Here is a 288,358-nt window from a genome sequence, read left to right on the forward strand (position 1 = left end):
TCCTCCTTGAAGGGAAATCTTTGCAGCGAAAAGTCCCAAACTCCTCCCAGTTGCAATGAGTTGGATCTCCCAAACTTTCTCCAGTAGCCTGGATGAAGAGTTTATAGAATGCTTTCGAGATAGTTTCTTAGAGCAACGCATTCTGGAACCATCCAGAGAGCAGGTTATATGAGACTTGGTATTGTGTAATGTGACAGGATTAATTAATGACCTCAGAGTAAAGGCACCTCGAGGTAGCAGCGAACACAATCTGATTGAATTTAACATCCAGTTTGAAAGAGAGAAGAGTGGGTCTAAGACTAGTATTTTAAACTTAAATAAGGGCAACTATGTAGGTATGAAAGCTGAGCTAGCTGAAGTGAACTGGGTTACAAGGCTAGGAGATAGATCAATAGAGAAGCAGTGGCAGACATTTAAGGGGATGCTTCAGAATACTCAGGATAAGTATATTCCTACTATAAAGAAAAATTTTAAGAGGAGGACCCACCATCCAGGGTTAACTAAAGAAGTTAAGGAAAGCGTCAAATTGAAGGAAAAAGCATATAATTGCGCAAATATGAGTGGCAGGTCAGATGATTGGTCAGAATATAAAGAACGGCAGAGAATGACTAAAAGGTTAATCAGGAGAAAGATATTAGAGTATGAGAGGAAGCTATGCAGAAATGAAAAAAATGGATAGCAAGAGTTTCTACAGGTAAAAGAGTAAGTAAAGTGAGTGTTGGTCCTCTGAAGAGTAAGAATGGGGAGTTAATAGTAGATAATAAGGAAATGGCGGATGAAATGAACAAATATTATACTTCTGTCTTCACTTTAGAGGATACAAAAAACATTCCAATAATAGCTGTAAATCAGGAGGTGGAAGGAAGAGAGGAACTTGGTGAAATTACAATCACCAGGGAAGCAGTACTGACCAAACTGATGGAGCTGTGGGCTGACAAGTCCCTGGGTCCTGATGGACTTCATCCTCGGGTCTTAAAAGAGGTGGCTAATGAGGTAGTAGATGTGTTGGTGTTAATTGTTCAAACTTCACTAGATTCTGGAAAGGTTCCATCAGACTGGAAAGTAGCAAATATAACTCCTCTATTCAAGAAGAGGGGGGGAGGCAGAAAACAGGTAACTATAGGCCAGTTAGCTTGACATCTGTCGTGGGGAAGGTGTTAGAATCGATCATTAAGGAGGCTTTGGCTGGGCACATAGAAATACTCAAGGTAATCGAAAACAGTCAGCATGGTTTTGTGAAAGGGAAATCATGTTTAACCAATTTATATTGTCTTTAAGCAGAATTGATGTGAGGTCACATGATTTCTCTGACTCCATCTTACACTACATAAAAATCACAGTTTTTAAAACATAATCATGCTACAAAGTATAGTGTTCATAACAGTGCTGTTGTTACCATCCTCCTTAGTCTGCAGCATGACAGGGAGATTGAGCAGAAGCAAAACAAACTAGGACAAGCTGCTTGCAGAGGGAAAAAGAGGGAGAAAAAATCTCAGCAGGAAATCTTAGCCTCCCAGGATCTTTAGGGAACATTTCTCTTACCTCAACTCAAGCCAGGAACAGTGTGTGCTACATCCCCAATTTATGAAAGAGGTGCTTTATAAAATCTGCTACCTCTTGCATGCAGATCTGCAGCCTCAGAGAAGGATGAGATGGCACTGCCAGTGGCTGTGAAGGTGACCGTGGTGATAAATTCTTTGCGTTGTGATCCTTCCAGCCTAGAACAGGTGACATCTCAAACATCCCCCAGTTTATTATCCACTGCTGTATAAGGGAGGTGATGATGCTCTTTATGCCAGGCGAGAGGAATACATTACCTTATCTCTGACCAGAGAGAAGCGGTCTGAGCATGCACATTACTTCACCAGGATAGCGGGCTTCCCCACAGTGCAGGGTGCCATCAATTGCACACACGTGGTTTTGTGGGAACTGCATCTAAATGCAGGGATGTCCCGCAACCGCAAAGGTTACTCTTTTTAATTATGCAGTTGGTGTGGGACCATGCTCAGCATATAAGGCAAGTGAATGCCCAGTATCCTAGCAACAGTCATGATCCTTTTATTCTGTGCCAGTCTGCTGTTACATCAGAATTTGAGCTACCACGTCAAATCAGTGGGTGGTTACTGGGCAATAAAGGCTATCCTCTGACCATTTGGCTTATGACTCCCATGTGCAAACCACCACATGTGGGCAGCATACATATTATGAAAGCTATGCTGCCACATGAAATTGAAACTTTCTTGCTGCAGAATTTGTATTATATAGAATCTGCAACAAAGGAACTGGCCATTCTACTCAACTAATCTATGTTGGTGTTTATACTGCACATAAACCTTCTTCCATCTTTGCCCACTCAGCCTCCATATCCCTCTATTCCCTTCTCCCTTTCCTTAAATGCAACAATGCTCTTTGCTTCAACCATTCCATGTGGCAGCGGGTTCCACTACTCTCTCTGTATTGGCTGGATTTAGAAACATAGAAACATAGAAAATAGGAGCAGGAATAGGCCATTCGGTCCTTCGAGCCTGCTCCGCCATTCATTATTATCATGGCTGATCATCCACCTCAGTAGCCTGATCTCGCTTTCGCCCCATACCCTTTGATCCCTTTAGACCCAAGAGCCATATCTAACTCCTTCTTGAAATCATACAATGTTTTGGCCTGAACTGCTTTCTGTGGTAGCAAATTCCACAGGCTCACCACTCTCTGGGTGAAGAAATTTCTCCTCATCTCAGTCCTGAAAGGTTTACCCCGTATCCTTAGACTATGACCCCTGGTTCTGGACTCCCCCACCATTGGGAACATCCTTCCTGCATCTACCCTGTCAAGTCCTGTTAGAATTTTATAGGTTTCTATGAGATCCCCTCTCACTCTTCTGAACTCCAGCGAATACAATCCTAATTGACTCAATCTCTCCTCATACGTCAGTCCCACCATCCCAGGAATCAGTCTGGTATACCTTCGCTGCACTCTATAGCAAGAACATCCTTCCTCAGATAAGGAGACCAAAGCTGCACACAATATTCCAGGTGTGGCCTCACCAAGGCCCTGTATAATTGCAGCAAGACATCCCTGCTCCTGTACTCGAATCCTCTCGCTTTGTAGGCCAACATACCATTTGCCTTTTTTACCACCTGTTGCACCTGCATGCTTACCTTCAGCGACTGGTGTACGAGAAAACCCAGGTCTTGCTGCATATTCCCCTCTCAGTTTATAGCCGTACAGATAATAATCTGAATTCCTGGCTTCCAACGTGGATAACCTCACATTTATCTACATTATACTGCATCTGCCATGCATTTGCCCACTCACTCAACTTGTCCAAATCACCCTGAAGCCTGTCTGCATCCTCCTCACAACTCACCTTCCCACTCAGTCATCTGCAAATTTGGAGATATTACATTTCGTTCCTTCGTCTAAATCATTAATGTATATTGTGAATAGCTGGGGTCCTAACCCCGATCCCTGCGGTACCCCAGTAGTCACTGCCTGCCATTCAGAAAAAGACCCATTCAGAAAAAGACCCAACTCTTTGTTTCCTGTCCGCCAGCCAATTTTCTATCCATCGCAATACACTATCCCCAATCCCATGCACTTTAATTTTAAACGCTAATCTCTTATGTGGGACTTTGTCGAAAGCCTTCTGAAAGTCCAAATAAACCACATCCACTGGCTCCCCCTCATCAACTCTACTAGTTACATCCTCGAAGAATTCTAGTAGATTTGTAAAGCATGATTTCCCTTTCATAAATCCATGCTGACTCTGCCCGATTCTACCACTGTTCTCTAAGTGCTCTGCTGTAAAATCTTTGATAATGGTTTCTAGAATTTTCCCCACTACCGACATCAGGCTGACCGGTCTATAATTCCCTGCTTTCTCTCTACCTCCCTTTTTAAATAGTGGGGTTACATTAGCTACCGTCCAATCTGTAGGAACTGTTCCAGAGTCTATAGAATCTTGGAAGATGACCATCAATGCATCCACAATTTCTAGGGCCACTTCCTTAAGTACTCTGGGATGCATACCATCAGGCCCTGGGGATTTATCGGCTTTCAGTCCCATCAATTTCCCCAACACCATTTCTCTACAAATACTGATTTTTTTCAGTTCCTCTCTCTCACTAAGCCCTGTGTTCCCCAACATTTCTGGATTTGCTGATGAAATTGAGCTACAGAATATTAGGGATCCTTAGTGTAAGTGGTTGTTAATGCTGCGAGAGGGGGAAAAAAATCATAGTTTTGTTCTTTAGAGCAAAAGCAAATTTGTACTTTTAGGGATTACACAACCATCATTTTGAGAGCTATTTCAGCTCCAGGGTACTGAAGAGGCAAAGTGCAGCTTTCTTCTACTGAGTTCTGTCTTGAAATTCTGCTCTCACTTGTTAAACAGGGTGTGACTGAAAATGACACTTCCTGAAAATGACACTTCTAAATATACTGAGGCCTTAACTTCCTTCACGATTTCAGCCTAACAATAATAGGCATAAACTGGAATATGATGAAGGATAAAAGCAAATGATCCTTTTCCTGAAACAGCCACAGGAAACGGGATTATTCCAAACTGGATTAGAAATCTGTGGTCACCCAATGACACTGAGGTGCTTTATGATGAGCATATGCAGAACCTTTTTTTATTAAAGTGCAACAAAATATTGCTGAATATTTATGTCAGTGAACTATTAATATAGTAAATATAGTAAAGCATTTTGTGGAAACATCAGGCATTGTTTAAGTGATAACTGTGCCAACAATGAGAGTTGCATTTATCACTTGAAATGATAAATAAATCACTGTAAAAGGGACACCTTCTCTGTAGTTACTGCATAACATTCCTATCAGGAAAAACAGTAAAATAGATTTAAATTAAGTTGCATATATTTTGTGGGAATTTCATACTAATAAATAGCTATGGCCAGAAGACCTTTCCAAGGTAAAGACAAGAGTTTAATTCAGTTCTTGAATTTAGATTATTTTATTGAAAAGTGTTATTACAAGCAGTTATTAATTGACCCTTTGGTGCCGGTGTTTCTTTCACCAAATTATCTCCAAAGGGGATGTCACAGTATGACAATATTGATGCCACAATAATCATGGAAAATTTGTTTTAAATCAGTATATGTGAAACTAGAGTAATTTTGAGTTTACCTTCTGAAACGTACAATGGGACTTCACCTTACATTTACTGATAAGTACTAGTTACCGAAATGTAAAAGTCTTGTACAATGCTATGCTTATACGTGATGATTTAGAATGTTGTAAAGCCTGACAGAACATTGCATCTGTAACATAGGATCTACTGTGATGCCAAGTTATTTATCTGTCAATATTGAGTCACAAAAAAAGTACATATCATTGCATAGATTATATACAGGATGGCAGCTATTTGTTTGGGAGGTTATGATGATACAGGAAACCTGCTGCAGTTTTCAGCTCCCTGAATTTGAACCATTTTCATAATTTCTGCCAGTGTTTTGCTTTATTCAACGAAAAATAAAAGAAAGACTTGCATTTAGACAATGTTTTTCACAAACACCAGACGTTTCAAAGTGCTTTACAGCCAACGAAGTACTTTTGAAGTGTAGTGAATGCAAAAGTCAATTTGTGCACAGCAAACTCCCACAAACAGCAAGGTGGTAATGACTAACATAGAAACATAGAAAATAGGAGCAGGAGTAGGCCATTCGGTCCTTCGAGCCTGCTCCGCCATTCATTATGTTCATGGCTGATCATCCAACTCAGTAGCCTGATCCTGCTTTCGCCCCATACCCTTTGATCCCTTTAGACCCAAGAGCTCTAACTAACTCCTTCTTGAAATCATACAATGTTTTGGCCTCAACTGCTTTCCGTGGTAGCAAATTCCACAGGCTCACCACTCTTTGGGTGAAGAAATTTCTCCTCATCTCAGTCCTGAAAGGTTTACCCTGTATCCTGAGACTCTGACCCCTGGTTCTGGACTCCCCCACCATCGGGAACATCCTTCCTGCATCTACCCTGTCAAGTCCTGTTAGAATTTTATAGGTTTCAATGAGATCCCCCCTAACTCTTCTGAACTCCAGCGAATATAATCCTAACCAACTCAATCTCTCCTCATATGTCAGCCCCGCCATCCCAGGAATCAGTCTGGTAAACCTTTGCTGCACTCCCTCTATAGCAAGAACATCCTTCCTCAGATAAGGAGACCACAACTGCACACAATATTCCAGGTGTGGCCTCACCAAGGCCCTGGATAATTGCAGCAAGACATCCCTGCTCCTGTACTCGAATCCTCTCACTATGAAGGCCAACATACCATTTGCCTTTTTTACCACCTGTTGCACCTGCATGCTTACCTTCAGCGACTGGTGTACGAGAAAACCCAGGTCTCGCTGCATATTCCCCTCTCTCAGTTTATAGCCGCTCAGATAATTATCTACCTTCCTGTTTTTGCTACCAAAGTGGATAACCTCACATATATCCACATTATTACTGCATCTGCCATGTATTTGCCCACTCACTCAACTTGTCCAAATCACCCTGAAGCCTCTCTGCATCCTCCTCACAACTCACCCTCCCAACCAGTTTTGTGTCATCTGCAAATTTGGAGATATTACATTTAGTTCCCTCATCTAAATCATTAATGTATATTGTGAATAGCTGGGGTCCCAGCCCCGATCCCTGCGGTATCCCACTAGTCACTGCCTGCCATTTGGAAAAAGACCCATTTATCCCTACTCTTTGTTTCCTGTCCGCCAGCCAATTTTCGATCCATCGCAATACACTACCCCCAATCCCATGCACTTTAATTTTGCATGCTAATCTCTTATGTGGGACTTTGTCAAAAGCCTTCTGAAAGTCCAAATAAACCACATCCACTGGCTTCGCCTCGTCAACTCTGCTAGTTACATCCTCGAAGAATTCTAGTAGATTTGTCAAGCATGATTTCCCTTTCGTAAATCCATGCTGACTCTGTCCGATTCTACCACTGTTCTCCAACTGCTCTGCTATAAAATCTTTGATAATGGACTCTAGAATTTTCCCTACTACCGATGTCAGGCTGACTGGTCTATTAGTCCCTGTTTTCTCTCTACCTCCCTTTTTAAATAGTGGGGTTACATTAGCTACCCTCCAATCTGCAGGAACTGTTCCAGAGTCTATAGAATCTTGGAAGATGACAACCAATGCATCCACTATTTCTAGGGCCACTTCCTTAAGTACTCTGGGATGCGTACCATCAGGCCCTGGGCATTTACCGGTCTTCAATTCCATCAATTTCCCCAACACCATTTCTCTACTAATACTGATTTCTTTCAGTTCCTCTCTCTCACTAAGCCCTGTGTTCCCCAACATTTCTGGTATGATATTTGTGTCCTCCTTTGTGAAGACAGAACCAAAGTATGCATTTAGTTGGTCAGCCATTTCTTTATTCCCCATAATAAATTCCCTTGTTTCTGACTGTAAGGGACCTACATTTGTCTTCACCAATCTTTATCTCTTCACATACCTATAGAAACTTTTACAGTCAGTTTTTATGTTCCCCGCAAGCTTGCTCTCGTACTCTATTTTCCCCTTCTTAATCAATCCCTTGGCCCTCCTTTGCTGAATTCTAAACAGCTCCCAATCCTCAGGTCTGTTGTTTTTCTTGCACATTTATACGCCTCTTCCTTGGATCAAATGCTATCTCTAATTTCCCTTGTAAGCCATGGTTTGACTACCTTTCCCATTTTACTTTTGCGCCAGACAGGGATAAACAATTGTTGCAGTTCATCCATGCGCTTTTTAAATGTTTGCCATTGCCTATCCACCATCATCCCTTTAAGTAACGTTTCCCAATCCGTCATGGCCAACTCGCACCTCATACCTTCGTAGTTTCCTTTACTAAGATTCAGGACTCTTGTCTCAGAATCAACTACGTTACTCTCCATCTTGATGAAGAATTCTATCATATTATGGTCGCTCGTCCCCAAGGGGTCTCGCACCACTTGATTGTCAATTATTCCTCTCTCATTACACAATACCCAGTCTAGGATGGCCTGTTCTCTAATTGGTTCCTCAACGTATTGGTCCAGAAAACCATCCCGTGTACACTCCAAGAATTCTTCCTCTATGGTATTGTGACTAATTTGATTTGCCCAATCTATATGCAGATGAAAGTCACCATAATTACAGATGTTCCTTTATTGCATGCATCTCTAATTTCCCGTTTAATGCCATTACCAACATCACCACTACAGTTTGGAGTTCTATATATAACCCCCACTAATGTTTTTTGTCCCGGAGTGTTTCTCAGCTCTACCCAGATTCCACCTCGTCAGAGCTAATATCTTTCCTCACTATTGCGTTAATTTCCTCTTTAACCAGCGATGCAACTCCACCACCTTTTGCTTTTTGTCTGTCCTTCCTAAACACTGAATATCCCTGGATGTTCATTTCCCATCCCTGGTCACCTTGCAGCCATGTCTCTGTAATCCCAACTATATCATACCTGTTTACATCTATTTGCGCGATTAATTCATCCACTTTATTGCGAATGCTCCGCGCATTAAGGCACAAAGCCTTAAGGCTTGTCTTTTTAAAATTACTTGTCCTGTTCCCAATACTGTGTCCCTGTTTGATTCTGGCCCTTGATTTCTCTGCCTATCACTTTTCTTATTCCCCTTAGTGTCTTTTGTTCTTGTCTTTGATCCCCCCCTCCTCTGACTCCTTGCAAAGGTTCCCATCCCCCTGCCATTTTAGTTTAAACCCTCCCCAACCACTCTAGCAAATACTCCCCCTAGGACATCAGTCCCGTCCAGCCCAAGTGTAACCCGTCCAGTTTGTACTGGTCCCACCTCCCCCAGAACCGGTCCCAATACCCCAGGAATCTAAAACCCTCCCCCTCACACCATTTCTTCAGCCACGTATTCATCTGATATATCCTGCTTTTTCTACTCTGACTAGCACGTGGCACTGGTAGTAATCCTGAGATCACTACCTTTGAGGTCCTACTTTTCAACTTACTTCCTAGCTCCCTATGTTCTGCTTTTAGGACCTCATCCTTTTTTTTTTACCTTTGTCGTTTGTACCAATGTGAACCACGACCACTGGCTGTTCACCCTCCCCCTTCAGAATGTCCTGTAACCGCTCTGAGACATCCTTGACCCTCGCACCAGACTAGATAATTTTTTTTGAGATATGGATTGAGGGATAAATATTGGCTAGGATACCAGAGATAACACCCCTGCTCTTCTTTGAAATAGCGTCATGGGAACTTTTATGTTCCCCTGAGAGGACAGATGGGACCTCAGTTTAACATGCCATCCAAAAGATAACACCTCCAACAGTGCAGCATTCCCTCAGTACTGCACTGTTAGCCTTGATTTTGTGCTCAAGTGATTTGAACCCATGACCTTATAACTCAGAGGAGAGAGTGCTACCAACTGAGTCACAGCTGACACTCACCTTAAATATAAATTATGGCCCAAAGTTCTGTGATGCTCAGCAGTAAATTCCTGGTGTAAGTTCACCTGTAGAGCAACAGAAAGAGCAGAAAACTGGCTGGGACCCAGAGATGATGGCGACCGCCTACAATGCCAGTATTCAATGGAGCCTGTTTACAGCAGGCCCTACATCCGTCCCATACAAGGCAAGGCCCATGATGTGGGGAGGGCTGGGCTAACCAGTGGGAATTCCCACACTGGGAATTTCCATGGTAATGGCTTATTACCCAGTTCCCCATATGCCAGTAAAACAGAGTGGTAGATGTGGTCCAAACTGCTGGTCTAGGTCTGGATCCTGGCTGGACATCCTCATAAGAAATTCCAGCTCCATTTGATACATCAACCGCTTTGTGCTATACCCTTAAAATTTGTATACTGATGGTACAGTCTTCTATGCAAGTGACACCAGCCTTACCATTCCTGTTTTGCCCTTCTGGAGGGTGCCCAGGAATGTGCCCAGAGTAACACGGGCACCTGTCAGCATATGCTGATGAGGTGACCTCCCAAAACCCTCAATATTTCAAAGATTAGGAGCCGAGGTCACCAGTGGCTGCTCTGTCACACTTAGCCTTGTGAAGCGGCTCCATGTATTTTTGGAGCCTACTTTTTTTAACTAAAGATGATGGCCTGGATTTTAACCCAGAAGCATGTTTCATGCAAGGGTGCTGTTTTGAGTTCAGGAAACTGGAAAGAAAGGGTTTTCTCGATTGTCCTGCAGTTTTTAACTTTTTTTCTGCCAGTTTGCCATCCACAGGCAGCCTGATTGACAGATTGAAGGCCTGTCAGGCGGGGAAGCCTACAGCACAAGCTGCATCCGAGGAGAGCAGGGAGGTCTAATGGGCAGGAGAAGGATGTTGATCACGGGAGTGGGAGGGGAGTCCATTGATAGTCAGGGGATCTAATCACAGGAGTGGGTGGGTGTTATCTCTTGCCCCACCCCACTTTATTTGCTTAAAACCTATTACATTTCTACCCTTTGTCAGTTCTGATGAAGGGTCACTGACCTGAAGCGTTAACTCTGCTTCTCTCTCCACAGATGCTGCCAGATCATCGAGGATGTTTTACCGACTAGCTTGTTGAATCTGGAGGAAGCAACTCTGTTGTCCTGGCCCTCAAGCAATGTTGCAAAGGCATTTAACTCATGGATTCATCCCTTTCCTGAGGCATGGGAAACCCAAATGATGAGTTAAAAATAGAATGTTAAAATGAAGGCAAGCAGCCTCATGCCATTTAAATAACCAACCCACCTCATGGTCGTCTGTCCCTTGTCCTGCCTCCATTAAAACTGGAGTTGAGCGGGTTAGAGGCAGGTTTGGTTCATGTTTCAGACTTTTTGCATTTTAACTTTTGACCTTACCGCAAGTCACCCATTTTTGGGAGTTAAGATTGAACCTGACATTGCAGTGATGGTAAGCTGAAATTGGTCAGGTATGTGAGCATTCAGTGGCGGTGGGGGAAGAGGAACTCAGGAACACTGGACCATGACTATTAAACATGGTAGTAACAAAAAATAACTGGCCTCCAAATAGCAGCTCAACCCTGCTTGGATATAGTATTGGATTCTTCAAGAAGTTTGCTAACAATACTAGGAATATATGCTTGTATATAAGATATTGATCTCTGTTACCAATATATACAATAAGTAATGGGTTCTACTGAAAAACAATTTATCCAGTTTTCTTTTCACTCTTCTGATACAACCATTGGCAACAATCCTTTTGGATATTTAGAACTGATATAATTTGAAACCTGGCACAAAGTGAGATACCGTAGGCAGAAATGTGGCCAGTATGAAACTGTAAGAAACCAGAAAAGAAAGCAAAATACTGCAGATGCTGGAAATCTAAAACAAATATTGGATTTTTCTCCTTTGCGAACGAATGCACATTGGTAGCAACAGTATTGTTGGATGATAAAGTTCGCTTGGCCTGAAAATTCATGATCCCACCAGAGGCCTATAACTAATCTTCTTGAATAGTTTTGTAAGTTTAGAATTAGTAGTGTAATGTGAAGGAACACAATTACTGTAAAGCAGTGGGTGGACTATATAAAGTTTCATTATTACTAAAGCTTTAATGAACTTCATTATTGTAGTGTGGGAATGACTAGCCCCATGCTGGTATAGACTAGTAACACTGCATTTTACTATCACAGTCAGCATAGAATAGATCTTTTAATAGGATACAGGACTGCATTCATTGAAAATAATAGCATTTAACAGATTTCCTAAAACTGCCTTTCTGCTGTCTTGTTAACAAATTCTGACAGAATGTCACAGAGAAAATCGTGAGCTAGTTACAGTATTTCCATAAAAGACACTGCTCCCTCGCTATGAGACTTTGGCTCTCTGGCACACCAATGAATAGCTTGGATACACTCTGTAACCCTTGAGATTTCCCATCATGATGGAATTTCACAAGGGGTTGATATTTTTGTGAAGTTTCTGTTCCTTCTTCTTCATCATCTCAATAAAATCTTCTGCCTCTATTTTCTGTTTCTCTTGGAGTTGCAGCTCCCTATCCTTTTCTTCCTCTTCCATTTTTGCTTGTAGCTCTTTTCTCCACTGTCATATGAATAAAGTAAACATGTTAAAGTAGTATGCATTATTTAAATATGATGACATACAAAAACAAACAAATGTTTATGTTTTGCCCAAAAACATTGCATCAATTCCAAGCCTGGCTTTTTGAGAGAGACTATAGGGTGAATTTTACCAACCCCTCGATGCCATGGGTCGTGGCGGGAGGCCTGTAAAAGCTAACAGGAGAAGCCTGCCACGACCCATGACACCGAGAAGTCCCTTTCAGATATTAGCGGCGGCGGCAGTGGGGTCTCAGTACAGCCCCCCCCCCCCCCACCGCTTGGCGGTGGGACCTTCATTAAAATACTTAAATGAGTATTAATAAAATTCAAATTAACTTACCTACTGACGGCGACCGTCCCATGCCGATTTTATGGCCAGCAGGCCGCAACTCACGCACCTTCGAAACTCCATCTTCTAATTATTTATTAAAAGCAAATGAAATCTAATATCCCTTGAAAAGTGTAAAATTTTGCAAAGGGCTTGAAGCTCTTTAAAAATGCCGCCGGTGTCTGTGCGGTGGCGCTGGATGCCGTTCCTGGGGACACGGCGGCTGCCCCTCTATGTCATTGGGGGTTGCCACTCCGCCCCCTCCATTCAAAGCAGCCCCTGCTGCTTTCACAGCGCGCTGATAAAATTCAGCCCTATGTCTTCAAGTAGAAACTTTAATGAAGGCATTAAAAGACATAAAAGACAATTCAATTGATAAAAGTAATCACGTTAATGTGAATATGTAAGTTTCTGAATTTGCTTAAATCCTTACTGAGAGAACAACATTAGAAAACATTTTGAGTGATTAGTAGGAATCTGGAGCTAAAATACCCTTTATATATGTGGACATGGGAATTTTTAAATGGGGAAAAAAGCTAACATAAGAAGGATGATACAAAATAAACAAGAAGTCAAACTGTTCAGACAAAAAGTAAGAACAGATATTTCATATACATATATACACAAACACACACCCACATACACACATACTCTGGTACCAGTTCTTCCTATATTAATAAAGATCAGACAGCAAGTGGATGGATCCAACAACTACCTGGCACCAAGGGAGAAGGGAGTTTCTTGACCTGATGCACAGGCTTGAAGGAGCAGCTGGTCTTTTCCGGTTGAGTTTTTTGTAAATGTTCAAACACTAGTTCACCTTCAAGTTAATCATTTCAAAATCAAGAGTTCATGAATTCTACATTGTGCTTAATCTTCCTCCATGTATGATTCCCAGTCAAAGTGCATTTGTGGGGCTCGAATGGGACTCCCACCTTCCGTTAAATGACCCTTCCAAAATTCCTTATGGTATGAAAGAGTTGTGCTAAATGTGCAAGCAGTTCTTATATGGAATCATTAACTATAGCAAAGATAATGGACTGAATTTTACCAGCCCCTCGACGCTGTAGATCACGGTGCGGGGGCCGGTAAAATACTACGAGGAGAGGCCTGCCTCGACCCGTGACATCGAGAGTGGGCCCGCCGCATTTTACCGGCGGCAGTGGGACCTCGGTGCAGCCTCCCCTGCCGCACAGCAGCAGCACCACAATTATCAAATGGTAATGATTACTTATCTATGCTGATTATGCACCGACATTGCTGTATTTTTTGTTGAACGTGTGGCCGTCACGTGCCATCCCATTCACGATCTGAAAAGTCGGTGGGTCCTCACTCTGCATTACGGAAGAGAGGAGGGAGGGGGTATACACAGGGGTCTAACTCTGCATTCTTAAAGGGAGGAGGGAGGGGGGATACACAGGGGTCTAACTCTGCATTCTTAAAGGGAGGATGGAGGGGGGATACACAGGGGTCTAACTGCATTCTTAAAGGGAGGAGGGAGGGGGGATACACAGGGGTCTAACTCTGCATTCTTAAAGGGAGGATGGAGGGGGGATACACAGGGGTCTAACTCTGCATTCTTAAAGGGAGGAGGGAGGGGGGATACACAGGGGTCTAAATCTGCATTCTTAAAGGGAGGAGGGAGGGGGGATACACAGGGGTCTAACTCTGCATTCCTAAAGGGAGGATGGAGGGGGGATACACAGGGGTCTAACTCTGCATTATTAAAGGGAGGAGGGAGGGGGGATACACAGGGGTCTACCTGTGCATTCTGGAAGGGAGGAGGGAGGGGGGCTATGCAGGGGTCTCATTCTGCATTCTGAAAGGAAGGGGGTCTGGGATTACTGGAGGGAAAACAGTGCTGGCACGAAGGGAGGTATCGCGTACCATCCCTCCGTTAACAGTGTATGCTCTGTGTTTGTGAGGGAGCAATGGCACACTAGGCACCCTGTGTGTGGGGAGGGTGCCAGTAAGAGCAAGAGCATTAAGGTTCTACGGATGGTGGGGGCAATCGATTCAGCTGGTAGGATGTTGATGTGGTCATGCTGGGCCACTGAGTGTTGGCCAAGATGGGCAATGCCATGGCACGCCACATAGTTGATCCAGGAAAGCAGCTGATGTACCTGTCAACACCAATCCCTGCCCTGTTCGGAACCTTTGAATACATGCAGGGTTCAACTTTATTTATCACATGGAAATAGGTATGGTTCATCCTACATTGTGTGATCCTCTGCACGTGAGGATCCATATGTGCCAGAGGCAATACCAACAGGCGGGTGCGATCCACGTAGAGGCCCATGGTCGTGAGCAGTAGCCCTCAAGGGGAGCCCACCATTACGGCTGCCGTGCATCTACAGGCCCCACATGACATCGCATGTCAGAGCACCAGTGTCAGAGGAGATTGCGCATATAGAGAGGGTGGTGATGTCGCTATGCCCTGCTCAATGATGACCTGCAGCCATGGGCTCTGGTGGACATCCCATGCCTTTGTTCCTCATAGTGGCAGCGGTTCTCATGCCCGATGCCTCTGCAGCCTTTTAGGGGCCCACCAGAGACCTTTGTGGGGTCACACAGTCAGCAGTGCACTGCTGCATCAGGGAAGTCACCAATGCCCTGCACCGGAGGGCCAGTGAGGATGGCCGCTTCAGGACAGACTCTCACAGCTAGGCTCAGAGGGCCATTGGTTCTGGCACCACTGCCGGAGAACCATAGGTTATAATGTTCATAGACTACACTCATGTGGCCAACAGGCCTACTGCCAGGCTACCACCTGCAGACATCATCATTAAAGGAGCCCTCTCAATCTAGGTGAACACTGCAGCTGCTTGCAGCGAATGTGTGACCGCGTTCTCAGGCAGCTGCCATGACACCTGGGTCTTGTGCCAGTCCCGCCTGCCACTGCTGTTCACTGAATTGGCTCAGATGGAGGAATGGCTTCTTGGAGATGTTATCCTTTGCAGACATGGCTCCTGACACCAGTGAGCGCCTCCAGTGCCTGGATGGATGGGGTGAGGCCTGTGCTACAGCTGAAAAGGCCAGCTCCTTTCTTTGCTGTTCTGCACAACTACGCACCAATAGGGTCAGGCCTGGCATGATGAGGAGAGATGTCAACAGGATTCCTCCTCGGACTGTGAAGACGCTGAGGACCTACAACAAGAAAGACACATGGGAGGGCAGATAGCACCCAGGCTCTGCAGGCAGGGCTAGCAGTGAGCTAGGGATGTATGGAAATGGCTTATCAGACAAAGGCTGTCTGCTCCGTAGGAACCGACATGAGCTCTGCAAGCCACACATCAACCTCGCTCACCTGCTGTGCACCAGTCCACATCTGCAGCATCCCTGTGTAAACCATTAGAGGTAGTAGCTGGCTGAGCCAATGTCAATGTTACTGAGTCCGTGGAGACGCTCATGAGTAATGGTGGCATGACAATGCTGTTATTGCATACATTGGCTCTCCTGAAGGGCCAACGGTGCAAAGGGATGTGACATTGGCGCTACATGCTGGCACACATCATTCCCACAGAGAAAAGGACACACATGTTGGAGAGGAACATTTAGTGAAAGACATATTTACATTGCTGTGACACCCGTGCATTCCCATTTGTGTCAGTGTGTTCTCTGTAAACCTCTGTAATACCTTTTATGGTCTATTTAAGTCTCACATCCTGGAATGTGCAAAATTAAGATTATTCACCCAGGTGCGGCACGCCTACAAGAAGGAATGTTACACTTGAGTGGGAGAAGAAGATCGCAACTTCACAGGACACTGGGAGACAGCAGGGTAAGTATGTGGCAGCAAAGCAGAAAGTGCTGGGTAACTCAGCAGGTCAGGCAGCATTTGTGGAGACAGAAGCAGAGTTAACTTTCAGGTCTATGAACTTAGACAAGTTAACTCTGCTTCTCTCTCCACAGATGCTGCCTGACCTGCTGGATATCTGCAGCACTCTCTGCTTTGCTGCAAGATTGACAGCAGCCCCACTCTTCAGCAGTCAGATAAGTATTCTTTGACTGCTGTCAGGAAGCAGGTGCTGGAGCGCTTAAAATAGAGCCCCAGCACCTGCTGCACAGATGTCAAAGACTCTCACTGCGCCGAATGTCCCGCCTCACCCCATATAATATGGGGAGGGTGGCTCAGTGTCGTGATTCTAATGAGCCTCCGCGATTAATATTGCGGGGGCTCGGCAGTGGCTGGTAAATGCAGGCGCCCTGCCGAATTCAAAGGGTGCCGCCCTCCAACAAAATTCAGCCCAAAGAGTGTAAATGACCAGTTAGAAATCATGACACCTTTCAGTAGAGCACAGAAATGAGCGTAATGTTGTCCAGGGGAGGAAGAATGAAAACAACCTTGTCCTCAGAAAGGGATACATCTGTACTGCAGCTAAGAAAGAAAGGGGAGAAAATAGGGAGAAAGATAGAGAAAAATCAAACCACGAGGTTTTATTTCCTAAATAAGCAAAGTGGTTTTAAAGCCATTTTAGTACATGGAGATCTTTCAGACTGAACAACTCCGAGGGAAACGTATTTTTCAGAACCCACATCTACTGTAAAGGGGAATTCAGGAAAAACTTGATTGAGAGGTCAAATGAGTCTTTATAACCAAAGGTAACCCCACTACTCTGACTGGTCAATACTTTTCCTGCTGACCAATATTGAAGGAACTTTACTGATGTAGACTGACAGGCAGAGGGAGAATCAAAGGCAACTGACAGGTAGAGGCAATAAACACTACTAGAGCAGAGATAGTCATACCAGCCAGTGCTGAGTTTACATTCCAGGTAGTACTGACTAGTGTAGCTACGCCACTGTAGGGCTGACGAAATTCCCCCTGACCAATCCCACTTCTGACAACATCTGATCTGAATCACTTGACTCTCTGGCTCCATTCCTTTGGCAAAGTCATTCCTGTACAATCAATAACCAGTGCTGCAACTTGTTTAATGGGTCATGGCTGAAAACTCAAGACAAATGCCAAAGATCAGTATATTGTGTTCAAAGAAAGGCACCTTGTGTGCTAATGGAGGCAATCTGTCACTATGAAGATACAACTGCATTTGAAACAATATTTGAAGTCAGGGGATGCCAGGAGATTTACACATCTTCTCTCAATTTTATTTTTCCCCCACAGGAAGACAGTCACAGACTGTTAACAGCATAGCAAAATAAAAAAGTAGGTGGTTATCAACATGACAATGAAAGAAAGGTCAGCTCAGTCATCAAAATTAAAAATTAACTGAAGACTCCACTTTGAAGAGTTCATTCATGTAGTACTATAAAAGGAAAGGTAATGTGAATGATAATCCAAAGTTACAGACTTTAAAACATCTTAAAGGGATATTGAACCTTGTACTTATCCCTATAGCTATATTGGTTCATATCTGCAATTCCGGGAGGATGCAAGGATTAAGAAAAATTAAGCAGCTGGTTATCTGTAAATAAAATAAATTAAGCAGTTGGTTATCTCTAAGTAAAAGTATTAAGAAAAGTTTCTTGCAAACACTTCAGAGTAGGAATGACTAAAGATCATAGTCCACTCATCTTAAAATTGGCCAACATGTTTCTTTTAAGTAACATCAAATGCAACATAAATATTTATTTTACTGAGATGTTACATGTCCTTTTGTAATTATGGACACAACAACAACTACAGTGTCCTTCAACAAAGCGACTGAACACTGGGATGAGAATCAGCTGATCGAAGAGAATCACCATGTATTTCTATAGGCATCATGTATGATGAATATAGTTGAACTTTTTGAGGTCACTAGCATGGTAAGTAGGGAAATGTCTATATGGACATCCAGAAGGCATGTAACAAGGTTCAATGCAAAAAAGAATTCAGTAAAATTTGGAGTGCGCAGAATTGGAGAAAATCTTATGACATGGATCAATTGGACAGAAGACAGAAAGTAGGGATAAAGGTTAATTCTTTGATTGGAAAGATGCAACAAGTGGTGTTCCTCAGGGATCTGTACTGGGGCCTCAGTTTTTCCACTGCATAGATTAATGATTTGGATGAAGGAATAAAGAATAGCATTTCCAAGTTTGTGGATTATACTAAGTTAGGAGGCACAGTAAATTGTGTGGATGGGAGCAGGAAGTTACAAAGTTACAAACTAATTCAGTAGGCAAAACTATGGCAAATGGAGTTTAATGTGGGGAAGTGTGAGGTCATCCAGTTTGGATCTGAGAAAGACAAATCAGAATATTTTCTTAATGGTGAGATACTAGGAGATGTGGAGGAGCAAAGGGATTTAGGTGGTCATGTACACAAAGCATTAAATGCTAATGTACAGGTGCAAAAGGTAACCACAATTGCTCCTGGAATATTGGCCTTTATCACAAGGGGGTTGTAATCCAAAAATGAGAAAGTGATGCTTCTGTTGTCAGAGTATTGTCAGACTCCACCTGGAGTACTGCATTCAGTTTTGAGGACTGAGCCTCAGGAAAGATATATTGGTCTCAGAAGGGCTACAGTGCAGATTCACCAGAATGATACCTAGGCTCAAAGTTCTGAGCACAAGTTGCATAAAATTGTCTTGTTTCCTCTGGTGGGAGAATCCAGAAGAAGAGGGCATAACCTTAAAAATAGAGCTAGACTATTTGGAAGTGAAATCAGGAGCACTTTTTCACACAAAGAGTTTTGGAAAACAACAACGACAACTTGCATTAAATGTAGTAAAATGACTAAAGGCACTTTCAGGAACATCATAAAACTTGGTTAAAGAGGGATGTTTCAAAAAACGTCTTAAAGGAGGAGAGATAAAGAGGTGGAGAGGTTGAGAGAGGAAATTCCAGAGTTTTGTGCCTCGGCAGCTGAAGGCACAGCTGCCAATGGTGGAGTGATTAAAATCAGGGATGTGCAGGAGACCAGAACTGGAGGAGCACAAATATCTCAGAGGGTTATAGGGCTGGGGTAGGTTATAGAGATAGGGAGTTGGATGTGGAAGTTGGAAGATGAGAGGCTGGCCAGGAGTGCATTGGAATAGTCAAGTCTATAGGTAGCAAAGGCATGGATGAGGGTATCAGCAGCACATATCTGAGTCAAGGATGTAGCTGAAGATGTTATGGAGGTGGAAGTAGGCAGTCTAAGTGACGGCGCGGATATGTAGTCAGAAACTCATCTTGTCTTCATTTACAATACAATATCAAGGTTGAGAACAGTCTGCTTGAGCCTCAGACAGTTGCCAGGGAAAGGGTTGGAGTCAGTGGCTAGGGAACAGAGTTTGTGGTGGGGACCGAAGACAATGGCTTCAGTCTTTCCAACATTGAGTTGGAGGAAATTTCTGCTCATCCAGTACTGGATGTCAAACATAAAAACAGAAAATCCTGGAAGTACACAGTAGGTCTGGCAGCATTTGTGGAGAGAGAAGGAGAGTTAACGTTTCGGGTTGATGCCCATTCATGTTGTCAGACCTGTTGAGTATTTCCAGCATTTTCTGCTTTTATTTCAGATTTCCATCATCCACAGTATTTTGCTTTTGTACTGGATGTCAGGCAAGCAGTCTGACAATTTGGAGACAGTGAAGGGGCAAGAGAAGTTGAGATAGGTGGTGGTGAGGTAGAGCTGGGCGTCAGCGTACATGTGGAATCTGGCGTCATGTTTTCAGATGATGTTGTCAAGGAGCAGCAGGTAGATGAGAAATAAGAGGTAGCCAAGGATAGATTCTTGAGGGACATAAGAGGTAATGGTGTGGAAGTGGGAAAAGAAGCCATCACAGGACAGGTGATTCTCTGGTTACAACTGAATAGATAAGAAAGGAACCAGGCGGGTTCAGTCCCACCCAGCTAGACAATGGAGGAGAGGCAATGGAGGAGGATGGTGTAGTCAACTGTGTCAAATGCTCCAGACAGGTTAAGAAGGATGAAGACAGATAGTTTACTATGAGGAAAGATAAAACCTGGAATATGCTCCGCCAAAAGGTTATGGATGTTAGGTCAATTGAAATCTCAATATTGAAAGATTTTTGATAGGCAAGAGTGTCCAAGTAAACAGATCAAAGGTGGGTAGCTTTGCATTCTAAATGCAATTTGTGTGGTCAGTTGAATTTTTTTCAATTGTTGCTTGGTGGCAGGGTACATTATTTCTCTGGTAAGCATGGAGCATTTTACATTTCATGCCCTATATAAATGAAATTTGTTATTGTTGTAATCATTTAGATACAAGTCATACGGCTGAATTTTATGAGGCCTCCAGTGTCGGGGGTCGTGGTGGGGGGGCCTGGAAAATTCTTCCGGGAGAGGCCCGCCACGACCCCTGACGCCAAGAAAGCCTCGCCGCATTTTTCCGGCAGCAGCGAGGCCTCAGCACGGGCCCCCCCGCCACCGAGCGGTGGGGGCTTCATCTAAATATTAAAATGAAGTAAAATAAATTAAAATTAACTTATCTTGTCCTGGCAGCCATCCCACACCAATATTCTGGCTACCAGCCACAACTCGCGCGCCTTCGGACACGGGTGGGGAGGGGGGGGGAGAAGTGAAATTTTCAGGGTTGGGGGGAGCGGGGAAAACCGCTCCGATTGGGTGTGGGGATGGTAGGAAGGGGTTGAGGGCCAAAGGTGCTGAAGTTGGGGGGTGGGGTGGGGGGGGGGGGTGTTGGGTGGTGAAAGTTTGTAATTTTACAAATTGGTTTTTCAGGGGATGGGTTATTTTATTAATTGATAATTCAGTGGGGGGGGGGGGGCTGTTGGAAAGGGAATTAAAAGTGTTTCTGACATTTTATTTGTTTTCTGGGCACCGGCACCTTTAAAAATCTGATTGAACCTCAAGGGCAAGAAGCCCTTTAAAAATGGCGCTGTGCCTATGTGGTGGCACTGGACGCCATTGCCAGGGATGGAGCAGCCACCCCCTCTATGTCATTGGGGGCGGCCGCTCCATCCCCTACATTTAAAGGAGCCCCCGCATGAAATATCGCGGGGGCTCCGTGATGGCGCACTGCACCTGAAGACCGCTGAAGCACGCTGCGCCAATAAAAGTCAGTCCATAGTTGTCTTACAAAGAATAACATCGTGGCAATCAGCACAACTCACCTCATGCAATCTGTCCAACAAAAACTCAGTTGAAATAATCAGCTTCTTATAGGGAATACAAATATAACTTATAATTAACCTCAAGTACGAGCCTTATTAGTAAAAAAAAAATTACCTGATCTTCCACTATTCTTCGCAGATCAAAGTTTGTACGAGTATTGAAATCAGGTAGTGATTCGCGATCTGCTTGTGCTATCATTATTTCTTGTCTGAAATAAAACATGATATTCATAGTTACATTAACAATTTACTCTCAGAAGAACTGAAGAAAACAGGAAGAATTAGAGAGTGCAAAATAACCATTATAAGAAGAGAGAAAATTTTGTTTTGGCTGTGAAAAATGCTAGAGGAGATGTTATTCAAATAAATCTACATAGAGAAGTTACAAGATAGAAGAAGTTTGATCTTATATTCATTATCTAATATGTGTCGGTGCATGTTACTGCGCTTTTTATCATCACTTTAGAATTGATTTCAATGCAGGAATAGTTATCACCAGGTTAAGGTCACTCTGATTCATTCTTTGTATTATTAAAAAGCTTTGTTTAAAATAAAAATAGTCCAGATACACACCAGCTGGAGTAGCATGCATGGTGGTCCAGAAAACACAGTCAGATTGAAGTGGGTTTTAATAACAAAGGTTTAGATGTGCTTACCTCAGTGTGAGTTTATGCATTTTAATGGTCTCAACCCATGCACAATGGCTAAATTCAAAATCAGCATGCCACTATAAGAATTACAAAGAATCTTATACTAATCAAGTAAGTAGATATATATTAATTATCCTATTTATATTATTCAAAAATATCTTCTTTACATAATGTTTTCAAGTGTGAAGACCACAAATAATTCCCTGCTCCATTTAGATCACATAGCTACTTTAGTGAGTCCTCCAAAATAGTATGGTATAACAATTTGCCAAGGGCTAGTCAACATTATCATTGTGACTCACTCACTGATAGTGTAAATTTATTTCAAAATCAGATGGTCAGAAAGGAGTTGAAGAGGTGTACTGTTAGCAGTAAGACTGTATATCAGAACTTAAAATGCCAAAACATCTGTCAGAAGAACATTATCTTCATAAATAAAAGCAAAATACTGCGGATGCTGGAAATCTGAAATAAAAACAAGAAATGCTGGAAATACTCAGCAGGTCTGGCGGCATCTGTGGAGAGAGAAGCACAGTTAACGTTTCAAGTCAGTGAACCTTTTTCAGAACGGGCAAATATTAGAAATGTAAAAGGTTATAAGTAAGTAAAGCAGGGGTGGGGAAAGAAATAACAAAGGAGAAGGTGCAAATAGGACAAGGTCATAGAATAGCTGACCAGAAGGTTGTGGAGCAAAGGCAAACAATATATTAATAGTGTGTTGAAAGACAAAGCATTAGTACAGATAGAGTGTTAATGAACTGAAAATTGAACAGCCGCAAGTACAAACATGAAAAAAAACAGTGGGTAAGCAAACTGAACAAACTAAGATGAAATAAAATAAAATAAACGCAAAAAATTATATAATAAAAAAGAAAAAGAAAAAAAAATGGGAAAAGAAAAAAATAACTAAAAATAAAAGTAAAATGGGGGGCCCAGCATGCTCTGAAATTATTGAACTCAATGTTCAGTCCGGCAGGCTGTAGTGTGCCTAATCGGTAAATGAGATGCTGTTCCTCGAGCTTGCGTTGATTTTCACTGGAACACTGCAGCAATCCCAACATTGGGGAGACCAAACGCAGACTGGGTGACTGCTTTGCAGAACACCTCCGCTCAGTCCGCAAGCAGGACACGGAGCTTCCGGTTGCTTGCCATTTCAACACTCCCCCCTACTCTCATGCTCACATCTCTGTCCTGGGATTGCTGCAGTGCACCTTCTCCTTTGTTATCTCTTGCCCCACCCCTGCTTTACTTGCTTATAACCTTTTACATTTCTAATATTTGCTAGTTCTGAAGAAGGGTCACTGCCCTGAAATGTTAAATCTGCTTCTCTCTCCACAGATGCTGCCAGATCTGCTGAGTATTTCCAGCATTTCTTGTTTTTATTATCTTCATAAAACCTTATTAAAGTACACATGATGACTAATGGGGGTTCTATATGCCCCTTACTTAACTTTAAATCATTATAAACATGGACAAACATTATAGAGAAAAGTGAAAGGCAGATCACAAAAAGTCCTGTGAGACATTAAAAGATTTTTAATCGCTCCATGTAAAACAAATTTGATATAGTAATAAAACAATTAATGCATGATAGAATAATCACTTTTCCACAATGAAAGTTAATTTAAAAAAACAAAGGAAATTTATGAGAAAACAAATGTCAAATTTTGAACACCCGTGAAACCCCAAGTGTCTCTAGGTGGTTTACTTTATACGTTTATGGAAGTTTCTACGAGGTGTGACTCCCGTGTTAGCAGCTGGGCTGGAGGCAGGCTGTTGATCAGGCTTCCCTTGGTCTGTGATGACTTCAAAGGCTGTCCTCTGGCTGCCTGGGGCCTGGAGGGCCTTGCTGCCTAAGAGTTTCATGCTCAGGTACAGGACTTTCCTCAGGTGTTGCGACTACTGGAGCTGGGCTCACTGGAGGAAGGGCTGAGGAGGTGCTGTCCACACTCCCCTGAGGGGAGCTCCCAGTTGTGGAAGTCAGCCTCTCTTCCTGCCTTTCAAGGCTCACTTGACCTTCCCTGCTGACCAGAGAAGGATGAGGAGCTAGAGAAGATTCCAGGGGCCCTCATCCTTCTCTCGCCTTGCCACTGCTGCGTTGAGCATGCATTTGTGGAATCTGGCTCTCCATTATATGGAGGAAGCCATGCATTCATGTGCCTGAGACATGGCAGCACTCTTGGCCTGGATGGACTCCTCCATCATCTGCTCATGGTTGCTCATTACCTCTGGTATCTTTGCCAGATGTTGCCTTACCTCTCTCTGCAACTCCAGCATGCCGTGTGCTGTCAACACCAGAGTCTCGTCACCAGCCTGGGGCTCAGCATGGGCCTGGCCACCCACAGTCCTCTGACTGTCAGAGGCCTCGGCTGTCTCAGCCTCAACCAGCTGCTTAGGCGCGTGTGCGATGCTCTCACCAGCTCGTGACCCTGATTCTACAGCTGAGCGGAAACCCATTGAGGTGAAAGTATCTGTGCTGGTGGAAGGTGGAGAGTCATTGGACGGGGCATCCTTTGACTGTGGATCCTCCTCAGAGGTGGAATTATGTCTTCCTTTTGCTGGAGTCTCCTGCGGTTGCCGACCTGCATGAGAGACCACAAACATGTGTGGGTTAGGCTGTGCAGATCTCGTCGCAACAATTATGTGTAATGTGGGTCTCCAGAAGTGAACTGTATATCGATGGAAGACAATCCTCACTTTCTTGCACAGAGACTCCAGTTTCTCCATCAGCTGTTGAGCGGTCGCCCTGGGTCCCTGCTAATTCAAATGCCTCCTCCTCAGCTGTTGAGAGAGGCCGAAGATCTGGGATGTCTCCTTGCTGTTATAGGTCCTCTTATCCTGCAAGTGGAAAGAGGGAGCTAGTCATATTTCACAGAGAAATCAACATTACAAATCTACTATGGAAGCCCCTTGTCCCCTACTCGGGTATTACGTATAGCTCATGCTACCGTCCGCTCTCAGGGGAGTTAATGGGGGTGATCTGTAAAAGAAGGTGGTCTGTGGCTGAGATGCAGCCATGTATCTGTCAGGATGAAGTGATGCCTAACCCCCTGTGGCAATGCCATTGTTGTGCCCCCTCTCCATGTCCCGCTTCCTCCTGTGTAGCCATATGCAATCCATAAAAAGGAGTGAGTTCTGGAGCAGTCACTTTGGCAGAACGAAGGAGGTCGTTGACCCTGTTGTGGCACTGTCCCCTCAGCGATCTCCATCCAGACTTGCTTGGCCAGGTAGGAGTACCTCTTCTTACCAATGCTGGGGAAGAGGACCTCTCGCCTTTCCATTGCAGCCTAGATAAGCATCCCAAGGCAGGCATTGCTAAACCATGGGGCCATACTGTGTCTTGCCTCTGCCATCCTGTGGTGTCTTTCTCCAGGGGGGGTGGGGGGGTGGTGGGGGTCCTGGAGTCACAACTGCAATGGCTTCACTAGAGAGCACAGCAAAAAAGCAGCAATGCAAGCACGGCTAGCAGAGCTTTAAATATGGTTGGTGCAAGCACCTGCTCCGGAGTCATCCAATGCCATATTTAGCATCTCGCATCCCGTTCCCACTGCATGATTAGCCTTGTCCCTCACCTTCATTGCTACAATTGGCTGCCTGTCACGTGATTGTAGTGGGCTGGCTGCCCATGTGACCAGAGGGAATGGCGTTCATTTCCAGTTCTGCCATCGGACCTGCAAAGGGCTCACCAAATTCAGCCCATTGGAGGCCCTTTGTGACGCCATCGAGCACAGATGGAGGTCATTCTGTCCATCCTGTACTTTTTGGCTCACTTACTTCTTCCTAACTTATCCATAATTACATATTCAAAGGCTTATTATCAAGGATCCTCTATTTCCTGGATGCTGAAAAGGTCAATGTATACCATATAGCACTGTTCATTGCGAGTTCTAGAAAGTCTATTTGGAATAAATTATATAATTTCAACTCTTTCCATAGATGCTTAATTCATGGTGATTTTTTTTTACTTAAAAAACCTAACTTAGGTTGAACTTAGAGCTTGGATTAGTACTTGGAACTATGATGTTGTTGCTATTACAGAGACTTGGTTGAGGGAAGGACAGGATTGGCAGCTAAATGTTCCAGGATTTAGAAGCTTCAGGCGGGATAGAGGGGGATGTAAAAGGGGTGGGGGAGTTGCATTACTGGTTAAGGAGAATATCACAGCTGTACTGCAGGAGGACACCTCGGAGGGGTCATGCAGCGAGGCAATATGGGTGGAGCTCAGGAATAGGAAGGTGCAGTCATGATGTTGGGGGTTTTCTGGAGGCCTCCCAACAGCCAGTGGGAGGTAGAGGAGCAGATATGTAGACAGATTTTGGAAAGATGTAAAGGTAGCAGGGTTGTAGTGGTGGGTGATTTTAACTTCCCCTATATTGACTGGGACTCACTTAGTGCTAGGGGCTTGGATGGGGCAGAATTTTTAAGGAGCATCCAGGAGGGCTTCTTGAAACAATATGTAGATAGCCCAGCGAGGAAAGGTGCCGTACTGGACCTGGTAGTGGGGAATGAACCCAGCCAAGTGGTCGAAGTCTCAGTAGGGGAGCATTTCGGGAACAGTGACCATAATTCCATAAGTTTTAAGGTACTTGTGGATCAGGATAAGAGTAGTCCTCGGATGAAGGTGCTAAATTGGGGGATGGCTAATTATAACAATATTAGGAAGGAACTGAAGAATTTAGATTGGGGGTGGCTGTTTGAGGGTAAATCAACATCTGACATGTGGGAGTCTTTCAAACGTCAGTTGATTAGAATCCAGGACCAGCATGTTCCTGTGAGTAAGAAGGATAAGTTTGGCAAGTTTCGGGAATCTTGGATAACGTGGGATATTGTGAGCCTAGTCAAAAAAAAAGGAAGCATTCGTAAGGGCCGGATAGCTAGGAACAGACGAATCCCTTGAAGAATATAAAGACAGTAGGAAGGAACTTAAGCAAGGAGTCAGGAAGGCTAAAAGGGGTCATGAAAAGTCATTGGCAAACAGGATTAAGGAAAATTCCAAGGCTTTTTATATGTATATAAAGAGCAAGAGGGTAACTAGGGAAAGGGTTGGCCCACTCAAGGACAGAGAAGGGAATCTATGTGTGGAGCCAGAGGAAATGGGTGAGGTACTAAATGAGTACTTTGCATCAGTATTCACCAAAGAGAAGGACTTGGTGGATGATGAGCCTAGGGAAAGGAGTATAGATAGTCTCAGTCATCTCATTATCAAAAATGAGGATGTGTTGGGTGTCTTGCAAAGCATTAAGGTAGATAAGTCCCCAGGGCCTGATGGGATCTACCCCAGAATACTGAGGGAGGCAAGGGAAGAAATTGCTGGGGCCTTGACAAAAATCTTAGCATCCTCAATGGCTACAGGTGAGGTCCCAGAGGACTGGAGAATAGCCAATGTTGTTCCTTTGTTTAAGAAGGGTAGCAAGGATAATCCAGGAAATTATAGGCCGGTGAGCCTTACGTCAGTGATAGGGAAATTATTAGAGAGGATTCTTCAGGACAGGATTTACTCCCATTTGGAAACAAATGACAGCATGGTTTTGTGAAGGGGAGGTCGTGTCTCACTAATTTGATTGAGTTTTTTGAGGAAGTGACAAAGATGATTGATGAAGGAAGGGCAGTGGAAGTTATCTATATGGACTTCAGTGAAGCCTTTGACAAGGTCCCTCATGGCAGACTGATACAAAAGGTGAAGTCACACGGGATCAGAGGTGAGCTGGCAAGATGGATACAGAACTGGCTCAGTCATAGAAGACAGAGGGTAGCAGTGGAAGGATGCTTTTCTGAATGGAGGGATGTGACTAGTGGTGTTCCACAGGGATCAGTGCTGGGAACTTTGCTGTTTGTAGTATATATAAATGATTTGGAGGAAAATGTAGCTGGTCTGATTTGTAAGTTTGCGGACGACACAAAGGTTGGTGGAGTTGCAGATAGTGATGAGGATTGTCAGAGGATACAGCAGGATATAGATCGGTTGGAGACTTGGGCGGAGAAATGGCAGATGGAGTTTAATCCGGACAAATGTGAGGTAATGCATTTTGGGAGGTCTAACGCAGGTGGGAAGTATACAGTAAGTGACAGAACCCTTAGGAGTATTGACAGGCAGAGAGATCTGGGCGTACAGGTCCACAGGTCACTGAAAGTGGCAACGCAGGTGGATAAGGTAGTCAAGAAGGCATACGGCATGCTTGCCTTCATTGGGCGGGGCATAGAGTATAAAAATTGGCAAGTCATGCTGCAGCTGTACAGAACCTTAGTTAGGCCACACTTAGAATATTGCATGTAATTCTGGTCGCCACACTACCAGAAGGACGTGGAGGCTTTGGAGAGGGTACAGAAGAGGTTTACCAGGATGTTGCCTGGTCTGGAGGGCATTAGCTATGAGGAGAGGTTAGAAAAACTCGGATTGTTTTCACTGGAACGACGGAGGTGGAGGGGCGACATGATAGAGGTTTACAAAGTTATGAGCAGCATGGACAGAGTGGATAGTCAGAAGCTTTTTCCCAGGGTGGAAGAGTCAGTTACTCGGGGACATAGATTTAAGGTGCGAGGGGCAAAGTTTAGAGGGGATGTGCGAGGCAAGTTTTTTACACAGAGGGTGGTGAGTGCCTGGAACTTGCTGCCAGGGGAGGTGGTGGAAGCAGATGCGATAGCGTCGTTTAAGAGACATCTTGACAAATATATGAATAGGAAGGGAATAGAGGGATATGGGCCCCGGAAGTGCAGAAGGTGTTAGTTTCGGCAGACATCAAGATCGGCGCAGGCTTGGAGGGCTGAATGGCCTGTTTCCGTGCTGTACTGTTCTTTGTGCCTGGCGGACAATTTAATCTGCTGAGTATTTCCAGCATTTCTTGTTTTTGTTTCGGATTTTCAGAATCTGCAGTATTTTGCTTTTATTTTAGTGGACAATTTAATCTACCAGGTGTCAGATTTTGACAGCAAAGGCCCTCCAGGGACCTTTTGTGTCAAAATCATTGGGGGGTGTACAAGAAAAGGAGCCAGCAATCAAACCAGCACTCAAAATTTATTAAATGGACAACAAGCACCAGTCACCACGGTTAACCCCACATCCGAATTACTAACGAGTAAGGTTACGACCCAACAGCCACAAGTGACTGGTCTCCCTTGCCCGGCCTTGACTACAGGACCAGAAAATGGACTTGCAATAATAAAAAGTAATAAAATTGTATATGATAATATAAAGCTTGAGTTGGTACCGGTAATATTGAATATCTCAGATATCCAGCTACCTGACTGGTGCCCTGAGAAGACCCGAGAGTTGTACAAGGTATTACTGTAACAATTGTTGAGACAGGAATTTGGTAATGAGAAAATAATAAAGGGAAAGAGACATAAATGCAGCTTAGTGAATGACGCAGCCACAGTCCTTAATACGGGGACTTCAATTGTCAATACTATAGATTTGGAAAATGTGGACCAGAAGGTTAGAACTCTCAGTCAGCTCTTAAAGGATATTTTGAAAAAGGAACAAAAGGCACAGAAGTGGTGTAGCTAAAGTAGGACAGGATCTGACAAAAACAGTGACAGGACTGGTGAGAGTACGGGAAGGTTATGCTCATACTATTAATTATATCATAGAAAAGGTAAAGGAGGTCCACGACATTTCAAATAATGAAAGTGTTTGTAGTACATATGGTCCGTGGATGTTAGAACAAATGAAGGAAAATTGGAGGCAAATTGATGCAGGACAGGTACCTGTTTGGATAAATTACACCCAGTTGGAGGACTTAGCTAGTCACACAAATGATAAAATTACCAGGTGCCAACTCAGAAAACTTAAGGTATGGAAAGGTCGGGAATGTGTAAATACAGGATCTATGAGTATTGGAGTAGTGTTGGAATACCTGTAATTCTGAGAGATAAGTTAGGGATGCAATTACATGAAGTAGAAAATATAGGGGTGACAAAGGGAAAAGATTACATAAAATACCATGATATTTTACCCTAAGTTATGGAAATTGGAAAAGAGGTAGTTGGAACAACATTGTCTGAGTGTAGTCTGGAAAACCAGGTGGTCATATGTCCTCATCCTATATATAAAACGGTAGAATCAAAATGTGGGTTTAATGCCACTGTAAATTGCACCATGCAGACTAGGAAAGCATTGTCAGGGCTAACCCATGTGGCCTATATGGGAAAGGGGAGAAATTGCTTAACCACCACAACGAAGGAGTACCAGTATGGACATAACCGGACTTGTCCGGTGAACAACAGTACGTTTTGTTTCAACCCACAAATACCAACCAGGGTGGGGAAGATGGAGTTGGTAGACATACAAAAACGAAAGACAGAAAGTATTAAGGGGTTTGACAAATTACCTCCGGGAATATAGATATACTATTGCGCAATTGCCCACACGCTTGGGTAAAGAGAGACAGCAGCTAGAAGCCATTGGTGTAGTGCACTACAATCTGGAACAACAGTTGAAGAAGCTACAAGATGAGATTGATGAGATAAACGATTCAACCTGGTGGGAGGACTTATGGAACTGGGGGTCAAACGTGCAGATGCACCCCTGGTTTAGAATTATCTCCCATGTCCTGATAGTGGTTTTGGGTATCATGGTGTTATATGTGACAGACGTAATTTGGAAACATAAGAAATTAATTAGGCAATGTGAGAGGATGTATGAATACAGGATGGACAGCTACCTTAAAGACAATCAGTGTTCAAACTTGCTCTATAAAAGATAGACAATTAGTTATGCCACACAAGGGTGATTGTATAACCTATTCGTATATACTTAAAATGAATTAATGAATGATCAACATGCTCTAAGAATGAAATTGCGGCTGTATTATATTCGCACAAGTGATTATGTAATGGTGAAGATACAAATCCCTAAATGTATGGGATAGAACTATGTGCTGCTATTACTGTAGCCAAGTTACTGTGACGTGAATATGTGCCTAGGTTTGGAATCCCTGAAATCATATCTAGCGACAATGGCCCTTGACTTCTTGCTGGCGGCACAAGATGGGGTCTGTGCAGCTCATCCTGTACGTTGTCATCCAACTGTTCCGATGTTGCATCTGCTCCGTTTGCCGGTCACAGAATCTCCAGGGTCCTGGTGGCAGTCCAGCAACCCATCTCCTCCCTCTCCTCAAGAACCATGACCCTACTAAGGATGAAGCCCAGTGGCTAGCAAACTTGAAGAACTTGAGTGAGGACTGGAAGTTGTCCTTTCAGGACAAAAGGGGGAAAGTGTGGAACCTGAGGTGAGCCACCCTCGGACAAGGGGTGTGGGTTTGCCTGGTCAGTATATTTCTCACACTAACTGTTCCTTAGGAATGTGTCATGTCTGGGTGATGAGATAAGAAGAGTGTTGTTGAAGCATAATGTCTCTCTCTGTTATTGCGCTGTACCAGCTGCAAGGCCAATGGTGAGATAGATATGTAAACAAAGGATTGAAAATTACTGTATCTTATTCGTTTAGAGCAAAAACTGAATTGTAATATTATTGGTGCTTTAGAATGCAAATTAAGGATCGAACTATTGTTGTAAGATTATTGGTTGCAGAATAGTATAATTGCCATTGTTTTACTGAAATTCTTCAGAACATCGCACTGAGTCTCAATGTGTTTGTTCTCCTTGTGCACAAGTTAATAAAAGTCGGTTGCGAGTACTCCCCGTGCCAAGTCTGATTATTTTACTACAGTTTCTTCGACAGTGGTAGCAGGTACGATAGCGACGTTTAAGAGGCATCTTGACAAATACATGAATAGGATGGGAATAGAGGGATACGGTCCCCAGAAGTGCAGAAGGTTTTAGTTTCGGCAGGCATCAAGAACGGCACAGGCTTGGAGGGCCGAATGGCCTGTTCCTGTGCTGTACTGTTCTTTGTTCTTTAGTGTGATAAACTCTTAATAATTTCTCACATTGCAGATTGTCAATCCAGATGACACTTTATGGTCCAGATAAAGATATATTGTGATCATGTTGTGTACTTTTGAAACTACAATAAAATACGAAGGCAGACATTTGAACTCCTAGACTAGAATGTTACCTAGTGAGCAGCTTACCTGTCTGGAATTGTTAGCTGATGGCCCAGCTAATTTTAATGCTTGGGCTTCAGTAACATGTCACTAACCAAATTCCCCTTAGTGCACAAGAAGTGACAATTGTGGCATTTCTACAGAATGAAGTATGTTTAGATAAATAAGAGTCAGCAAGGTCAGTCCTGATGAAAGGTCACTGGCCTGAAACGTTAACTCTGCTTCTCTCTCCACAGATGCTGCCAGACCTGCTGAGTTTTTCCAGCACTTTCTGTTTTTATTTCAGATTTCCAGCATCCGCAGTATTTTGCTTTTATTATGGGTAATTCATGCTTCAAGCTGCAGGCGGGGGCTGTGATGGTTAGCTTCTGTGCTTTTCTTCAAGTCTTCCATTGATAAAATGGGGGGCGGGGGGGTTGGGGGCGGGTGGTGGCGAGGTGCAGTCTATATGTTTTTTCGGCTTTCTGTATGACCTGTTGTTATGAAGACAGATTTGGTTTAAGGGGAACAAGATGTGTCTTGCAGCTGTTGCAGGCTCTAAAGTCTCAACTGAAGAAGTACCAATTTGTGACAGCATGTTGGGATATATAGAGCTGGATTTTACAGCCACCCTGAAGTATAGGGTCGTGGAAGGGGGTGGCGTAAAATGCCTTCTGGAGAGGCCCGTCAAGGGCCTCGATACCAGGAAGGCCCGGCCCAATATTGCTGGTGGCAGCAAATCCTCGTGGCGACTCCCCCTGCTACTCTGCGACAGGAGCCAAATCTAAATATGTTAATTTATTAAAATAAATCAATGAAGTACTTACCCCCTACTGCCGTCCGTTCCGCAGCGATATTGCTGCCAGTGGCCGGCACTCCCACGCCTTCAGATACCCGTTCGGAGATCCGATGCGGGACACTGGTGGGGAGGGGGGAGCAGGTAAGTATTTCAGTGTGGGAGGTGGGGGGGAGTGGGGCCAAACTAATATGATTGGTGTAAGGGATGGTGAGAAGGGGTGAAGTAAAAAATTTATGAACTTTGGGGGCGGGGAGGAAGGCCAGATACACAAGGTAAGTATTTTGTGGGGGGAGAGGGCAAGGAATGAATTCTTTGGTTATTGGGGGGATGGGAGAGGGGCCAGAAACATTTATTTAATTTTAAAAATAAATTTTAATTCAATATCTCTTTAAAAATTTAAATTGTAATGTAGGGCTTGAAGCCCTTTAAAAATGCTGTCGGTGCCTGCGCAGTGACGCCTGACGCCATTGCTGGGGATGGACCGCCTGCCCCCTCCACATCATCGGGGGGGCGGGAGCGGACCGCCCCAGCCATTTAATGAGCAGCCGCGCTGAATATTGCGGTGGCTCAACGACGTGCAGTCTGCACAGGCAGACCGCCATTTTTGAAATCCAGCCCATAGTGCAAAAGTAGAGGAAGTGTTGGATTGGAGCTAGCAAAACTCATCAAAATGCAGAACCTGTTGAGTAGTGGCTGACCTTTGTGAGCAAATTGCCATTTCAGTGACTCCCTTATTATCGCAGCTTTGGATCCACTTGCAGTGAATGTCTCTGGAAAGTTGAAGTACCACCACAGGAAAGAGAAGACCAACAGACTTAGGGATATTTTCCATGGAACTCAGCCTCTCTACAGAATGGCAGTATTGGCAAAATTATCAGGAGTTTCAGGGCGTGGATGGAAACACCCTGCCAGAGGTATTCCAGTGAGCCATGTTCTAACTGATGATTCACTGCAATTTGGCTCACTAATAATGCCTGGGATTTTGAAGACTTAGCCCAGTTTATTGCCTGGAGATTTGGAAGTTGCCTCACTTGCATCCAGGGTCTTATCTTTTCCACAGGAATTTGGAGATGCAATTATAAAGATCCTGGAACCATGAGCTGGAATATGGACAGGAAGGATCTAGAACAGATTCAGGATCATATTCTTGGGATAACAGGGCTATTTAGAGCACATCTTATCAAAAAGTACTGCAGGGATTATGGCCAATGGACACAGTAATGCACAAAGTATGCCTTCAGCCCAAAATCCCTGGAAGCCATATAAACCATGGCCAAGAGTCAACAGTCTCCAGATCCTGCCATATTCGTGCTTGGCTGTAGCCTGCGGACAGGGATCACAAACTTGTACAGCTCTCATTACTGACAATGAGAAGATACATGTCCCATCTATGACACAACCTAAACTTCACTTTTACCTCTCCTCAAATGTTCAGGCAAAATACATTTGACACATTTAAAAAATGTTAAAAATTCTTTCATGGGATGCAGGCATCGCTGGCAAGGCCAGCATTTGTTGCCCATCTCTAATTGCCCTTGAACTGGGTGGCTTGCTAGGCCATTTCAGAGGACAGTTAAGAGTCAACCACATTGCTGTGGGTCTGGAATCATATGTAGGCCAGACCAGGCAAGGACAGCAGATTCCCTTCCCTGAAGGACATTAGTGAAGAACCAGATGGATTTTTACAACAATCGACAATGGTTTCATGGTCGCCGTTAGACTAGCTTTTAATTCCATATTTTAATTAATTGAATTCAAATCTCACCATCTGCCATGAGCATATATGAGTCCTCAGAGCATTAGCCTAGGCCTCTGGATCACTAGTTCAGTGACATTACCACTACACTACCGCCACCCCTATCGTTGGAACAAAATACATGGGCATTTGTAAGAACAAAAGATGGCTTATAATTCAACTATAGACCCTCTGTCAGAAGCTTAGTGCCAAGAGCTAAACATTAACTCACCTTTTCAATTTACAAATGCTTATGACCCCTTATGTATTTCCAGTATTTCTGTTTTATATTCTCCAACTTTTGAAGTTTTCTTTCTATTTATCAACACATTAGCAATGCCTATCTGGAAATAAAAATGTGTGGGTTTCCTTCACTTGTTCCCAGCCCCCAAGTCTAAAAAGACTGACAAAGGACTATAAGGTCCACCCAGAGACCATTGTCCACTGACACCCATCTCCCTCCTTTTTCACCTAGAATCACTTGCCAAGGAGTGATCTGTCTGTGGTGCTACCAATCTATACACAAATATATTCGAGTTCTGTGTGACCTTTTAACGTACTGTGATATAACTAGATATTATTGTTTGTTTATATGTGGATCATCTTTAATACAATACAATTCAGCTGGAAGAGTAAACATTGGGAAGTTATAATTAAAAAACAAATTTAAAAATGTTTTCAAAAAGTTGTTCATTTTTCTTTTAGTGAAGTGTTGAACATCCATCTATTTTAATTTGTTTACTTCTATATGGATTACCATCGCAGGGCTTGGACCTGACCCACTCCAGATAAACTGTTCACATGACTATCAATTTTCCTGAGCAAAGAATCTCTTCAACAAAGCATTTCAGTCCTTTGTTCAAGCTACACACTTGGTACTCTAGCTGTCTTTTCTTCCCAGACCTTGTTATCTTCGGCAGCATTTAATCTTGTTCCTCCCCTTTGCCCCTGTCATGTTTCAAAATCTATTGACCATTTTTCACTGAAAGAATGGAAAAATAGTTACTTTGAACGTAGTTTTTAAAAAAAATCATGATGTATACAGAAAAGTTTAAAAAACTGGTGGGGAACCAGTATTGTCTGCTGATACTTCCAGATTCTAACAGTCACTATACACCACCACTGCTGATGTAAATTGATAGATTTTTCTAAAACTAATTTTATAGTTGATTTACCATAGCTGGAAAATAAGAACAGATGTAGTTCAAAAATCATGAGAATGATGTTAAATTTATTCTTACCTGAGCGAAAGACGTGCCATTCTTTTTTCGACGTTAAATTGTTTCTGAAGTGGAGGCCTGGGGTGAATGGGTCGTTGCGGCAGCATCCGAGGCAAAGGGATATAAGGAACTACAGGAGGCAGGCACAGCTGAGACAGAACGCCTGCTATTCGCCAACCCAGAAAGTGAATTGCTACTGAGCTCCTGAGTGATGGTAATGTTTTAGAGCTTGCATCAATGAAAGGATTTACTGGGCCATTTAACTCTGCCTAGGAAAATAAAAAAGGATGTCAATACAAATGAAGTGAAGCAATATTTTTCATCATCTAGGTGTGAGTAGTACTGTTTGCAATGAAGATACATTGGCAATCATGATTTCTTTTCCCAGGGTTGCCACAGCTTTGCCATCAAGGTTGTAATGGATGAGGTGAACCTCCTTGGAAATCCAATACTAGGGTGTCCACAGTTTTTGTTTTATTGGGTCATTTATTTGCTTACCATGGAGGCTCACTGACTACATATAACATTGTTTAAGGAACATACACAAAAGCCACTCTTGAAACCCCCTACCTCCAGCAATTTGAGTTAGCTGCTCCATTTCAGGAGCATATGCAGCAGGATAGGGCACAGGCCAGTGTTTGAAGAACTTTGATAGAACAGATATCTGTGCGTACATTGCATTTCTAACTAAATGGGTTTTCAAATCACTGAATATATTTTCAAAAGCTTTAATCTTGACCTGTCCAGTATTTAGTGCAGCAAATCATTGGTAACAAATCTTGGCACAAAATTCCAGTGGAAGCGTAGACAGATCACCAATGAGTGACTAGAAAACAGAGCAGATGCTGTGCTCTATGATTCTAAGCTAGTTCTACCCTACTTTTAGATGACAGCTCAGTGATACCACTCTGAATCAGAAGGTTGTGGCTTCAAGCACCACTTTCAAATGAGATGTTAAATTGAGGGCTTGCTTGTTCCCTCAGGTGGACATAAGAGTTTCCATGGCATTTTTTGAACGGCAGGGGAGTTTCCAATGTCCTGAATAACATTTATCCCTCAACCTACATCACTAAAACAGACTATCTGGTCATTTAACTCATAGTCTTGCAAATGAATGGCAATTTGTGTGCAAATGATAGCAGTAAGTATACTTGAAGAGTATTTCAATGGCTGTGAAGAGCTTGAGGTTGTGAAAGGTGCTATACAAATGCAAGTGTTTTCTTCAATAACCCTGAGATTCGAGACTTCTATAATCTATCAATCAGGCTAATGTGCATGGGGTTCTCCAGAATACCTCCTGAATACCACCCTACTACTTACACACACGCTTCCATGTGCTGCTGGAAAATGAGTAACTGGGGGGCACAGATCCACATATCAGCACTACATCAATTGTATCAGCAAACCCTATTCGACTATCAAGTTGGAAAATTAATAAACACAAATAGGTCTTGTGAGCAGACATGCCAGGAAGACAAATATTTGGTTGACTAATGTTAACTAAAACAAAAGTAAAACACTGCAGTTGCTGGAAATGTGAAATATTAAACAGAAAATGCTGGAAACACTGAAGTGGTCAGACAGTGTCTGTGGGTTTCTCCTGTTCTGCCTTTTGCTTGCAGCTGGAAGTCTGAGATTGTGGCCTGCTGTTCCTCCCCCTCATCCCCCCTAGCCAAAATAGCATTCCAAACACCAAATCTATAATGCCAACCATAGGTCTTACTGAAGACCCTGGTCAAAATTCCACTTGCAGGTTGATAGGTAAATTGGCCATTATAAATTGCCCCTAGTATAGGTAGGTGGTAGGAGAATATAGGGACAGGTGGGGATGTGGTAGGAATATGGGAACATCATTTTCAACAGCCAAAACAACAAAAGCAGCAGACCAAATTTTAAAATGAACATAACAGCGATTTACCTGAAAGCAGCTTATGATCCCTTTAAATAACCCAGGAACTAGCATCTGTCTGACTCTTCCCACCCATGATTTGTGGGTTTATTACAGAACTCGAAAATAGCATGCTAAAGTTGTTTAAAATGGCATTTGGGTCTAGATGCAGGTGCAGCACTCTATTCCTTTCCTTCCACACCCTCCACCCTCTTCCTCCTTTCCCTTCCCCTTTCTCTCTTCCCACTTTTGTCATTCTCCCCTCTCCACCAACCACCTCCCACCCTTCTGGGTCTAATTCAATTTTTCTCGCCCTCTAACCCTGCTTGACCTAAACACTGCATTTGATCTTGACTCTTCATATACGGTACCACAGCAGATCGATCAAAACATTAAAAACATTAAGGTTACATATATTTTTTGGGAAATAAATTTTTATTTAAAAATGAATTAAAAATAAGTCATGGAATAATATGATAATGGCAGACAGAAGATTCATCCCAAATGTTCTCGGATGCTAGTTTTGAACTATATGAAGATGGAGCTCCTATAAAAGTAATTTCACATAATGCCTTATCATGGAACTTGATGGTAAAAAAAATGTTTCTGGATCCTAAGCTCATAACTGTTGGAAAGAAATGGAATAGCCTGAATTCCACTTCCCCACTATTAGGAATGTGTAACTTCAATATTTTAGAAAATACATTGCTCGCTAAGGAATGTAGCATTGTTACATTGCAACAGGAAGTTTGTCATTTAGGAGAGATTTTGGACAGAAGGTGTATAAGAGGCTGGGGTGGAAAGCAGGAGGCAAAGGAACATTCATGGGTTTTTACATACAATTGTGCAGACTAAGGAAAGCAGAGAGAGGGCTCTGTCTAGAGGGAATGCCTTGAAACAATAATGGGTTGGAGGGTGAAAAGAACTTACAAGATTTATATCTTTTCATATATTTTCCACTGTGCACCTGGAGAAACAAACATTATGGGTGTGTGTTGGGGGGGGTGGGGGGCGGGGTGGTGTGGTTGCAGGGAAATGTTCTACAATCGTAGCAAAAATTGGGCTGATAGAGAATCGTCAGCCCATGTTACATCGTACCCGATTTCTTTTCTATTCAAATCACTGAAGATGTAAAATGGGCTGACGAATCGTTATGAGCTGGTTTCATGCTACTGGCATAGACCCAATTCATATCCATGCTATTCAATCAATCACATCTTGAGCAGTGGGAAACATTGCAGTAATTGTGCTGTTTTCCTAAATAAACAAAGATTGTTTGTTAATACTGTTTTATAACTATTTATTATTTCCAGATCATTTACAATAAAAGCACTACATTAAAACATGCAATTAGTTTCACAAATGAGAATGGAATCCCTGCTGGGAACTACTATAATCTTTATCTTTGCTTTGTGGATCTTTGATAAATGACTGACTATATGGTGTAATGTAAATTCGCGGAATAATAAGTATTTGTGAATATTAAACAGATGGTAAAGGTTTAGTATTTTGAAAAATAATTTCACAACTTTAATGCTTTCTTTGGTTCCAATTAGCTTTTGATAGTACACAGAACAAGTAAGAGAAAAATGTTTCTGTCACAGTTCAGGACCTTTTGACCATTATTAACAAAGAACAAAGAACAGTACAGCATAGGAACAGGCCATTTGGCCCTCCAAGCCTGCGCCGATCTTGATGCCTGTCTAAACTAAAACCTTCTGCACTTCTGGGGACCGTATCCCTCTATTCCCATCCTATTCATGTATTTGTCAAGATGCCTCTTAAACATCGCTATCGTACCTGCTTCCACCACCTCCCCCAGCAGCATGTTCCAGGCACTCACCACCCTCTGTGTAAAGAACTTGCCTTGCACATCCCCTCTAAACTTTGCCCCTTGCACCTTAAACCTATGTCCCCGAGTAACTGATTCTTCCACCCTGGGAAAAAGCTTCTGACTATCCACTCTGTCCATGCCACTCATAACTTTGTAAACCTCTATCATGTCGCCCCTATACCTCCGTCGTTCCAGTGAAAACAATCTGAGTTTATCCAACGTCTTCTCATAGCTAATGCCCTCCAGACCAGGCAACATCCTGGTAAACCTCTTCTGTACCCTCTCCAAAGCCTCCACGTCCTTCTGGTAGTGTGGCGACCAGAATTACATGCAATATTCTAAGTGTGGCCTAACTAAGGTTCTGTACAGCTGCAGCATGACTTGCCAATTTTTATACAAAGTGATTCCTGACAACGCTGGCCAGCGCCGACGTCATCAGGCTGCGCCGCGGTGCGCACATGCGCAGACGGTCTCCTGCTCTCTGCGCATGCGCTGCGTTCCGGCTTGCCAGGACCCGTTTGCGCATGCGCTGGTGATGTCATCGCGTTACGTCGTCTTCCTCGGGCAACGCGCCAGGTTGGCCTCTGCGCATGCGCTTCATGCAACGCCACCGGATATTCACGCATGCGTCAATCTTCCGATATTCACACATGCCTCAAAGCTTCGGCGCGAGTTTTTGAAAGTGGAAGGAGGAGAGGTTTCGTCGGGCATTTTCTCGCATTTTATCTCAATTATTTAGTCGTTTTGGAGATTTGCTTCATTTTTATTAGACAGAGGAGATTGTTCCAAGGTAAGTTGCTCTGAAAACATTTCCATTGTCTGGGGCACTTCATGTGCTCCAGTCACTGTTGTAAGTTGCTGTGTGCAGGCAGTACATGTGCTGCAGTCCAGCAAACAACCTTCCATCTAAACGGTCACTTTCGTTTTTGTAACGTTTCAATGGAGTGCATTCTGTATTTCTTATCTCATCGCATGTATCCCGTGTGGTCCCTTAATAGCCTTCCTGAACTTCCTAACCATATGCCTGCCTGTTCAAAGCTCCACTTCCCCAACCTGCGGTACCCTCTCCTTGCTGTTCAGTTACGCAGCCACCTGTTCCTGCACCCATCCGAGCAGTGCACATGGACACACAGCCACCTGTTCCTGCACCCATCCGAGCAGTGCACATGGACACACAGCCACCTGTTCCTGCACCCATCCGAGCAGTGCACATGGACACACAGCCACCTGTTCCTGCACCCATCCAAGCAGTGCACATGGACACACAGCCACCTGTTCCTGCACCCATCCGAGCAGTGCACATGGACACACAGCCACCTGTTCCTGCACCCATCAGAGCAGTGCACATGGACACACAGCCACCTCATGCCGTGTCCAGTGGTAGCACAAATGTGAATGTTCTTGCTGCGTACACAACTGGTGAGGTGGGAGTGCAGCCACACCATTCTCCATCCTCAGTGTTGCTTTAAGGCAAAGGTAGGTAAGAGTGAAAGAAATGGAAGGTGATGTTGATAGTAGTAGGCAGGATTAAATGGGAGCGTATGGGAAGGCGCAGGAGTAGCATAACCACTAGCAGGGAACAGCTGGGCTAAATGGCCTGCTTTATGTTCATAGTCCAAAAGAAATGTGTTTCTTTTTCCAGCACCCTCACATCATTCATGTTTTCCCTGAGAGCAGCATTGAACCATCACGAGATAGGGGCAGTTACATCTTCCTGACTCCTACAGCTGAGGTGGGTACTAAGTGATTCATTGGCGGTGTTATCAGTACATGCCTATCCTGCAGAGCATAAAGCATGCGCAACAGTAATTTCATTGGAGGGAGGGAAGCTCTGACACTCCTGTTCTTTCCTTATTTCTTTTCATGTAAAACGCCCTTGAGAAAACAATCCTTGAGACTTAAGGACGGCATTCAAGCAAAGGAGGCAGTGCAGGAGAGGACGCAAGGATGTGCTGATTCCTGCATCTGAGGTGGGTAACAAGTGCTTCATTGGCGACGTTATCAATTGGTGCCTTCACTGCAGAACTTAAAAAGGTGTGTGCAACAGTAATTTCAGTGGATGGAGGGAGGCAAGCTCTGACACTGATTTGCTTTATTTCTTTTCATGTAAAATATGCTGTCGAGAAAACAATCCTTGAGACTTAAGGTCAGCATTCAAGCAACGAAGGCAACTGGATCATGCTGCGGAGCTTGTCACGATGTGGAAAGGAACATTGTATTTATGGTTGAAGTGGGAGTGCACAATGGGATGCGCTTGGGGAACATTCACCAAGAATAGACTGAGCTCAGACTCTTGTGACTTTGCCTTCTTCACATAAACAATACAGTAGTGGAATAGAGAGCCAAGCGTTCATACACCACAAGGCTCTCCAGGAACAATCTCTTCAGCTGTGCATAGCAGAGACTCGGCCTGTCTGTCTCACGGGAATGCTGGACACAACACTCATGTATCCATGCACAGCAGTTCCTCGGATGCTTAATGAACTTAATAAAACTTCTCAATAATTAAAACCAGAATTGTTGAGGTTTTGTTTTGGATGCTATTTCCCCGACTTTGCAACTGTACTTCAGATATTCAACTGTGGTGGAGGGGTGGAGGTAGGGGGGTAGAGGGAGGGGTGGAGGTACGGGGGTAGAGGGAGGGGTGGGTGAAGAGGGGGATAGAGGGGTGGGTGAAGAGGGGGAGGGAGGGGTGGGTGAAGAGGGGGAGGTGAAGAGGGAGAGGGCGGAGGGGTGGGGAGAGCAGGGAGGGGTGGAGAGAGGGAGCATGCAAAAGGCAGGGACCAGACAGTGGCAATGCCTGAAGTATTGTTGAGAAGTAGGGGAGAAAGCAACTGGGTAGGGGAGAAAGCAACTGGATTGGGCATCCGCAGCTGGAGGGAAATGCTGAATGGAGAGGGCCGAAAGGCCGTAGAGAGCTGCGGGGAGCGAGCGGCCGAAGACCTTGGTGTCGCCGGGTTCAGGGAATGGCCGGTAAGTCACCCTCCCTCCCTCCCTCAACTCTCCCCCTCCCTCCCTCTCTCTCCCCCTCCCTCCCTCTCTCTCCCCCTCCCTCCCTCAGCTCTCCCCCCCCTCCCTCCCTCCCACAGCTCTCCCCACCCTCCCTCCCTCAGCTCACCCCCCCCCCCCCGCCCCCGCCACCGCTGCTCTCCCCGCACTGGTCTCCCCGCCCCCCGCGCTGCTCTCCTCGGCCCGCTCCACTCTCTCACTCCGGCCATTGTATGCTGCCACGTGTTTGTTAGGTTGCCTCTGTGTGATTCTTTGACCAACGCCATCTTTAGTCCTGGCAGCTGTTACAGTCGCAAGCTGTGACGTTTTAGTGGCACATGCTGTATTTGCGCATGTGCCAAAACAGCGCCACCTACCGATAGCGTTGTCAACAAATGCAGTCATTTTTATACTCTATGCCCCGACCGATGAAGGCAAGCATGCCGTATGCCTTCTTGACTACCTTATCCACCTGCGTTGCCACTTTCAGTGACCTGTGGACCTGTACGCCCAGGTCTGTCTGCCTGTCAATACTCCGAAGGGTTCTGCCATTTACTGTATACCTCCCACCTGTATTAGATCTTCCAAAATGCATTACCTCACATTTGTCCGGATTAAACTCCATCTGCCATTTCTCCGCCCAAGTCTCCAACCGATCTATATCCTGCTGTATCCTCTAACAATCCTCATCACTATCCGCAACTCCACCAAACTTTGTGTCATCCGCAAACGTACTAAATGGACCAGCTACATTTTCCTCCAAATCATTTATACATAATACAAACAGCAAAGGTCCCAGCACTGATCCCTGCGGAACTTCTGACCAAATGACATCATCCTTAAAAGATGCATCAATAGTGAAAGGTAACATTGAAGACAGACAAGGTACAGAAGCAGAGGTGATTGACACAGATATTGAAGCACATGAACCCATAATTTCTAATACAGATCCAGACCACTAGTCACAGCGCTCCATTCAGAAAAGCACCTTTCAACTGCTACCCTCTGTCTTCTATGACCAAGCCAGTTCTGTATCCATCTTGCCAGCTCACCTCTGATCCCATGTGACTTCACCTTTTGTACCAGTCTGCCATGAGGGACCTTGTCAAAGGCTTTACTGAAGTCCATATAGACAACATCCACTGCCCTTCCTTCATCAATCACCTTCGTCACTTCCTCAAAAAACTCGATCAAGTTAGTGAGACACGACCTCCCCTTCACAAAACCATGCTGTCTCTCGCTAATAAGTTCATTTGTTTCCAAATGGGAGTAAATCCTGTCCCGAAGAATCCTCTCTAATAATTTCACCACCACTGACATAAGGCTCACTGGCCTATAATTTCCTGGATTATCCTTGCTACCCTTCTTAAACAAAGGAACAACATTGGCTATTCTCCAGTCCTCTGGGACCTCACCTGTAGCCATTGAGGAAGCAAAGATTTTTGTCAAGGCCCCAGCAATTTCTTCCCTTGCCTCCCTCAGTATTCTGGGGTAGATCCCATCAGGCCCTGGGGACTTATCTACCTTAATGCTTTGCAAGACGCACAACACCTCCTCCTTTTTGATAATGACATGACCCAGACTATCCACACTCCCTTCCCTGGTCTCATCATCCACCAAGTCCTTCTCTTTGTTGAATACTGATGCAAAGTACTCATTTAGTACCTCGCCCATTTCCTCTGGCTCCACACATAGGTTCCCTTCTCTGTCCTTGAGTGGGCCAACCCTTTCCCTGGTTACCCTCTTGCTCTTTATATACATATAAAAAGCCTTGGAATTTTCCTTAATCCTGTTTGCCAATGACTTTTCATGACCCCTCTTAGCCCTCCTGACTCCTTGCTTAAGTTCCTTCCTACTTTCTTTATATTCCTCAAGGGCTTCGTCTGTTCCCAGCCTTCTAGCCCTTACGAATGCTTCTTTTTTCTTTTTGACTAGGCTCACAATATCCCTTGTTATCCAAGGTTCCCGAAACTTGCCAAACTTATCCTTCTTACTCACAGGAACATGCTGGTCCTGGATTCTAATCAACTGACGTTTGAAAGACTCCCACATGTCAGATGTTGATTTACCCTCAAACAGCCACCCCCAATCTAAATTCTCCAGTTCCTGCCTAATATTGTTATAATTAGCCATCCTCCAATTTAGCACCTTCACCCGAGGACTACTCTTATCCTTATCCACAAGTACCTTAAAACTTATGGAATTATGGTCACTGTTCCCGAAATGCTCCCCTACTGAGACTTTGACGACTTGGCTGGGTTAATTCCCCAATACCAGGTCCAGTACGGCCCCTTCCCTAGTTGGACTATCTAAATATTGTTTCAAGAAGCTCTCCAGGATGCTCCTTAAAAATTCTGCCCCATCCAAGCCCCTAGCACTAAGTGAGTCCCAGTCAATATAGGGGAAGTTAAAATCATCCACCACTACAACCCTGTTACCTTTACATCTTTCCAAAATCTGTCTACATATCTGCTCTTCTACCTCCCGCTGGCTGTTGGGAGGCCTGTAGTAAACCCCCAACATCGTGACTGCACCCTTCCTATTCCTGAGCTCCACCCATATTGCCTCGCTGCATGACCCCTCCGAGGTGTCCTCCCGCAGTACAGCTGTGATATTCTCCTTAACCAGTAATGCAACTCTCCCACCCCTTTTACATCCCCCTCTATCCCGCCTGAAGCTTCTAAATTCCAGAACATTTAGCTGCCAATCCTGTCCTTCCCTCAACCAAGTCTCTGTAATAGCAACAACATCATAGTTCCAAGTACTAATCCAAGCTCTAAGTTCATCTGCCTTACCTGTTGTACTTCTTGCATTGAAACAAATGCATTTCAGACCACCAGTCCCGCTGTGCTCAGCAACATCTCCCTGCCTGCTCTTCCTCTTAGTCTTACTGGCCTTATTTACTAGTTCACCCTCGGTTATTTCACCTGCTGTCCTACTGCCCTTGTTCCCACCCCCCTGCCACACTAGTTTAAACCCTCCCGAGTGACACTAGCAAACCTCGCAGCCGGGATTTTGTGCCCCTCCAGTTTAGATGCAACCCATCCTTCTTGTACGGGTCCCACCTGTCCCTGAAGAGATCCCAATGATCCAGATATCTGAAACCCTTCATCCTACACCAGCTGTTCAGCCACATGTTTAGCTACACTATCTTCCTATTTCTAGCCTCACTGGCACGTGGCACAGGAAGTAATCCTGAGATTACAACCCTAGAGGTCCTGTCTTTTAACTTTCTACCTAACTCCCTAAACTCCCCTTGCAGGACCTTGTCACTCTTCCTGCCTATGTCGTTGGTACCGATATGTACCACAACCTCTGGCTGTTCACCCTCCTCCTTCAGAATGCCCCCTGTTCATTCAGAGACATCTTTGACCCTGGCACCAGGGAGGCAACATACCATCCCGGAGTCTCTTTCACATCCACAGAAGCGCCTATCTGTGCCCCTGACTATAGCGTCCCCTATAGCTATTGCTTTTCTGCGCTTTCTCCCTCCCTGCTGAACAACAGTGCCAGCCGTGGTGCCACTGCTCTGGCTACTGCTGTTGTTTTCCCCTGATAGGCCATCCCCGCCAACAGTATCCAAAATGGTATACTTGTTAGAGAGGGGGATAGCCACAGGGGATTCCTGCACTGACTGCCTGCCCCTTCTAGCAGTCACCCATCCATCTGCCTGCGCCTTGTGTGTAACCATTATTCTATAGTAAGGATTTGAAAAGAGGTTATTTAAATAATGTGTCAAAAGTAAATAATAAAGAAGGAGTCTGAAATGGTGGGCAGCTAAGTTTTTGTGAGCTCTTATAGTATAAGTTATAAGCAATTCAGTAATTGATAAACTCCTCACACTCATTTCACTGGAAGACTTTTCATCTTTTTCCAACTGTGAACAGTAAGAAATAATGCAGAATGTCAACAGTCAAGAAGCTGCTGAGGCAGATAGGCTCCAGAAAAGCAGTCAGAATGTGGAGGCAATAGTCTGTTTCAGTCAAGAAAAATAACCTGAAGTGGTGCAGTATAATGTGTTGATTATTTTATATGGAGATAAGTTGTATCCATTGAATAAAGTGAATCTGGTTATAACTATGGCTTTGTACATTCACCTCATTGTGGAATAAGCAGCTTAAGGATATAGACCAAGTCTCACCTCATTGAGAGTTAATTTGAATGCAAATTGAAATAGACAGCAGGGGCAATCACAGCTAAGTAGGATCATAAATGAGCATTTCCAGCTGGGACTGAACAGACCAGAAAGCCTGACTATTGTTTTCCTTTCTCTAGCAAGGACACTGAGGCTATTTCTCAGACGTCATTAGTGCTTAATCTGAGTCCAGCTGAGACCAGGGATTCCAGGTTCAAGTCCCACAGAGTTTGACCACAAAAATCAAGGCTGACACTCCAGTGCAGTGCTGAAGAAGCACTGCATTGTCGGAGGTGCTGTCTTTTGGATGAGATGTTAAACCATTTGCTTGCTCAGATGGATGTAAAAGATCCCATGGCATTAATTTGAAGAGAAGGGGAGTTATACCTGGTGTCCTGGCCAATATTTATCCCTCAATCAACATCACAAAAACAGATTATCTGGTCATTATCACATTGCTGTTTGTGGGAGCTTGCTGTGTGTATACTGGCTGCAGCATTTCCTGCATTACAACAGTGACGACACTTCATTGGCTATAAAGTGCTTTGAGACATCTGGTGGTCATGAAAGTTAGGATTGCCGGGCCCGATCGTCCCGGTGGCGGCAAGGCTCCATGGCAGCCCCTCCGCTGCTCAGTGATGGGATCTGACTTTAAATATTTAAATGAGGTGTTTGCATGCATTAAAACCTAACCTGTAGCGATCTTACCTTCAGTTCCAGATCTTCAGTGCGACACTTCAGGGCAGCACTCATGCGCCTTCTCTTTATCGTCCAGGGATAGCTGGCGCCACTGAGGTGGGGAAGAGGGTCAGCTCTGCATTTTTAGTGTTGGGGGGGGGGAGGGGTGGACTCTGCACATTGTGCAGGTGAGGTGAGAAGGGTCAGGTCTGCAATTTCAGTGTCGTTGGGGGAAACTCTGCATTCTTTAAAAAGGGTGCCAACGCCTGCAGAGACAGCTGGCGTATTGACAGTGTTGCCGAGGCTGCCTCCACTATGTGATTGAGGGGGGTGGGGGTGGGGGTGGGGCTGGCTGCCCTGCATATTTAGATGAGCTGCCGGGCTCAAGAACGTGACTTCTATCTGGGCATTTTTCTTTCTATTTCATGAGAATCTTACAGAATTTATTTTGATGCAGAATTCCTGCTATCTCTGGATTTCCTCCACAAATAATTTTTTTTATCTTATCAGAAATTATTTGCTAGTTATTTCTCAGGAACATTATAGTATGTAGTTGAAATCTTCCTTCCAATTTCTACCACCAATAAGTCTACCTCCTACAGGAACACTTTCTCTTTTAGATCATCTGTTTCACATTTCAGTCTAAATTGCCTCCTTTGTGACTGTCAGTTTCTCTAGAATGGCAATGCTCCATTTGAAACGTCATCTGTTGTAAGAGCAAAATCACTGGGCTGAATTTTGTTTTCCTGCCGCCAGAAGCAGCGGCAGGCAAAACAAACTGGCGGCCCACACACACAGGCTGCGGGCCGCCACAATCTTGCACACAGCGGCTCATTTAAATATGGAGGGTGGGCCACCCCACCCCTCCCGATCACACGGCAGGGATGGCCTCAGTGATGCTGTGAACGGCGTCAGCTGCTTCCGCACAGGGGTGGCACCATTTCTAAAGGGCTGCCAGATCTAGAGACTGCAGACTTGAACCCAGTACCCCGCTCCCCCCCCACTACACTGCAAATAATTGTACGCCCCATTCCCCCCCCAAAAAGTCACATAGATTGCAGAGTTGCCATCTCCTATCCCACCCAACTGCACAAAGTGCAGAAGTCATCCCTCCCCCCCCACACTACAAATGCAGAGTTGACCCCGTTTCCCCCCCCACCCCCACTACACTAAAATTCCTAAGTTGCCCCTTTCCCCACCTTGGTGGCGCCAGCTTTCCCTGGACAGGAAAGTGAAGGTGCGTGAGTGCTGCCCGTCACACGGAAGATCCCGAACTGCAGGTAAGAGCACAGGGAATTGTATTTAAATGTATGCATGACCTTTATTTAAATATTTGAAGTTGGGTCCCATCGCCCAGCGGCGGGGGAAGGAGTTGGGGGGGGCACCGCCACAGAGCCTCACTGCGGCCGGGAAGATCGGGCCCGGCAATCCCACCGTCGGGCTCCCTGGAGGAGCCTGACGTCAGGAGCTGAATGAAATTCAGCCCACTGTGTGCTTAAATAATTTCTTCACATAAGCAAAATTTGGCAAATTTACTGACCACTACTAATTTGACTGAGAGGCAGTCATTGTCTGCTATGATCGTTCTCTATGGTGCTAATAATGTGGTCTGAGTGCAGTGGCAAAGGGCCTACTGCTCTTTGGGTACTGCAAGGGTCCACACTGCAATAAACTAACCTTGTATTGTAAAACAAGGTCAGCTCACAAATAAATTTACAATACTCCAGCCTCATAGCATTCTGAGAACGTACAGGGATGAGGAGGTGTGTTTTTTCTCCCACCACCAGCAGCCCTTATAGGGCTGATGACTGCCCTTAAAAAGAAAATGGCAGATGTAAAAAATGTCAGCAGCAAGGTGCAGAGGCAGACTACACCATTCCAAGTACTTTGGAAATGCTTTTTCAGGAGGTACCACAGAACAGTGTGGTTCTTTTTAGAGCACAGGATCTCCCTTCAGTCAAAAGTAGTACCAAAGCAGCTTGGAGGTGAAAATGAGATTCAATGTTGTCTCACCGGTGACCGAATCTGGGATCTATGTAAGGTTTCCAAGTTATTCACACTTTGAACAATTTAAGTGTTGTCTTACTGTGTATATTTATGTAGTTCAATGTAAGCTTGGTGCTGCAATACGGAAAGACCATGCTCAGTATTCTGTTAATCTAATTTCTAAATGTAAAGTGTGTCCATGTTTTACTAGAGTACTCTACAATGCATGTTCACACACTCACAAAGTGGTCACTGCTCTAGATAATTTGGTCAAACACATCTCTTATATTCCTGTTTCAAGTGGGAGCGTTTCCCTCAGGCTCAATACAAACTTAATATAAACATTGTATGTATGTTCGTAAATATCATAGAATCATAGCAATTTACAGCACAGAAGGAAGCCATTTGGCCCATCATGTCTGTGCCAGTCAAAAAGAGCTAACCAGTCTAATCCCATTTTCCACCTCTTGATATTGTTGTTTCCTACATTATAACAGTGATTACACTTCAGAAAGTACTTAATTGGTTTTGAAGTGCTTTGGGACATCCTGAGGTAGTGAAAGGCACTGTATAAATGCATGTTCTTTCTTTCTTTCTTTGATTTGTAGCCTTGTAGGTTACAGTACTTCAGGTGCATATCCAAGTACTTTAAAATGTGATGTGGGTGTCTGCCCCTACCACACTTTCAGGTAGAGAGTTTCAGATCCCCACCACCCTCTACATGAAAAAGTTTCTCTTCAACTCCCTTCTAATCCTTCTAACAATTACTTTAAATCTATACCCCTGGTTATTGACCTCTCTGCTGAGGGAAATTGGTCCTTCCTATCTATGTGGGAGCCTCATAATTTTATACACCTCAATTAACTCTCTCCTCAGCCTCCTCTGCTCGAAAGAAAACAACCCGAGCCTATCCAATCTTCCCTCATAGCTAAAATTCTTCACTCCTGGCAACATCTATTCCTGCAGCACAGTGGCGCAGTGGTTAGCACCGCAGCCTCACAGCTCCAGGGACCAGGGTTCAATTCTGGGTACTGCCTGTGTGGAGTTTGCAAGTTCTCGCTGTGATTGTGTAGGTTTTCGCCGGGTGCTCTGGTTTCCTCCCACCACCAAAGATGTGCAGGTGATAGGCCATTGTAAATTGCCCCTAGTGTAGGTAGGTGGTAGGGAATATGGGATTACTGTAGGGTTAGTATAAATGGGTGGTTCTTGTTTGGCACAGACTCGAAGGGCCTGTTTCAGTGCTGTATCTCTAAATAAATAAATAAACATCCTTATAAATCTCCTCTCTAATGCAGTTTACAGTTTTTATTACTACTGCAACTGTGTTTATCTTGGCACAATAAACTGTTTGAATGAGGTAACTAATATCAATATCAAATTACCCAAATAACTAGAGCTGGGAACAACACTTTGTTATTGACTTGATATTATGAAAACTGCAAGGAGGAGAAAGACGATTCAATCACTCTCATTAAATTCTAATCAATTCGCAAATTAGAAAGTTAGCAAATCATTTTACATTCAAAATTGTTACCATTCTATATATATAATGTTAACTTTGATAGCTTTTGAAATATATATAAAGTGCTGCTATTCATCCAAATCTCGTAATATTGTACCACCTCAACTATCAAAAACTACAACTTAAATAGATTTGTAAAACAATTCAAGCACACTGCCATTCGTCATTGTCCTGATTTTTCCTATTTTTATTATTATAGTCCTCCCTAACTTAATGTTAATTACAACAATTTTTCACATCTCTCCCTCCAGTTGTGTGTCAAAGAAACAAAACTAAGATAAATGCCAAATTCCTAAGTTTCATTCAAAATGACTTGTGGTCATGGAACCTAAATCAAAAGATATAAATTCTGATGTTATTTTCATCTCTTTTTTGTATTCTTCTTTCCTACTCCATGTGTGATATTTCCATAGCGAAAGCTTCTGTTTGCTTAATTATCCTAGGTTTAATTATTTAAGTTGCTGATCTATTTTTACATTGGTAATTATTTTTGTGCATGGAATATTTAGGAGAAATGCCCAAAGACACACATCTCAAGGATGTCTCCAGTAATAACAAACCGGGCTGGTATTTGCTAAGTTGTCGCACAATAACAATCAGCCAAAGCCATGTAATAACTTAATCAACCAAATTTGTAATTGTGCAGAATATTATTGTGAATGTAACATGTTGCACAATTTGAATTTCTAAAGCTGTTATTCAAAGTTGCTTTTCATTCTAAAATATTATAATCAAGCTATTGGAATTAACCAATTATGATAAAACACCACATAAGAACGTCAAACAGCAAAATGCAAAATAGTAGGATAACATTTCATCTTCACTGTCTGGGTGGTGATCTAGTAGTGCGAATTGCCCGCCTGTTGGAGAATCCACCTGATCTGCATTCCATAATTCCATCACATGCAGTCCCAATAGCCAAGTGCTCTGAGATTTAGTCTACATGGATAATGCACAGAATTCTCCTGAGAAAACCACATGGCCACTATTAACTGCATTAGTGGACCCCACGGTGCACATTGTTACATCCAACAACAACCCCCTCCCCCTCATTCCAAGAGATCAGCATTCACAGTATTACCAACCCAGACACCATGACTGAGCAGAATTCTGTCCATCAACTCCACTGAATAACATTTCCTTCATTGGAGGAGGAGGGAGAGGGGAGTGGGGATACAGGATAAGAGGGGATAACCCCATCTCCTATCCTTTTTGACTAGCTATTCAATCCCTGTATTCATCCGTCCCTTCCTGGCCACTTCTCGTCCATCTTCCTCCTTCCATTCTATCTGCCCTTTTCCTCTCCTCCTAACCCCTCCTTCCCCAACCTTTCTCCTTTATCTTCTTATCCTCATTCTCCTCCACCTCCTACTCCACTCCACCTCCAACTCTACCTCCACACTGAAAGAGAGCAAAATGAGGGATGTGGGGAGTTGGGGGGATATTTTATGTGGGCAACAGGGGTCTCAGCATCGGCTGAAGTGCTGGTAAGAGCCCCGCGTTGCCTCCTCTGGGGAAGGCCCACTGCATTACATACCAATTAGGCACTTAAGTGGACAGGGGCAGGCCTTCCCCAGGATTAAGGACCCCAGTGACAGAAGTCCCACCTGCTGAGAGCTGCCGGCCAATCAGAGGCTGGTAGCTCTTTTACTGAGCAGCGCCAATGTGGAGGAGGTGGCTGCTGCTGATAACGGACCCACCAGAGGTGAGGGACCAAGGCCACAGGTGTGTCAGGTAGGAGGGGTTTTGCAGGGTGGTGGTCATGGGGGATGAAAGTGTAGGGGGGGTCGGCAGCAAGGGCAGGGGGTGGCTTTCAGTGGGTCCCCCTTCCTGATACCAGGTCCCTCGACCAGGCACCGTGCTTTTTAATGGGGGACACCCCCCACCCCTGGAACTGGCAAGCAACCCGCATGGGTTTGCTTGGTGTGCTCCTCGTGTGGTGACAGGCCCGCCCTCCTGCCGCTGGGCTAATACTGGTGGAGGTGGGATGAGTACCTTAATTAGGCATTAATTGCCCACTTAAGGGTCTCAATTGGTGGCATGGTGGGACCAGCTTTCCCACCATAGACTGAATTGGGGTGGAGGCGGGATGATGGCAAGGCCCCGCCCTGCCCCCCCACCACCATCCCGCCTGATTAAATACTCTCCCTGCCTCCAAATTCACCACAGGGGAGAGCATAAAATTCCCCCCAGAGAGTAAAGAGTGGGTAGAGACAGGGTTTAGATAGAGATAGAAAAGGATTGATAGAGAAGGGGGGTTAAGGGGGTTGACCAAGAAAGGGGCTGGTTTGAAAGAGGAACAGAGAAAGACACAAAGAGAAAAACAGTTTCTTTCGTCCTTTTGATCTAAAAAAAAGTTGAATTTTAAGAGCAAACAGAATCACAGAATTGTTACAGTGCAGAAGCAGGCCATTCAGCTCAACTTGTCTGCACCAGCTTTCTGAAAGAGCAATTCCCTCAGTCCCTGCCTTCTCCCCATAATCCTGCATATTCTTCCTTTTCATAAAACAGTCTAATTCCCTTTTGAATGCTTCAATTCAACCTGCCTCCACCACACTCTCAGGCAATGCATTCCAGATCTTAACCACTCTCTGTGTTAAAAAGTTTTCCCTCATGTCACTTTTGCTTCTCTAATCAAATACTTTAAATCTGTGCCCTCTTGTGCTCGATCCTTTCATGAGTGGGAACAGTTACTCTCTATCTCCTCTGTCCAGACCCCTCATGATTTTGAATACCTCCATCAAATCACTTCTCAGCCTTCTCTTCAAGGAAAACAGTCCTAACTTTTCCAATCTGTCTTCATAACTGAAGTTCCTTAACCCTGCAACCATTCTTGTGCATCTTTTCTGCACTCTCTCCAATGCCCTCACGTCTTTCCTAAAGCGTGGCGCACAGAACTTATATGTAATACTCCAGCTGAGGCTGAACTAGTGTCTTATACTAGTTCAACATAACTTCCTTGCTGTTGTACTCTATGCCCCTATTAATAAAGCCCAGGATCTGTATGCTTTATAACTGCTCTCTAAATCTGTCTTACCACCCACAATGACTTATGCACATATACACCCAGGTCCCTCTGCTCCTGTACCCTCTTTAGAATTGTACCCTTTATTCTATATTGTCTCTCCATGTTCTTCCTACCAAAATGAATTACTTCACATTTCTCTGCATTGAAATTCGCCTGCCACCTGTTGCCCATTCCACCAACTTGTCTATGTCCTTTTAAAGTTCTACACTATCCCTCTCACAGTTCATAATGCTTCCAAGTTTCATATCATCTGCAAACTTTGAAGTTCTGCTCTGTACACCAAGTTCTAGCTCATTAATATATATCAGGAAAAGCAAAGGTCCTAACACTGATCCCTGAGGAACTTTACTACAAACCTTCTTCCAGCCTGAAAAACATCCATTAACCACTACTCTCTTATAAAAGCAAAATACTGCGGATGCTGGAAATCTGAAATAAAAACAAGAAATGCTGGAATCACTCAGCAGGTCTGGCAGCATCTGTGGAAAGAGAAGCAGAGTTAACGTTTCGGGTCAGTGACCCTTCTTCGGAACCTTCCGAAGAAGGGTCACTGACCCGAAACGTTAACTCTGCTTCTCTTTCCACAGATGCTGTCAGACCTGCTGAGTGATTCCAGCATTTCTTGTTTTTAAACCACTACTCTCTGTTTCCTGTCACTCGTCACTTGATTTGTTTGCCTTACCTTTTCCCTTTGAGGGAACATACCTTAACTGTGCCCGAACTATCTCTTCTTTGAAGGTAGCCCATTGTTCAGCTACTGGTTTTCCTGCCAACTTTTGACTCCAATTTATTCTTACCCCATTAACGTTGGCTTTCCCCTAGTTAATTATTCTTACTCTGGATTGTCCTTTGTCCTTTTCCATAATCAGCCTAAACCTTATGATACAATGATCACTGTCCCCTAAATGCTCTCCTACTGATACTTGATCCACTCGGCCCACCTCATGCCCAAGAACCAGGTCTAGCAGTGCTTCCTTTCTCATTGGATTAGCAACATACTGCTGTAGAAAATGTTCCTGAACACACTCCAGGAACTCTTGCCCCTCACTGCCCTTTACACTACTACTATCCCAGTCTATGTTTGGATAATAAAAGTCCCCCATTATAACTATCCTATCATTTTTGCACCTCTCTGTAATTTCCTTGCAATTTCCTCCTCGTCCTTCCCACTAGCTGGCAGCCTATACGCAACACTGAGCAATGTAACTGCACCTTTTTTGTTCCTTAGCTCTAGCCAAATTGATTCTGTCCTCGACCCCTCTGGGACATCCTTTTTCTCCAGCACTGCAATGCTTTCCTTAATCAATACCGCCACCCCTCCCCATTTTTTTCCCTTTCCTATCTTTCCTGAACACCTTGTATCCAGGAATATTTAACACTCAGTCCTGTCCTTCTTTGAGCCAGATCTCTGTTACAGCCATAACATCATATTTCCACATGGCAATTTGCACCCGTACCTCACCAATCTTATTAACCATATTCCGTGCATTCATATACTGCACATTAACCCTGATTTAGACTGATTTCTCCCTTACTCTGACCCTGCCTAATAACTTACTATTCCCTACTCTAGTGCTATCTATTTCTCCCAGCATTCTGTGCACCTTGGTATTCCTCTCTGACATTTGCTCCTGGTTCCCACAAGTTACCAGTTTTGCCTCCCTCCAATCTGAGCTCCCTCTCAGGTTCCCAGCCCCTGCAATCTAGTTTAAACACCACCCCACCACCCCCCCCCCAACAGCACGAGCAAATCTCCCTGCGAGGATATTAGTCCCAGTGCTGCTAAGATGCAACCCATCCATCTTGTAGAGGTCTCACCTGCCCCAGAAATGTGATGCCCTCCCTTCTACACCAGTTCTCCAGCCACGTGTTCAGTCGCTCAATTCTCCTATTCCTATGCTCACTTGCACGTGGGACTAGGAGTAATCCTGAGATTACTGCTTTTGAGGTCCTGCTTTTTAATCTCCTTCCTAGCTCCCTAAAATCTGCTTTCAGGTCCTCATCCTCCTTCCTACCTATGTCATTGGTGCCAACGTGGACACGACCTCTGGCTGTTCACCCTCCCCCAGAAGAATGTCCTGTATCCGTTCTGTGACATCCTTGACCCTGGCAACAGGGAGGCAATGCATCGTCCTGGGAGTCACATCTACGTCCGCAGAAATGCCTGTCTGTTCCCCTAACTAACATATCCCCTATCACTAATGCTCTTCCACTCTTCTTCCTCCCCTCCTGTGCAGCTGAGCCACCTGTGGTGCCACAAACGTGGCTCTGACTGCACTCCTCTGAGGAACCATCACTCTCACCAGTAATCAAAATGGAAAACTAATTAGCAAGCGAGATTGTCTCAGGGGACTCCTGCAATACCTGTCTGGTTCTCTTAGACTGCCTATCTGCCTGCATGCGCCTAACCTGTGGTGTGACCACCTCCCTAAATGTGCTATCCACGTAGTTCTCTGCCTCGTGGATGCACCACAGTGACTCTAGCCACCGCTCGAATTCTGAAACCTGGAGTTCAAGCTTGTGCAGCCGATGACATCTCCTGCAGATATGTTTGTCTAGAACACATGGTGCATCCATGACTTCCCACATGCCACAGGTTGTACATTCCACTCGGCCAAGCTGCCCTGCCATACCTTAACTTTACAGACTATTATAAGTAGAATAGCTTACCAGTTACTCACCAACCAGCTCCTTCCACTGCACCGAATCAAGAACTAAATAGTGGAGGGTGAAAAAAGCAGTAGAAAGGAGCACCTCCTGCCCTGTTCACCGAACAAGCCACTCACCAAATTCATATCTTCACACTCTGCTTGCAATCTGCACTCCGTTTTCTGACTGCACCCAGACCTCTGTATTTATACTTTTTGAAGCTAAAACTGCAGCAACCAGGTTGGACTAGTCAGCTACTTAACTAAGCAGCTACTCTGCAGTACAGCCTGTTAATACCTGTCAAAGTCTGCAAGAAACTTACTTTACTTTCTTAATCCTACTTTACTTTCTTCACTCTACTTTATCTAGAAGGTAAATCTCAGTTAAATGCTAACTGCAGACCAGATTTTTAGGAAGATATTGTCATTTAAAATTCCCACTCACCAAACTCATATCTCCACACTCTGCTTACAAACAAATCCTTTTGAGGGAAACAGACAGAGAAGGAGGGTAGGAGGGGTTGGAAGGAGAGGGGGGTTAGAAAGTGGAATTTGAGATAAAAGGAATTGAAAGAAAATTACAAGGGGAGCTGAGAGGAGGTGGAGTGAGGGGTACAGATAGTAAAGAGAGAAGAGGTTGGGAGATGGGAATTGAGACAGACAGAAAAGAGTGTAGAGTGAGACAGTAGATAGTAGAGTTTCACAGAGACTTGGTGTTTCAGAGAGAGCAATGTTAATTGAGGATGGCTGAAAGAGAAAGGATCCTGATAAAGTCAGCAACGTGAAATATTAACCTTGCCTTACTCTCTCCACAAAAGCTGTCTGACGTGCTGAGTTTTTGTAGAACTTGTAGCATTTGCTTTTTGAGGGGGAAGAGGGGTTGAGAGAAAAAGTGGATGAAGGTGTTGGGGGAACTGTCTGCCAAGTTTGCCGATGATACAAAGGTTTGTTCGTGTGATAGGATCTTGGACAACAGTCAGATCTAGATGCGATCTGCAGATATTATTTAATATAGATAAATGTAGTCAAATGCACACTAAGTATATGTGCATCAAGCAGAATTCTGAACTAAAGTCTGTTTAGTGGGAAAACAATCTAGGTCAGAGAGATACAGCACCAAAACAGGCCCTTCGAGTCTGCACCGACCATTTATACTAATCCTACATTAATCCCATTCTTCCCTCTCACATCCCCACCTTCCCTCAATTCTCCTACCACCTACCTACACGAGGGGCAATTTTTACAATGGCCAATTTACCTATCAACTTGCAAGACTTTGGCATGTGGGAGGAAACCAGAGCACCCGGAAGAAACCCACGCGGTCACAGGGAGAACTTGCAAACTCCACACAGGCAGTACCCAGTACTGAACCCAGGTCACTGAAACTGTGAGGCTGCAGTGATAACCACTGTGCTACAATACATGAATCTCTAAATCTTCAAAACTAGTGCTATGAGGCAAAGGCAAATAGAGTATTAAGATGCATTGCTAGGACAATCCAAAGATAAACAGAAAGCACTATATGCTCCTTGCACTTAATTAGACTGTAACTAGAATCCTGTATCCCGTATTGGTATCCTCACATGATGAATGAAATAGAGGCCCCACAAAAGGTTCAGGGAGTGCCACTAGATGGATAGTTAGCTCAAACTGGAACTCCCTTCCTAACAGCACCGTTGGTGTACCTACACTCCAAGGACTGCAGCGGTCCAAGAAGGCAGCTCACCACCACCTTCTCAAGGGCAATTAGGGGTGGGCAATAAATGCTGGCATAACCAGCGATGTCCACATCCCCCAAACAAATATAAAAAGGCCTTTAGTTACCACAATAGATTTAGAAAGCTATATCGCCATTCTAGAAAAAGTATAGACGTTTGGGAAACTTGGTTGTGGTCTTTAAAATAATGAATGGGATTGTGTCTGTGTGGATAGACTATTTGAGTTAGATAGGTTAGAGAAAACCAGGATATGTATATGTGTAAGTTGTGTAAGCATAGGAGCAGGTTAGATGTCAGATGGGATTTTTTTTGCGGTAAGGGTCATTGACCTCTGGAACAAGTGGCTGGCTCATGCAGTGAATGTAGATTTACTGCAGATCTTCAGAAGGGAACTGGATGAGTTCCTAGCCGTGGCTATCAAAAGCTTACAAAATATAGGTGGGATATTGGGTGATGTGTCTCATTTCGATCACCTTTGGGGTCAGAGAGGAATTTTCCAAATTATTTTCCCCTGATTTAGCCAAGGGATTTTTCTCCTTGACTCACCCAGAAGATTTTGTGGCTCCCAGTGGCTGGGTGGTGGTGGGGTGGTGGGGGGAGGGTGCATGGGGGGGGTGGTTTCACTGGGATCATTTGCAACATGACAGTATGGGAGAGGCTCAATGAACCAGTTGGTCTTTTTCTGAATAGGAAATTACAAAGGGGCACAGACAGATTAGGTGAGTAAATTATGTCAGATGGAGTCAATGTGAGGAAGTGTGAGGTCATCCACTTGGAATCCAAAAAAGACAAATCGGAATATTACCTGAATGATGAGAGACAGAGACTGGGAGCTATGTCCAGGGATTTAAGTGTCCAGGTATACAAATCAAAAACAAGCTAGTGTACAGGTACAAAAGGTAATCAAAATTACTAATGAAATTTTGACCTTTATTTCCAGGGGCTGGAATACAAAGGGGAGGAAGTGATGATTCAGGTGTACAAAGCCTTGGTGAGACCTAATCTGGAGCACTGTGTTCAATTTTGTTAACCGCATCTCAGGAAAGATATATTGGGCTAGGAAGGGATACAGTGCAGATTCACAGAATGTTGCCTAGGCTTAAAGGATTAAGATATGAAGACAGTTTGCATAAACTTGATTTGTATTCCCTTGAACTTAGCTGGTTGAGGGGTGATCGACTCAAGGTCTTGAAAATGATAAAGGCTTTCGATAGGGTAGATACAGAAGAACTATTTCCTCTGCTGAAGGAATCCAGAAAATTGGGGCATAGTCTTAAAACAAAAGCAAAACATTGCGGATGTTGGAAATCTGAAATAAAAACAGAAAATGCTGGAAATATCAGGTCAGGCAGCATCTGTGGAGAGAAGAACAGAGTTAATGTTTCAGGTCAATGACCTTTTGTCAGCACTGGCCAGATTTTATCATAATCTTAAAATTAGAGCTAGGCTGTTAAGTGAAATCAGGAAACATACGGAGCAATGGAAATCAGGAACTCTTTCCCTCAAAAGGCTATGGATGCTGGGTCAATTGAAATTTTCAAGACTTAGATCAATAGACTTTTGTTAGTTAAGGGTATCAAGGGATATGGAGCAAAGTTGGGTAATGGAGTTGAGGTACAGATTGGCCATGATCTAACTGAACAGCAGAACAGGGCTTGAGGGGCTAAATGGCCTACTCTTGTCCCTATTCTCCGATAAGCCAACATGGCTGAATGAGCCAACCACGCAGCACCCATTTAAAAAAAATAAATGCTGAGCATCAGCACTGAGACCACATTATGGGTTTATAATCTCATTATAACAAAGTTTTCACGCCTTAATGACCTAGCACATGCATGTTGCACAAGCCCTCAGTGACCCAACTGCTTCCATGCCACATTATCCTGTGCCAGGTGGAATGGGTACACAACAGCCCTCAGTGGATGGATAATACATTTCAGTTGTACCTGAGGTGCATCAGGGGGCACCAGGCAATGTATTATCAGTCTTGGTATGTTAGAATGAGCATATTAGCTTCCAGCTGAATCTATGACAAGTAAACTTTGACTTAACTACCACATATACATAAATTACCTCAGCTACTTTAATAGCTGTCAGCACTCGAGTGTCCTGCTCCAAGCTTTGGTGTTTCTGTAGAGCATTCCACGCAGCATTCCTTAACCCCTCTCGGTTTTTGTCACCATAAAGAATGTGACAGACCTTTCCCAAACTGTATGCTGCTCCGTAGTGAACCCACCAGTCACTTTCCTGATCTGCAAATTAAATAATTGTGGGAACATTGTAATAAAACTGAACTGGGTACTTGAAAGGCTGTTTTTAGTTGTGAAATAGATTAATCATTCATCTCATTTAATGTTTGTGAGACGGAGTTACACAGAAAATGCCGACATAACAGTAGTGATTACACTTTAAAAATAATTGGCTGTGAAATGCTTTGAGACACTCTGAAACCACAGAAAAGAAACAGAAAAGCTATCTTTGCCAATATAAATGTGAGCATCTATTATTAGAGCTGTATCAGTAATATATTTGTTTGTTTCTGGGATGTGGGCATCGTTGGCTAGGCAAGCATTTATTTCCCATCCCTAATTGCCCTTGAGAAGGTGGTGGTGAGCTGCCTTCTTGAACCGCTGCAGTCCTTGGGGTGGAGGTACACCAACAGTGCTGTCAGGAAGGGAATTCCAGGATTTTGACCCAGCAACAGTGAAGGAACGGTGATATAGTTCCAAGTCACGATGGTGTGTGGCTTGGATGGGAACTTGCTGATGGTGGTGTTCCCTTGCAACTGCTGCCCTTGTCCTTCTAGGTGGTTGAGGTCACGGGTTTGGAAGGTGCTGTCGAAGGAACCTTGTTGATTTGTTGCAGTGTTCTTGTAGATGGTACACACTGCTGCCACTATGTGTCAGTAGTGGAGGGAGTAAATATTGAGGGTGGTGGATGGGGTGCCAATCAAGCGGGCTGCTTTGTCCTGGATGGTGTCGAGCTTTTTGAGTGTTGTTGGAGCTGCACTCATCCAGGCAAGTGGAGAATATTCCATTACACTCCTGACTTGTGCCTTGTAGATGGTGGATAGGCACTGGGGAGACAGGAGGTGAGTTACCCGCCGCAGAATTCCCAGCCTCTGACCTGCTCTTGTAGCCACTGCTATGGCTGGTCCAATTCAGTTTCTGGTCCATGGTAATGTCCAGGATGTTGATAGTGGGGGATTCAGAGATGGTAATACCATTGAACGTCAAGGGGAGATGGTTCGATTTTCCTCTACATTGGGGAGACCAAACACAGATTGGGTGACCGCTTTGCGGAACACCGCCGCTCAGTCCATAAGCTCAGTCCAATTGCTGCATGCATGCTCACATCTCTGTCCTGGGATTGCTGCAGTGTTCCAGCAAACGTCAACGCAAGCTCGAGGAATAGCATCTCATTTACCGATTGGGCATGCTACAGCCTGCTGGACTGAACATTGAATTCAATAATTCAGAGCATGACGCCCACCCTGCCTTTTATGTTTAGTTATTTTTTCCTTTTTTTTAAAATTGGGTTATTTTATTTTAGTTTTTGTAGTTTGGTTAGTTTGTTTCTACTGTGCCTACCCACTGTTTCTGTTTTTTAAATTTTTTTTAACGTTTGTACTTGGAGTGCTTTGTGCTTTACAGTCAATTCACACCCTCTCTGTACTAAGGCTTTGTCTTTCAGCACACCATTAACATACCGTTTGCCTTTGTTCCATGACCTTCTGGTCAGTTATTCGCTGTGACCTTGTCCTATCAACACCTCTTTTGTTATCTCTTGCCCCACCCACCCAATTTACTTGCTTAAAACCTTTTACAGTTCTAATATTTGTCAGTTCTGAAGAAGGGTCGCTGACCTGAAACAGTAACTCTGCTTCTCTCTCGACAGCTGCTTTGCTGAACTCCAGTGGGTACATATTTTAACTCATCAGTGCAAATCTAGGGCAGCTAGACACGTGGAATTTCAGAGTCAAGTTCTTCATGGTACACAGCCCAAGCAAAGGCTAACACAAGAGAAATATGGCCTCCAATCTTGGCTTGCTGAGTATGGTTGCCTGGCACATTGACAATATTCTTTATTGACAAGGGCCTATTTACCTCAGCAGAGAGGTCAGTGATGAGGGGGTACAGATTTAAAGTGATTGGTCGAAAGATCAGAGAGGAGATGAGGAAAAAGTTTTCACCCAGAGAGTGGTGGGGTTCTGGAACTCACTGCCTGAAAGGGTAGTAGAGGCAGAAACTCTCAAATCATTTAAAATGTGTCTGGATATGCACTTCAAGTGCCATAACCTGCAGTGCTGCAGACCAAATGCTTGAAGGTGGGATTAGGCTGGGTGGCTCATTTTTCAGCTGGCGCAGACACCATGGGCCAAGTCACCTCTTTCTGTACCATAAACTTTCTGTGATTCTATGATGTAATATATCAGGCAAGTTAAATCAAATTGTTCTTAATGTTGATACTTTTCAACGATTTGCAAAGTTCAGTTCATACTATCTTGACTGATTAACAGATATATTCTAAAAACATATATTACCTTCAAAGTAACACAATCGACAAAGTATTTTGTACACAATTGGGGATGGGCAATAATGGCTGGGCTTGCCAGTGACACCTACATCCCATGAATGAATAAAAAAGAAACTGAACTTAGACTAATTACAATCAACCTCATAAGAAGAATAACAATGGTCCAACGGTGGCCTCTGTAAGTAAGACTTGGAAGCTGTACCCTTTCTGTAACCTACCATGTGTAAAGCAAGGGTCCCATCCCCCGGCCCCCACACCAGCACTATTTAAAGGGATCATCAATGATTTAGACGGGTTAGTTGCTGGTTTATTTCTTCTGGCTGTTGCTACAATTCTGCACATTTTTGATGGTTTCCCTTATTGTTTCAAGTTCAAGTTTCAAAAGTCTACAGGGCATGGTGTGTCAGGTGCTGAAGTGCTGACCTCAAGGCTTCTACATAAACCAGTTGTTCTCAGGCATGGGAGCATTAATATGCCCTCCTTCTTGGAATCAAGCATGACTGAGAGAATGAAAGAGGCCACACAGAACACAACAAGCTGCTAAAGAGGAAGGAGGAATAGGGGGAGAAAGATGAAAACAAGGAAGAGGAGGAGGCACAAGCTGAGGAAAAGGAAGGGAGACTACAAAATGGACAGCCCCTTTCGACCTGAACTGTACGTGAAGAACTAATTTAAGTGTGGTTCCAGTAACCTCAAACACAATTTCCCATTCACCAATACACCCACACTCCTTACCCTCTCGCTGTCACTGATCATCACATTGTCCTCTTGGCCACAATGCAAAAACAAAAGCCAACACAAAATACACATTCGAAGCCAAATTTATAAATTAAATCATGCCATATTGCAAAGATTTCAACTAATCACCCTTGTGTATTCCCTCAGTGCCTCTCTTCTGTGAGCCTTTGCCTGTCCTAATGCGACCCAGTGCCTGCAGTATGGCTGGTGGGAGGCTGTTAACTTTCAGTGGAGAGGACAGCAGGTGGCTTTGGAGGACAACCTCGAATAGCTCAGGGCCTAGAAGGCCTGGCTTCAGATTGCCTCATCTCAGTATGGGTGGCAGTAGTCTGGGTTGGCCAGCTGACAGGCAAAAGTAAGGGCACTGGCTGAGTGGCAGGGGTGGGATCACAAATGCTGTCGTCCTGAGACCTTCATGCTCCATGGAGCTACTGTCACTTCCCCTGGACAGCGCCTCAATAATTCCATTAATGGAATGGAGAACAGTTTTGTACAGCTGGGACACCCTGGAAATCCCTTTGAACACTGGTATCCACAGCCATGATAGCGGCAGTCTGAGCTTGCAGGTCAGCACTCTGATCTTCCACTGCAGCACCCAGACTTTTGGTGGAAGCTGCATCATGATTTGTTCCATAAGTGTTTTTATGGAATTGGCCCCCAGTTCCATGCTGGAAAGGAGGGGCTCCAAGCTCTATGAAAAGCCCTGCCAAATTGGTGCTGGGCTTCTCCATGTTCCTTGACACTGAGAGCAGGCTTTCTGATGGGCTTCCTGATGCACCAAGTGAGTTTTTCTGCAGCCTGGCCCATTGAAGTCCTTATCTGAGTTTTCTGCAGAGAATTTGTGTGTGACCTCCTCCTCTGGCGAGCTGATACCAGTGCTATCCTAGTCCCCTGATCTGGCTGCAATGTACTTGTGCCTGGTGTCTCAACACATACACATCGCACCTCTTTGCTATCCTCTAAGATTCATGCAGTTTCAGTATCTGAGCTGGTGGCTGTGAGTGAAATTAAGTGATTGTATGTTTTCATCATCACTCTCTTCTTGCACTTCCTCTACTGCCTGGGCATGTTGCAGTTCTTGGGTATCTGAAAGGAAAAAGTGACAAGGGTGCTGTAGTGAGGGGAGAGGGGAAAGAGGAAATGCATGCTTATGTCATCTGAACTTATATGTTAGAAGAGGTTGTGGGATGACAGGGGGGGAATAGGATGTGAGGAGGAGGATTAGGTATGCGGATACTGTTATCTTCAATTGATTTAGCCCTCTTGCTAGCCATGGCTTCAGCAATGGCCCGTCCCATAACGGCCAACACCATCTCCTCCATGGGGGTTGGAACATGCAGATGCATCTCTCCCCCACTGGTTACTTCCTGCTGCCTCCGGTTGTGTGTCACCTTCTCCTGCAAGAGAGACAGGTGTGTGCCAGTGAGTGTCATGCAATCTGTTTGAGTGATGTGGCTATCATGGTTGACATACCTGGGCAAAGTTTCCACATTGCCGGGTAGATGCCAGTGTTGTAGCTGTACTGGAACAGCTTGGCTAGGGGTGCGGCAAGTTCTGGAGCACAGGTCTTCAGTACTATTGCCAGAATATTGTCAGAGCCCATAGCCTTTGCGGTATCCAGTGCCTTCAGTTGTTTCTTGATATCAAGCGGAGTGAATTGAATTGGCTGAAGTCTGGCATCTGTGATGCTAGGGACTTCAGGAGGCTGCAGAGATGGATCATCAACTCGGCACTTCTGGCTGCAGATTATTGCAAATGCTTCAGCCTTATCTTTTGCACTGATGTGCTGGGCTCCCCCATCATTGAGGATGGAGATATTTGTGGAGCCTCCTCCTCCAGTTAGTTATTTAATTGTCCACCACCATTCACGGCTGGATGTGGCAGGACTGCAGAGCTTAGATCTGATCCGTTGGTTATGGGATCGCATGCTGCTTACGCAGTTTGGCAAGCAAGTAGTCCTGTGTTTGAGCTTCACCAGGCTGACATCTCATTTTGAGGTATGCCTGGTGCTGCTTCTGGCATTCCCTACTGCACTCCTCACTGACCAGGGTTGGTCTCCTGGCTTGATGGTAATGGTAGAGTGGGGAATATACTGGGCCATGAGGTTACAAATTGTGGTTGAGTACCATTCTGCTGCTGCTGATGGCCCACAGCGCCGCATGCATGCCCAGTTTTGCATTGCTAGATCTGTTCGAATCTATCCCATTTAGCACGCTGGTAGTGCCACTTAACATGATGGAGGGTATCCCCAATGTGAAGGTGGGACTTCGTCTCCACAAGGACTGTGCGGTGGTCACTCCCACCAATACTGTCATGGAGATGCATCTGCGGCAGGCAGATTGGTGAGGACGAAGTCAAGTATGTTTTTTCCTCTTGTTGGTTCCCTTACCACTTGCAGCATACCCAGTCTAGCAGATATGTCCTTTAGGACTTGGCCAGTTCAGTCAGTAGTGGTGCTACCAAGCCACTCTTGGTGATGGATATTGAAGTCCCCCACTCAAAGTACATTCTGCACCTTCGCCACCCTCAGTGCTTTGTCCAAGTGGTGATCAACATCGAGGAGTACTGATTCATTAGCTGAGGGGCAGTAGGTGGTAATCAGCAGGAGGTTTCCTTGTCCATGTTTGACCTGATGCCATGAGACTTCATGGGGTCCGGAGTCGATGTTGAGGATGCCCAGGGCAACTCCCTCCTGACTGTATACCAATGTGCCGCCACCTCTGCTGGGTCCGTCGTGCTGGTGGGACAGGACATACCCGGGGATGGTGATGGCAGTGTCTGGGACATTTCTGTAAGGTATGATTCCGTGTGTATGACTATGTCAGGTTGTTGCTTGACTAGTATGTGGACAGCTCTCCCAACTTTGGCACAAGTCCCCAGATGTTAGTAAGGAGGACTTTGCATTGTCGACACGGCTGGGTTTGCCGTTGTTGTTTCCGGTGCCTAGATCGATACCGGGTGGTCCGTCCGATTTCGTTCTGTTTTATTGACTTCGTAGTGGTTAGATACAACTGAGTGGCTTGCTAGGCCATTTCAGAGGGCATTTAAGGGTCAACCACATTGCTGTGGGTCTGGAGTCGCCAGACCAGGTAAGGACAGCAGATTTCCTTCCCTAAAGGACATTAGTGAACTAGATGGGTTTTTACAACAATCGACAATGGTTTCATGGCCATCATTAAACTAGCTGTTTTAATTCCACATTTTATTAATTGAATTCAAATTCCACTTTCTGCTGTGGTGGGATTCAAACCCATGTCTCCAGAGCAATACTCTGGGTCTCTGGGTTACTAGTCCAGTGACAATTAAACATGTTGCTGCATTGCATCCAGGTCCTCAGGGCTAAACTCCTGGCATTCGCCTCCACAGCCATCTGTTCCCACTGCCTTTTCTTTGTGGTTTGGTGGGTCTCCAGTTCCTCTGCGGATACAGGGCATCTCTCCTCTTTTACACATCCTCCACCAAGATCTCCAGCAGAGCAATAGAAAAGCTTGGTGCACGCGCTCTCTCATGCTCAGTCATTGTTGTTTATTGCACAGCACTATTCCAAATGATTTCAGCCCCTCCAGCAATCACAATATACCTTCCGTTTAAGCAGTGCAGGCTAGCTTTAAGTAATGCTAGCAAGTAATGATATTATGTCTTCCGCTGATGAGTGCTCCTAATGGGCAGTGTGGTTAGTGCTCGCTCCATGCAGAAATCACGCCAATGAGCAGGAGTTGGCATGTGCCTACAATACACTGAACGGGCATGAGGTAATTGTACACCGCGATTCCCACACCCTTTTTCAGGGGCTTTCTGATTTAGCTCTCCCTGGAATTAATACATTTATTTGATGAGCTTTCAGAAATTTGGCCCTCATTTTTTTTTTTTTACAGGGAAGCAGGAAGGGTGTGGGTTGGCTGAAAATGGCTGGAGACCTCAGCAAGGGTGGAGACCTGGAGTCCTGCTGTTAAGTACATCATTATAATGTTTTGATGCATTTCTCGCCTGGCAGCCAACCAAATTAACAGCCTAATCGGTGGCTGGTGTCCTGGAGGGAAAACCAAGAGGACACAGTGAGGGACCCTTAGGGATAGCCCCTAGCAATCAGGAGGGTGACGGTTGGCCACTGCAGATGGGGGAGGGTATGTTAGATCAAACATTGTGGCATGGGTGGAAGATCGGCCATTGCAGCAGATAGGAGAGACAGAGGATATCGGGTATGAGGGTGGTTGACGTGGGAAGGCTGACAACTGGGAGGTGCAAGAGGCCACGATTGGTAGGGAGAGGCTGAAGGCTTCCTTGTGCGACTAAGGGAGCACTCCTGTTCCTCCTGACTGACAAGGAGTTTTGGAAAATGCACTTACCTTGTGGAGCTGGCAGCTCCAACCTCCCTTTCACTGCTGGTTTCCCAACCCCTGGGAAATAATCTTAATCCTCCAATCTCAGGGTGCCCAGGCATAAGTCCCAGGAAAATGGGTGTCATACTGCATAACTGAGCAGAATGGCTTAAATTCTCTGGAGCTTAGAAGAAAGGTGATCTCATTGAAACATCTAAAATTCTTAGAGGGCTTGGTAGGGTAGATACTGAGAAGCTGTTCTCCTGACTGGAGAGTCTAGTACTAGGGGTCTCAGGATAAGCAGTCAACCATTTAGGGTTGAGATGAGGAGAAATTTCTTCACTCAGAGTGTTTATGAATCTTGGGAATCCACACCAGAGGTATGTGGAGGTTCAGTTGTTGGGTATTTTCAAGACCGAGATGAACAGAATTTTAGACACTAAGAGAATCGAGGGATATGGGGATAGAGCAGGAAGATCTTATGGAATGGCAGAGCAGCCTCAAGGGGCCATATGGTTTACTCCTGCTCTTACTTCCTATGTTATGTGGAGAGGAAAGTGTTGCAGGAGGGTTGGGAATGCCAATTCCAACTCATTCCATATTTTAAGTGCAAGCCCTGGGTTGCTTGTCTGGGGAAGTCCTGAAAAGCTGAGGTAATATAAAGGAGATGGAGACTTGAAATAATGAACTGTGTCCCCTTTTCTTTTCCATTATGGCTAGGAAACTGTCATTTCCGTGTATGAAGAGAAATATCAGTGCCTGTATGTATCTTTGCAGATGTACTGAATTTTACATCTGACCTTTTCTAAAGTCCATGATACACAGCAAGATGATAAAGCATAGGGTACAGTAATGTAGTGATTACTGGACTAACAATCCAGCAGTCCAGAGTTCTATCCCACCACGCAAAGTGTAAAATTGAATTCAATAAATCTGGTATTTTGTAGTTTAGTACCAGAAAAATGATCCAAAAAGCTTCCAGATTGCTGTAAAAACCCAGTAGGTATTGACTCCTGTCCCATACTACTCGGTTGACAATCACTGTAAGGTTGAATAAAAGCAAAAAAATATATTCACTGCAGTGTTCTAGTGAACATCAACATAAGCTCGAGGAACAGCACCTCATCTTTCGACTAGGCACTCTACAGCCTTGCGGACTCAACGTTGAGTTCAACAATTTCAGAGCATGTCTGGCCTTTATAAATTTAAAAAAAAAATTAATTTCATTTTTTAATTATTCTTTTTTTTTTAACCATGTGCCTACTTTTCAGATTGTGCGTTTGGACAGAGCTGCTCATTATTCTGCCATTAACACACTATCTGGACTAATGCTTTGTTTTTCACCACAACCATTAACATGTCTTTGCCTTTGTCCCATGACATCTTTGTTATTTAATCTCTCCTGCCTTCTGCCCAATCACACACCTTACCTTTGTGGCGCAGTGGTTAGCACCGCAGCCTCACAGCTCCAGCGACCCGGGTTCAATTCTGGGTACTGCCTGTGTGGAGTTTGCAAGTTCTCCCTGTGTCTGCGTGGGTTTCCTCCGGGTGCTCCGGTTTCCTCCCACATGCCAAAGACTTGCAGGTTGATAGGTTAATTGGCCATTATAAATTGCCCTTAGTATAGGTAGGTGGTAGGGAAATATAGGGACAGGTGGGGATGTGGTAGGAATATGGGATTAGTGTAGGATAAGTATAAATGGGTGGTTGATGGTCGGCACAGACTCGGTGGGCCGAAGGGCCTGCTCAGTGCTGTATCTCTAAACTAAACTAAACTAAACTTTTGTTCTCTTCCCCACACACTCCCCCACCCCCCTCACTTGCTTAAAACCTAATTCTTTTCTCACCTTTGCCAGTTCTGATGAAAGGTCACAGACCTGAAACGTTAACTCTGCTTCTCTCTCCACAGATGCTGTCTGACCTGAATATTTCTAGCACTTTCAGTTTTTATTTCAGATTTTCAGCATCTGCAATATTTTGCTTTTATTTAAGTTTATAGCCAGAACTCGTTAGGCTGGATATTGCATTAAAAATACTGGCGAGGCTATCAGCATTCATCGTTATAATGGAGTAAATCAGACAAAAATCTCTGGAGTTCAAACATTTTGGACAGAGAATTTTATAATCAGAACAAATTGAAACAAAAAAATGAGAAAAATATGGCAACAAGTTAGATTGTGCAGACAGGAATTGCATGCAGATGTAAAGTTTTAATAAGTAGACAGATATAGAAATTTCATGTAAATACCAGTTGTTGCATGATCAATTACTCTGGTGCTTTACCACCAAATTTGGATCTTTATAATCTAATTTGCACTTTATCCTGGCACTTACCACTTCCTGGTGTTGTTGCTGGTTGGATCTGTAGAAGTTGAAGCAATCCTGGTGTATTTGTCCTATTGGGCGACTTTAATGGATTTTCACACCCAATTAGGGCAGCCTTTTGGATTTCTGAGGTGCTGCCATAGAGACAAATGTCTCCTAGTATACAGCAATAGAGATGGCTTAGTTGCAAGGGACAAACTTGCAGATCTTCTGTGCTCACATTTTCCTATAATTAAAATGAATCTCCTAGTTACATGCCGGTTTCACATTTTTAACTTAGCAATACTAACAAGAATTGTTGGTGTTCTATTGCTTTATCATAATGCTGCCAAAGAACACCAGCTCTTCCTTGTATATTTTGTGTAGTCCAAAGCTAGATGTAGAACAGAGAACTGGATAAGGAGCGCCTATTCTGCATCAGAATCTCTTCTTTCCAAAACTAAAGCAACTTGGCTGGGAAAGTGCATTCCAATCTGCAAAATTCTCTGCTGCTCCCAAGGCCCTTGACTATTTTGAATAACCTATGGGAAAGCAGTTCTTAGTCAACAACTTGCATTTATATAGTGCCTTTAATATTGTTAAAAACGTCCCAAAGAGCTTCACAGGAGCGTTATCAACAAAATTCGACACTGAACCACAAAGAAATATTAGGACAGATGATTAAAATCAGGGATGTGCAAGAAGCCAGAATGGCTGGAGGAGTGCAGAATTTACAGAGGGTTGTAGATCTGGAGGAAGTTACACAGATAGGGAGCGGCAAGGCCATAGAGGGATATGAATTTTAAAATCACGGTGTTGCCAGACCGGAAGCCAATGTAGGTTAGTGAGCACAGGTGTGATGGATGAATGGGACTTGGCATAAGTTAGGATACGGGGAAGAGAGTTTTTAAAATTTTTTCATGGGATGTGGGTGCCACTGGCTAGGCCAGCATTTATTGACCATCCCTAATTTCCCTTGAGAAAGAGGTGGTGAGCCGCCTTCTTGAACTGCTACCGTCCATGTGGTGTTGGTACGCCCACAGTGCTGTTCAGAAGGGCGTTCCAGGATTTTGACCCAGCACCAGTGAAGGAACAGTGATATAGTTCCAAGTCAAGATGGTGTGAGGCTTGGAGGGGAACTTGCAGTTGGTGCTGATCCTATGCATCTGCTGCCCTTGTCCTTCTAGGTGGTAGAGGTCGTGGGTTTGTAAGGTGCTGTTGAAGGTGTCTTGGTGAGTTGCTGTAGTGTATCTTGTAGATGGTACACACTGCTGCCACTGTGCATCGGTGGTGGAAGGAGTGAATGTTGAAGATGGTGGATGTGGTTTTAGATGAGTTCAAAGTTTAGAAGAGTGAAAGAAGAGAAGCCGGCCAGGAGAAAATTAGGATAGTCAAACCTGGATGAGGGTTTCAGCAGCAGATGAGCTGAGGCAAGGGTGGAGTCGAGCGAACGGCGGAGGTGGAAGTAAGTGATCTTGGTGATGGAGCAGCTATGTGGTTGGAAGCTCATCTCAGGGTCAAATATGAGCTAGGGAGAGTTGAAGTTGGTGCTAGGCAATGGAGTTTTTGGTGGTGACCGAAGACAATGGCTTTAGTCTTCTCAATATTTAGTTGGAGGAAATTTCAGCTCATTCCATACTGGATGTCAGCCAAACAGAGTGACAAATCAGAGACAGTGAAGGGGTCAAGCGGGATCATGCTGAGGTACAGCTGAGTGTTGTCAGTGTACACATGGAACATGATGTGTTTCCAGATGATGTTGCCAAGGGGCAGCATGTAAATGAGAAATAGGAGGAGCCAAGGATAGATCCTTGGGTAACTCCAGAGATAACAATGTAGGAGAAGGAAGAGAAGCAATTTAAGGTGATTCTCTGGTCACAACTGGATAGGTAAGGATTAAACCAGGATGAATGCACTCCCACCCAGCTGGTCAACAGAGGAGAGGCATTGGAGGAGGATGATGTAGTCAACTGTATTAAAGGCAGCAGACAGCTCAAAAACAATTAAAAGGGATAGTTTACCAGTCACCCTGGATGCCATTTGTGACATTGCAAAGGGTTATTTCAGTACTGTGGCAAGATGGAAAGATGATTGGAAGGATTCAAACATGGAGCTGCAGGAAAGATGGCATAGATTTGGGAAGAGACAACATATTCAAGGACTTTGGAGAAAAAAGGAGGTTGGAAATGGCAGTAGTTTGCAAAGCATCAACGATGTTTTTTTAGAAGAGGGGTGAAAAAAGGGATGGGGTCAGCATCTGAGGAGAGGGAACCGTTACCAATAGCAGCTAACATGGGGCCAGGAAGGGAAGTTAGGTGGTCAGCAAATCAGTGGGAATAGGGTTGAGGTAGAAGGAGATGGGTCTCTTGGACAAGATGAGCTCGGAGACGGCATGAGCAGAGACAGGAGAGAAACTAGAGGAAGATGGGAGTTCAGGACTAGGGCACGGAGGAACCTCAAGGGAAATTTGGCCTTTTAGACTACATGAAGGGAAGGAAGCAATAGAAGCAGCTGAACAGATTGTCTCAATCTTAGTGGCAAAGAAATCCATGAGTGCCTCACATTGTTGGAGGTGAGGGTGGAGGAAGTAGGGGAAAGGGGTTTATGAAGTTTGGGATAACATTAATTAGCATTTGGAATAGTGTGAGCTAATAAATGAAAGTTAATACAGTTTTGTTTAAGGCAAATCATATTTAACTAACTTGATGGAGTTCTTTGATGAAGTAACGGAGGGTTGATGAGGGTAGTCCAGTTGATGGACTTTCAAAAGGCATTTGACGAAGTACTACATAATAGATTTGTTTACAAAATAAAAATTCATGGGACTAAGATGAGAGAAAAATATGCAGCGGGGTCCCCCATGGGTCAGTATTAGGACCATTGCTTTTCTTATATAAATTTTGGGCAAAGAGGGGGAGGAATTTCTGAAATGTGTACAAGAGAACTTTATCGATCAGGGTGTTATTATCCAATGAGGAAGGAAGCAGTGTTGTATCTAATTCTGGGGAATAAAGTGGTAGCATGGATATGAAATTGGCTAAGGGCCAGAAAACAGACAGTACTGGTGCATGGTTGGTTCTCAATCTGAAGGGAAGTATACAGTGGTGTTCTCTAGGGGTCGGCATGAGGACCACTGCACTTTTTGATATATATTAATATCTTGGACTTGGGTATACAGGGCATAATTTCAAAGTTTGCACATGACACGAAACTCAGAAAGGTAGCAAACAATGAGGCAGACAGTAACACCTTAGGGAGACAATGACTGGTAAATCGGGCAGAACATGGCAGATATAATTTAATGCTAATTAAATGTGAAGTGATATATTTTGATGGAAGAATGAGGACAGACAATATGAACTAAACGGCATAATTTTAAAGAGGGTGCAGCAACAGAAAGACCGGGGGTATATGTACATAAATCTTTGAAGGTGGAAGGAGAATTGAGAAGGCTGTTAATAAGGCATATGGCATCCTTGGCTTTATTAATAGAAGAAAAGAGTACAAAAACAAGAAAGTTATGCTGAACTTTTATAAAACACTCATTAAGCATCAGCTGGAATATTACGTTCAGTTCTGGGCACCACACTTTAGGAAAGATGTCAAAGCCTTAGAGAGGGTGCAAAAGAAATTTACGAGAATGGGACAAGGGATGAACAAATACTGTTATGTGGAAAGCTTGGTAAAGCTGGGGTTGTTCTCCTTACAGCAGGGAAGGTTCAGAGGAGATTTGACAGATGTGTTCAAAATCATGAATAGTTTTGACAGAATAAACAAAGGGAAATTGTTTTCAGTGGCAGAGGTCAGTAACCAGAGGACACAGATTTAAGGTGATTGGCAAAAGAAACAGAGGTGACATGAGGAAACCTTTGTCATGCAGTTTGTTGTTAGTAACCTGTGGAAGCAGATTCAATAATAACATTCAGAAGAGACTTGAACAAATACTTGTAGGGGAAAAAAATTACAGGGCTATAGAAAAAAAGAGCAAGGAAGTGGGAACAATTCAATAGCTCTACCAAAGAACCAGCACAGGCATGATGGGCCAAATGGCTTCCTTTTGTGCTTTTTTATTCTATGATTCTACAGGACTGTTAGTAGTGGAGAAGCTGGGTTTATCGTTACATTACAGGATGATCCCAGAATATTGAGAAGTGTCGGCAGAGGAGAGTCGAACCCAGTATAATTTATGAAGTCCAGCCAGATGTGGTGAGGATTGGCTAAACCATTTATTTATTTAGAGATACAGCACTGAAACAGACCCTTCGGCCCATCGAGTCTGTGCCGACCATCAACCACCCATTTATACTAATCCTACACTAATTCCATATTCCTACCACATCCCCACCTGTCCCTATATTTCCCTACCACCTACCTATACTAGGGGCAATTTATAATGGCCAATTTGCCCATCAACCTGCAAGTCTTTGGCATGTGGGAGGAAACCGGAGCACCCGGAGGAAACCCACGCAGACACAGGGAGAACTTGCAAACTCCACACAGGCAGTACCCAGAATTGAACCAGGGTCACTGGAGCTGTGAGGCTGCGGTGCTAACCACGGTGCCACCCAGTATTTGTCCACCATAATTGTTAAAGTCTAGCTCCCTTGAACTTAATGGAGTGGAAATGAGGGCCGTACCAGACTGAACTTCCTCTAACCTGTGTTGAAATAGCATCAGCTTGCCCCTCGCTTATTGTGCATGCTGGCCCAATTCCCCTCACTTCCCTGAGATTTTTATTGCCAGCCTCGGCCCTCCATCACCTCCGCCCTTTACAAAGGGAGCCACATTCATTTTATAAAAATAAATTTTTAAAATTTATGTCTAAATCTTCAAGGGTCTATTTCTCCATCCCAGCCTGGATTGTCATGTGTCCCCACATCCACCAGTGAGCTGAGTACTACAACTAATTTGGCCACACGTACCTACACAAACCTATGTTGGATCCCTTTGAAGACCGAGGGCATGAGAACTTCTGATGTAGGGAATCCCCTCATGGCAATGGCATTAATAAGGAGGAAGTGGAGGCTCCCTCCGCCACACATCTATCCAGAAAGATTTCCATTAGTTTACCTAGATTCCAGCTGTTCTGCCGTACTCTGGCTGAAATTACATCGGGCATACACCAGAATGGCTGCCCGGTTTTCAAGCTTTTTAAATTTAACATACAGGGAAGGAGATTTTTTATAATACTTTGATCTCATGTTAAATTAAAAGAAAACTAGTTCCTAGAAGAGTGATCGGTAATATTTTGCATCACACAGCATGTAGCTTCACCTTTACCTGTTTAAAATAGTGAGGACTACAACATGATACAAGAGTCATGCCCAACTCTGTCAAAGCCTTCAAACAAGTCATGTTGATTTTGGCAGCTTCACTTAGGAGCAGCAAACCAAGCGCAGAATCAATCCTGAAGATAAAAAAAATCCAAAATATTGTCACCTATTATTTGTGTGGTTTGTCATTTACTTATTTTGTTCTTACAGCTGTAAATCTTTTCTTTCAATCAATAATATGCACTATTTTACATATTATTAATCTGTATAATGATTGTACTAATGCTCCCTACTTCGTATTCACAATTCCAGTGATACAAAGTATGTACTTTCAAATGGCCTATCCTGGAGGCATAAATTTAAGATAATAATAAATTTAACCTGTTCCAGTGCAGCTACAACACTGGCACCTACCCGGCAATGTGGAAAATTGCCCAGGTATGCCCTGTACACAAAAAGCAGGACAAAGCTGATCTGGCCAATTAACACCCTATCAGTCTACTCCTGATCATCAGCAAAGTGATTGAAGGGGTCGTTGGCAATGCTATCAAGTGGCACTTGCTCAGCAATATCCTGCTCATTGATGCTCAGTTTGGGTTCTGCCAGGGCCACTCAGCTCCTGACCTCATTACAGCCTTGGTCCAAACATGGAATAAAGAGCTGAACTCCAGAGGTGAGATAAGGTGAGAGTGACTGTCCTAGACAGCAAGGCAGCATTTGACCGAGTATAACATCAAGGAGCCCTAGCAAAACTGGAGTCAATGGGAGTCGGGGGAAAACTTTCCACTGGTTAGAGTCATACCTAGCACAAAGGAAGATGGTTGTAGTTGTTGGAGGTCAATCAGTCCCAGGACATCACTGCAAGAGTTCCTCAGGGTAGTGTCCTAGGCCCAACCATCTCCAGCTGCTTCATCAATGACCTTCCCTCCATCCTAAGGTTGGAAGCGGGGATTGTCGCTGATGATTGCACAATGTTCAGCATCATTCACAACTCTTCAGATACTGAAGCAACCCATGTACATATGCCACAAGACCTGGACAACATCCAAGCTTGGGCTGATAAGTGGCAAGTGGCATTCGCTCCACACAAGCGCCAGGCAATGACCATCTCCAACAAGAGAGAATCTAACCATCTCCCCTTGACGCTTAATGGCATTACCATAGCTGAATTCCCCACTATCAACATTCCGGTGGTCACCATTGACCAGAAACTGAACTGGACCAGCCACATAAATGCTGTGTCTACAAGAGCAGGTCAATTGGGAATTCTACGGCAACTAACTCACCTCCTGTCTCCCCAGTGCCTGTCCACCATTTACAAGTCATAAGTCAGGAGTGTGATGGAATACTCTCCACTTGCCTGAATGGGTGCAGCTCCAACAACACTCAAGAAGCTTGACACCATCCCGGGTAAAGCAGCCCGATTCAATGGCACCCCATCCACCATCTTCAACATTCACTCCCTCCACCACCAACAAACAATGGCAGCAGTATGTACCATCTACAGGATGCACTGCAACAACTCGCAAAGGCTCCTTCCAAACCCGCAACCGCTACCATCTAGAAGGACAAGGGCAGCAGATGCATGGGAACACCACCACCTGCAAGTTCCCCTCCAAGCCACACACCACCCTGACTTGGAATTATATCGCCATTCCTTCAGTGTTGCTGGGTCAAAATCCTGGAACATCCTTCCTAACAGCACTGTCGGACTACCTACACCCCAAGGACAGCAGTGGTTCAAGAAGGCAGCTCACCACCACCTTCTCAAGGGCAATTCGGGATGGCCAATAAATGCTGGCATAGCCAGCGACACCCATATCCCATGAATGAATAAAAAAAATATACATTGAAGCCCATGGTATAAAGGGCAGTGACAGGATGGATACAAAATTAGCTAAGGGACAGAAAGCAGAAAACAATAAGGCACTTTTTTTTTTAGACTGGAGGGAAGTATACAGTGGTGCTCCCCAGGCATTCATATTGGGATTATTCTTTTTGATATACATTAATGAACTGGACTTGGGTATAGAGGGCATAATCTCAAAGTTTGCACATGAAACTCAGAAATGCAGTAAGCAGTGAGGAGGATAGTAGCAAACTTCATAAGACATAGACAGACTGGTGAAATAGGCAGGAATATTGTGGATGCAATTTAACACAGAGAAATGTGCAGTGCTACATTTTGGAAGGAGAATGAGGCGGCAAAATGGACTAAATGGCATAATTTTAAAGACGGTGCAAGAACAGAGAGCCCTAGGGATTTACCTACAAAAATTTGAAGGTGGCAGAACAAGTTGATAAGGTGGTTAAAAAGGCAAATGGAATCTTGTCTTTATAAATAGGGACATATGCTCAAAGTTTAGTTGTGTAGCACCTGTACCTTTGGCGCTATATGTACCATTTTGATTCCAAAATGGTGTCCACAGTGCACAAACGTTCTTCTGGTGTAAAGTGTTTGGTGGTTTTCTACTGCTATTTAAAGTTGCTGAGATCTACAGGGAGTGGTTTGGCACAAGCCAATTTTTATAAAAGTTGGTGAGAGAACACTTTCATGTTGAAGTGCCCTCTCAGTTACTTACCATTTACTACAGCCAGCTGCTCCTCTCAAGCTGCAAGGCCTCTGATTAGCCCTCCAACTTTGAAAGCCCACCTGCTGCCCTTAATTGGACAGGGAGCCTGTCTTCTTGCTAATTAAGGGGATGTTGCCCCAGTAAAAATCCCTGGTCAGTGATTGTTGCTCCCCCCCCACCACCCCCCACCCCCCCCCGCACCCCCCACCCCCCCCGCCGCGAGGATCCGTTTGGGGCCTCCAAGAAAATTCAGCCTTTGTGTCCTCCTCACAAATTCTTTCCCACCTACCTTTGTATTGTCAGCCAATTTGGCTACAACACACTTGGTCCCATTTTCCAAGTCATTAATATAGACTGCAAATAGTTGAGGCCCCAGCACTGATCCCTGTGGCACTCCACTAGGTTACAGTTTATCAACCTGAAAATGATCCATTTATCCAGACTCTCTGTTTCCCATTAGTTAGCCAATCCTCTATCTATGCTAAAATATTACAACCAACTCCATGATCTCTTATCTTGTCCTGTAACCTTTTTATGTGGCATCTTATCAAATGCCTTTTGAAAATCCAACTACATCTACTGGTTCCCCTTTAGCTACTCTTCCTGTTACATCCTCAAAGAATTCGTAATAAATTTGTCAAATATGATTTCCCTTTCATAAAAGCATGTTGACTCTGCTTAATTGTATAATGATTTTCTAAATGTTCTGCTACGACTTTCTTAATAATGTATGCCAGCATTTTCCAAACAACAGATGTTAGGCTAAGTGCCCTAAAATTTCCCACTTTCTGTCTACCTCCTTTCTTGAATGGGGCATTATATTTGTGGTTTTCCAATCCACTGGGTCTTTTCCAGAATCTAGGGAATTTTGGAAGATTACAACCAATGCATCCAGTATCTCCGCAGCTACTTCTTTTAAGACACTAAGAGCAGAATTTTCCCTGTGGGCTTCTGAACCCTGCTGTCAGGCTCAAATGGGGGTCAGAGGCCCACACTGTGTGGAAAACAGTCACTCAACATGATTTCCTCAGAGCAGTCAATTAATGGCCAGAGGTTGGGCTTGTTGTCCAATTAAGGATGTCAGGCAGGCTGTCAAAGCTGGTGGGCCAATCAGAGGCCTTTTAGCTCAAAAGCAGCAGGTTACTAAGGCAGGTAAGGAAGGGAGAGGGTGCTTCAAAATGGAGGGGCCTACTTTCCAACTTTTTAAAATTTAAAATATAAAAATGGCTTTGCGGCCAGGTCACCAGTATTGGGGGGTGGGGTGGCTGGGAAGAGAAACCCTTCACAGGGCATTCTGTGGCTGTTGCTGCACCCAGGAAAGGAAGGAGGGTCTCTAAGCTTGCCTGGAGTGTTGGCTCCATGGTCTGTCGCAAGGAGGCCACCTCCATTTTGAAGTGCCCTCTCCCTTAACTACCCGCCTTGGCAACCTGCTGCTGCTTTCGAGCTAGAAGGCCTCTGATTGGTTCATTACATTGCAGGCAGCATGCTGAATTGGTTCAAAAGCAGAGCACACAGAATCATAGAATCATACGGAACACAGGGAGGCCATTCAGCCAATCATACCCACCTCAGCACTTTGAAAGAACTGTCGAATTGGTCCCACTCCTCTGATCTTTCCCAAAAGCCCTGAAAATGTTTCCTTTTTACATATATTGTTATATCAATGTGTTTTGCTGAATGATAATTTTCTTGAATCCACTGACTGGAGATCTGAGTTTATATATTTTTAAAAGACAAGCTACCAGCAAAGTCATCATTTCAGCTTAAGATGATCACCTAGTTTGCTACATTGTATCCTACATTGCAAAAGACTGTGAGGAGAGAGGTGAAATGCCTGCTCAGTCCCCAGCAAGAACCAAGGCCCAGGAAGTTTAAAGGAACTACCTGTTCTCTCAGCAAGCAGAGAAATACTGCTAACTGCTATGTTTGAATGACTGAGTGACTGTCATGTGACAAGCCCCTCCCCATCTGTTGTTTTAAGATGGTGTTTTTCCCTGCAGCAGAGGAGAAGCAATTGGACTCTGATATGAGCATACCCTAAGTGAGGGTTCCTCTCTCTCTCTGTCTCCATTCCAGCTTGAAAGCTTTCAACTCCTGCCTGTTAACTTTGCATAATCCGGCTACAATCAGAAACCCCACTGGAGGAAATCATCCACATCCCTATCTCCAAGAGACTCACCGAACCAATCATCTACCACTTCAAACTGAATGCCTCAGGACAAATGAACTCAGCTAGGCACCAGCTGAATCACTGAACCACTGAACCAGAGGGGTACCAATATCCTGGGGGTGGGGGGGGGGGGGGGGGGAGAGATTTGCTAGTGCTCTTCGGGGGGGTTTAAACTAATTCAGCAGGGGGATGGGAACCTAAATTGTAGTTCCAGTGTACAGGATGTTGAGAGTAGTGAGGTCAGGGATAAGGTTACAAGGACGCGAGGGCACTGGCAAGCAAGAACTTGGTTTAAAGTGTGTCTACTTCAACGCCAGGAGCATCCGGAATAAGGTGGGTGAGCTTGCAGCATGGGTTGGTACCTGGGATCTCGATGTTGTGGCCATTTCGGAGACATGGGTAGAGCAGGGATAGGAATGGATGTTGCAGGTTCCGGGATTTAGATGTTTCAGTAAGAACAGAGAAGATGGTAAAAGAGGGGGGGGTGTGGCATTGTTAATCAATGAGAGTATTACGGCGGCAGAAAGGACGTTTGAGGACTCGTCTACTGAGGTAGTATGGGCCGAGGTTAGAAACAGGAGAGGAGAGGTCACCCTGTTGGGAGTTTTCTATAGACCTCTGAATAGTTCCAGGGATGTAGAGGAAAGGATAGCGAAGATGATTCTCGACAGGGGCGAGAGTAACAGGGTAGTTGTTATGGGGGACTTTAACTTTCCAAATATTGACTGGAAATACTATAGTTCGAGTACTTTAGATGGGTCAGTTTTTGTCCAGTGTGTGCAGGAGGGTTTTCTGACACAGTATGTAGACAGGCCAACCAGGGGCGATGCCACATTGGATTTGGTACTGGGTAATGAACCCGGCCAGGTGTTCGATTTAGATGTAGGTGAGCACTTTGGTGATAGTGATCACAATTCGGTTAGGTTTACCTTAGCGATGGGCAGGGACAGGTATATACCGTAGGGCAAGAATTATAGCTGGGGGAAAGGAAATTATGATGCGATTAGGCAAGATTTAGGATGCGTAGGATGGGGAAGGAAACTGCAGGGGATGGGCACAATCGAAATGTGGAGATTATTCAAGGAGCAGCTACTGCGTGTCCTTGATAAGTATGTACCTGTCAGGCAGGGAGGAAGTTGTCGAGCGAGGGAGCCGTGGTTTACTAAAGAAGTTGAAGCGCTTGTCAAGAGGAAGAAGAAGGCTTATGTTAGGATGAGACGTGAAGGCTCAGTTAGGGTGCTTGAGAGTTACAAGCTAGCCAGGAATGATCTAAAGGGAGAGCTAAGCAGAGCGAGGAGAGGACACGAGAAGTCATTGGCGGATGGGATCAAGGAAAACCCTAAGGCTTTCTATAGGTATATCAGGAATAAAAGAATGACTAGAGATAGATTAGGGCCAATCAAGGATAGTAGTGGGAAGTTGTGTGTGGAATCAGAGGAGATAGGGGAAGCGTTAAATGAATATTTTTCGTCAGTATTTACAGTAGAGAAAGAAAATTTGTCGAGGAGAATACTGAGATACAGACTACTAGGCTAGATGGGATTGAGGTTCACAAGGAGGAGGTGTTAGCAATTTTGGAAAGTGTGAAAATAGATAAGTCCCCTGGGCCAGATGGGATTTATCCTAGGATTCTCTGGGAAGCCAGGGAGGAGATTGCAGAGCCTTTGTCCTTGATCTTTATGTCGTCATTGTCGACAGGAATAGTGCCGGAAGACTGGAGGATAGCAAATGTTGTCCCCTTGTTCAAGAAGGGGAGTAGAGACAGCCCTGGTAATTATAGACCTGTGAGCCTTACTTCGGTTGTGGGTCAAATGTTGGAAAAGATTATAAGAGATAGGATTTATAATCATCTTGAAAAGAATAAGTTCATTAGAGATAGTCAGCACGGTTTTGTGAAGGGTAGGTCGTGCCTCACAAACCTTATTGAGTTTTTTGACAAGGTGACCAAACAGGTGGATGAGGGTAAAGCCGTGGATGTGGTGTATATGGATTTCAGTAAGGCGTTTGATAAGGTTCCCCACGGTAGGCTATTGCAGGAAATACGGAAGTATGGGATTGAAGGTGATTTAGTGCTTTGGATCAGAAATTGGCTAGCTGAAAGAAGACAGAGGGTGGTGGTTGATGGCAAATGTTCATCCTGGAGTTTAGTTACTAGTGGTGTACCGCAAGGATCTGTTTTGGGGCCACTGCTGTTTGTCATTTTTATAAATGACCTGGATGAGGGTGTAGAAGGGTGGGTTAGTAAATTTGCGGATGACACGAAGGTCGGTGGAGTTGTGGATAGTGCCGAAGGATGTTGTAGGTTACAGAGGGACATAGACAGGCTGCAGAGCTGGGCTGAGAGATGGCAAATGGAGTTTAATGCGGAAAAGTGTGAGGTGATTCACTTTGGAAGGAGTAACAGGAATGCAGAGTACTGGGCTAATGGGAAGATTCTTGGTAGTGTAGATGAGCAGAGAGATCTTGGTGTCCAGGTACATAAATCCCTGAAAGTTGCCACCCAGGTTAATAGGGCTGTTAAGAAGGCATATGGTGTGTTAGCTTTTATTAGTAGGGGGATCGAGTTTCGGAGCCATGAGGTCATGCTGCAGCTGTACAAAGCTCTGGTGCGGCCGCACCTGGAGTATTGCGTGCAGTTCTGGTCACCGCATGATAGGAAGGATGTGGAAGCTTTGGAAAGGGTGCAGAGGAGATTTACTAGGATGTTGCCTGGTATGGAGGGAAGGTCTTATGAGGAAAGGCTGAGGGACTTGAGGTTGTTTTCGTTGGAGAGAAGGAGGAGGAGAGGTGACTTAATAGAGACATATAAGATAATCAGAGAGTTAGAAAAGGTGGATAGTGAGAGTCTTTTTTCTCGGATGGTGATGGCAAACACGGGGGGACATAGCTTTAAGTTGAGGGGTGATAGATATAGGACAGATGTCAGAGGTAGTTTCTTTACACAGAGAGTAGTAGGGGCGTGGAACGCCCTGCCTGCAACAGTAGTAGACTCGCCAACTTTAAGGGCATTTAAGTGGTCATTGGATAGACATATGGATGAAAATGGAATAGTGTAGGTCAGATGGTTTCACAGGTCGGCGCAACATTGAGGGCCGAAGGGCCTGTACTGCGCTGTAATGTTCTATGTTCTCTGTTCTATGTTCAAACTCCACAGACTGTATACCTTTTTTATGGACTCTAACTCAACTGAACTGCCTTTCCCCATTCTGAAACCTATTTGTGTGTGTTGTCATGGAAGTGATAGTTTTTTGTTAAGATATTTTTTAAAGGAATTTATAGTTAAACTGAATAAATGTTGGACAATTTTTTTTTTTTTAAAAAAGAGAGCCATCAAGAGGTCACTGAAGGAACTGGATTGGCAAGAATGTTACTGGTTGTCACATGACTCAAGTCAAAAATTGAACAGAAATGCTGGTAACAGAGGCAAAGAGGTGACAGGTGTCCCTTGCTTGGACAAGTCCAGCAGCAGGCAGAGTGCACCTGGAATGGGTAGAAAAAAACTCTCAAACTTTTTGGTTGCATATCAGTGTGTGTGGTTTTATCTTCTGGAGTGAGATAAAGTAAAGTTAAGTCTGCTGCTGAAGTGTCAAAGAAGGACAGAAGACCACAACCCAGCTCACTTTCCAGAAACCCCCTAAAAGACCCTGTGAAGTCCACTGTGTTGATACATCTCGTTTCTTGCCTCTGAAGAAAGCCTGCTAAAATTAATTCTCAACAGCGCCTGAAAAGAACTGCTCTGAAGGATCTCAGTGACCTGTCTATGTGTACTCAGAAGTTAGACTGTATGCCAGTTTTAGAATAACATATCTCATCTTTGTTCCATGACCTTCTGGTCAGTTACTCTCTGTGACCCTCTGGTACACCTTGCCCTTTGTTATCTCTTGCCCCACCCCCAATTTATTTGCTTAAAACCTATTACAATTCTAACATTTGCCAGTTCTGATGAAGGGTCACTGACCTGAAACGTTAACTCTGCTTCACTCTCCACAGATGCTGCTAGACCTGCTGAGTATTTCTTGTTTTTATCTCAGCTGCTGTTGTCTTCAAAAATGAGTAAGTAATTTGCCCGGGTGTTTTTTTTGACTGTACCAGAGCTCTGAATTCATAACAACCCCTTTTATCGTTTCAGTTAACCGGTGTATATGTGTGTGTGTGTGTGAGTGTGAAGGGACTAAGGTAAAAAGAGAACTTTAAAATTTAAAATCTGTGTGTTCGTGCTTTACTTCAATACTAGTTAGGACTTGTTTTATAATAAACTGATAATTTTGTTGTTCATTAAAGAAACCTGGTTAGTGTGTTATATTCTGGGAAAAATAGAGTATATGATTGACTGTATCAGGAAGTGGGAAAATTTAATACTATGTTGTGACCTGTGGAGAAGTGGGACTAGAATAAATAGCGCACACCTCCCGCCTCATTGGTAACAGTGTGTAAACCTCGTGTGTGTGTGTGTGTGTGTGTGAGAGTGAAAGTTGGCGCGTTGTTCATTATTTTCTTAGAACAAAGAACAGGACAGCACAAGAACAGGCCATTCTGCCCTCCAAGCCTGCGCCGATCTTGATGCCTGCCTAAACTAAAACCTTCTGCACTTCCGAGGACCATATCCCTCTATTCCCATCCTATTCATATATTTGTCAAGATGCCTCTTAAACGTCGCTATCGTACCTGCTTCCACCACCTCCCCCGCTAGCAAGTTCCAGGCACTCACCACCCTCTGTGTAAAGAATTTGCCTCGCACATCCCCTCTAAACTTTGCCCCTTTCACCTTAAACCTATGTCCCCTAGTAACTGACTCTTCCACCCTGGGAAAAAGCTTCTGACTATCCACTCTGTCCATGCCGCTCATAACTTTGTAAACTTCTGTCATGTCGCCCCTCCACCTCCGTCCTTAGTTCAGTTTAAGTACATTAAAGTTAGCCTCTTTCTTTGTTAACTCAAGAAAACCTGTCAATTAGTTCTTGTTATGATCATAGCGAATAAGTAATCAAACATTTACCGAATTGACCAGTACATCCACTTTAAGAAAGAATTAAACCTGTTGTGGTCAAACAAGGAGAGGGAAAAGAGGGGAGCCCTTAGACCTCACTTGACCGTAACAGAAATTTGGGAGCTCAAGTCTGAGATCAAACCCCAAGACAAATAAGAAATTGGAAGCGGGAAACCAAATTGATGCCGAGCAATAGTTTAAAAACTTCAACACAGGTTTTCTTGTGGTTTTCAGTGCTAGAGTACTAAATGTCACACATTTGAGGCCAGTACCTTCCTAGAACAGAGTGACGTAACTTGGGCCAGTTTAAAAGCCCTATCTGTTGAAGAATTGAGGAAGGTAGTTGAACATTTAGAAATTACTATCCATCCGAAAGCTAAGAAGCCTGAAATTCTAAAACTTGTGGCTAACCATTTTAAAATTGATACCGAAGAACCGGAGACAAGCACAGAATCAGAAACAGAGTACCAATAAACAAGATACAGCTAGAACAGAGGAGACTAGAATTAGAATTCTAAGAAAAAAAAAAGCTTTCCAAGAGAGAAAAAGGAGAGAAAATTCCAGGAAAGGGAGAAAGAAAGAGAATTCCAGGAACAAAAGGAAGAGAGGGAATTCAAGTTAAGGCAGCTCGAACTGAATAGAGGAAGACCCAATGTACCCAGTGAAGGTACCATTAGTGAGCTCTTAAAGTTCTCCCAGTTGATACCAAAGTTCAATGAGGGAGATGTGGAAGCATTTTTCATCTCTTTTGAAAAGCTTGAAAAACAGTTGAGGTGGCCAGTAGACAGTTGGACACTGTTATTGCAAAGTAAACCAACAGGAAAATCCCATGAGGTTTATTCACTGTTGCCCGATGAAAGTTCATTAGATTGAGATGACTAAAAATGCTATCCTGCATAGGAGCTCGTACCAGACGCACACCAACAGAAGTTCTGAACACTCCGAAAGTAGCCAGAACAAACTTACATTGAGTTCGAAAGGGTTAGGCATTTTCGCTGGCCACAACTTCACAATGATGTGGTGGAGTCCTCTAACACTTGCCACATGCGCCAGGTTGTGGGGAAACCTCAACCTGCGACAAAATCTGCACCCTTAATTCCCATACCGGCTTTTGGGGAACCGTTCAGCAGACTGCTGGACTGGGGTCCATGCTGAAAACAAAAGGGGGCTACCAGTATCTTCTTACCATTATGGATGTGACTACTCGATTTCCAGAGGTTATCCCTCTAAGAACTATTTCTGCCAAGGTAGTGGTAGAGGGGCGACCGAATTCTTCATCCGATATGGGCTGCTGTGAGATCCAGTCAGATCAGGGCACAGATTTTATGTCCTTTTATGTCCAGTATTTTTCAAAAGGTCATGGGTAATCTGGGCATAACCCAAGTTAAGTCCTCAACCTACAACCCACAATCACAAGGGGCTTTGGAGCGGTACCATCCGACCCTAAAGATAATGATCAGGGCATACTGCTATGAGTACCCCCATGACTGGGATTTCTTCTGTTTGCTACCAGAGACTCACCTAATGAGTTTACTGGCATTAACCCCTTTGAATTAATTTATGGACACGAGATGAGAGGTCCTCTAAAACTAATCAAGGAGAGGTTTTTGGAACCCAGGGACAAATCCTCCCTGTTAGACTACATCCCCATGTACCAAGAACAGCTCACGAGAGCCTGTGCGGTGGCTCAGGAAAACCTAAAACTTCCCAGACAGCTATGAAAAGGCAGGCGGATAAACATGCCAAGGCCAGAACATTTCAGCTCGGAGACCATGTGTTAGTGCTATTACCAATACAGGAAGAACCACTGAAAGCCCGGTTCAGTGGCCCGTACAGAACAGTAAAGAGAATTAGCCAGTTGACACCCCAGATCATAGGAAAAAGCAAAGGCTGTGCCAAATCAATATGTTAAAATGGTATCACAGCCGGGGAGGGGATAAATAAGCACAAGTCTGTCAGGCAGTCAGGAAAGAGGAGGGCGAAAGGCACAGTGAGGATGTGCTAGAGGAAGGTCTGGAGGATTCCCAAATTGAACTCCCTACCGTCTGGTTAGCAAACACTGAAATGTTAAGGAAATTAGACACCGTACTCTGCTATTTAAACACAGAACAGGGAGGAGACCTAACAAGGCTGCTCACAGTGTTTAAAGGGATCTGCAGATAACAAATGAAGTGCACAACTCTAACCCGACACGATGTGGATGTAGAGAGACCCCTCCCATAAAAAAAAATCCCTATTACCTAGGTCCCGGAAACTAACTCCGGTTCGGGAAGAAATTTAGACTGAAGACCTAGAAATTAAAGATTTAAATTCTGAAGGGAGACACAGAAAAGCTCATAAGCCAAAGGAAAATCCTAAACCCAAAAAGATTTTTTGTGGCAGGTTTGGAGGGAGGCGATGGTGATGGTGACTGCAAGTCAAGTATCCTCACTGAGGATGAATTGCGGGCCAGGCTGGATGGGCTGGAACAACAGAAAATGATGCGGATCGAAATTGATAGGTGGTCTCAAGCTGCAAGGAAAAAAATCCAGCACTGGGTTAAAGTACAAAATGACCATGACAAAGCAGGCTTGAAACTTTGCCTGACAAAGTGTCTTATGATGTCATGGTGCCATTTGGCCCACTTGCATTTAGCTAATCCACACAAATGAAGTCACCATTTTACTAGGTGACAATCGGTTTGTGAAGTGCTCTGCAAAGCAAAAAAACATGTACAAAAGGAACTGCATGATTTTCACAAAGTTATGAACAACTTTGAATCCAGGGTTGAGTTCACTGATTTAGAGAAACTGGAAAAGGAACATATTGTAGAAATTCTTTTTTTTTCTTTCTTTTGGGCCTCCTTATCTCGAGAGACAATGGATATGCGCCTGGAGGTGGTCAGTGGTTTGTGAAGCAGCGCCTGGAGTGGCTATAAAGGCCAATTCTGGAGTGACAGGCTCTTCCACAGGTGCTGCAGAGAAATTTGTTTGTCGGGGCTGTTGCACAGTTGGCTCTCCCCTTGCGCCTCTGTCTTTCTTCCTGCCAACTACTAAGTCTCTTCGACTCGCCACAATTTAGCCCTGTCTTTATGGCTGCCCGCCAGCTCTGGCGAATGCTGGCAACTGACTCCCACGACTTGTGATCAATGTCACACGATTTCATGTCGCGTTTGCAGACGTCTTTATAGCGGAGACATGGACGGCCGGTGGGTCTGATACCAGTGGCGAGCTCGCTGTACAATGTGTCTTTGGGGATCCTGCCATCTTCCATGCGGCTCACATGGCCAAGCCATCTCAAGCGCCGCTGACTCAGTAGTGTGTATAAGCTGGGGGTGTTGGCCGCTTCAAGGACTTCTGTGTTGGAGATATAGTCCTGCCACCTGATGCCAAGTATTCTCCGAAGGCAGCGAAGATGGAATGAATTGAGACGTCGCTCTTGGCTGGCATACGTTGTCCAGGCCTCGCTGCCGTAGAGCAAGGTACTGAGGACACAGGCCTGATACACTCGGACTTTTGTGTTCCGTGTCAGTGCGCCATTTTCCCACACTCTCTTGGCCAGTCTGGACATAGCAGTGGAAGCCTTACCCATGCGCTTGTTGATTTCTGCATCTAGAGACAGGTTACTGGTGATAGTTGAGCCTAGGTAGGTGAACTCTTGAACCACTTCCAGAGCGTGGTCGCCAATATTGATGGATGGAGCATTTCTGACGTCCTGCCCCATGATGTTCGTTTTCTTGAGGCTGATGGTTAGGCCAAATTCATTGCAGGCAGACGCAAACCTGTCGATGAGACTCTGCAGGCACTCTTCAGTGTGAGATGTTAAAGCAGCATCGTCAGCAAACAGGAGTTCTCTGATGAGGACTTTCCGTACTTTGGACTTCGCTCTTAGACGGGCAAGGTTGAACAACCTGCCCCCTGATCTTGTGTGGAGGAAAATTCCCAGAGGATTTGAACGCATGTGAAAGCAGCAGGGAGAAGAAAATCCCAAAAAGTGTGGGTGCGAGAACACAGCCCTGTTTCACACCACTCAGGATAGGAAAGGGCTGTAGAAATACATAAGGAAATTCAGTGTATGCTAGAGCACAAGCTGATTGTCCCCAGTCAAAGCTACAACACACTTGGCCCCTTTATCAAAGTCATTAATATAGATCAGAAATATCTGAGGCCCCAGCACTTATCCCTGTGGCACTCCACTAATTACAGTTTACCAACCTGAAAATGTCCCATTAACTAATGGTGCAAGGACTAGGGGACACAGATTGAAAGTTTTGTGCAAAAGATGCAGGGGGAATGTGAAGAAGCACTTTTTACACAGCGGATAGTAATGACCTGGAACTTGCTGCCCACAAGGGTGGTGGAAGCAGAGACAATCAATGACTTCAACAGGAGTTTGGATGGCCACTTCACAGAAAGAGACTTGCAGAGCTACGGGGATCGAGTTGGGGAGTGGGACTGACTGGATAGCTCCGTGGAAAGCCATCATGGACTCGATGGGCCGAATGGCTTCCTTCTGTGCCATAAAAGACTCTATGACTCTATAACCCTCTTCCAGGTTAAAATTCCACCCCTCACCATCCTCCCCCGCCCCCCCCCCCCACACACACACAGTCTGTTTAAATTCTGCATTCAGAACATTTAGTAATCTCAACAATTCTAGAGCTAAAGTGGATATAGTGTATTCCTATTATTATTAATTTGTTCTTTTCCTTTGTTCAATACAAGTCACAGCCAGAAACTTAAATTAACTGTTTGAAAAATGATTAAAACATCATATTCTGAGTTGTTCATGTGGTAGTTTCTGTGCTTGATGGATTGTCATAAATTAGTCCCAATATCGACAGCTAAATAAATTTTGAAAATGATGGCATGTTGAATAAAAAAATTATTCCTCAGAATTAGTATGCAAGCATTTAAATGTTTCTGTTTTAACTAGAAGACATTTTAAATCTTAACACCGCAGCTTTTGAGATAGTTACTCATGGTCCTTCATTTCTCTCGGCTTTGAGCTGTGCAAAAGTGTGACATTTTGACAATTTTTCTCTTATTTTGATATGTCTCACTATAATGATGTCTTTAAACATCTGTGTGCCTCTAACTGACTTAATAATATGCTAGATACTTCCGTTCCAAGTAGAGCACATACTGAAGTAGCAAAATACTGATATATCATAAAGCAAATTTACATTTGGATGACTGCTTTTGTTACAAAAGAATCAATATTCATCCAGGTCATTTGCCTCCCAATTTACTATTTCATATGTAATCCATCATTTAAATGCCTTAGAAAATGCTTTTAGCAACCTATTTTCTATGCAATAAGCATTTAATGTGCTTAATGAAACATCTAATGTGCTTCACACTGCTGTGCGTGTTTAATTTGGCACAATGTGATTGCCTTTAAATCTCTAAATGGAATTTTTTTCAGCAGAGCTTTCTTTTTGCAGATACAACCGCTTTGGATCGTCAACTCTTTTTCAGAATATTGGCTGCGAAATTTGATAAGGTGCAAAAACAGGTGATGGGATCGTTATATATTGTTATACCATCTGTAAAGTGCTAGGAACTAATTAGCTGGGAAGTAATTGTTATGTGTAGGTATTCCAAGGGGCCACATTCATGGCTGCACTAGAGAGTCATGTGACATGCAACAGTCCTTTACCAGGCAGCATGGAAGCTGAATGATTAAATCAAAGAACTCCAGCCTTTCCAAGTCTAAAGTGTAATTATTTCTAACTTATGGGAACCAGAAGACAACCAAGAGACATAATAATCGTGATGTTCAATTATCCTGTACTCGTTGCTTCTGATGCAGGTTGCATGCAAACTTTGTGCTACCTGCTCATTTGCATGACTGTAGCAGGCAGCCAGTGCTAACTACACAATTAAGAGCTGGGAGTACAAAATTGTGAGACACTAGGATGAGTTCAAGCTAATCAGCCATACTTAAAGTCAGCCTTCGCCTCTTATAGAGGAGGTGCATTTTGACTGGAGCAGATGCTGGAAGTCACTCTAGAAGTGGGTTTGACCTGGAAAAGACACAGGATGACACAACATGACAGATAGCGAACACCAAGGTTCACTGATGCAGAATTGGAAGCCTTGGTGCAGCAGGTGGACAGGAGAGAGGTCCTCTATCCACAGGGAACCAGGAAGTCCTCCAGACAAATTTTGCGAAGGCAGTGGGAGCAGATAGCTGTCAGTCAGCAGTCAATGTTAAATTCCAGCAAGCTTGTTATGGAAGGATAATGCTGGAGCCTATATTTACTCAGTTTCACATTTATTGTGCAGAGTAGAATGATTAAAAACATGTAGCTCCTCACTCAAACCCTCAACAGAGTCAGTTGAGTACTTATAAGCAGACACTCACAAAGACCCCAATTAACACCCTTCACCTGCATTTGATCAAACCATTCACACACAAAAAACAGATTAACAGTCAATGTCTGCAGTATAGTCCTGAGGGCTGGATGCAGTGCCACAAGAAGTTTAATGATCTCATACGAGTGGTCAAAATCAGCAAATGCACTTTCAATTGTCATATCCCACCAACCATAATACTAACCTCACACACTGCTCAATGCATCACACCCCATCACTCACCTACCAACAATCTCTAACAATCATGACTTATACCTAATATTCGTTGCTTCACCTCACCCTCACACATTTAGCACTGCTGCAATCCTCATACTCACATCTGGCACAAACTGCCATCTATTCAACCACGACAATGTCAGCCATGCCCCCGTTGGTAGCACACTTGCCTCTGAGTCACAAGGTTGTGGGTTCACATCCTAATCCAAGACTTGAGCACAAAAATCTAGACTGACACTCCAGTGCAGTACTGAGGGAGTGCCGTCTTGCAGATGAGACATTAAACTGAGGCCCCGTCTGCCCTCTCAGTTTTTGAAGAGGAGCAGAGGAGTTATCCTCAGTGACCTGGCCAATATTTATCCCTCAATCAACATACAAAAGACAGATTATCTGGTCATTATTACATTGCTGTTTGTGGGAGCTTGCTGCATGCGGATTGGCTGCCGTGTTTCCTACATTTGAACAGTGGCTACACTTCAAAAGTACTTAATTGGCTGTAAAGTGCTTTGGGACATCCAGTGGTCATGAAATGTGCTCCATAAAGGCAAGTCGTTATTTAGGATAGGAATAACACCCACACAGATTGCACCACACTCACTGACAGACTTCCAGACAAGGTGATGCATAAACACAGGAATTGGCAGCGTACAGGCACAGCTGCATGTCTCACCCCACTGCAGGATATGGCACCTTCATTGGAGCGGCCAAGGTAGTAGCCGGGCTGAAACCATCAAAGTTGACGGTATGTTCATACTTAATTCTCATTCTTTCATCTGAAAATCTCTTTTGTTGCACAAGCTGCAAATGGATTAAGGATGCATCTCTTGCTTTCATCTCCTCCCCTCACCACAATCCTAACATTGCGCCTTTCTCCTTTCAGATACTCGAGAACTGCAACCTGGTCAGGCAGGAGCAAGAAGTGAAAGAGAAAGAAGAGACTGATGATCAAGAAACACCCAGATTTGTTCTCACAATTGCAGCCATCAGCTCAGATACTGACACTATAGACTGGATTTTGCTGAGAGCGTCAGGACCCTGACGTCAGGCTCAATTCCAGGTTGGGAACCCGGAAGTGGCTGTGGCGGGACATCAGCTATCATCTTCCCAGAGGCGACCCATTAAGAAGCCGCTTCCAGGAACCCTGTCCAATTAAGGATGGAGCACCTCAAGATGGAAATAAATTCTGATTATTAAAGTGCAAAAATGAAACATTGCAGACTGGTTAAAAAAAAAAAGCCCACGGGATCCAGGGAAACGTAGCAAGGTGGATACAAAATTGGCCCAATGGCAGGAAACAAAGTGTAATTGTTGACAGGTGTTTTTGTGACTGGAGGGCTGTTTCCAATGGCGTTCCGCAGGCCTCAGTACTGGGTCCCCTGCATTTTGTGGTATATATTAACAATTTGGACGTAAATGCAGGGGGGCATGATCAAGAAGTTTGCTGATGACACAAAGATTAACCGTGTAGTAGATAGCGAGGAGGATAGCTGTAGGCTGCAGGAAGATACTGATGGACTGGTCAGGTGGGAAGAAAATTGGCAAATGGAATTCAACCCGGAGAAGTGTGAGGTGATGCATTTGGGGAGGTCAAAAAAGGCAAAGGAATACACAATTAATGGGAGAATACTGAGAAGTGTAGAGGAAGTAAGGGACCTTGGAGTGAATGTCCTCAGATCCCTAAAGGAACAGGTCGATAAGATGGTTAAGAAGGCATATTTGCTTTATTAGCCAAGGTATAGAATATAAGAGCAGGCAGGTTATGCTGGAACTGTATAAATCATTGGTTAGGCCACAATTTGTGTACTGTGTGCAGTTCTGGTCACCTAATTACAGAAAGGATGTAATTGCACTAGAGAAGGTACAGAGGTGATTTACAAGGATGTTGCCAGGACTGGAAAAATGCAGCTATGAGGAGAGATTGAATAGGCTGGGGTTGTTCTCCTTGGAACAGAGAAGACTGAGGGGAGATTTGAGTGAAATGCACAAAATTGTGAGGGGCCTGGATAAAATGGATGTGAAGGGCCTATTTATCTTAGCAGAGAGGTCAGTGCATAGGGGGTATAGATGTAAAGTGATTGGTAGAAAGATTAGAGAGGAAATGAGGAAAAACAATTTCATCCAGAGGGTGGTGGAGGTCTGGAACTCACTGCCTGAAAGGTTAGTAGAGGCAAAAATCCTCAACTCATTTAAAAAGTATCTGGATATGCACCTCAAGTGTCATAACCTGCAGGACTATGGACTAAATGCTGGAAGGTTGGATGAGATTGGGTGGCTTGTTTTTTGGCCGGCGCAGACACAATGGGCCAAGTGACCTCCTTCTGTGCCGTAACCCTTCTATGATTCCATAAAAACGGCACCGTTAGAGTCAAATCAGCATAGCACGTTTACTGAAATGGCAGCCGAAGCACCAAAGAAAAGGGAGCTATCCACCTGAATTTAGCAGCCATTTAGTTTTAAACAAGCTTAGCTTATTACTAATGCTTCAGTAATTCACATTTTAATAACTAAGGAGCTAAGTGGTAGAAATTCTAAGCACTGCATCCAATTTCTGGGTGAAAAATCAGGGTTAGGTAGACCAATTTCAGATGCTGATATCCCATGCCAATCCACCTTGGAAGTGTGACTTCAAAGAGGCTAGATGCCTGATGGAAACAGGTATCAGGCCCCTTCATTGTGCTGATCGGGACCTAATGCCAGTGTAGGTAGTTTTGGGGTGGTTAGAATTAGTTTTACTTTATTCTTTAATCTGATACTAACACGTTGGTTAATTTTATACCAATGTATTAAAAGAAACCAGTTAGTCACAATTAATCCTAAAACCTTGATTGAGTTTTGAGATCTAGATGTATTAAATTGTGTATCCGTTTCTTGATTATGTAGCTTGAATGTAGCTTTAATAATGTAAATGTTCAAAAGATCAGTTTCTGTAACATACTGTAATACAAATTTCACATGCCTATGTCAGCACAAAGGAATTGCAATAACTTTCAGCAGCCTAGCTAACAAAGAAGCAGTTTTTACAAAATTAGTAATTTTTGTGTCTAAAAGAGGTGATAATAACTATAATGAATAGAGCCTTTTACAATTGCTGGCAGGTTTCCTATCATTTCAAGCCCCAATTAAAATAGGCTTTCCCATCCACAAACATTCACTCCCTACACCACGGACACAGTGGCAGCAGTGTGTACCATCTACAAGATGCACTGCAGCAACGCACCAAGGCTCCTTAGACCGCATTTCCAAATCTGCAACCTCTACCAACTAGAAGGACAAGGGCAGCAAATGCATGGGAAAACCACCACCTGCAAGTTCCCCTCCAAGTCACACTTGGAACCATAACACCGTTCCTTCACTGTCGCTGGGTCAAAATACTGGAACTCCCTTCCTAACAGCACTGTGGGTGTACCAACCTCACATGGACTGCAGCAGTTCAAGAAGGCAGCTCACCACCACTTTCTCTAGGGTAATTAGGGATGGGCAATAAGTGCTGGCCTAGCCAGCGACACCGACATCCCATGAATGAATAAAAAAAACTGACATCACAAGGTCTGAGCCAACTAGCAAGTCAAACACAAAGTGGCCTGATGGTCAGAAAGGGTTAAAAATCAGGGTCCACAATGCCTCAGTGCGCAGAGAACAAGAAAATCAGACAGACTGAGAGGGATTTTTGTGGCAGCTGCGACCAAAACTTGATTGGAAAGCGCAACCGTGAGAATTGTAAAGTCACTAACTGAATTTTGTTAAATATAATTCATTATTTCTTAATAAAGTTTTCCTAAATTACTACACCAAGTATCCTGTTGCCATATTGGTCAGAGTCTTGTCGGGACAAGAGTTAAAAGTGAGACTCAAGATAAAAAACTCACACCAGTTTTAGGACCCAGATGGAAAACTGGGGAAAAAAACAAGCAGAGAATGCGTCACGCATGTTGCACTGTATTTTTCCTGGACAAATGATCATAATACAATTGAATTCCATATTAAGTTTGAGAGCATCATACCAGTCCCAAACAAGAATCTTAAATTTAAATAAAGCTCATACATTGGTATGAGGGGAGAGCTGGCTATGGTTAATTTGGTAAATAGACTAAAAGGTATGGTGGTAAATAAACAATGGGAAACATTTAAAGAAACAATTAAAACTGTTCAACAAAAATACATTCTATTAAAAAACAAAACTCAGTAAAAACGATCCATCTGTAGCTTACTAGGGAAGTTAAGTACTGTATTAGATTCAAAGAAGAGGCTTATAATGTTGCAGAGACTAGTAGTAAGCCTGAGTTTTAGAAACCCACAAAGGGCAACCAAAAAATTGATAAAAAGGGAAAAAATAGAAATCCAGGAATATAAAAACAGATTGCAATATTTTTTACACGTATATTAAAAGTAGAGTGGCTAAAATAAATGTTGGTCCCTTAGAAGCAGAGAGAGGAGAAATTATCATGGGAAATGAGGAAATAGCAGAGATGTTGAACAAACATTTTGTGTCTGTCTTTACAATAGAAAACACAAAATACATACAAGAAATAGGGGCAACCAAGGGTTAATAAGAGTGAAGAACTCAAGGTAATTAATATTAATTAATATTAGCAAAGAAAAAGTATTGAAGAAACTTAAGGGACCAAAAACTGACAAATCCCCAGAACCTGATGGCCTACATCCTAGGCTTCCAAAAGAGGTAGCTGCAGAGATAGTAAATGCATTAGTTATGAATTTCCAAAATTCCCTAGATTCTAGAATGGTCCCAGTGGGTTGGAAGATTTTTTATTCTTTCATGGGATGTGGGCATTGGGGCTGAGGCCAGCACTTGTTCCTAAGTGCCCTTGACAAGTTGGTGATGAGCCACCTTCTTGAACCGCTGCAGTCCGTGTGGTTTAGGTACACCAACAGTGCTGTTAGGAAGGGAGTTCCAGGTTTTTGACCCAGCAACAGTGAAGGTTACGCTGACACATCTCCAAGTCAGGATGGCGTGTGGCTTGGAGGGGAACTTGCAGGTGGTGGTGTTCCCATGTGTCTGCTGCCCTTGTCCTTCTAGGTGGTACAGTTCACGTGTTTGGAAGGTGCTGTCGAAGGAGGCTTGGCAAATGTAACTTTGCTATTCAAGAAAGGCAGGAGAGAGAAAACACTATCTACAGGCCAGTTAGCCTGATATCAATGGTCGAGAAAATGCTGGAATCTATTATGAAGGAAGTTTTAACAATGCCCTTAGAAAATCATAGTATGATCAGACAGAGACAACATGGTTTCATGAAAGGGAAATTGGGTTTGACAAATTAATTATATTTTTTGAGGATGCAACTAGTAGGGGAGTCAGTAGTTGTAGTATTCTTGGATTTTCAAAAGGCATTTGATAAGGTGCCACCCGAAAGGTTCATGGAGTTGGGGGTAATATATTAGTGTAGATGGAGGATTGGTTAACAGATAGGATGCAGAGAGCTGGCATAAATAGGGCATTTTCAAGTTAGTAAGCGATGTAGGATCACCTTAAGAGTGATGTCCCTTTAAGAATTCAGTATGCTAATGAGCTAAGTACCAGGATGTAGTCATGTGACTAGAAGCCGTAGTCACTCTGCAACTATAACACCCTAGACAAAGGTTCCGTATATAGTTTGCTCTGTATTATATATTCTTGGAGGTGCAGGCGCAGGGACATGATGCGTTCGGTGTGGCCGATTGGCAGGCTTGAAGGTTTAGTGGCAATAGTCTTCTTCACCATGAAGCCGACACCGAAGAGGCGTTGTTCACCTTGAGGTCTACCTGACCAATAGAGGGTGTAGACAGTGTTAGACTGCCTTGCTCTGAGAAGTGGACCTCACTCAGGGCCGCTATATCGATGTCTAGTCGGGCTAGCTCATGGGCCACCAGGGCTGAGCGTCGTTGGGGGCGGCAGTTGTCACCAGAGTCAAGCATCGTTCTCACATTCCAGCAGGCGAGTTTCAGAATTTTACTTTTCCCACCTTTTGAAGTGAGGTTAGGAGTTCGCATTTCCTTCTCTGTCGTAGTTTGACCATATTAAGAGATGCCCGTTAACCGCGGCAAGCCAACTGGGTGGTAGGGAGACAAACGTTTGTTTAGGCCACCTTTTCTAGGCCCCTCTCTAATTTCAGAGCAAGCAGTGCTGTCCTTCAAAAAGGCTGCTTGGTCACTTAGGGTGCTACCGGGTGATGATGTCGTCTCTAGGTCATCATCAAAACTAACAATATCCTGAGCCGCCTGCATGCAGGATTGGGACTGCGGCTGCCAGTGCCATTTTGCACCTCCGGCATGCAACCCACATCAGTGTTTACGCTCCAACCCTGAAGGCTAACCCAGCTGACAAAGATAAGTACTACACAGATCTCCGTGAACTCATCCAGAATGCCCCTCCCAAGGGCAAAATGGTCGTCCTTGGCGATTTCAACGCCAGAGTGGGCCATGACAGCCTGGCATGGAAGGGAGTGCTCGGAAACCATGGAGTTGGAAATATAATGAAAATGGACGTTTACTGTTGGAACTCTGTGCGGAAAAGCAGCTGTCCATAACCAACACCTTCTTTCAACAAAAAGATCGCTTGAAGACCACATGGAGGCATCCCTGCTCTGAACACTGGCACCTAATAGTCCTGCATACTAGAGCCCAATGCTGACTGTCATACAGACCACCGGCTCGTTCGTTCAAAGCTGAACTTCCACTTCAAGCCTAAGCCCAAGAACAGGCCTAGAGACAACCCATCAAAGAAATTTCGAGTCAGCAACCTGCAAACCTCATCTTGCAGAGATAGATATCAAGCAACCTTACAGACTAGGCTGGAATATCCAGATCTCACTGCTGATTCCACTCCAGAAGAACTCTGGGACCACATCAAAGCTGCAGTACTGGATACTTCCAACGAGGTCATCGGACCCAGCACCATGAAGAACAGGGACTGGTTTGATGAAAATGACAAGGAAATTCAAGTTCTGCTAAAAATTAAAAGGTCATCTCATCAGGCTCACCTGGCCCAGCCAAGAGAAAAAGACAGCCTATCGTCAAGCATGCATCACCCTTCAATGTAAACTGAGGAACATCCAAAATGACAGTGGATTGCACTTGCAGAAAAAACTCAACTGTACGCTGATACTGGCGACATAAGAAGTTTCTATGAAGCACTAAAATCTGTTGATGGACCAGCACATCAAACCCAAAGCCCCCTGAGGAGCGCCGATGGCAAGATCCTGCACACCAACAAGGAGTCAGTCCTGGATCGCTGGTCGGAGCACTTTGAAACTTTCTTCAGCACCAAATGCACAGTGCATGATACTGCCATCAATCGCATCCAACGACAGTCTGTCAAAGAAGAATTGGATGATAGCCCAACTCTGGAGGAAACTGTGACCGCCATCAACCAGATAAAAAACAACAAAGCCCCCAGAGCCAATGGAATTCCATCCAAAGCCTTGAAGCATGGTGGCCCTGCCCTAAATACCAAGCTCCATGAGTTTTTCACGGCCTGCTGGGAACAGGGCAGGATTCCACGGGATCTTCGGGATGCCATTATCATCATCTTGTACAAAAACAAAGGAGAAAAATCAGACTGGTCCAACTACCGTTGGATCACCCTCCTTTCTACTGCTGGGAAGATCCTAGTTAGAATACTTCTGAACAGGCTTGTGCCTACCATTGCGGAAGAAAACCTCCCAGAGAGCCAGTGTGGTTTCAGAGCAAACAGAGGCACCACAGACATGGTATTTGCACTCAGACAATTACAAGAAAAGTGTTGTGAGCAAAACAAAGGCCTGTATGTTACCTTCGTAGACCTCACCAAGGCATTCGACACTGTGAGCAGAGACGGACTTTAGAAAATCCTTGAAAAACTTGGATACCCACCCAGGTTCCTGGCCATGGTGAAAGCAGTAGAGACAAGTCAAGCAAAACAGCGACCTCTCAAGTCCCTTCCGTATCTCCAATGGCGTGAAGCAGGGATATGTGCTGGCCCCAACCCTATTCACCATCTTTTTCAGCATGATACTGCAGCAGGCAATGTAAGACCTTAAGGAGGGAGTTTACGTACGCTTCCGGACTGAGGGAGGCCTTTTCAATCTCAGGTGTCGTCAGGCTCACACAAAGACACATGAAAAACTCATCCGTGAACTTCTTTTCGCGGATGACTATGCTCTCCTGGCCCACAATCAGTCAGACCTGCAACGTATAACAACACATTTTTCTGAGGCTGCACAACTCTTCAGACTAAAAATCAGTTAAAGAAAACTGAAGTCCTGCATCAGCCTGCACCCCAAGAAGAATATAGACCACCAAGCATTGTCATCGAGGGAACCGAGCTGAATGCCGTCAAGCAATTTACTTATTTGAGGAGCGTCATCTCGTTTGATGCCACCATCGACAAGGAAATCACATTTGACAAATTTGCTAAAGTTCTTTGAGGATATAACAAACAGAGTTGATAAAGGGGAACAGGTAGATGTAGTGTATTTAGATTTACAGAAGGCCATTCGATAAGGTGCCACATAAAAGATTATTGCACAAGATAGGAGCTCACGGTATTGGGGGTAATGTATTAGCATGGATTGAGGATTGGTTAACTCACAGAAGACAGAGTCGGGATGAATGGGTCTTTTTCAAGTTGGAAAGACGTAACTAGTGGAGTGCCACAAGGATTAGTCCTAGGGCCTCAATTATTTACTATCTATATTAATGACTTGGAGGAGGGGTAGAGTGCAATATATCCAAATTTGTTGACGATACAAAAATAGGTGGGAGGGCATGTTGTGATGAGGACATAAAGAATCTGAAAGGGGATATAGATAGGTTGAGTGAGTGGGCAAAAACTTGGCAGATGGAGTTTAATGTAGGAAAATGTGAGGTCATGCACTTTGGTAGGAAGAATCAAAAGACAGACTATTATTTAAATGGAGAGAGACTTCAAAAAGGTGCAGCACAGAAGGTGTTCTTGTGCATGAAAATCAAAAAGTTAGCATGCAGGTACAGCAAGTAATTAAGGCGGCAAATGGAATTTTGGCCTTTATTGCTAGGAGGTTGGAATTTAAAAATAGGGAAGTCTTGTTACAACTGTACAGGGTGTTGGTAAGGCTGCACCTGGAGTACTGTGTACAGTTTTGGTCACCGTATTTAAGAAAAGATATACTGGCATTGGAGGCAGTTCAAAATAGATTCACTAGGCTGATTCCTGGCATGAAGGGGTTGACTTATCAAGAATGGCTAAAAAGGTTCGGCCTTTATTCATTAGAGTTTAGAAGAATGAGGGGTAATCTTATTGAAACTTACAAGATTCTGAGGGGGCTTGATGTTGAGAAGATGTTTCCACTAATGGGGGAATCTCGAACTAGGGGACATAGTTACAGAATAAGGGGACACTCATTTAAAACTGAGATGCGAAGGAATTTCTTCTCTCGGAGGGCAGTGAATGTCTGGAATTCTCTACCCCAAGAGTTGTGGAGGCTAGATCACTGAAAGTATTTAAAGAGGAGATAGATAGATTTTTGAAATATCGGGGAGTTGAGGGCTATGAGGAGCTGGCACAACAGAGGAGTTGAGGTCTGGGGCAGATCAGCCATGATCTATTGAATGGCGGGACAGGCTTGAGGGGCCGAATGGCCTACTCCTGCTCCTATTTCTTATGTTCTTATGTTAATAGGTTCTCAAAAGCAAACAGTACATTCGGCAGACTTTACAATTGTGAGTGGAGCAACCACAGCCTCAGAGCACAGACCAAACTCAAAGTGTACAAAGCCATACTCTTCACCATTGAATCAATCTTTTAATATGTTAGCAAAGATGCTAATACACTATTTGAGAAACTGTTTCTGAAAGCACTATTTTCCAGTAACACACAAAAAAATCATCACCTCAGTACCAATGATTTCTTGTCTGACTGTGTTTATGTACTGAAATTCTCAAGGGACTTCAAGGAAGAAATGATACACTGCAGTGCAAAAGCCAATTTCCTTATCACCCTAATATTAATAAGAAAAATAGTTTAATGAACTATTAATGCAAATAGTCGCTTGGTAGTACATAACTTGAGTATTGCTGAAAAAAAAAGACATGCTGTCCAAGCTTCTCAACTTGCTCTCATCAAGCCAGATTAAAGAATGTCAAATTTCAAAGGGACCAACAATTTATACTGCACGAGAAAAGTATGCTGATTGGTTGGCAAGTTGACTCTGATTGGTCGAGGCATTGCTTTTAATTCAAAAAAGGCACTATGCCTGCACATGTTCCTTTTGCCTGCAGAGGACAGGTCCTTGTATATGAATATACGTAGCTTCTAGCATGCGTAAGTGAGCCACATTACGAGCCCGACTGATAATCTTAAATTGGTTGTCAGTGTAATTATTAGCACACTTGTGATGTCCAGCAAGTGCCACCCAATTGCGGAATCACATCTTGCGTCTGTCCTGTCGAGAGCAAGATGGAAATCTTCGACAGCATGTCTCTTTTTTCAGCAATATTTATATGCATGAAACTTTGGAATATGATACATACAATGTATGATTGATAAGAACTTTTCCAAAGATGGACAGAGAGGGTGAGTGCTATGTGCTTGCTACTGTATTGCATGATGCTCACAGCAGCTGCACCACTTTGAAAATAAAAACAAACATTTGCCTGGGGTCAAATGTCACAATGAGTTAGAGTACCACAGCCTCCAGTGATTGTTAATTCTAAAAGGAAAGGAACACATGGATAAATCCAGTGATTCCACACTTGCAGTGGGAAGCCACACTCAAAAAGGAGCTTGGATTGTGAATTAGTGCTGTAATGTTGTAGCCCTATCTTTGGCCTGTGCTCTCTTCAAGTGCAGTTTCTTGCTAGGAGCACAGGACTGCTGATTTACTCCACAATCTTGATTCCTATTCTCAATATTTTGTAATTTAATCCAATATGCATTCTTAGGCCAAATTCTAAACTTGCAGTTTAAATCATATGTACATAAGATACCATTATCAATTCTAGTCATGCAAAAAGCTTTCAATGCCATATAAACATCTGTTAATGGAATTTTTGTACATATGTGTAAGCATGCCGACGTACAGGGAATGAAATGGCCTGCCGTGGTTCTTCATTGATGTTGAAGCCATTTCTTCTGCAGGTCAAAAATTAGAACATAATGAATAACTGTATTAATACAGTTCTAAAGCACACTATAAATGAAAAGTACCACAGCAAATGAACAGGGGTCACAGCAATTGACTTGCCTCACATTAAATGTGCATAACACAAAATGTGATGAAAATACATTTTTGCCTTCAGGCAAGTCATAAAATGTTGCCTTCATTCTGCTAAATAAGCAGATGAAACAAATAAAAGCAAATGCAGATGCTGGAAATCTGAAATAAAAACAAAAAATGCTGTAAATACTCAGCAGGTCTGGCAGCATCTGTGGAAAACAAAACAGAGTTAACGTTTCAGGTCAGTGACCCTTCATCTCTTCTGATGAAACGTCACTAACCTGAAAGGTTAACTCTGCTTCTTGCTCCACAGATGCTGTCAGACCTGCTAGTATTTTAAGCAGATGCAACAGTCATTTCCTGAAAAGTATTGTCATTTACTGCCTATTTATGAAACCTGGAAGCAAATGCAATGCTTTGAAAATGGTGAAACCTACCAATTTGTATTGCACAGTTGCTCCCTGAGCAGAAGGTGTTTCAGAACATCATCCAACAATTGAATCTTATGCTTCACATAAATCCAAACCAGAAGGCATTCCCTCAGCACTGGGCTGATGTTGCAAGTTTTCTGTTGCGGATCATCCACTTGCTGAGGACACCGACAATCTGTTATTAACTGAAGATGATAAAGAACATTTTGTAAAAGTAATTAAAATTCCAGTATTGTTTTACTTTAATATATTTTAGATGAAACTGAACATCATAACCTAGAAGTTACTGTGAGCTATGTTACTATATGGATGGAATAAATAGATTCAAATAGCATTGAGAGGAACTCGATGCAAACACATCAAGTATTCATAAAATAACATTGTTCTCAGCAATTTTCACGCTCTTTTTCTGAATGATGTTTACTCACTGCCACAACAGTTTGCCCCCTTCTAACAGAATTCTACGCTCCAGAGAAACTCAGCTTCTAAAGTTGCAGAATACCATTTTTGAATGCAAGCCAAACAGAAAACAATCTACATACAGGTATCCTCTGAGATACCGTTACACTATTGAGCAATGCCAACAAAGTAGCTACCAGAACCATCGCTAAGCATTTGATGCTGTTCGAGCTTGGTAGCATGATTACACAATTAAGGCAGAGTATCAATGATTCATTTCGTAAGAAAATGTGACTTATTGATGTACATGACTTATTAAATAAAGCTGAGAAAATTGCTAAGCCCTGGGTGGTCACAGAGCTTAGAAACTATCTTCAAGCATTTTTCTGTAAAACCTCAGTTTTACAATACCATCTACTGCCATCTTATGTAGGTTTCTGGTATATTGTAACCAATAACAATGAATATTCAGCGTAGTCTTCTATAGGCATGTAAATAGTAAAAGGATAGTAAAAGGAAGGATGGGGCCTATAGAGCACCAAACGGGATTTATGCTTGGAGGCAGGAGGCATGACTGAGGTACTAAATGAGTACTTTGCATCTGTCTTTACCAACAAGATGCTGCTGCCAAGGTCATATTGAAAGAGGAGGTATTAGAAAGGCTGGCTGTGCTTAAAGTTTGTCTTCTATGTGAAAATTACTTCTCTCTGGGTCTTGTATCATCTGTTTTGCTGTGGACTCCATGTATCGGCTTGTGTTTATATAGGTCTCTGGTGCTTTCTTTGCTGCTATTGCCCTGTTGCCTGTTTGTTTGTGTCCGGCCATTACTTCTGGCTGCGTCTTTGGAGCCAAATTCCCGCATAGGAAGACCCAGTGTCGTTTTACACTGCACGCCTTGCACAGGTCTTGAAATGCAGGATAATTTCGCCATGCATGGGACAGATCACATTTACCACAGAGCTTGCTTGCTCTTCTCGACCTGGTTATGGTGCTGCCACTATTGCCTGCACCTACTGCTTGCAGGGGCTGTTGTCCAGCTACAATGGCTTCATATTTCCTGCCATCTTCCAGCAGTGTCAGGACTACCAACATGTAAGGACCTCAACATCATAACTATCCATGAGAGCATCGCCAAGGGGAAATCTCCAAGGACCGGAACCCACTCGCAGGCTCAGGCCAGCATCAAAGGACACAGTCTGGAAACCCAGCAACAGCACAAATATGCCACGCCTTCACTTCTGCTCTATAGAGAACTGCCAGCACCACAACAAGCCAGAACAGACAGGAACCGTCATGAGGCCAAGTACTCCTTCCCCAACATGTCCTCGACCTTGAGCCCAAGACTTTCAGATGTGGAGGATGAGGAGAGGCAATGGATACACAATGCCCTGAAGAGGTAGAGGAGGAATGAGTTGAAGCATTGTCTGGTGGTTCTTCGAGATGAGGTGCTGGAACTTTCCAAGAATGACAAGGCCTCAAAGGTGATCATCTTGAGAAAAGCAACAGAGTATATTAGCAGGCTGAAGGCAGAGCAACAGAAACTGAATACAGAGAGGGAAAAACTTCAGAAACAACAGCAACAGATGAGACGCGAAATCCCTGGGTAAGAGTTGTAAAACCACTGAGACAAAATATGGACTTTTGAGCCTCTATATTTGTAAATTTCACAATCTCTATCCATGTGTAAACAATTTTGATGTTATCTAATTTTATGTATTTTGCTTTTAGCACACACAACTTATCTTTGGAAAGAAAGGGGGTGTTGTGTGATTGCCTTTAAGAGTGATGTCCCTTTAAGATCTTAATATGCTAATGAGCTGAGTACTAGGATGCAGTCATGTGACTACATTCCAGTTTCACTTTGCTATTGTAACAAGAGGCAAGTCATGTAAATAGATAGCTTTGCACTGTATTTACTTGTTAGCTGTTAATTAACCTATTTGAGATCTTCAACAAACTGAACTCCAAGCATTTCATTTTATGTTGCATCAGACAGCATAAAAAGCTTCTCATTACAATTATTACCTTGTTAAAAAGGCAATGCAGATTATTTTTTTAAATTATTTTCTCATAGTTTGATGGGAAAACACCAGAAACCCCAGGAAAACAGCATAATCAATATTTTTCCAGGATTTCTGCAGTCCTTCTACCTGAATTTCTGTGGAGGCCGGAGAACCCCTACAGTCATTTATCCTCATTCGGCGCGAATTTCACTTCCGTTGTACCGCCAGGCCTAATGTCGTTGTGCTGGGGCATGCTGAACTTCCAGCTAATTCCAGTGCGTCCTGCTAGGCACATCCTCGTGAGAAGGACGCCCACATGGGCATCTCCAGCATGCGCCAGAGACCTGTGAAACAGTGCAATCCTGACGTCACACAGCCAAACTGGTTGATGCAACATCATGTTACCTAATTTGGACCATACCGATCCAGGCACTGAATTCAGGTATCACTCTGCAAGATGGGTGTGCACTAGAATTATTTAAAGGGATGGGCACTTAAATTGCAGGTACAGTAATTTTAACAACTTCTGCTATTGCAGAGTGCCTGGAAGTACTCTGGAATGTTTTTGGAGGTATTATATTGAGTCCTGGATTTGCCAGAGAATGTTGCTTCATTCGCATAGAGAGGGCAGAGAATTAGGTGACCAGTCCATTCAAAGGCTGCAACAGATATGGGGCAGCAGCAGACAGTGCCTCTGAGTCTGCAGCACATCAGGGTGTTGAGGATTCTCAAAGTCATCCAGTACATTTACACACGTTGCTTATTAGGATAAGTGCTTCATTAGAAAATGTGTCTGTTGGACTACCGCTACTACATAATCCCAAGACTAACAATGTTAAAAAGACAAGGCTAAAGGCATTGTGTCTTAATGTGCGGAGTACTCGCAAAAAGGTAGATGAATTAACGGCTCAAATAAATGGTTATGATATAGTAGCGATTACGGAGACATAGCTGCAAGGTGACCAAGGATGGGAATTGAACATGCAAGGGTATTCAATATTTAGGGAGGACAGGCAAAACGGGAAAGGAGGAGGGGTAGCGTTGTTATCAAAGGAGGAAATCAATGCAATAGTGAGGATGGATACTGGCTTGGAAAATCATGATGTGGAATCTGTATGAGTGGAGCTAAGAAACACCAAGAGGCAGACAATGTTGGTGGGGGTTGTCTCTAGGCCCCCAAACAGTAGTGGAAATGTAAGGGATGGCATTAAACAGGAAATTAGAAACGCATGCAATAAGGGTTCAACTGTAATCATGGGTGATTTTAATCTATATACAGATTGGTCAAACCAAATTAACAATAATACTGTGGAGGAGAATTTCCTGGAGTGTGTACGTGATGGTTTTTTAGACCAATACATTGAGGAACCAACTGGAGAACAGGCTATCCTAGACTGGATATTGTGCAATGACAAAGGATTAATTAACAATTTTGTTGTGCGGGGTCCCTTGGGGATGACCGACCATAACATGTAGAATTCTTCATTAAGATGGAGAGTGAAGTAGTTGAATTGGAAACTAGGGTCTTGAATCTAAATAAAGGAAACTACGAAGGTAAGAGGTATGAATGGCTATGGTAGATTGGGGAATTTTACTAAAAGGGTTGACGGTGGATAGGCAATGGATAATATTTAAAGAACGTGCGCATGAATTGCAACAATTATTCATTCCTGTCTGGTGCAAAAATAAAACATGAAAGGTGGCTCAACCGTGGCTTACAGAAGAAATTAGGGATAGTATTAGATCCAAAGAGGAGGCATATAAAATTGCCAGAAAAAGCAGCAAGTCTGAGGATTGGGAGCAGTTTTGAATTCAGCAAAGGAGGGCAAAGAGGTTGATTAAGTGGGGGAAATAGAGTATGAGAGTAAACTTGCGAGGAACATAAAAACTGACTGTAAAAGCTTCTATAAATATGTGAAGAGAAAAAGATTAGTGAAGACAAATGTAGGTCCCTTACAGTCAGAAACGGGGGAAATTATAATGGGGAACAAAGAAATGGTAGAACAATTAAACACATACTTTGGTTCTGTCTTCACAAAGGAGGACACAAATAACCTCCCAGAAATGTTAGGGAACCAAGGGCCTAGTGAGAGGGAGGAACTGAAGGAAATCAGTATTATTAAAAAAATAATGCTAGGGAAATTAATGGGGTTAAAGGCTCACAAATCCCCAGGGCCGGATAATCTACATCCCAGAGTACTAAAGGAAGTGGCCCTGGAAATAGTGGATGCATTGGTGGTCATCTGCCAAAATTCTATGGACTCTGGAGCAGTTCCTACAGATTGGAGGGTGGCAAATGTAACCCAACTATTTAAAAAAGGAGGGAGAGAAAAAACAGGGAACTACAGACCAGTTAGCCTTACCCTCAGATTTGGAAAGGGGGAGGTGCAACGAGACCTGGGTGTCCTTGTACACCAGTTGCTGAAAGCAAGCATTCAGGTGCTGCAAGCAATTAGGAAGGCGAATGGTATGTTGGTCTTCATTGCAAGAGAATTTGGGTACAGGAGCAAGGATGTCTTACTGCAGTTATATAGGGCCTTGGTGACCACATCTGGAGTATTGTGTGCAGTTTAGTCTCCTTATCTGAGGAAGGATGTTCTTGCCATGGAGGGAGTGCAAACAAGATTTACTAGGCTGATTCCTGGGATGGCAGGATTCACATATGAGGAGAGATTGGTTTGACTAGGCCCATATTCACTAGAGTTTAGAAGAATGAGAGGGGATCTCATAGAAACCTATAAAATTCTAACAGGACTAGACAGGCTACATGCAGGGAGGATGTTCCCAATGGCTGGGGAGTCCAGAACAAGGGGTCACAGTCTCAGGATATAGGGTATGCCATTTAGAACTGAGATGAGGAGAAATTTCTTCACTCAGAGGGTAGTCGACCAGTGGAATTCTCTACCGCAGAAGGTAGTGGAGGCCAAGTCATTAAATATATTCAAGAAAGAGATAAATATATTTCTTAATGCCAAAGGGATCAAGGGATAAGGGGAGAAAGCGGGAACAGGGTACTGAATCAGACGATCAGCCATGATCTTTTTTGAATGGCAGAGCAGGCCCGAAGGGCCGAATGGCCTACTCCTACTCCTATTTTCTATGTTTCTAAGAATCCCTAAAAACATATATATGTTTTGTTTCACCTATGTATTAACCTAAGAAACTATATCTTGGAGATGTGAATAACAGTAGGATTGTGAGGGTAGTAGATGTGGGACATGTGTGATATGGCTTATTAAATTAAATGTTTAAAAAAACAAGAGCAAGCAGAGCTAGTTAAGGTTAGGTGCCTCAGTTAGAATGTGACAAGGAGTAAAGGGATGGTGCCTCTAGCTGGAATTATTAGGACATCAAATACACCATGGGTGAGATGTAATGCATTCAAAACCCACCCACATGCACAGAACTAACATCGGGCCCTACATGTCTACAGTGTAAAAAATGCCTCTTTGTATTGCCACAGCTGATAATGGTCCAGAAGTAAAAAAGATTATGTCAAGGGTTCATGAAATGCTGACCTGGCCTGGGTAGGCAAGAACATTGTGTACATGGCATCCTTGTAATTGGACAAAGGATATCAGTTGTCAGTCAACAATAGGGTTAAACTGCCCCCATAGGCTTTGCTGTGTAAAGAAAGTATAAGAAGGGATTTCTCCAGCACAGAGAGTGCAAAAGCATTTGACCAGGGGCTTGGGACCATCCCGCAAATGTTCGTTCGCAGAAAGACAGGCTGGCAGAGGGTCCATGCATGTCACACCAACGGACGAAGGAGCCTGAGGCACAGCCACTGGGGGTAGTCACTTGGAGATCTTACTTCTAACCAAGGTGTAATGGGTAAAGCAACTGTTGCGTCTTGATACAACTTCTCAGACATTATTAGCATGTGCCAAGTCTTGCTTATATTGAATAAAATATAACCACGATCATCAATACGAATGCCACATTGAATCATTTCAGAACGTAGGAGTCAAAAGGTCAATTAGCTCAGACTCAAACTCTAACAAGGGAGATGGAGCAGAGATTGTAGAAAGAGCAAGCTCTGTGCAATGCCCTCTGTCACATTGGCAACGGAGACCTCCATGCTCCTCAATAGTGACAGGAAGATGTCTAGCAGACCAGCCAATGCACCTAGCATCTTGGTGTGCAGGCCAATCAGTGCTCTCCTGTATGCCTCCCCATCGAGGTACTCATCGGAGTCCTCTGCAAAGGTATTCGTCTGCGATCTCGCCCTCCAGGGAGCTGGCAAATGCATCATCCTTTCTCCCTGGCCTGCCTGCAGCCCACTCATGCCTGGATGACTTACCATGTGCCGATCCCAACTCGATACTTGCCTCCAAGATGTGTGCAGTACCAGTACCTTAGCTGGTGGCTGGGAGGGTCAGATCAAGTGATGGGGCCTCTTCGTTAGGGCTGAGCTGTTGCTCTCCCTCTTCCTCCTTAGGCAGCTGTGGCTGGGTAGGAGGCAATTTTTGGGTGTTTGAAGGCAGGAAATCAAAAGGGGAAGGTTGGTGGGGTGGGAAGCAAGAGGTCCATGGTCAATGATGGGGGAGTCCAGCACATCAGTGTAAAAGATAAGGCTGAAGCATTTGCAACAATCTTCAGCCAGAAGTGCCAAGTGGATGATCCATCTCGGCCTCCTCCTGAAGGCCCCAGCATCACAGATGCCAGTCTTCAGCCAATCCAGTTCACTCCACTTGATATCAAGAAACGACTGAAGACACTGAATACTGCAAAGACTATGGGCCCTGACAATATTCCGGCAATAGTACTGAAGATCCCCCTGTGTTCCAGAACTTGCTGCGCCCCTAGCCAAGCTGTTCCAGCACAGCTACAACACTGGCATCTACCCAGCAATATGGAAAGTTTCCCAGGTATGTCCTGTACATAAAAAGCAGGACAAATCCAACCCGGCCAATTACTGCCCCATCAGTCTACTCTCGATCATCAGTAACATGATGGAAGGTGTTGTAGACAGTGCAATCAAGCAGCACTTGCTTAGCAATAACCTGCTCAGTGATGCCGAATTTCGGTTCCGCCAGGGCCACTCAGCTCCTGACCTCATTACAGCCTTGGTCCAAACATGGACAAAAGAGCTAACTTCAAGAGGTGAGGTGAGAGTGACTGCCCTTGACATCAAGGCAGCATTTGACTGAGTATGGCATCAAGGAGCCCTAGCAAAACTGGAGTCAATGGGTATTAGGGCGAAAACACTCTGCTGATTGGAGTCATACCGAGCGCAAAGGAAAATGGTTGTGGTTGTTGGAGGTCAATCGTCTCAGCTCCAGGACATCACTGCAGCTCCAGGACATTACTGCAGGAGTTCCTCAGGGTAGTGTCCTTGGCTCAACCCTGTTGAAGTGTATTCCCAGGGCAGAGGCACCCACAATAAATACTATGTGAATAACCAATAACATATAATTCTAGCTAGCAATAAATGTTTGCAAGGCACCATGGGAAAGCTAACTAACTTGACTACATTCCTTATAAGGGCTGATTCACACAGATTCACACAGAAAAAGGCTCATTCAGCGAAATATCAAGCAGCCTCTAGCAGATGCCCTTATGGAATGCTGACAAAGATACCAGCCTGTAACAAGGTTAAGACAAGGTGTTACATATACATAAGACCCAAGGACGGTAGATAAGGGGGTTTGAGTAACCCTCTAGCTGTCCATGAGCTGGTCACGCAGTCCCCCAATGCCTGGTAACCAATTTCATTGGTTCCACTAATCAATGTATGTAATCTATAATCACTGTGATTGGACCGTGTCCAGCCGAGATGGGCTGAGTAACTGTTTGAAACTGTATAAGTATTGATGATTTTCCTTTGTTTGGTGGAGAGGAATCTGGATTGCTCAGTGACCTCCTCCCTGCCGGCGTAACCCAATAAATTGTTTGACGTTTGGAGCAGACCCAAGTGTTGAGTGATTATTTCAGATTCTTTCCCACTAACAACCCCAAACTGAGTGTCAGTGAGCATGTAATTGCTGAGCAAATGCCACTTGATAGCACTGTCAACAAGCCCTTCCATCACTTTGCTGATGATTGAGACTGAACCAATAGGGCGGTAATTGGCTAGGTTGGATTTGTCCATTTTTTTGTGCACAGGACATACCTGGGCAATTTTCCACATTGCCGGATAGTTGCCAATGTTGTAGCTGTACTGGAACAGCTTGGCTGGAGCACAAAGTCTTCAGCACTATTGCCAGAATGCTGTCAGGGCCCATAGCCTTTGCAGTAACCAGTGCCTTCAGCCGTTTCTTGATATCACGTGGAGTGAATTGGATTGTCTGAAGATTGGCATATGTGATGCTGGGGACTTTAGGAGGAGGCAGAGATAGATCATCCACTCAGCACTTCTGACTGAATATGGATGCAAATGCTTCATCCTTGTCTTTTGCACTGATGTGCTGGGCTCCCCCATCATTGAGGATGGGGATATTTGTGGAGCCTCCTCCTGTCAGTTGTTTAATTGTCCACCACCATTCAGGACTGGATGTGGCAGGATTGCAGAGCTTAGACCTGATTCGTTGGTTGTGGGATCACTTAGCCTTGTCTATTGCATCCTGCTTCTGCTGTTTGGCATGCAAGTAGTCCCGTGTTGTAGCTTCACCAGGCTGACACCTCATTTTTAGGTATGTCTGGTACTGTTCCTGGCATGCCCTCCTGCACTCTTCATTGAACCAGGGCTGGTTCCCCACCTTGGTAGAGTGGGGGTTATGACGGGCCATGAGGTTACAGATTGTGGTTGAATACAATTCTGCTGCTGCTGATGGCCCACAGTGCCTTATGGATGCCCAGTTTTGACTTTCTAGATCTGTCTGAAATATATCCCATTTAGCACTATGGTCGTGCCACACAACACGATGGTGGATACCCGCAAAGTAAAGTCGGGGACTTAGTCTCCACAAGGGGTGTGCGGTGGTCACTCCTACCAATGCTGTCATGGACAGATGCATCTGCGACAGGTAGATTGGTGAGAACAAGGGGAAGTAGGTTTTTCTCTCTTGTTGGTTCTCTCACCATCTGCCGCAGACCCACTCTAGCAGCTATGTCCTTTACGACTCGGCCAGTTCGGTCAGTAGTGGTGCTACTGAGCCACTCGGTGACGGACATTGAAGTCCCCCATCCAGCGTACATTTTGTGCACTTGCTACCCTCAGTGCTTTTTCCAATTGGTGTTCAATATGGAGAAGCACTGATTCATCATCCGAGGGGGGACAGTAGGTGGTAATCAGCAGGGGAGGTGGCGGCGTAGTGGTAACATCAAAGGACTAGTAACGCAGAGGCCCAGGCTAGTGCTCTGAGGACATGGGTTCGAATCCCACCACGGCAGATGGTGAAATTGGAATTCAATTAATAAAAATCTGCAATAAAAAAAAGCTAGTCTAATGGCGGTCATGAAACCATTGTCGATTGTTGTAAAAACCCATCTGCTTCACTAATGTCCTTTAGGGAAGGAAATCTGCCGCCTTACCTGGTCTGGCCTACATGTGACTACAGACCCACAGCAATATGGTTGACTCTTAAATGCCCTCTGAAATGGCCTAGTAAGCCACTCAGTTCAAGGGCGATTAGGGATGGGCAATAAATGCTGGCCTAGCCAGCAACGCCCACATCCCATGAATGAATATAAAAAAAAAGGTTTCCTTGCCCATGTTTGACCTGATGCCATGAGACTTCATGGGGTCCACAGTTAATGTTGAGGACTCCCAGGACGACTCCCTCTCGACTGTATACCACTGTGCCACCACCTCTGGTGCGTCTATCTTGCCAGTGGGACAGGACATACCCAGGGACGGTGATGGTGGTATCTGGGACATTGTCTGCAAGGTATGATTCCGTGAGTGTGACGATGTCAGGCTATTGCTTGACTAGTGTGTGGGGCAGCTCTCCCAATTTTGGCACAAGCCCCCAGATATTAGTAAGGAGGATCGACATGGTTGGGTTTGCCTTTGTTGTTTCTGGTGCCTACGTCGATGGTCTGTCCGGTTTCATTCCTTTTCTTAGGCTTGATAGTGGTTTGTTACAACTAAGTGGCTTTCTAAGCCATTTCAGAATGCAATTAAGAGTCAACCACTTTGTGGGTCTGAAGTCACATGTAGGCCAGATCAGATAAGGATGGCAGATTCCTTCCTTTAAGGACATTAGTGAACCACAGGGGTTTTTACAACAATCAACAATGGTTACATGCTCGCCACTTGATGAGCTCTTAATTTCAGATTTATTAATTGAATTCAAATTCCACCATCTGCCGTGGTGGGATTTGAACCCATGTCCCAAGAGCATTAGCCTGAGTCTCTGGTCCAGTGACATTACCACTACGCCACTGTCTCCCCAGTGCGGATGGATGAGTGATGGGGGTGTGCTGCATTGAGCAGCATGAGAGGTTGGTGGTGTCGTGGGTAGGAGATTCAATCACCTGAGGTAATTAGGCTTCTTGTGGCACAGCTGCCAGGTCCTCGGGCCCCTGGCCACCTGCTCTCACTCCCCGAGGGAGGTCTGTGGGGCGCCAGGAGCGTCTTTACTCCTAGCCACCTACACCACTAATGCCTCTAGTGCCGCATCCGTCACTCTGGAACCTTCTCTCTGCCCTGATGTTCCATTTTCCATGTTTTAAATTCCAGCAACATTATTCAGTGCAGCTTTCCTTTAAGATGGACAGCTTTCCTTTAAGAGGAGCAGGCTGACTGCACCGTTCTTTCAGCACAACACTATTTGGCCCCCTGCTGAGCACAGCAACAGCTGCAGTATGAAGAGGAACCCCACAGTACAGAACCCACTCTGCTTCATCCTACTGTTATGACCAAGGCAGGAGAAGGGCACTGTTTATTCTGGTTCCACTTCTCCACAGGTCACAACATATATTTAAATTTTCCCACTTACTGATACGATCAATCATATATTTTTTCCCCCCAGAATTAAACACACCAACCAGGTTTCTTTAATAAATAACAAAATTATCAGTTTATTATAAAACAAGTCATCGCCAGTAATGAAGCAAAGCATAAACACAAAGACTGAAGAATAACAGTTCCCTTTTTACCTTAGCCCCCCACCACACAAACCCACAGACCAGTTAACTGGGAAAAAAGGGATTTTGGTTTTAGAGCTTTGTTATTTAAAATAAAGGCAAAAAGAACACCTAGGCTGAATACTTGCTGATTCCTGAAGAAAAAGAGGAGACACGGAAAGATGTCCTTTGCTTTAGTTTGGAGTCCCAATTGCGTATCGATGGCTGTCACCAGAATCTTCTGAGAACAGTTTTTTCCAGGTGATGCTGAAGATCAGTTTGGGTAGGCTCTCCCAAGAAATGCAGCTACAGAGGTTTCAGATAGTCCTTACATCAGAAATGCAGCAACAGGGATTTAGGTTCCCACACATTCAATACGCGGGGTTTCTTCAAATACAGGAGGAAAGAGGAGACTAACACACTGGACACTCAGTTTCTTTCAAAGGGAGAGAAAGAGATGAGCTGGATTTCCTTGGCAGGCAAAAAACAACTGTATTTTTTAACAATTCAAAGTGAAAGCAAAACATTCCAGAAGTCAAGCCTCTTGACCCGTATAAATCTTGACCTGTCACTTCGCTGTAAACATCTTCTCCAAGTCAAAACAAAAAGCTCTCTGCTGGTATTTTATCTGAAAACAGGTACCTTCCAGTAAGGGCTTGTCCAGGTCAAATCCAGGAACTTTCTGGTGACTTCTTTTTAAAAAACATGAAGTTCAGCATCTCTTCAAGCTTCCAGATGAATCAATGTCCATAATTCAACTATAAGTCCCTTAGAAACATATTTTACAAAATAAATTGAAGCACTCTTGCAACATCACAATCATGGTAATGAGGTGGGAGCACCAAATTTGCTTGCTGCCCACCTCCAATGAGCCAGCATGAGTAAGTAGCGAATGACAAACCTCCCTCCTCAAAAAATAGGGCAGGCAAATTTGTAGCCCAGAGTTTAGTCAGTTAAAATTTCTTGACACAAAAGCTCTTTTTCTGTTTTCCCTTGTAGACAACTGCTGCAAATATTTACTTTATTTTTTACTGTTATCTTGGATAGAAGCAAAAATAGCATTTTAACACAACAGTAAACATAATAACTAATAAATACATTTTTATCAAGACCTAACCATCCACAGTACAGTAGTATGCAGTCAGATTCCAATCATTACTTTCAGCTTCAAGAGCTACTGAAAATACTAAAATAACATACAATGGGCCCATTTAACATTATTTACAAAGTGATTAATAATACAAAATTAGTTTTGTAAGTTTCTGAAAATTGTCACAGTTGTCACTTTTTTCAAAAGCCACTTTTATTTTAGTATTTTATAAGTTAGAGGACTGCACAATTTGAACTGGAACCGAAGTATTAATATTCAATATTCCTCACCTGGCTACAGAAATTTTTGTTCAGTTCTCCATCCAAAACACCTGTCCCATGAGAATATGCTTCACTTGATCTCAGAGAGCCACAGATTATTTCTCCTGCTCTAATCATGAAATGAACACCCAGCAGAATATTTGGATATGATCGATAACAAGCTTCACGCTCTGAAAGACCTAAGAATGTAAGAATCATATCAGAAATAAGGCATTTTATTATGAAACCTAGAGGGATTATGCATTTTTTTTTTTGAGGAGACCGTTGATGGTGATGGTTTTGAAAGGAAGAGGGACAGCAATGCCAGCTCAAATGAGGTCAGGAAGGGAAGCTGGTGGTCAGCAGTTCAGTGAAAATGGGGTCAAATGCAGAGGAGATGGGTCTCATGGATAAGATTAGCTCAAGAGGACATAAAGGTTAATAGGAAAGAAAATTGAGAGAAACACCAATTCAGAGTAGGGCAAAGAGGAGATGGGGTGGGGGGAGGGGGTCAGTTTGGTTAGTTGGGCAAAGGGAAGTGGGGAGGAAGTGGCACCTGAAAGAATGGTCTGAATCTTAAAGTAAAAAAGTCAGCGAGTTCCTTGCACATGTTGGAGGTGAAGATAGAGAGGTAGTGGAGAGGGGTTTAAGGAGATGGTTGGAGTTGAGACAGGAAATCCGGGCTTATCTTTGTTCTCTGGGATGATCCCAAAGCAGTTGGCAGTTTTGATAGAGGATAGCACTTGATGTAATCCTGGTGATAAATGGCTAAATCAGATGTATAACAGTACTCAAAGCACAGAAATGGGCCATTCGCCCAACAAGTCTATATCAGTTCCAAATATGCTCAAGAGGGAGCAAAGATGGATGCCATACTAGGGGAATCAACTGTGATGGGAGAGAGTAAGAGCTAAAAATTCATTAAGGTCCATGTTCGGACACGTGGTTGCGATTTATGATCTGTCCGGGCCCGTTCCTGTTGAGGCCTGCAGCATGCAAACTTTGTGCTACCTGCTCATTTAAATGATTGTAGGATTGGGTCGAGTGGGTCCCGTGCTGCTGGCTGGCTGGCTGAGCGCTCAATAGCACATAGTGCAGCCTGCCCCTCTTAAACAGGTGCTACATTCGTTGGAAAGTTTTCTGCTGACTGCTTGTAATGACACAGGTTGCAAGTAGAAGCTGCATAAATGGAGCACCAGTGAAGAGAGAGAGTTCCTAGGTTCATCCATGTGGTGCTGGAGGCCTTAGTGGTGGAGGTAGACAGGAAGAGAGAGGCCATGTTGGAGGGCAGGGAGGTCTTCAAGGATCACCCTCCAGAGGGAAAGGGAGCAAGTGGGCAGGGAGGTCAATACCAGAGTCTGGCCCCAAGGACCTGGCAGCAGTGCCGTAAGAAGTTCAATGACCTCAGCAGTCAAAGTCAGTGAATGCATCTTTACATGACAACTCCTACCCACCGCTACACCAACCACTCACGCTGTTCAATGCATCACACCCCCATCACTCAACCTTGCACTGACCCAAGCATTCAGGACTCGGGCCAAAATTCACAAACTCCACCTTACCCTCACACAACTCCCAATGATGTCAGCCTCTAACCCACCCTACTACTTCCATATCACCCAAACACAGTGCAACACAATCACTGGCATTCTTCCCTCTCTCTTGCAGGACAAGGTTACCCATAACAGGAGGGAGCGCCAGAGAACAGTCAGGGACCAGGCACGCTTGCATCCACAGAACACAATGGAGGAAATGGTGCTATGCATCATGGGGCCAGATGCAACAGAGCCCTCAGCATCTGGTGTTGCCAAGAGCATTCAGGGTGACGATATGTTGCTGACTTATGCCCATTGCCAACTCCCACCTTACCCTCTTCCTGCTATCTGGCATGATGTGCAAGCTGGAGACGGTGTGGCCACGGATTTCTTGTTTTACACACCACACCAGCCACAATCCCCACCCCACTCAAACCCTCCCCTTCTGATTTTATGCTTTCAGGTAACCAAGAACTGCCATCTGCCCAGCCACAGCAGCCCCAGGAGGCAGCAGGAAGGAGGATAGGACACAACATCAAGCCACTGATGAAGAAGCACCATAACTTGATCTGACACTCAGTGACCAGTTCAGATACTGGTATTGCGCAAACTTTAGAGGGTAGCGTAGAGGCACAATCTGTACATAGTGAGTCACCGGGCACGAGGAAAGGGTAGCACAGGTGCCAGCACCCCAGATGGCAATGTTATGCATGAGTTCTGCTGTAAGGCACTCAGATCAGGACTTTGATGGGGCAATGTACAGAAAAAGGCTGATGGAAAAGCTCAGTGAAATGCTTTGCATTGGCAGACCTGCCAGAAAGCCTGCTGTCACTCTTAAGGAGCAAGAATGGAGCCCATTCTTTCAAACATGGAAGTGGTGGCCAACTTCATGACAGCATTTATCATAGAATAGTTACAGCACAGGAGGAGGTCATTCAGCCTGTCGTGTCCACGCCAACTCTCTAAGATCAACTCACCTAGTCCCTTTTCCGTATAGCCCTGCAAATCTTTTCTCTTCAGATAATTATCCAGTTCTCTTTTGAAAGCCTTGATTGAATCTGCCTCCACCACCCTCGCAGTCTGTGCATTTCAGATCCTAACCACTCGCTGCGTAAATAACATATTCCTCACTGTCATTGTTGTTTCACTTTCCAATCACCTTAAATCAGTGTCCTCTGGTTCTGGATCCTTCGGTCAATGGGAATAGTTTCTCCTGATCTACTCTGTCCAGACCCCTCATGATTTTGAACACCTCTATCAAATCTCTTCTTAATCTTCTCTTCTCCTTGGAGAAGAGACCCAGCTTCTCTCATCTATCCACATAATTGAAGTTCCTCATCCCTGGAACCATTCTCATGAATCTTTTCTACACCCTCTCTAATGCCTTAATGTCCTTCTGAAAGTATGATGCCCAGACTGGACACAATTGTCTAGTTGAGGCCGAACCAATGTATTTACAGGTTTATCATAACTTCCTTACCTTTATACTCTATGTCCCTATTTAAAAAGCCCAGGATCCCACATGCTTTATTTCCCGCTTTCTCAGACTGCCCTGCAACCTTAAATGATTTGTGCACATATACCTCCAGGTCCCTCTGCTCCTGCACCCTCCCCCACTTAGAATTGCATCCTTTAATCTATATTGGCTCTTCTCATTCTTACTACCAAAATGAATCACATCACATTTCTCTGCATTGAATTTCATCTGCCACTTGTCCGCCCATTACACCATCCTAGCTATGTCCTCTTGAAGTCCATCACTCTGCTCCTCACAGTTCACAGTACTTCCAAGTTTTGTGTCATCTGCAAATTTTGAAATTGTGCCCAGTATACACAAGTCTAAGCCATTAATATATATCAAGAAAAGCAGGAGTCCCAACACTGACCCTTGGGGAAGCTTTTGTCCAGTCTGAGAAACAACCTTTTCACCACTACTCTCTATTTCCTGTCACTCAGCCAATTTCATATCTATGCTGCTACTGTCCTGTTTATTACATGGGCTCTAACTTTACTGATAAGCCTGTTATGTGGAACTTTATCAAATGCCTTTTGGAAATCAATCTACCCCATATCAACCCTCTCTGTTACTTCATCAAAAAACTCAAGCAAGTTAGTTAAACATGATTTGCCTTTAACAAATCCATGCTGGCTTTCCTTAATTAATCCACATTTGTCCAAGTGACTATTAATTTTGTCCCAAATTATCAGTTCTAAAAGCTTTCCCATCATCAAGGTTAAACTGACTAGCCTGAAGCTGCTGGTCCTTTTTTGAACAAGGCTGTAACATTTGCAATTCTCCAGTCCTCTGGCATCACACCTGTACCTAAGGAGGATTGAAAGATTATGACCACTGCCTTCGCAATTTCCACCCTTACTTTCCTCAGTATCCTTGGATGCATCTCATCTGGCCGTGGTGACCTATCACCTATAAGTACAGCCAGCCTATCCAATACCTCCTCTTTATCAATTTTTAGCCCATCTAGTGTCTCAACCACCCCCTCTTTCACTGTGACTTGGGCAGCATCTCCTTCCTTGGTAAAGACAGATGCAAAGTACTCATTTAGTACGATAGCCATGGCCACTGCCTCCATGCATAAATTCCATTTTAGGTCCCTAATTGGCCCCATTCTTCCTTTTACCATCTTTTTACTATTTACGTGCCTATAGAAGTCTTTTAGATTCCGTTTTGTGTTAGCCGTCCATAGCAGGCCTACCCACGATGCAGCCTCTGGTAGCCACAGTCTCAGCTTCCATGGCAACACAGACGGAAGCTACCCAATGTCTGACTGCTGCAGTAGAAGCTCATACGGAGGTCATGAGATTGCTGCTTGCTGCCATGCAGGCTCAGACTGCTGCCTTACTGACTGTAGATCTAAGTACTCAAAGGAGCACACAGGATCTTACAGAAGTATAACAATCTGCCCTCCAACAGATTACTAGGATTGCCGAGGCGCTGCCCCCTAGGAATGGCAGTGTCACTGTGGAGCACAAACCTGCTGTCCTCTCTCAGTATGACAGTATTTGTGCTCCTACCGCTGCCACTCTGCCATTGCCCTTGCTGTTGCCTCTCAGCCAGCCAGCCCAGATTGCTGCCACCTATGGCAAAGTGGTGCAGTCAGAAGCCAGGCCCTCAAGCGCCAGAGCTGCTTGAGGCCATCCTGTAAGGCCATCTACAGTCTCCCCCAGTCAAAGTCAACCACCTTCCAACAGCCACTGGGGTAGCACTACAAAGGAACATTTGGACAGACAAGAACACCTGCAAAACAGGCCCTGAGGGAATGCACAAGGGAGAAAAGTTCAATTTTGCTTGTATAATTGGATATATTGTTTGATAATGATGGTACGGAAAGGTTTTTGTCAGTGTCTTTTACTTCAGGATTTAGGCCAAGAGGATACTTGTGATGGAAAGTCACAGATGAAGGTAGGTCATAGTGGAGCCATGATGGTGAAAGATGCTATCCTAAGGGAATCAGAGTCTGAGTGGATGCACACAGGCAGCCCATCTAGAGCAAAGTCATCCTGAATGCCTCCTCCCTGCCTCCTTCTCCTCCCTAAAGACAGAATTTCTCCTCTTTGCAGCCTCTGTTCCATCTACCCATCGTGTTTCAGACACAATTGTACTGCAACTGCAGCCTCCATACCGGTTTCAGTCTCTGTGTGCACAGGTCACTAAATCTCTGCCCTCCCTGTGAATATGCAGCAACACTTCCTGCAACTCACCACAACATCTCCAAAAACACTTCAAAGTACTTCCACAAACTTTGCAACATCAGAAGTTAGTCTAAGTCATTTTACTTGCAAGCTGGACAGCTGTCCCTTTAAATAATACTAGTGGAGTTCCCTCTTGCAGCATAATGCATCTTCTTTTGTGAATGGACAGCCTATGCATTCAGTGGGTTCTGTGTGGTCCAAGTTTCAAGAACTTGAGTCAAATCAGCCGGAACAGCTGGGACTTACAGCGCAGCAAAGACACACCCAATACTAGCACCTTTCCCATCATGGGGCGCCATGCTGCAAGAGCTGCGCGTGCCATTCTGAGGGCTTCAGGCTATTGGGGATGAAGGCATCAAAGGTGGGCATGGGGAGTAGTTGAGCAAATCAATGGCTTCAAAAGTATTGTGACAAAGGAAGACCAAAGGTTAAGCAGTTTTCTATACAAAATTTGAAGAGAAAAAATTGGTAGCCTACAGGTTAGAATAAGCAGAAGAGTGTAGCTATTGGAGATATAATAAAATCATCAACAAGGTCACTACAATTTTCTGTGAAATGCATGCACATCGCTAGACCATTAACTGTTTATGCATTCCAAAGAAAAAAAATAAAAATATACAGTTAATGGTCTAGCGATTCATTGATGGTGCTCTTGTTTTCGAGGTGCAAAAGGGGCACCTAACCATCCAACATGGTGGCGGCACACAGTGCTCATTCTGAGCCGCATTTGCTCTGTCCACCAAGTTGGATCGGGTTGCTCCGTAGAAGTCCAGGGTATGCACAGGAAGTATGTAAAACAATTAATAAAATATTTAAATAATGGTCATTTGCTTGTTGAAGGACCCTTTTGTGATATTGGTCTGTCCAAGCACCTGACCTGCCATGTCATAAACTCGCTTATTAACTCATGGTACGAACAAGCAGGAAGGACTCTTCAGCAACACTATTTAAAGAGCTCATCCTCTACATAGAAGTTAATTGCTGGTTTTACCATTTAGACTGGCAGTTAGCTTCTGGCTGCTTGTGCTGAGTAACTTTCTGCCTGTTTTCTGGCTTATAAAATTTACTTCTGACTTTTGAGAAGTTTTTGTTGAAGCTAGACTGTTTTTGTTTGCCTTCAAAACAGTTTTATTGCAGTAAAAGATGATTTGGTATGGCCCCCAGAGCCCAGATAGCAGCCACCTGAGCTTCAACGGCAGCAGTTTAAGCTGCCAAGGAAGCTGTGTGAGAGCTGTCAGCAGAAGCTCCATAATGGGCACCACTGTCATCTTCATGGAGATGCTCACTCAGTCTATGGTGAACAGAATGGTCCCAATGCTCTGTGTGAAGCCACAACACAAGTTGGAGCTTGAATCCCCCACGCTCCAAGTTATTGTGTGTAAGCCTGCTGGCAGGCTGTCCAGTGCACCTAGAATGTTCTGGTGTGTGCCTATCAGCTTTCTTTGCTATCCCAAGCCCTCGACGTCAGCACTTGCGTCCTCTGCAGCAGAGCTAGTATGTGATCTCCACCTCTGGCAAGATTATACTTGTGGCGTCCTATTCCTTTGCCTTAGCTCTTGCACACTTGTGACCCATGATTCATCTTGTGAAGACCCCTCTTCTTGCCGTCCCTCTAAAGTACATTGGTGCCAGTCCCTGAGCTGGTGCCCACAAGGGTTAGATCAAGTGACAGTGCATCTTGAAGCAGAGGTGTCTCCACATTTTGAACAACTGAAATGGAAGACAAGAAGAAGAAAGGAATGGTGATGTAGTGGAACGGTCAACGGACTAGTAAGCCAGAGGCTATTGCCCTGGGAACATGGGTTCAAATCCCACTATAGCAGTGGGTGGAATTTAAACACAACTCACTTAATTAATAAAAAAGCTAGTCTCAGTAATGGTGCCATGAAACTAACATGATTTTTTGTTAAAAACCCATCCGGTTCACTAATGTCCTTCAGGGAAGAAAATCTGCTGTCCTTACCTGATCTGGCCTACATGTAACTCCAGGCCCACAACAATGTGGCTGACTCTTAACTGCCCTCTGAAATGGCCCATTAAGTCACTCAGTTGTCAATGACAATTAGGGAAGGGCAACAAAATGCTGTCCTTGCCAGCAATGCCCACATCCCATGAAAGAATTTTTAAAAAGTTGTATTTTAGTGTGAAGAAAGAAAGAGTTGTGGATTGTGAAGGGTGAGAATGGAAAAAGAGGATTCAGTATGAAGAAACCCTACGCTGTCTCCTCAAGCTCTGCCACTCACCACAATCATAATTCTTCCCTGACCATGATGGCCAGCATGTTTTCTTTCATAGTGGAGAAGATGTGCAGATGAGCTTAGCCTCCTCTTGTTTATAACACAAATGACCATTGCAGTGCATGAAATACACTCAGCAGACATATGAATGTCTGCTCATGGAAGAAAATTACCAAATCTGATATTAGTATAACTGATGGTAAAATGATGACCCTCTAAAATGGGGAACACAAATCCTCATAATTTTAAATGGCCTTTTCAAAGTAACCAACAATTGAAAACAAATTACAATTAATTATCTAATAAGGCATGATGAGAAACATGCAACAAAAGATCTTACAAGTCTCAACCTCACTCAGTTGGTAGCACTCTTGTCGGTAAGCCAGAAGATGTGTATTCAAGCTAATTATAGATTCAAGTACCATTCCAGAACATAAGCACATAATCTAGTACGTAATCTGGTCTGTAAATGCTGTACTGAAGGAGCACTGCATTGCTGAAGAGTTGCCTTTTGGATGAGATGCAAACCAAAGTCCTAACTGTCTGGATACCAATACACTATCTGAAGAACAACAAGGAGTTCTCCTAGTGTACAGGGAACATTCCTCTTTTAACCAATTCCACCAAAGCAAATTAACTGCATTTTCAGTTTGTGTGACCTAGCTGTGTGAAAATTGCTTGCAATTTGCCTACATAACAACAGTGATTTCACTTCACAAGTAGTTCACTGGGACATCCTAAGGAAGTGACAAGTGCTATCTAAATGCACATTTTATAAATCTGTACAAGAAATTTTTGGCATGTTGCATTTGAGGCATCTGTAAAAGCAGCTAAGCAATGCAATTCCGGTTATAATTTGTTTCATTAAAGCATGTTTAACAAAAATAATTCATGTATACATGATATTTGGTAAATTTGTTTTTAACATGAGCTTACCTTCTAAGTAAATATGAAGGCGATATTTACATTCCTTAAAAGCTTCTGCAAGTCCAACCAGGTGGAAGATAAACAATCTTAGAAATGTCAAAAATCCAAGCTATTGAAAGAGGAAAATTAGGTAAGTTTAAAAAAAAATTATACATTGCATATTGACTTTCTGATAACAAAAATCTTAGAGTTAATCTTTCAGTGTAATTTACTTTCAATAATTTTTTTTAATATCAAAAATCATTATAGATCCTCTTAGTACAAGTTTCATTGAGACCTGCTATGTCAGATATGCCAGCTAGAAAGACACACTTGAATGACAATCTCTGGCAGTCCACCATTTAGATTAATGAAGTATCAATTCAATACCAATGTTGAACCTAAATCAAGTATTGGTTATGGTACAAATGAGACAATTATTTCTGTCAGTGCTTTATTGTGCCTTTACAAACAGCTAACAAGCTGCTTGTGGACTCACTTGAGTAGGAATATATGATCTCAAGAAGATGTATTACAACATTATATAAAACAGTGACTGAGATCCACTGGACCCAGGAACAGGAGTTAATTGACCTCTTGCGTTCGTGACATACTATTGCCTTCTAGTTCTCTGGAAATTGGCTCATAGTCTCTCTCTCCTGCCAAGAAAAATGTTTATCTCAGGCTAAAATTATTTGTGTATGGTCTCCCTTTTTGAAAAATAGTGCACAAGGGGCAGGGTTCACTGGTCCAAATACTGTCAGTTGACATTTGGATGCAATACTAGTCTGGACTCGATGGTGCTCATGTCTGGAGGGATCTGAATATTTTCCCCACCCCTCCATTTTTTCTCATAGTGGGGCGTGGGGGTAAAGATTTGCCATAGCTGCACCTATCCCTTTCCCACCATATACGATTAATGCCATTTTTTCTTCTGAAGGAGTGAAGTCCATTTGTCTGCTTCAAATACTTGTATTTTTTGTTGGACTTATCTTTGAATTCTTGAAAATCATGGTTAAAATCTTTCTGCGTGTAAATGCCACATCTTGCTGACCCAACCACTCCTTTCAATACTGGACCTGAATAGGCTCTTTCCACAATACTTTGTGTTTTAGTTCATATGATCTTTCACCTTTACTGTTGAATGCCTTTATTCTGCCTTAGGAACTTGCCTGCTCAAACATGTACCTAAATTTTGTTCTTATTGCAGTACTGGTCTCATGCTGTGTGCATGAGAGTTCTACAATGAAATGATCCAACAAACCACTCAGTCCAAGGGCAATTAGGGATGGGCAACAAATGCTGGCCAGCCAGCGACGCCCACATCCCATGAAAGAATAAAAATACTTCCACTGGATCCAAATCTAAACTCATCCAACTCTGGCCTTTTGTGCATCCCCTTTCCTTTGCCTCACCATTGACGTCAATATTTTCAGTTATCCATGTCTTTCTCTCTGGAATCCCCTCTCTGAACCCCACCAGCTCTCCAACCCCTCTTCTGCTTTAAAACCCTCTTTAATACTCACCTTTATGGCCAGGTTGTTGGCCCTCATCCCCATCTTTCTGGTGTCTTTGTGTTCATTTTTTTCACTTAGGTATCAGTGAAGAGCTTTGGGATGTTTATGATAAATTGCAAGTTGTTGTTTTGTTCATTTTCTTTTCCTATTTCTATTTGTGCTTGTCTAAGATTAGATTAGATTAGAGATACAGCACTGAAACAGGCCCTTCAGCCCACCGAGTCTGTGCCGAACATCAACCACCCATTTATACTAATCCTACACTAATCCCATATTCCTACCAAACATCCCCACCTGTCCCTATATTTCCCTACCACCTACCTATACTAGTGACAATTTATAATGGCCAATTTACCTATCAACCTGCAAGTCTTTTGGCTTGTGGGAGGAAACCGGAGCACCCGGAGAAAACCCACGCAGACACAGGGAGAACTTGCAAACTCCACACAAGCAGTACCCGGAATCGAACCCGGGTCCCTGGAGCTGTGAGGCTGCGGTGCTAACCACTGCGCCACTGTGCCGCCCCGTCTAGTTTTATCTTACAAGTTGTACCTATTATTGAGGAATAGAATGCATGCCATTCTCTGTAGCATGGATCAGTCAGTGGCACTGATAGCATAGGGATGTCTGGAACGGATGCCAGTTGCACCCCAGCTGGTGGTGCCCTGCAGCCATCTGGAGTGCCAGCCAAGGGCTGAGGCAGTTACTGAGGAGGATGAGGGTGCCACCCTTCAAAGGCACCATCATCATCGGCCTCCTTGGCACTTCTGACTGAGTGATCATCAGTACAGTAGGACGCACTGATGGAGGCTGCCCCTGCAATGGCATCGGTGCAGCAGCCTCTGGAGCTGTCCCCACTGGCACCTCCATGATAAGGACAGCCGCCACTTACAACTCAGCTGCAACCACAGACAAGTGCGCAGGCTGCCTCCACCTCATCCAAGACTACAACGGGAGCACTGCATTGAAGCGGTCGAGAGCAGAGGCCACCGTGTGGAGCTGAGCACTGAGTGGGTCGCTGGTGATTATTTGTGTAGCTGTGCACTTTTTCTCTTTTTGAACATCATGTAAATATTGACACATGAAGCTTGACATGTGAGCTTCCTTTTATTAATGGCAGGACAAGAAAGGAGGGATGAAGGGGGTGAAGGGAACAAGGGTCGTTAAACAGGGACAGTGAAGCCTCTGGATACATTTGCATCTTTCATTGGCAAGAGTTGATCTATTCCAGGCTGCGCCTTCAATGGAAATTCTCTGCAAAATATAAAAAATGGATAGCAAAAGCTTCTATAAATATATAAAAGGGAAGAGATTAGCTAAAGTCCCTTGGAAGATGTGACTGGGGCGTTAATAGTGGGGAACACAGAAATGGCAGAGACACTAAATCAGTATTTTGCCTCAGTTTTCATGGTGGAGGACATTAGTACCATCCCAATCGTAACAGGTAATGCAGAGGCGATAGAAAGGGAGGAACTTAGAATAACCATCATCACTAGGAAAGAAGTACTGAGCAAACTATTGGGATTGAAGACAGACAAGTTCCCAGGGCCTGATGGCCTACATCCTAGGGTCTGAAAGGAAGTGGCAACGCAGATAGTGGATCCATTGGTTATAATATTCCAAACATCCCTGGATGCGGGCAAGGTTCCAGTGGATTGGAAAAATGCTAATATAATGCCCTTATTCAAAAAGGGGAGGGAGGCAGAAAGTAGGAAACTATAGACCAGTTAGTTTATTGGGAAATTGTCATTGGGAAATTGTTAGAATCCATTATTAAGGAAGTAATAACAGGACATTTAGAAAGTCAAAACGCAATCCATCAAAATCAGCATGGTTTTATGAAGGGTAAATCGTGTTTGACAAATTTGCTTGAGTTCTTTGAAGATGTAACAAGTAAAGTGGATAATGGGGATCCTGTAGATGTAGTATATCTGGACTTCCAGAAGGCATTTGATAAGGTGCCGCACAAAAGGTTAATACACAAGGTAAGATCACATGGGGTTAGGGGCAATTTATTAGCTTGGATAGAGGATTGCTAACCAACAGAAAAGAGAGAGTCAGGATAAATGGTTGCTTTTCTGGTTGGCAAAATGCAACCAGTGGGGTGCCACAGGGTTCGGTCCTCGGGCCCCAACTATTTACAATCTATATTAATGACTTGGATGCAGGGATAGAAGGTACTATAGCCAAATTTGCAGATGACACTAAAATAGGTGGGATAGAAAGTTGTAATAAAGAAATAGGAAAGTTACAAATGGATATGGACAGGTTGGTTGAATGGGTCAAAATTTGGCAGATGGAGTTTAACGTGGATAAGTGTGAGGTTATCCATTTTGGTCGGAAGAATAGAAAGGCAAATTATCTAAATGGAGAGAAACTTCAGAGTGCTTTGGTGCAGAGGGATCAGGGTGTCGTTGTGCATGAATCGCAGAAAACTAGCTTGCAGGTGCAGCAGGTAATAAAGAAGGCAAATGGAATTTTGGCAATTATTGCTAAAGGAATAGAGTATAAAAGTAGGGAAGTGTTGCTGCAACTGTACAAGGCATTAGTGAGACCGCACCTGAAGTATTGCATATAGCTTTGGTCCCCTTACTTGAGGAGGGATGTAGTTGTATTGGACGCAGTTCGGAAGAGGTTGACTAGAATTATTCCAGAGATGATGGGTTTGTCCTTTGAAGAGAGATTAAGCAGTTTAGGCCTTTACTCTATAGAGTTTAGAAGAATGAGAGGAGATCTAATTGAGATATACAAGATGATTAAGGGGATTGACAAAGTAGATATACAGAGGATGTTTCCTCTGGTGGGGATATCTAGAACGAGAGGTCATAGTTTTAGGATAAGGGGTAGCAGATTTAAAACAGAGATGAGGAGAAATTACTCCTCTCAAAGGGTCGTGAGTCTGTGGAATTCACTATCCCAGATTGCGGTGGATGCCGGGACATTGAGTAAATTTAAGGAGGAGATAGACAGATTTTTAATTAGTAATAGGTTGACAGGCTATGGAGAATGGACAGGAAAGTGGAGTTGAGGCAGAGATGAGATCAGCCATGATCGTATTGAATGGCAGAGCAGGCTTGAGGGGCTGGATTGCCTACTCCTGCTCCTAGTTCTTAGGTTCTTATGTTCTTTCATAGGCAGCTTAAAGTGATTTCCAGGGTTAGTAGGGCTCAGCTGAAATATACATGGATGATCTCTGACATTGATGGCAATCTGACGAGACCCTCAAGCCCCACACTAGGCCTAGTCACTGTGCAATCCGGGCACCTCTGTGTTCTGCATCTTCCTCCTTCTCCTTCTCTTCTAAATGCTACACCTCCTCTTCCTTCGATGAGCTGTGTTGATCTACTGCATCGCCATCTTCAAGGTCCACAGTTTTCTGGTAGGCCATATTATGGAGACCACAGGAGACCATGACAATGCGTGAGACCCTTGAAGGAGTGTACTGCAGGGCACCACCATCCAGGCATCGGAACCAGATTGTCAGAAGCTCAATGGCCTGCTCATTAGTGGTCATAATGAGCTGATAGCTTGAGTTGTGCGTCTCTGTGCCTCTGTCTCGGGCTCGCGTAAAGGGGTGAGTAGCCGTCTCTTCAAGGGATCTCCTTTGTCCCTTAGAATCCAACCACCTAGTTTGGGAGTGGAATGAACAGCTGCGGCACCCCGGAATGCTGGAGGATGAAGGAGTCATGGCAGGAAAGCGAGCACACGCACATACAGGAAGCTCTTGTTGTGGTCGCAGACCAATCGAACGTTGAGGGCGTGGAAGCCCTTCCTGTTGGTGAATCTCACTGGGTGCCTTGATGGCTACATGTGTGCAATAAATGATGACCTGTACCTGGGGGAATCCAGTGATAGAAGCAAAATCCACTGCCCTTTGTGCCTGTGAGGCACCATCGACCTAGAATTGAACCTACTGCCCAGCTCTCACACATAGGGCATCAGTAACCTGTGAGATGCAGTGCTGCAAGGTGTGAGGTCTTCCACAACGAGGGCAGAAATCTCTGACCATAGTCTCTTGTGGCACTAGTTCTCCGACAAATCCAGGTAGCTCAGTCTTCGGCGGTAGATCCTATGCCGATGGTATGGTCTCCTTCGCTTTCCTGTCCCTCGTTCCTCTACTCTGCCCTCCCAATGCCCAGGGTTCTGCCCTTCCTGTCGGGGAGATTGCTCCACATCACCACTGGACCCAAAATCTGAGAGGTGTCCTCCCACTGCCAGCTGCTTCCTTTCTTGTCCTCATGTGGCCTCCCAATTGTGTCTGGAAGCCTTTCCCCTTTCTTTTATACCCCCCACCGCCCCGAGGTTAGGACGGTGACTATTCCCTGCACTGCCCAAGCCAGATGCTGGACACTCTCCCTGCTGGTTGCGCTCTCCTGATGGCACCTGTGTGCCAATGGTTGAGTCCACCGCTGAGCCTTTCTCCCTTTTACACGCACACCTAATTTCTTGGGGAGGCTCCCCTCTCTGTTTTTTTTTAATTCATTCATGGGATGTGGGCATTGCTGGCTAGGCCAGAATTTATTGCCCATCCCTAATTGCCCTTGAGAAGGTGGTGGTGAGCTGCCTTTTTGAACCACTGCAGTCCAAGTGGGGTAGATACACCCACAGTGCTGTCAGGAAGGTAGTTTCAGGATTTTGACTCAGCGATAGTGAAGGAACGGCGGCGATACAGTTCCAAGTCAGGATGGTGTGTGACTTGGAGGGAACTTGCAGGTGGTGGTGTTCCCATGCATCTGCTGCCCTTATCCTTCTAGTTAGTAGAGGTTGCGGGTTTGGAAGGTGCTGTCTAAAGAGCTTTGGTGCGTTTCTGCAGTGCATCTTGTAGATGGTACACACTGCTGCCACTGCGTGTCGGTGGTGGAGGGAGTGAATGTTTGGGGACGGGGTGCCAATCAAACAGGCTGCTTTGTCCTGGATGGTGTTGAGATTCTTGAGTGTTGTTGGAGCTGTACCCATCCAGGCAAGTGGAGAGTTTTCCATCACACTCCTGACTTGTGCCTTCTAGATGGTGGACAGGCTTTGGGGAGTCAGGGGATGAGTTACTCGCCTCAGGATTCCTAGCCTCTGACCTGCTCTTGTAGCCATGGTATTTATATGGCTATTCCAGTTCAGTTTCTGGTCAATGGTAGCCCCTAGGATGTTGATAGTGGGGGATTCAGCGATGGTAATGTCATTGAATGTCAAGGGGAGATGGTTAGATTCTCTCTTGTTTAAGATGGTCATTGCCTGGCACTTGTGTGCCGCGAATGTTACTTGCCACTTATCAGCCCAAGCCTGGATATTGTCCAGGTCTTGCTGCATTTCTACACAGACTGCTTCAGTATCTGAGGGGTCGCGAATGGTGTTGAACATTGTGCAATCATCAGCGAACATCCCCACTTCTGACCTTATGATTGAAGGAAGGTTATTGATGAAGCAGCTGAAGATGGTCGGGCCCAGGACACTACCCTGAGGAACTCCTGAAGTGATGTCCTGGAGCTCAGATGATTGACCTCCAACAACCACAACCATCTTCCTCCAACCAGCGGAGTTTTCTCCCCCGATTCCCATTGACTTCAATTTTGCCAGGGCTCCTTGATGCCATACTCAATCAAATGCTGCCTTGATGTCAAGGGCAGTCACTCTCACCTCACTTCTTGAGTTCAGCTCTTTTGTCCATGTCTGAACCAAGGCTGTGATGAGGTCAGGAACTGAGTGGCCCTGGTGGAACCCAAACTGAGCGTCACTAAGCAGGTTATTGCTGAGCAAGTGCTGCTTGATAGCACTGTTGATGACACCTTCCATCACTTTACTGGTGATTGAGAGTAAACTGATGGGGTGGTAATTGGCCAGGTTGGACTTGTCCTGCCTTTTGTGTACAGGACATAACTGGGCAATTTTCCACATTGCCGGGTAGATGCCAGTGTTGTAGTTGTACTGGAACAGCTTGGCTAGGGGCGCAGCAAGTTCTGGAGCACAGGTCTTCAGTACTATTGCCGGAATATTGTCACGGCCCATAGCATTTGCAGTATCCAGTGCCTTCATGCTGCCTCCATGCACCTGGTCTGCCCCTGACCCAGTGTGCAACCTGTGCACACCCAGGAAAATCTCAACATGCTCCTCAACAAGCTCTCAATGAGCTCTTGAACAACGTCAATTGCAATTATTAGTGGATCAGGAGGGTTCTCAGTGTCTGCCTCCCCCATGCCCTGATGAAACTTGCGGGCAGCGGAAAAGACAACAGGGAACTGACATGCTGGCTGGTGCTAGTATTTCATCTCCCACCCACCTCCGTTCCCCACTCCTGGCAAGACCTATAATCCAACCCACAGAGTCCAAAATTTAACATATTGTAGCCTGAAACCCAAAGGCAGTGTGCCATCCGAGTGAAATAACTCAATTTCCCAGCTTCCAAATCAAAGTTTCAAAATCACCAAAAAATTGTTCACATTAGTTTTGTTGATTATCACCGAGTACTTGTAAATTGCTTGTGATTTGCTGGAAATCCATCCCCAAACAACTTTGGAAAAAATGAATTATTTTTAAGGTATTCGGAGTAGAAAGGGATTGAGTTATTTTTAATCAACTTCTCTTGCCCCCTGCCTATAAGATTTTGGATCTCATTTTTTTATTCTTGAACCATTTATCTCCGTCATTGTACATTTCCAGATAAAAGAGTAGTTGTTAGTTGTGGCTTGAAAACTTCAACAGGGGAAACATTCGAAACCTGCTTTTTCAAGAGTAAAAAATGTGTTAAGTTGTTGTAACTATGCAAAGACACTCTGGCTGATAACTTCAAAAAAGCAGGAAGAGGAACAGAGTGACTAAAAGAGAAATAGCAAAGCAAACAACTGATCATAAATAACTGAGATAAAGGGAAAGGCAAAATTAAAAAACTAATATTCAATTTCATCTGCTTTATAATGGGTTATTCAGAATACAGTCTACTTGAAACTCCACCAGTGTGGAATAATGTTTCTTCAGTTTTGACATACAACAATTATACCTATTTGGTAAAATGCTCCTTCCATTCAACAAAAAAAAATCCTTTTCTCTGGAAATTCTGTAAAAGGGTACATGACTTGACTTATTGCTCAGTCTCTACTCATCCAAACAACTAGTTGCTACAAGTTGCGTGAAATTCCCTCTTCCCTTGAAAGATGTATTGGCCCTTTGTTCAGCATGTCTCATACTTATCCAGCTGAGCAATTACTTTCTGGGAAATTGTAATGATCATCCTATGAAAATCAAAAAATGTTCACAATTTTTGTATCATGGGTCTAGTGAATACAGTGAATTTTATGTTCAGCAATGGAAATACTGAGGTAGACATTTTCAGTCTTGGAGTTGCTCAAATTGTGCATTTATGAGTTGAGCTGTAAACTGAAATGTTGCAATACCTATTTCAGCAAAAGGGGGCATTACCTGTTTTGGCACAGGGAGATCTCGTTCATGGAGGGTTACTAATAGCAGAAGCGTGGCGGAGTCAATTTTTGCTTGCAATACCTAGGCAGCAATCTAGAGAAGCAGATCATCTGCCTGTTACAGATCCAGTGAAATTAAAAAACAGACAAGTTCTTAACAGGTGGGCGATCCATTCTGTCAGAATGCTACCCATGCAGTGAAGTTGAAAATATTACCACAATTCAGTGCTAAGTAGACTCTCTTAAAATGTCATAAAGTCTTGGACCATACATACTTCCTAGTTCCACTACTCATTCTCCATAACTTTATTACTTATTCTGCTGTATGGATTAGCCACCCGGAGGCACCTGAATATGGATATAAGTGAGTCGGACTGTTGCTGGAGAATTCAATGGAACACTGCTGCACTCATCCCAAAGTTATAAATCCAAGACTTTTGTCAAAAATCTAATGTTCAACTGCAGACACGTCTTGTCTTCTTGTCACACTGCTTCTAAACACCATCTGAGTCATTATTGTAATTTGACCATGTACCTTTATTATCTTGACTTCACTTGTATAAAGATATGACTGCTTTACTGCATCAGTACATATCCAGTACAAGACAGATTCTGCAAGGAAGAACAAAACAGGAATCTGGTCTGGGTGCAGTGGTGCATGGTCCAAAGAAATCAAGAGAATGTCCAGAGCCTCTTGAGAAATGAAAAATAAAAAAATGAATAAATACAGAATCATATAGTATGACCCCACAGTCAAACAAGCTAATTAAAGATTATTTCCAATTACTTTTTCATTTAACCTAATCAACTTTTCCACAAATGATACCCTCTTTTATTATACAGGATCAAAGTTAAAAAGCCCGAAATTCCAATTGGACCCTGGGGTCCCACGGGAGACTGAAAAATGGGACAGAAGCAGAAGTGTTTAGATTTTGTTTCCATCCATTTTCTGATGGGAGGCCCATGGATGGATCTGCTGCCTACCTATTCCCCCAAGTCAAGGGAAAGTACTGGAGCTGCCTTATGCTGCCGGATTGTTGGCAGCAAGGGTTTTTTCAGCCGAGCTGAAGACCTTTAGTGCAGCTTTCTCTTGGGCTGAAAAAACCCTTGGTGCCACTGTACCACTCCCCTTCTGGCAGATGGATATATCAGACACCCTTACACGCTCACTCGTCCCGAACTTGCTAATGACTTCAACCTGCCATTTGTCATATTCCATCCGGACAGCCATGTGTTGCCCTCAGATTTACTTGCAATAATGGAGAACGCCCTTTGGAATTTTGGTCCCCAAGTATTTATTCCAGCACATTTGCTATTATAAATGTTTTGAAAGCAATTAACAAGTACATAGCTGCCATTCTTAATGAATAGCACAAAATAGAGAAAAATCCCTCTTTGATCGAACCATATTACACCACTACTATCTTATTTTTGTATAAATAAATGTTTGAAAACATCTTGCCAATCTATTTCCACAGCAAAATATTAGCTATTATCTTTAAGTTATGCTTTAAGTTATATTTAAATGCATTAAACTGGCATTATTCACAATCTAGTTTCCACAAACAATTCAGCAAACCTTTCTGTGCATGGCTCCGGATAAAAGATGGCTTAAAAATGCAAGTGATTGACATTTTAGTATTATGACCAATTGATGTTTGATTTTAGTTAGCAGGAAAATCATCTGAACTGCACCTGCAATACTGTATGGTTTGCTTTATAGACATGTTTATATAAATTGTCATTAACCTTTTTTGAAGAGGACATAAAACTTACCTTCTTGTATTTTCTCTTTACACTGAACAAGCAAAGCTAGTTCTGTCCAAGCTACTGGTAGATTTACATGACTTCCTGAACCCATTGTGTTCAAACCAGCTTTCCTCTAAGACAGAAAAAAAATCAATGAACATAATTTTTAATTGCAGCATTCTGTAATTACTACTACGGTAACTGTGTCACTGGAAATCATACCTTATGGTGAGTCAGCCAAGGCCATGTTTTTCATTCTGACATTACTTAGCAGGACTAATTTTTTAAAGCATATTCAAGCTGTTTTTATTCTCCTGCTGTAGCTCTGAAATAACAGGACTCAAGACGAACTAAGTGTTTTTCCTGCACTTGTTGTCAACCAATTAAGGTTCTCTGAAATATATCCATCAGTATGGACTGGCATGTCTTTTAAATAGGTTTAATGAAGTGACTAAACTGACCATTGCTTTAAGATTAGCCCTGGCTCAATAGCCTAGTGATGCTTTAAACTGGCTTAAATCTCCCTGCTTAATGGGTAAAGGCTGAAGGTTACTATTTCTACAATATGGAGAGAAATCAAAAGCAGTGTAACACTAGCAGACTATCAGGAAAGTCTGATTAATCCAGTAAAGGTTGGGAGGAGGGAAGCCAGGCAGAGATCTGTAGATGAGGGGGAAGTTTTGAAGTCAGTGCACTGAGGGACAGGAAGCATTGTGGTGATAAGTCAGTTTATGCTGTATGGAATCCTGGATGAATTTTGTTTATGAAGTAAGTCAGCAAGGAGGCAGGCCACCAGAACTGCTGATTCCTGCCATCTGTCACCAGACTAGGTTCTGAGTAATTCAGATAGTTCTGTAAATGTCAAACTACCAGTGATCAGACAACAAAAAATGTATGCATTTTGTAACTAAATACCAAATGCTCAAACTGTTGAGTAAAGTTTTGCTCTTAGTTCACTGAACTGGATATGTTTAGTTTTGTATATAAACTCAAAATATTACATTGATTGCATAGCATAAACAATCAAACAAAAGTTATTACAAAACAGGCACGACTCAAATATTTTGCATTGCAGTTACTTTTATTTACTACTGAAATGACTAAACAGACTTATTTGTTAGTTATGAACATCCATATCGAATTTCCTGTTTCACATATAATTTATTAAAATTCTTGAGGCTTCTTCTTGTCACAATTTTTGTCACTTCTCAAGACACTTCATAACACCTTCTTAAATAACATTGAGACATCTCTGCAATTCTTGCTTTTTTGCGTACTTAACATTATATTTACCTCCCAGTCCTCTAGGTGTTGCTACAGTGCAAGCCATCCAGATCCATCCACAACTCTTTTTCACCTGATTTTCTTTCTGTACGTATAAGTCTAATTTTTAATTTAATATTGCTCTTTTAATTTCATTTTTTGCATATTTGTTTTAATTAATTACAGCCTTTTCCCGCTAGTTGGTTCTGCTCCGATGCCTGCTGACACTGTTGAGGCTCCCTCGCAACTCTTCGACCTTTTCTGGTGACACTACTAGCATCTCTACTCCTGCACCACCTGCTGTTCTCCCCCATCTCTTCTGGCGTTGCCTCCAACACCTCAATTTACTCTACCTCTTACATCCTTTGTCGCTGCAACATCTGGCTCTGCTCACTCACCCTGCTAAGCTCCCCTACCTGGTCTTCCCCATTCGTTCTCAGCCCCACTACAACATTTTCAAAATTTACTTTGTGGGTCATTGAGGCTTCAATCTGCCCTTCCTCCAGCTTTGTGCGCCTGTTACTCCACCTTAGACTTGATCTTGCTTTCACTCAACCCAGTCCTGCTCTTCCTTCTACCCAATTGACCAATTTACATTTTACACCCCATTTGCTTTTAGTCTTGCCCAGCAATTTTCTTTTAAAAGAATGCTCTTAGGATGAAGGTGACACTGGCAAAGCAGCATTTATTGTCCCTCCCTTGTTGTCTGAGGGCATTCAAAGTCACATGCTGCCCACATATTAAAGGTTTTGCTTACTACATGCACATCTTGAAAAAGTGTCCCATTTTCCCCTGTAATACTTACCGAGTCACACATTGTTGACAATACATCTATCGTTACAGAATAGCTCAACGTGAGCAATGCCACAGAAAATGGCGACAAAGCTCAGCTCCGTTGCACCCATCTTTTCGGCGCTACAAGTGCCATTTGTTCACACAGTGCACATACACTTCTGCGGACCGTGCTGAATGCCATTTTGGGCAAATTAGTGATGTGGGTACGAGGAATTATTTGACGTTACCATCGCTGAATTCCCCAGCATCAACATCCTGGGGTGGGGGGGTGGGGGGGGGGTGGTGTTGGTGGTGGTGATCACCATTGACCAGAAACGTAAATAAGCCAGCCATATAAATACTGTGGCTACAAAGGTAGGCCAGAGGCTGGGAATTCTGTGGCGAGTAATTCACCTCCTGACTCCCAAAGCCTGTCCACCATCTACAAGGCACAATTCAGCAGTGTGTTGGAATACTCTCCACTTGATTGGATGGGTGCAGCTCCAAGAACACTCAAGAAACTCGACACCATCCAGGACAAAGCAATCTGCTTGATCAGCACCCATCCACCACCTTAAACATTCACTCCCTCCACCACTGGTGCACAGTGGCAGCAGTGTGTACCATATACAAGATGCACCGCAGCAACTCACCAAGCCTTTTGTGACAACTCCTTCCAAACCCCCAAAATCTACCACCTAGAAGGAAAAGGGAAGCAGATGCATGGGAACACCATTCCCTGCAAGCTCTCCTCCTGACTTGGAAATATATCACCGTTCCTTCACTGTTGCTGGGTCAAAAACCTGGAATTCCCTTCCTAATAGCACCCACACCAGATGGACTGCAGAGGTTCAAGGCGACGGCTCACCACCACCTTCTCAAGGGCAATTCGCAATGGGCAACAAATGCTGGCTGTGCCAGCGACACTCACATCCCATGAAAGAATACAGAGGAGCGTGAGCCAGAAGTATGCAGAGTTGGCAGATCAATACGCCAGTCAGCAAATAACACAGATTTTACTCTAGCAGAACCATTTTCAACCTCAATGTTCCACGAATACCTTCTCTTAACTCACACAGCTGAATATGCATTCAGCAGCAGGCAGGAACCCCCACACCACGCCCACCCCCCCACCCCGCCCCGCCCCACTGTCCACCAGCGCTATTTAAAGGGATCATCAACCACTCTCAGGTTAGTTGCTTATTGATTTTTACTGGCTGCTGCTGGGTTATTAGAAGTGCTTGGCGGTTTGAACCGCTACCTAAGGTTGGTGAAGTCCAGAGCGAGTGGTGCAACATGTGGTGAAGACCTTGCTTCCCAATTCAAGGGTTCTGCTCAGACCACGTGTTCCCAGTCACAGTGCTGTAGTTTCTATCCCCCTTGGCCTGTAGCATGACAGAGAATGAGCAGAGGTGACACAGAGGAGGACAAGCTGCTCGAAGAGAAAATAGGAGGAGGGGAAGAAGCACTCTCAGAAGGAGGCATATCCACCCAGGATTTTCAAGGAGCCATTCTCCCACCTCAACCTCAGTGAGGAACAGTGCATTAAATGCCTCTGTATCACTAAGGAGGTGCTGACTGAAACCTGTCATCTGTTGCAGGCAGACCTACAACCTCACAGCAGGGTAGGGACTCTCAGTGGCTTCGAAGGTGAATGTGGCCATAAATTTCTTTGCCTTAGACTCCTTCTAGGTTGAAGCAGAGACATCAACATCTCGCAGTTCGACTGCTATATAAAAGGGAATTACTAAGGGAACTTTCCAGAGAGAAGCAGGCAGAATTTACATGCCTTCGGCAGGATAGTGGGCTTCCGCATGGTGCAGGGTGCCATTGACTGCACGCTTTGCGGGTGCTGCACCTAAATTCAGAGTTTTACCACAACTGCAAAGGCTCCACTCCCTCAATGTGCAGCTGGTGTACAACCATGCTCATAGCATGCTGCAGGTCAATGCTCAGTATCCTGGCAGCAGTCATGATGCTTTTTTTCTGTACAGTCCGCTGTACCTTCAGCATTTGAGATTTGAGCCACCACAAGAGACCAGAGGGCAACGACTGGGCAACAAGAGCTATCCGCTGACCACATGGCTCAGGACTCTGTTGCGCAACCCATACAAACTTGGGCAGCATGCACTGCAGCAATCTCCAAGCCTCCTTTGACAGCACCTTCCAAACCCATGGCCTCTACCATCGAGAAGGACAACAGCAGCAGACAAATGGGAACACCATCACCTGCAAATTCCCCAAGCCACATACCATCCTGACTTGGAACTATATCGCTGTTCTTCCACTGTCATGGATCAAAAACATGGAACACCCTTCCTAACAGCACTGTGGGTGTACCCACACCACATGGACTGCAGCAGTTCAAGAAGGTGGCTCACCACCACCTTCTCAAGGGCAACAAATGCTGGCCATGCCAGCAATGTTCACATCCCATAAACAAGTAAAAAACAGAAATGTCATTGAGCAGACGACGAGGGTGCTTAAGCAATGCTTCTGCTGCTGAACCACTCTCGAGGTGCCCTGCAGTACTCTCCAGAGCACATTCATGATTCATCGTAGTCTGCTGCATCATACATAACCTTGCCTAATGAGGGCACAGCCCTTGCCACCAGGTATAAGACGAGCAGCTGAGGAGGAGGAAACGAGGCAACTAGGCAAATAACGCATTCCTTTTCTGGCAAGGCTGTCTGTGATTTGACGATCTGACTGTGGTATCAGTGAATGCAGCCCCAATTTCCCATTCAACAACAATTCCACACCTTATCACATCTCTGTTACTGACCGTCACAGCGCCTTATGGCAACAAAGCTTGGGCTGATAAGTGGCAAGTTACATTCACATGACACAAGTGTCAGGCAATGACCATGTCCAACAAGAGAGAATCCAACCATCTCCCCTTGATATTCAATGGCATTACCATCGCTGATTCCGCCACTATCATCGAACATAGAACATAACAGCGCAGTACAGGCCCTTCGGCCCTCGATGTTGTGCCGACCTGTGAAACCATCTGACCAACACTATTCCATCCATATGTCTATCCAATGACCACTTAAATGCCCTTAAAGTTGGCGAGTCTACTACTGTTGCAGGCAGGGCATTCCACGCCCCTACTACTCTCTGAGTAAAGAAACTACCTCTGACATCTGTCCTATATCTATCACCCCTCAACTTAAAGCTATGTCCCCTCGTGTTTGCCATCACCATCCGAGGAAAAAGGCTCTCACTATCCACCCTGTCCAACCCTCTGATTATCTTATATGTCTCTATTAAGTCACTTCTTCTCCTCCTTCTCTTTAACGAAAACAACCTCAAGTCCCTCAGCCTTTCCTCGTAAGACCTTCCCTCCATACCAGGCAACATCCTAGTAAATCTCCTCTGCACCTTTTCCAAAGCTTCCACATCCTTCCTATAATGCGGTGACCAGAATTGCACACAATACTCCAGGTGCGGCCGCACCAGAGTTCTGTACAGCTGCAGCATGACCTCGTGGCTCCTAAACTCGATCCCCCTACTAATAAAAGCTAACACACCATATGCCTTCTTAACAGCTCTATTAACCTGGGTGGCAACTTTCAGGGATTTATGTACCTGGACACCAAGATCTCTCTGCTCATCTACACTACCAAGAATCTTCCCATTAGCCCAGTATTCTGCAATCCTGTTACTCCTTCCGAAGTGAATCACCTCACACTTTTCCGCATTAAACTCCATTTGCCATCTCTCAGCCCAGCTCTGCAGCCTATCTATGTCCCTCTGTAACCTACAACATCCTTCGGCACTATCCACAACTCCACCGACCTTCGTGTCATCCGCAAATTTACTAACCCACCCTTCTACACCCTCATCCAGGTCATTTATAAAAATGACAAACAGCAGTGGCCCCAAAACAGATCCTTGTGGTACACCACTAGAAACTATACTCCAGGATGAACATTTACCATCAACCACCACCCTCTGTCTTCTTTCAGCTAGCCAATTTCTGATCCAAAGCACTAATTCACCTTCAATCCCATACTTCCGTATTTTCTGCAATAGCCTACCGTGGGGAACCTTATCAAACGCCTTACTGAAATCCATATACACCACATCCACGGCTTTACCCTCATCCACCTGTTTGGTCACCTTGTCAAAAAACTCAATAAGGTTTGTGAGGCACGACCTACCCGTCACAAAACCGTGCTGACTATCTCTAATGAACTTATTCTTTTCAAGATGATTATAAATCCTATCTCTTATAACCTTTTCCAACATTTTACCCACAACCGAAGTAAGGCTCACAGGTCTATAATTACCAGGGCTGTCTCTACTCCCCTTCTTGAACAAGGGGACAACATTTGCTATCCTCCAGTCTTCCGGCACTATTCCTGTCGACAATGACGACATAAAAATCAAGGACAAAGGCTCTGCAATCTCCTCCCTGGCTTCCCAGAGAATCCTAGGATAAATCCCATCTGGCCCAGGGGACTTATCTATTTTCACACTTTCCAAAATTGCTAACACCTCCTCCTTGTGAACCTCAATCCCATCTAGCCTAGTAGTCTGTATCTCAGTATTCTCCTCGACAACATTTTCTTTCTCCACTGTAAATACTGACGCAAAATATTCATTTAACACTTCCCCTATCTCCTCCGATTCCACACACAACTTCCCACTACTATCCTTGATTGGCCCTAACCTATCTCGAGTCATTCTTTTATTCCTGATATACCTATAGAAAGCCTTAGGGTTTTCTTTGATCCTATCCGCCAATGACTTCTCGTGTCCTCTCCTTGCTCTTCTTATCTCTCCCTTTAGATCCTTCCTGGCTAGCTTGTAACTCTCAAGCGCCCTAACTGAGCCTTCACGTCTCATCCTAACATAAGCCGCCTTCTTCCTCTTGACAAGCTCTTCAACTTCTTTAGTAAACCACGGCTCCCTCGCTCGACAACTTCCTCCCTGCCTGACAGGTACATACTTATCAAGGACACGCAGTAGCTGCTCCTTGAATAAGCTCCACATTTCGATTGTGCCCATCCCCTGCAGTTTCCTTCCCCATCCTACGCATCCTAAATCTTGCCTAATCGCATCATAATTTCCTTTCCCCCAGCTATAATTCTTGCCCTGCTGTATATGCCTGTCCCTGCCCATCGCTAAGGTAAACCTAACTGAATTGTGATCACTATCACCAAAGTGTTCACCAACTTCTAAATCTAACACCTGGCCGGGTTCATTACCCAGTACCAAATCCAATGTGGCATCGCCCCTGGTTGGCCTGTCTACATACTGTGTCAGAAAACCCTCCTGCACACACTGGACAAAAACAGACCCATCTGAAGTACTCGAACTATAGTATTTCCAGTCAATATTTGGAAAGTTAAAGTCTCCCATAACCACTACCCTGTTACTCTCGCTCCTGTCAAGAATCATCTTCGCTATCCTTTCCTCTACATCTCTGGAACTATTTGGAGGTCTATAGAAAACTCCCAACAGGGTGACCTCCCCTCTCCTGTTTCTAACCTCGGCCCAGACTACCTCAGTAGACGAGTCCTCAAACGTCCTTTCTGCCGCTGTAATACTTTCCTTGATTAACAATGCCACACCCCCCCCTCTTTTACCATCTTCTCTGTTCTTAGTGAAACATCTAAATCCCGGAACCCGCAACATCCATTCCTGTCCCTGCTCTACCCATGTCTCTGAAATGGCCACAACATCGAGATCCCAGGTACCAACCTATGCTGCAAGCTCACCCACCTTATTCCGGATGCTCCTGGCGTTGAAGTAGACACATTTTAAACCAAGCTCTTGCTTGCCAGTGCCCTCTTGTGTCCTTCTAACCTTATCCCTGACCTCACTACTCTCAACATCCTGCACACTGGAACTACAATTTAGGTTCCCTGCTGAATTAGTTTAAACCCCCCCGAAGAGCACTAGCAAATCTCCCCCCCAGGATATTGGTACCCCTCTGGTTCAGGTGAAGACCATCCTGTTTGTAGAGGTCCCACCTACCCCAGAAAGAGCCCCAATTATCCAGGAAACCAAAACCCTCCCTCCTACACCATCCCTGCAGCCACGTGTTCAACTCCTCTCTCTCCCTATTCCTCACTTCGCTGGCACGTGGCACGGGCAACAACCCAGAGATAACAACTCTGTTTGTTCTCGCTCTCAACATCCTTGGGGTTACCATTGACCAAAAACTGAACTAGACCAGCCACATAAATACAGTAGTGATGAGAGCAGGTCAGAGGCTGGGAATTCTGCGGTGAGTAACTCATCTCCTGACTCCCCAATGCCTGTCCATCATCTACAAGGCACTAGCCAGGAGTGTGATGGGATACCCTCCACTTGCCTGGATGGATGCAGCTCCAACAACGCTCGACTCCATCCAGGACAAATCAGCCCACTTGATCAGCACCCCATCCACCACCTTAAATATTCACTCCCTCCACCACTCATGCACAGTGGCAGCAGTGTACACCATTTACAAGTTGCACTGCAGCAACGCACCAAGGCTCTTTCAACAGCACCTTGCAAACCCATGACGTCTACCACCTAGAAGGACAAGGGCAGCAGATGCATGGGAACACCACCACCTGCAAGTTCCCCTCGAAGCCACCCACCATCCTGACTTGGAACTATATTGCTGTTCCTTCACGGTTATTGGATCAGAATCCTGGAATTCCCTTCCTAACAACACAGTGGGTGTATCTACACCACATGGACTGCAGTGGTTCCAGAAAGCAGCTCACCACCACCTTCTCAAGGGCAGTTTGAGATGGGCAATAAATGCTGGTGTAGCCAGTGACACCCATATCCCTTGAAAGAATTAAAAAAAATAAGCGACCACAGAGCAAACATTCCACATAAACTTTATCAAACAATCCAAAATTCTATACAAATGTCTACTAATCACCCTGTGCATTCTCTTAGTGCCTCTCTTCCATCTTCATTTTCCTGGCTTAGGGCTCTGCACAGTGCTACCCCAGTGGCTGCAGCATGTCTGGTAGGAAAACACTGATTTTCAGTGGGGGAAGATTGCAGATGGCCTTGCATATGAGCACACAGAGTTCTGGCCCTAGAAGGCTCTGCTTTGGACTACACCACCTTGGCATGATAGGTAACAGTTTGCCCTGGGGTGGCTAATCATCAACAGCAACTGACTGTCAGAGTAGCAGCTGTGAGAGGATGAATGCTGTCATCCTGAGAAAGGACAGCAGATTCATGATCCACAGAGCCACCACCAGTCCCCAGGATGGTGTCTCAGCAATCCCGATAACCTACTGGAGCACAGATTGATGGACTGCTGGAGGCTCTGCAAGCCCCTGTGAGCATTGGTGTCTGCAGCCATAATGGCACCAGTCTGAGCTTGCATGACATCAGTCTGAGCATCTCCTGTAGCACCCGGGCATTGGGTGCCTTCTGCTTGTGCTGCAATGGAAGCCGAGATATCGCCCATCAGACCATCATCAAGGTTGGGTCTGCTAGTCCTCTCATGGAGTTGGTCACCACTTCCATGCTGGAAATGATAGGCCCCAAGGACTTGACTAACGCCATGTGCAAGGTTTGTGTCAGACTCCTCAATGCTCCTTGAAGTGACCACAAGGTTTCTGGCAGGCTTGCCAATACACCAAGCATTTCTGTGCACATACTCATCAGCCTCTTTCAGTACGCTGCCTCATTGAAGTACTCATCCGAGTCCTTTGCAGCAGAACTGTGCGCTGCAAGCTGGCATCTGCACTACACTTTCCCCCTGCCCTGGCTTAGGCCACTTGTGCCTGGTATCTCACCACAGGCAGATCACACCACTAAGCTACCCTCTAAAGTACATGCAGTGTCTGGTGGTTGCAAGTGTGAGAGTGAGTGATGGTGCTTCTTCATCATCAGTCTCTTCTTCCACTTCTTGCTGCTGCACCACTGCTTGGGCAGATTGCAGCTCTTGAATACCTAAAAGGAGAAAGGCGCAAGGGTAGAGTGTGGTAAGGGAAAGGGTGAAAGAGGTGCAACCTTAAACCATCCAAAGCTTGTAAAACAGAAGAGACTCTATGACTCTATACAAGATTGTAGGATGAGGGGGAAATGGGATGCGAGTAGAGGATGAGGTATAAGCATACCGCCATCTTTAATTGTTTCAGCCCCACTACTCTTTCTTGCAGTTGTGTACCACCTTGTCTCGCAAGATAGAAGGATGTATGTCACTGATTGTGGTGCAGTGTGTTTGGGTGAATAGGTGCGAATGTGTGCAATGTGTGAGATGTGGGTGTGAAGCTCACAGCAGTGCTAAGTGTGCAAGGGTGTACGAAGCTATATCTGTGAGGTATGAGTCATGGTTGATAGCGATTATTGGTAGGTGAGTAAAGGGAGTGTCGTGAATTGAACATTGTGTGAGGCTAGTGATTCAGTTGTAAGGATCTGGTATTTGAGGATGAATTCGTTGACCTGACTACTCATGTAAGGTCATTAAACTTCTTCCTAAACTGCACCCAGGTCCTCAGGGCATTGGCTATCTGCTCCCATTGCCTTCACAAAGTTTGTCTGGAGGGCCTCCTGTCTATCCCATGCACCAAGGCCTCCAGTGCTGTGTCAGAGAACCTTGGAACATGCTCTCTGCCCTGTAGTGCCATATTCACTCTTCTGACAAGCCGTATGCTCTGCCCCAGTCACTTCCAGCATCAGCTGCAGCCAGAATACGCCAGCTCTTTAAGAGATGCAAGCTGGCTTCAAGTTGCACAGACGAGCTTTGAGTGTGTGAGTCTCTCACGAACTTGTCCCGTGCATGAGCTATGGATGCTTCTTGTTGCGCAGGTTCTACATGCTGTGTCCATTCCACAGCAAGGTTGTGCAGAATGCAGTAGACTGCAACATGCTCCCAGACTTGTTCAGACAGTGGAAGCATTCAGAGCAGTGAAATGGGCTACTCAGTGGTCCTATGGCTCAGGTTGTATCTCGGTTTGGCAGGTGAGCATGGGTTTCGTAGCAGTGTTATCATCCAGGTTTATAGATCATAGCCCTTATCCTCAAGGTACTGAACTGGCACAGTATAAATAAAATCTTGTATTTATCTAGTACCTTTCACGACCTCAGGATGTCCCAAAACACTTTACAGCCAACAAATACTTTAGTAACAAAAACAAGAAATGTTGGAATCACTCAGCAGGTCTGGCAGCATCTGTGGAAAGAGAAGCAGAGTTAACGTTTCGGGTCTTCTTCCGAAGAAGGGTCACTGACCCGAAACGTTAACTCTGCTTCTCTTTCCACAGATGCTGCCAGACCTGCTGAGTGATTCCAGCATTTCTTGTTTTTGTTTCAGATTTCCAGCATCCGCAGTATTTTGCAAACACTTTAGAAATGCAGTCGCTCATCATATAGATGGTGAAAAACTCAGAGTAAATGCTCCATGGGGCAATCCCTGCCATCTCGGTGTCCTATTAGTGCTTTCTACAGTTAATATGCTCAACAAAGATCATACTGGTCAAGAAATCAAATCTTTCACCCAACAACGGTTTCTTTTGCATGTTTAATGCTTCTACGTTACCTTATTTCTAGTGAGCATTTTATGAGCCATATCAATCATTTGTTCCTTTTTCTTTCGCTCTTCTGCACACTCAAACTCCTGAACAAATTGTTCTGTGACTTCAAAGGGGTTTCTGAAATAAACAAATAATAATATACTGAAACAGGTGATATTAAAAGCAAATATTAAACCCATTCTGTTTTTCTTTATGTGGCTGAATGAAAAACTGCTACAACTAGTTCCAGCCTATTCCAACTATAGAACAGCTCTATTCCATGTCAAATGAATAGAATCTTTGGGATATTTTTATTACCTGACCATAAATATATAGGCTAAGGAATTTCCTAAATAACTGGACTGAACCTTGAAACTGTCTTTCTTTTCTAATCTACAAGATGAAAGTCAGAACCCACCAGTCGGCGAGACACTGGCTGGCTGTTTGTTCTGCAAATTGGGCAAAATGTGGGAACTTTATGTCAGTTTTAATTGGATATGTTACTGTTGTGGTCCTAGACTAGCAAGCTTATGGTTGAGTTCAAATCCCACCATAACAAGATGCGAAACTGAATTCAACAAATCTGGTCACTTCCAGATAGCATCAGAAAACTGACCATAAAAGCTACTGGATTGTCATAAAATCCAATATACACCAATATCCCTCATATCCCACTTCAATGTGAGTATAGTCCACATTATGTGAGTAACTTTTAAAGCCTTCTATGCAACCTACCAACCAAGTCAGTTGTACACAAGGCAACAGGGGATGGACAATAAATGCAGCAGTGCCCACAACTCAAAAACAAATAAAAAAGTCAATTTTGATAAAAGTACTAATAGCTATCAAGGCCTGGACAAGGTGTGAAGCGAGTCCTGTCAACTGATTCTATACAAAGAATGCATCATGTTTAACCTTGATTGAATCGCAGCTCTGCATTCATGCACCTATTCAACAATGACTTACAATTATATAGCAGCAGTAGAGTACAAATGCCAAAAGTGCTTTACAAAGGGAGGAAAAGAATAGGTTAAAATAGATAATTGAATGGATGTCAAGTGATAAAATCGATGGTTAAGAGAGGTGACTGAAAGCTTCGTCAAAAAGATGGGTTTTGAGAAAGTTTATAAAAGTGGAAATGTAAAAGAGATTTAAGGAAGGAATCCCAAAAGGCAGGATGCACAAAAACACGAGTAAATTTAGACAGCAGTTTCTCCTCAATATTGTTAGTTCAGTTTCAATTGAGCCTAAAGCAGTGTTATTCAATAGAAATTGTTGACTAGCCACAAGAGTGACTCTGGCGCCACTATTTTAACAACGTGCACTAACTTTAGTAGAAAACACCTTACATGCACTCATACAAAACAGGTAAATGTACTTCAAGTGTATATTTGCTTAATATCTACCATTATTCAGTGAACAACAAATATTTATATAGTGCCTTTAATGTAATTAAATTATCCCAAGGTGCTTCACAGAAGCATTAAACAAGGCACTATAACATTAACAACGATCAAAATACACTTCTATACTCTATTTTGTTACCAGTTTATCAAAAAAAATGCACAAAAACATGAAAATACACATGCATTCACCATGCGAATGACAACTGAAATCACACACCAAATGTCTGGCTGGGTCTGTTATTCATTTTTTATTAATCAAAAATGCAATTAACACCTGAATTCCCAATTAGCCACATGCAGCTAGTAGTGAACACAGTGGACAATACTGGTCTAAAGTAATGCCTGGGTCCCATGCAATAAGCAGGAATATTGCCTCACCAACATACAACCATCATTGCAGATCAATCACATTGAAAAGTGTGAAAAATTTATTGGCTTGTGTAAGAAATATATTCTAAAGACTTCTAAAAAGGTGGACAGTCTTCAAAATATTTATACCATCAGTAGCTTACTTTGCATTGCTGCTTTTGTGTAGTTATTTTATTTGGTTTGTGAATGGTAACTGTAAAAATAAAAATTCATCAACTTGATTGATGTGTCACTCTACCTGAATCCATGAAGAGTTCAGTTGACGTGCCAGTCATTGGCAGCTGGTCAAGCATGGACAATTTGGTCAAGCATGGGCGGCACAGCACCGCAGCCTCACAACTCCAGCGACCCGGGTTCAATTCTGGGTACTGCCTGTGTGGAGTTTGCAAGTTCTCCCTGTGTCTGCGTGGGTTTCCTCCGGGTGCTCCGGTTTCCTCCAACAGCCAAAAGACTTGCAGGTTGAGAGGTAAGTTGGCCATTATAAATTGCCCCTAGTATAGGTAGGTGGTAGGGGAATATAGGGACAGGTGAGGATGTGGTAGGAATATGGGATTAGTGTAGGATTAGTATAAATGGGTGGTTAATGGTCGGCACAGACTCGGTGGGCCGAAGGGCCTGTTTCAGTGCTGTATTTCTAAATCTAAATTTCTCTTGATTTAGACTTTGTTTGGACTTGATACAATGTAGTCTTTGGGGTAGAAATTACTCTGGGTTCATTCTCAGTGGTCCTCCTGGATCCATAGGAAGATGTTTCACGTTGCAAAAACTAAACAGTTGCCTGCTCCGCATATTGGTGATCTATTTTTCAAAGGGGTCCTTTCATAGGAGTTACGCCCCAATTTTACATATTCAAGGGGCCAATTTATAATCCTTTACAGTGAGTTACAATTATGCACAACTAGTTATAATATTATAACATTTTAGTGCACCGATATCCAAACTGTGACTAATGGGCCAATGGCAGCCCTCAAAGTCTAAAAAAACTCACTATTTGCACTTCTGTCTGTTACCAACGAATGATTCCCCTTTGAAATTTGTGGTCAAGAGGTTGGGAAATGGCTGTTCCTAATTGGTGGATAAATCATAAATCGGAACGCCAAGATCTGTTAGTATAGCAACTTGAACTTATGTGTAGATTAATGGGAACAAGATTTGATGGTATAATACCATTAAACTGGAGGAGGGGATTTTAAGCTTGTGTGCAAGCAATTACTGGTTGCACATACTATAAAGATACTCAGTTAGTGCTACGCTTAAACAATGCAAAGTAAAGATTTAGTTGTGCAGCTCTTACTTTTAGAGGGTGAAGTGGCCTGGGTGCCCAAGGAAGCTCTTCTGCCTGCAAGACTTCCCCGGCAGTGGATATTCCCTGTGACGTTCACGAATGTGGCGGGATGCATCAAGTTCCTGAAGGTCTTCAAGGAGAGAGGAAACCAGGCGCCGCTGTCGATCCTCAAGGCAGAGCCACTATTCACACCGCCGTCGCAACGGAACTGGCTGGTGACAATCCACCTCTACAACCCCCATGTTCCTGTCGTGGATGTGCTCACTTTCCTCACCAGGTACATCAAGGTGGCCGGCAGCAGCACTGAGGTCAAGGACCCCTTTGGGATTTGGACCAGCAAGCGGCAGGTCAAGGTCATCTTGAAGGTCGACGCCAATGGAACTGTCATCCATCCTCCCTCCAGATTTGCTATTAGGGTAAGTCGAGGCTTCTTGGTCTACGTGGGGTAGCCCAAAGTTTGTCGGATCTATGGAAAATCTGGTCATGAGGTGGCCAACTGCAGCACAGTCGTCTGCAAGAACTGCAAACAGGAAGGCCATCACACAAAGGACTGTAAGCAGAGTAAGTGCTGCAATCTGTGTGGTGAGGCAGGCCACTTCTACAAGACCTGCCCCAAGATCTGCCTCAGTTACACACAGGCAGCAAAGTCCAAGGAAAGGCTAAAGGAATGGCGAATGCATCTCGTGCTGCGAAGAAGACCAGCAACCCTCCTGCCAGCGAGGAAAATCCATCTAAGAAGGACAGGAAAGGGGAGGTAGCTGCAACCAGCGACTCAACACTTCCCTGTGCCTGGAAACTACTCCTCAACAGATAGAATCAATGGAGGAGGATGCAGCAGTGGAACAACTGGATGAGTGGCTAGTGGTCAAAAGGAAAACCACGAAGAAGCAGCCCCCAAAAAAGGAATAGGTCACCACCCAAACCAGTGGCAAGAGGACGCTACCGTCTGAGACGGACCACAGCAACTACTCCTCATCGGATGAGGAAGGGCCGGAAAGACGTCACCTACAAAAGAAGTGGCAGAACGCAAAGGAGCAGGAAGAGAAAGGTCCCCAGCTCCATGGCACTGGAAGCAGCGATAGGCTCAGCTCGCCCCAGCTCCAGGAAGCTGGGAGCAGAAACGTCCTCGAAGAGGAACAGAGGGGAAAGATACCACCAGCATAGGACAGTTCAAACCTTGCTGCATACAAGATCCCCTGGATGTCACCCAAGTGGAACAAACCCCCAATGAGTGACCAGGAGGGTTTTCTGAGCCCAACGAATGTGAACACTATGCGTATGCAGGAACATACCCAAGGACTGGGACTAGTAAGGGCACGTGGTGTGGGGTAAGCAACATCCAGCTTTAAATGGGTATAAAGATTGTTTCCATTAATGCGGGTAGCGTTAACTCCACTACGGGATGTGTTTCAACCTTGGGTCACCTTGCCAAGATCAAAGCCGACCTACTATTTCTGCAGGAGTGTGGAATACCGCACCTCAGCACCTACAGGCAACGGTCGTGATGGTGGTCCCACGGGCCATCGATCTGGTCAGGAGAAAAATGATTCCCATTCCTCTGGCCTGGGTATTCTGCTGCGGAGAGGCAACTTCACCATCTCCGAAGTTGTGGGTGGTCGCCTCCTCATAGCAGATGTAATGTACAACAATGCTCCACTCCAGTTGATCAACATGTATGCCCTGATCCAATACCGTTGGCTGACCATCCTCTCGGAGCTCTCACTGCTGCTGGCGACGTCCAGGCCGGTCATTCTAGGCAGTGACTTTGACCACATCATCGATGCAGCTGGAGGATCCGGCTGTGATGACAGCAAACTGGACGCTATGTTTTAATGGAAACAATAAAAGATGCCAAGCTGCCGCCGGAGCGCAGCATAGATATAGCTGGTCAAGACCGGACTGGTCTGTCTGTTCCAGGATTGTTTGTGTCCCGTGCTTTCACGGTCAGATCCACCGATGTCAAGCTGGTGTTCTTCTCTGACCACTGCCTCTTGTTGGCTGGCTGTCACTTACAGGACGACCAGCAGGTTGGCGGGGGACATGGACACGTAACACTGCTGACCCCTGAGAACATTGAGGAACTCAAAAGGAATTACAAAAGGTTGGAGAACCGTGAAACCCCTCTTTGAGTCTCTGGTGCACTGGTGGGAAGCGATCAAGGCGAACATCAAGAGGTTCTTTATCCTCAAAGGTATTCAGAAGGTGAGAGAGAGACACACACACACAGAGGGAAATGCCCCAACTCCAGAAAAGAATGCAGAATTTGCTCCGGCTACAGTTGATGGGAGTCGAGGTAGAAACATAGAAAATAGGAGCAGGAGTAGGCCATTCAGCCCTTCGAGCCTGCTCCGCCATTCATTGTGATCATGGCTGATCATCCAACTCAGTAACCTGTTCCCGCTTTCTCCCCATATCCTTTGATCCTTTTCGCCCCAAGAGCTATATCTAACTCCTTCTTGAAAACATACTATGTTTTGGCCTCAACTGCTTTCTGTGGTAGCGAATTCCACAGGCTCCTCCTTTAGTTTAGTTTAGAGATACAGCACTGAAACAGGCCCTTCGGCCCACCGAGTCTGTGCCGACCATCAACCACCCATTTTATACTAATCCTACACTAATCCCATATTCCTACCACATCCCCACCTGTCCCTATATTTCCCTACCACCTACCTATACTAGGGGCAATTTATAAAGGCCAATTTACCTATCAACCTGCAAGTCTTTGGCATGTGGGAGGAAACCGGAGCACCCGGAGAAAACCCACGCAGACACAGGGAGAACTTGCAAACTCCACACAGGCAGGACCCGGAATTGAACCCGGGTCGCTGGAGCTGTGAGGCTGCGGTGCTAACCACTGCGCCACTGTGCCGCCCCTCTCTGGGTAAAGTAACTTCTCCTCAACTCAACCCTGAAAGGTTTACCCTGTACCCTTAGACTATGACGCCTGGTTCTGGACTACTCCACCAGCGGGAACATCCTTCCTGCATGTACCCTGCCAAGTCCTGTTAGAATTTTATAGGTTTCTATGAGATCCCCCCTCACTTTTCTGAACTCCAGCAAATATAATCCTAACCGACTCAATCACTCCTCATACGTCAGTCCCGCCATCCCAGGAATCAGTCTGGTAAACCTTCGCTGCACTCCCTCTATAGCAAGAACATCCTTCCTCAGATAAGGAGACCAAAACAGGCGTGTGGCCTCACCAAGGCCCTGTATAATTGCAGCAAGACATCCTGTACTCGAACCCTCTCGCTATGAAGGTCAACTTACCATTTGACTTTTTTTACCGCCTGTTGCACCTGCACGCTTACCTTCAAGAAGGTCAAGGAGGATCTCCAAGAGGTGAAGAGCCAGCAGGTCTCGCTCTTTGCCTTGGAGGCCTCCAAGATCATCTTCCGGTTCAGAGTCCGCTCTGTTGAGTAGAATGAGATGTGCTCACATTTCTTCTTCCAAAATGTACACAGAGAGCTCTGTGATCAGCAGCCTGAAAGAAGAGGACGGCTCGATAACGTCATCGCAGTCCGACATACTAAGGGTTAGCAAATCCTTTTATGTTGGGCTTCACGTCGTACAGCCCAACATAACAGCTTGGCCTCCTAGTCTTTCCTGTCATCTATCACGGAGGTCTTAGATTACAGTACACAGCAGAGTCTGGACAAACCGCTAACTTTGGATGAGCTGACAATGTTCATCAGGTACTTTGAGACGAGTGAAACTGCCAGAAGCGATGGCTTACCGATTGAATTGTATTCAACTCTGTGGGACTGGATTGGCCCAGACCTGCTGGAAGTGTACAAGAGTATGCTTCTGGCCGGCAGCATGTCAGGATCCATGAGGAAAGGCATCATCACCCTCATCTACAAGCGGAAGGGGGAGAGCGTGGAAATCAGAAATTGGCGGCTCATCTCACTGCTTAATGTTGACTACAAGATTCTGTCCAAAGCCATCGCCAGTCAGGTTAGGTCTGCTCTGGAGTTGGTGATTCACCCCGATCAGACCCGTACTGTACCCGGCAGGAAGATCTCTGATAGCCTTGCGCTACTCAAGAAGACGATCGTCTATGAGCAGGACAGGGAGGTGGACACCTGCCTCATCAACTTGGACCAGGAGAAGGCTTTTGACGGGATATCGCTGGGTCAAAATCCTGGAACTCTCTTCCTAACAGCACTGTGGGTATACCTAACCCAAATGGACTGCAGCGGTTCAAGAAGGCAGCTCACCACCACCTTCTCAAGGGCAATTAGGGATGGGCAATAAATGCTGGCCTGGCCAGTGACGCCCACATCCCATTAATGAATAAATAAAATAAAAAAATACATGATGGACGTGCTCTCCAAAATGGGGTTTGGGGAGGGAAGCTGCAATTGGATTAAACTGCTTTACACAAACATCAGTAGCGCAGTCTCAATCAATGGGTGGGAATCAGAAAGTTTCACGATTAAATTGGGAGTCAGACAGGGCAGTCCTCTCTCCCCTGTCTTGTTTGTTTGTTGTATCGAACTTTTTGCTGAGTCCATTAGGAAAGATGCGGGCATAAGAGGGGTGACAATCCCGGGGAGTGGAGGCACTCAGGTCAAAGTCTCCATGTACATGGACGACATCGCTGTCTTCTGCTCGGATCCGCTGTCCGTTCACAGGCTGATGAGCATCTGCGACCAGTTTGAACTAGCTTCGGGAAGTAAATAGCGGCAAGAGCGAGGCCATGTTCTTTGGGAACTGGGCTGACCGATCCTTTGTCCCCTTCACGGTCAGGTCAGACTACTTGATGGTGCTGGGGATATGGCTCGGAGGGGCCAGGGCCGGTGCCAAACCCGGAAGGAGCGAGTAGCCGTGATAAATCATAAACTGAGCATGTGGCAGCAGCGTTCTCTCTCCATTATGGGTAAGAACGTGGTCATCAGGTGCGAGGCGCTCACGTTATTACGGTATCCCAATCCCGCACAGTGGCAGTCACCCGAGCCATCTTCTGCTTTATCTGGAGATCCAAAATGGACCATATCTGCAAGGACATGATGTTCAAACCTCTAGATAAAGGGTGAAAATACTTACCCAACATCACCCTCATCCTGATGGCTGCATCAAGCTGTGCGTAGAGCCCCAGTACACAAACACCAAGTGTCACTATGTGCTGAGGTTCTATCCGTCCCCGGTGTTGCGAAGGATGGGTCTGGCCACATTACCGCAGAACACTCCACTCAATTGGACCGTGCCGTACCACCTATCCTTTGTGGAAAAGTTTGTGCAGAAAAACACCTTTGACCACAAATCCATCAAACAGTGGTCTGCATGGAATGGCCGCAAGGCCCTACGGGAAAAGGAGATGGTGGATCCTGTCGGATGGTTCCTCAAGCAGACTACCGAAGCCATTTGGCAGAATGCCTCATCACCAGAACTGTCAAACAAGCACCAAGATGTAGCTTGGCTGATGATGACAAGGGCCCTCCCCATCAGATCCTACCTGCACGCCCAGAATCTCACCGCTGCCCTCAAGGTGGCTGTGGCGGGGAAGAGACTGTTGCCCACCTCCTTCTGGAATGTGCCTTTGCAAAGCAGGTATGGAAAGAGATGCAGTGGTTTTTGTTGAGGTTCATCCCGAGCAGTCGAGCGAGGGAGCCGTGGTTTACTAAAGAAGTTTCGGTGACTGCAGCGTTGATAGCAACGGAGGTGCGTGAACGGGCTTACAGCTGTGAAGTCAATTTCAGCGTAAGTTTAAAAGTGAATTCCCTTTTGTTTTCGGAGGACCAGGGGACTGCTGGGTAAGGAAAAAGGTATATATTTGTGTGGTGGCTGTACCCGAGACACTACACGTGTAGTGTCTCCCACCCACCCTCCTCCTCTAACCAAAAAAAAAGGACTCTGGTGTGTTGATAACGTAAGCTTTTTATTTAGGAAGTTCTGTCCGTTGGATTGCTAACATAACAAGTTTTGACTTTTTGTTTTTTTGGTTTTTCAGTAGATTTGTTGGGAATTTGGAATAGTGGGAATGGAGGTTAAGGCAGTTGTATGTTCCTCCTGCAGAATGTGGGAGGTAAGGGTCGCCAAGAGTGTCCCTGCTGACTGCATCTGTGGGAAGTGCACCCAACTCCAGCTCCTCGAGAACCGCGTTAGGGAACTGGAGCTGGAGCTGGATGAACTTCGGATCATTCGGGAGGCGGAGGAGGTTATTGAGAGGAGTTATGGGGAGGTAGTCACACCTCAGGTAAAAGAAGTAGGTAGATGGGTTACCGTCAGGGGAAGGAGAGGGAACCAGCAGGCAGTGCAGGGATCCCCTGTGGCCGTTTCCCTCAACAACAGGTATACCGTTTTGGATACTGTTGCGGGGGACGACTTACCAGGGGTAAGCAATGGGGTACAGATATCTGGCACAGAGTCTGTCCCTGTTGCTCAGAAGGGAAGGGGGAAGAGGAGCAGAACATTAGTCATTGGGGACTCCATAGTTAGGGGAACAGATAGGAGGTTCTGTAGGAACGAGAGAGACTCACGGTTGGTATGTTGCCTCCCAGGTGCCAGGGTTCGTGATGTCTCGGATCGTGTTTTTGGGATCCTTAATGGGGAGGGGGAGCAGCCCCAAGTCGTGGTCCACATAGGCACCAACGACATAGGTAGGAAGAGAGATGGGGATTTAAGACAGAAATTCAGGGAGCTAGGGTGGAAGCTTAGAGCGAGAACAAACAGAGTTGTTATCTCTGGGTTGTTGCCCGTGCCACGTGATAGCGAAGCGAGGAATAGGGAGAGAGAGGAGTTGAACACGTGGCTGCAGGGATGGTGCAGGAGGGAGGGTTTTGGTTTCCTGGATAATTGGGGCTCTTTCTGGGGTAGGTGGGACCTCTACAAACAGGATGGTCTTCACCTGAACCAGAGGGGTACCAATATCCTGGGGGGGAGGTTTGCTAGTGCTCTTTGGGGGGGTTTAAACTAATTCAGCAGGGGAATGGGAACCTAAATTGTAGTGCCAGTGTACAGGATGTTGAGAGTAGAGAGGTCAGGGATATGGTTACAAGGACGCAAGAGGGCACTGGCAAGCAAGAACCTGGTTTAAAGTGTGTCTATTTCAACGCCAGGAGCATCCGGAATAAGGTGGGTGAGCTTGCAGCATGGGTTGGTACCTGGGATCTCGATGTAGTGGCCATTTCGGAGACATGGGTAGAGCAGGGGCAGGAATGGATGTTGCAGATTCCGGGATTTAGATGTTTCAGTAAGAACAGAGAAGATGGTAAAAGAGGGGGGGGTGTGGCATTGTTAATCAAGGAGAGTATTACAGCGACAGAAAGGACGTTTGAGGACTCGTCTACTGAGGTAGTATGGGCTGAGGTTAGAAACAGGAGAGGTGAGGTTACCCTGTTGGGAGTCTTTTATAGACCTCCGAATAGTTCCAGAGATGTAGAGGAAAGGATAGCGAAGATGATTCTCGACAGGGGTGAGAGTAACAGGGTAGTTGTTATGGGGGACTTTAACTTTCCAAATATCGACTGGAAATACTATAGTTCGAGTACTTTAGATGGGTCAGTTTTTGTCCAGTGTGTGCAGGAGGGTTTTCTGACACAGTATGTAGACAGGCCAACCAGGGGCGATGCCACATTGGATTTGGTACTGGGTAATGAACCCGGCCAGGTGTTAGATTTAGATGTAGGTGAGCACTTTGGTGATAGTGATCACAATTCGGTTAGGTTTACCGTAGCGATGGGCAGGGACAGGTATATACCGCAGGGCAAGAATTATAACTGGGGGAAAGGAAATTATGAGGCGATTAGGCAAGATTTAGGATGCGTAGGATGGGGAAGGAAACTGCAGGGGATGGGAACAATCGAAATGTGGAGCTTATTCAAGGAGCAGCTACTGCGTGTCCTTGATAAGTATGTACCTGTGAGGCAGGGAGGAAGTTGTCGTGCGAGGGAGCCGTGGTTTACTAAAGAAGTTGAAGCGCTTGTCAAGAGGAAGAAGGCGGCTTATGTTAGGATGAGACTCAGTTAGGGCGCTTGAGAGCTACAAGCTAGCCAGGAAGGATCTAAAGGGAGAGCTAAGAAGAGCAAGGAGAGGACACGAGAAGTCATTGGTGGATCGGATCAGGGAAAACCCTAAGGCTTTCTATAGGTATATCAGGAATAAAAGAATGACTAGAGTTAGATTAGGGCCAATCAAGGATAGTAGTGGGAAGTTGTGTGTGGAATCAGAGGAGATAGGGGAAGTGTTAAATGAATATTTTGCGTCAGTATTTACAGTAGAGAAAGAAAATGTTGTTGAGAATACTGAGATTCAGGCTACGAGGCTAGATGGGATTGAGGTTCACAAGGAGGAGGTGTTAGCAATTTTGGTAAGTGTGAAAATAGATAAGTCCCCTGGGCCAGATGGGATTTATCCTAGGATTCTCTGGGAAGCTAGGGAGGAGATTGCAGAGCCTTTGTCCTTGATCTTTATGTCGTCATTGTCGACAGGAATAGTGCCGGAAGACTGGAGGATTGCAAATGTTGTCCCCTTGTTCAAGAAGGGGAGTAGAGTCAGCCCTGGTAATTATAGACCTGTGAGCCTTACTTCGGTTGTGGGTAAAATGTTGGAAAAGGTTATAAGAGACAGGATTTATAATCATCTTGAAAAGAATAAGTTCATTAGAGATAGTCAGCACGGTTTTGTGACGGGTAGGTCGTGCCTCACAAACCTTATTGAGTTTTTCGAGAAGGTGACCAAACAGGTGGATGAGGGTAAAGCAGTGGATGTGGTGTATATGGATTTCAGTAAGGCGTTTGATAAGGTTCCCCACGGTAGGCTATTGCAGAAAATACGGAAGTATGGGGTTGAAGGTGATTTAGAGCTTTGGATCAGAAATTGGCTAGCTGAAAGAAGACAGAGGGTGGTGGTTGATGGCAAATGTTCATCCTGGAGTTTAGTTACTAGTGGTGTACCGCAAGGATCTGTTTTGGGACCACTGCTGTTTGTCATTTTTATAAATGACCTGGATGAGGATGTAGAAGGGTGGGTTAGTAAATTTGCGGATGACACGAAGGTCGGTGGAGTTGTGGATAGTGCCGAAGGATGTTGTAGGTTACAGAGGGACATAGACAGGCTGCAGAGCTGGGCTGAGAGATGGCAAATGGAGTTTAATGCAGAAAAGTGTGAGGTGATTCACTTTGGAAGGAGTAACAGGAATGCAGAGTACTGGGCTAATGGGAAGATTCTTGGTAGTGTAGATGAGCAGAGAGATCTTGGTGTCCAGGTACATAAATCCCTGAAAGCTGCCACCCAGGTTAATAGGGCTGTTAAGAAGGCATATGGTGTGTTAGCTTTTATTAGTAGGGGGATCGAGTTTCGGAGCCACGAGGTCATGCTGCAGCTGTACAAAACTCTGGTGCGGCCGCACCTGGAGTATTGCGTGCAGTTCTGGTCACCGCATGATAGGAAGGATGTGGAAGCTTTGGAAAGGGTGCAGAGGAGATTTACTAGGATGTTGCCTGGTATGGAGGGAAGGTCTTACAAGGAAAGGCTGAGGGACTTGAGGTTGTTTTCGTTAGGAGAGAAGGAGGAGGAGAGGTGACTTAATAGAGACATATAAGATAATCAGAGGGTTAGAAAGGGTGGATAGTGAGAGTCTTTTTCCTCGGATGGTGATGGCAAACACGAGGGGACATAGCTTTAAGTTGAGGGGTGATAGATATAGGACAGATGTCAGAGGTAGTTTCTTTACGCAGAGAGTAGTAGGGGCGTGGAATGCCCTGCCTGCAACAGTAGTAGACTCGCCAACTTTAAGGGCATTTAAGTGGTCATTGGATAGACATATGGATGAAAATGGAATAGTGCAGGTCAGATGGTTTCACAGGTCGGCGCAACATCGAGGGCCGAAGGGCCTGTACTGCGCTGTAATGTTCTATTCTATTCTATTCAGCTCCGTAACACAGGACTCTGCGTGCTATGGTCTGTTCTCAGGGACATACACAGAGATAAACATCAACTGCTGCTGGAGGACCATCAACTCAGTGAAAGATGCTCTTTGGTCTACCTGAAACTTGCTGGTATTCCAGAGCAAAGAGTTGTCCACGACTGAGTGTTGCAGACTGGCACATTCCAAAGTCCAGGACTATGAGCTCAGGGACGCACTAAAGCTTGGGGCAACCGCCACAAAGGCTCAATGGGGAAAGGCCACTGTGTAAGATCCTCCCACCATAGTGAACCAAAGGGCTGGAACCTGTGTAAAACCCCTCGGGCTGTCTGCACCAAAATATGGTTTTGCTGTGTAATGCAAATGCAATTGCAGGTAAAATGGAATGGAAGGATTGTGAGGGAACTCACATTCTGTATTGAAGGAAACTGATTCTTTTGCACTTTCTGGAATGTCAACTTAGAACTGTTTGAACTGTTCTGTAATATATTTTTTAAACAGATTTTTATGAATAAAGTATATTTTAGGAAAAAAAGGGTGGATGGTGTTACATTGCCTGTTCCAGCAGCAAGTCTTTCCACCTTCTATAAGACACATGTTAGGAGTGTGATGGAATACTCTCCACTTGCCTGAATGAGTGTAGGTCCAACAACTCAAGAGCTTTGACACCATTCAGGACACAGCAGCCCACTTGATTGGGACCCCATCCACCACATTAAATATTCAGTCCCTTCACCACCGGTGCTCTGATGCACTGCAACAACTCACCAAGGCTTCTTAGGCAGCATCCCCCAAACCCGCGACCTCTACCGCCTAGAACAAGTTCAGCAGGCGCATGGGAACACCACACGTGTAAATCCCCCTCTAAGTCACACACCATTCTAACTTTGAACTATATCGGCATTCCTTCATTGTCACTAGGTCAAAATCCTGGAACTCCCTTACCTAACAGCATTGTGGCAGCATCTTCACCACAGACTGCAACAGTTCAAGAAGGTGACTCACCACCACGTTCTCAAGGGCAATTAGGGATGGGCAATAAATGTTGGCCTTGTCAGCGAAGCCCACATCCCGTGAATGAATAAAAAAAATACTTCCTGTGGCACTAGTTTGCAGTTCTGGGGATGACAAATGGCATTTAGTGCCAGTGCCACCTCGCTCCAAATAACACATTTTGGTGGCTTCCTCCCATGGAGAATCAGTCAGCCCTGTTATCAGAGTGCTTCTATTTTGTTTGTAAAATATATTTTTAAGGACATATAGTTGAATTATGGATACTGATTCATCTGGAAACTTGAAGAGATGCTGAACTTGGTGTTTTTTTTTTAAAAAGGTCACCAGAAGGCTTCCTGGACTTGGCTTGTAAACAAGCCCATATTGGAAGGCACCTGTTTTTAGATAAAATATCAGCAGGGAGCTTGTTGTTTTGACTTGGCGAAGAAGTTTACAGAGAAGTGACAGGTCAAGAGGCTTGATTCTTGTGACATTGTTTTGGTTTCACTTTGAACTGTGAGTTGGAGGGTAAACTGCTTGGAAGACAGTTGGTTTTTGCCTGCCAAGGAAACCCAGCTCATCTCTTTTGTCTCTTGGACAGAAACCCTGCATACCCAGTGTGTCAGTCTCCTCTTTCCTCCTGTATTTGAAGAAACCCTGCATATCGAATGTGTGGGAACTGAAACCCCTGTTGCTGCATTTCTGCTGTAAGGCCTACCTGAATCCTCTATTGCTGCATTTCTTGGAAAGCCTACCCAAACTGATCTTCAACATCGTCTGGAAAAAACTGTCCTAGGAAGATCCCAGTGACAGCTGTCTATACACATTTGGGACGCCAAACTAAAACAAAGGGCATCTTTCCATATCTTCTCCTTCTTTTTCAAAAATTAGCAAGTATTTAACCCAGGGGCTTTTATTTGTTTTTTTTGTAATAGAGCTCTAAACCACAAATCCCTTTATTTTTCTGGTTAACTGGTGTATGTGTGTGTGCGTGAGTGCGAGGGGCTAAGGTAAAAAGGGAGCATTAATATTTCAATATGTGTGTTTATTCTTTACTTCATTACTGGTTAAGACTTGTTTTATAATAAATTGATAATTTTGTGTTTATTAAAGAAACTGGTTGCTGTGTTTTATTCTGGGATATAAACAGAGTCCATCTTGGACTATATTGGCAAGTGGGAAAAAATTTAAATGTATGTTGTGACCAATGGAGAAGTGAATCTCGAATAAACAGTGCACTCCTCCAAACTGGTCATAACAGCCCACTCTTCTTTGCTAAACCTCAGAGAGTTTGGAGGTCCATCTCATTGAAATTGTGCGATCCTCTTTTATTCCTCACAGCAATGTCTTTGCTCTTTCTTCTGCTGTCCCTGCCAGATTCTCCAGTGGAAGACATTCTTGAAAAAGTGGGACCAAAATCATACATGAGCTATACATTGAAGCTACCGGATAAACAACTCAGTGGGCTGAATTCAGAGGTCCTGCCAGGGGTGGGAATGGAGCAGGCGGAACACCATTGCCGGTTTCCCATCGTCAGCGACATTCACCAGGGCAGGGGGAGGGCGGACCAGAAAGCCCACCCAATCCAGCAATGATGCCACTTAAGGTACTTAAAGAGTTCATTGAGAGCTCATTGAGGGCCATGTTCAGATTTTTGCGGGGATGCACGGGTTGCACGTGCTGTTTGGGGCAGAACAGGTGCACGGAGACGGCAACACAGCAGGGATCCAGTTGTGATTGCCCCAACAAATTGGGTGGGCTCCATTAGAGGGAGTATGGTGCAGAGGGGGACTTGACCATTGACACACAGGTGCCATCAGGTCAGCAGAAGTTTCAGGGAGGTTGCGGGAAGAGCAGTCAGGAAGTGCATGGGCAGCACAGTGGGTCGTCACCCTCCTGGCATCGGGGGGAGTAAGAGGAGGGGGCAAGCCTTCCAAATACAACTGTGGGTCCACCTGAGCACAAGGAAGGCAGCAGCTGGTGACGAGAACACGACTCTCAGATTTCAGGTACAGTGGCGTTGAGGAGCGACATCCTCTGCAGGAAGGGCAGAGCCCTGTGTATCAGGAGGGCAAAGAAGAGGGATGACAGTCGGGCAGGCATTGAAGACCATACTCTCAGCATAGGATCTACCACCAAAGACGGAGAACTAGTGCCAGAGAAGACTGCACCTATCCAGGTAGACAGTCAGAGAGAGTTGGCCCTCATCGTGGAAGACCTCACACCTCACAGCACCGTTCACCATGCCCTGCCAGTAGCCGTCAAAGTCACTGTGACCTTGAACTTCTTTGCCTCTGGATCCTTCCAGGGATCAGCTGCGGATCTTGGTGGCATCCCTCAAGCTGCTTCACACCACTGCACCTTACACGTAACTGATGCCTTCTTTGGGAAAGCTAAGCACTACATCCAATTCCTGACAGATGGTGCCTGGTAGGCATAGAGGGCAGGGAATCCAGTGATTGTACCCATGTGGCCATCAAGGCATTGAATGACCGCCCAGTGGAATCCATCAACAAGAAGGGCTTCCACTCCTTCAACATTCAGCTGGTCTGCAACCACAACAAGAGCTTTCTGTACGTGGGCACTCGCATTCCTCACAGTTGCCATAACTCCTTTATTCTCTGGCAGTTCAGGGTGCTGCAGCTGTTCATTCCACCCCCAAACTACGTGGATGGATTCTAGGGGACAAGGGTTATCCCTCGAAGAGATGGCTACTCACCCCTTTACATGGCCCTGAGACGGAGGCACAGAGGTCCTACAACTGCAACCATCTGCTCAAGAGGGCAACCATTGAGCAGGCCATCGGGCTTCTGAAGATACGGTTCTGGTAGCTGGATCGGTTGGGTGGTGCCATGCAGCTCACTCCAGTAAGGGTCTTGTGCATGTATGTGGTGGTCTGCTGCACTCTCCATAACATGGTTCTCCAGAGAAGAGTAGATCTAGAAGACGGTGAAGCACTGGATGGACATAGCTCATCGGAGGAAGGAGGAGCAGGACCTGGAAGAGGAGGAGGAAGATGCGGAGCACAGAAGTTTCCTGGCTGCAGAGGGAGGTTTCCAGGCACCGTGTGGGACTCCAAGGTCTCGTCAGGAAGCCATCAACATTAGGGATCATCTGATTCAGGTTGGTTTCAGTTGAGCCCCTCTGACCCAGGAGGAACGGCATGGTATGCAACTCAATTTGAGCTGCCTGTGAGAACAGTTCCATTGAAGACGCAGCCTGAAACAGCTCATCTCTTACCCCCAATGAAGGAAGGATATCTGCCCAGAGGTATTACTGTCGCTGTTCACAGACCCTTGCACTGCTCCACCACTTCATCCCTCTTTTCCTGCACAGCCATTAATAAAAGGCTCACACATCTAGCTTCATGTGTCAATATTTACATAGTGTGCCAAAAGACAAAAAGTGAACACTTACAAGTGAAAGATACCCCAGTGACGCACTCAGTACTCCGCCAGATGCAGTGGCCTCCGCTCTCGGCCACTTCTACGTGGTGATCCCCTTGTGGCATCAGAAGAGATGGAGAAAGCCTGCCCATTTGTCTTGGCTTACAAATGAGATGCACATGGTGGTTGTCCTCGTCATGGAGGTGCCAATGGGGACACCTCCAGAGGCTGCTGCACCAGTGCCATTTCAGGGGCAGCCTCCATAACTGGGCCCTGCTGCACAGACGGTTCCTCAGTACCCTTCTTGGTGACTGCCTCAGCCCTTGGCTGGCACTCCAGATAGCCAGAGGGTGCTACCAGCTGGGGTGAAACTGGCACCCCCTCCGGACATCTCTGTGCCATCAGTGCCACTGACCGGTCAAGGCTACAGAGTGAGCCATGCATCCTGTGAACATTAGTGCACAGTTCCTACATGCATTCAGAGAGCTGCTGTATATGGCTCTCCATGAGGATGGCCACTCTTTCCATGGCGGAGCTCATGTGCTCAAAGCCCTGAGCCTAGTGGTGCACATGAGCTGAATGGACTCCATTCTCAGCCCATGATCCCGCACAGCCTCAGGGAAATCTGACGTGTGGGAGCACATCTGTTGCTGCTGGACTAGGTAGAGACTCCTTTTCTGTGACTCCTGAGGTCCTGCATCTGCACCCAGCTGAGCAGGGCTGTGTCTGTCCTCCATCCTCCAAGGGGGGACTGCCCCCACAGCTGCTTCTGTTTTTAGCACCTCCTCCTGCAAACTAACACCGTGCTCTTCACCCAATGCCACCATACCGAACTGCATACGAGGACCCACTGAAGTGACTATATCTACGCTGGTGGAAGACGCACTTGTAACGTGTGACAGTATTTGATCTGCGCTCTGCCCAGTGATGATCTTATTGCCCCGACATCTGCACCTGTGGAAAATGCAAGACGAGATTATGGGAACTGACCTAAGAGAGCATAAGCCTCTGCATGTGCTGAGGCTTCCTGATGCAGCTCAGTCTTTGGTATGCTGTCGTACGGGGTGGAATGCAATGCACCCCCTTAATGTACGCATTGCACTCTCCATCATGGACACCCATCTTGCCTTGCCCAACCTCCTTGTGGTCCATGACATCCTCCTTCATGGTGGCGATGACGTGCAGGTATAGAACCTCTCCTCCTGTCTGGGCCCTCTCACAGGCATTGTGAGCCTGTTCCTCTGCAAGGACAAACGAGAGAGAGATAAGTCACTGCTGGCCTCTATGGCCAAAGCCAATGGCTCATATACATGAGAAGCTGCATGCATCAGTGCTGGCAAGTCCTCAGCAGCACTATGGTTCTCAGCCTTGATGAGGGGTTAGTAAATACCCTGGGCACACATTCCTCCTATGTTCAGGAGCAGCATGCGCTCTCAGATTTCTCAGCTGGAGCGTCTACTGGAGGGTGAATACCCAGAGGCCTGTCCTGAGGGCTCAGCATTGCATTCACCTTGCCATAGTAAATAAGGCCATTGAACCTCTTCCGACACTGGACCCAATTTCTGCGCACCACACTCCGTCTGCTCACAGTATCGGTGACTTCAATCCAAGCCCAGTGGAGGCACAGTGGTGCAGTGGTTAGCACCGCAGCCTCACAGCTCCAGCGACCCGGGTTCAATTCTGGGTATTGCCTGTGTGGCGTTTGTAAGTTCTCCCTGTGTCTGCGTAGGTTTCCTCCGGGTGCTCTGGTTTCCTCCCACAGCCAAAAGATTTGCAGGTTGATAGGTGAATTGGCCATTATAAATTGCCACTAGTATAGGTAGGTGGTAGGGAAATATAGGGACAGGTGAGGATGTGGTAGGAATATGGGATTAGTGTAGAATTAGTATAAATGGGTGGTTAATGGTCAGCACAGACTCGGTGGGCAGAAGGGCCTGTTTCATTACTGTATTTCTAAATCTAAATAAATCTCAGCCTGCTTGGTTTGGGTGGGTGGCCTGCTCCTGCCATCCTTGGGGAATAGGACCTCCCTCCTCTCCCTCACAGCTTCAAGGAGGACCGCCACATCCGCAACTGCAAATTGAGGGGCTGTCCTGCCCCGGGTTCCAGGCCTCTGCCTCTCCTGAGACATTTTTCCAACAACAGGTAATGCAATGAAACGGCAGCCTCAGTAATGGCTGCCCTGGTCTGTTTAGATCAGGCCTGCACTTGGACAGACCCTCCTCCATTCCAATTCCCATGGCCTCCAAATAGCCATCCAATGCCCTCTAGCCTACTAGCAGCCCAGCACCGTAAAAGTCAGGGGCTGTGACTCCTTCCCTCCGGGGCAGGATCAGGACCTGGAAGCAGTCCCAACATCCATTTCCTGCCCCTGGAAGGAAAATCTTGACAAGCGAGTCTAATTATCTGCTGTTGAAATCTTCAATCAGACTTTTATAAGGCTGCAGTTTAATTTCAAGCACACAACATACGAACATACAAATTAGGAGCAGGAGTAGGCCACTCGGCCCTTCGAGCCTGCTCCGCCATTCAATAAGTTCATGGCTAAACTGATTACTCCACATTCTACCTCTGCCTTAAAAATATTCAAAGACTCTGCTTCCACCGCCCCTTGAGGAAGAGAATTCCAAAGACTTATGATCCTCTGAGAGAAAAGATTTCACCTCAACTCTGTCTTAAATGGGCGACCCCTTATTTTTAAACAATGACCCATAGTTCTAGATTCTCCCACAAGGGGAAACATCCTTTTCACATGCACCCTGTCAAGACCCCTCAGGATGTCATATGTTTCAATCAGAACAGTCCTCCCATTTAACATGGGATTTGCATTAGAGAACTGCCATTGGATACTTAAGTGAGCTGATCCTACAAATGATTTCAGCTCTGCTGAACTCCAGTGGGTACATATTTTAACTCATCGGTACAAATCTAGTGCAGCTAGACACGTGGAATTTCAAAGTCAAGTTCTTCATGGATCCCAGCCCAAACAAAGGCTAAAGCAAGAGAATAATGGCCTCCAATCTTGGCCTGAATATGGTTGCCTGGCACATTGACAATATTCTTCATTCACAAGGTACGACGTGAGAGGGGCACACACATCAGTCCCACTTGTCTGTGGAAAGTCTCAAAACTATCGCAGCCAAAAGTCCAATGAATATGAATGCAATAGGCAGCCCAGCAGTACATAAAATATCACAGCATATATATTGAGTCATGAATAATGCATGTCATAGAGACAATGTAAAAATACACATCAATGTGCTGTGCTAAAGAACTACAATAAAAAATGTGTTTTAAAAAGTAAACTATGATGCCAAATAATCATTTTCATTTAATTTGTACTGAGTAACTAAATATTTGTCAACCATATTTGACATGAAATAAGTTAAATAAATAATATATATTTAGTGATTAACTAATTAGGCATTAAAACTTTGACCTAACCTTTTTGTAGCATCCTTTGAATAGTAAAGCTTCCGTGTTTCTTCAGCATTTTTCAGAAGTGTTTCTTCAAGCAGTAGGTGATCAGTGCTGGAAATGATCCCAAACCTGTGCACTATAGGGATCTTGAATATTGGCATCTTTACAAGCTACTGTTTGAGAAATGATGCACAAAGTCTCTACCTACATTCACATAAATACAAGACAAAAATATAATAAAGTGATATATATATATATAATACAGTAATGAATGCTATGGAAGGATCTGCAAAGCAAGAATTCACTTCAAAAGGTTGAAATTATGATATAATTTATAATGCACAATTTAAGTGATTTAGGAATGCCAGCAGAATCAAAATATAGGGATAGATTGTTGCCTTCATTCCCATTATGGTAAGCTGGAGGAATGGATCGTCTGTGTTTCATTGGAACCTGCCTGAATTTCATTCTATTGATTTCACTGGAATGAAAAATTGTGCAGATTTCATAAAGGATGAGCTACACGTTCCGCGAAATACCACCCAAACGAAAATGAAAATTTACTCCTCAAGATATCCTTTACCTTCCTAATTAGTACCAGTTATTTTACTTACAATATACAATCATCAAAGCAATAAAAAGGCAAAATTTTAATTTCCCATATGATCAGTGCCATATTGCTGTTTAGATTGAATGATGTGAGGATGTTAATGACAGCCAGCGACACAAACCAGATCACCACCAGATGAATCACAGGAAACTGTTGTAGAATCATACAGCACTGAAGGAGTCCATTGTGCCTGTCAGCTCTTTGAAAGAGCCATTCAATTAGCCCCAATGTTTTTAACAGTGCCTCAGAGAATAATTGTCACAGAATCATAGAATTTTACAACACAGAATGAAACTACTCGGCCCATAAAACATGAACAAGTTTTCTGTAAAAGCCATCCACCTAGTCTCATTCCTGCCCTTTCCACATGTCCTTTTAAAATTATTTTATTCACTTCTTTTCAAAAGCTACTATGGATATAGCTTCCATCACTAGTTCTAGTACAACATTCCATGTCCCAGCAAAGCACTGCATACATTATTTTCTCATAAACTTTGTTTTCTTTGATGATCTTAAATTTATGCTCTCTAGTTATGAACTCACCAACCAGTTGAAAAAAATCTACTCTGATTTATTTCATCAAAATATCATAATATTTTATTCTCTATTAGATTGCCTCTTAACATTCTCTGTTTCTCCAGTCCCTCTCATACCTAAAACTTCTCATCCAAGGTTTCATCTTATTGAATCTCTTCAATGCAATTTCCTTGACAGAATTGTTACAGCACAGGAAGCAGCCATTCGGCCCATCGTGTTGCACCAGCTCTCCGAAAGAGCAATTCACTTAGTGCCATTCCCCCCTCTTCTCGTAACCCTGCACATTTTTCCTTCTCATATCAGAGTCTAATTCCCTTGTGAATGCTTCAATACCCTCCACCACACTCTCAAGCAGTGCATTCCAGACTTAACCACCAGGAACACTGAAGCCATTTTTTTAATCCCCCGCCATAAACTCTGTTCCCCCATTACTGATTCTATTCCCCTCTTGGCCAACATGTCCAGCTGAACCAGACAGTTTGTAACCTAGGTGCGTTATTTGACCTGAGCTGAGCTTCCAACTCCATAACCTCTCCATCCCAGACTTCTGACTTCCATCTCTGTAACACCACACATGTCCATGCCTGTCTCTGCCTATCTGCTGCCAAAACCCTCATCTGTGTGTTTGTTACTTCTAGACTCGATCAATACAATATTCCTCTGGCTGGCCTCCCATCTCACACCCTTAATAAACTTGAGCTCATCCAAATCTCTGCCGTATCCAAACTCACACCAAACACCACTCACCAAACACCAGTGTACTCACTGACCTAAAATAAAAGCAAAATACTGCGGATGCTGGAAATCTGAAACAAAAACAAGAAATGCTGGATTCACTCAGCAGGTCTGGCAGCATCTGTGGAAAGAGAACACTCTTTCCACAGATGCTGCCAGACCTGCTGAGTGAATCCAGCATTTCTTGTTTTTGTACTCACTGACTTACACTGGTTCCTGGTCCACCAACACCTCAATTTCAAAATTCTCTTCCTTCCTTTCTCTGTAACCTCTTCCAATCCTCCAAGAACTCTCCGTACATTGAACTCTGGCCTCTTGGGTAGCCCCCACTCCCTTCGCTCCACAATTGTCAGCCATGCCTTCATCTAAGTCTCTGGAATTCCCTCCCTAAACCTCTCCACATCTCCACCTCTCTCTCCTTTAAGACCTTCCTTAAAACCTACATTCTAATGTCTCCTTTGTTGGCTCAGTTTCAATGTTTACACTCCTGTGATGTGCCTTGGGATATTTACCTATGTTAAACACGCTATATAATGCAAATTTTTCTTGCTGTTGCAGGTACATATAAATTAGTTTTCTGTGAAAAGCACTCCAAGTATCAAATTTAATACATAATGATTTATCAATCAAATCTTCTCAGGGCTTAGAATTGACCTTGACAGCCTTCTTAAATTAGAACACACAAAACTAGGAACAATAAGGTGTAAATTGCTCTTGGGTAGTAATACGAAACATGTAACAGCGAATTGACCTGATTTTCTCTTGTAATTGTTTTGGTTATGTAGTTGAACAATCTATTTGCCTTGTTGATTGCTGTTTTGCTTTAGTTGGGCATGTGGTATATCAAGTCTAAGATTCCAAAGTTTCTTTTGACCTCGTCCTTAGATATTTCAACACCGTTCAAGTAGTTCATGTGGCACTTATTTTTTCTTCCATGTGAGGGCACATGGAATTGAAGACAACCTATTGACATGTAGGGAATTGTGACGAGCTCGCTGTACAATGTGTCCTTGGGGATCCTGCCATCTTCCATGCGGCTCACATGGCCAAGTCATCTCAAGCGCCGCTGGCTCTGTAGGGTGTATATGCTGGGGATGGTGGCTGCCTTGAGGACTTCTGCATTGGAGATACGGTCCTGCCATCTGACGCCAAGGATTCTCTGGAGGCAGCGAAGATGGAAAGAATTGAGATGTCGCTCTTGGCTGTCATACATTGTCCAGGCTTCGCTGCCGTAGAGCAAGGTACTGAGGACACAGGCTTGATACACTTGGACTTTTGTGTTCCGTGTCAGTGCACCATTTTCCCGCACTCTCTTGGCCAGACTGGACATAGCAGCGTACGCCTTTCCCACGCGCTTGTTGACTTCTGCATCGAGAGACAGGTTACTGGTGATAGTTGAGCCTAGGTAGGTTAACTCTTGAACCACTTCCAGAGCGTGTCGCCGATATTGATGGATGGAGCATTCCTGACGTCCTGTCCCATGATGTTCGTTTTCTTGAGGCTGATGGTTAGGCCAAATTCATTGCAGGCAGCCACAATCCTGTCAATGAGTCACTGCAGACACTCTTCTGTGTAGGATGTTAATGCAACATCGTCAGCAAAGAGGAGTTCCCTGATGAGGACCTTTGGTCTTTCACTCTTAGACGGGCAAGGTTGAACAACCTGCCATCTGATCTTATGTAGGGATAATGGATATGTACTCCAATTGGCAGGATGTGACTACTGGTGTCACCCAAGGATCAGCACTGGGCCTCAACTTGTCATTATATTTATAAATGATTTAGATGATATAGAGAGCCATATATCCAAATTTCTGAAACATTAAGTTAGGTGGCATAGTAAAGAGTGCAGATGGCTGCAGAAAGCTCCAAAGTGGCATTGACAGATTAATTGAGTTGGCAAAACTGTGGCAGATGGAGTTTAATATGTCAAAGTTTGAGGTCATCCACTTTGGACACAAGAAAAGACAAATCAGAGTATTTTCCAAATGGCAAGAACCTAGGAACTGTGGAGGAGCAGACTGATTTAGGGGTTCAGTACAGACATAATTAAAAGCTAATGGACAATTACAAAAAAATTCAAAGTCTAATGAAATGTTGGCTTTTATCTCAAGGAGACTACCACAGTCCCCATCAGCCTGATTCCCATGCTCGAGTTAAAAACTGTGACTCGTGCTTCCTTCTGCATTGATAGACAGATCTTGTATCTGTTCATTCATGTAATTTCTTAGGTTGTTTTTTAGGCTTTCTTACATTTCAACATATCCTTCAACATTTCTTACATATCCCCATTCCCTTGAATTCACTTCTCTTTTTCATGGCAACCCTCTGCCTGTCTGTGCTGGTCCCAGTTCTGATCCCTGATGATTCCCTCTCAAGGTCTGGTGTTAGCCAAGCTATTTCATAGACCTGTGATGACTTACTTACTTAGTCTAATACTATCCATTCCTCCTCAAAAATCTTCTCACTTTTGTATGGCCTACTAAGTTTCTGTACCTAACTATCCAAAGTCGAACCTTTTCTTTTAGCTTATTGATCTGTAAATAATTATTGTTTCTTGTTACCCTTCTGTTAAACCTGGCCTTCTCATTTGTAAATAGCACACAACAAAACACCATAGACTCCATCTTAATTATATATCTATCTTCTTTTCATCTTTAAATCTTACTTCTGTTTTCCCACTTTTATTTTAAATTCTCAGGAATGCCCTTTGCTTTTTGTTTCTGCCATTTGCCTCTATTAAGCTTAACTTCACTTCTGTTATCCCTTGGTGAGATTCTTTCACTCTTATTTCCTTTGAACTCAGATGCTCTCCTTTTGACTTAGAATTCCTCCACTGTTTCCTTACACTTTGATTTGTCTGTAAGTGTGCTTTTTCCTTATGCTATATCATTTAAATTTCTGGAAGAGCAATCTCTTGGAAGTTCTATGTTCCCAATTTAATTTTACCTGGTCGTGCCTAAATTCTGCTGGTTTTGGGGGTTAGAACTGCAGGTGTCTTCCTAGAGCAGAGATGGCACCTTATTTTTATAATACACAATATTCACAGCTCCCAATGCAATCTGCAGTTCTTTTAATGTACTTTTGCCGATGTTAAATTTATAGATTGTGCCCTGGTATTTATTGATTCTTTGAAAGTTTCCCCTCAGTCACTGAACTAGCTACCACTGCGGCTGGCTGGTGGTCTGGATAGTGAATCTAATTATGTTGCAGTCAGTGTTTCTGGATGCACCTTGTCCTTCCAATGCCTTCTTGTCTAGGATTAGATCTAGCTCCTTCCTTGGACTAAAAATGCACCGATCTAGTATCTGCAGTGTTAGCCTTTTAGTCTGTCACTGTTCAGCTCACTGCCATTTCAATGACATTCACCAACCGTGTTTAAAGTGTCCCTGCTCGGCTTTTACCCCACACCCCCACCCAGCTGCTTGAGCACGAAGGAAGTCTGCTCTCATGGTGACAAGCTCCTTCACTGTTTCATTAAACTTTCATCAAACTTTCATTAAATGGGTGCGTGCCAATGAGGAAGGAAAGGAATCAAAAGGAGGAATCTTTAATTACTAATCACAAGGATCTTCACATAAGCAAACAAAAACATTTTACAGTAAGACGAAGGATCCAAAGAGAGAGCTTTGAAGTAAAAAAAAACGTTACTACCCACCAGAGTATGTCTGCGGCAGTCCTCAAATCACAGCAAGACCTGCGCCTTTGGCCATCAATTTCCAACTCAACCTCTAACTGCTCCACAAACTGGCACAGAAAACCCGGTAGCCTGAAACATCGAACAGTCCCGGTTCCCGGTTCCTCCCCCCCCCCCCCCGCTGTTCGGTGTTCGGTGTTCGGTTTTCGGTTCCCGGTTCCCTCCCCCCCCGGTGTTCGGTGTTCGGTTTTCGGTTCCCTCCCCCCCCGCTGTTCGGTTTTCGGTTTTCGGTTCCCGGTTCCCGGTCCAGCAGCTCCCTCTGTTGTGATCTGGCCGTTGCCAGGGAGACCCAGTGAAGCGCGCGCCGCCTCAGCAGCTTAGAAACCGGCCTCTACAAAATAGGCTTTAATTTGTTTTAAAGTATCTTGCTCGGTTTAAAAACGTTTGTGACGTGCTTTTACGCACACAATCCTTCACACCGGAAAACAAACCTCATTTGTGATTAAATTCAAGCAACTTGGTTTTCTTGTCACAGTTGTTTCTGCCAATACATGACTCAAAAGGAATTGGTGGCATATATTTCAATGCGAGGAGTTTAGTGAATTAAGCAGATGAGCTGAGGACACGGATGGACTCTTAAGTGTAATATGGTAGCTCTTCCTGAGACATGGCTTAAAGGGCAGGAGTGGCAGCTCAATATTTCTGGTTATGAGATTTGCAAGCGGGATAGAGAGGGGGTTAAAAAAGGAATGGAGGGGATCACAATATTAGTCAAAGAAACAATCACAGCTGTGAGGAGGGAGAAGGAGAATCAAATAAAGCCAATTGAGTTCAACTGAGGAACAATTGCACTGCTGGGAGTATACTATAGATCCCCAAGAGGTCAGAGGGAGATATGATCAATATGTAGTCAAATTGCTGAAAAGTACAGAAACAAAATGGCAGTAATAGTAGGGGATTTTAACTACTATACACTGAACATATCCCAAATAATATTAAAGGGTATAAAGGGCACAGAATTCCTAAAATGTATTCAGGAGAATTTTTTTTTAGCCTGTACGTAGCAAGCCCAATAAGAGAAAGGGCAGTTCTGGCTTAGTTTTAGGGAATGAATCTGGGCAGGTAAAAGAGGTATCAGTGGAGAGCATTTTAGTGGTAGTGATCACATGAAAGTGCGATGCCACTCACCTTTCCACCCTCCTAAGTTTTTGGATCCTCTTGGTGCACTGTCTCCAAGTTGGAGGGAACACAATTCTACTGCTGACTTCCTCAGTCACTTCCATCCATTCCTGCTTAGTTTGAGAGGTGACTTCTCCCTCCTACTCCTGGGAAAGATCACCTTACTGCAGTTCCACAAATCCTGCAGCAGTATAAAAAGTGTAGGGGGGTACTAAAAAAAGTAATTAGGAGAGCAAAGAGGGAGCATGAAAAAACACTGGCAGGCAAGATAAGGAAAATCCCAAGGCATTTTAGAAGTATAGCAAGGACAAGAGGATAACCAGGGAAAGAGTAGGGCCCATTAGGGACCAAAGTGGTAATCTGTGTGTGGAGCAGAAGGACGTAAGTGAGGTTGTAAATGATTACTTTTCATCTGTGCTCACTACGGAGAAGGACGATGTAGGTGTAGAGATCAGGGAGGGGGATTGTGATATACTTGAACAAGTTAGCATTGAAAGGGAGGAGGTATTAGTGGTTTTAGCGGGCTTAAAAGTGGATAAATCTCCAGGCCCAGGTGAGATGTATCCCAGGCTGCTATGTAAGGCAAGGGAGGAAATTAAATGGGCTCTAACACAAATTTGCAAATCCTCTTTGGCCACAGGAGAAGTGCTAGAGGACTGGAGGATAGCGAATGTGGTACCATTATTCAAGAAGGGTAGTAGGGATAAACCAGGTGATCACAGGCCAGTGAGTCTAACATCAGTGGTAAGGAAACTATTGGAAAAAATTCTGAGGGACAGGATTAATCTCCACTTGGAGAGGCAGGGATTAATCAAGGATAGTCGGCATGGCTTTGTCAGGGGAGATCATGTCTAACATATTTGATTGAATTTTTTGAGGAGGTGCCTAGGTGTGTAGTTGAGGGTAAAGCAGTTGATGTAGTCTACATGGACTTCAGAAAGGCTTTTGATAAGATCCCGCATGGGAGATTGGTTAAGAAGGTAAGAGGCCATGGGATCCAGGGCAATTTGGCAAATTGGATCCAAAATTGTCTTTGTGGCAGGAGGCAGAGGGTAATGGTCAAGGGTTGTTTTTGCAATTGGAAGCCTGTGACCAGCGGTATACTGCAGGGATCGGTGCTGGGACCCTTGCTGTTTGTAGTGTACATTAATGATTTAGACATGAATATAGGAGGTATGATCAGTAAATTCGCAGATGACAGGAAAATTGGTGGTGTTGTAAATAGTGAGGAGGAAAGCCTTAGATTACAGGACGATATAGATGGGTTGGTAAGATGGACAGAGCAGCGGCAAATGGAATTTAGTCCTGAAAAGTGTGAGGTGATGCATTTTGGGAGGACTAACAAGGCAAGGGAATATATAATTGATGGTAGGACCCCAGGAAGTACAGCGGGTCAGAGGAACCTTGATGTACTTGTCCATAGATCACTGAAGGCAGCAGCACAGGTAGATAAGGTGGTTAGGAAGGCATATAGGATACTTGTCTTTATTACTCGAGGCATAGAATATAAGAGCAGGGAAGTTATGATGGAGCTGTATAAAACGCTGGTTCGGCCACAGCTGGAGTACTATGTATAGTTCTGGTCGCCACACTATAGGAAGGATGTGATTGCACTGGAGAAGGTGCAGAGGAGATTCATTAGGTTGTTGCCTGGGCTGGAGCATTTCAGCTATGAAGAGAGACTGGATAGGCTAGGGTTGTTTTTCTTAGAGCAGAGAAGGCTGAAGGGGGACCTGATTGAGGTATACAAAATTATGAGGGGCATTGATAGGTTAGATAGGAAGAATTTTTTTCCCTTACCGGAGGGATTAATAACTCGGGGGCATAGATTTTGGTAAGGGGCAGGAGGTTTAGAGGGGATTTGAGGAAAAAAGATTTCACCCAGAGGGTGGTTGGAGTCTGAAACACACTGCCTGAAGGAGTGGCAGAGGCAGGAACCCTCACAACATTTAAGAAGTATTTAGATGAGCATTAGAAACGCCATAGCATACAAGGCTATGGGCCAATTGCTGGAAAAAAGGATTAAAATAGATAGGTGCTTGATGGCCGGCACGGACATGATGGGCCGAAGGGCCTGTTTCTGTGCTGTATAACTCTATGACTCTATGACCTTGAGATAAGAGTGAGAGACCTGGGGGGCAGCCTTTCAGGTCTCCTCTCCATTCCTGTGATTGCTGCAGCCTCAAAACTCCATGTCTCGTTGACCCATTGTAACCCCTGCCATTGCCCATTTAAATAGAAATCCTTCCTTTGACCAATCCTGCCCATCATCCCCAATTGGCCAGGGAACCCAGAGACGGAATGCTAATACTGTCATTCACTTGAAGAATCTTAGCAAAGCCCGCTGAAGCTGTGAATGGATTCCCAAGCTGTCAATGGTCCCACTGTTTCGGCAGGGACTAAGGTGAGAAAACATTTCCATGAAAGGATGAAAAAAAAGTCCCACCAGCCTTCACAGCTTTGGTGAAGCTCAAATGACTGCCATGTATATTCTGGGCTCATATCTATGCTTCACCTTGGATAGGCAGATGTCTAACTTGGACAGCTTGGTAGAGCAAATAGATAGAGGTCAAAGAGTCACTTATTTTCTGCAATCTGGTCTCCCACAGATCAGTATAAGTGACAGCCTCAACCCCATGGAAGTAGCAGTGGGAGCTGTACATGGTGCCCTCTCTCAGGATGTTAGCACATCTGCTCCTTTGCCTTACCTTCAACTACGTACCAGCAAGTTAGCTAGGCCAAACTGTCCCAGCAGCAACCACTTACAGCAGTCCATGGCTGGGCCCTTATGTGCTCAAATACCCAGAGGTCACTGGCCACAAGCATCTCAAGGATCCCCACATGAGTAACAGTAGCCTTCTCCCAGCTCCGCTCAGGACTAAAGGAGCATCTTATAGGAGTAGTAGTTAAGAAAGTTTCTTATAAGAAAGGCACCATGGGTTGACACTTGTGTGAGAAATGAATGCAAAGCAATTATTGTTTTGGAGTTGAATTCATCACCTTTTATCACATTTGTCACTTTGGCCTGCAGTCTGATTTCAGAGCATCTTCTGAGTCTGCATTGCCTGAACAGGTGACTGGAATCAACAAGTAATTAAATCATCCCTTACAGCTCTTGTTGCAAGGTTATTGAGGTGGCCCTCCTTCTGTTGCCAAATTGCCTTCCCCTGTATTCTTTGTCCACTGAGAACTCCTGCATGCCTCCTCCAAATGTAAGCCTCTCTGTATGGCTAGGTTGTGTAGTATGCAGCACACCATTATGATTCGAAAAGGTTGAGAAGAGATTTGATAGATGTGTTCAAAATCATGAAGGAGTCGAGACAGAGTAGGTAGAGAGAAACTGTTCCCATTGGCCGAAAGATCAAGAACCAAGGCACATAGATTTAAGTTTATTGGCAAAAGAACCAAAGGCAACATGAGGAAAAACTTTTTTTATGGAGCGAGTGGTTATGATCTAGACTGCACTGTCTTAAAGGGTGGTGCAGGGAGATTCAATCATGGCTTTTCAAAGGGAATTGGATAAGCACCTGAAGGGAAAAAATTGCAGGGCTACAGGGAAAGAGTAAGGGAGTGGAACTAGCTAAATTGCTTTTGCAGAAATCTGGCACAAGCTTGATGGGCTGAATGGCCTCCTTATGTGCTGTAAACATTCTATGATTCTATATACCCAACATCCCTGGGGTTGGAGGAGCCACAAATATACCATCCCACATCCCAGTCTCTCGGGATCATTACACCAGTTTTAAGATATCTAAGTTGCATGGCCGTTCAAGAGCCTCTTCTCTCTGCTCACAAAATGAGGCCTGATGTCAGATGCAACACACAATAACTAATTCTTATGTTTTATTTTGCAGCTGAATTGTGGGATAATGACTGATATATTATGTTGGGTCAGCTTGAAAGGAAAGTTTAGATGCTGACGAAGGCAACTGCTTCAGACACCTTACAACAGCATTAAAATTTGTAAGTGAAACCCTGTCTCAACAATTATGGTAAACATTTTCATGTTATTAAATTCCTTATTACTTTAAAAATCTGCTCTGGTCTGATCTGAAGAGGAGACAGTGTAACTACAATACAGCTCTATTAAAATCATGAGAAATGGAGGGCTACATTGTGATATCAATGACTTCCATGACCTGCTAGCTAAAAGCTAAACAAAAAAAAAATAGCAGATTTGCTAGTGTTTGCCCCTGGGGAATGACCCCCATTTCCCTGGTGATAAAGCCAAGAAAATGGGATGGAGAACTTTCTTGATGGGACTTCACCCCTTTCATATGAACCTAAAGATGTTTCATCAATGCATTAAGAGTAAGAGGATAACTTGGCAAGAGTAGGGCCCATAAAATGTAAGGCTATTTCTTCACTGTCGCTGGGTCGAAATCCTGAAACACCTTTCCTAACAGCACTGTTGGTGCACCTACACCCCAAGGACTGCAGCAGTTCAAGAATGCAGCTCACCACCATTTTCTCAAGGGCAATTAGGGATGGGCAATAAATGCTGGCCTATCCAGTGATGCACACATCCCCCGAACGAATAAAAGAAAAAGACCAAAAAGGTAACCTATGTGTAGGGGCAGAAGTTCTTGATGAAGACTTGGCGTCTATCTTGACAAAAGAGGGGGACGATGCAGAAATTGTAGTTAAGGAGGAGGAGTGTTAAGTATTGGATGTGATAAACATAGGAAGAGAGGAAATGTTAATGGGATTAGCATTCTTGAAAGTGGATAAATCACCAGGGCTGGATGAAATGTACCCCAGGCTGTCAAAAGAAGCGAGGGAGGAAATAGCGGAGGGTCCGACCATCATTTTCCAATCCTCATTCGATACAGGTGTGGTGCTGGAGGATTGGAAGACTGCTAACTTTGTACCTTTGTTTAGAAAGGGAGCGAGGGATAGACGGAATAATTACAGGGCAGTCAAGTCTAACCTCAGTAATGGGCAAATTATTGGAATTAATTCTGAGACAGGATAAATTGTCACTTAGAAGGGCACAGATTAATCAAGGATAGTCAGCATGGATTTCTTAAGGGAAGATCTTGTGTGACTAACTTGATTGAAATTTTTGAAGAAGTAACAAGGAGGGTTGATGCAGGTAGTGCAGTTGAGGTGGTCTACATGGATTTTAGCACAGTTTTTGACAAGGTCCCACATGGCAGAGTCGTTGAAAACAAAGCCCATGGGATCTAGGGAAATGTAGCAAGCTGGATACAAAATTGGCTCAGTAGCAGGAAACAAAGGGTCATTATTGACAGGAGTTTTTGCGCTTGGAAGACTGTTTCCAGTGGCATACCAACACACGAACATATGAATTAGGAGCAGGAGTAGGCCACGGCCCCTTGAGCCTGCTCCGCCATTCAATAAGATCATGGCTGATCTGATTGTAACCTCGACTCCACATTCCCACCTCCCCCCAATAACCTTTCACCCCTTTGCTTATCAAGAATCTATCTCTGCCTTAAATATATTCAAAGACTCTGCTTGCAGCAACTTTTGAGGAAGAGATTTCCAAAGACTCACGACCCTCTGAGAGAAAAGATTTCTCCTCATCTCTGTCTTAAATGGGCAACCCCCTATTTTTAAACAGTGACCCCTAGTTATAGATTCTCCCACAAGAGGGAACATCCTTTCCACATCCACCCTGTCAAGACCCCTCAGAATCTTATATGTTTCAATCAAGTCGCCTCTTACTCTTCTAAATTCCAGCGGATACAAGCCTAGCCTGTCCAACTTTTCCTCATAAGAAAACCGACCCGTTCCAGATATTAGTCAAGTAAACCTTCTCTGAACTACTTCTAACGCACTTACATCCCTCCTTAAATAAGTAGACCAATACTGTACACAGTACTCCAGATGCAGTCTCACCAATGCCCTGTACAGCTGAAGCATAACCTCCCTACTTTTGTATTCAATTCCCCTCACAATAAATGACAACATTCTATTAGCTTTCCTAATTACTTGCTGTACCTGCATACTAACCTTTTGTGATTCATGCACTAGGACACCCAGATCCCTCTGCATCTCAGAGCTCTGCAATCTCTCACCATTTAGATAATATGCTTCTTTTTTATTCTTGCTGCCAAAATGAACAATTTCACATTTTCCCACATTATACTCCATTTGCCAGATTTTTGCCCACTCATTTAACCTATCTATATCCCTTTGTAGCCTCCTTATGTCCTCTTCACAACTTATTTCCTACCTATCTTTGTGTCATCAGCAAATTTAACAACCATACCTTTGGTCCCTTCATCCAAGTCATATAGAAAAATTGTAAAATGTTGAGGCCCAGTATTGATCCCTGTGGCACACCACTTGTTATATCTTGCCAACCAGAAAATGACCCATTTATGCCTACTCTCTGTTTCCTGTTCACTGGCCTGTAGTTTCTTGCTTTCTGTCTCCCTCCCTTTTTGAATAAAGGAGTTACATTGGCTATTTTACAATCTAATGGAATCTTTCACGAATCTAGGGAATTCTGGAAAATTAAAACCAACGCATCAACTGTCTCAGTAACCACTTCTTTTAAGACCCTAGGTTGAAGTCCATCAGAATCCAGGGACTTGTCAGCCCACAGCTCCAACAATTTGTAATTTGTTCAGTACCACTTACCTGGTGATTGTAATTTTCTTGAGTTCCTCCCTCCCTTCCATTTCCTGATTTACAGCTATTTCTGGGATATTACTTGTATCCTCTATGGTGAAGAACGATGCAAAATACCTGTTCAATTCATCTGCCATCCCCATATTTTTGCTTATTAATTCCCCAGACTCACTTTCTATAGGACCAATGCTCACTTTGTTAATTCTTTTTTAAATATCTATAGAAACTCTTACTATCTGTCTTTATATTTCTTGCCAGCTTTCTCTTGTACTCCAATTTTCCCCTTATTAATATTTTATTTGTTCTTTGCTGCTGTTTATATTCTGTCCAATCTTCTGACCTGCCACCCATCTTTTCACAATTGTATGCTTTTTATTTAAATTTGATACTGTCTTTAACTTTTTTAGTTAACCACGGATGGTGGGTCCTCTTCTTGGGATTTTTCTTTCTTGTTAGAATGCATCTATTCTGTGTATTCTGAAATATCTCCTTAAATGTCAGCCACTGCATCCCTATTGACCTATCCTTTAACCTAATTTGCCAATTCACTTTTGCTAGCTCTGCTTTCATGCCCTCATAATTGCCCTTATTTAAGCTGAAAATACTAGTCGTAGACCCACTCCTCTCTCCCTCAAACTGAATGTAAAATATTATGATCACTGCTGCCTAGGGATGCCTTCACTATGAGGTCCGCAGGGCTCAGTATTAGATCCCCTGCTTTTGTGCTATATATATTAACGATTTGGGCATAAATGTAGGGGGCAGGATCAGGAAGTTTACAAGTAACACAAAGATTGATCGTGTTGTTTATAAAAAGAAAGATAGCTGTTGACTGCAGGAAGATATCGTTGGACTGGGCAGAAAAGTGGCAAATGGAATTCAACCTGGAGAAGTGTGAGGTGATGCATTTGGGGAGGTCAAACAAGGCAAAGGATTACACAATTAATGGGAGAATACTGAGAGGTGTGGAGGAAGTGAAGGACCTTGGAGTGAATGTCCACAGATCCCTAAGGTAGGTTGATAATGTGGTTAAGAAGGCATATGGAATCATTTCCTTTATTGTCTGACGTATAGAATATAAGAGCAGGGAGGTTATGCTGGAACTGTATAAATCTTTAGTTATGCCACAACTCGAGTACTAAACACAAGAACACAAAAACTGGGAGCAGGAGTAGACCATATGGCCCATTGAGCCTGCTTCACCATTCAAAATTATCAAGGCTGATCTTAGGATTCAATTCCACTTTCTCGCCCGCTCATCATACCTCTTGATTCCCTGTGAGACCAAAAATCTGTCTATCCCATCTTTAAATGTATTCAACAATGGAGTATCCACAACCCTCTGTGGTAGAGAATTCCAAAGATTCGCAACCCTTTGAGTGAAGTAATTTCTCCTCGTTTCAGTCCTAAATGATTGGCCTTTTATCCTGAGACTGTGCCCCCTGTGTTTTAGATTCCTTGACCAGCGGAAACAATCTTTTGGTATCTACCCTATCCAGCCCGTTTAGAATCTTATATGTTTCAATTAGATCACCTCTCATTCTTCTAAACTCCAGAGATTATAGGCCCAATTTACTGAGCCTCTCATCATAAGACAATCCTCTCATCCCAGGGACAAATTTAATGGATCGTCGTTGCTCCACCTCTAGTACAAGTATATCCTTTCTTAAATGTGGAGACCAAAACTGCACACAGTACTCCAGATGTGGTCTCACCAAAATCCTGCACAATTGTAGCAATTCTTCCTTATTCCTATACTTCAATCCCCTTGCAATAAAGGCCAACATGCTATTTGTCTTCCTAATTGCTTGTTATACCTGCATGTTAACTTTCTGAAATCCTTGTACAAGCACACCCAAGTCTCTTTGAACATCAACAATTACAAGTTTCACACCTTTTAAAGATATTCTGCTTTTCTATTTTTACAACCAAAGTGAATAACTTTTTGCCCACTCACTTAATCTGTCTATTTTTTTTTAGAGATACAGCACTGAAACAGGCCCTTCGGCCCACTGAGTCTGTGCCGACCATCAACCACCCATTTATACTTCTTCTTTCTTTTCTTTCTTTTGGGCCTCCTTATCTCGAGAGACAATGGATACGCGCCTGGAGGTGGGCAGTGGTTTGTGAAGCAGCGCCTGGAGTGGCTATAAAGGCCAATTCTGGAGTGACAGGCTCTTCCACAGGTGCTGCAGAGAAATTTGTTTGTTGGGGCTGTTGCACAGTTGGCTCTCCCCTTGCGCCTCTGTCTTTTTTCCTGCCAACTACTAAGTCTCTTCGACTCGCCACACTTTAGCCCTGTCTTTATGGCTGCCCGCCAGCTCTGGCGAATGCTGGCAACTGACTCCCACGACTTGTGACACGATTTCATGTCGCGTTTGCAGACGTCTTTATAGCGGAGACATGGACGGCCGGTGGGTCTGATACCAGTGGCGAGCTCGCTGTACAATGTGTCTTTGGGGATCCTGCCATCTTCCATGCGGCTCACATGGGCAAGCCATCTCAAGCGCCGCTGACTCAGTAGTGTGTATAAGCTGGGGGTGTTGGCCGCTTCAAGGACTTCTGTGTTGGAGATATAGTCCTGCCACCTGATGCCAAGTATTCTCCGAAGGCAGCGAAGATGGAATGAATTGAGACGTCGCTCTTGGCTGGCATACGTTGTCCAGGCCTCGCTGCCATAGAGCAAGGTACTGAGGACACAGGCCTGATACACTCAGACTTTTGTGTTCCGTGTCAGTGAGCCATTTTCCCACACTCTCTTGGCCAGTCTGGACATAGCAGTGGAAGCCTTACCCATGCGCTTGTTGATTTCTGCATCTAGAGACAGGTTACTGGTGATAGTTGAGCCTAGGTAGGTGAACTCTTGAACCACTTCCAGAGCGTGGTCGTCAATATTGATGGATGGAGCATTTCTGACGTCCTGCCCCATGATGTTCGTTTTCTTGAGGCTGATGGTTAGGCCAAATTCATTGCAGGCAGCCGCAAACCTGTCGATGAGACTCTGCAGGCACTCTTCAGTGTGAGATGTTAAAGCAGCATCGTCAACAAAGAGGAGTTCTCTGATGAGGATTTTCCGTACTTTGGACTTCGCTCTTAGACGGGCAAGGTTGAACAACCTGCCCCCTGATCTTGTGTGGAGGAAAATTCCTTCTTCAGAGGATTTGAACGCATGTGAAAGCAGCAGGGAGAAGAAAATCCCAAAAAGTGTGGGTGCGAGAACACAGCCCTGTTTCACACCACTCAGGATAGGAAAGGGCTCTGATGAGGAGCCACCATGTTGAATTGTGCCTTTCATATTGTCATGGAATGAGGTGATGATACTTAGTAGCTTTGGTGGACATCCGATCTTTTCTAGTAGTCTGAAGAGACCACGTCTGCTGACGAGGTCAAAGGCTTTGGTGAGATCAATGAAAGCAATGTAGAGGGGCATCTGTTGTTCACGGCATTTCTCCTGTATCTGACGAAGGGAGAACAGCATGTCAATGGTCGATCTCTCTGCACGAAAGCCACACTGTGCCTCAGGGTAGACGCGCTCGGCCAGCTTCTGGAGCCTGTTCAGAGCGACTTGAGCAAAGACTTTCCCCACTATGCTGAGCAGGGAGATTCCACGGTAGTTGTTGCAGTCACCGCGGTCACCTTTGTTTTTATAGAGGGTGATGATATTGGCATCGCGCATGTCCTGGGGTACTGCTCCCTCGTCCCAGCACAGGCATAGCAGTTCATGTAGTGCTGAGAGTATAGCAGGCTTGGCACTCTTGATTATTTCAGGGGTAATGCTGTCCTTCCCAGGGGACTTTCCGCTGGCTAGAGAATCAATGGCATCACTGAGTTCCGATTTGGTTGGCTGTATGTCCAGCTCATCCATGACTGGTAGAAGCTGGCCCTTCGGCCCACTGAGTCTGTGCCGACCATCAACCACCCATTTATACTAATCCTACACTAATCCCATATTCCGACCACATCCCCATCTGTCCCTATATTTCCCAACCACCTCCCTATACTAGGGGCAATTTTATAATGGCCAATTTACCTACCAACCTGCAAGTCTTTTGGCTTGTGGGAGGAAACCGGAGCACCCGGAGAAAACCCACGCAGGCACAGGGAGAACTTGCAAACTCCACACAGGCAGTACCCAGAATTGAACGCGGGTTGCTGGTGCTGTGAGGCTGTGGTGTTAACCACTGCGCCACTGTGCCGCCATATATCTCTTTGCAGCCTCTCTGTATCCTCCCCACAGCTTACCTTTCTACCTATCTTTGTATCATCAGCAAACTTAGATACATTACTCTCTGTCTCTTCAGCTAAATCATTAATATAGATAGTCGTTTAGTTGTTCATAACTTGAGTATTGCTGAAAATTGAGACATGTTGTCAAAGCTTTTCTTCTTGCACTCATCAGGGCAATCCGCAAGAATAACCAATGTAAGGAAAAACAACAGCTTATACTGCAGAGAAGAGAGTGCTGATTGCTTGGCAACTGAACTCTGATTGGTAGAGGTGTTGCCATGGAGAATGCACCAGTTTACGGTGACTGACAGTTAACTGCCAGAGTTCACTTGCCAACCAATCAGCACTCTCTTCTCATGCAGTATAAGTTGTTGTTTTCCCTTACATTGGTTATTCTTGCAGATTGTCCTGATGAGTGCCGGATGAAAAGCTTCGACAACATGTCTGTATTTTCAGCAATACTCATTAATGTAGATCATAAATAGCATCAATCCTTGCTGCACTCACTGTTTACTGCCTGCCAACTTGAAAATACCCCGTTTATTCCCACACTTTGCTTCCTGTCCATTAATCAATCATCTATCTACGCTAACATATTACCTCCAACACCATGAGCCATTATCTTGCCTATTAACCTTATTTTATTCATTCTTTCTTAGGATGTGGGCGTCACTAGCTAGGCTAGCATTTGTTGCCCATCCCTAATTGCCCTTGACTTGAGTGACTTGCTAGGCCATTTCAGAGGACAGTTAAGAGTCAACCACATTGCTGTGGTTCTGGAGTCACATGTAGGTCAGACCAGGTAAGGATGGCAGATTTCCTTCCCTAAAGGACATTAGTGAACCAGGTGTGTTTTACAACAATTGATGATAGTTTCATGGAACCATTACTGAGACTAGCTTTCAATGCCAGATTTTAATTAATTGAATTTAAATTCTACTAGCTGCCGAGGTGGGATTTGAACCTGTGTCCCCAGGGAATTAGCCCAGGCCTCTGGATTACTAGTCCATTACAACTACACAACCGTCTCCCCCTTTTTGCACCTTATCAAATGCCTTTTGGAAATTTGGTATGTGACATCTACTGGTTCCCCTTTATCTATCCTATTAGTTACAGCCTCAAAAAATTATAATAAATTTCTAGAACAGGATTTCCCTGACCTGCAGTTCCCTGTTTTCCATTTCCCTCCTTTCTTGAAAAGCGATGTAACATTTGCCAACTTCCAATCTGACGGAACTGTTCCTGAATCTAAGGAATTTTGGAAAATCATAGCTAGCGCATCCACTATCTCTGCAGCTATCTCTTTTAGAACCCTAGGGTGTTGGCCATCAGATCCTGGAGATTTGTCAGATTTTAGTCCCTTAAGTTTCTCCAATACTTTTTTTCTGCTGATATTAATTTCCTTAATTTCCTCACTCTTTTTAGCCCCTAGGTTACTGTTTATTTATGGTATGGAACTTGTGTCTTCTACTGTGAAGACAGACACAAAACATTTGCCATTTCCTCATTCCCCATGATAATTTCTCCTGTCTCTGCCTCTAAGAGGCCAATGTTTACTTTAGCTACTCTCTTCTTTTTGATATACCTATAAAAGCTCTTACAATCTGTCTTTATATTATTGGCTAGTTTACTCTCATTTTTTCCTTTTTATCAACTTTTTGGTAGCGCTTTGCTGGTTTCTAAAACACTCCCAATCCTCAAACTTGCTACTATTTTTTGCAACATTGTAAGCCTCTTCTTTTAATCTAATACTATCCTTAACTTCCTGAGTGAGCCACGGATGGGTCTTTCTTGCTGAGTTTTTGTTTTTCAATGGAATGTATTTTTTTGAACATTTTGAATTGTCTCATTAAGTATTTCCTACTGTTCATTTACCACCATACCTTTTAGTCTATTTACCCAATTAACCTTAGCTAGTTCTCCCCTCATGCCTACGTAATTGGCTTTGTTTAAGCTTAAGACTCTTGTTTGTGATTCGAGAATGTAGCTGTCGAACTTAACATGGAATTCAATGGTATTATGATCACTGTTTCCCAGTGGATCTTTTACTATGACTTTACTAATTAATCCTGCTTCATTGCACAATACTAGATCTAGCACCATTCTAGCACCACTAGCACCATTCGCGACTCCTCAGATACTGAAGCAGTCCATGTAGAAATGCAGCAAGACCTGGACAATATCCAGGCTTGGGCTCATAAGAGGCAAGTAACATTCACGCTACACAAGTGTCAGGCAATGACCATCTCCAACAAGAGAGAATCTAACCACCTCCCCTTGACATTCAATGGCATTATGATTGCGAATCCCCCACGATCAACATCCTAGGGGTTACCATTGACCAGAAACTGAACTGGAGTAGCCGTATAAATACCATGGCTCTAAGAGCAGGTCAGAGGCTATGAATCCTGCGGCAAGTAATTCACCTCCTGACTCCCCAAAGCCTGCCCACCATCTGCAAGGCACAAGTCAGGAGCGTGATGGAATACTCTCCACTAGCCTGGATGGGTGCAGCTCCAACAACACTCAAGAAACTCGACACCATCCAGGACAAAGCAGCCCACTTGAGTGGCACCCCATCCACAAACATTCATTCCCTCCACCACTGATGCACAGTGACAGCAGTATGTACCATCTACAAGGCACCGTCTCCTTAGACAGCACCATCCAAACCCGCAACCTCTACCAACTAGAAGGACAAGAGCAGCAAATGCATGGGAACACCACCACCTGCAAGTTCCCCTGCAAGTCACACACCATCCTAACTTGGAACTATATCGCCATTCCTTCACTGTCGCTGGGTCAAAATCCTGGAACTCCCTTCCTAACAGCACTGTGGGTGTACCTACCCCACATGGAGTGCAGCAGTTCAAGAAGGCAGTTCACCACCACCTTCTCAAGGGCAATTAGGGATGGGCAATAAATGCTGGCCTGGCCAGCGATGCCCACATCCCATGAATGAATAAATACAAAAAATCTAAGATGGCTTTATCCCTAGTTGGCTCCACAACATATCGCTCCAAGAAACTGTCCCAAAAACATTCCACAAACTCATCTTCTAGACCACTCTTGCCAACTTCATTGTCCCAGCTTAAAGAAGATTAAAGTCCCCCACAATTATTACATTGCCTTTGCTATAAGCTCCAATAATTTCTTGTTTAATGGTCTGTCCAATGTTAGGGGGCTTATAAACTACTCCTACCTGTTTTTTCTGATTCTTGCTATTCCTTATTTCCACCCACTTTGATTCTACTTCACAATGGCACAGTGGTTAGCACCGCAGCCTCACAGCTCCAGCGACCCAGGTTCAATTCTGGGTACTGCCTGTGTGGAGTTTGCAAGTTCTCCCCGTGTCTGCGTGGGTTTCCACCGGGTGCTACAGTTTCCTCCCACAGCCAAAAGACTTGCAGGTTGATAGGTAAATTGGCCATTATAAATTGCCCCTAGTATAGGTAGGTGGTAGGGGAATATAGGGACAGGTGAGGATGTGGTAGGAATATGGGATTAGTGTAGGATTAGTATAAATGGGTGGTTAATGGTCAGCACAGACTCAGTGGGCCGAAGGGCCTGTTTCAGTGCTGTATCTCTAAATTGAAAATCGAAATCGAAAATCTTCTGAGACCAGATCCTTTCTTACTAATGTCCTTATGTCATCCTTTACCATCAGGGCTACTCCTCCTCCTTTTCTATTCTGTCTGTCTTTCCGAAATATTGTGTACCCTGGAATATTTATTTCCCACCTTGATCACCATGTAACCATGTCTCCGTAATGACAATTAGATCTAAATCATTTACCTCTATTTGTGCCACTAGTTCCCATTTACCTTATTGCAGTTGCTTTGCGCATTCAGATCAAGAACCTTTAATTTCATTTTTTTCCTTCTATTCCCTTCAATGACCTTATTGGCTGATGTACAATTTTTGTGTGCAGTTCTGGTGACCTCATTACCGAAAGGATGTAATTGCGCTAGTGAAGGTACAGAGGAGATTTACGAGGATGTTGCCAGGACTGGAAAAATGCAGCTATGAGGAAAGAATGGATAGGCTGGGGTTATTCTCCTTGGGACAGAGGAGGCTGAGGGGAGATTTGATTGAAATATACAAAATTGTAAGGGCCTAATAAAAAGAGTGGGTGTGAAAGGCCTATTTACTTTAGTAGAGAGGTCAATGACTGGGGGGCATAGATTTAAAGTGATTCATAGAAATATTATATGGAAGATGAGGAAAACAATTTTCATCCAGAGGGTGGTAGGGGTCTGGAACTCTCTGCCTGAAAGGGTAGTAAAGGCAGAAACACTCAAATTATTTAAGAGGTTTCTGCATATGCACCTCAAGTTCCATAGCCTGCAAGGCTAGGGACCCAATGTTGGAAGGTGGGATTAGGCTGGGTGGCTCATTTTTGGATTGGCGCAGACACGACGGGCCAAGTGGTCTCTTTTTGTGCCGTATACCTTCTATGATTCTATGATTCGAGGTTGTGCTAGAATTTCTGTGGCTTCCCTGTGGGAGTGGACCTGGATCTGTGCTGCTCAATTATCCGAAGGAATTGAAGTGTTTGAAGGCATTCTGAGCCTCTCATCCCTATTTCCTCTTTCCCCATCAGGTGGGTAGCCATTTTCAGAGTATTCAAAGAAACTAGGCATGGGGTTAATGCTGGGACTCCCTCGGACCACAGAGTCTGTGGGGCTCTAGTGAAGTCAAAAGGAAAATGACAAGGAGGTATGTATTCTTCTGTCTCCTACCTTCCAAGTTGATCTTTGGCTCTCAAGACAACATCAGTTGAGGTCCTGGTGCTGGCAGCCAGCAGTGCATGTTCTTAGCCCCTGATAAGAAATCTCAGTGCTCTTGGAATAAAAACAGGAAATGTTGGAAATACTCAATAGGTCTGATAGCATCAGTGGAGAGAAACAGAGTTAATGTTTCAGGTTGATGGCCCTTTGTCAGAACTAAGAGTATTTAGAGATGTAACAGTTTTTTATGCAAGACAGGGAGAGAGGAGGAGGGGAGGAGACAACAAAAAGGAAGTTCTGTGGTAGGGTGGAAGGCAAGAGGAATGATGGTGCAAGGCAAAAATATATGGTAATGGATAAGTAAGGAAACAAAAGCTGTGTCGAGAGGAGATGTAAATCTAAAAAGTGGAATCATCACTAACAGCTGTCCAAAAATAACAATAAATGGGGGTGGAGTTTATGATCTGAAATTGTTGAACTCAGTGCTGAGTCCAGAAGGCTGTTGATACGATCAGATAAGGAAGGGGTCGAAGGGCTCCCCTCTTTTCCTTCTCCCTGTTTGAGAACAGATTTATTTCTTTTTTAAGTGGATATACTTTTCAATTCAGTGAGTGTTTAACTGTTTACATGCCATGATCATAAAAAGAACCAACTGGGCAGGTTTTCTTGAGTTTAATCAAAGTGTCAGGCAAACCTCCCACCTGCCAAGACTGAGGCACACATTATTTCGCCACATGAACAATAAAACTTAAAACTGCAAGCCCCTGACGGAGAGGACATTTGCATAGTAACAGACAATGTTGGAGCAATGAGGAACCAGTCTCTGCACGAATACACAAAAGAGACCTAGTCAAACCAGTCGGTCACAATTTTTTTTATTCATTCATGGGATGTGGGCGTCACTGGCTAGGCCAGCATTTATTGCCCATCCCTAATTGCCCTTGAAAAGGTGGTGGTGAGCTGCCTTCTTGAACCGCTGCAGTCCATTTGGGGTAGGTACACCCACAGTGTTGTTAGGAAGAAGGTTCCAGGATTTTGACCCAGCGACAGTGAAGGAACGGCGATATAGTTTCAAGTCAGGATGGGGTGTGACTTGGAGGGGAACTTGCAGGTGGTGGTGTTCCCATGTATTTGCTGCCCTTGTCCTTCTAGTTGGTAGAGGTCGCGGGTTTGGAAAGTGCAGTCTAAGGAGCCTTAGTGCATTGCTGCAATGCATCTTGTAGATGGTACACACTGCTGCCACTGTGCGTCGGTGGTGGAGGGAGTGAATGTTTGTAGATGGGGTGCCAATCAAGTGGGCTGCTTTGTCCTGGATGGTGTCGAGCTTCTTGAGTGTTGTTGGAGCTGCACCCATCCAGGCCAGTGGAGAGTATTCCATCACACTCCTGACTTGTGCCTTGTAGATGGTGGACAGGCTTTGGGGAGTCAGGAGGTGAGTTACTAGCCTCAGGATTCCTAGCCTCTGACCTGCTCTTGTAGCCACGGTATTTATATGGCTACTCCAGTTCAGGTTCTGGTCAATAGTAGCCCCTAAGATGTTGATAATGGGGGATTCAGTGATGGTAATGCCGTTGAATGTCATGGGGAGATGGTTAGATTCTCTCTTGTTGGAGATGGTCATTGCCTGGCACTTGTGTAGTGCCTCGTGTGCTGGCCACCTAGGGGAGTTTTAAATTGGAAAAACAGAATTTGAACTCATAACGCCTTGTGCTCCTTGAACGGAAGCAGAACCCTCTCCTGTCTGCCTGCTCCCATCTCCTTCCCACGGAACTGAATCTTGTGAAAACATGTGAACCTCAAAGAGAGAAAAGTCTCCTACGTGAACAAGGTTTAAGCAGAATACTGGACCCAACGAAATACAAGAATTACTTACAAAAGGCCTATACCATGAGTTCGAAGCACAGTAACAAAATATTGCCTCAAACTGTTCCACTTTATCTTTTCCTCTCTTCTTTTCTGTCCCTATCTGCATGTGTATATCGCGTGCGCATGCTTGTGTGTGTGCGTCATATATCCGTAGATTAACCATATTAGAGTTTAGTTTAAGTTTTAATAAACTTCATGTTTCTCCTTTAAACTTGAGAAAACCTAGTGTGTTGGTTTCTTTGCCTTATGATTGGAAAGTTGTGAACAAGGATTCACAAAGTGGTAGCTCAAACCACGGTGTGTTAGAAGTAAAATCCTGTTACAATAAGACCAGATGAAGACTGCAAAAGACTCCTAGACACATTTCTCATCTGGTCATAACAAAAGATAGAGGTTAACTTTATTGTACTTAAACCAAACTCAGTAAAAATAATAAAATGCACTCCAACTTTCACACATACACACACACGAATAGGTTACAGAGTGGGGAATGATAGTTTGGTCGAACTCGAGTTCAGAGAAATAAAAGGCATATACAGTTTGTGGAGATTGGTAACTCGGTTGGCTTCGGGCTGAATTCAGTGGACGTGTGACTTTCTTTTGATGGTCCTGAGGCTTCCGGTTTGAAGATATGGCGCTGGATTTTAAAGGCTCTTCAATTCCAGGAACAGTGGTGGGGACGGTGGGTGGTGGGGGGGGGGGAATGAAGATTGCAATGGATGAGGCCCGCCACTGACCCCGACACTGGCAGGGCCCGTACCGATCTCGGCAGCGGTGGTGAGGCCTCGTGGCGGCCTCCCCTGCCGCTCGGCGGCAGGACCCACATTAAAATATGCAAATGGATTCTTAGCTTTCATTAACATGCCGGCTGCAGCAACTCTGACAGCAGGTTCCGATCTTCATTCCGGCGGCCGGCAATGCCGCACCTTCGAATCCCTGTTTCTGTGGGGAGGGGGGAGGAGGAACTTTTCTCAATGTGGGAGGGGGAGCGAGGTCAAACTCCTCAGATTGGTTGGGGGATAATGGGAAGGGGTAAAGGACAAATGTTCTGAACTTTGTAGGGGAGGGGGGAGTGGGGGGGTGGGTGGTGGGGGGGGAGAGGTCATATTTTCACAGTAGGTATTCCGGGTGGGGAAAGGGCAGGAATGATGTGTAATACCATTGGGGGGGGGGGGTGGGAGAGGGCGTGGAAAGACTATTTTTTATTCATTTCTAACAACTGTAACATAACTGGCCCTTTAAAAATCTAACTTGTAATTCAGGGCTCTAAGCCCTTTAAAAATGGTGCTATCACACGCGCATTGTCATGGATGCTGTTGCCGGGGACAGCTCGCCCGTCCCCTCCACGTCATCGGGGGAGGCTGCCACCTTGGCCGTGCAAATGAGCCGCTACATTTGGAATTACGGCAGCTCCGCAATGTGTGCCCCATGTGTGCAAGCCACATATTTTTAAAATGCAGCCCGTGGACTCTGATTCGGTGGTTCTTTGGCTTCCAATTTGAAGAGGTGGACGCTGATTCAGTGGTTCTCCAGGAGACAGCAACTGAATTCCTTCAAAGTAAAGGCCTGCTCAGGTCACTAGAAGAAAACCCGATCCGAACTCGACAGAACCACATTGGACCCGAGCCCAACCCGGCCCGAATCCCTCCATTTTCTCTCCGCCCGACCTGACCACCAGAACGTTCCCTTTACCTATCTTCTGACTCCGAATCTGCAGGAAGCTGCAGCATGAGCGTGATGACGTCATAGAGACGCTCATTTGCTCGCTGAGCAAACTCAGAGTTTCCCTCCTTGACGTACCGGACTCCCAGCTCAGGTAGGTTTTTTACTTTTAACACCTACCAGCAGAGCAAAATGCAATTCGTACTGTGTGTGTCCAACCCGTACCCGGCCAGACCCGGACCCGAAAGCCAGACCCGGAAGAGCGACCCCACCCGATGCGAACACCCGACACGTCATCGGGTCCCGTCGGGTTCCGGTCGGCGAGCATGCCTTTACTTCAAAGGAGATCTCTGTTCTTTTGAGAAAGTTCTCTACACTCTAGCTCCCCCATCAGGCTTAAGTCATTAAGCATAGTGAGCATTGATCGGTGAACAGACTAACACAATCAAAACGCAGATCAATTAAACCACTGATCACTACAGTCTGCAGCAAGGAATATGCCTCTGTGCTCATGGTCAGCAAACAGAGTTCAAAGCCTGCAAGGTTTAAGTGGTTTGTCTCCATCAGTTTAATATTCAGGTTTCCAGCTGGTGGATTAAAAAATCATAATTTGACCAAGCATGTTCTGAGTTGAAAGATGAGGTGCTGTTCCTTGAGTTTCAGTTGAATTTCATTTGAACAGTGTAGGAGGCCGAAGACAGAAAGGTCAGAATGGAAGTGGAGCGATGAATTAAAATTAGAAGCAACTGAATGCTCGGGATCACGCTTGCAAAGCAGTCATCTTTCTGCATTTGGTCACCCCCATGTAGAGGAGATAGCAGAGAGGTGCAGAAACTATAGGGTACTGATAATGGGGGATTTCAATTATCCTATTATAGACTGGGATAGTAATAGTGTAAAGGGTGCTGGAGGGAGAGTTTCTGGAGTGTGTTCAGAAGAATTTTCTTGATCAGTATGTTTCAGCTCCAACGGAGAAGGGGTAGTTGCTGGATCCTGTTCTGGGGAATGAGGTGAATCAAGTAGATCAAGTGTCAGTTGGGGAACTTTTAGGAAAAAGTGATCATAGTATCATCAGGTTTAGTTTAACCATGAAAAAGGACAAGGAGCAATCGAAAGTAAAAATACTAAATTGGAAGAGGGGCAATTTTAGTGGGGTGAGAACAGATCTATCACAGGTCAAATAGGATTAAAGATTGGCAGGCAAAACTGTAATGGAACAATGGGCTGCTTTTAAAGAGGAGATGGTTTGAGTATAGACAACGTACATTCCCACAAGGGAGAAAAGTAAGGCAACCAAAGCCAGACCTCTCTGGATGACGGAAAAGATAAAGAGTAAGATGAAGCAGAAAAATGGGCCCTATGACATATATCAAGTTGATAATATCAGTGAGAACCAGGCTGAATACAGAAAGTTCAGAGGGGAAGTGAAAAAAGAAATCAGAGAGGCAAAGAGAGTGTATGGAAAGAGACTTGTAGCCAACGTAAAAAGGGAATCCAAAAAGCTTCTAGAAGCATATAAATAGTAAAAGGGTAGTAAGAGGAGGGTTGTGGCCAAGTAGGGACCAAAAAGGGATCTACACATGGAGGCATAGGCCATGATGGAGGTACTAAATGAGTACTTTGCTTCTGAGTTTACCAAGGGAGAACACACTGCCAAAGTCATAGTGAAAGAGTAAGTAGTTGAGATACTGGATGAGCTAAAAATTAATAAGAGGAGGTATTAGAAAGGCTGGCTGTATGTAAAGTTGATAAGTCACCAGGACTGAATGAGATGCATCGGAGAATACGAGGGAAGTAAGGGTGGAAATTGCAGAGTCACTGGCCACACTCTTCCAATCCTCCTCAGATATAGAGGTAATGCTAGAGGACTGGGGAATTGCAAATGTTACACCCTTGTTCAAAAAATAGTGTAAGGATAAACCCAGCAGCTACAGGCCAGTAAGTTTTACCTCAGTGGTGGGAAAGATCACAAGGTCATAAGAAGATCTTAAGAAATAGGAGCAGCAGTAGGCCATTCGGCCCCTTGAGTCTCCTCTGCCATTCAATAAGATCATGGCTAATCTGATTGTGGCCTTATTCCAGTTTCCTGTCTGCCCCCATAACCCTTGACTCACTTCTAGATCAAAAAACTGTCCAATTCAGCCTTGAACATATTCAATGACACAGCCTCCACTGCTCTCTGGGGAAAAGAATTCCAAAAATTAGCGACCCTCTGAGAGAAGAAATTCTTCCTCATCTCTGTCTTAAAAATGAGACCCCATATTTTGAAGCTGTGCCCCTAGTTCTAGACTCCCCCATGAGGGAAAACATCCTCTCAGCATCTACCCTTTCATAAGACAACCCCTTCATCCCAGGAATCAGCCTAGTGAATCTTCTCTGAACTGCTTCCAATGCAAGTATATCCACCTTAAATAAGGAGACCAAAACTGTATACAGGGAGGTGGTGTTGGTGGTGTAGTGGTAATGTCACTGAACTAATAATCCAGAGCCCAGGTTAATGCTCTAGGGAACATGGGTTCAAATCCCACCACAGCAGATGGTGAAATTTGAGTTCAGCTAATAAATCTGGAATTAAAAGCTAGTCTAATGATGGCTATGAAACAATTGTCAATTTTTGTTAAAAACCCATCTGGCTCACTAATGTCCTTTAGGGAAGGAAATCCTTACCTGGTCTGGCCTATGTGTGACTCCAGACCCACAGCAATGCCCTCTGAAATGGCCTAGCAAGCCCCTCAGTTCAAGGACAATTAGGGATGGGCAACAAATGCTGCCCTACAGCAACTCCCACAAGTGAATAAAAGAAAACTCCAGGTGTGGTCTCACCAATGCCCTGTACAGATGTAGCAAGCCTTCCCTACTTTTATCCTCCTTGCAATAAATGCCAACATTGCATTTGCCCTCAATTACTTCCTGTACCTACAGTCTAACTTTTTGCAATTCATGTACAAGGACACCCAGTTCCCTTAGTACCACAGCATTCTGCAGTCTCTCTCCATTTAAATAATATTCCACTTTTCTATTTTTCCCGCCAAAGTGGACAACCTCCCATTTTCCCACATTATAATCCATCTGCCAAATTTTTGCCCACTCACCTAACCTATCTATATCCCTTTGGAGACCCTTTGTGTCCTCCTCACAATTTGCTTGCTTACCTATCTCTACATCATCTGCAAATTTGGCTGCAATACATGCTGACCCTTCATCCAAGTCATTAATATAGATCGTAAATAGTTAAGACCCCAGCACTGATCCCTGTGGCCCTTCACTAGTTACAGTTTATCAAACTGAAAATGACCCATTTATCCCGACTCTTGTTTCCTGTTAGTCAGCCAATCCTCTATCCATGTTAATATAATACCCCAACACCATGCGTTCTTATCTTGAGTAGTAACCTTTTATGTGGCACCTTATCGAATGCCTTTTGGACATCCAAATACACTACATCTACTGATTCTCCTTTATCCATCCTGCTTGTTACATCCTCAAAGAACTCTAATAAATTTGTCAAACATGATTTCCCTTTCATAAAAACCACGTTGACTCTGCCTGATTGCATTATGATTTTATAAATGTCCTGCTACTACTTCTTTGATAATGGATTCTAGCATTTTACCCTATGACAGATATTAGACTAGCTGGCCTATAGTTTCCTGCTTTCTGCCTCCCTCCTTTCTTGAATAGAGGTGTTGCATTTGTAGTTTTCCAATCGGCTCAGACCTTTCCAGAAACTAGGGAATTTTGGAAGATTATAACCAATGCGTCCACTATCTCTGCAGCCACTTCTTTTAAGACCCTAGGATAGAAGTCATCAGGTCCAGGGGACTTGTCAGTCTTTAGTCCCATTAGTTTTCCTAGTATTTATCTCCAGTGATCGTGATTATTTTAAATTCCTCACTCCCTTTTTCCTCTTGATTTTCTACTATTCTTGGAATGTTCTCAGCATCTTTTGCTGTGAAGCCAAATACAAAATAAGTTCAAAGTCTCTGCCATTTCCTTGTTTCCCATTATTAATTCCCCAGTCTCATCCTCTAAGCAACCAACGCTTTAGGTACTCTTTTCCTTTTTATATATTTGTTGAAGCCTTTACTGTCCGTTTTTATATTTCTTGCTATTTTACTCATACTCTAATTTCTCCTTTTTTAAGTCATGTTCTGCTGGTTTCCAAATTTTTCCCAATTTTCTGGCCTACCACTAATCTTTGCAGCATTGTAACCCTTTTCTTTCAATTTGACACCATCCTTAACTTCCTTAGTTAGCCACAGATGGTGCATCTTTCTTAGAATCTTTCTCAATGGAATATGTCTTTGTTGAGAGTTATGAAATATCTATGACTCTATCTTCTTAAAAGTCTGCCACTGTTTCTCTACCATCTTACCTTTTACCTTATTTTCCCAGTCCACTTTAATCAATTCAGCCTAGGTTCCTCAGCAGCATTAGAGACTTGAGATTTGCTCACGGGTCAGCATTTATCCAGGGCATACATTTCCCACATGTTCAGGAGCACAGTGTTTCCTAAGGTTACCAGCTGCTCTGTCTGCTGATGGCTGCAGAGCTGGAATCCTGCCATCTGAACGTTGCCCCACACTCCTCATTCCAGAACAAAGAAGGTCATTGAGCCTCTTATGGCAATGCCCATGGGTCCTTCTCACCACACTGCTAACTTGCTCTGCCACCTCCAGCCAGGCCTGCTTGGTCTGGCTGGGTGCCCTTGTCCTGCCACTTTCTGGGAACAAGATACCTCGATTATCTCTCACACCTCCAGCATCACCTCAAGGGTGGCATCACTGAACTTTGGGGCTGCCCTGCCATAGGTGCCTGGCCTCTGCCTTTCCAGCTTCCTTCTTCTCCCTGCCACTGTATTGCAATATAGCAACTACAATAATGGCTGCCGTCATCCCTTTAAATCAGGTCTGCCTTCCACCTCCTTCACACGCCCAACGGCCCTAATTGGCCGCCAAACCCACCCTCCAGCCAAATAGGGCCAACCAACGGGAAAATTGCATCCCATGACTGCTTCCCCCTCGGAATGGGGTTGGGACCTGGAAATGGGACTGATGTCAGGGTCCCAACCCCAAACGAAAAATCCAGCCCCTGTTTTCTGCGCATGGCCCCTCTATCCTTGGGTGCACTCCTGCTGGTTACTGTGAAATTGCCATTTGCTCCATGGCACACTGCAGTTGTGAAAACTGCTGCTGAGAAATTGGAAGTGCACTGCTCATTATTCTTTAACAACCCAAAGAAGCTGTCTCAAACAAAGCTGTTTTTGCTGTTCCTTGATCACAATTCCACTTGCTTCTCACTTGCAATCACAGAATCACAGAATTGTCACAGTGCAGAAGGTGGCCATTCGGCCCATCATGTCAGCACCAGCTCTCCGAAAGAGCAATTCACTCAGTTTCATTTCCCCGCCTTCTCCTTTTCATGTAACAGTCTAATTCCCTTTTGAATTCTTCAATTGAACCTGGCTCCTCCACACTCTCAGGTAGTGCATTCCAGACCTTAACCACTGTCTGCGTGAAAGTTTTTCCTCATCTCACTTTTGCTTCTCTTACCAAATACTTTAAATCTGTACCCGCTCATTCAGTGCTTCCTCTTCAAGTTCACTGGCCAAAGGTCCTGAGGTGATTGGATTGTCGTGCTGGTGCATGTGGCGGCTAGAGTGCATGACATGAACTGCTTTGAAGTGCTCTATTTTTGGCTGTCAGTTTCATCTGGTTTCAGGAATTTCTTGTGACAGAGGTATGATGGTAAAATATTGTGTGTAATGTATACCTCTGTATTTCTGGGTGAGAGATTGACTAAGTGTAACAATGAGACAAAAGGCAGTGTGTCTCCAAACTGATTCTTTCCCACTTCTTCCATGGACTCTGGGCCCAAAATAATGAGGGCCATCTCTTCACATCATGGGTGGGCATGGTCTGATTTTGTTCACACCACAACATTGTGCTTCCTAATTGGTAATTGATCTCATTTGTTGTTTGCGAGACCTTGCTAGGTGAAAGGTTGTCTTTATTCACATAACAACTATATTTTAAACAAAGGCTGCATTTGCTGATAATGAACCACTAGGTGGCGCAGTAGATGCGCAAATGCCCACAGTGGGCCAGAATTTGCAACTAACAGGGATTTTACCATTAATTAAACTTGTCCCTGTACCCTTCAGCTTCAAATAGTTTTGCCTATAAAGTTGTTGCAAGTGCAAATTGAAAACAGTGAAGTGTTGGAAACAGGGCATCTGGGACCTGAGTGATCATGCCAGCACAAGACCTAGAATCATTCAGGCTTGGCTGATAAATGGCAAGTAACATCTGCGCCACATAAGTGCTAGGTAATGATCATCTCCAATGAGTGTCTAAGCACCTTCCCTTGATATTCAGTGGGATTGCCATTGCTGAGTCACCCACTGTCACCATTGACAAGAAACTTAACTGAGCGAGCGACATAAATACTGTGGGAGAAGAACAGGTAAGAGGCTGGGTATTCTGTAACTCACCTGTATGACTGTATCGGTGCCGTTTCCTGCTCCCGCCCCGAACTGGAAAACTTTATCAACTTTGCTTCCAATTTCCACCCTTCTCTCACCTTTACATGGTCTATCTCTGACACTTCCCTTCCCTTCCTCGACTTCTCTGTCTCCATCTCTGGGGATAGGTTGTCTACTAATATCCATTATAAACCCACCGACTCCCACAGCTACCTCAACTACACTTCTTCCCACCCTACCTCCTGTAAGGACTCCATTCCATTCTCCCAGTTTCTCCGTCTCCGACGCATCTGCTCTGATGATGCTACCTTCCATGACGGTGCTTCTTATATGACCTCCTTTTTCCTCAACCGAGGATTTCCCCCCACTGTGGTTGACAGGGCCTTCAACCGTGTCCGGCCCGTTCCCCGCACCTCTACCCTCATCCCTTCCCCTCCCTCCCAGAACCATGACAGGGTTCCCCTTGTCCTCACTTTTCACCCCACCAGCCTCCATATCCAAAGGATCATCCTCCGCTATTTCCGCCACCTCCAGCGTGATGCCACTACCAGTCGCATCTTCCCCTCCATTCCCCTGTCAGCATTCCGAAGGGATCGTTCCCTCCGCGACACCCTGGTCCACTCCTCCATTACCCCCACCACCTCGACCCCGTCCCATGGCAATCGCAGGAGGTGTAATACCTGCCCATTTACCTCCTCTCTCCTCACTATCCCAGGCCCCAAACACTCCTTCCAGGTGAAGCAGCGATTTACTTGTACTTCTTTCAATGTAGTATACTGTATTCGCTGCTCACAGTGTGGTCTCCTCTACATTGGGGAGACCAAGCGCAGACTGGGTGACCGCTTTGCGGAACATCTCCGCTCAGTCCGCAAGCAGGACCCTGAGCTTCCGGTTGCTTGCCATTTCAACATTCCCCCCTGCTCTCATGCTCACATCTCTGTCCTGGGATTGCTGCAGTGTTCCAGTGAACATCAACGCAAGCTCGAGGAACAGCATCTCATCTACCGATTAGGCACACTACAGCCTGCTGGACTGAACATTGAGTTCAATAATTTCAGAGCATGACAGCCCCCCATTTTACTTTCATTTTTAGTTATTTTTTTCTTTCTCTTTTTTGTTACATTCTTTTTTACATTTTTTACAATTTTTTTTTTGCATTTTTTTCATTTCATCTTAGTTTGTTCAGTTTGCTTACCCACTGTTTTTTTTCAGGTTTGCACTTGCTGCTGTTCAATATTCAGTGTATTAACAGCTAATCTGAACTAATGCTTTGTCTTTCAACACATCATTAACATATTGTTTACCTTTGCTCCGTGACCTTTTGGTCAGCTATGTGGCCTGGTCCAATCTGCACCTTCTCCTTTGTTATCTCTTGCCCCACCCCCACCTCACTTGCTTATAACTTGTGACTTTTCTAATATTTGTCAGTTCCGATGAAGGGTCACTGACCCGAAATGTTAACTCTGCTTCTCTTTCCACAGATGCTGCCAGACCTGCTGAGTGGTTCCAGCATTTCTTGTTTTAATTCTGTAACTCACCTCCTGACTCCCCAAAGTCTTTCCAACATCTACAAAGCACAAGACAAGAGTGCAATGCAATACACTTCACGTGCTTGGATGAATGCAGCTCCAGCAAAACTGAAGAAGCTCAACACCATCCAGGACAAAGCAGCTTGCTTGATTGATACCCCAACCATCACCGAGGCACAATGGCTGCAATGTGTACCATTTACAAGATGCACTGCAGCAACCACCAAAGCTCCTTCGACAGCACCTCAAAAATCTGCGACCTCTACCGCCTAGAAGAAAAAGGGCAACAAACGAAGGGAACACCACCACCTGTAAGTTCTCCTCCAAGTCACACACCATTCTGACTTGGAAATATATTGCTGTTCCTTCATCATTGCTGGGTCAAAATCCTGGAACTCCCTCCGTAACAGCACTGTGGGGGTACCTACACCACATGGACTGCAGCGGTTCAAGAAGGCAGCTCACCACCATCTTCTCAAGGGCAATTAGAGATGGGCAATAAATGCTGACCTTGCCAGCGATGGTCACGTCCCATGAATGAAAAATGTATTTCCTGAGCCAATCAGATTGTAAGACTGTGAAATTAACAGTGTAAGGATGGAGAAGGAAATGTAAATTTGAGTGAGTGAGTTCAATGTCAAATCTGGTACAGAAGAGAAATAAAGGGCTGAATTTTGTTTTGGTGACAGAAAATCGGAAAGTTGGCTGCTCTGCAGTACCGTCAGTGTCACTGGGAGTAGTGGACACTGCCAGTACCACAGGAGGCCTTGCAGTACCGAAGATGGAGGAGACCCCAGGAGAAGTGAGTGGGGTCAGGTTCGCCGGGACTACTCAGGTAGGCCTGGGCAATAGAGTAGGGAAAGAGGTTGGTGAGGGTGGGGGTGGTGAGTTGGCTTCCCGGGAGGGGGGGAGCGGCAGTTGCTGCCAGGGGGGCCCTCCGAGAGTCGTGGATTGCCCCAAAAGGAGGGACCCACCCCCGACCCAGCTTGAAGGCTACCAGGCTTTACCTGGCTGTGTCTCCACCAGCGGCGGGCCCCTCCACCTTCAATTCAATTGAGGTGGAGGCAGGAAGAGGCCTTTACTTGGCCATTAATTAGCCACTTCAGGGCCTCAATTGGCCTGGGGCAGAAAAGCCATTCTGAGCCTTCCCCACCCCAGACTCTACCGGAAGGCATCAGGAAGGTGATGGACACTCCGCCTCCTGCCTTCTGATGCAGCTTTATGGGCCCCCCATCTCCATTCCTGTCCCTAGGGGACCCATAAAATTCAGCCCAAAGAGAGGGAAACAAAGATTAGATTGGGAGAGAGAGAAAGAAGGAGACAGCGAGGATTTTTAAAAATTTGATCTTTTTAACATCATCCCGAAAAGTCAAAAGCTGAAGGGATGAGACTCCACACTCGTAATCATTTATTTTCTGTGCCAGAGGTTGATTGGCAGTCATTAACAATTATGTCGTCGTTAAAAGGCTACATACATTGGCAATGACAATACTCAACTTTCTGTGGTGAGTTTAATGAATAATTAATGGACAAATACAGCAAGTTCCTTCAAAAGAAAACAAAGAGGGTAAGTGCAAGATGACCTTTGTGTGAAGCTAATGGCAGGGGTGGAGGGGGGAGGAGGGAGTGCAACTCGGACAGCAACATTTTGGATATTCACATTTAACTGTACATCTGCTGTTCGTCTACAGTTGCTGCACCCTTTTTACCCATAAATAATGGTGAGTGCCATTAGCTTTGCTGTTATTTGGACAGAAAATTCTGGCCCATTTTAGGTAAAGCACTTTAGTAAGTTGCAGATAAGGCACTATATAAATGTAAGCTCTTCCTTTAAATGTGAGAAATCTATGTCTTTGCTGTCACCTACTGTCATTTCGAAGTTGAAACTTGAGAATGTTGAACCATCAAATGAGAACTTAAGAGGGGTAACCAAAAGCTTGGTCAAAGAGACAGGTTTTTAAAGGAGAATGGAGAGAGGTGGAGTGGTGGAGTGATTGCGGTAGGGAATTCCAGACATTAAGGACTGAAGGATCTGCCATCTGCGATGCATGAAGGCATCCCTCCCCAGACACAAAAAAGGCCTGAATCAACGGAATGGAGTGTTTCTGGAATGCAGAGTAGGGTTGGAAGATACAGCAAAGATTGAGCGTATTGAGGCCATGATGTGGAAGGATTTAAAGAACAAGAATGAGGATTTTAAATTTAGTGCACTGGGAGAATGGACTGATAGAATAGAATCATAAAATGATTACAGCACAGAAGGAGGGCATTCAGTCTGTCGAGCCTATGCTGGCTCTCTGCAAGAGCAATTTAGTTAGGCCCCAGCCCTCTCCCCATAGCCCTGTAAATTTTCTCTCTTCAGGTGCCTCTCCAATTCCCTTTTGAAAGCCACAATTGAATCTGCCTCCACCATCCTTTCAGACAGTGCATTCCAAATCATAATCATGCACTGCATAAAAAAGTTTTTCCTCATGCTGCCTTTGATTCATTTGCCAATCACTTTAATTTTGTGTCCTCTGGTTCTTGACTCTTATGTCAATGGGAACAGTTTCTCTCTATCTACCCTGTCTAGACCCTTCACGATTTAGAGAACCTCCATGAAATTTCTCAACCTACTCTAAGAAGAACAACTCCAGCTTCTCCATTCTATCCACCTATCTTGTATCCTTTCTCCCTCTTTTTTGTACCCTCTCTAAAGCCATCATATTCTTCCTAATTGGACCAGTGTTTTGTAGAGGTTCATCAGAAACCAATGTAGGTCAACAAGGACAGGGTTTGATATACAATCAGATATAGTGTTGGACAGGATGTATGGGGTATTTACAGTTGTTCATAGTTCAATGATGTATTTTGTTTTGGAATGCAGTCCATTTACTTACCTGTTCACAGCATCTAGGTAGCTGTGTATAAAATGTGATAGTTTCATTAAAAACAAAGTAAATACTTCTGGATAATTTCAACATAATTGAGTGGGGTAGACTTTTATGACATAATTGCACAAATTTATAATTGCAAATTGTATATTCATTCATTGAGACTTTATTACTGATTAAAACTAACAGCAACTTCTGGCCTTCACACGTGAGGAATTAAATGCAGAAATCCGGAAGTTGCTCTTCCAGAGGCGGTGATGTTGCAGACTTCGCTGATGGAATCTACACAGAAATCAATGTTATGGCGTGAACTTGGGCTATTTTCCCACTATTCTCACTCTAAAGACAGATGGAAAAGTTAGCACTTGCAGAATTAGGATTAACTGAGTTTTTAAACAGCTATATATATACCCCTGAACAATTACTCTGGCCATGAAAACGTAATTTTATAAGTCTGGAGACTCATTCCCTCAGAGGAAAATTAATGTTGCAGATTTTTGTGCCTTTTCTGTTTTTCAGTTTAATGTTTCTCCCTTATTCTGATGCGTATCTTCATTTTGTTTGCTGTACAATGATTTAAACATAATTTATATTTCAGCAGCCAGCAGAGGGAGCAAATAACAACCAGTTGAAAAGGTGAGCGTATCACAGTGGACTGAAGAAAGACAGCAGCAAAACATACTTCCGAGCAAGTCTACAGAAAAAGAGGGACGGCTCCAGATAAACAGAATCTTTGACAGATCTGGGAGATTTCTAGTTCGTTCCAGACATTTATGTCTGGCTAAGGAGGCAAAACACCATCATTATTTTTGAAGGGAATATTTATAGCTTGTATGGTGAAATGAAAAAAAGTAATTAATCCCTGATTTCACAGGGAACCCAAAAAGAAAGAAACACGCTTTTTCTGGGCATGGTAGAGGGAGAAAGCTATGGTTAGTAAAACTGTTCTTTGGAAAAGTTCCAATAGAAGTTAAATGGATACAGGACAGCCATCTAGGTAATAACTGATTCCTGGGAAGAGAGATCTCAAAATAAAATTCTATATTCCAGGACCTAAAGTTCTACTAGTGCAAGGATAGTTTCAAGAATTCCTATAACGAGAAAAAAAGAGTTGCAGCAAGTAATATATATTTGGTTAGATTTTGCTGCAGCAGAAAACCGAGTGGCATCTCTGTTCATTAGTCTTGCTCGTCCAATAGAAGTTAGGTTTTAATATTTTTTGTGTGGCACGTTCCTGGAAGTGCAAGCTCATAATGGGTGCGGCAAGATCAACAGGGCATCTGGTACCTGAGTGAACAGGTCAACTGTGTATCTCCTTAACCAATCAGACTGAAGGATTGAGAAATAAATAGAGAAACACAGAAGGAAGTGTAAATTAGATTGGGTGAATTCAACATCAAATTAGGTACAGGTAGAAAAATAAAGTGAGGGAAACAAAGATTGGATTAAGAGAAAGAGAAAACAAGACATAAAGGAAAAGAAAAACATTTTAAAATAAATTTTAAATGCCATTTTTAAAATCTCTAACAAATACTACCTGAAGGAATGAGACTCCATCTTAATAATAGGTAATTTGCAGTGACAGAGAGGTTGATAGGTAGTAATTACCAATTGTAATACTGTACTTATGCTTGTAATAACAGGACTTAACTGTCTATGGCATGTTTAGTTCGTATCTACCATACAAGTACAGCAACTTGACAACATTCATTCATTATGACATTATGTCATGATGTCAGTGCTCCCTTTGGAAGAAAGATCAAGAATCAGAGGACAAAGATTTAAAGTGTTTGGCAAAAGAATCAAAGAAAAAGCTTTTTTTTTAAAGTGGTTATGATCTGGATGCACTACCTGAAAGGGTAGTGGAGGCAGATTCAAATGCGGCTTTCAAAAGGGAATTGGATAGGTAAAGTGAAAAAAATTGCAGTACTATGGGAAAAGGGCAGGAGATTGGGACTAGCTAAGTTGCTCTTGGAGAGAGACAGCATGAACTTAAAGGGCCAAATAGCCTCCTTCTGTGCTGTAACCGTTCTATGATTCTATGAAACTTTTCAACATCTATCAATGGTGAGGCCGACAGCAAAATGCTGTTTTCGCGAAGGTAATGGCAGAGAGGCGCAACTTGGACAGCAACTTTGAATATTGGCATTTAACCGCACAACTGCTCCTCACCTGAAGTTGCTGTTATAGTTATGCATAAATAACAGTGAGCAGCATTATGGCAGCAAAATCTGGCCCATTGTGTTACACCTTTACAGAATTTTGAAACAGAACTGCTCAATGTAATCAAAAATTAACAAGCTGGATCTTGTACTTGTGAGGAAAACATGCAGCAGGTTGTGACTTTTTGCTGTATTGCAAAATATCTAAGATCCAGCACATTACACTGCTTTCATAGATTCTTATAAGGCTTTCAATCTAATGGTTCATGCTGCCCTTGTACAGAGCCTAGAAGTTATTGGTGTACATAGGTGAATCTTGGGTTTCATCTGGGCTAGGTACTGCAGCTCAAAGATACATGTAAGGTAAATGGGAGATTCACCAAGCCTATTTCTCTCAACAGGGGAATAAGGCAAGGTTGTCCACTGCCCCCTGTCCTATTCAATGTTTACATCAATAATGTATTGGATAGCATTGTAAATGAGAGTCTAGGACGTTGCAGGCTTGTTTTTGTACTGTTGTTTGGGAAGTTAGCGGGCTCCATTTACCATTTTGAACAATGGGTTATTGAGTGTGTTATGTTGTGTTTTCCTATTCATTGGAAAATACAAATGGTGTTTGTGCATCTGTTTCTATTAATTGCCAACTTTAGCTTGAACACAGTTCTTTGGGAGTTCTTTGGAAGGGTGAAAGGACACGTTAATCTTTTGTTTGTTGATTGTGGGACCTTGCTTGTGTAAACTGGCAGACAGATATGCCTACATAACAACTTCATTAATTGATTGGCTGTGAAGTACTCATATGTCCAAGGCTCATAGTTGGGTTGTAGAGAGTGAAACAATTGCTACTGACATTCTGCACTTCTAACTGATGGAATCACAGCTTCACAAGGTATGTTGTGTGTCCATGCTATTGTCAGCAAGACGATGGCAATGAACTCACACATTTTGTGCTACTCACCTTATTCTAATGATGCAGCATTCACTCAGAACTGTACTGAATTTTCCATATTTACAAATTTCTGGTCTGCCATATATGTTGGGTGGTGCTAGTCACTAGTGATTGGTTTCCCATCTCATGTTTAGGAGTTTGGTTGTACTGCCAATACCAAATCGATGATAACATAGGAACAGGGGTAGGCCACTTAACCCTTTGAGGTTGTTCCACCAATCAATGAGATCATGGCTGATCTGTGACCTAACTCCCTATACCTGCCGTTGCTCCATATCCCTTGATACCTTTGGTTAACAAAAATATATATGCTTTTTTAAAATTTGTTCATGCAGTGTGGGCGTCATTGGCTAGGCCAGCATTTATTGCCCATCCCTAATCGCCCTTGAGAAGGTGGTGGTGAGCTGCCTTCTTGAACTGCTACAGTCCAAGTGGGATGCAGGTACACCAACAGTGCTGTTAGGAAGGGAGTTCCAGGATTTTGACCCAGCATCAGTGACCCGGCAATATAGTTCCAAGTCAGGATGATGTGTGGCTTGGAGGGGTACTTGCAGGTGGTGGTGGTTTTGCCATGCATCTGCTGCCCTTGTCCTTCTAGGTGGTAGAGGTCGCATGTTTGGAAGGTGCTTTCAAAGGAGGTGTGGTGAGTCACTGCAGTGCATCTTGTAGATGGTACACACTGCTGCCACTATGCGCCAGTGAGGAAGGGAGTGAATGTTTAAGGTTATGGATGGGGTGCCGATCAAGAAGGCTGCTTTGTCCTGGATGGTGTTGAGCTTCCTGAGTATTCATCCAGGCAAGTGCAGAGTATTCCATCACACTCCTGACTTGTGCCTTGTAGATGGAGGATAGGCTTTGGGGAGTCAAGAGGTGAGTTACTCACTGCAGAATTCCAACCTCTGACCTGCTGTTGTAGCCACAGGATTTATGTAGCTGCTCCTGTTCAATTTCTGGTCAATGGTAACCCCCAAGACGTTGACAGCGTGGGATTCAGTGATGGTAATGCCATTGAACATGAAGGGGGGTTGGTTAGATTCTCTCTTGTTGGAGATTGTCATTGCTTGGCACTTGTGTGGTGTGAATGGTACTTGGCACTTATCAACCCAAGCCTGAATGTTGTTCAGGTCAGTGCAGGCTCCATTGCTTCATCCTCTGTGGACGACATCCTTCTTGCAACCATCTCCTCCAGCTCCACAACTGTCCCTGATGGAGGCATAAGAAGGGGGATATGGAACTCGCCTCCATTAACAGATCCTTCTGCAGAGCAGAATAATGACATTACAGGTAATGTTTTGGGATGGTGTTGACTGGGAAAGAGTGCACTTCATCCCCTTCACCTGGATATTTTGAGATCATTTCACCCTGGTTTCCGATCTCTCCGTTGCCCACTTTAGTATACTGTATTCACTGCTCACAATGTGGTCTCCTCTACATTGGGGAGACCAAATGCAGATTAGGTGACCGCTTTGCGGAACACCTCCGCTCAGTCCGTAATCATGGCCCCAAGCTTCCGGTTGCTGGCCACTTCAACAACCTCCCCCTGCTCTCATGTTCACATCTCTGTCCTGGGATTGCTGCAGTGTTCCAGCGAACATCAACGCAAGCTCGAGGAACAGCATCTCATTTACCGATGATGGCCAAAAAGTGGCAGTCCCCTCTACCTCTGGCAGCATCCCTCCCCCCATCCCCTGTCATTCAACCTTTTCATTGTACTCCACAGCCTAGAGACATTCACTCAAGGTGTTACAGATAGTTTAGGTGAGATATTGACATGTAGTGAGCAGATAGAACCCAGAATATACGCAAATATGGAAGTCGAGCGTAATGTAGCTGGGTTGAGGTTTAGGGAATGTCAATCCCATAGACAGGGCATGCAGTTGATAATCTCACGAAAAGGATGCGGGCTTGATGGACCGTATGGCCTTCTTCTGTCCCGTTATGACTCTATGACTCAGAGCATCAAATCGGTGCTCCAGTAGTTCTGCATGACCTCTCCCAAGATATGTAGCAGATTGTGGAGAAAGCAATGCCCACTGTTCACTGTCCTGCTGTGTGGCAACATCCAACAGGCTTTCACAGTGATATATCCTGGCAAATGTGACAGCTGCAATACATCTACAAATCCTCCCTCATTTCATGTGGCAGTACTAAATGAAGAACTGTTTGAAGAAAGGTCAACCTGTTTATGAAGTATACAAGGCAGCATTTTGGAGGGCCTAGAGAATATTCAGTCGACTCAGGGATTTAAGGGGCTTTCTGCTTCTACAAGGTCAGTCCTATTGTTGATGGCCGGTAACCAAAATCGTGTGCTCCATCCAGTGGAGTAGCTAGTGTGTGTACCCACAAGGCTGTCTTCTCTCATGACAGCAACACAATGGAGCACTCCATCAGCTCTCCATAGAAACCTTCAACTTTGCAGGACCTGGCTGACAGATAACATAACAAAGAGTTAGCCTGTCCTGCGTCTATCTCAGCACTCGATAAACATGACAGGATAGCCATCTTCATCATGAGAGGTTCAAAAGATTTTGGAACAGTAATTTACAACTCAGATTCCAGAAAATCACCTTACATCCTCTGCTGCTGCTCTCCTCCAAACTGTCTTGTGCTGTAAAACAGGACTGCCTTTGGGAAGCCCATTTTGTAACCCTCAGATATTTGCCCCTGAATTTCCATTAACTACAAGACTCTCACAGGTACACAAGAACATAAGAAATAGGAGCAGAAGAAGACCATATGGCCCATCGAGCCTGCTCCACCATTCAATAGGATCTTGGCTGATCTTGGGCTTCAATTCCACTTTCCTGCCCACTCCCCATATCCCTTGATTCCCTGCGAGACCATAAATCTATCTATCCCAGCCTCAAATGTAGAGAATTCCAAAGATTCACAACCCTTTGAGTGTTGTAATTGACCCCTTATCCTGAGACTGTGTTCCCGTATTCTAGATTCCCTGACCAGTGGGAACAATCTCTCAGCTTCTACCCTATCAAGCCCTTTCAGAATCCTGTACAGTTTTAGTAAGACTTCTTTATTCCTGTACAAAGAACAAAGAACAATACAGCACAGGAACAGGCCATTCAGCCCTCCAAGCCTGCGCCGATCTTGATGCCTGCCTAAACTAAAATCTTCTGCACTTCCGGGGTCCGTATCCCTCTCTTCCCATCCCATTCATGTATTTGTCAAGATGCATCTTAAACGTCTCTATGGTACCTGCTTCCACCACCTCCCCCGGCAACAAGTTCCAGGCACTCACCACCCTCTGTGTAAAGAACTTGCCTCGCACATCCCCTCTAAACTTTGCCCCTCTCACCTTAAACCTATGTCCCCTAGTAACTGACTCTTCTACCCTGGGAAAAAGCTTCTGACTATCCACTCTGTCCATGCCGCTTATAACTTTGTAAACCTCTATCATGTCGCCCATCCACCTCCGTCGTTCCAGTGAAAACAATCTGAGTTTATCCAACCTCTCCTCATAGCTAATGCCCTCCAGACCAGGCAACATCCTGGTAAACCTCTTCTGTACCCTTTCCAAAGCCTCCACATCCTTCTGGTAGTGTGGCGACCAGAATTGCATGCAATATTCTAAGTGTGGCCTAACTAAAGTTCTGTACAGCTGCAGCATGACTTGCCAATTTTTATACTCTATGCCCCGACCGATGAAGGCAAGCATGCCGTATGCTTTCTTGACTACCTTATCCACCTGTGTTGCCACTTTCAGTGACCCTGTGGACCTGTACGCCCAGATTTCTCTGCCTGTCAATACTCCTAAGGGTTCTGCCATTTACTGTATACCTCCCACCTGCATTAGAACTTCCAAAATGCATTACCTCACATTTGTCCGGATTAAACTCCATCTGCCATTTCTCCGCCCAAGTCTCCAATCGATCTATATCCTGCTGTATCCTCTGCCAATCCTCATCACAGTCCGCAACTCCACCAACCTTTGTGTCGTCCGCAAACTTACAAATCAGACCAGCTACATTTTCCTCCAAATCATTTTTTATACTACAAGCAGCAAAGGTCCCAGCACTGATCCCTGCGGAACACCACTAGTCATATCCCTCCATTCAGAAAAGCACCCTTCCACTGCTACCCTCTGTCTTCTATGACCGAGCCAGTTCAGTATCCATCTTGCCAGCTCCCCTCTGATCCCGTGTGACTTCACCTTTTGTACCAGTCTGCCATGAGAGACCTTGTCAAAGGCTTTACTGATGTCCATATAGATAACATCCACTGCCCTTCCTTCATCAATCACCTGTACTCCAATCCCCTTGAAATAAAGGCCAACATGCCATTTGTCTTCCTAGTAGCCTGCTGCATCTGCATGTTAACTTTGTGCGTTCCTTGTACAAGTACCCCCAATTCTCTTTGAACATCAACACTTACCAGTCACACATTTTAAAAAATATTCTGCTTTTCTATTTTTATGACCAAAGTGAACAACTTCACACTTCCCTACATTATATTCCATTTGCCATCTAGTTGCCCACTCACTTAGTCTGTCTATATCTCTTTGCAGCCTCTCCATTTCCTCCTCACAGCTTACCTTTCCACTGAGCTTTGTATCATCAGCAAACTTAGATACATTACTCTGTCTCTTCACCCAAGTCATTAATATAGAGTGTAAACATCTGAGGCCCCCGCACTGGTCCTTGCAGCACCCCACTATTCACTGCTTGTCAACTTGAAAATTCCCCATTTATGCCCACTCTCTGCTTCCTGCCTGTTAACCAATCCTCTATCCATGCTAATATATTATCCCCAACACCATGAGCCCTTATCTTGCCTATTAATCTTTTATGTGGCACCTTATCGAATGCCTTTTGGAAATCCAGGTATACTGCATCTACTGGTTCCCCTTTATCTACCCTACCAGGTACATCCTCAAAAAACTCTAATACATTTGTCAAACAGGATCTCTCTTCAGTAAAACCATGCTGACTTGTTCTAATCATACTATGCTTTTCCAAGTGCAATGTTAAGAATTCTTTAATAATAGTTTCCAGCATCTTCCCAATGACTGATGTTCGGCTAACTGGCCTGTAGTTCCCTGTTTTCTCTCTCCCTCCTTTCTTGAAAAGCGGTGTAACATTTGCCAACTTCCAACCTGACGGGACCATTCCTGAATCTAAGGAATTCTGGAAAATCATAGCCACTGCATCCACTATCTCTTCAGCTATCTCTTTTAGTATTATGGAATATAGGGAAAGACATCATGAGTACAACAGTGAAAAGATATTTAAATAGCTCCAGTCAATCCAAAGCAATGGCCAAAAGTCTATAAAAGCAATTTGCCCTACAGCAGCCTGTGCTCCAGAACTAGCCATGTTACAGGCTGTTCCAGTACAGTTACAACACTGACATCTACCCGACAATGTGGAAAATTGCCCAGGTATGCCTTGTGCACAAAAAGAAGGACAAATCCAACTTGGCCAATTACCGTCTATCAGTCTACTCCCGATCATCAGCAAAGTGATGGGAGGGGTCATCGACAGTGCTATCAAGCGGCACTTGCTTAGCAATAACCTGCTCACTGATGCTCAGTTTGGAATCTGCCAGGGCCACTCAGCTCCTGACCTCATTGCTGCCTTGGTGCAAACATGGACAAAAGGGCTGAACTTCAGAGTTGAGGTGAGAGTGACCGCCCTTGACATCAAGGAAGCATTTGACCAAGTATGGCATCAAGGAACCCTAGCAAAACCACAGTCAATGGGAATCAGGAGCAAAACTCTCCGCTGGTTGGAATCATACGTAGTACAAAGGAGATGGTTGTGGTTGTTGGAGGTCAATCATCTCAGTCCCAGGACGTCACGGCAGGAGTTCCTCAGGGTAGTGTCCCAGGCCCAACCATCTCTAGCTGCTTCATCAATGACCTTCCCTCCATCATAAGGTCAGAAGTCACAATTCTGGATGGGCAACAAATGCTGGCCTTGCCAGCAATACTCACTTCCCATGAAATGACTCATAAAAAAACCCATGTTGTTGATTTCTTATGGGACGGTAACGTGATATTTGAGAAATATGTTATCAATAAGATTAAAGTAGAATTTAAAATTGGGAGTCAGGCTTGTGGGTCTTTTAAATATTTTGATTTAGATATTAAGCAGAGTAGATCTGGAATAACTTTAAATCAACAATCCTATTTAGAGAGTGTTATTCTCAGCCCGGTTAATCATACTCGGTCCTCACAGAAAGATGATGTTGTACCTAAAGAAGAGACGAGCAATTGTGAAGCTTGAATAGTCAGTTGAACTATTTGGGCACTCAGACTAGACTAGATGCTAGTTTTGATGTGTTGGTGTTAAGTACTACAATCTTTTAACACCCTAAAGATGAGAATGTTTTTTAACGGCAAAAAAAAATTATAAAATTAAATCTGGAGAAATGCATTCTTAAGGTCTCATTCTTAGGTGAGCCAAAAATATGAAACTAGTCATTTTTAGTGATGCTAATCATGATAATCTTCCTGATGGATATTCTAGTGCTGCTGGTTTAATGATATTTCTTATGGGTGAGAATGTGAAATGGTATCTTTTAGCTTGGAAAGCTAAGAAAATAAAAGTTGCTAAAAGTACACTGACTCTTGTGGAGGCAGTGGATTGGGATTCGATTTGTCAAAAACTTTGAGTGAGATTCTGTTCAATGGGCATACTGAGGATAGTATATATATTGAATGTTATATAGATAATCATTCATTGGGGGATAATGTACACTCTATGAAAAATGAGTGAGAAAAGGTTATGGCTTGAAACAATTGCTGGAAAAAAGGAATTCCTAAAATTAAATGGGTGGATGCAAGTCTGATTGTTTTACAAAAGGAAATGCATGTACAAAGAAATTGTTAGAGTAGTTCTACAGGTGGAGAATCTCTCAAAAGTAATGCTTTGTACAGAAGATGGAGTTTTGTGGTTTAATTTGGTTAGAAATTTTGATTGCACATATAAAGTCTTACTTTTATATAAAGAGAGAGAAGGGAATCTGTTAATTGTAAATTAATTGTATTTAACTGTATGTAACTGGGCATTCACTCGTGCCTCTATAAATAGACACAGACTGAAACTGTGGCTGTTGGGGGTTTTGCAGGTGCATGTTTGGAAAGTATATCACTGTGAATAAAAGCTTATGAAGGTAGAAACTGGACTCCAGTTGTATCTTTCACTGTCTGGCTCTCTAGAATATAACAGTCATGTCCCTAGACCTAGACTCCCCAACCAACAGAAATAGCTTATCTCTAATTGCCCTATTAGTTCCCCTTAATATCCTGACAACTTTGAACAAATCACACCTCAACCTTTTAAATTCCAAGGACGACAACCGCAGTTTGTGTGATCATTCCCTTTAATTTAACCTTTGGAGTTCAGGTATCGTTCTGGTATATCTACGCTGCACTCCCTCCAAGGCCAGTTTATATTTCCCAAGGTGTGGTGCCCAGAACTGCTTTTAGTACTCCAGGTGTGATCTAACCAGGGCTTAGTGTAGCTGAAGCATAACATTTATCCCTTTATATTTCAGTCTTCTAGATATAAAGACCAGCATTCCATTAGCCTCTTTGATTATTTTCTGTACATGTTCATGACATTTTAACATCCATGTACATGGACCCTTAAGTCTCTAAGGACTACCACTGCTTCTAATTTTTCACTGTTTAGAAAGTATTTTGATCTAGCCTAATTAAGGTCCAAAATGTTTATATTGAAATCCATTTGCCACAGTTTTTCCCATTCACTTAATCTATTAATATATCTTTGTAATTTTATGTTTCCATCTACATTGCAAACTTGGATATATGTCCTTTCTATCCCATCATCTACATTTTTAATAAATATTGTGAATAGTTAAGGACCCAACACAGATACCTGGGAGACACAATTAGCCATATTCTGCCAGTTAGAGTACCTGCCCATTCATTATCTCTACTCTCTGTCTTCTGTTGCCCTACCAATTTGCTAACCAAGTCACTAATTCCATGAGCTTTAACCTTAGCTAACAGTATCTAATGAGGGATTTTATCAAATGCCTTCTGGAGTCCAAATAAATAACATCCATAGACATTCCCCTGCCCACTACTTTATTCACCTCTTCAAAAAAGTCAATCAGGTTCATTAGACATTATCTACCCTTTACAAACTGTGCTGGCTCTCTCTGAACAGCTGAAAAGTTTTAAGGTATTAAGTCGCTCTATCCTTAATTATTGACTCTAGTAATTTCTCGACAACAGATTTTAGGCTTCTCATACATAATTCTTGATTTGCCTCAAACTACAGAATAACATGTGAAATTTCCAATCTAAAGGGACAGTTCCTGAATTGAGGGAACTTTGGAAGATTATAGTCAGCAAATCTGCAATGTTCTCGCCTACTTCTTTTAAAATCCAGGGATGGAAACCATCTTTTCTTGGGGTTTGTCACTGTTTCATGCCTTTACTTTTTTCATTACTGCTGGTTTGCTTATGTTAATTTTGGTGACTCCCATCCCTGAGTCTTGTTAGGTCCTCTGTAAGTACTGACACAAAGTAATTACTCAGCATGTCCACCATTTCCTTATTTTCATTGCCAATACCACCATTACCAGTTTTCAATGGGCCCACATTTCTCCTGACCATCCTCTTTTTCCGAATATAATTATAAAAAAAATTTGTGTTGATTTCAAGTTTCTATTCATACTTCCTTTTTGTAATTGTTACAATTTGCTTTGTCACCCTTTACTGTTCTGTGTATCTTTTCCAGTTGCCAGGATCTGTACTTTTTTGTTGCATTTTTGTATGCTTTTACTTTGAGTTTTGTGTTTTCTCTCACCTCTCAGATTTTGGTCTCTCAGGGAATCAAGGAATATGGGGAGGGCGAGCGGGAAAGTAGAGTTGAGGCAGAAGATCAGCCATGATTGTACTGAATGGTAGAGCAGGCTCTAGGAACCGTATGGTCTACTCCTGCTTGTATTTCTTATGTTCCGACATTCTTTAGTCATCCATAGCTTTTTCTTTGGCAATTGGAACTCTTGCTCGTAGGGTATTGTTATGATTCTGTAGTTTTTTTTTTGGGGAAGAATGCAGTGTGCCTTTAAGGCTGGAAAAGGAGCAGTACTGCTTTAAGGCAACAAATTCCAGAGATTGAGTCAAAGAATGCATTCACGTTGCCCGGGATACTGCCACTCAGGACCAAAGACATGAAATACAATGTTCAAATTTAATTTTGAACTGGCTTATAGTGGAGCAGACTTTTCTAACTCAGATACACAGATAGACAGCAGGACCAGCATATACTGAAGGAAATGAGAGCTCTCTCTCGGTTTATTTAAACCTTATTTATTATACTCTCAGAATTCTGTTGTCAAGCCAGATTAATTTCTTAAAAGAAAATAACCAAATTCCTTTAACTACTGAACTGTAATTATTGAAATTCATCACTGGAAGAAGAGAATCTTTTCAACTTCTGAACTAGCCCACTGACTAACCTACTGTTGAAGAACCTTTTTTCCCCATTGGATGGCTGTGAGGACTTCAAGCAAGCTTGGACTATTCCACATAGAAAAATTTCACTTCGGCACGAACTTAAATATGCAAGTACTCTAATTATTTCTATTTTAAATGTTGTTTATATCTTAGTAGTGTTTAAGAATTTAGTTTTTCTAATTAAACAGTTAATTTATTGATCTTAAGACACCTGGTTTGGGTGCCTTATTTGGGGGTTAATAGATACTACAATTTGGCTGGGTCTTTCTTTAACTTGGAAAGTTTAAAATAATATGTTAGGCAATCTGTAGAGGGACGGGATTGAATCAACAGTGCGTTTCTCCTACCACAATCAGAATCATATATTTTGATTGGGGGCTTTGACTGGAGCGGTTGGTCGTGACATATTAATTGGGCTTCTCGTCTGGGATTTGAATCACATATTAATTGCGGGCTCGCTCAAGACTGAATCATATTTAATTCAGTGGCTCGCATCTGGGATCAGAATCAGACTAATTTGGAGGGCTCACATTTGGAATCATATTAATTACTTGTTTCTGAGATAACATATTTAAATTGGGCACTAAAATAATTTAAATTGGGGTCTTGCATTTGGCATCATAATTAATTGCTCTCGCGTCTGGGATCATAGCAATTAGAACCTCGATTGTTGGGATCTAAATCTAACACCAGTTACAAAGAAATTAAAAGAACCAGGTCTCTTGTATAATAAAGTACAGTCCATACCATTGTAATGGCATTAGTGGTTGTAGCAGAGTTTTTGTGAAAGCAGAATGTTTCTCTGAGTGACTTGATAACTTTAACTAAGAACAAATTAAAAGAATTGGCAGTGAAATTGGGGTTGGAATTGAAATCAGGTGCCAAAAAAGCAGAGATAATTGACATAATAGCCGAACATCTGGAATTAGTAGAAGATGATGGTGATTATGATGAAGCTGAAGGGGAATACGAGGAACAAGAAAGGGAGTACGAGACACAAGAAAGTAGTAGGTCTGAGAATGATGCAGTGGAATTGGTTAGGATTTAGTTAGAAATGAAAAAACTGGAGCTTCAACAGGAAAAAGGAAAAGATCAACAATAGGAAAACTTGAACTGGAGGACAGGGAGAAAGAGAGGGAATTTAGGCTAAAAGAGATGGAACAGAGACAAAAGGATAAGGAAGAATCTGAATTTAGATCAAGACCCAGAGAGAAGTTGTTTAAATTTATACAGGCTCTTCCTAAGTTCAAGGATAGGGATGTAGAGGCATTTTTCACATCTTTTGAAAAAATAGCCAAACAGATGAAGTGGCTGAAAGAAAGTTGGATGTTGCTCATGCTGGGCAGGCTGGTAGGCAGAGCTCTTGAAGCTTATGCCATCCTTTCTGAAGAGGTTTCTGCAGATTATGAGATGGCAAAGAAGGCTATTCTCACTGCATATGAGATACTCCCTGAAGCTTATCGTCAGAAGTGCAGGAACTTATGGAGATTGGCTGGGCAGACATATTTAGAATTTGAGAAGGTGAAGCAAATTAATTTTGATCGTTGGATACAGGCATTGAAGATAGAAACCACAGTTGAGAACCTTCGAGAATTGATTCTCGTGGAAGAGTTTAAAAACTCCATTCCTTCAGTAGTGAGAACTCATATAGATAACCTGAAGGTTTTGAAAGCTAGGCAAGCAGCAGAGATTGCTGATGATTTTGAGCTTGTGAATAAGCCAACCTATTTTGTCTATCACCCCCATAAACCTGAGAAGGATAGAAAGTGGGAGACCAAAAGGAAGGCGAGTAGCCAAGTAGGCAAGAAGTTATCATTGCAAACAAACGGGTCATTTTCATTCAGAGTGCTGGAAATTGCGAGGTAAACCCATAGGACTTGTTGGGGTAGGCAAAGTTAGTACAGAGGAAAAGACTCTGACTGAGAGTATAGCAGACCAGGCTATAGCTTTAACAAAAGCTGTGAATGTGAAACCAGATACTAAAACTGAAAGGAGTGTAGAGGTTAAGAATAAAATACCTGAGAGTTATAATGAATTTTTGTCAAAGGGGAGAGTAACTCCTTATCCTGTAAGTGAGGTAAGAAAACCTATCATTATACTCAGGGAAACAGGAGCAACCCAAACACTCTTGTTGGGGAAAGATATGAGGTTTCCACCAGAGAGCCCTTGAATGCTAAAGTTTTAGTTAACGAAATTGGTGGAGAGTGTATACCCATATCTTTGTATAAAGTATGCCTAGAGAGTGACTTAATATCTGGGATAGCAACTGTAGGTGTTGTCCACAGGTTACCAGTAAAGGGAATTGATCTACTCCAAGGAAATGATTTGGCTGGATCAAAAATATCAGTTTCTCCTATGGTTACAGAGGAACCAAGTGAAATTAAGGAAATGGAGCAATTACAGGAGCAAGTTCCTGGAATATTTCCTGCGTGTGTAGTCACCTGAGCAATGGCTAAACAGGATCCATTGTCAGAGGTAAAAGGGGCACCACAAATAGATAGCCAAGTATCTGAAACATTATTTGGAGATTTAGATAATCCAAATGAGATATTTAACAGATCGTCTATCATTGCAGCACAGCAAGCTGATCCAGAGATATACCGAATAGAACAGACAGCTCAGTCAGAAGCTGAGGAGATAGGAGTTCCGGAAGGCTATTATATGGCAAACGAGGTTTTGAGGAGGAAATGGAGATCGCCTCATAGGCTTGCAGATGAAGACTGGACAGTTGTTGAACAGGTAGTGGTACCACTTAAATATCGACAAGGATTATTAAGGTTAGCACACAACATTCCTTTTGCAAAACATAGGGGAATTCGGAAGACCAAATTACGCATAAGCCAACATTATTACTGGCCAGGTCTTACAAAGGATGTGAGACAATTTTGTAGAACATACCATACCTGCCAAATGGTGGGAAAACCACAACCTACCATAAAACCAGGGATGAAGTATTAGTAGTATTACCATTACAGGGAGAACCATTAAAAGCATCGTTCAGTGGCCCATATAGAGTGATCGAAAGAGTGGGTAAGGCAGATTACTTGATTGACACCCCTGATCGCCGGAAGAAGAACCGGTTGTGCCACATTAATATGCACAAACAATATTACCGCAGGGAGGTGGACAAGCCAGTACAGATAAGTCAGGTAATCGGGACTGTTGAGAAGGAAAAGGATAGTGAGGATGAGGCAGAAGCAGGCCTGGGAAATTTTCAGATTGAACTTCCAAATATCCCATTAGCAAATACAGAATGGCTTGGAAAATTAAACCATAGGCTTTTACACTTAGAGGCAAAACAGCGTGAAGTCCTAACCAGGGTTTTCACAACATTTCAAAACATTTGTAGGGATAAGCCAGGATGTACAACCTTAGCCACACGTGATGTGGGCATAGGGGGAACCATTTCTTTAAAACAACATCCTTGTCACTTAAGTTCCAGACAGACAGGCCCAAGTGGAAGCAGAGGTACAATGCATGCTGAAGGGCAGCTTAGTTGAACCTAGTCAGGACAGCTGGAATTCACAGGTGGTCTTGATATCTAAACCTGGTGCATCGGTTCATACTTGTATAGACTCTAGAAAAGTCACTGTGGTAAAGAAGGCAGACTCCTACCTAAATTCTTATTAAAAGGACTGTCTGGACAGAGTGGGCTACACAATGTGTCTTAAAGTGACAGATGTATTGGAGGGATACTGTCAAATTCCTTTGACACCGCAGGGTAAGAAAAAAATCAGCTTCTGTTACACCGGACAGGGTTTTCCAGTGTCAAGTGATGCCACATAGGTTAAGGGGTAGTCGAGAAACTTCTCAGAATACTGAACCCAGTAGTGGTCAGTGCTCCTAGCTGTGCAGGTCACCTGGCTGAGGTGATGTACAATCGGGACACTTGGAAGGAAAAAACAAAACAACTGGAAGACTATGCTTGGAAATTGTGTTTGAGTAATTTATTAGAGTTCTTTGAGGAAGTAACAAACAACGTGGATAAAGGGGAACCTGTAGATGTGGTGTACTTGGATTTCCAGAAGGCATTTGACAAGGTGCCACATCAAAGGTTACTAACAAAATAAGAGCCCATGGTATATGGTATGGGGGTAACGTATTAGCAGGGATAGAGAATTGGTCAGCTCAAAGGAAACAGCGAGTAGGCATAAATGGTTTATTTTCAGGTTGGCAAGCTGTAACTAGTGGAGTGCCACAGAGATCAGTGCTGGGTCCTCAACTATTTACAATCTATGTCAATGACTTGGATGAAGGGACGGAATGCATAGTTGCTAAATTTGCTGATGACAAAAAGCTAGATAGGAGAGTAAGTTGTGAAGAGGACATAAGGGCCGGAATTTTACGCCGCCCCAGCAAGTTGGATGGGGCGGTGTAAAATTGAGCGGCAGGCTCCGGGAGGCCTAACCGCCCCGATTCCACCTCCGACCAAGTTCACGGAGGTCCGGCGGCGCGGCTGGGGGGTGAGAAGCGGCCCACCCACCTGAGGTCAATCAAGACTCTTAAGTGGCCACTTAAGGGCCCTTGCCCGCCACCACGGGTATTTTAGCCATGGCAAGCGGGTGTGCCAGGGACGTGAAAGGCCGCCCAGCTATAGCTGCCGGCCTTTCCGCACCCCGGGTTGGTGGGGGGGGCCAGGCAATCAGGCACAGGGTGCCCGATTGAGGACTGACCCACCTCCCAACCCAACCCTGGGATCCGACGCCCCCTCCCCCCGAACGACCACCCCAGCCTCACCACGGCACAACCGATTTCCCCTGGTGAGGCAACCCAAACTTACCTTCAGTTCCGGCTCCTTGGTATCCTTCTCGGTCAGCTGGGCTGCAGTCCCAGCAGTGGCCACCGCTCCCGGTGGCACTGCTGAGACTAAGAGCTGCCGGCTCGCTGATTGGCCGGCAGCTCACTGAGGCGGGACCTCCTCCCTCAAGTGGTTGGAAGTCCTGCCTCGGGCCAATTAAAGCCTGGCGATCCGTAAAATATGGGACGGATCCCCAGGCTGGGTGGAAGCAGGTTCGGCACCGACATTTATGTCAGAGTCCGGCTCCCGTCCGCCCAGCATAAAATTCCGGCCAAGGAGTCTGCAAAGGGATATCGATAGGTTAAGCGAGTGGGCAAGGATTTGGCTGATGGAGTATTATGTGGGAAAGGGTGAACTTGTCCACTTTGACCGGAAAAATAGAAAGCAGTATATTATTTAAGTGGAGAGAGATCCAGAACTCCAAGATACAGAGGGATCTGGGTGCCCTCATACAAGAAACACAAAAAGTTAGTATGGAGGTACAGAAAATGCAATGTTGTTGTTTAATGCAAGGGGAATGGAATAAAAAAGTAGAGATGTTTTGCTACAGTTGTACAGGGCTTTGTGAGACTACATCTAGAGTATTGTGTACAGTTTTGGTCTCCTTACTTAAGAAAGGATATAATTGCATTGGAAGCAGTTCAGAGAAGGTTCACTCGACTGATTCCTGGGATGAGAGGAATGAGGAGAGGTTGGGCCTGTATTCATTGGAGTTTAGAAGGATGAAACAGATAAGATCCCTAGGTGACTTGACAGGGTGGATGTTGAAAGGATTGTCCCTTGTGGGAGAGACTAAAACTAGAGAGCACATATTAAAAATAAGGGGTCTCACATTTAGATCAGAGATGAGGAGAAATTTTTTCTCTCAGAGGATCGTGAGTCTGGAACTCTAATCCCCAGAGAGCGGTAGAGGCAGGGTTACTGAATGTTCTTTTAAGGCAGAGGTAGACAGATTCTTGACAAACAAGGGAGTTAAAGGATATCGGAGGTAGGCAGGAAAGTGGAGTTGAGTCCACAAACAGATCAGCCATGATCTTATAGAATGACGGAACAGGCTTGAGGGGATGAATAGCCCACCCCTGCTCCTAGTTTGTATGTTCATACTTGTGACTGGAACCCTCTGGTGTTGATTGCTATTGTAATGCGCACTTTTACAATCTTCATTAAGCCCAGAAAGAAATCTATTTCTGCTCTCGGTAGACACCGGGCCCATCCTTATGCTTCTCCTGGAATTCCCCGGATGATCAGGAATTGCTCCTAAAAGTTTTAGCTTTATGTAAGGGGTGGGGGGGGGAGGAGGGTGGTGGGTGGGCAGGAGAAGCATCCACCCACACCAAGTAGAATTTCCTGGGGACTTTAAATGGGGCAGAAACCCACCAGATCTGATTTGATTTTGACTCTCACCTCCCCGCATTCCCACTTAGGTTCCCCCTCACTACAGACTCAGCAGTGCCCGTGGCTCTGAATTGCCCATCAACTCGCTCCTCCCTTCAAGCTGCTCCTTGTTTGAGTCATGATCACAACTCCTGTTGCCAATATGACCACCGCCACCACCGCTGATACCATCTGCTAATTTCCTGCCTCAACTACTGATGTAACAACCTCTTTCCCCCGCTGGTACTTATAAATATAAAATATATATCATATATAAAATTAATAACAGTAAAGTAAATAAAATGCATAAATTGGCTGATTTTTAAAATTTTGTGAGTGTCATCTCTAACACTTGGAACCCCAATATTGCTCTACCTCTTCTCTTCGCTTCTTACCATCCTCTAAACCACTCCACCTCACTCTGCCTTCCCTCTTGCTCCATACTTCATCCAATAACTCCAAACTTTATGCATCACAGTCTATGTCAACCCCAGTCCAATCATTCCTTATACTGTATCCTAAGTTTGCCTTCCTCCACAATTGCATGCAAGTCTTTTGGAATGGCTGATCAACCTTCCAGGTGCTGTGGCTGACATCTGGGAGAAAATATTCTGGTTCATGCCTGCATGAGTCCAATGGCCTAAGCTGTCAGTTCTCACCTTGAACTATTCTATCTGCCTCCAAGGAGCTGCAGGACTGTCTAACACCAAATCGAGTGATTTCCCCCCACATTTTCTTTGTGGTTGGATGTTGGTCCCAGCGCTGTTGTCCTTATGTTCTCTGGGGAACAGCTATCAAAACCGTACTTCATGTGCAGTTATAGCAATGGGGCAGGACCAGCCGCAAGGAAGTCCACTGTATCTTCAGCAGTCTGCCTTGCTTGCTTTATTGCCATGAATGGTAAGAACAGGGCGACCCATATCTGGTGGAGGTACTAAGTGAGGAAGAAGAGGATGTGGTCTCTAGCTCTGAAGGTGAGTCTAGTACTATCGTACTCGGGACAATTTAGCCTTTGATGATCATTAACCTCCTCAGCACATCACAGATATCAAGCCATTGAGTTAATGGTTTGATTGCAGATAGCAATGAATGTTATGTGAATGAGAGCAGTGTAGATGGAAGCATAAAATTACAAAGAGATATTGATAGATTAAGTGAATGGGCAAAACTGTGACAAATGGATTTCAATGTAGGAAAATGTGAGGACATCCACTTTGGTCCTAAAAAGGATAGAACAGGGTACTTTCCAAATGATGAAAAGCTAGAAACAGCGGAGGTCCTGGTATATAGACCGAGTGCAGCATAGATTCACCAGAATACGTGGACTCCAAAAGTTAAATTACAAGGAGATATTAAACCCTATAGGGTTGTATTTCCTGGAATAAGGAAATTAAGGTGTAATTTGACCAAGGTTTTCAAGATATTATGGGAATAGGTAGAATAGATTAAGAGAAACTATTTCTGCTGATTGGGGAGTTTAGGACTAGGGACATAATCTAAAAATTAGAGCCAAACATCTCAGGAGTAAAATTAGGAAACCGTTCTACACACAATGGGTGTTAGAAATTTGGAACATTGTTCTTCAAACATCAATTATTAATTTTAAATCTGATATTGAAAGATTTTTGTTAACCAAATGTATTAAGCGATATGGACAAAGGCAGGTATAAGGAGTTAGGTCGCCATGATCTTATTGAATGGTGGTACAGGCTCAAGAGGCTAAGTGGCCTCCTCCTCTGTTACCAGAGGTGGTAACCATTTGTTCAAGATGTTGGAGTGCACCTAACTTCTATCAATAAACAACTTTATAAGTTGAAAAAGTAACACCTACAGAATATTTTAAAAATGAAATCAGAATTAGTATGCGTTTACAGCTGTACAGAAAAAGTTAGACCATCTCCTCATCTGGACTACAATCCCCAGCACGCATTGCGTTGGGGCACTATTTCCGGCTTTGAGGTAATTTCCTGTTGTTGAGTGGCGTTGTTCAGTGCTCGGCCTCCCAGGAGTTACCCACCTGCCATTCGCCCCTTTACTATCACTTTGTTGGTTTGATGTATTCCCGGCGACCGCAGAGTTTTAACGAAGGGCTGAATGCCCGGGGTTGCGAGGATGTGTCGATGGCAGGATATGCGGTCCCGATAAGGTCATGGGACTGCACCGACCCCTGGATCGCTGACAGCCGGCAGCAAGCACCGCCAGCGGGGCCTTGGGGCGAGAGACAGGCACCAGCGGCGTCAACACCAGCCGGCAGCGCGGGGGTGGCTGCTCCAGAAACCGCGGTGGGATCCACTGGCGAGTATTTACAATAAAGTTACAGGCATCTTAGGCGCTACTGGTGCCTGACTCGGAGACCGACGGTGCAGCCGCTGTCACGGAGCCGGCCAACCGCCTTAGCGAGCATCAGGCTGCCCTGCCCGCCTCACCTGAGACACTGCTGCTTTCTAACCCGCCTAATGTTTTCATATCTGGCAACTTCCAGAGTCTAAGCTAGGCTCGCAAAGTTTGTAAATCCAAGTCCATTTCCTGGTTATTTCAGCGACGTGACGGCGGCGTTTGTAACGTTTTTCGTGTTTTTTTCTCAAACACACCAGAGCTCGAATAATCGTTTTCACTCCTTGCCCTCCTTGCGCTTGCTTTTGATATTGCAGAAGATAACGACTTATTTAGTGCTTATTTAAGAATTTCTGATTGTAATCGATCCAGGCAGATTTTCACCACTTACAGTGGAACTGAAACTGTTCCGAATCAAAGTTAAAATTACATCCTAAATGTCTGTACTGTCTTTCCTCAGCCTCCTTGAACTGTCTGCAGCCATTAACACAGTTGACCATGTAAATCTCCCCCCAATGCCTCCGCTTTCTTCCATGGAATGTGGGCGTCGCTGGCTAGGCCAGCCTTTGTTGTCCATCCCTCATTGTCCTTGAGAAGGTGGTGGTGAGCTGCCTTTTTGAAATGCTGTTATCCACTTGAATGGAACTGCCCTCACCTGGTTGCATTCTTCACTACCCTGTAGTAGCAGAGAATCTCCTGCATTGACTTCTCTTCCTGCTCCTCTGCATGGTTATTTCTGGAGTCCTCCAAGGCTCTGCCCATAATCCTCTCCCATTTCTAATTTGAATGCTGCCACTTGCCGATGTCTTCCAAAAACATATCAGGTTCCACATGTATGCTAACAACACTCACGTGTCATCACCACCTCGCAACGACTCCACTACCTCTGTGTTGTCAAACTGACTGCTTGTCCCTACATCCAGCACTGGATGAGTAGAAAGTTCCTCCAGTTAAACATTGCGAAGACTGAAACCATTGTTTTCAGCCATCACCACAAACTCTGTTCCCCAACTGCTGATTCCAACATCCCCCCCCCCCCCCCCCCCCCCCCCGCCCCCGCCAGCACACTCTGGCTGAAGCAAACTGCTGGCAGCCACAGTGTTCGATTTGACCCTGAGCTGAGTTTCTGACCCCATATCCTCTCCCATTGCTATGGCCGTCCACATGACCTCTGTAATACTGCCTGTCTCCGCTCTTGCCTCAGCCCGTCTGCTGCTGACATATTCATCCATGCCTTTGTTACTTCAAGATGCAATTATTCAAATGCTCTCTTGGCTCAACTCCCTTCTTTTAATATCAATAAGATTGAACACCTAAAACTCTGCAAACCATATCTTAAATTGCACTAAATCCCATTCACCCATTACTGCATGTGTTTCTTAATCTTCATTGGCTCCCAGTTCCCAAATGCCTCGATTTAATAAAAAAAAAAAATTCTCATCCTTGTGTTCAAATCCCTGCAGGTCCTCTGCAAGCTCCTGCAACTTTATAAGCCTGCTTCGAGCCCTGCATTCCTCCAATTCTGCCCTCTTGTGCATCCCTGACTTCCTTCACCCCACCATTGACAGCCATGCCGTCAGCTATGGGATTCCCTCCATTAAGGAGCTTTATAAATTTTGGTTGTTGTGATTCTGTCGCCTGACCATAAAGCTGTTGAGTTGGAGTCTTGATACATGAAGGAGCAGAAGATGCCATCTGTTTTGACTGACAAGTCCCTGGGTAAATGGGGATGGTACCTTCCTTGGAATCTTTTCTTGTTAATATGAAGACATAGTCACTGGCTTCTGTAAGGATATAATAAGACAGCTTTGAGAGTATCTTGAAGTGCATTCCTATGAGTTTAATGCCAGTACATTGGATAGAGGAATGAATGTTGTACTCAGCACATAAATGATCTTGGGCAGGAGCAGTGCAGTCATTTACCTCAGTTGAAAGCTAAATTGAGAAACCAAGGTGAAGCAACGGGGCCTATTGTGAAGGACATCATCGTGATAAAGAATAAAGGAGATGACAAAGTAAAATAGGAAGCAGTATTTAGATGCTACCTAGCTTTGGTTTTAAAAAAACAGACTGTAGGAAGATTGAGAGAAATGAGAATTTTTGAGTTAGTAATTGCAGGATGCCCCTATTTCAAATTAGTGGATGATGAGGAGAACAAAAATCAAAGCTTAAATACAATAGGAGGAAATTTTGAGGGCTGCTGACCATAGTATCAGTACAATAGACAAAAGAAGTAAAGCAGTGATCGAGAATGGAGACTAGAGGGGTTACCAATCAGAACCTTGATTTTGTACAAGGGTACATCCAGCTATTGGAGCAGTCTTAGTTGGGCTCAAACTTTGAAACATAGAAGGATAGGAAGTGCAACAAAGAAAAACTGAGCTTTTTGGAGGCATCTTTAGTAATTAAGGCATAAAATGAGGCCAAGAATGTTGAGATGGGGAGTAAAAAGGATAAAAGATAGGAATTGGTGGCTGAAACTTAGATTTTGACCGAGAGGAAATGAAACAGAATTTTCATTGCTCCATTTATTGACATGGATGCAATCATAATTTGTTAATTCAGCCATTAGATTGATAAGACTAGAGGTTTGAGCACTGAGGATATATATTCCAAAGAAAATTGATGAATGCAGAATGGAGTCATTACCAAGATAGCGGATAAGGTTTGATTCAGATGAAAGGTTATTGTTTTGAAAATGGGACATAGAGTGGGAGAGGGCCGAATTCTGGGAACTCTTGAGCTAATAGAATAAGAGTCAGATTGAACGACTGATGTAAGTGCAAAACGGACAATTTGAAGAAAGTCTAGTTTTGAGCATAGTTTTAGTGGAAGGCCATATATGATTCTAACTTGTTTAGAGGTGCATGCTGTTAGCCCAATCAAATAAGTTTGGGGAAGTCTTAATTCATCAAATTTTCAAGAGCAGAGTTTTTTCGGTACAGAACGTACACAAGGTCATCAGAACATCTGTGACAAAACTTCACTGGCGATCTTGGATTGAGCCTGCACATTCAGGGCAAAAAATAATTTGAGAGTTAGAAATTTCCATAAATTAGAAAGCATTCATGTTAGAACACTAGTTTGAGGATAAGACTCATTGCCTTTCTTAGGGTTGGATTGATCATGAGCAAACTTTCAGTGGGCAAGCAAGATGACCTGAAAGCAAGAGATTAAAGGGACTGATAGAATGGAGATGTGTCCAGGAGTGCATATTATATTGAGGGGTCATCCGGACTAGAAGTGGTCTTGGATTCCAAAGTGTGCAGATCTGACAGACCTGGTAGGGTTAAAATTTGTCTGTCATGACAGTTGAACACAAAGAACATAGAATAGAATGGTTACAGCATAGAAGGAAGTCATTCGGCCCACGTGTCCGTGCTGGCTTTCTGCAAGAGCAACTCACCTAGCCCCACTCCCCTGCTTTTTCTCAATAGACCTGCAAATTTTTCTCTTCAGATAATTATGCAGTTCTCTTTTGAAGGCCTCGATTGAATCTGCCTCCAGCAGTACGTTCTGGATCCTTACCACACACTGCATAAAAAAGCTCTCTACTCTGTCCAGACCCCTCATGATTTTGAACACCTCCATCAAATCTCCTCTTAATCTTCTCCATGGAGACCAGACCAAACTTTTCCAATCTATCCACGTAACTGCAGCATGCATGTAGTTGTTTTATTAGAGGCAGTTTGTAAACAAAAAAGTGCATAAGAATATTCCTGTGCCTCAATTTTAAAATTCTCATCCTTGTTTTCAAATTCCTCCATGACCTTGCCACTCCCTATCACTGTAATATCCTCCAATCCTACAACCATCTGAGATATCTGTGCTCCTCTAATTCTGGCCTATTGAGCATCCCCAATTTTAATCTTTCCATCATTGGTAATCATTCCTTCAGCTACCAAGGCCCTAAGTTCTGGAATTCCCTCCCTAAATAGCTCAGTCGCTCCACTTCTCTTTCCTCCTTTAGACTTTGCTTAAAACCTACCTCTTTCACCAAGCTTTTGGTCTTTGGCCTTAATAGCTCCTTATGTGGCTCAGTGTCAAATCTTGTTTAGTAATGCTCCTTTGAAGTGCCTTGGGACGTTTTACTACATTAAAGGCACTGTATAAATGTTGATGTGCAAATAGGTGTGGATTAATGTGAGTTTACAATCAGATATACTAATCTTTGTCTAGCATTTCACTCATACTGAGCAATATGTTCTCAAATAATTATCCTGAAACTGTTCAATTATTTGCACCATATGTCTGTAGCTAAGATAACATGATACTTTTAGCATAAATTATTTCCCAATACTGAACATGCACTGTAGGCTAGCATTTTCCCATTAATTGTCTTACTACTGCTTCTTGAGTTGCCTTTCAATGTATATAAGCAGGTCCATTTTTTAGTTGTCTTGTACTTTGTTTTCTGACATGTCTGTACTGCACTGACGGCACCTGCTGCTAGTTATTTCCAGTTCTTACAAAATCAATTTATTTTATAGCTGCAAGCCTGAGGAATATAAAATACTTTGTTTTTATTCCCGAAAGTGTTACAGCAAGCAATACGTACTTTTTGCATTGTACATTTTTTTAATTTGTGAAATGCCAATAGGTTTTTTAAACAGTTTTCAGTTTTTGCTGCATACATGTTGCACAGTTTGTGGGCAAAGAACTGTCATCAGGTTCATTTTAATAGGGTTGGGGTAATTCCCCCTCCAGATCATGTACTTCTCTCTCTCTCTCCTTACAGGGAGACTTCTCTTTTACAGCATGTGTACTTTATGTGGTATCTCTGCTTTTGTTGCATGCAGCTCCTATGCAAGAATGATCTGAGCTAACTTCTAATAATTGCACCGTCAGTATCTACCTGCATTGATTAAATGTCACATGCACGGAATGTCAAGATTTGCAAAATGCACATTAAGCCAAAAATTGAATAGTAACCAAGATATTTAACCATACAAAGGCTGAATGCATGATGGCTATATGAGAATAGTGTGAACACCAGCAGGATGCAGCACCAATAATTTTAATGTGGAATCAGTAATTACACTATTGTCAAAATATCCTGGATTTTGAAGTTATATTGACTTCATTCCAATATTACTACATTATCTTTCATGCTGGAACAAAGTTAGTGTACTGGTTGGAGAAGGAATTGGCAAATGTAATTAATAGGTGCTGCATATAATTTGAAACGGCAATTATGGTAACATTTTCTCCGTTCTTTTTTGTTATAGATCAGTTAAATAGATTTGCAGGGTTTGGTGTTGGTCTTGCAAGGTACAGTATTTATGCTTTTGTTAAAACCTCCTGCTGACATAAGCTGAATTTTGGACTACTACCTCATAAACCAAGCGTAGTGCCTCATTTTAAATACTAAGGGGGCTCATATTAAAAAAAAAGTTGTAAACGTTATATCATCGAATCATAGAATGGTTACAGCATTGAAGGAGACCATTCAGCCCGTCATGTCCATGCCAGCTCTCTGCAAGAGCAACTCGCCTAGTCCCACTCCACCGCCTTTTCCCCGTAGCCCTGCAGATTTTTTCTCTTTATGTAATTATCCAGTTCTCTTTTGAAGGCCTCTGTTAGAATCTGCCTCCACCACACACTAAGGCGGGGAATTCTAGATCCTAATGACCCGCTGCATAAAAAAAGCTTTTCCTTGCATCACTGTTGCTTTACTTGCCAACGACCTTAAATTGGTATCCTCTGGTTCTGAATCCTTCAGCCAATGGGAACAGTTTCTCCCTATCTACTCTGTCCAGACCCCTCATGATTTTGGACACCTCTATCAAATCTTCCCTTAATGCTCCCTTCCCGAAGTAGAACAGATCCAGCTTCTCCAACCTATCCACCTAACTGAAGTTTCTCATCCTTGGAAACATTCTCGTGAATCTTTTCTGCACCCTCTCTAATGCCTTAACATCGTTCTGAAAGAATGGCACCCAGAACTGGACACAATACTCTAGTTGAGGCCAAACCAGTGTTCTATATAGGTTTATCATAACTTCCTTATTTTTGTAGTCTATGTCCCTATTTATAAAGCCCAGGATTCTATTATACTATTAACCACTTTTTCAAACTGCCCTGCCACCTTCAATGATTTGTGCACGTATTCCCCTAGGTCCCTCTGCTCCTGCACACACCCCCACCCCCCGCCCTTAGAATTGCACCCTTTAATCTGTATTGCCTCTCCTTGTTCTTCCAATCAAAATGCATCACTTGATTCTTTTCTACATTCAGTTTCATCTGCCACTTGTCCACCCATTCCATCAGCCTGTCTGTATCCTCTTGAAGTTTATCATTATCCTCCTCACAGTTCACAATACCTCCAAGTTTTGTGTCTGCTGCAAATTTTGAAATTGTGCCCTACACACCCAAGTCTAGGATATTAATATATATCAAGAAAAGCAGGGGTCCCAACACTGACCCCTGGGGAACCCCATTATATACAATCCTCCAGTTCGGAAAAATAAACATTTACAATTATACAGGGTTTTGGTGAGACCACATCTGGAGTACTATGTGCGGTTTTGGTCTCCACATTTAAGAAAGGCTATACTTGCATTGGAGATAGTACAGCTAAGGTTCACTAGATTGGTTGCTGGGGTGAGGGTGTTGTCATGGTCAGAGGCTAAATAAACTGGGCCTGTGTTCTCCGGAGTTTAGAAGAATGAGAAGTGATCTCATTGAAACATATAAGATTCTAAAGGGGCTGGATAGGGTAGACATAGAGATTATTTCTGCTGGTCAGGAAATCTAAGACACGGGGGAACTGTCTCAGGATAAAGGGCTGATCATTTAGGACTGAAATTAGGAGAAATTACGTCACTCAAAGGGTTGTAAATCTTTGGAATTCTCTACCCCAGAGGATTGTGGATGCTCTGTCATTGAATGCATTTAAGCCTGACATAGACAGATTTTTGGGGTCTCAGGGAATCGAGGGATATGATCAGGCGGGAAAGTGGAGTTGAATCCTAAGATCAGCCATAATCGTTTTGAATGGTGGAGCAGGCTCGATGGGCCATATAGTTAACTACTGCTCCTAATTTTTGTGTACTCTATTTCCTGTCGCTCAGCAAATTTCGTATCCATGCTGCTACTGTCCTGTTTATTCCATGGGCTCTCATGTGGAACTTTATCAAATGCCTTTTGGAAGTCCATGTAAACCACATCGACCGCATTACCCTCATCAACCCTCTCTGTTACTTCATCAAAAAACTCAAGCAAGTTAGTTAAACATGATTTTCCCTTAACAAATCCATGCTGGCTTTTCTTGATTAATCCACATTTGTCCAAGTGACAATTTTGTCCAGAATTCTTCTTCTTTGTCTTCTTTGGCCTCCTTATCTCGAGAGACAATGGATAAGCACCTGGAGGTGGTCAGTGGTTTGTGAAGCAGCGCCTGGAGTGGCTATAAAGGCCAATTCTAGAGTGACGGGCTCTTCCACAGGTGCTGCAGAGAAATTTGTTTGTCGGGGCTGTTACACAGTTGGCTCTCCCCTTGCGCCTCTGTCTTTTTTCCTGCCAACTGCTAAGTCTCTTCGACTCGCCACACTTTAGCCCCGTCTTTATGGCTGTCCAGAATTATCACTTCTAAAAGCTTTCCCACCACTGAGGTTAAACCGACTGGCCTGTAGTTGCTGGTCTTTGCACCCTTTTTTGAACAAGGGTGTAACGTTTGCAATTCTCCAGTCCTCTGGCACCACATCTATAGAATTATAGAAAGTTTAAAGCATGGAAAGAGGCCACTTGGCCCATCATGTCTCTGCTGACCGAAAAACGATCTGCCTGTTCTAATCCCACCTTCCAGCATTTGATCTGTAGCCTGTAGCTTACGGCACTTGAGGTGCATATCCAGACTCCTTTTGAATGAGTTGAGGGTCTCTGCCTCGATTACCCTTTCAGGCAGTGAGTTCCAGATCATCACCACCCTCTGGGTGAAAAAGTTTTTCCTCACCTTGACTTTTCTACCAATCACTTTAAATCTATGCCCCTTCGTCACTGATCTCTCTGCTAAGGTGAATAGATCCATCACCTCCATTCTATCCAGGGCCCCTCAAAGTTTTGTACATTTCAATCAGATCTCCCTTAAGCCTTCTCTGTTCCAAGGAGAACAACCCCAGCCTATCCAATTTTTCCTCATAGCTGCATTTTTCCAGTCCTGGCAACATCCTCATAAATCTCCTCTGTAGTGCAATTACGTCCTTTCTGTAATGAGGTGACCAGAACTGCACACCGTACACAAGTTGTGGCCTAACCAATGATTTATACAGTTGCAGCATTACCTCCCTGCTCTTGTATTCTATACCTTGGCTAATAAAGGAAAGGATTCCATATGCCACCTTAACCACTTTATCGACCTGTCCTGCTACCTTCAGGGGTCTGTGGACATTCACTCCAAGGTCCCTCACTTCCTCTACACTTCTCAGTTTAGTTCCTATTAATCGTGTATTCCTTTGCCTTGTTTGACCTCCCCAAATGCATCATCTCACACTTGAGTTGAATTTCATTTGCCACTTTTTTGCCCATCTGACCACACCATCAATATCTTTCTGCAGCCTGCAGCTATCCTCCTCTCTATCTACCACAAGGTCAATCTTTGTGTCGTCTGCAAACTTCTTGATCATGCCCCCTACATTTACATCCAAATCTAAGGAGGATTGGAAAATGATGGCCAGTGCCTCCTCAATTTTCACTCTCACTTCCCTCAGTATTATGTTATCTAATACCTCCTTTTTATCAATGTTTAGCCCATCCAGTGTCTCGACTACCTCCTCTTTCACCATGACTTGGGCAGCGTTTTCTCCCTTGGTAAAGACAAATGCAAAGTACTCATTTTGTACCTCACCATGCCCTCTGCCTAATGCATAAATCCCCCTTTATGACCCTCATTGGCCCCACTCTTTTTACCATCCTTTTACTATTTATGTGCCTGCAGAAGACTTTTAGGTTACCTTTTACGTTAGCTGCAAGTCTCTTATACTCCCGATTTGTTTCTCTTTGTTTGTTTTTGCACTTTCCTTCTGAGTCTTTTACAACTTGTTTTTCAATTGTATTATCCACCTGATATCTGTCATATACACCCTTTTACTGCTTCATCTTACTCTCTATCTCTTTCATCATCCAGGGAATTCTGGATCTGTTTGCCCTACCTTTCCCCCTCGTGGGAATGTACCTTGACCGTACCTGAGCAATCTCCTCTTTGAAAGCAGCAGTTACAGTTTTGCCTTCCAATCTTTGATTCCAATTTAGAAATGTGAACGGTTATTAGCAAGTAAAGCGGGGGTGGGGCAAGAGATAACAAAGGAGGTGTGGATAGGACAAGATCACAGAATAGCTGACCAGAAGGACATGGAGCAAAGGCAAACAATATGTGAATGGTGTGTTGAAAGACAAAGCATTAGTACAGATAGGGTGTTAACGGACTGAAAATTGAACAGCAGCAAGTACAAACATGAAAAAAAAGTGGGTAAGCAAACTGAAAAAACTAAGATGAAATAAAATAAAAGAAAAAATAACTAAAAATAAAAGTAAAATGGGGGGCCCGTCATGCTCTGAAATTATTGAAGTCAATGTGCAGTCCGGCAGGCTGTAGTGTGCCTAATCGGTAAATGAGATGCTGTTCCTCGAGCTTGCCTTGATGTTCACTGGAACGCTGCAGCAATCCTAGGACAGAGATGTGAGCATGAGAGCAGGGGGGAGTGTTGAAATGGCAAGCAACCGGAAGCTCAGGGTCCTGCTTGCGGACTGAGCGGAGGTATTCCGCAAAGCAGTCACCCAGTCTGCGTTTGGTCTCCCCAATGTGGAGGAGACCACGTTGTGAGCAGCGAATACAGTATACTACATTGAAAGAAGTACAAGTACACCGCCGCTCAGTCCGCAAGCATGACCCCGAGCTTCCGGTCACTTCCTCAAAAAAACTCAATCAAATTAGTGAGACACTACCTCCCCTTCACAAAACCATGCTGCCTCTTGCTAATACGTCCATTTGTTTCCAAATGGGTGTAAATCCTGTCCCGAAGAATCCTCTCTAATAATTTCCCTACCACTTACGTAAGGCTCACCGGCCTATAATCTCCTGGATTATCCTTGCTACCCTTCTTAAACAAAGGAACAACATTGGCTATTCTCCAGTCCTCTGGGACCTGTAGCCAATGAGGATGCAAAGATTTCTGTCAAGGCCCCAGCAATTTCTTCCCTTGCCTCCCTCAGTATTCTGGGGTAGATCCCATCAGGCCCTGGGGACTTATCTACCTTAATGCTTTGCAAGACACCCAACACTTCTTCCTCACTTTTGATAATGAAAAGACTGAGACTATCTGCACTCCCTTCCCTAGGCTCATCATCCACCAAGTCCTTCTCCTTGGTGAATACCGATGCAAAGTACTCGTTTAGTACCTCGCCCATTTCCTCTGGCTCCACACATAGATTCCCTTCTCTGTTCTTGAGTGGGCCAACCCTTTCCCTGGTTACCCTCTTGCTCTTTATATACGTATAAAAAGCCTTGGGATTTTCCTTAATCCTGTTTGCCAATGACTTTTCATAACCCCTTTTAGCCCTCCTGACTCCTTGCTTAAGTTCCTTCCTACTGTCTTTATATTCCTCAAGGGCTTCGTCTGTTCCTAGCCTTCCAGCCCTTACGAACGCTTCCTTTTTCTTTTGACGAGGCTCACAATATCCCGCGTTATCCAAGGTTCCTGAAACTTGCCAAACTTATCCTTCTTCCTCACAGGAACATGCTGGTCCTGGATTCTAATCAACTGACGTTTGAAAGACTCCCACATGTCAGATGTTGATTTACCCTCAAATAGCCGCCCCCAATCGAAATTCTTCAGTTCCTGCCTAATATTGTTGTAATTAGCCTTCCCCCAATTTAGCACCTTCACCCGAGGACTACTCTTATCCTTATCCACAAGTACCTTAAAACTTATGGAATTATGGTCACTGTTCCTGAAATGCTCCCCTACTGAAACTTCGACCACCTGGCCGGGCTCATTCCCCAATACCAGGTCCAGTACGTCCCCATCCCTAGTTGGACTATCTACGTATTGTTTCAAGAAGCCCTCCTGGATGCTCCTTACAAATTCTGCCCCATCCAAGCCCCTAGCACTAAGTGAGTCCCAGTCAATATAGGGGAAGTTAAAATCACCCACCACTACAAACCTGTTACCTTTCCATCTTTCCAAAATCTGTCTACATATCTGCTCCTCTACCTCCTGCTGGCTGTTGGGAGGCCTGTAGTAAACCCCCAACATCGTGACTGCACCTTTCCTATTCCTGAGCTCCACCCATATTGCCTCGCTGCATGACCCCTCCGAGGTGTCCTCCCGCAGTATAGATGTGATATTCTCCTTAACCAGTAATGCAACTCCCCCACCCCTTTTACATCCCCCTCTATCCCACCTGAAGCTTCTAAATCCTGGAGCATTTAGCTGCCAATCCTGTCCTTCCCTCAACCAAGTTTCTATAATAGCAACAACATCATAGTTCCAAGTACTAATCCAAGCTCTAAGTTCATCTGCCTTACCTGTTATGCTTCTTGCATTGAAACAAATGCACTTCAGACCACCAGTCCCGCTGTGCTCCGCAACATCTCCCTGCCTGCTCTTCCTCTTAGTCTTACTGGCCTTATTTACTAGTTCCCCCTCATTTATTTCACTTGCTGTCCTACTGCTCTGGTTTCCACCCCCCTGCCACACTAGTTTAAACCCTCCCGAGTGACGATAGCAAATCTCGCAGCCAGGATATTTGTGCCCCTCCAGTTTAGATGCAACCAGTCCTTCTTGTACAGGTCCCACCTGTCCCTGAAAAGATCCCAATGGTCCAGATATCTGAAACCCTCCCTTCTACACCAGCTGTTCAGCCACCTGTTTAGCTGCACTATCTTCCTATTTCTAGCCTCACTGGCATGTGGCACAGGGAGTAATCCCAAGATTACAACCCTAGAGGTCCTGTCTTTTAACTTTCTACCTAACTCCCTAAACTCCCCCTGCAGGACCTCGTCACTCTTCCTGCCTATGTCGTTGGTACCGATGTGTACCACAACCTCAGGTCACTGACCTGAAACGTTAACTCTGCTTCTCTCTCCACAGATGTTGTCAGACCTGTTGAGTATTTCCAGCATTTCTTGTTTTTATTTCAGATTTCCAGCATCTGCAGTATTTTGCTTTTATTTGATTCCAATTTACCTGGGTCAGATCTGCTCTCATTCCATTGAAGTTGGCCCTCCCCCAGTTAATTATCTTTACTCTGGATTGCTCCTTGTTCTTTTCCATAGCTAACCTAAACCTTATGCTATGGTCACTGTCCTTTAAATGTTCCCCTAAGGTCACTTGATTCATTTGACCCACCTGATTCCCCAGAACCAGATCCAGCAATACCTCCTTCCTCATTGGACTGGAAACATACTGATTAGAAAATTCTCCTGAACACACTCTAGAAACTCTAGCCCCTCTCTGCCTTTTACACTATTACCATCTCAGTCTATATTAGGATAAAGTCCCCCATTATAACTACTGTAATTTCCTTGCAAATTTCTTCCTCTATAGCCTTCCCATTAGTTGGTGATATATCGAATACCCCCCGTAATTTAATGGTTCATCTGTTGTTTCTTAGCTGTAACTAAGTAGATTCTGTCCTTGAGCCCTGTAGGATGTCCTCTCTCTGCAGAACTGTAATGTTCTCATGAATCAATACAGCTACTCCTCCTTTCCTACCTTCCCTGAACAACCTGTATACAGGAATATTTAGGATCCAGTCCTGCCCTTTTTTTGAGCCAGGTCTCTGTTCTAATATGCATCGTGTGTCATATTACCATGTTGCTGTCTGGCTGTCGCCCCCCAACCTTATTTGCCACACTGTGAGCATTTATATGCGTGCACAGTAAACCTAATTTAGACCTTATTACATTCTGTCTTACACTGACCCCACCTAATGCCTTACTATTTCCTACTCTGGTGCGATCTGTCTCTCCCAATTCTCTATGCACCTTGGTTTTCCTCTCTAAATTTACCTCCTGGTTCCCACACCTCTTCCAGGGTTAGTTTAAACCTTCCCATAGCACAAGCAAATTGCCCCGCAAGGGCATTGATCTTGGCTCTGTTCCAGCCTGTATAGGTCCTGTCTCCTCCAGAACCAGCCCAAATGCCCCAGGAATCTGAAGCCGTCCCTCCTGTATCATCTGTCCAGCCACACAGTCACCTATTCTATTTCTGTAATCTTGTGTGGTACAGGGAGTAATCCAGAAATTACTACCTTTTGAGGTCCTGCTTGCTGGTTTCTTTCCTAGCTCCCTAAACTCTGCCTGCAAGACTCGTCTTTCTTTCTACCTCCTCTTTCCACATGTCATTGCTACCAGTATGGACCATGATTGTTGGCTGCTCATCCTTCCCCCTCAGAGTGCTCTGTGACATCCTTGACCTTGGCACCAGGGAGGCAACATTCCATTCTGGATTCATGTCTGCGGCCCCAAACATTTGTCTGTTCCCTTAACTATAGAATCCCCTATCGCTATTGCTTTTCCAATCTTCTTCATGCACCCTCCCCCACCCCCGCCACCCCCCCACAGCTGAGCCAGCCGTGGTCTAGACTGTGGCTGCACACTGCAGAGGAACCATCACTCTCACCAGTATGCAGAACAGAATTCTGGTCGGTGATTGAGATGTACTCAGGGCTCCTGCACTACCTGACTGGTCCTCCTTGACTGCTTGGTGTTCACCGCTGCCCGCATACTCTTAGGCTAAGCAAAGATAGAACAGGAGATAGAGTTCTCAAAGGGGGCAAAGTCAATTTTACTAAGCTGAGGAGTGATTTGGCAAAAGTGGACTGGAAACAGCTACTTGAAGATAAATCAATGTCAGAATAGTGGGAAGCATTCAAAGGGGAGATTCAAGGGGTTCAGAGTAAACCTGTTCCCACAAAGAAAAAGGGTGGGATTGCCAAATCTAGAGCCCCCTGGATGTCCAGGAGCTTACAGGGTAAGACAAGGCAGAAAAGGAAAGCTTATGTCCGACACCGAGGACTCAATACTACAGAAAGCTGAGAGGAATATAGAAAGTGGAAGGGTGAAATCAAAAAGGAAATTAGGAAAGCAAGGAGAGGGCATGGAAGAATATTGACAAGCAAAATCAGGCTGAACCCAAAGATGTTTTATCAATACATTAAAAGTAAGAGGATAACTAAGGAAAGAGTAGGGCCATAACCGATCAAAAAGGTAACCTATGTGCAGGGGCGGAGGATGTTGGAATGGTTCTGAATGAATACTTAGCGTGTAAAATTGAAGCGCATGGGATTGGGGTAGTGTTTTGTGATGGAAAGAAAATTGGTTGGCAGACAGGAAACAAAGAGTAGGAATAAATGGGTCTTTTTCCGAATGGCAGGCAGTGACTAGTGGGGTACTGCAGGGATCGGTGCGAGGACCTCCGCTATTTACAATATATATTAATGATTTAGATGAGGGGACGAAATGTAATATTTCCAAATTTGCAGATGAGACAAAACTGGGTGGGAGGGTGAGTTGTGAGGAGGATACAGAGGGGCTTCAAGGGGATTTGGACAAGTTGAGTGAGTGGGCTAATGCATGGCAGATGCAGTATAATGTGGGTAAATGTGAGGTTATCCACTTTGGTTGCAAAAACAGGAAGGCAGAATATTATTTGAACGGCTCTAAACTGAGAGAGGAGAATATGCAATGAGACCTGGGTGTTCTCATACACAAGTCGCTGAAGGTAGGCATGCAGGTGCAACAGGCGGTAAAAAAGGCAAATGGTATGTGGCATTCATAGCGAGAGGATTCGAGTACAGGAGCATGGAATGTGTGCAGTTTTGGTCTCCTTATCTGAGGAAGGATGTTCTTGCTATAGAGGGAGTGCAGCGAAGTTTTACCAGACTGATTCCTGGGATGGCAGGACTGCCGTATGAGGAGAGATTGAGTCGGTTAGGATTATATTCACTGGAGTTCAGAAGAGTGAGGGGGGATCTCACAGAAACTTATAAAATTCTAACAGGACTTGACAGGGTAGATACAGGAAGGATGTTCCCGATGGTGGGGGAGTCCAGAACCGGGGGTCATAGTCTAAGGATAAGGGGTAAACCTTACAGGACTGAGATGAGGAGAAATTTCTTCACCCAGAGAGTGGTGAGCCTGTGGAATTCGCTACCACAGAAAGCAGTTGAGGCCAAAACATTGAATGTTTTCAAGAAGAAGTTCGATATGGCTCTTGGGGCGAAAAGGAACAAAGGATATGAGGGGAAAGCAGGAACGGGTTACTGTGTTGAATGATCATCCATGATCATAATGAATGGTGGAGCAGGCTCGAAGGGCCGAATGGCTTACTGCTCCTATTTTCTATGTTTCTGTCATCGTAAGAGAGGGGGATGATGCAGATATTGTAGCTGAGGAGGAGTGTGAAGTATTGGGATGTGATAAAATAGGGAGAGAGGAAGTATAAAGGGGATTAGCATTCTTGAAAGTGGATAAATTACCAGGGCTTGATGAAATGTACCCCAGGCTGTCGAAAGAAGCCAGGGAGGAAATAGTGGAGAGTCTGGCCATCGTTTTCCAGTCCTCACTGGATATAGGCCTGGTTCTGGAGGATTGCTAACGTTGTACCTTTGTTTAAATAGGGAGCGAGGGATAGACCAAATAATTACAGGCCCATCAGTCTAGCCTCAGTAGTGGGCAAATTATTGGAATCAATTTTGAGAGACAATATAAACTGTCACTTAGAAGGGCACGGATTAATCAAGAGTAGCATGGATTTGTTAAGGGAAGGTCTTGTCTGACTAACTTGTTTGTTATTTCGACAAATTCAAGGATTGATGAGGGTAGTGCAGTTGATGTGGTCTAGAGGCCTACTTTAGGTTGGGAAAACAAACCCAACCGAACCACCATGGACCTGAGCCCGATCCGGCCCGAGTCCCTCTGCTTTTGCCCCGAGCCCGACCCGGCCCGAGTCCCTCCGCTTTTGCCCCAAGCCCGACCTGACCCGAGCCTGCCTCGACGTGACCCGACCCAGCAATCCCTTTACTTAGCTCCTGACTCAGAACCTCCACGAAGCTGCCGCGCATGCATGATGACGTCATAGTGACTCCACTCGCTCACTGCGCAGACTCCGTTTCATCCCGGACTTCCAGCTCAGGTAAATGTTTTTATTTTTAATACTTACCGGCGCAGCACTGACCCTGTGTGTCCGGCTCAACCCGGCCGGAGCCTGAAGATGGGCCCGACCCGACCTGAACCCGACAAGTGTTATTGGGCCCCTTCGGGTTCGGGTCAGGTAGCAGGCCTCTAATGTGGTCTACAAGGATTTTACCAAGACTTTTGACAAAAACACACATGGCAGACTGGTTTAAAAAAAGATAAAATCCCATCGGATCCAGGGAAATGTGGCAAGCTGGGTACAAAATTGGCTCAGTGGCAGGAAACAAAGGGTAATTGTTGACAGGTGTTTTTGCGACTGGGTGGCTGTTTCCAGTGGCATTTCGCAGGGCTCCATACTGGGTCCCCTGCTTTTTGTGCTATATATAAACAATTTGGACATAAATGTACAGGGCATGATCACAGAGGTTTACAGACAACACAAAGGTTGGCCGTGTAGTTGACAGCGAGAAGGATAGCTGTAGACTGCAGGAAGGTATCGAAGGACTAGTCAAGTGGGCAGAAAAGTGGCAAATGGAATTTAGCCCAGAGAAGTGTGAAGTGTGCATTTGGGGAGGCCAAACAAGGCAAAGGAATGCACGATTAATGAGAGAATAATGACAGGTGTAGAGAAGTGAGGGCCCTTGGAGTGAATGTCCACAGACCCCTGAAGGCAGCAGGACAGGTCGATAAGGTGATTAAGGCATAAGGAATACTTTCTTTTATTAGCTGAGGTATAGAATATAAGAGCAGGGAGGTTATGCTCGAACTGTATAAATCATTGGTCAGGGCACAACTAGAGTACTGTGTACTGTTCTGGTCACCTCATTACAGAAAGGATGTAATTGCACTAGAGAGGGTACAGAGGATATTTATGAAGATGTTGCCAGGACTGGAAAAATGCAGCTATGAGGAAAGACTGAATAGGCTGGCGTTGTGCTTGGAACAGAAAAGGCTGAGGGAAGATCTGATTGAAATGTACAAGATTGTGAAGGGCCTGTTTACCTTAGCAGAGAGGTCAGTGACGAGGGGGCATCGATTTAAAGTGGTTGGTAGAAAGATTAGAGGGGAGATGAGGAAAATTGTATTCACCCAGAGGCTGGAGGGGGTCTAGAACTCAGTGCCTGAAAGGGTAGTAAGGCAGAAACCCTAAACTCGTTCAGAAGGTGTCTGGATATGCACTTCAAGTTCCATAACCTGCAGGGCTATGGACCAAATGCGGGAAGGTGGGATTAGGCTGGGTGGCTCATTTTTCAGACGGCGCAGACACGATGGGTCAAGTGGCCACTTTCTGTGCTGTAAACGTTTTATGATTCTACTCTAAGCTGTGGGGTGACCACATCTATAAAAGTGCTATCCACGAAACTCAGCCTCCCGGATGCACCGCAGTAATGCCAGTTACTGCTGAAGCTCCGAAACCCAGAGCTCAAGTTGCTATAGCTGATGACAATTCTTGCACATGTGGTTGTCCAGGGCACAAGAAGCTGGAATTCCCACATGGAGCAGGACATGCACTCCACTGGTCTAAGCTGCCCTGCCATGCCTCTATTTATTAGACTATTAAACTTTTTTCCCAAAAATATACTTTATTCATAAAAATTTGCAAACAAACATTTAAAAAATTCAAATTTCACATTTTGGAAAGTACAATAGAAATCAGATTCCTTCGATACAGAACATGAGTTGCCTCACAACTCTTGCCATTCCATTTTATATGCAATGTACATTTCATTACACAGCAAAAACATATTTGGTGCATACAGCCGAGGGGTTTTACACGGGTATACGATGGTGGGAGGACTTTACATAGTGGCCTTTCCCCATTGAGCATTTGTGGCAGCTGTCCCAAGCTTTAGTGCATCCCTCAGCACGTAGTCCTGGACCTTGGAATGTGCTAGTCTGCAACACTCGGTCGTGGACAGCTCTTTGAACTGGAAGACCAGCAAGTTTCGGGCAGACCAAAGAGCGTCTTTCACCAAGTTGATGGTCCTCTAGCAGCAGTTGATGTTTATCTTGGTGTGCAACCCTGGGAACAGCCCGTAGAGCACAGACTTCTGTGTTACAGAGCTGTTCCAGATGAACCTCGACAAAAACCACTGCATCTCTTTCCACACCTGCTTTGCAAAGGCACATTCCAGAAGGCAGTGGACGACAGTCTCTTTCCCCACCACAGCCACCTCGACGGCAGCATGCAGGACGGATCTGACGGAGAGGGCCCTGCTCACCACCAGCCAAGCTATGTTTTGGTGCTTGTTTGAAAATTCTGGCCATGTGGCATTCTGCCAAATGACTTTGGCAGTCTGCTTGGGGAACATTCCAACAGAATCCACTATCTCCTTTTCCCGTAGGGCCTTGAGGACATTCCACTGCATGATGGATTTGTGATCAAAAGTGTTTTTCTGCATAAACTTTCCCACGAAGGATGGGTGGTACGGCACAGTCCAACTGAATGTAGCGTTCTGCAGCAATGTGATCAGACCCATCCTTCATCACCGGGGACAGATGGTACCTCAGCACGCAGTGACACTTTATGCTTGCGTATTGAGATTTTACTTACAGCTTGATGCAGCTGCAGACAAAGGTGGCCATCAGGATGAGGGTGACTTTTTTCCCAAACATATACTTTATTCATTAAAAATCTGTTTAAAACAAAAAAATTACAAAACAGTTCAAAACAGCACCAAGTTGGCATTCCAGAAAGTGCAAAGGAAATCAGTTTTCTTCAGTACAAGAGTCGGTTCCCTCACAACCCTGCCATCCCATGTTGCATACAATGTATATTTTACAGCAAAACCATATTTGGTGTGTCCAGCCCGAGGGGTTTTCCATGGGTTCAGCCCCTCGGTTCACTCTGGCGGGAGGACCTTACTCAGTGGTCTTTCACCATTGAGCCTTTGCGGCGGCTGCCCAAGCTTTAGTACGTCCCTCAGCACGTATGAGGGTGACACTACTTTTAAAAAAAATAAACTTACCAGCTACTCGCCCATCAGCTGCTCCCGGCCTACTCCACACTGCTCCGATCCTGGTCTGCTTCATAGTGATCCTGACCGTTATCTGCTGTGCATGATGTCAGTCTCCTGATGAGAATTGTACAAGGGAAGGTTCATTCTACAAAAGTCATTAACTGGAAAGGGACAGATGACCAAAAAAATTGTGTAATGTGTAGAACTGAAGTGTATTAACTAAACAAGTAAAAATGTAAAATCATACAAAAGTTAACTTAATTTTCTCCTGAAATGATATTAAATTTAACGTAGACTATAGGTTCTATATTTACTATGGTTCTTCATTAAAAAACATCTAATTAGAAATGATGCATTATTTTCAGTTGAAGAAATGATAACATATTCCTGTGTTACATTATTTGGATCGAGTCCAAACAGTATTTAGATATAAATGGATAATGTAATTTCTTGCCTGCTTTTGCCTAGTCTAGTCTGTTGGAACTTTAATTAAATATTTTCTATGTTCAATATTTTTGTCTAACTCTACTTTTTCTTTTAAAGTCTCTTCACAGAAAATGTATTGGCACATCCCTGTATTGTTTTCCGACGCCAGTGTCAGGTATGAAATTTTAGCGAGGTGGTGGGGGAGATGGTTGGCAAGAAAGGACTTGCTATACCTGAAGACTGCTGGGATTAAAATTAAATATAATAATCTTGTACTCATGCTGCTATTGAATCTGCTTCCACCACCCTTTCAGGAAGTGCATTCCAGATGCCAACAACTTGCTGTGGTTTTTTTAAAAAAAGTTTCTTCATGTTGCCACTGGTTCTTTTGCCACTCACTTTGAATTTGTGTTCTTGTTTACTGATCCATTTTCCACTTGAAACACTTTCTCCTTATTTAATCCATCAAAACTTCATGATTTTGAACACCTCTATCAAATGTCCCCCTAACCTACTCTGCTCTAAGGAGAACAGCTTCAGCTTCTCTAGTCTCTCAGCATAACTCGAGTTTCTCATTCCTGGTACGATTCCAGTTAGTCCCCTCTGCACCCTCTCCAAGGCTTTGTCATTCTTCCTAAAGTGTGGTGCCTGGAATTGAACACATTGGGCTGAATTTTTGATTTGCATCAATGTGGAACCAAAGATGGGAGGGCAGAAAATTAGCCTAGGAGAGTGATGTGCCGGTTTGTCAGCATGTTCCCTCCTTCGGGCCATTTTAAAAGTAGATGGTTGGGTGAGTAGCCAATTAAGGTTGCTAAAGGGCCTATTAAGGACTGGGGAGATACTGACTGCAATTTTCCAGTCAACAGACAGACCACCTGCACAGTCTGAATCCCGGCAAATGAATGGAGGTGGCCTCCTGCGGCAGATCAGGGACCAGCGCTCCAGATTACATTTTTAAATTCCCCTGCCATGGCCACATCTGTTAGATGGCCTGTTAGAGGGTTCTCCAGCTACATTTGCAGTCTGGCAGCTGTGACTAGTATAAATCTCATCTTTATTTAAAAAAAAATCTTCAGAGGGTGCCTCCATTTTGAGTCACCCTCTGTCTCTCTTACCTACAACAGCAGCTCCCACCTCTGACAGTGAGGCTACTGATCTCTCAAAACTGAAGGGCCTACTATTGGCCCTCCAGCCTCGGGAGACTGCCTGCCATCCTCAACTGAATAGTGAGCATGCACCCGAGCCACTGATTGGCCAGCCGTTCACAAATCGGATTGGTCCTCGGGCGCAGATGTGATGCAAGATCGGGACCTGGAAATCGTCCTGACCCCAAAATAAATCCTGCCCAGTATTCCAGCTGAGGCCTAGCAAATGTTCTATAAAGGTTTGGAGTAACTTCCTTGCTTTTGTACACTCTTTCTCTCTTAATAAAGCTAAGGATCCCACATGCTTTTTTAATTGTCTTCTCAACTTATCCTGCCAGCTTCAAAGAAAAAAAAGACTTGTATTTCTATAGTGCCTTTCACAACCTCAGGACGTCATAAAGCGTTTTACAGTCAATAGAACTACTTTTGACGTGTAGTCACTGTTGTAATGCAGGAAGAGCAGCAGCCAGTTTGTGCACAGCAGAGTGATAATGACCAGATAATCTATTTTGTGATGTTGATTGAGGGATAGGTATTGGCCAGGACGCCTGGGATAACACTCCTGCTCTTCTTTGAAATAGTGCCATGAGATCTTTTGCATCCACTGGAGCAGGCAGATGGGGTCTCAATTTAACATCTCGTCTGAAAAACAGCACCTCTGATGGTGCAGCACTCCCTTAGTACTGCAGTGGAGTATCAGCCTTGATTTTTGTGCTCCAGTCCTGGAGTGGGACTCAAACCCACAATCTTGTCACTCAGAGGCTAGAGTGCTTCCAACTGAACCGTGGCTGATACCTATTGTGTACACACACCCTCAGGTGTCTCTGTTCCTGCAGTCCCTTTAAAATGGTACAATTTAGTTAATGCTGCTCCTCATTCTTTCTTTCTTCCAAAATGTATCATTTCACACTTCTCTGCATTAAATTGCATCTGCCATGTGTCTCTCCGTTTCATCAGTTTGTCTATATCCTTCCATATTCTGTTACTATTCTCATTGTTTACTACATTTCTGTGTTTTGTATCATCTTCAAACTTCGAAATTATGCCCGGTGTACCCAAGTCCAAATCATTAATATATATCAAAAAGAGCAGCGGTCTGAATATGGCTCCTGGGGACTCAACTGTATATCTCCCTTGTTTGGACTTTTGCCATGAGTACTATAATTAATGCCGCAACAACCTAAGAAATGAATTGTAATTGCTGGGAAAAGAGCTTTTAGCTCATAATTGATATAGGAAAGGTCTGGAGGTCAATAAACTGATTGCTTTAGTATGTTGGAAAAGTTGTTCCAGATTTGTGATGAAACATGATTGATTCCAATGGAAGACTGGTAATTTTTAAAAATTCATTCATGGGATGTGGGCGTCGCTGGCCAGGCCAGCATTTATTACCCATCCCTAATTGCCCTAACTGAGTGGCTTGCTAGGCCATTTCAGAGGGCATGTAAGAGTCAACCACATTGCTGTGGGTCTGGAGTCACATGTAGGCCAGACCAGGTAAGGACAGCAGATTTCCTTCCCTAAAAGACATTAGTGAATCAGATGGGTTTTTACAACAATCGACAATGGTTTCGTGGCCATCATTAGACTTAGCTTTTTTAATTCCAGATTTATTAAGTGAATTCAAATTCCACCTTCTGCAGTGGTGGGATTTGAACTCATGTTCCCAGAGCAATACCCTGGGTCTCTGGGTTACTAGTCCAGTGACAATACCACTACGCCACCACCTCCCCCCAATGCCTCCAGAAAATGACTGTTTGCCTTGCTAAAGGCATATTCTTCATCCACTCCTTCAAATCTAAAGAAAAATATTATATCAGTGCAGCTAACTGAACAGTAAAGATGTATCCTAGGATATTGGGTGCATAACAGATGGTTAGACTGCATAATGAAGATTCTGCAGTCAGTCTCTATTCTGGAAAAAAATGATTAACGATTAACATATTCCACGTTCTTCGGAGGAGCTGAGGCCTTCAAAAGCAAAATACTGCAGGTGCTGGAAATCAGAAACAAAAACCGAAAATTCTGGGAATACTCAGCAGGTCATGCAGCATCTGTGGAGAGAAAGAGAGTTAACGTTTCGGGTCAATGACTTTTCACCAGAACTGGCAAAGATTAGAAATGTAATAGGTTTTGAGCAAGCGAAAGGGCAGGGGCGTGTGGTAGAAGAACAAAAGGGAAGGTCTGTGATGGGGTGGAGGGCAGGAGGGATTAGATGACAAAAGGTTTCATGGTACAAGCCAAGTAAAGAAACAGAAGATGTGTCTGGGTGAGGGGTAAATGGCAGGAGAGCAACTGCTGAACTAAAGGGATTAAGAAAGAAATGGGGATGAGGGGGTGTGTGGGGGAACAAAAAAAAGCACCTAAAAAGAAAAAATGGGGGCAGAGGTTATGATCTAAAATTATTGAACTCAATGAGTCGGGAAGGCTGTAAAATGCCCTGTCAAAAAATGAAGTGCTGTACTTCGAGCTTGCATCGAGCTTCATTGGAATATTGCAGCAGGCCAAGGACAGAAATGGCAGAGTGGGAGCAAGGTGGAGAATTAAAATGACAAACGACAGGAAGCTCGGGGTCGCACTTGCGGACTGAATGCAGGTGTTCCGTGAAGCAGTCGCCCAGTCTGTGTTCAGTCTCCCCAGTGTAGAGGTCCCCATTGTGCTCCATGTGTGACCTATTGCATTTCTAACTTTTGCCAGTTCTGATAAAAGGTCATCGACCTGAAACATAAACTCGGTGTTTTTCTCTCCGCAGATGTTGCCTGACCTGAGTATTTCCAGCATTTTTGTTTTTGTTTCCCTTCAAGTTTAAACTTTAATAGTCATTAAAAGCCACAAGAATCAATTCCGTGGACAGATTTAGTCACTTTATTGTGAAGTATGTATTTTGTTTGGTTTTCTTTAAACCCTTATTTTCAACATTGAAGATTTTAGTTACTGAAGGAAAAATGACAGGTCAACAATTTAAAAGCAATTTGAGCAATTTATCAAGTAAAGCCATCCGATGGCCGGATTGTACGATTATAGGATTTAGAGTTTTACCCAGGTGATTTCCATTATGGATGTGGACATAGGAGTTTATAAGAAAAGGTTGATACAAAGGTGTGACAATAAATGACAACACAAAATCAGCTTTTTTAAGACTGGAAATGTGTGCATTTGTACAATTTTTAATAAGATTGCAATTGATTGTCTTTGGTTTAAAGGATATGAAACGGTTAATTTTTGTTTCTAACTTTTTAGGTCAATTATCATGCAAAAAATTATCATCTTACTCCTTTCACCGTTGTTAATATTATGTACCATTTCAGCAAAACACAGGTAGGTAGGTTTTATAATTGTGATACATTAGTTAGAAGTGTAATGTTGGTTTTTCCACACATCCATCTCCCCTCTAAAATTGACCAGCGTAGTTTTGCGTTCTGCGGCTTTTTCAACTGGTCTTTTTCAAACCAGATTCCGAGAACCATATGATCGGGCTTTCATTGACATTTCAAAATACTTATTTTTCAAATTGTCTTAACTTATTCCATTTAATTTGTGTCCGTGGTTAAATGGAATTTTGCTTCTAGAGTTTGTACAAAAATGTAGATAATTTAAGAAGTTTTATCTCTTTTACTGTTGCTCTCCCTTAACTGGCTCAGTTATGATAAAACTTGCATTTTACCACAATTTAGTGATGTGGTGCTTAACAACATTCCTTTTACGCGGCCACTTAGGTTTAGATCCTTCTTAGATGATCAGATGAAATCCTGCTCTCTCTGATAGCTTTATGGGTCCTCAGTAAAATTTGTTTGGATCATCACAATACTAAGTTTACATCTTGCTCCTGTCTTTGTTATATTAATCTACTACCAATGAAACTGTTTCATTTCGGCAGCCCAAGTAAATATTCTCTTCATACTGTTTAGGCAACTTGACGCTATGTGATACTTGAACTATTAATGTGCATGACCTGCAAATTTGCGATGGTGCTCTGAATTTTAAACCGTCCTGCCTGACTGGTGTAGGACAGCTTTATTATGTAGTGGAGTGTTATTTGCTTCGGCTGTTTAAAATGTATCTGGTAGTTACTCCAACATCATGCAATCACTACCCCAAGTCATGTTAACAGCATTAAAGTTGACTGAACACCTTGCATGACTCTTTTTTTTTGTCCAACTGGGGACCAAACAAATCTGTGTATGAGGAGGATATCGGGTTCAAGAATTTCTGGAAATTGTAACGTTGCAGTAATACAATAGGGGCAGCAGCTGTTGTATGGTTCAGGCATATTTTCGAGGTAGTAGAAAAAATAAGCTGCCTTTACTTCTGACCTTAGCCTTTAACTGGATTTAATCTTTAAAAAATCAAGCATTAGTATCTTTGGGATGACAAGACTCGTGTTCACGTTAAGTCCTAATACCTCAGACAAATGGATAAGTTGAAGAAAGCGAAATTAAATAAATTGTTAGACACCACATTATCAATGAAGGGACACTGGTTTATTGTGCTTTTGACCAAATGTTTGGATATAGTGGGTAGAGCAGGAAATCTGCCTTGTCGTACATAGTGTTCTTGAAGTATAACTATCTCGATTAGTCCAAATATATATAAAAGTAAGAAAGTCCTATCCGTTGAAAAATGCTCAACAGCTTTCTGACTCTTCAGCCATATTTGAAGCAATCAATGAACAACCAGCACACATCATAAAATGAGCCGATTAAGATGCTCAAAACAATTTTTTAAACTGCTTTCAGCAACTATCTTAGTTTCTCGTTGATCCTGGGATACCCCCAAAAATAAAATTAACAAATGCACAAAAAAACCTACTAAATCATTCAAAAATACTTGTGCATTTCCAGATTTCTCATGTCCCTTCCATATGCCTCCCTTCTACTGAGGGGCCTGGCACTTGCATTCTGCATTTAGAATAGATTCATGGAATCTTATAGCACAGAAGGCAGCCATTTGGCCCATTGTGCCTGTTCTGGGTCTTTGAAAGAGCTGTCCACACTGCAGCTTTTTCCCCATGACCCTGCAAATTGGTCCTCTTCAAGTACATGTTCAGTTGCCTTTTAAATGTTCCTATGGAATCTGACTCCACCACCCTTTCAGATAGTACATTCCAGATCTCAACAGCCCTGTGTGAAGAAATGTCTCATTTCCCCACTAGTTTTCTTGTCAATTATTTAAAACTACAGACCCATTTGCCAGAGGAAATAGTTTTCCCCAACCTGCTCCTCACAAACCTTTCATAATGTTGAATATTTCTGTTAATAAAGTCCCCTTTTAACCAGCTGTGCTGTAAGGAGAACAATCCCAGCTTCTTCTATCTGACATAGCTGAACTCTTTCGTCCCTGATATTATCCTGGTAAACCTCCTCTGTACCCTCTCCAGAGCTTTGACATTTTTTCTAAAGTGTGGTGCCCAGAATTGTACGCAATACTCCAGCTGATTCCAAACTTGAAATTTGTAAAAGCTTAGCTTGACTTCCTTGTTTCTGTTTCTAGTGCCCCTAATTACAAAGCTAAGTATGTCGTATGCTTTCTTACCCACCTATCAACTTGCCCTGCCACTTTTAAAGATTTGTGAACTCACAGGTCCCTCTGCTTTTGCATCCCCCTCAAAATATTACCATTTAGATTATACTGCCTCTCCCAAGTTGTTTCTCCCGAAGTGCGTCACTTCATACTCATCTGCATTAAATTGCATCTGCCATGTGTCTGCCCATTTTACTCATCTGTATGTTCTCCTGAAGTCTGTTACTATCATGCTCACTAATACGTAGCCAAGTTTTGTATTGTCTGCAAACTTCAAAATTACACTCTATACTCAAGTCTAGGTCATTTATGTTGCTGAATCATAGAATGATAGAGCACAGGAGAGCATTCAGCCTATTGTGCCTCTGCTGGCTCTTTGGTACAGCTATCCAAATAATTCAAAGACATTACAACAGTGACTACGCTTCAAACTTCATTGGTTGTAAAGTGCTTTAAGATGTCTGGTGGTCATGAAAAACACTATGAGTGCAAGTCTTTCTTTAATCCCCTTCTTTTTCCCCACAGCCCTGTAAAATTTTTGCCCTTCAAATATTTATCCAGTTCTTTTCTAAATGTTTCTACTGAAACTTCTTCCACCACCCTTTACAGGCCGTACATTCCAGATCACACATTGATGTGTCACCTTTGATACTTTAGCCAATCACCTTAAGCCTGTGTTCTCTGGTTTCAGACCCTTCTGCCACTGAAAATCAGTTCTCCTCATTTACTCTATTAAAACCACTCTTGATTTGAACACCTCAGTCAAATTTCTGCTTAATTTTCCCTGCTCTAAGGAGAACGACTTCATAACTGAAATCCCTCATCCCTACCATTCTAGTAAGTCTCTTCTGCACCCTCTCCAAGGCCATGACATCCTTTCTGAAGTGGTGCCCAGAATTGAATCCAGTACTTCAGCTGAGGCCTAACCAGTGTTTTATAAAGGTTTAGCATAACTTCCTTGCTTTTGAACTCTATATTCATTCATTCAGGATTCTGTCCGTCATAGTACTGAAAAGGCTCTTATCAAAGTCACAAATTATACTCTATGACTGTGACCATGGAAACAACGCCTCCCTCATCCTTATTGACTTGTCTTCAGCCTTTGACACGGTCAACCACACCATCATCCTGCACTGTTCCTCCTCTGATGTCCTGCTGAGTAGGCCTGATTTCATGCTTATCTAGCTAGTTATAGCCTGAGAATCATTTGCAATATTCTTCCACTTCTGTACTGTTACCTCTGGAGTTCCCTAAGGATGTAACTTTGGCCCCTTCCTATTTCTTATCTAAATGCTGCTCCTCAACATTTGAAAACACATCAGGTTCCACATTACACTGACGACACCCTCCTCTATCTCACCACCACACCTCTCGATCCTTCCACTGTCTTTACATTGTCACTGCTTGTTTGACATCCAGTATTGGATGATCAGAAATTTCCTCCAACTAAATATTGGGAAATTGGAAGTCATTGGCCCTGATTTTATGGTCAGCGATGACGTGATGGCACTCGTCACTGACCTTGAAAAAACTGCCATCAAAAATTTAGCAATCTCTTGCATGGATTTCCACTTTGCCTATGTTAATTTGAATCTGGTGTCAAGTCAAAGGAGGTTTCCTGGTGTCCAGCAACAGTGATGTCATCAAGCAGGATAAGCATGCAAATCACACTGAAGTGTTCTCTCAGACTGCAAACCAGGAAGTAAAATGTGCTGATTCTTTCACTTTTAATTATATTTTATGCAAAGTGAAATAAAATATTGGGCATACACATGGAATTATGGTAGAAGCTAAAATATCATAAACTATTTTTAAAAATAATGTTTTAAAAATGTGGAATTTTTAGCATAATGGAGAAATTTGACATTCCGCAAATATAAAATTAGTTTTTCAGGGCCAGAAAGGTTTTTCAGCAGTAACTATGACCTTAGTACACTGTTTTTAAAAAAAAAGTTACACCTTATTCAACAATGTGTAACTTTCATGAGGGTGTTTTTACAGTGAAAATAATGTAAAAGTGCAAGGTCTTGTCAATTCAGTGATTTCTAATTGATTGTATTCTGAGGGTACTTCAACAGTGCACCCTATTGAGAAGCCTGGAATCACTGACAGTAACATCTGAGTTTCCACGTATATGGTCAGACTCCAAAAGTTGCTTTCAGTTTCAGAGGAGTAATGGTAGCGGTTGCTGACGGTTTCATCATTTATGACTACAGAAGCCTTGGCCCCTGCCGCAAACTCTGTTCCCCTCTTCCTGGTAACTGTCTGAGGCTGAACCAGGCTGTTTGCAATCTTGGTGTAATACTTCATCCCAAGATGAGCTTCTGACTACAAATCCATGCTATCAGAATACCTACTTCCACCTCTGTGGCATCGCCCGACACCTCCCTGACCTCAACTCGTGCTGCTGAAATCCTCATTCATAACTTTGTTACCTCAGGACAATATTTCTACCCACTCTTGACTGGCCTCCCATCTTCCAGTTAAACAGAAAATCTGCTGCCTGTTTCTTAACGCATACCAAGAACTTATTCACTCATCATCGGTACTCTCTGATCGACATTGGCTCCTGGTTAAGCAACATCTTGATTTTTAAAATTCTCATCCTTGTTTTCAGATCCACCCATGGCCTCATCCCTCCCTATCCCTGCAAGCTCCTCCAGCCCTACAACCTTCCAAGATCTCTGTGCTCCACTGGTTCTGGCCTTTTGAGCGTCCCCAATTTCAATCACTCCATCGGTGACCATACCTTCAACTGCTGTGGCCCTAAGGTCCGCAAACCTATCTGCCTCTCCGCCTCTCTTTACTTCTTTAGGACGCTTCATAAAACCTATCTTTTTGACAAGCTTTTGGTCGTCTGCCCTAACATCTCCATATTAGGATCAGCATCAAATTTTGTTTGATAACGCTCCTTAGGAGCACCTTGGGATATTTTATTAGGTTAATGGCAATATATAAATTCACGTTGTTCTATTCCAATATTAATGAAGCCAAGGATCCTATATGCTTTTTTAACAGCCTTCTCAACTTGTCCTGCCATCTTCAAAGATTTGTGTACATACAACCCAGATCTCTCTGTTGCTGCACCCCCTTTAAAATTGTACCATTTAGTCCATATTGCCTCTCCTTATACTTTTTACCAATATGTATCATTTCACATTTTTCTGCCATGTGAATGCCCATTTCACTAGTCTGTCCCCCTGAAGCCTGTTACAATCCTCCTCATTGTTTACATTTCCAAGTTTCATGCCATCTGCAAACTTTGGAATTACAAAGTGACTCCTGACAACACAGCGGCCCACCGACATCATCAGAGTGCTCCAAGCTGCGTAGAAGCGCAAACAGTCTTCTGCCCTCAGTGAGATGCTGTGCATGCGCAGCATATGTCTTGCCAGTACTAATTGGCGCATGCACGGGGAAACGACATTAGCTACTCATCGCCCGCTTTCCCCCACTCACACTCTCTCCCGCCCCACTGGCCACTCTCTCGCCTCAGCCACTCGCTCTAGGCCTCGACGCTTTCTCCCCCTCCTCCCCACTGGCTGCTTTTCCCCCCGGGGAAGCGGGGAACAATCGGTCGAGGCGAGGAGAAGTGGGGGGAGTAGTGGTGAATCTGGAGTGAGCGGCTGAGTGGGGTGGGGGGAGACAGCAAGGCTGTGAATGTGTGGATTGGGAGAATAAGAAATTGCGAAATGTTGTGTAAATGTTCACTTTACCGTCCTATAGAAAGTTGCCTTACATTCCAGAGATACCAGAGATCTTCTGTCTTTGTCAAAAAAAAATCAAAACGTTTGAGTAGGAGACATCCAAGAAATGATACAAATGAAGCAATGGCAGGAGGGAGCGGGGGACTGTTGGGGGTGGGATGGAGGCAGCGATGGCAACCTGTGAGGGGATTTTCAGTTTGAAGTTGTTTTTCTGTGACAAATTGAACAGCGTCATTTTTAATCCTGACAGCTGCCTGAACGTCACAGACAGTGACTTTTCAGTGGAAGAGGCTGCATTTGCGCATGTGCTAGTACTGCGCCACCTAGTGGTTGCATTGTTAGCAAAGGCAGCCTTGACATTACGCTCTGTATATCAAGTCCAGGTCGTTAACAAATCAAAAGAGCAGTAGTCCTAATGCCGACCCCTGGGGAACACCACTGCATACCTCCCTCCAGTCTAAAAAATAATTGTTCCCTGCTACTCTCTGTTTTCTGTCCCTTTAATTCCATGTGTTTTAATTTTGCTAACAAGCCTATTATGTGGTATTTTGTCAGATGCCTTTTGAAAGTCCATATACAGAACACAATCCACACTACCATCATCAACCCTCTTCATTACTTAATCTAAGAACTTGACCAAGTTTGTCAAATGACTTTCTTTTAACAAATCTCTGCTGACTGTCACTTATTTGCCCGTACTTTTCCAAATGCCAGTTAATTTTGTCTCTGGTTATTGTCTCTAAAGGTTTCCCAACCGCCGTTAGACTGCCTGGCTATAGTTGCTGGGTTTATCTTTCTCCCCTGTTTTAAACAAGGGTGTAACATTTGTAATCAGCTCGCACACTGACACCATCCCCATATCCAAGGAGGATTTGAAGCTTGTGGCCAGAGCCTCCAAAACTTCCATCCTTGATTACCTCAGTAACCTAAGATGCATCCCATTCGGACTGGGTAACTTTTTTCTGCTTTGTGGACTGCCAACTGTTACAACCAAGGGGGGAGTAATGCACTGTTAATTCAGTCCCACTACACCACAGGTCATAGCATATTAAATAAAGTTTCCCACCTACTGAACAGTAGCCAAATTAAACACTTTATTTTTCTCCCAGAATAAAGCACCTCAAGCCTGGTTTCTTTAAACAACAACATTAACTATTTATTAGAAAAGAAGTCTGAACTACTAATGAGATAAATCTATATGAAAAACTCCTTAATTCCTTGACCCTCATGCACACACGTACATTCAAAAAAAAAACTGGTTAAACGGGAAAAAGTATTTTGGTTTACAGCTGTTTCTTCAGAATAGAAGGAATAATAAAAAAAAATGAGTTTATCACGTTCTGGTAGGATGTTTTCGGTACAGTGAGATGTCCCAGGGTCAAATAGTCAGATGCCACTTGCATCTCTCTAGGCGAAGTTGATGAACAGTCTGTGGAGTTTGCAAGTTCTCCCTGTGACTGCGTTGGTTTCCTTCGGGTGCTCCGGTTTTCTCCCACATGCCAAAGACTTTCGGGTTGATAGGTAAATTGGCCATTGTAAAAATTGCCCCTCGTGTAGGTAGGTGGTAAGAGAATTGAGGGAAGGTGGGGATGTGAGAGGGAAAATGGGATTCATGTAGGATTAGTATAAATGGGTGGTTGATGGTCAGTGCGGACTCAGTGGGCCGAAGGGCCTGTTTCGGTGCTGTATCTCTCTATGACTCTATGGATAGGCATTCATGGCAATTTAACTGCAGCAGGCATCACATAGGTCTTCCAACAGGGGTGTAGCAACAGGTCTGCTTAGGTCAGCAGCAGTCTAGCAGTAGAAGGATTCTTCAGATTTAAGGATTTCTTAGAACATGGGAGGCAACAGGAATATCACTGGATGCAGGAATTCTTCAGAGACAGGAGGCAACTGGAATCTGCCACCTTTCAAATGCAGGTTCCTTTTGAAGAGTCGCCTTTACAGAGAAAGCTAACACTTTTATGAGTCTTCCTTTCTTGCTGCAGGCTGGTCAAAGCAAAGATTTCAAATGCTTGCCCTTCGTCCGACTCACTGGCTTTTTAATAGCTCCAAAGTGGAAAACAAAACCTTGTTGAACATGGTCACAGCTCGCAGATGATATGAAAATTGGTGGTGTCGTAAATCTTCTTCTTTGGCCTCCTTGTCTCGAGAGACAATGGGTAAGTGCCTGGAGGTGGTCAGTGGTTTGTGCAGCAGCATCTGGAGTGGCTATAAAGGCCAATTCTAGAGTGACAGACTCTTCCACAGGTGCTGCAGATAAAATTGGTTGACGGGGCTGTCACACAGTTGATTCTCTCCTTGCGCTTATGTCTTTTTTCCTGCCAACTGCTAAGTCTCGTTGACTCGCCACGCTTTAGCCCCGCCTTTATGGTTGCCCGGCAGCTCTGGCGATCGCTGGCAACTGACTCCCACGACTTGTGATCAATGTCACAGGACTTCACGTCGCGTTTGCAGACGTCTTTAAAGCGGAGCCATGGACGGCCAGTGGGTCTGGTACCAGTGACGAGCTCGCTGTACAATGTGTCCTTGGGGATCCTGCCATCTTCCATGCGGCTCACATGGCCAAGCCATCTCGGGCGCCGCTGGCTTAGTAGGGTGTGTATGCTGGGGATGTTGGCCGCCTCGAGGACTTCTGTGTTGGTAGTACGGTCCTGCCATCTGATGCCAAGTATTCTCCGGAGACAGCGAAGATGGAATGAATTGAGACGTCGTTCTTGGCTGACGTACGTTGTCCAGGCTTCGCTGCCGCAGAGCAAGGTACTGAGGACACAGGCTTGATACACTTGGACTTTTGTGTTCCGTGTCTGTGCGCCATTTTCCCACACTCTCTTGGCCAGTCTGGACATAGCAGAGGAAGCCTTTCCCATGCGCTTGTTTAATTCTGCATCTAGAGACAGGTTACTGGTGATAGTTGAGCCTAGGTAGGTGAACTCTTGAACCACTTCGAGAGTGTGGTCGCCGATATTGTTAGATGGGGCATTTCTGACGTCCTGTCCCATGATGTTCGTTTTCTTGAGGCTGATGGTTAGGCCAAATTCATTGCAGGCAGCCGCAAACCTGTCGATGAAACTCTGCAGGCACTCTTCAGTGTGAGATGTTAATGCAGCATCGTCAGCAAAGAGGAGTTCCCTGATCAGGACTTTCCGTACTTTGGTCTTAGCTTTTAGACGGGAAAGTTTGAACAACCTGCCCCCTGATCTTGTGTGGAGGAAAATTCCTTTTTCTGAGGACTTAAATGCATGCGAGAGCAGCAAGGAGAAGAAGATCCCAAACAGTGTAAGTGCAAGAACACAGCCCTTTTTCACGCCGCTCAGGATTGGAAAGCGGTCTGATGAGGCGCCGCTATGCTGAATTATGCCTTTCATATTGTTATGGAATGAGGTGATGATACTTAGTAGCTTTGGTGGGCATCCAATCTTTTCTCGTAGTCTGAAGAGACCACTTCTGCTGACTAGGTCAAAGGCTTTGGTGAGATCAATGAAAGCAATGTAGAGGGGCATCTGTTGTTCACGGCATTTCTCCTGCAGCTGGCGAAGGGAGAACAGCATGTCAATGGTGGATATCTCTGCTCGAAAGCCACACTGTGCCTCAGGATAGACCCGCCCAGCCAGCTTCTGGAGCCTGTTTAAAGCCACACGAGCGAAGACTTTCCCCACTATACTGAGCAGGGAGATTCCACGGTAGTTGTTGTAGTCACCGCGGTCACCCTTGTTCTTATAGAGGGTGATGATATTGGCATCGCACATGTCCTGTGGTACTGCTCCCTCATCCCAGCACAGGCAAAGCTGGTGTCATAAATAGTGAGGAGAAAAGCCTTAGATTACAGGATATATAGATGGGCAGAGCAGTGGCAAATGGAATTCAATCCTGAGAAGTGTGAGGTGATGCATTTTGGGAGGACTAACAAGGCAAGGGAATATACAATGGATGATGGGACCATAGTAAGTGCAGAGAGTCAGAAGGACCTTGGTGTACTTGTCCAAGGATCACTGAAAGCAGCCGCACAGGTAGATAAAGTGGTTAGGAAGGCATATGGGATACTTGCCTTTATTAGCTGAGGCATAGAATATAAGAGCAGGGAAGTTATGATGGAGCTGTACAAAACGCTAGTTAGGCCACAGCTGGAGTAGTGGTTACAGTTCTGGTTACCACCCAATAGGAAGGATGTGATTGCACTGGAGAGGGCTGGAACATTTCAGCTATGAAGAGAGACCGGATAGGCTATGGGTTGTTTTCCTTAGAGTAGAGAAGGCTGAGGGGGGACCTGATTGAGGTGTACAAAATTATGAGGGGCATAGATAGGAAGAAACTTTTTCCCTTAGCGGAGGTGTCAATAACCAGGGGGCATAGATTTAAGGTAAGGAGCAGGAGGTTTAGGGGGGATTTGAGGAAAAACTTTTTCACCCAGAAGGTGTTTGGAATCTGGAACATACTGCCTGAAGAGGTGGTAGAGGCAGGAACCCTCACAACATTTAAGAAGTATTTAGATGAGCACTTGAAATGCCACAGCATACAAGGCTACGGGCCAAGTGCTGGAAAATGGGATTAGAGTAGTTAGGTGCTTGATGGCCAGCACAGACATGGTGGACCTGTGTTTCTGTGCTGTATAAATCTATGACACAGTGTATCTTGTCCTTCAAAACAAAACTGCACTGAGGAAGGTCAAACCCCTGTTGTTTCCTTGAAATTACTGGCTTTCCTGTCCTTGTACAAGTTCAACTTCCTTTCAAAGCACCCATTAAGTTCAACTTTTGTTGTAAACTTCCTTTCAAAACATTGCAGGAATTCCAACTATTTGCAAGTGTTGTCCACCGAGCAAAAAATCCTTTTCTCAGTTTTTAAAATGCACAGAATTAAGTACAAAAAATACCCTTTGTAACACAACCTATTAGGTATCTTCTCTTTGTTTTTTTATCCTATTCAGTGTTACTACTGCCTCCTGTTTTACTGCGACATTGGTAGCATCCTCTTCTTAAGTGAAGACCAATACAAAGTACTTCAGCCATACTCTCTACTTCTACAAGAATATCTCCTTTTTGGTCCATAAATGGACCCATCTTTACTTTGTCTACTCTTTTTACTATTTGTGTTTATAAAAGACTTTTGGTTTCCTTTTTGTGTTAGCTGCTGATCTTTTGTCATCCTCATGTCCCTCTTTTTCCCTTTTTTAAGATCTCCTCTGCACCTTCTGTATTCAGCTTTGTCCTCTATTACGAGCCTTATGATTGCCATAAGCTTACTTTTTCTGTCTTATTTGAACTATCCTTACTCATCCATCGAGCTCTACTTTTGGAGACCCTTTCTTTCCCACTCATGGGAATATGTCAACTCTGTACCTGAGCCATCTCTTCTTTGTTCAATTACTGTTTTGCCTACTGATTTTTGATTCCAATCCATCTATGACACATCCCTTTTCAATTTACTGAAGTTAGCTCAATTCTGCAAATGCTCTCCCACTGAAACAGGCTCCACTTGCCGCACTTCATTCACCAGAATTAGATCCAGGATTGCTTCCTTCCTCTTTGGCCTGCAAACATGGTGATCAAGAAAGTTCTGTTGTACATATTTCAGAAATTCCTCCCATTCTTTGCTCAAGATATATGTAACAAGAAAAAGCAGTGATCCTAATAATGACTTCTGGGGGACCCTACTGCATACCTCTCTCCAGGAAAACATCCGTTCACAACGATTCTGTCTCCTATCTCTTAGAATATAACATAAGAAATAGAAGCAGGAGTAGACCATACGGCCCCTCGAGCCTGCTTTGCCATTCAATGCGGTCATGGCTGATCCTCAGCCTTAACTCCACTTTCCTGGCCACTCCCCATATCCCTCGATTCCCTGAGACCAAAAATGTGTCAATCCCAGGCTTAAATATATCCAACGATGAAGCATCCTCAACCCTCTGGGGTAGAGAATTCCAAAGATTCACAACCCTTTGAGTGAAGAAATTTCTCCTCATCTCAGTCCTAAATGATCAGTCCCTTATCCTGAGATTGGGCCCCCATGTTCTAGATTCCCCAGCCAGGGGAAACAACCTCTGTCTGCCCTGGCAAGCCCCTTCATAATCTTGTATGCTTCAATGAGATGTCCTTTCATTCTTCTAAACTCCTGATATTATCAACCCAATTTACTCAGCCTCTCGTCATAGGAGGACCATTTCATCCCAGTAACTAATACACAAACTAGGAGCAGAAGTAGACCATATGGCCCATCGAGCCTGCTCCGCCATTCAGTACAATCGTGGCTGATCTTGGGTGTAAATTCCACTTTACTGCCCGCTTCCCATATCCCTTGATTCCCTGCGAGACCAAAAATCTGTCTATCCCAACCTTAAATGTATTCAATGATGGAGCATCCACAACACTCTGGGTTAGAGAATTCCAAAGATTCACAACCCTTTGAGTGTCGTAATTTCTCCTCATCTCAGTCCTGAATGATTGACCCCTTATCCTGAGACTGCGTCCCCGTGTTCTAGATTCCCTGACCAGTGGGAACAATCTCTCCGCTTCTACCCTGTCAAGCCCTTTTAGAATCTTGTATGGCTCAATTAAATCGCCTCTTATTCTTCTAAACTCCAGAGAATATAGGCCCAATTTACTCAGCCTCTCATCATAGGACAACCTCCTCATCCCAGGGACTAATTTAGTAAATCTTTGCTGCACTGCCTCCGGTGCAAGTATAATCCTTTTTTAAATGTGGAGACCAAAACTGCACACAGTATTCCAGGTGTGGTCTCATGACAGCCCTGTACAATTTTAGTAAGACTTCTTTATTCCTGTACTCCAATCCCCTTGCAATAAATGCCAACATGCCATTTGCCACCTTAATAGCCTACAGCACCTGCATGTTAATTTTGTGCGTGCCTTGTACAAGTAATCTAGTGAACCTTCACTGTACCACCTCCAATGCAAATGCATCCTTCCTTTAATATGGAGACCAAACTATGCACAGTACTCCAGGTGTGGTCTCACAAAGCCCTGTACAATTCTAGTAAGAGTTCCTTTTTCTTGTATTCTAATTATCTTGCAATTCTGTGTCTGCTTGCTTGCTTTGTGTTCCTTGTACAAGTACACCCAAGTTCTCCTAAACATCAACTTTTACAGGTTCCCTACCTTTTTAAAAAAAAAAATTCTGCTTTGCTGTTCTTACTACCAAAGTGAATAACCTCTCACTTCCCCATCTTAAACTCCACCTACCACTTTGTTGCCAACTCACTTAGCCTGTCTGGATCTCTTGGCAGCCTATTTGTGTCCTCCTGACAGCTTACTTCCCACCTCACTTCATATTGTCAGCAAGCCTAGATACGTTACTCCTGGTCTCTTCATCGAAATCATTAACATAGATTGTAAGCAGCTGAGGCCCCAACACTGATCCTTGCAGCATTCTACTCGTCACAGCATGCCAACTTCAAATGCCCCATTTATCCTTACCCTCTGCTTCTTGTCTGTTAACCAATCAATCCTGTATCCATGCTAATATTGTACCCCCAACTCCTTATCTTCCCTATTAACCTTTTGTGTGGCACCTTATTGAATACTTGGATTTCCAAAAGGCATACCACATCTACTGGTTCTGCTTTATCTACCCTACTAGTTACATCCTCAAAAAACTCTAATTTGTCAGATACAATTTCCCTTTTGTAAAACTCTGACTTTGTCTGATCACACTATGATTTTCTAAGTGTATTGTTAAGATTTCCTTAATAATCCCAGCACTTTCTTGATGACTGATGTCAGGCTAATTGGTCTGTAGTTCCCTGTTTTCTCTCTGTCCTTTTTTTGAATAGCCAGTTATGTACCCAAGTCCCTTTAATCCCATGGATTTTAATTTTGTTAACCTGTTTATGTGGTACTTTATCAAACGCATTTTTGAAAGTTCATATACATCTGCACGACTGTCATCAACCTGCTTTGTTACTTCATCGAAGAACTCAATCAGGTTAGGCATATGCAATTTGACATTAACAAACCCATGCTAGCTGTCCCTTATTAACCCAAGTTTCTATAGTGAGAATTAACTTTGTCCTTGACAATGGTCTCTAGTAGGTTTCTTACCACTGATGTAAGGCTGCCTTAGTTACCAGGTTTATATTTCTCCCCTTTTTTGAACAGGGGCATAACATTTGCAATCTTCCAAACCTCTTGCACCACTCCAATTTTCAAGGAGGATTGAAAGATTATAGACACAACTTCTGCTAGGCAGGACTAGGTATTAAATATTCCTGGCTACAAGATGTTCAGGAAAGAAAGGAAGAAAAGGGGTAGTATTCCAGAGAGCATTGCAGTGCTGGAGAGAGGATGTCCTAGTGGGATCAAGGGTAGAATCTATTTGGCTAGAGCTAAGAAACAAAAAAGGTGCAATTGCATTGCTTGGTGTTGTCTATAGACCATCAACTAGTGGGAAAGATGTGGAGGAACAAATTGGAAGGAAATTACAGAGGGGAAAGAATTATGGAGTAGTTATTATGGGGGACTTTAATTATCTGAATATAGGCTGGGATAGTAGTAGTATTAAAGGAGGGGCAAGAGTTCTTGGAGTGTGTTCAGGAGAATTTTCAACAGCAGTATGTTTCCAGTCCAATGAGAAAGGAGGCACTGGTAGACATGGTTCTTGAGAATGAGGTGGGCCAGGTGTCATTAGGACACCATTTAAGGGATAGTGATCATTGTATCATAAGATTTAGCTTAACAATGGAAATGGACAAAGAACAATCCAGACTAAACTGGGGGGAGGGAAAAAACAAACTTCAGTGGGGTAAGAATGGGTCTAGGCTCGATAAATTGGAATACCCACAAGAACTAGGAGCAGGAGTAGACCATATGGCCCATTGAGCTTGCTGCGCCATTCAAAACTATCCTGGCTGATCTTGGGGTTCAACTCCACTTTCCCCCCTGCTTGTCATATCCCTTGATTTCCTGAGCGACCAAAAATTTCTCTCTCCCAGCTTTAAATGTATTCAATGATGAAGCATCCACAGCCCTCAGGTAGAGAATCAAATGTTGGCAGGAAATACAGTACCTGAACAATGGATTACCTTCAAAGAGGAGATATTTTGGGAACAGTCAAAATGAATATTCCCACAAAAGAGAAAGGTAGAATAAACAAATCCAGAACTCCCTGGGTGACAAAAGAGGTAGAGATTAAGACCAAGAAGAAATGTGCTTATGACAGATGTCAGGTAGATAATACAACAGAGAATCAGGCTGAATATAGAAGATTCTGAGCGGAACTGAAAAAGCAATTGAGCGAAGCAAAGAGAGTATGAAAAGATACTGGCAGCTAACATAAAAGGGAATCCCAAAGTCTCCTATAAGCATAAAAATAGTAAAAGGGTGGTAAAATTTGATTCACTCAGTGTGATATCAAGAAACGACTGAAGGTACTGGGTACTGCAAAGGCTGTGGGCCCTGACAACATTCTAGCCAAGCTGTTCCAGTACGGCTACAACATTGACATCTATCCGACAATGTGGAAGATTTCCCAGGTATGTCCTGTACGCAAAAAGCAGGACAAGTCCAACCCAGCCAATTGCCGCCCCATCAGTCTACTCTCGATCATCAGTAAAGTGATGGAAGGTGTTGTCAACAGTGCTATCAAGCAGCACTTGCTTAGCAATATCCTGCCCACTGACACTCCGTTTGGGTTCCGCCAGAGCCACTCCGCTCCTGACCTCATTACAGCCTTGGTTCAAACATGGATGAAAGAACTGAACTCAAAAGGTGAGGTGAGATGTCTGCCCTTGATATCAAGGCAGCATTTGACCGAGTATGGCATCAAGGAGCCCTAGCAAAACTGGAGTCACTGAGAATCAGGGGGAAAACTTGCCACTTGTTGGAGTCATACCTACCGCAAAGGAAGATTGCTGTGGTTGTTGGAGATCAATCATCTCAGCTCCAGGACATCACTGCAGGAGATCCTGAGGGTAGTGTCCTCAGCCCAACCATCTTCAGTTGCTTCATCAATGACCTTCCTTCACTCGTAAGGTCAGAAGTGGGGAAGTTCACTGATGGTTGCACAATGTTCACCATTTGAGACTCCTCAGATACTGAAGCAGCCCATGTCCAGATGCAACAAGACCTGGACAATCTCCAGGCTTGGGCTGATAAGTGGCAAGTAACATTCACGCCACGCAAGTGCCAGGCAATGACTATCTCCAACAAAAGAGAATCTAATTATTTCCGCTTGACATTCAATGGCATTACGATTGCCTAATCCCCCTCTACCATGATCTTGGGGATTACCATTGACCAGAAACTGAACTGGAGTAGCCATATAAATACCTTGGCCACAAGATCAGGTCAGAGGCTAGGAATCCTGAGGCGAGTAACTCACCTCCTGACTCCCCAAAGCCTGTCCACCATCTACAAGGCACAAGTCAAGAGTGTGGTGGAATACTCTTCACTTGCTTGGATGAGTGCAGTTCCAACAACAGTCAAGAAGCGCGACACCATCGAGGACAAAGCAGCCCGCTTGACTGGCACTCCATCAACAAAGATTCACTCCCTCCATCACCGATGCACAGTGTACCATCTACAAGATGCACTGCAGCAACACACCAAGGCTCCTTAGACAGCACCTTCCAAACCTGCAACCTCTACCACTTAGAAGGACAAGGGCAGCAGATGCATGGGAACACCACCACCTGCAAGTTCCCCACCAAGTCACACACCATCCTGACTTGGAACTATATCACCATTCCTTCACTGTCACTCGGTTAAAATCCTGGAACTCCCTTCCTAACAACATTGTGGTTGTACCAATCCCCCATGGACTGCAGCAGTTCAAGAATGCAGCTCACCACCACCTTCTTGAGGGCAATTAGGGATGGGCAATAAATGCTGGCCTAGCCAGCGATGCCCGCATCCCATGAATGAATTTTTTTTTTAAGGGGCTAATTTAGGGACCAAAAGGAGGAGGCATAGCTGAGGTACTAAATTAATATTTAGCATCTATCTTTACCAAGGAAGAAGATGCGACCCAGGTCACGGTGAAAGAGGAAGTAATTAATACACTAGAATGATTTAAAATTGATGAGGTTTTGGATAGGCTGTCTTTGATAAGGCACCAGGACCTGATGACATCATCCAAAGATACTGAGGGAAGTGAGTGGAAATTGTGGAGGCGCTGACTATAATTTTCCAGCCTTCCTTGACTTGGGTGGTGCCAGAGGACTGGAAAGTTGCAAATAAAGGGTGTAAACATAAGCCCAGTAACACAGGCCAGTCAGTTTAACCTCAGTGGTAGGAAACTTCTCAAAACAATAATTCGGGACAAAATTAATAGTCACTTGGACAAATGCAGGTTAATTAAGGAAAGCCAGCACGGATTTGTTAATTGGAAATCATGTTTAACTTACTGTTGCAGTTTTTTTGAAGAGGTAACAGAGAGGGTTGATGAGGGTAATGCTGTTGATGTGGTGTACATGGACTTCTAAAAAGCATTTGATACAGTATCGTACAACAGACTTGTGAGCAAAGTTGTAGCTCATGGAATAAAAAGGACAGTAGCAATGTGGATACAAAATTGGCTGAGTGATGGGAAACACAGTAGTGATTAATGGATGTTTTTCAGACTGGAACAAGGTTTGTAGTGGAGTTCCCCAGGGGTCCCTGTTGGGACTCTTGCTCTTCCTGATGTATATTAATAACCTAGACCTTGGTGTACAGAACACAATTTCAAAATTTGTGGATGATACTAAACTTGGAAGTGTTGTGAACTGTGAGGAAGATAATGTGGAACTTCAAAAGGACAGAAGCTGGTGGAATGGACGGACATGTGGCAGATGAAGTTCAATGCAGAGAAGTGTGAAGTGATTCATTTTGGTGAGAAGAACATGGAGAGACAATATAAAATAAAGGGTACAATTCTAAAGGGGGTGCAGGAGCTGAGGGACCTGGATATATATGTGCATAAATCATTGAAGGTGACCGGACAGGTTGAGAGAGCAGTTAATAAAGCGTACAGTATCGTAGGCTTTATTAATAGGGGCATAGAGTACAAGAGCAAGGAGGTTATGTTAAACTTGTATAAAACACTGGTTTGGCCTCAGCTGGCGTATTGTGTCCAGTTCTGGGCGCTGCACTTAAGGAAAGATGTGAAGGCATTTGAGAGAGTACAGATGAGATTCATGAGAATGGTTCCAGGGATGAGGAACATCATTGATGAAGATAGATTGGAGAAGTTGGAATTGGTTTCCTTGGAGAAGAGAAGACTGAGGAGATTTGATAAAGGTGTTCAAAATCGTGAGGGATCTGGACAGAATAGATCGGGAAAAGCTGTTTCATTTGTGAACGGATCAAGAACGACAGGGCACAGATTTAAGGTAATTGGCAAAAGAAGCAATGGTGACATGAAAAACTTTTTCGTGCAGCGAGCGGTTAGGATCTGGAATGCACTGCCGGAGAGTGTGGTGGAGGCAGGTTCAACTGAGGCATTCAAAAGTGAATTAGATAGTTATCTGAAAAAGAAGAATGTGCAGGGTTATGGGGAGAAGGCGTGTGAATGGCACTAAATGAATTCCTGACTCGGAGAGCCGGTGCAGACACAATGTGCTGAATGGCCTCCTGTGCTGTACCACCACCCTCAACATTCACTCCCTCCACCAGTGACACACAGCGGTTAGGTGTGTACCATCTACAAGATGCACTGTAGCAACTCACCAAGGCTCCTTCGATAGCACCTTCCAAACCTGCGATCTGTACCACTTAGAAGGACAAGGGCAGCAGACACATGGGAACACCACCACCTGCAGGTTCCCCTCCAAGCCACGCGCCATCCTAACTTAAAACTATATTGCCGTTCCTTCACTTCCACTGGGTCAAAATCCTGGAACTCCCTTCTAACAGCACTGTGGGTGTGCCTACACCCCAAGGACTGCAGCGGTTCAAGAAGGCAGCTCACCACCAACTTGTTAAGGACAATTAGGGATGGGCAATAAATGCTGGCTTAGCCAGCGACGCCCACATCCCATGAACGAATTTAAAAATTATGCGAACTCAATCCTAGCTTCCTTCAGCATCCTAGGATGCATCCCATCTGGACTGGCTGCCTTGTTAACTTTCAGTGATCCCAATCTATTTAGCGCTTCCTTTCTATTTTATCCAATCCAATATCTCCACTTCCCTCCTTTATTCTGACATTAACCTCATCCTCTTATGAAGACCAGTGCATTGCATTCATTCAGTACCACAGTTGTGCCCTCTGCCTTGACAAGTGGATTTCCTTTTTTGTCCCTAATTGCCCCATTGTTTCTTTAACTATCGTTTTACTTTTCATATGTTTAGCAAATCTTTGGGTTCCCTTTTATGTTACCTACTTTTTTTTCATACTTTCGCTTTGCCATTATATCTTTTTTCAATTCCCCTGATTGGTTTTCGATTGTATTCTGTACCTTACATTTTTTCTTAAACCTTTTCTGTGGAGAGAGAAACAGTTACAAATCCTGGGTGTAATGCACATTGAAGCAATGCTTAAAAGTAGGAAATCATGAAATGTTCTACTTTAAAATAATCTGAATTCTTGAAGGCTTGAGTTGTTTCAACACAAACTTCTTTTCGTAAGCCGTCTTCGTTCTCCCTCTCTATTCCCCTACAACCCCCCCCCCCCCCCCCTTCCTGCAATAGAAAATTTATCCATGCATTTGAAAAATAGTAAGTTTCAGGAAATGTACTAACAGATTTTTATAATTTGTAAACATTGCTTATTTCCCTCAGTGGTTTTTGTTTAACATCTGCATTTCATTTTTTATCCAGTCTTATTTTTTGTAATCTTCTTTGGCCTCCTTATCTCGAGAGACAATGGGTAAGCGCCTGGAGGTGGTGTGTGGAGCAGTGCCTGGAGTGGCTATAAAGGCCAATTCTAGAGTGACAGGCTCTTCCACAGGTGCTGCAGAAAAATTTGTTTGTCGGGGCTGTTACACAGTTGGCTCTCCCCTTGCGCCTCTGTCTTTTTTTTCCTGCCAACTGCTAAGTCTTTTTAACTCACCACACTTTAGCCCCGCCTTTATGGCTGCCCGCCAGCTCTGGCGAACGCTGGCAACTGACTCCCACAACTTGTGATCAATGTCACAGGACTTCATGTCGCGTTTGCAGACGTCTTTAAAGTGGAGACATGGACGGCCGGTGGGTCTGATACCAGTGGCGAGCTCGCTGTACAATGTGTCTTTGGGGATCCTGCCATCTTCCATGCGGATCACATGGCCAAGCCATCTCAAGCGCCGCCTTACTCAGTAGTGTGTATAAGCTGGGGATGTTGGCTGCCTCGAGGACTTCTGTGTTGGAGATAAGGTCCTGCCACCTGATGCCAAGTATTCTCCGGAGGCAGCGAAGATGGAATGAATTGAGACGTCGCTCTTGGCTGACATACGTCGCCCAGGCCTCGCTGCCATAGAGCAAGGTACTGAGGACACAGGCTTGATTCACTCGGACTTTTGTGTTCCGTGTCAGTGCGCCATTTTCCCACACTCTCTTGGCCAGTCTGGACATAGCAGTGGAAGCCTTACCCATGCGCTTGTTGATTTCTGCATCTAGAGACAGGTTACTGGTGATAGTTGAGCCTAGGTAGGTGAACTCTTGAACCACTTCCAGAGCGTGGTCGCCAATATTGATGGATGGAGCATTCCTGACGTCCTGTCCCATGATGTTCGTTTTCTTGAGGCTGATGGTTAGGCCAAATTCATTGCAGGCAGCTTCAAACCTGTCGATGAGACTCTGCAGGCACTCTTCAGTGTGAGATGTTAAAGCAGCATCGTCAGCAAAGAGGAGCTCCCTGATGAGGACTTTCCGTACTTTGGACTTGGCTCTTAGACGGGCAAGGTTGAACAACCTGCCCCCTGATCTTGTGTGGAGGAAAATTCCTTCTTCAGAGGACTTGAACGCATGTGAAAGCAGCAGGGAGAAGAAAATCCCAAAAAGTGTGGGTGCGAGAACACAGCCCTGTTTCACGCCACTCAGGATAGGAAAGGGGTCTGATGAGGTGCCACCATGTTGAATTGTGCCTTTTCATATTGTCGTTTTTTGTAAGCCGTGCTCATATTGTAAGTACTTAAATGTAATCAATGTCATCTTCTATTTTACACTTGCAGGGCCTAAAGGGATTGTGGAAAGGGATGGGAAGCACATTTATTGTTCAAGGAATAGCACTGGGTACTGAAGGCATCATCAGCGAATTCACACCACTTCCCAGGTAGATAACATCTCTGTGCTCTCTGGAAATGACTTCCATTTATACCGAATCATTAATTGATTATTTTTAAACTTGATAATGTAGGCAGTGAGGAAACTTATATTGGAAAATATGTTGCTGGGATATTTATGGGAAAAAACTGCATGTTTTCTTTGTATATGCTCAAATAGAGAAACAGTGCAATGTGTTTGGATTTTCTCATTCAATATTGATTCCCCAGTATTGAAAAAAAACTTGGGTCATTCAAATAGAAATTGTAATATGGTGAGTTTATGTTGTGAAGACAATTGCATTTACTTTACCAGCATCTGAACTTCTCTCTACACAAGATGCTGCTTGAAGTTTTGCTTTTATTTGTATTATAATGACAATATTTTAGTTTACATAGTTTAATATTTAATCAGCACAGCATTATCTCAAGTTTTTTTTTATTGCAGAGAGGTTTCCCATAAATGGAGTCCAAAGCAAATAGTTGGTCACCTTGTACTGAAAGGGTAAGTTGCAACAAGAACCACGCGAGTTCTTGTTTGGTTTGAGACTGTTATCTCTGGAAACTATTGATGATTATCTCATCTTGGAATTTGTCTAGACTCGTTGCTGTTTGGCTAAGGTAGGTATGACCAGGCTTGTTAATTTTTGGACTGTTTGCACTAGTTTTGTACTCTATCACCTAATCACTACTTATTCTACTCTTCAGTTCTGATGTCCTGCAATTGCGGTCTGACAATTCATTTCATTTTTATTTTTAAAAAAGATGTTAACTTTTTAAAAATAAAAATGGAATTTAATCAATTATGTTGAACTTGCTCCCAAAATGTCAAGCCCCAGATGCCCTTTTCTATCATAGCTGCGTAGAACAGTGCAAAAAGGTCTGTTCTAAGACTGCTCAATTCTGAAGATCACAAAGTAGATCGAGAATTAGACAGGCTGTTTAGCCCAGCTCAGCTCCTCTGTCCAGAAAGACCTTACAGTTGGTGTATCACAGCATCCAGTTATTCAAATAATGTCAAGATTTTTGTCTCTACTCCATATATTGATCATCTTTTGTGTGAAGACCTTCCTAAAATAGTTTCTAAATTTGCCTTTTACTAATTTAAACCTAAGTCCTCTTGTCCTACAACACTGTCTAATTTCAAGTCATGTCCTGGATTTACCATTTTTGTACGATTTAGTCTTCTGTACCTCTACCAAAGCAGAAGTTCTTGGTTTGATAGTGTTTCTTCAACACAGTTCTTTGGCACGAGGAATCAGGTTCATCACTCTGGACTTCCTCCAGAGCTTGAATGGCCTTTGTGTCTCAGAGACCAGAACTGGACTCAGCGCTAAAGTTATTTGAGCACGACTTCCTCTGATTTGTATTATACTGTTCTCTATATATAGTTCAGTATTCTACTTCGTTCGTTACTGCTTCATAGCAATTGGACAAATTAACCATCGAGTCAATGAGAACACTGAAATCTCTTTCATCGTCTTTAGCTGTTTTAAAGAGCACATGCATTACTTTTTTTTTCTTCCCATGTGCACTATTTTACAGTTGTCTGGAATAAATTTAATGTGTCTTGCTCTATTCATTTACACATTTTTTCTGTTAATTCCAGAGCTGACTCCTCAGATTTAACATCTGCAAATGTGACTAATTTGCATGAGCTTCTAAATCTGCCATTAGTGTAAATTGGAAACATGGGTCTCCCAGTGCCCATCTGTGTGGCATCCAAAGTGATGACCCTTTTTAGAGTTGCTGGTGCCGTTGACTTGATGAATAATTAAAGCTGTCTCGTTTTCCTTACTATCCTATAACTTTGTCCTTCTTGAAATTGCAGTGGATAGTTTGAAATGTGTAGCAATGTTGGGATTTAAATGTAGTCATTAGTAATTTTACATAGACTGTTTAAAAAATCTTATTTTAAAAAAAAGAAAACTTATTTCCTACAGGTTGACCTGTGCAGTGGCAATGCCCTTTTATTCAGCTAGTTTAATCGAGACCGTGCAGGTAAATTTTCATTTTTGTGTAAACAAAACTAATGGATCATATTGAATGAAGTAAATTGTTGCCTTATACGCAAATTTTATTTCCTAATAGCCACTATTAAGTAGTACTTAAAATTTTGGGGCAAGTTGATCATTTACTGTTAAAACCATAAATCTATCAAAGTATAAAGCATAGAAGGAAGTCATGAGGTCCATCGTGGCTACATTTAGATTAATGTGTTATCAAAAAAGACTCCAGGATCACTGGGCCCTAATCCGAGTATTTGAGTTTGACGGTGTTTTGCAGCTCAATACTCTAAAATGTGTTCTAGCAGATGCTTTTAGAAGATTTGGCGAAGGTTCCATTAGATTGGAAAATAGTGAATGTAACTCTTTCATTCAAAAAGGGAGGGAGACGGAAAGCAGAAAACTAGAGGCCAGTTAGCTTAATATCTGTCATAGGGAAAATGTTGGAAACTATTATTAAAGACATTATAGCAGAGCGCTTAAAAAAAAAACCAAGGTAATCAGGCAGAGCCAACATGGGTTTGTGAAAGGGAAATCATGTTTAACCAATTTATTGGAGTTCTTTGAAGAAGTAACATGTGCTGTGGATAAAGGGGAACCAGTGGATGTACTGTACTTAGATTTCTAGAAGGCATTTGGTAAGGTGCCACATAAAAGGTTATTGCAGAAAATAAAAGCTCATGGTGTAGGTGGTAACATTTTGGCATGAATAGAAGATTGGCTAGCTAACAGGAAACAGAGAGTAGGCATAAATGGGTAACTTTCTGGTTGGCAAGATGTAACGAGTGGTGTGCCACAGGGATCAGTTCTGGGGCCTCAACTTTTTACAATTTATATAAATGACTTAGATGAAGGGACCAAAGGTATGGTTGCTAAATTTGCTGATAGGAATATAGAAAAATAGGAGCAGGAGTAGGCAATTCGGCCCTTTGAGCCTGTTCCGCCATTCAATACGATCATGGCTGATCATCCAAACTCAGTAACCTGTTCCCGATTTCTCCCCGTATCCATTGATTCCTTTAGCCCTAAGAACTATATCTAACTCTGTTTCTTGAATATATTTAATGATTTGGCCTCGACTGCTTTCTGTGGTAGAGAATTCCACAGGTTCATCACTCTCTGGGTGAAGAAATCTCTCCTCATCTCAGTCCTAAATTGCTTACCCCTTATCCTTAGAGTGTGACCCCTGGTCCTAGACGCCCCCGCCATTGGGAACATCCTTCCTGCATCTAGTCTATACAGTCCTGTTAGAATTTTGTAGGTTTCTATGAGATCCCCTCTCAGTCTTTCAAAATCTAGCGAATACAAGTCTAATTGACCCAATCTCTCTCCATACATCAGTCCTACCATCCCAGGAATCAGTCTGGTGAACCTTTGCTGTACTCCCTCCATAGCAAGAACATCCTTCCTCAGATAAGGAGACCAAAACTGCAGACAATACTTCAGATGTCGTCTCACCAAGGCCTTGTATAATTGCAACAAGACATCCTTGCTCCTGTATACGAATCCTCTCGCTATGAAGGCCAACGTACCATTTGTCGTCTTAGCTGCCTGCTGCACCTGCATGGTTATTTTCAGCGACTGGTGCACAAGGATATCCAGGTCTCACTGCACTTCCCCCTTTCCCAGTTTATCGCTGTTCAGATAATCTGCCTTTCTGTTTTCACCACCAAAGTGGATAATCTCTCATTTATCCACATGATACTGCAACTGCCATGTATTTGCCCACTCACTCAACTTGTCCAAATCACACTGGAGCTTCTCCGTATCCTCCTCACAGCTCACATTCCCACCCAGTTTTATGTCGTCTGCAAACTTGGATATATTACATTTAATTCCCTCATCTATATTATTAATGTGTATTGTGAATAACTGATACATAGATAGTTAGGAAAGTAAGTTGTGAAGCGGACATGAGGCTACAAAGGGATATAGATAGGTTAAGTGAGTGGGCAAAGATCTGGCAAATGGGTTATAATGTGGGAAAATGTGAAATTGTCCATTTTGGCAGCAAGAATAAAAAAGAAGCATATTATCTAAATGGTGAAAGATTGCAGAGCTCTGAGATAAAGAGGGATCTGGGTGTCCTAGTGCATGAATTGCAAAAGGTTGGTATGCAGGTACAGCAAGTAATTAGGAAAGCTAATAGGTGTTATCATTTATTATGAGGGGAATTGAGTACAAAAGTAGGGAGGTTATGCTTCAGCTATACAGAGCATTGGTGAGACCACATCTCTGGAGTGCTGTGTGCAGTATTGGTCTTCTTATTTAAGGATGCATGTAAATGCATTGGAAGCAGTTCAGAGAAGGTTTACTAACCAATACCTGGCATGGGCAGGTTGTCTTATGAGAAAGTTTGGAAAGGCTAGGCTTGTATCCGCTGAAGTTTAGAAGAGTAAGAGGCGACTTGATTGAAACATGTAACATTCTGAGTGGTCTTGACAGGATGGTTGTGGAAAGGATGTTTCCTCTTGTGGGAGAATCTAGAACTAGGGGTCACTGTTTAAAAATAAGGGATTGCCCATTTAAGACAGCTGAGGAGAAATGTTTTCTCTGAGGATCGTGAGTCTTTGGAAATCTCTTCAAAAGGCAGTGAAAGCAGAGTCTTTGAATATATTTAAGGCAGTGGTAGATAGATTCTTGATAAGCAAAGGGGTGAAAGGTTATTGGGGTTGGTGGGAATGTGGAATTGAGGTTAAAATCAGATCAGCCAAGATCTTACTGAAAGGTGGAGCAGGCTGTAGGGGCCGAGTGGCCCCTAATGCTCCTAATTCGTATGTTTGTAAAAACTGGTAAAAGCTATTGACTGTACAGTCTGCCTACAGATTGAAGGAAGGCAAAAATATATAATTGCTCAGCAACAACTTTTATTTATATAATGCCTTAAATGTTATAAATTATCCCAAGGCAGTTCACAGAGCCATTATAAAATAAAATATGAAATCAAGGCAGATGAGAGATTGGGGCTGTTGACCAAATGCTTGGTCAAAAGAGTAAGTTTTAAGGAGTGTCGTAAAGGAGGAAAGAGAGCTGGGGAGATTTAGGAAGGCAATTCCAGAGCTTAGAGCCTGGGTAGCTGAAGGCGTGGCCACCAAGCTTGGAGCAAATAAAATCGACGATGCTCAGGAGGTCGGAATTAGAGGATCATGGATATCTCGGAGGGTTGTAGAGCCGGAGGAGATTAGAGATGGGGCGGGTTGAGGCCATGAAGGGAATTGAAAGCGAGGATGTGAATGTTAAAATTGAGGCTTAAATGGTGCTATTGTTGGTCACCGAGCACAGGGGTGATGCGTGGACAGGATTTAGTGCACGTTGGGACACTGAGCAGAAATTTGGATGACCTTGAGTTTACGGAGGATAGAATGTGGGAGGTTGGCCAGAAGTGTGCTAGAATAGTTAGGTCTGGAGGTAAAGGCATAGATAAGGGTTTCGGCAAACAGCTGAGCTGAGGCAGGGTCAGAGCTGGGTGATTTTACGGGGGTGGAAATAGACTGTCTTAGTGACAGCATGGGTATGTGGTTGAAAGCTCATATCGGGATCAAATATGACACCAAGATTGTGAGAACAGTCTGGTTCAGCTTCAGACGGTTGTTAGGGAGAGGGATGGAGTTTGTGGTGGGGACCGAAGACAATGGCTTCAGTCTTCCTAATATCCAACAGTCTGTGAAGATAGAGACATTGGAGGGGTCAAGAGAGGTGGTGCTGTGGTAAAGTGTACATGTGGAAACTGATGTTGCTGTATGACGTCGCCAAGGGGCAGCAATTAGGTGAGAAATAGGAGGACTCCAAGGATAGATCCTTGGGGGACACCAAAGGTAACTGCAGGAATGGGAATAGAGCCACTGATGATGATTCTTTGGCTACAATTAGATAGTTAAGAATGGAACCAGGCAAGTGCAGTCCCACCCAGTTGGACAGTGGTGGAGAGGCATTCGAGAAGGATGCTGTGACCTACTATGTCAATGGCTGCAGACAGGATGAGGGGGGATAGAGTGCCTTTGTCACAGTTACATAGGATGTCATTTGTGACTTTGATAAGAGCTGTTTTAGTGTGTGACAGGAGTGGAAACCTAATAGGAATGGTTCAAATATGGATTCCAGGAAAGATCTGCATGAATTTGGGAGGCGACAACACGATCGCGGACTTTGGAGAGGAAAGGGAGGTTGGAGATGAGATGGTAGTTTGCAAGAAATGGAAGGATCAAGGATTGTTTTTTGAGAGGGGTGATGACAGATTTGAAGAGAGGAGCAAAACCTGAGGAGAACCGTTAACAATGTCAGCTAACATGAGAGCCAGGAATGGAAGTTGGGTGGTCAGTAATTTAGTGGGAATAGGGTCAAGAGAGCAGGAGGTGGGTGTCATGGACAGAATGAGAGAGGGCATGAGGGGAGATCAGAGAGAAACTGGAGAATGATGCATGTTCAGGGCTAGGGCATAGGGGAACATTAGAGGAAGTTTGGCCTGGTGGGCTAGGGAAAGGGAGGGAAGTGGCAGAGGCAGCTGATTGGATGGTCTCAATCTTGGTGACAAAGTCCATGAAAGTACATAGTAAAATAAAAAACCTCTAATTAAGCAGGTTGAAGAATGGGCAGATAGATGGGGAATATTACTATCACTGATTCCCATAATCAAGTTTCATTTACATGGACTCCACTATTGGGCAGTTCATTCATAATTCATAAGTAATTTTTATCGTACTTTCCACTAAATTCGTCATGAGAAATTGCCCCAGTCCAATTCAGTCTTCCAATTACAGTCCTGTTGATAAATCTGCCTCTGATTTAAAAAAAAATACAAGCCAAAATTGGAAAAATTGCATTGATTAAGCAGATGGTATTAACAGAAATGAGACATTGACCTATCTCAGTGAATAAGGTAGAATTAGAGATGCAGTCTTTGTAAAAGTTGTAACATACTACTTTAAAGTAACAATACACTTAAGTTTTTAAGCTATATTCCTAAGCCATCTATTTTGCATTATAAACTCTTCTTAGTAGTTCACCCTGTGTTGAACATAGCCCTCCAGTTTGGCCTGTTAGATGCGTCTTCAGAGCTCATGGTATCTGTTCAAAGTTTTCAAGTCTCTCTTGCAAACCTAGGTTAGCCCAGCATTGAAGCGTCTGCAAGTTCTCCAGACAAAAGATCATGATCTTTGGTGTGGTCTGTGAACAGATTGATTCCTGTTTTACACTGATCTGATGCAACTGATGTGTTGCAAGGGGATAGCGCAGATCTAGCATATGTGCTGTTCTGAAAAGAATGAAGTTTTCTAACTGGATTATGGGAATTTGAACTGGAAAAAAATAATGCAATCAAAAAGGCTTACTCCTGCACTATAGGCACCCTTTACCCAAATATTTTGATTGTTTTTAGATCTTGTTACATTTCGTGACTTTACCAGTTCTTAAGTTTCCTTCCTTGTTTCTCCATCTAATGTCACTGTGACCACTTGCACAAATGCACCATTATTTTATCGGTTGCTAATCAGTCTTTATCTTTTCTGGGCAGGTTTTCAGCTCTAGCACTCGTTTACTTTCTGTTGATTAACCTTTGTACTTTCATTTTAATCCCTCTGATCTAGAATATTATGATAATGTTCACTTTTATCTAGATCCACTATTTGTATCCATTTCTGCTCTTTTGGCCATTTAATCTTTTTCGGTACCTAGCCCATCAAAGTTGGTGAAAGGTGATCACTGCAAACTGCTGTTGTTTACAATAACAACTTTCATTTATATAGCATATTTAACATAGTAAAATGTCGCAAGGTGTTTCACAGGTATAATTGGACAAAAATATTGAATGAGCTAAGGAAAGGAGTCATTAGGCAAGTGAGCGAAAGTTTGGTCAAAGGGGTAGGTTTCAAGGATCATCTTAAAGGAGGAGGTGGAGAGGTTTAGGGAGGAAATTCCAGAAGTTGGGACCTAGACAGCCAAAGGCACAGCTGCTAACAATGGAGTGAAAGAAATCAGGGATGCACTAAAGACCAGAATCAGAGGAATCCATAGTTCATAGAGTTTAGGGCTGGAGGAGGTTACAGCGATGGGAGGGGTGAGGATGAGGCCACGGAGAGATTGGAACACAGGGATGAGAATTGTAAATTGATGGTGTTGGTGGATTGGGAGCCAATTTAGGTTAGCGAGTATATGGGTGGTGGATGAATGGGACTTGCTACGATTTGGAACAATTTAAGATAATTTGACAATACTGGGGGCAACATTACTTCCTGAGAGGTGGGAACAAAACTTTTAATATTAAGGACCATATTACCCTGAACGGCATAAAAACATAACATTAAAAACTTGTTCTCTCCAGCAATGATTCCTCATGTCAGTAATCGCAAATCGAAGGTAATTGTGTTTTGTGGCTTCCAAATCTTTTTATCGGACCTTTGAAATAACCCAAGTCTCAGGAAAGAGAAGAAAAATTTTGATCCTCCATTTTTTCCCAGACACCCATTCTCCCTCGTCATCCAGGGAATTCTAGCTTTGTGCACCCTTTGTGGGAATCTGTCTACTCTGTACCCGAACCATTTCCTCTTTGAAGGCCTCCCATTTTTTAAATTACAGTTTTGACTACCAATTTTTGATTCCAGTTCACCTGGGCCAGATCCCTTTTCAGTTCACTGAAATTAGCCATCCTCCAGTTAAGTATTTTTATGCTGAGCCATGGCTGCAAGACAGTTAGGGCTGCGAAATAAACCAGTTTATAAAGGGATAGACAGGGTAGATGCAGCCAAGATGTTTCCCCTGGTTAGGAAGTCTCAAACCAGGGGACACAATTTCAGAAAAAGGGGGAAGCCACTTAGGACCGAGATGAGGAGCAATTTCTTTACTCAGAGGGTTGTGAATCTTTGGAATTCTCTACCCCAGAGGGCTGTGGAAGCTCAGTCATTGAGTATGTTTAAAGCAGAGATTGACAAATTTCTAAATACAAATGATATAAGGGGATAGTGTGGGGAAAAAAGCATTGCAGTGGTTGATCAGCCATGATCATATTGAATGGCGGGGCAGACTTGATGGGCTGAATGGCCTGTACCTGTTCCTATTTTCCTATGTCCCTATGTCTGTGGGAAAAATGGGGAAAACGGTAGAGCGGGAGGAATAGCCTTAGTGATTAAGGATGAAATTACGTCAATGATAGAGGATATAAACGAGACATAAAAAGTCAGTAGAGAATTTATGGGTAGAATTGAAAAACAGTTAACAAATGTGCTATGTGCCACAAAGTCTGTAGGTCCCAAATTGGCCTCATCAGCCATCTCCGAACTCATGGAAAACAATCATCCTCATCTGTGAGGGATAACCAATAATATAATAATCTGGACTCCAAATGTTAAACTATGTGGAGAGATTACACAAACTAGGGTTGTATTCCCTGGAATTGAGAAGGTTAAAGGATGATTTGGTTCAAGATATTATAGGGAGAAACTATTTCCGCTTGTACAAATGCAGAATACTGCAGATGCTGGAAATTTGAAATAAAAGCAGAAAATGCTGGAAATACTCAGCAGATCAGTCAGCATCTGTGGAAAGAGAGCGTTAACGTTTCAAGTCGATAAATTTTTGTCACAACTGGAAAAGCTTAGATACAGCAGATTTTAAGGAAGTACGGAGGTTGTGGAAGGAGGGGATAAAAGAACAAAGGAGAATGTCTGTCTGTGGAAGACAGGAGAGATTAAATGACAGAAGGAATGAGGTGCAAGGTAAAAGGAGATGGTAATGTGGCAAGTAAAGAAACATTTGGTCCAGAAGAGGTGTAAATAGGAAAAGCAGAACCATAACCATGAGTTGCCATCCATAAAACTAATTGGGAGCCAAGGTTATGATCTGAACTTGCTGAATTCAATGTTGAATTTGGAAGGGTGTAAAGTGCCTAATCAAAAGATTAATTTTACACCCATTCCCACTCTGATCTTTCTGTTCATTCATATGTCATTTGTTCCTTAGTAGACTACAAATTTTGTTGCCTGCCCCCCCCCCCCCCCCAAAAATGTTCTGCACCCTCTTGGTGATGCCCCTTACCCTGGCACCAAGGAGGCAATGCGCCATGCAGCTCAGGCGCCAGCAGTTGCAGAAATGTCTATCAAAACCCCTATGACCACTGTATTTGTATACTTTGCTGTGCCACCCATGTTGTCGTTTGCCTCACAGTGCAGTGGGTGTGCTCCAGGCTGCACTCTCCCGCGGTGTCACCCGGTACAGCACTCAGAGGATTCCTGCACTGCCTGTCTCTTCCTATCCTGGGACAGTGGGACAGCCACCCATTTGCTATCCACGTGAACTTTCTGTAATTGCGGAGAGACCAGCTCCTGGAATGTGTGCTGCAGGAAATTCATTTATAGGCTTCCGTATATAGATTGTGGCAAACAAGATGCAATGTTAAGAAAACAAATGCATGAAAGCACAAACCTTTTTAAATTGCCTCTTGGTTTTATTTTCTGTTGATTCTAGAAATTGCCCCCTCTTTCTTTTGTACAGTTCATCCAAATGTAATTAAACTATTTAAAAGTTCAACTAATGACATTGGCATATTTTATATCAAATATATGTATGTATAGTTTAATAAGGACTAACTTATTGCCTATTCTATTTCCAGAGTGAGATCATAAGAGACAATCCAGGAATACTGGATTGTGTGAAGGAAGGTATATGTAGACTGGTGGGAATGGGTGTCCCCCATAGCAAGCGCCTGCTTCCACTTGGAGTTTTAGTCTTTCCAACTGTCTTACATGGAGTGCTCCATTACATCATCAGTGCCATTGTCCAGAAATTTATACTCTTTCTTCTTCGGAGAAAGCCACTACATCAGCACCCAGCTGATGCTTCTAGTTCTGTACAAACTGTGCTGGATGCTTACTTTCCCGAACTTATAGCTAGTTTTGTTGCAAATCTTTGTGCTGATGTTTTGGTTTACCCATTGGAAACAGTACTTCACCGCCTTCATATTCAAGGAACCCGCACCATCATTGACAACACAGACTATGGGTTTGAAGTGCTTCCTATTAACACTCAGTATGAAGGAATGAGAGACTGCATTAATGTAATCAAGAAAGAAGAAGGTATCTTTGGCTTCTATAAAGGTTTTGGAGCAGTTCTAGTACAGTACACATTGCATGCTGCTGTGCTACAGATTACTAGAATTATATATTCTACATTGTTGCAAAATGCTATCTAAACAGGAATTTACAATGCCGTGGTAAGGTAAATAGCCCATAGTCCAAGTTATGGATTTCTGTACTGCATGTTAGCACTGTAATCAAATGCACTCTGTGTTAAGGTTGAACTACTGAGGTAGTGAACACTTCATTTTAAAAATCCGAAATGTTGCAAAATTGTAAAGTTACCCATGATTTGTGTATTTCATTGTCATGTAAGTGAAGCTTTTGCTATTCTCACTGTGGTTCTCCTTTTGGAATATCATTTTCTGACACAATACAGCATCCAGGACAAACTAGACAAAGCAAGGAAAGTAAATAATAACTATGGCTTTTTTTCTCTCCTCCCAACTCCCCCATTACTTGACCTTAAAGTAGATAATCTATTGAATTGTTTTTTTCATAATTTCAATTTGTAATCAGCACCTAAAATTTTAATGGCAAACTTGCTCCATGAAGTTGGAGATTTTTTTTCATGCTGTGAGCCTTATTTTCTGTTTTACAGAACGTGTTAGAAGATGATATGGTCAGGCCCAATTCTTCAGTCCTAGTGGATTTATTTTTGATGAATGTTAAATGGTTTAAAAAAAAAAGGAAAACCATCATAATTTGGCTTTGTGTGCGGTTAAAGTTGTCGTGCTTTATTACTTGTTACACACTGTTTTCATTTACTTGGTAAAATTTTGATTGGCTTTTCCTTCCTTATGGGATTTTAAAGGTCCAAGGTATCAAGAATGTGGCTTTATTTTGTATATAGTTTGTGTTCACTTCAAATAATATCATAATGAGATTCATAAAATGATGAGTTAATGAAGGTTGATGTAATGTGTTAGTGCCATTTGTATTCCCCACCCAGTTTCATGAATGTTATCTATACATATAATGTGTGCAGTTGTGGTAGTCCGATGAAGGAAGAAAAAAATAATGAACATTGCCAATTGCTGTCGAGAACTGAAATTTTTACTTAATATCCCATTATACATGTCCCAATATTTAACATCTCGCATCTTTATGTAAAATCATGCAATTAAATTACTTCAAAATTGTATTTTCCACTACAGTAATTTCAATTTAAATCACAAATCATAAATTACTGTAATCTTGTCCATCTCAGTTTGCACTTTTCTTTTCATGACAATGCACTATCAAATACATTTGAGTTTTCCTCAAACTTTAGCTTTTAAATATTTCTAAAGGTACAAAACGTGCTGATTTTACCACTTGTTGACAGCGAATAATAGTGTAAGTAATTTAACGTAAAAGGTGTGATAAACACATCTTCTGTAAATGCTTGTAATGTTTAACCATGACTCTACATCTTTAAAACTTACTGCATTGCCATGTGTGAATGTCTCAAAAACAAAAATCCAGACTCCTATTTCTCTAGGAAAATATTATTGCACAGTTTAGAGAAATATAATCTTTTGGGAGGGATAGAAAGGGAGGAGGGATAGTATCAATTAGAGACAATATCACAGCGCTAGAACAGAAGAATTTAAATAGAAATAGGATTTAAATGTCCAAATATAATCCTTTTAAACTGAACTCAGAAAGAGGAAGGGTTGGTCACAACTATATTTTAGACTCCTGAACAGTGGAAGGAAAATTTTTAGATCCAGCTTCCATACAGTAGTTATATTTTGAAAATAGATTTCAGCATCGCACTTAATGTCTTCAGCTCCTTAATTGACCTTTGCATTAATTGCTTCCAAGTTGAATGAAAAATTATACCTTATTGCATTAAAGAGGCCTCTACACTTTAGCAGTTGGATAATACATTGTAAAGAGCTGCTGTGCATGTAAAACTGCTCATCCTATAACGTATTGCAAGTGATGTCATGGGAGATTTTCTAATATATACAGGTATCTGTCAATCATGTTACATTGCTATCGCTAGCTGATGGTACAATGTAATCAAAGTACAGGTAGAAAGGTTGCTACCCACAGACCTTGCCTCTGCTGTAAGTAAAATATTCCAGAATCTGAGAGTACTCTGTAGGGCTGGTCTTCACTAAATTGTTCAGATCCAATGAATAATATATTCATACATATTCATTCCTCTTCTAAAAAAGAGGAAAGCTACAGACTCATTTCAGGTGGGTGACCAAGCTAAATAAGGACTTTAAATTGAATGGGGGAAGAGAGCAGAAGAGAATTAAAGGACAAAGCGAGGTGATTGGTCTCTCATGATCTGTTCTAGGGCACTGAGTTAGAGAAGAAAAGTTATTATTCCACCGTCAGGTTTTAAGCTATACGATACAAGAGTCTGTTCTCAATTGCAGATGTATGGCATTAAAATTGGTCCAATTGTTTTTTGCAGTTTCTTGAAATTAAAAAGAGAATTTGAGCTGTTTCTTGTGAAATTGATGACTGCTTAAATCTTAGTTATTTTTGAACTTAGAGTCCAGAGTGGGGAGGAAGAGATACCTGGTGATTCACTGGTGCACTGGGTCTATATTAGGAGACTAATTAATTACTTCCTTTCTGAATGTTTTTCTAAGTACATGAATGTGCCTGAGCCTATTTACCTTCTGACCTTAGACAAGTTCATGATCTCTGCCAAGGCCTTCTCTAACCAATTCCTTGAATCTGTCACTACCCACATGTCTTTACCCATTTCCAAATCCACCTCTTTCTATGTTCTTTCCTGGAAAATAAATCAAGTAATTTGCAATTTCACTTTTAAACTCCCAACTGGGAGTACAGCAGTTGCATCCTTTGGCCTACCATTTACTACAATACTTTTGCAGTTGTCTATCTAATCAACCACTCTCTCACCTCCAATGTGGATCCCTTATCCCCAGCATGGATTCTGATTTCCACTGATAGAACATGGAGCAGTACAGCACAGTACAGGCCCTTCGGCCCACGATGTTGTGCCGAACCTTTAACCTACTCTAAGATCAAACTAACTACCTACCCTTCATTCTACTATCATCCATGTACCTATCCAAGAGTCGCTTAAATGCCCCTAATGTATCTGCTTCTACTACCACCGCTGGCAGCACATTCCACGCACCCACCACTCTCTGTGTAAAGAACCTACCTCTGACATCTCCCCGAAACCTTCCTCCAATCACCTTAAAATTATGCCCCCTGGTAATAGCCCTTTCCGCCCTGGGAAAAAGTCTCTGGCTATCCACTCTATCTATGCCTCTCATCATCTTGTACCCCTCTATCAAGTCACCTCTCATCCTTCTTCGCTCCAATGAGAAAAGCCCTTGTACCCTCAACCTTTCTTCGTAAGATATGCCCTCCTTCTTCACACCCTTATGTTCTTCTGTGCCTTATGGACTTACCATAGTCATAATGGCACAGAAAGAGACCGTTCAGCCCGTCAAGTCTGCCAGCTCTGTAGAGCATTCCCTGTCGACCCCTTTCCCCTGCTGTAGCCCTGCAAATTTATATCCTTCAAGTGCCTATCCAATCTCCTGTTGAAGTCATCAATCGTCTCCACTTCCACCACCCTCGTAAGCAGCGAGTTCCAGGTTATTACCACTCACTGCATTATATTAATAAAATTCTTCCTTGCATCCTCCCACCCCCAATGTATCAATTGTCCAAAACCTTAAATATCTGTCCCCTCATCCTTATACCATCAGCTAATGGGAGCAGCATTTTTTTTTGTTTACGTTATCTAAACCTGTCACAATTTTGTCCACTTCTATCCGATCTCCCCACAACTTCCTTTGGTTCAAGGAGAACAACGTCAGCTTCTCCAACCTAACCTTTTGGCTAAATTCCCTTATCCCTGGAACCGTTCTGGTAAATCTCTGCACCCTCTCCAGGACCCCCACGTCCTTCCTAAAGTGTTGTGCCCAGAACTGTATGCAATACTTTAGTTGTGATTTAACTAGAGCTTTATAAAGGTTCAGGATAACCTGCCTGCTTTTGTACTTAATACTTCTGTTATGAAGCCCAAGATCCCATATGCTTAGCTAACCACTCCCTCAATATCTCCTGCCACCTACATAGATCTATGCACATGAACCCCCAGGTCCATCTATCCTTGCACACTCTTTTAAAACTGCCATTAAGTATATATTGCCTTTTCCTATCCTTCTGTCAAAATGCTTCACCTCAATCTTCTCTGTATTTAATTCCATCTGTCACTTTGCCCATTGTGCTAGCCTCTGCCCTGTCGCAGGCGGTTCGTATCATCTGTTTGCCACACCTCCAAGTTCAGTATCATTGGCAAATTTTGAAATTTTACTCTATTTCAATAGCCAAGTAATTTAGCAGTTGTCCGAGCACTGACCTTTGGGGAACACCACTATCTACCATCCTCCAGTCTGATAAACAATCATTTACCACAATTTTTTATCCAAACTGACACTGACCCTCCTATTCACGAGCCTCAGTTTAGTTAACCAGCCTTTTATGCGGTACTTTGTCAAATGCTTTCTTAAAATCCAAATAAACAACATCCACTGCATTCCCTTCAACATTGCAACTTCATCAAAAAATTTGTTTAGATTAGTAAAACGTGATCTGCCTTTTATAAATCTCTGCCGACTCGCTTGAATTTACCCAATTTTCTCCAAGTGCCTGTTAATTTTTTTCCCTGATCATTATTTCTAAAACTTTACACACCACTGATGATAAATTGACTGGCCTGTAGTTACTAGGAATGTCCTTGCACCCCTGAACAAGGGTGTCACATTTTCCACTTTCCAATCCTTTGGCACCCCTCCCATAGCTAGGGAAGATTATGGAAGCCCTTCCACTATCTCCACCCCCATTTCCATTAGCAACCTGAATGTAAGCCATCCAGACCAGGCGACTTATTCACTCTAAGCATAGTAAGTCTTACCTCTACCAATACTTTGTCAGCATCCTCTTCCTTGGTAAACACTGATACAAAGTACTCAATTATTCTAGCCATGCTCTGCAACTCTAAGCATATATCACCCTCTTTATCCCCAATAGGCCCCACACTGCCTCTTACTATCAGCTTACTATTTATGTGCCGGTAGAAGATTTTAGAGTCAGAGTTATGGGGTTATCTTCCATGTTAACTGCCATTCTATTCTCATATTCTGTCTTTGCCAGACTTAATTTCCTCTTCACTTCCCTCAACTTATTGTAATTGGCCTGGTTCTCGTTTGAAGAATTCACCCATCAAACACATAACTGGTTCAGCCATAAAGCACCAGAAACCTCAACTGACTCCTCCCTCTGTTCCAAAAAAAAACATTCCTGGATCCCTGTTCCTTGAAAACTATCCATATCCAATCCTCCATTCTAAAATCCTTAAACATGTGCCTCAAAACTGTGCTCATCTGAAACTACATGTTTGAATTTCTAATCAGCTTTCTGCCCTTACAACAACACAAATAGTGCTAATTAAGTATATGACTGTGATTGTGTGCATTATCCCCCCTGGACCTCCTGTGTACACTGGCAACATAGCGAGTATTACGACAGTCTAATAAGCTCATTGGCTGACTTACTTTGGAATAGCACCTCCTCCTCCAATTTAGCACTCTGCAGCCTTCTGGACTCATCATTGAGGATTAACAATTTCAGAGCATAGCTGACTTTATTTTATTTTTTAACCATGGACCTGTATTAAACTTGTTTTTCAGGTTTTTGCTTTTGGACAAAGCTGTTCATTATTAATCACAGAATCATAGAAAGTTTAAAGCACAGAAAGAGGCTACTTGGCCCATCGTGTCTGTGCTGGCCGAAAAATGATCCACCTATTCTAATCTCGCGTTCCAGCATTTGATCCGTAGCCCTGTAGATTACAGCACTTGAGGTGCATACCCAGACTCCTTTTGAATGAGTTGAGGGTTTCTGCCTCAATTACCCTTTCAGGCAGTGAGTTTTAGACCTCCACCACCCTCTGGGTGAAAGTTTTTCCTCATCTTCCTTCTAATTTTTCTACCAATCACTTAAAATCTATGCCCCCTCATCACTGACCTCTCATCACTGACCTCTCTGCTAAGGAGAATAGACCCTTCCCCTCCACTCTATCCAGGCCCCTCAGAATATTGTACATTTCAATCAGATCTTCCCTCAGCCTTCCCTGTTCCAAGGAGAACAACCCCAGCCTATCCAATCTTTCCTCATAGCTGCATTTTTCCAGTCCTGGCAACATCCTCGTAAATCTCCTCTGTACCCTCTCTAGTGCAATTACATCTTTTCTGTAATGAGGTGAACAGAACTGCACACACTACTCAAGTTGTGGCCTAACCAATGAGTTATACAGTTCCAGCAAAACCCTCCTGCTCTTATATTCTATACCTCAACTAATAAAGGAAAGGATTCCATATGCCTTTTTAACCACCTTATCGACCTGTCCTGCTACCTTCAGGGATCTGTGGACATTCACTCCAAGGTCCTTCACTTCCTCTACACTTCAGTATTTTCCCATTAATCATGTGTTCCTTTGCCTTGTTTGCCCTTCCCAAATGAGCTTCTCAGTTCTTCAGGTTGAATTCTATTTGCCACTTTTTTACACATCTGACCAGACCATCGCTATCTTCCTGCGGCCTACATCTATCCTCCTCAATACTCTGCACTAACGCTTTATCTTTTAATACAACTATTAGCACAACCTTTGCCTTTGTTCTCTGATAACTTTAGAAACACGTAAAATAGGAGCAGGAGTAGGTCATTCAGCCCTTTGGGCCTGCTCTGCTATTCAAAAAAAAGATCATGGCTGATTGTCTAATTCAATACCCTGTTCCTACTTTCTCCCCTAGCCCTTGATCCCTTTGGCATTAGGAAATATATCTAGCTCCTTCTTGAATATATTTAATGACTTGGCCTCCACTGCCTTCTGCGGTAGAGAATTCCACTGGTCGACTACCCTCTGAGTGAAGAAATTTCTCCTCATATCTGTTCTAAATGGCATACGTCGTATCATGAGACTGAGACCCCTGGTTCTGGACTCCCCAGCCATCAGGAACATCCTCCCTGCATCTAGCCTGTCTAGTCCTGTTAGAATTTTATAGGTTTCTATGAGATCCCCTCTCATTCTTCTGAACTCTAGTGAATATAGGCCTAGTCGATGCA

At 43.8% G+C, this 288,358-nt stretch overlaps 2 protein-coding genes across 5 annotated transcripts; one reads left to right on the forward strand and one right to left on the reverse strand.

Moving 5' to 3' along the window:
- Window positions 1-8,859: 8,859 nt before the first annotated feature.
- Window positions 8,860-173,024, reverse strand: tmem232 (transmembrane protein 232). Of its 4 annotated transcripts, none has more exons than XM_068029810.1 (14): window positions 172,892-173,024; window positions 167,377-167,525; window positions 146,652-146,763; window positions 135,128-135,233; window positions 133,887-134,044; window positions 124,462-124,561; window positions 116,073-116,242; window positions 103,285-103,463; window positions 75,382-75,508; window positions 70,132-70,348; window positions 60,278-60,456; window positions 35,801-36,048; window positions 21,508-21,601; window positions 8,860-12,018 (listed from the first exon to the last, which is right to left on the reverse strand). In XM_068029810.1, exons 2-14 carry the CDS (start codon window positions 167,511-167,513, stop codon window positions 11,869-11,871), a joined length of 1,977 nt encoding a protein of 658 aa, XP_067885911.1. In that variant the 5' UTR covers window positions 167,514-167,525; window positions 172,892-173,024; the 3' UTR covers window positions 8,860-11,868. The 4 variants fall into 4 exon arrangements, 3 of the variants coding, with proteins under 3 accessions (XP_067885911.1, XP_067885910.1, XP_067885912.1); XM_068029809.1 differs by having other exon boundaries at window positions 167,377-167,556; XM_068029811.1 differs by lacking the exon at window positions 172,892-173,024 and adding an exon at window positions 152,997-153,169 and having other exon boundaries at window positions 167,377-167,432.
- Window positions 173,025-224,726: 51,702 nt separating this feature from the next.
- slc25a46 (solute carrier family 25 member 46) lies at window positions 224,727-283,677 on the forward strand. The gene is made up of 8 exons (XM_068029812.1): window positions 224,727-225,052; window positions 230,320-230,362; window positions 244,733-244,790; window positions 249,004-249,081; window positions 270,082-270,182; window positions 270,620-270,676; window positions 272,115-272,172; window positions 280,777-283,677. Exons 1-8 carry the CDS (start codon window positions 224,812-224,814, stop codon window positions 281,353-281,355), a joined length of 1,215 nt encoding a protein of 404 aa, XP_067885913.1. The 5' UTR covers window positions 224,727-224,811; the 3' UTR covers window positions 281,356-283,677.
- Window positions 283,678-288,358: the final 4,681 nt, after the last annotated feature.

This window comes from Heterodontus francisci, chromosome 4, assembly GCF_036365525.1.
Source record: "Heterodontus francisci isolate sHetFra1 chromosome 4, sHetFra1.hap1, whole genome shotgun sequence".
Taxonomy (NCBI): domain Eukaryota; kingdom Metazoa; phylum Chordata; class Chondrichthyes; order Heterodontiformes; family Heterodontidae; genus Heterodontus; species Heterodontus francisci.

Coding starts and splice junctions, on each gene's coding strand:
- tmem232 (XM_068029810.1), bottom strand. CDS start 167,513: ATGCCAATATTCAAGATCCCTATAGTGCACAGGTTTGGGATCATTTCC. Junction 75,509..103,284: donor CAACTGTGCAATACAAATTG/GTAGGTTTCACC, acceptor TTTTATCTTCAG/GATTGATTCTGCGCTTGGTT. Junction 60,457..70,131: donor AGCAACAACACCAGGAAGTG/GTAAGTGCCAGG, acceptor TTTAATTTGCAG/ATCAGGAAAGTGACTGGTGG.
- slc25a46 (XM_068029812.1), top strand. CDS start 224,812: ATGTATTCCCGGCGACCGCAGAGTTTTAACGAAGGGCTGAATGCCCGG. Junction 225,053..230,319: donor AACCGCGGTGGGATCCACTG/GCGAGTATTTAC, acceptor TTTTTGTTATAG/ATCAGTTAAATAGATTTGCA. Junction 270,183..270,619: donor GAATTCACACCACTTCCCAG/GTAGATAACATC, acceptor TTTTTATTGCAG/AGAGGTTTCCCATAAATGGA.